The sequence below is a fragment of the Daucus carota genome, chromosome 8 (assembly GCF_001625215.2).
Source record: "Daucus carota subsp. sativus chromosome 8, DH1 v3.0, whole genome shotgun sequence".
In the NCBI taxonomy this organism is placed as follows: Eukaryota; Viridiplantae; Streptophyta; class Magnoliopsida; order Apiales; family Apiaceae; genus Daucus; species Daucus carota.
In genome coordinates, this window is record NC_030388.2 from 17,505,418 (window position 1) to 17,793,775 (window position 288,358).

General features: G+C 34.5%; 25 protein-coding genes, 4 long non-coding RNA genes, 3 other non-coding genes and 2 pseudogenes across 42 annotated transcripts in view; 13 read left to right on the plus strand and 21 right to left on the minus strand.

The window, feature by feature from the left end:
* LOC108198248 (WUSCHEL-related homeobox 9) overlaps positions 1 to 2,964 on the minus strand; it is a 6,615-nt gene extending 3,651 nt beyond the window's left edge. Inside the window, exons 1-3 of the mRNA XM_017366011.2 lie at positions 2,838 to 2,964; positions 1,915 to 2,727; positions 663 to 838 (exon numbers count right to left, since the gene is read on the minus strand). Of these exons, the coding sequence (XP_017221500.1) occupies positions 663 to 838; positions 1,915 to 2,727; positions 2,838 to 2,937 (1,089 nt within the window). The 5' untranslated portion in view covers positions 2,938 to 2,964. The remainder of the gene's footprint in view (positions 1 to 662; positions 839 to 1,914; positions 2,728 to 2,837) is intronic.
* An 8,359-nt stretch (positions 2,965 to 11,323) lies between these two features.
* On the minus strand, positions 11,324 to 13,105 carry LOC108198777 (rac-like GTP-binding protein RAC13). The gene is made up of 7 exons (XM_017366547.2): positions 12,850 to 13,105; positions 12,687 to 12,774; positions 12,489 to 12,598; positions 12,315 to 12,378; positions 12,007 to 12,071; positions 11,827 to 11,892; positions 11,324 to 11,703 (listed from the first exon to the last, which is right to left on the minus strand). Exons 1-7 carry the CDS (start codon positions 12,946 to 12,948, stop codon positions 11,605 to 11,607), a joined length of 591 nt encoding a protein of 196 aa, XP_017222036.1. The 5' UTR covers positions 12,949 to 13,105; the 3' UTR covers positions 11,324 to 11,604.
* Positions 13,106 to 16,790: 3,685 nt separating this feature from the next.
* LOC108198701 (uncharacterized) lies at positions 16,791 to 19,902 on the minus strand. Its single transcript, XR_001802158.2, has 3 exons — positions 19,672 to 19,902; positions 18,174 to 18,356; positions 16,791 to 17,238 (listed from the first exon to the last, which is right to left on the minus strand). It is a non-coding gene; the product is annotated as an uncharacterized LOC108198701 (long non-coding RNA).
* Positions 19,903 to 36,792: 16,890 nt separating this feature from the next.
* On the plus strand, positions 36,793 to 37,308 carry LOC108198751 (ethylene-responsive transcription factor ERF096). The gene has a single exon (XM_017366528.2). The coding sequence runs from the start codon at positions 36,793 to 36,795 to the stop codon at positions 37,306 to 37,308; it is 516 nt and encodes a 171-aa protein (XP_017222017.1).
* Positions 37,309 to 38,730: 1,422 nt separating this feature from the next.
* LOC108198908 (ethylene-responsive transcription factor ERF091) lies at positions 38,731 to 40,619 on the minus strand. The gene has a single exon (XM_017366680.2). It carries the CDS (start codon positions 39,954 to 39,956, stop codon positions 39,093 to 39,095), a length of 864 nt encoding a protein of 287 aa, XP_017222169.1. The 5' UTR covers positions 39,957 to 40,619; the 3' UTR covers positions 38,731 to 39,092.
* Positions 40,620 to 43,106: 2,487 nt separating this feature from the next.
* Positions 43,107 to 46,739, plus strand: LOC108197046 (sodium/calcium exchanger NCL1-like). Its single transcript, XM_017364524.2, has 7 exons — positions 43,107 to 43,582; positions 44,384 to 44,578; positions 44,655 to 44,836; positions 45,223 to 45,341; positions 45,520 to 45,769; positions 45,871 to 46,167; positions 46,388 to 46,739. Exons 1-7 carry the CDS (start codon positions 43,207 to 43,209, stop codon positions 46,634 to 46,636), a joined length of 1,668 nt encoding a protein of 555 aa, XP_017220013.1. The 5' UTR covers positions 43,107 to 43,206; the 3' UTR covers positions 46,637 to 46,739.
* A 6,343-nt stretch (positions 46,740 to 53,082) lies between these two features.
* LOC108198822 (sodium/calcium exchanger NCL1-like) lies at positions 53,083 to 56,643 on the plus strand. Its single transcript, XM_017366599.2, has 7 exons — positions 53,083 to 53,509; positions 54,390 to 54,575; positions 54,656 to 54,837; positions 55,081 to 55,199; positions 55,371 to 55,620; positions 55,707 to 56,003; positions 56,234 to 56,643. The coding sequence occupies exons 1-7, from the start codon at positions 53,134 to 53,136 to the stop codon at positions 56,480 to 56,482; spliced, it is 1,659 nt and encodes a 552-aa protein (XP_017222088.1). The 5' UTR covers positions 53,083 to 53,133; the 3' UTR covers positions 56,483 to 56,643.
* Positions 56,644 to 58,325: 1,682 nt separating this feature from the next.
* Positions 58,326 to 61,902, plus strand: LOC108197843 (sodium/calcium exchanger NCL2). The gene is made up of 9 exons (XM_017365562.2): positions 58,326 to 58,755; positions 59,016 to 59,240; positions 59,322 to 59,503; positions 59,666 to 59,811; positions 59,920 to 60,178; positions 60,303 to 60,472; positions 60,556 to 60,820; positions 61,057 to 61,362; positions 61,456 to 61,902. Exons 1-9 carry the CDS (start codon positions 58,356 to 58,358, stop codon positions 61,702 to 61,704), a joined length of 2,202 nt encoding a protein of 733 aa, XP_017221051.1. The 5' UTR covers positions 58,326 to 58,355; the 3' UTR covers positions 61,705 to 61,902.
* A 736-nt stretch (positions 61,903 to 62,638) lies between these two features.
* On the plus strand, positions 62,639 to 72,592 carry LOC108200054 (protein IQ-DOMAIN 9). Of its 2 annotated transcripts, XM_017368112.2 has the most exons (6): positions 62,670 to 62,878; positions 64,274 to 64,377; positions 64,654 to 64,809; positions 70,504 to 70,731; positions 71,787 to 71,900; positions 71,979 to 72,592. In XM_017368112.2, the coding sequence occupies exons 2-6, from the start codon at positions 64,303 to 64,305 to the stop codon at positions 72,303 to 72,305; spliced, it is 900 nt and encodes a 299-aa protein (XP_017223601.1). In that variant the 5' UTR covers positions 62,670 to 62,878; positions 64,274 to 64,302; the 3' UTR covers positions 72,306 to 72,592. The 2 variants fall into 2 exon arrangements, with proteins under 2 accessions (XP_063938712.1, XP_017223601.1); XM_064082642.1 differs by lacking the exon at positions 64,654 to 64,809 and having other exon boundaries at positions 62,639 to 62,878.
* A 796-nt stretch (positions 72,593 to 73,388) lies between these two features.
* LOC108197075 (spermidine sinapoyl-CoA acyltransferase) lies at positions 73,389 to 75,769 on the minus strand. Its single transcript, XM_017364563.2, has 2 exons — positions 74,799 to 75,769; positions 73,389 to 74,232 (listed from the first exon to the last, which is right to left on the minus strand). Exons 1-2 carry the CDS (start codon positions 75,599 to 75,601, stop codon positions 73,692 to 73,694), a joined length of 1,344 nt encoding a protein of 447 aa, XP_017220052.1. The 5' UTR covers positions 75,602 to 75,769; the 3' UTR covers positions 73,389 to 73,691.
* A 4,892-nt stretch (positions 75,770 to 80,661) lies between these two features.
* LOC108197799 (GDSL esterase/lipase At5g45910) lies at positions 80,662 to 82,791 on the plus strand. Its single transcript, XM_017365505.2, has 5 exons — positions 80,662 to 80,937; positions 81,031 to 81,252; positions 81,466 to 81,614; positions 81,707 to 81,980; positions 82,444 to 82,791. The coding sequence occupies exons 1-5, from the start codon at positions 80,703 to 80,705 to the stop codon at positions 82,650 to 82,652; spliced, it is 1,089 nt and encodes a 362-aa protein (XP_017220994.1). The 5' UTR covers positions 80,662 to 80,702; the 3' UTR covers positions 82,653 to 82,791.
* Positions 82,792 to 84,328: 1,537 nt separating this feature from the next.
* LOC108198964 (uncharacterized) lies at positions 84,329 to 92,908 on the minus strand. Of its 5 annotated transcripts, XR_010286151.1 has the most exons (11): positions 92,794 to 92,908; positions 92,418 to 92,690; positions 92,156 to 92,215; positions 90,535 to 92,058; positions 90,249 to 90,299; positions 89,819 to 89,936; positions 89,574 to 89,730; positions 87,637 to 87,915; positions 85,575 to 85,791; positions 84,818 to 84,877; positions 84,329 to 84,648 (listed from the first exon to the last, which is right to left on the minus strand). XR_010286151.1 is itself a non-coding variant. In XM_064082502.1 (9 exons), exons 4-9 carry the CDS (start codon positions 90,807 to 90,809, stop codon positions 88,678 to 88,680), a joined length of 543 nt encoding a protein of 180 aa, XP_063938572.1. In that variant the 5' UTR covers positions 90,810 to 92,058; positions 92,156 to 92,215; positions 92,418 to 92,690; positions 92,794 to 92,908; the 3' UTR covers positions 88,539 to 88,677. The 5 variants fall into 5 exon arrangements, 3 of the variants coding, with proteins under 3 accessions (XP_063938572.1, XP_063938570.1, XP_063938571.1); XR_010286150.1 differs by lacking the exon at positions 84,818 to 84,877; XM_064082502.1 differs by lacking the exons at positions 84,329 to 84,648; positions 84,818 to 84,877; positions 85,575 to 85,791; positions 87,637 to 87,915 and adding an exon at positions 88,539 to 88,744 and having other exon boundaries at positions 90,535 to 90,669; positions 90,795 to 92,058.
* A 5,507-nt stretch (positions 92,909 to 98,415) lies between these two features.
* Positions 98,416 to 101,104, plus strand: LOC108198967 (GDSL esterase/lipase At5g45910). The gene is made up of 5 exons (XM_064082681.1): positions 98,416 to 98,664; positions 98,799 to 99,020; positions 99,699 to 99,847; positions 99,923 to 100,196; positions 100,556 to 101,104. Exons 1-5 carry the CDS (start codon positions 98,421 to 98,423, stop codon positions 100,765 to 100,767), a joined length of 1,101 nt encoding a protein of 366 aa, XP_063938751.1. The 5' UTR covers positions 98,416 to 98,420; the 3' UTR covers positions 100,768 to 101,104.
* An 18-nt stretch (positions 101,105 to 101,122) lies between these two features.
* Positions 101,123 to 102,991, minus strand: LOC108199144 (adenylate-forming reductase 06235-like; annotated as a pseudogene).
* A 3,624-nt stretch (positions 102,992 to 106,615) lies between these two features.
* On the plus strand, positions 106,616 to 127,613 carry LOC108198251 (GDSL esterase/lipase At5g45910). The gene is made up of 5 exons (XM_064083744.1): positions 106,616 to 106,851; positions 126,403 to 126,458; positions 126,707 to 126,901; positions 126,942 to 127,166; positions 127,402 to 127,613. Exons 1-5 carry the CDS (start codon positions 106,616 to 106,618, stop codon positions 127,611 to 127,613), a joined length of 924 nt encoding a protein of 307 aa, XP_063939814.1.
* Positions 114,398 to 114,504, minus strand: LOC135148585 (small nucleolar RNA R71). The gene has a single exon (XR_010286664.1). It is a non-coding gene; the product is annotated as a small nucleolar RNA R71 (small nucleolar RNA).
* A 5,575-nt stretch (positions 127,614 to 133,188) lies between the features above and the next one.
* Positions 133,189 to 139,911, plus strand: LOC108199009 (phosphoenolpyruvate/phosphate translocator 2, chloroplastic). Its single transcript, XM_017366776.2, is given in 10 exon segments — positions 133,189 to 133,234; positions 136,508 to 136,841; positions 137,128 to 137,199; positions 137,967 to 138,021; positions 138,111 to 138,263; positions 138,365 to 138,450; positions 138,604 to 138,688; positions 138,891 to 139,010; positions 139,111 to 139,179; positions 139,509 to 139,911. Coding segments are annotated over 10 exon segments (1,269 nt in total). The 3' UTR covers positions 139,758 to 139,911.
* Positions 139,912 to 143,971: 4,060 nt separating this feature from the next.
* On the plus strand, positions 143,972 to 145,441 carry LOC108198252 (transcription factor MYB98). Its single transcript, XM_017366015.2, has 3 exons — positions 143,972 to 144,558; positions 144,659 to 144,785; positions 144,872 to 145,441. The coding sequence occupies exons 1-3, from the start codon at positions 143,972 to 143,974 to the stop codon at positions 145,439 to 145,441; spliced, it is 1,284 nt and encodes a 427-aa protein (XP_017221504.1).
* Positions 145,442 to 146,174: 733 nt separating this feature from the next.
* On the minus strand, positions 146,175 to 159,120 carry LOC108197706 (uncharacterized). Of its 3 annotated transcripts, XM_017365395.2 has the most exons (8): positions 159,032 to 159,120; positions 150,564 to 150,650; positions 147,645 to 147,701; positions 147,404 to 147,496; positions 147,035 to 147,107; positions 146,861 to 146,936; positions 146,617 to 146,707; positions 146,182 to 146,498 (listed from the first exon to the last, which is right to left on the minus strand). In XM_017365395.2, exons 1-8 carry the CDS (start codon positions 159,071 to 159,073, stop codon positions 146,379 to 146,381), a joined length of 639 nt encoding a protein of 212 aa, XP_017220884.1. In that variant the 5' UTR covers positions 159,074 to 159,120; the 3' UTR covers positions 146,182 to 146,378. The 3 variants fall into 3 exon arrangements, with proteins under 3 accessions (XP_063939162.1, XP_063939163.1, XP_017220884.1); XM_064083092.1 differs by lacking the exon at positions 147,645 to 147,701 and having other exon boundaries at positions 146,175 to 146,498; XM_064083093.1 differs by lacking the exon at positions 150,564 to 150,650 and having other exon boundaries at positions 146,177 to 146,498; positions 159,032 to 159,108.
* Positions 149,388 to 149,492, minus strand: LOC135148607 (small nucleolar RNA snoR103). Its single transcript, XR_010286684.1, has one exon. It is a non-coding gene; the product is annotated as a small nucleolar RNA snoR103 (small nucleolar RNA).
* Positions 149,944 to 150,047, minus strand: LOC135148608 (small nucleolar RNA snoR103). The gene has a single exon (XR_010286685.1). It is a non-coding gene; the product is annotated as a small nucleolar RNA snoR103 (small nucleolar RNA).
* On the minus strand, positions 151,465 to 157,453 carry LOC135148338 (uncharacterized). The gene is made up of 2 exons (XR_010286402.1): positions 152,627 to 157,453; positions 151,465 to 152,541 (listed from the first exon to the last, which is right to left on the minus strand). It is a non-coding gene; the product is annotated as an uncharacterized LOC135148338 (long non-coding RNA).
* On the plus strand, positions 157,508 to 174,751 carry LOC108197708 (uncharacterized). 2 transcript variants are annotated; one of them, XM_064083090.1, is made up of 14 exons: positions 157,508 to 157,998; positions 158,076 to 158,216; positions 158,296 to 158,414; positions 170,474 to 170,974; positions 171,071 to 171,283; positions 171,368 to 171,460; positions 171,549 to 171,662; positions 171,919 to 172,800; positions 173,128 to 173,402; positions 173,500 to 173,673; positions 173,786 to 173,893; positions 173,975 to 174,044; positions 174,125 to 174,223; positions 174,333 to 174,751. In XM_064083090.1, the coding sequence occupies exons 2-14, from the start codon at positions 158,099 to 158,101 to the stop codon at positions 174,426 to 174,428; spliced, it is 2,862 nt and encodes a 953-aa protein (XP_063939160.1). In that variant the 5' UTR covers positions 157,508 to 157,998; positions 158,076 to 158,098; the 3' UTR covers positions 174,429 to 174,751. The 2 variants fall into 2 exon arrangements, with proteins under 2 accessions (XP_063939160.1, XP_063939161.1); XM_064083091.1 differs by having other exon boundaries at positions 157,509 to 158,216.
* Positions 163,230 to 166,641, minus strand: LOC108204064 (uncharacterized). The gene is made up of 3 exons (XM_064082957.1): positions 164,186 to 166,641; positions 163,994 to 164,099; positions 163,230 to 163,905 (listed from the first exon to the last, which is right to left on the minus strand). The coding sequence occupies exons 1-3, from the start codon at positions 166,639 to 166,641 to the stop codon at positions 163,273 to 163,275; spliced, it is 3,195 nt and encodes a 1,064-aa protein (XP_063939027.1). The 3' UTR covers positions 163,230 to 163,272.
* Positions 174,752 to 196,551: 21,800 nt separating the features above from the next.
* Positions 196,552 to 199,012, minus strand: LOC108198253 (uncharacterized). Its single transcript, XR_010286468.1, has 3 exons — positions 198,082 to 199,012; positions 197,653 to 197,980; positions 196,552 to 197,528 (listed from the first exon to the last, which is right to left on the minus strand). It is a non-coding gene; the product is annotated as an uncharacterized LOC108198253 (long non-coding RNA).
* A 385-nt stretch (positions 199,013 to 199,397) lies between these two features.
* On the minus strand, positions 199,398 to 201,552 carry LOC108198735 (phospholipase A1-IIgamma-like). Its single transcript, XM_017366513.2, is given in 3 exon segments — positions 199,398 to 200,152; positions 200,683 to 201,096; positions 201,099 to 201,552. Coding segments are annotated over 3 exon segments (1,284 nt in total). The 5' UTR covers positions 201,363 to 201,552; the 3' UTR covers positions 199,398 to 199,546.
* A 7,441-nt stretch (positions 201,553 to 208,993) lies between these two features.
* Positions 208,994 to 213,142, plus strand: LOC108197516 (protein INCREASED PETAL GROWTH ANISOTROPY 1-like; annotated as a pseudogene).
* Positions 213,143 to 214,398: 1,256 nt separating this feature from the next.
* On the minus strand, positions 214,399 to 215,314 carry LOC135148284 (uncharacterized). The gene is made up of 2 exons (XR_010286274.1): positions 214,708 to 215,314; positions 214,399 to 214,543 (listed from the first exon to the last, which is right to left on the minus strand). It is a non-coding gene; the product is annotated as an uncharacterized LOC135148284 (long non-coding RNA).
* Positions 215,315 to 215,336: 22 nt separating this feature from the next.
* Positions 215,337 to 218,399, plus strand: LOC108199652 (uncharacterized). Its single transcript, XM_017367573.2, has 4 exons — positions 215,337 to 216,091; positions 216,205 to 216,281; positions 217,176 to 217,287; positions 217,989 to 218,399. The coding sequence occupies exons 1-4, from the start codon at positions 215,841 to 215,843 to the stop codon at positions 218,116 to 218,118; spliced, it is 570 nt and encodes a 189-aa protein (XP_017223062.1). The 5' UTR covers positions 215,337 to 215,840; the 3' UTR covers positions 218,119 to 218,399.
* Positions 218,400 to 218,804: 405 nt separating this feature from the next.
* LOC108199651 (protein trichome birefringence-like 38) lies at positions 218,805 to 227,177 on the minus strand. Its single transcript, XM_017367572.2, has 5 exons — positions 226,796 to 227,177; positions 226,243 to 226,414; positions 219,691 to 219,866; positions 219,455 to 219,613; positions 218,805 to 219,320 (listed from the first exon to the last, which is right to left on the minus strand). The coding sequence occupies exons 1-5, from the start codon at positions 227,092 to 227,094 to the stop codon at positions 219,035 to 219,037; spliced, it is 1,092 nt and encodes a 363-aa protein (XP_017223061.1). The 5' UTR covers positions 227,095 to 227,177; the 3' UTR covers positions 218,805 to 219,034.
* Positions 227,178 to 235,358: 8,181 nt separating this feature from the next.
* On the minus strand, positions 235,359 to 240,881 carry LOC108199410 (UBP1-associated protein 2C). 2 transcript variants are annotated; one of them, XM_017367213.2, is made up of 2 exons: positions 239,568 to 240,881; positions 235,359 to 236,313 (listed from the first exon to the last, which is right to left on the minus strand). In XM_017367213.2, the coding sequence occupies exon 1, from the start codon at positions 240,784 to 240,786 to the stop codon at positions 239,569 to 239,571; it is 1,218 nt and encodes a 405-aa protein (XP_017222702.1). In that variant the 5' UTR covers positions 240,787 to 240,881; the 3' UTR covers positions 235,359 to 236,313; position 239,568. The 2 variants fall into 2 exon arrangements, with proteins under 2 accessions (XP_017222702.1, XP_017222699.1); XM_017367210.2 differs by lacking the exon at positions 235,359 to 236,313 and adding an exon at positions 238,665 to 238,957.
* Positions 240,882 to 249,698: 8,817 nt separating this feature from the next.
* Positions 249,699 to 256,079, minus strand: LOC108196995 (ubiquitin-like modifier-activating enzyme atg7). 2 transcript variants are annotated; one of them, XM_017364456.2, is made up of 15 exons: positions 255,878 to 256,079; positions 254,804 to 254,940; positions 254,498 to 254,715; positions 254,108 to 254,299; positions 253,926 to 253,980; positions 253,496 to 253,590; positions 253,137 to 253,326; positions 252,942 to 253,044; positions 252,704 to 252,848; positions 252,472 to 252,630; positions 252,191 to 252,379; positions 251,525 to 251,716; positions 251,333 to 251,448; positions 251,015 to 251,174; positions 249,699 to 250,006 (listed from the first exon to the last, which is right to left on the minus strand). In XM_017364456.2, exons 2-15 carry the CDS (start codon positions 254,937 to 254,939, stop codon positions 249,836 to 249,838), a joined length of 2,121 nt encoding a protein of 706 aa, XP_017219945.1. In that variant the 5' UTR covers position 254,940; positions 255,878 to 256,079; the 3' UTR covers positions 249,699 to 249,835. The 2 variants fall into 2 exon arrangements, with proteins under 2 accessions (XP_017219945.1, XP_017219944.1); XM_017364455.2 differs by having other exon boundaries at positions 253,137 to 253,329; positions 255,878 to 256,029.
* Positions 256,080 to 258,496: 2,417 nt separating this feature from the next.
* On the minus strand, positions 258,497 to 262,652 carry LOC108197028 (transcription factor bHLH30). Its single transcript, XM_017364502.2, has 2 exons — positions 261,803 to 262,652; positions 258,497 to 259,268 (listed from the first exon to the last, which is right to left on the minus strand). Exons 1-2 carry the CDS (start codon positions 262,103 to 262,105, stop codon positions 258,798 to 258,800), a joined length of 774 nt encoding a protein of 257 aa, XP_017219991.1. The 5' UTR covers positions 262,106 to 262,652; the 3' UTR covers positions 258,497 to 258,797.
* A 19,361-nt stretch (positions 262,653 to 282,013) lies between these two features.
* On the minus strand, positions 282,014 to 284,109 carry LOC108199130 (polygalacturonase). The gene is made up of 4 exons (XM_017366872.2): positions 283,592 to 284,109; positions 282,849 to 283,138; positions 282,521 to 282,749; positions 282,014 to 282,419 (listed from the first exon to the last, which is right to left on the minus strand). The coding sequence occupies exons 1-4, from the start codon at positions 284,021 to 284,023 to the stop codon at positions 282,204 to 282,206; spliced, it is 1,167 nt and encodes a 388-aa protein (XP_017222361.1). The 5' UTR covers positions 284,024 to 284,109; the 3' UTR covers positions 282,014 to 282,203.
* Between the last annotated feature and the right edge of the window lie 4,249 nt (positions 284,110 to 288,358).

Here is a 288,358-nt window from a genome sequence, read left to right on the forward strand (position 1 = left end):
TCGGTGTAAAAAGTACCCACATACGTCAATTTAATTTACATTTTCTTTAAACTTATACTCAATTTATTATTTTGATTCTCCCATGCAGTAGTAGTTTAAGCGCCGGGGAAGCTGATAACAATTCTTTTTGCATACATAGAAAATCTTATTATGTATTTATCCGAATAATAATTTCAGAATAATATATGAAACATATACTCCATTAGACATGTAAGTCCATTCACAAAATCTTTATCAGTTAATGTCCCGCATAGGTATAACATTGCCATAAATAGATACTGGGAACTCGTAAACAAAACGAGACAATCAATCCCATGAACAGCTATCCAACGTCCATCAGTACTCCATCTTTCCCTAAATCTGCAAACCAAGAAAAAAATCAAACTTGTGCATTAAAGCTTCTGCATGAAGATCAGCATATGCAGTCCACTCTCTTGTCTCACTACATGTACACTCAACCACACACATGTCTATGTTTTTCATCATTTTGGAATATCAAAAATCAACCCTCACCTCGTTTTTAGGTGCGGAACAAGAAAAGAACTAAAGCATCCTAAATGCCGGCTGAATCTCAAAAATTAGTAATTTTTTTTAAAACTCATTTAATTAAAAAAAACTAATAAAATATTTATTAAATCCTGATTCCGCCCCTGCATGCGTACCAGATAATAAGATGCACCGTGCTGTAGCGGCTGCAGGGTAACACCCCACGTATCGGTCACAACTGGCTGCCCAGAAGAGTGTATGAGCACCGCATCATCACCAAACGCTTCTTTCACATTCAACGGTCCCGATGGAACTTCAAATCTCACATCATTTATCACCACCGTCGATTTCCCTACATTTTACCCAAAAACAGATAACACAGATGATCAGAATCTTACTAATTACACGTGCAATACGTCAATATAACACAAGAAATCATTGAAATGATGACAATTGACAGCTTCAGGTTGTCTATTTTGTCACTCGACTCAAGGTGCTATCGTTTTCATATCTAAGATATGTATTATCACAAAAGATTAAGTGCAGATAAGCTAGGTAACGTAAATATCAAAAAGCAGTGTTACTAGTACTTGTAATGTATATATGCCATGCACACGTCCAAGCTTTGATGCAGAGAGTAGAACTGAAATTGCGGAGAAAGAGACAAATGCAAACATGGGCTTGTCGTGTGGATTTGTAGCGTATCAAATATTGTTAGACAGCCATCAATCAGGGTCTGTAATAGCTTCGAGGTACGCAGTGTTACTGTAGATATACATCAGAGACAAAACATATATTCCCTACCCTCATGTAAACACTGTACTGTGTGTGATAACTGATAAGATTGCCAACAAGGTGTAGGTGTGGTGGTAGAGCTCTTGTATTCCCTTGCGGGAGGTCGTGTGGCCATGACACATGCTATCAATGCATGATTTTTTAGTCAGGTAAGAGATTTTGATCGATGAAGATTTTTGTTCATGCAGGTAGCAACCATTGTTAAGGGAACCAGAACCCATAAAAATTTACCACATAGATAAAAAATGGTTATTAGTGTATACTGCACGTACATGGGCACACACTAGGAAATCCGAACTTTTTATGGTTAAGCTTTACGAAATTACAGGATTCATGCGGTGTTCCTATTTCTTTTGGTAAGAGAGAGGAAAAAATTGAATAAATTAGAATCTATAATGTGTTCCAGTGATATTTTGAGAATGAAAGGATAAGAAATCTGTAGATTTGAAAATAAATTTCTTGCATTTGTATTCAATAAATTTCTTTCGGCTTTGAAAATAACACAACAAGAAATGGTAAAATGCGTTAACCGAATGAAAGATATAATTTCTCGTACATCTCTTGTAAATAGGTGAAATTTTATTTAAAATTAAACAAGCCTTCCGAGAAAGTTAAGACAGGCAGCGTACGTACCTTGGACATTATCAGCAACGGAGGGAAGAGTGTTAGAAGGAAGATATATTGAGTTAGAAGCCATTGTTGTTGGAGCAGAAGAGCCGTAACTTGTTAGCAGTTGTTGCGGCAATGCATTATTTTTCTCATCTCGAACCACCTTCTTATAATTCGTAGCTCCATCATTCATCAATAAATCAGATAGTAAAAGATTGGAATGATTCTTCACTGTCTGATCATCAACAACAAGATTTTGTTGATGAATCACACTTGTAGATATTTCCGCAGAGCGAAACCCCTGTGTAAAAGTACTGGCATGATTTCCACCGCTGAGGACTGGAAAAAAGAAGGGCTCGGGCTCGGGCTCGGTTAAAAATTCCCCAGAAGTAGGAACAAAGCTATTCTGGTTAACAGAAGCTGTTGGAGAATTCAAGGAGGTATCAGTCACTATGTTTACTGAAAATGGAGCCAATTTGTTGGTACACACCGTTGTCTGATTCTGTTTTTCTTTCTGCGAGGGCTTATGTGATGATTTATTCGATGAGGATGACGGTGGAGGAACCATAGTTAGCGCGGTAGTGATAGGAGCATGGGAGTGTGATTTAGTATTGTTTCTCGGTTGTTTGTTTTTGCTTCTTGATTTCCTGTTTTGGAACCAGTAAAAAACATTCGCATCACCAACTTGACCAAACTCTTGTAACTGAACCCTAATCCTCCTTATTTCATCTCTCGGCGGATTCACCATTCCGGAGTTGAAGATCGCTTCGAGTATCCGAATTTGCTCCGGCTTCGGATTCCATCTCGGTTTCGGGTCCTTATTTCTTTCTTCACATCCTATAATATACACATAACATTCATGATGTAACAAAAATTACTGTAACATTTATGTAATCTCGAACACAAAATAAAGAAATATTGACGAGTTGATAAAAAAATGTACGGACCGGAATCAATTGAGGTTCTGTTATGCTCCTGTTGTTGCCATTGATGGTGTTGAGGTTTGGACTTGAAGAGACTAGGCCAGTGTCTATTTGATGAGGCCATGAAACCAAATGCTATACTTTATGTAACTCCTCTTTTTTCAGTAGTTATACAGGCAATCTCTTGCCTTTTGTTCACTTCTTATATAGACTACTTTTAGAAAAAAGTTGACCTTATCGTGTTGGACCGCTTCACCTTTTCGAATGAGTATCTCGTATGACCCACTCGAAACATGAAAAAATAAATAAATAATATTTCGAAACAAAATAGAGAGTGAGGGACATGAATTTTCATCAAAAATTAAAAGTGTACACACCTTTGCTGCTGAATTGGGTATCTTCTCTGAAGTGCGTTCATATAGAGCTAGCTAGATACCCGAAAAGGTTTTATTGAAATCTTAGTTTTGGTTTGCTGAATTGAGACCGCTGCATAGACCCAACGTCTTCTTAATGAAATGTTGAAAGAGTGAGAGTTTGAAAGTCTTGAAGATGGTCAATTTTACTTGAAAATTAAGTTGTCCAGGAGTTATTGTTGGCAGAGTGCATCGGTTTTGATTTTGCCAAAGAATGGTGCGTTTTGTGTTGACCCGAGGGCTTATACTCCCCCGTTCCGATTATTTGTTCTGAACTTTTTTTAGCTTAGAATAGTTCGACAAAAATTAAAATATTTGAATATATATAATTTCAAAAAATATATATATTTAGATATACATATTTAATAAAGATATTTGAATCAAATTCGTAAATCATGTATATTATTAGGTATAATATACATCATATAAATAATATATATTTTTTTATATATATATATATATATATATATATATATATATATTTTGACAGAAAATACACTTGCCCGTATCGATATACGCCAATACTCCGAGGAGTTTCTTTAAAAAAGCTTATCATCTAACCGAAAAACATGAAAATGTCTCCGGAAGCTTAGACGACCTTAATGTCCGAAAAGAAAACGTCCCAACTAGAAAGACCACGCCACCTGAAACAAATACGATCCATTAATAATAAGAGAATTAATAATAATAAATTTAATAATCAAAATCAGTATAGATTATCAAAAGATGGTACAAGTAGAAGAAATGATAAAAATAAAAATATTTTGCCAAAAAGAAGATAATATAAGAAAGAAAACAGAAAAAATATATCTAACCAAAGGGAGACCCTTTAGCTAGATATATAACAAGATAAATAATTACTAAAAATAATTATTAAAATAGAACTATAATTTTCAAAAAAATCTAAAATTTTAAATAACAAATTAAAATAAAAGTAATTAACAAGCCAACAAAATGGCACCAAATTGCCGATTATTAGGCCAAGAATATACGCCATCAATTATGGCCACCCATATACGGTACAAACAAAACCATTAATCAAGACTGCAAGTAAAAATACACCGGTTAACAAATTGCATTAAACTCTAATCAATGAGAATTAAAACATTTAGAGCATATATTTAAAAGCAATTACTCGAAAAAATAAAATTCAAAATTAGCAACAATCAAGTAAGTCAACTTAACATTTAAAATTTAATTATGCAATTATTAATATTAAAGCCAATTCAATACAATAAAACAGGGCAAGAAACTTACCAATTTTACGGAGCAAATCATGCAAGAAAATTATTCAATAAAAATCTTTTTAAAAAACACACTAATTGAAAGTACCATCTCATCATCACCAAATTGGACCACCATAATCTCGTCATTGTCACTAACAACTACAACAACGATGAACAAATTCTAACCTTAGAAAACACCATTGCAAGTAAAACTTGTAACTCAAAAAAATTGATAAGAAGACAACATATTAAGCACATAATATACAGAATACGTGACAAAATTACAACATAAGACAACACCTACAACAATTGATAACCGCGCACAAATACAAGTTTAAAGGGAAAATCTGAGTTTTTACATCGACATTTTTAAAACATAAAATATTATATATACTAAGAAAACAAATAGTCATATAAACATGTAAATTAAGAATTGGGGGAGTACACCTTTGTTTTTGAATGTCGAAATCATGACATGTAGATCCGTAAATGAGCTCTGACACGACGATTAGAAGACCCGTGTACGATGGTTGTCGGGATAGGGTCATAGAGAACTGATGAATCAAAAGTGACCACATCAAAGAAACAAAGAACAGACCGTCGACACCAAAATATCTTCAAAACCAGATATGATCTTGAACAGGTGAAGTATTGTTGAGAAAAAGAAAATAAAAGAGAAATGGGCGCAGAAAGCATTGAAACTCACGATGCCATTTTGATCAGAGCATTAATATAATACTCTACAAATGATCTGATTTTAGTAATAACAAATAATTACTCGAGTTTTCATAATTTTTATTTATCTCTTTTGAGTATGAATATACAAAAATAAATAATTTGGTACTCATTCGATCCGAGCCGAATTGTATATGAATATTGAAATTTGAACTCGCCGAGTCGATTAATTTGAACAAACTTATATAATTTAAATTCGAATCTCAATCAAATACAAACGAGTAAGTATAAATTCAACCGAATCCGACTACTATTATTCGACTAGTTTTCACCCTTACGTGGCGCGTGGGGTGCTGGAAGAATTAGTGATATTTCAGCTGAATTTTAGTTTAGAGAATGAGGGGGTTTGTAGTAGAATTAAAAACTAAAAACCAATTTAGTCTAGTGATATTCTTAGTACAATTTAGTGATATTCTCTTTAGGATTAGTGATTTGTGTTGCAGGAATTAGTAAAAACTTGTAGAAACTACCCAGAATCTCAAGATCTATTCCAGAAACTGCTCAGAATCTCCAGATCTGTTCTAGTTGCCGATTCAGGTGTTGGTTACAGTGGTGGAGATAGTGAAGGTTGAAGGTGGAGATGGAGGTGGTGGACATGAAAGGATCCTTTAGCTCTGTTCGGCAGTTTTTGGCAAGGATCTGGAATTGATGAAATTGGCATTAAGTTGGGCAGACGGTACTGGAGGTGAGGACGACTGAGGTGGAGGTGAGGACGAAGGTGTTGGTGGAGATGGAGGTGGAGGTGGAATGGAAGGGGCGGTGGAAGTGGGATGGATTTGGTGGTGATATAAATATGGAGGCCGACATGGAGGTGGTAGTTATGGAGGATCGGGCGGCACAGAGGTGGAGAGATCAGCAGAGACTTGACGGCGGTGGCAGGGTGAAGCTGACGGAAGACGGGTGGAGGCTTTTGCTGTTATTGTGTATGCACAGGGTCAATTTTGTCTTTTCATGCTTGTTTGCTCTTGATATTAAAAATTTACTCTTGATATAACATTTCCCTTATTAAATTCTTGAATGTTACCGCAACTAAGGGGTTGGTGGGTTGAAGAAGAAGAAGGAGAAAATGGGGTTGTTTGAGAATTTAATGATATTCTCTTAGAAATTTAGTGAAAATTTCTAGTTTGTAGAATAAGGAGGTTTTCATTGGAGCAAGACTCTATATATATAATATGATTGTTCGAATTTTTGTTCATTTATATTTGAAACTGATATTTTAAAATTAATTTTAATATCCTCTTTCTGAGAAACCAAACTTTAATATTTGTATGAATTTTTTGATACTGTAATCAACTATGATCATCAATTTAGATTAAATTTAGTGATTATAATTACAAGCCATAAAAAATGAAGGATTAACTCGCTACAAATTATGCTCATATTCTCTTCTTCTTCTTTTTTTTTTTTTTTGTTGAAGAGAATACTCATATTCTCTTGTTGTGTTTTCATTTAGATATCTGGATATATTGAGATTGGTAATATGATTATGTAGAACACCGTAAAACAATACATATCTTCTCTAGTAATAAGTTTAATTAGTTTTGTTCATGATAAAATTAAAATTTAACACAAAATTTACAAAAACTTAGGATTAAATATATCATGAATTCTTTTTATCATCGTTTTAAAGCCAACACTCCTTTAGTTTCTAAATAAATGACATTTTGACACAAAATTTTAAATGCATTCAACGAATTGTTATTTATTGGTAACAGACTAACAGGGAAGCAAATTGTTTTAAAAATAAATGATGTTTGGTCACCCATTTTTAAGGGCATTCAACTCAGAGTTAGAATTATTGTGTAAATTAAAGTATAAATTAAATATTTATATATGGAAAAGTAAAATTTTGAAAATTATTATTGTAGATATATGCTCAATACTTTTAGAATTACGTGTCAAAAATTAAATATTATTTATTTAAAACCAGTTGGAGTAATATTTTAATACTCCCTACGACCCACAATACAGGTTTCTTTTAAAAGAATTTTTTCCCCATAATACTTGTCTACTTTTAATTTCCAATGCAAATATATTGACATTAATCCAAAATTATCTTTCTTGAAAGTTGTATAACAATTAATGAGGGTTGAATAAGAGTCTACATTCATATACATGTACAGTTAAACCTCGATTAAGTAATATCCGATAAAGTAATAACCTCGCTTAAGTAATAAATTTTGTCGGTCCCAACTTGGACAATGTTGTAAAATAATATTTTCGCTAAAAGCATAAGATAATAAAAATTTAGAAATTTATTAAAGGCCCAGGTAATATGTAAAGTAATAATTCATGAATTATATATATACATAACGTATGTGAATTACAAAATTCAGTTTTTCTTTTAAAATATGAATCTGTAGTAGCTTGATTCTTCTTTCCACCAATGCCAAAATTAACCTCGTCCTTGACTTTATGTAAAGCACAAATAACTCCCGGTATATTTTGCTCATGTTGTAACAAGTAAATGTTTAAAGTGTTAGACCGCTTGAAGTGCTTCTTTGATGACACGCTTGGGATGACATTGCTATCGCATGCATGAATTTAGTTTTCACATATGATTAAATATTATAAAAGTAATTTTAAATCAAATACATTGCATGTGACTGATTCTTGTTTTTAAAAGTAAGGAATTATAATTTGTAAACATATAGAAATTTGGTAAAATAATAAAATATTACTTTATCGATAAAGTAATAAAATATTATTATATCGATAAAATAATAAATTCGGTAAAGTAATATTTTTTCCCGGTCCGAGGGGTATTACTTTAAAGAGGTTTAATTATCTAATCAATATTTCTTAAATTTACGTAAATTTTAGAAGAATTTTAGAAGAAACTTGTATTGTGGGATGGAGAGAGTATCGATCTTGATAGAATAAAAAATATTTTAAAATAAACATATAAGAATTTGTATTAAAATTCCAACCGGTGCATTGTTCCTTGGTCTTGCATATATGGATACGTGTGTCTTCCGTCGAATGCGCCAACAGCAATAACTAATGCAAACGTGCACTCTAGTAAATGCATGCTATGTTTAAGTTCACATACAACCCTATTAAGTTGAAGAAAACTTGCATTTGCTGTTGTAAGATGCCACGATGCTGCTCCACATCCAACCCTATTACGTTCACAAAAAGTTGCATTTAAATCTGTTGAAACATCGGTTAACAAAGCGCAGATAAAATTAAGCTTCTAGCACAGAAAATGAGGCCGCACAGACCTGCAAAAATTGAAGTCCCATGTTAGTAGTCAGCAGAAAACAGTTTGAAGATCTTTGTGCATGCCTTCTACTTCACCTTCTTAACCTATCAATTTGGAGTAGTTTCTTCTATTTCTACTGCAACTACTTACATGCCAGCAAAACCATAACTAATTATAGGGTTTTAATAAAACGGGTTGTCTAACTTGGGCACAGGTTAAGGTGTATTTAATACACAGTTGACAGCTCATATGATGCAATAATGCTGACTACTTTTCATTTTTTTCTGATTTTTTTAATTTTTCTCTTCTTCCTCGCATTTTAACAATATCATGTTTATTTTTCTAATTTTTATTATTTTAACCACCACATTTAATTTTATATATTATTATAAAAAATAATGATGAATAAAAAGATTTATTTTAATATGATAATATATACTCGATCCTTGCATTTTTTACAACTAGAAAAATAACATGTATGTGCATAAACAATATATCAATTATGATTTCATCCCACAAATAATATCTAAGCCCCCTGCATACACACTAATTTCCTAGCTAAAATTAAAATTAAAAATAAATGAGTTAGAATTATATCATTTATATTTTTAATATTATTAAATAATAAAAATCATAAATTTATTATTAAATATCAAATTGACTGATTTTAGTTAGAAGACTAATTTTAATTAAAAAATTAGTTTGCATGCAGGGGGGCTTGTTATTATCTGTGGGATGAAATCATAATTTATATATTTTTATGCACATACATGTTATTTTTCTAGTTTATAAAAAAAATGCAAGGATCGAGTATAGATTATCATATTAAAATAAATCTTTTTATTCATCATTATTTTTTATAATAATATATAAAATTAAATGTGGTGGTTAAAAAAATAAAAAGTAAAAAAGTAAATATGGAAGTATTAAAATGTGAGGAAAAAGAGAAAAATTAAAAAAATAGGAAAAAGTGAAAAGTAATCAATCATATGAGCTGTCAACCACTACAAGATATGTATTAAATACACCTTATCCTGTATCCTGAGAACACTGGTTAGACAACCCGTTAATAAAAATCTCTAAGAAGAAACTCTAGTAATTAGTCTGCCAGGTCATTCATCGACATGTCTCATCAATTTTCAGATCGTTTTCTAATATTGTTTGCATGCAAGTTTCGCTAATAATTAAGTCTTTTGATTTTTGAATATCTACTACAATACTCCATCTAAAGACTCTGCAGTTAATTATTAGCGAAACTTGCCTGTAATAATTTTGAATCAAAACTCATGCAATTAATTTTGAATATTGTAATGGGGTAATTTTGAGTCGCACACCTTACACTACAATATCCACTACAATAATTTTGACGGAAGTTTGCAGAGTCCATCTAAAGGTCACCTATTCATAGTATTGAAACCATAGAATCGAAGGATGAGAATTTCTAAACTTTATATGATAAATTTTATTTAAAATATTACATCTTGCATTGGCTCTTAGAATCTTAGACACTAAGGTCATCCGTACTGGGCATGTATTCTTGGTATTTGAAGATATGATAGTCAACACTCAACATCTCTCTCTTCGCATATGAACTGTGGAATGCGTGCCGCATATGACCTTGGGCAAGATTATATTCTTTGCAAGGGTTTGTCTGGTGTGTGCTCATGTGCATACATTATACACTAAAATTGATGGTTTTGATGGATTTTGATTGGTAGACTTGATGTAAATGCAGAGGGTCCATCTTTATTTATGATCAGATGACCAATAAAAATGCACCAAACTCATAAGAATTAGTGCTTATTGTTTGCCCAAGGGCACACAATAGAAAAACCGTCTTTGCAAATTCTGTTTTCATTTCACAGTAAAAGTAATTATACTCATACACATTTTTTTTTTTTTTGAGTTGGTCAAATGTCTGGATTGGATTCGAATTATGATAGAAATTATTTTTGACTGTGTTCAAACTAAATTCAAACCGAAACTTTTAAACATCATAATGAAATGTTAAATCTAGGTGAAAGAAATTATAAATCTCATTTTTAAAACGGTGACACTAAAATTTCATGTGACAAATATTAGCAAAAAAATGGTTTGTTGAAGAAAATTTCGTTTACGTTCCCAAACAGACTCTTTCGACTAGTGCGATACTGCGATTCGAAAAAATGTGGGTATTTCATAGTATGGAGCCGAGATAAATTCTGATATAATCGTACGTTGGATATAATAGTTCAACACTTCAACTCGAGTTTTATCTAATCATCTTACAACTCTTCGTTTTAGTATCGGTTCATCAGTACTTTGGTGCCGCCACGTACTTGGCCCGGGTCTCGCTCTGCTCAAGAGTTTTTTTTAGGAAAAAAAGTAAGTGAAAGCAAATTCATCCTATTTTTGGAGTGAAAATTTTAAAATAAAATTATATTATAATTACATCAATTTTCACTTGTTTTCCTCCTTTAAAAAATCTCGAGAGCATATATGACTTTACTTCCTATTCACTTGCTTTCCACACTGTTTATCCCAGTGACCAGCCGGCTCTTGAGTCACGAGTCTGTTTAAGTATCATAGCCTTATCATCTTCTTACTTCTTTTGGCTTCTGCGATTCGTCCATGGATAAATTTAGTTCAATATGTTAAAGACTCGGTGCATCATTGCCATCAAGAAACTGTGCTTCTCTTTGTAAACCTCTGATTTTTGCTTTTTTTTTTTGGTTTGTGTAATGAAGCAGAATCATTTTTATTAAAATTTTGAGAGAAATACAAATTGTGTTGAGAGAGTTAGCTTGTTTTATTATAACTTCTACTTTTTTAGCTAGGGCCCTTTTTTTTAAAACTTTCACTCTACTTATTACTATCCAATAATATAAATTTAATAAGTTACGTTTTCAGAGAACACTTTCACAACTAGAAAATCATTACATACTCATTACTTATAAAATTAAAGCGAGGGCAAAATTGATTGAAATGCAAATATACAAGTAGTTACATAACATTTCTGCATGTCTGTTCAACATCATATATAATTGTGAAGGCTGTTGAGAAGATAGTGAAAAAAATAATACATGAACAATCTTTATTTTATAAGTTGTCATATCACTACGAGGAAATAGGGCTTATCCGACCAACAGTTTTAAGGCCTAAACCGACGAATCTAGCAGTCGGAAAAGCTCTGTTTCCTTGTAGTACATGGCATGGAGACGTTCGGTTATACATTATAGAAATGTGCATCGCTTGTGCTTTTGTGGCTTCTTCTTCTGTTTGGGTGGCATCAAGGCTACCCTTATTGCTGTATCAAACACTGATTTCACATTCTGAAGTTGCCCAACAAACAGAAATGTAAACATTAAAGGGTCAGTACATATTTAGTACTTGTAAGTTTTAATTATAATTAATTTTTCATAACAATACTAAATGATGATAATGTAATTAAGTACCCTTTGTGTTTTGGAACTGCACTCAATGTAAGCAACCCCATTGATCATCTTCCGAAGCTCTTCTCCCTGTGTTAATAATGCTTATTAATATTTATATTAGTTTGCGGAATAGTTTATGGTATATACATCTAAACATTGAAATATAATATTTTCTATAATTTAGATAGTCCATAATGGCACCTGTGCTGTTGATATTATGGTCACACCAGGATGATCATCTGCGAATTGTCTGTCTTCTCTCAAATCTGCAATTTTTTGTTCATGGTTGAGTGTCTTATGCAAATTATGGCTATAAACAATTAAAATGTGGTCCATATTCCCATTGAATTCAATTTTATCCATTCTTCTTCTCAAGTAATCTTTCTCTGGAAAATAAAAACTCTTTACACTGTATAAAGTGAAAATATTTCTGTCAAAACAAGTGAAATATATCTATAACTATAAGTGATGGATAAATTTGTGTATACTATGATAAAGACTTATCTTACCAAGTTTGGTGCCAACAAGCACAATTGGAACATTTGGTGCATAATGTCTCAGCTCAGGTATCCACTACAAAAGAATAAACATGAAATTCAGTTGAATTTGATGTTACACTCTCTATTTGAATTATTGTAGGAAAATAAAACAGTTAAGTTTCGAAAAGAGAATACACATTCGACCTTCTTGTAGATGTTCTCATAGCTGGCCTTGCTAATTAGAGAGAAAGCCAGGAGAAATATATCAGCTCCTCTGTAGCTCAGAGGCCTCAGCCTGTTGTAATCTTCTTGTCCTGGAATTTTGCATACAACCACATGCATAGCATTCAATTTATTTTACTTTCAAAAAAAAAAAAAGAAGCTTTTTTTGTGTATACTTGCCTGCAGTATCCCAGAGGCCCAGGTTTACTGTACTACCGTTTACCACCACATTAGCGCTGAAGTTGTCGAACACAGTCGGAACATAATCCTAGGAGAGAAAGTAAAGTTTCAGGATAAACTAAAATTTGGATTTCGAAAATCGAATAGGTAATTAGTAACATACAGTTGGAAATGTATTGCTGGTGTATGATATGAGCATGCAAGTCTTTCCTACCGCTCCATCTCCTACTGTCACACATTTGATAAATCTTGCAGTAGTCATTTTCTCTCCGATCCTCAATCTTATGATTTTTGAACAACGATAATGATATTGGTTTTATATCAAAACATCAGAATGCGAAGCATAGAATTTGAATCTTAAAGAGACAAAGAAGTTGGTAATTCCTAACCACCTAGAAATTGTCTGAAATGATGAGTACTGCAGAAGGACTTTAGTTTTCTTGAAGTGCAAGGACAAGAGGTATAAGAGGTTGTGATTTAGTAGGTGTAGTGCTAGGTGTTTGTTGGTTGAGTGTTGGGGAAGGAACGGAAAAACATATTGATGGAGAATTAATGGACACACCATTGTCATCAAAACTAGCTTATATGGGAAGTATACTTTTAATCTTGATCAATAGGTTTATGATCTCGTCATGCTAATGTATATTAGTACTGCTTATCATTGGTGACACACATCTGCTAGAATTTGTATGTTTGTTTAAGACTGTAAATATATTTAAATATGTGTTGAAGTGTTGAAAAGAACATCGGATGATATGTGTGTAGAAAAATCAGGATATTATTAGCATGGTGGCGAGGGCTACACAGATACTCAAATATCTGAATAATCAGGTGATTTCGTCGATATTAATATGAAAACGATTGGAAGTCTGCTAATGACATGTTGGTTGATGAAATACATACCGGCACATCTAGGCCCGAACTTGTAGCCCAGGTATACAGTTGAGTACCGATCCAGAAAATCTAGAGCGTGTTTGACGTGCCTTTCTCAAATTTAATTATTTTCCACTTTAAACTTAAAAATATTATGTATGTTGCTTTCAAAAAAAAATTATTATATATGTAACAAGTCATAAGCTGATTTAGAATTAAATATAAGTAAGAAACTCAGAAGTTGGCAGGTGTACTTTTTCGAACAACTTAAATTTTAGTAACTTTTTAAATAAAAATTAATTTCATCACGCAAAAAGTAACTTATTAAATTTATTTTTATTATTACATGTTTATTATCATCTATGATATAAAATTATCTAAACAGAAAATTAAAGTTACGCAATATCATAATAATCCCTCCGTCCCAAAATACATTTCCTTTTAATTTTTGAGTATTCAAACTGATTATATTCAGACTCAAATTGATATATTATTATATAATTGAAAAAAAATAAAAATTATAACAGTGGAAAGTATTTAGTCTTTTAAAATGTAACTTTATATTTTCTAAAATAATAAATAAATATTTTTTAGTGTATAGTCGAAAATTGGTCAATTTATCTTCGTGAAAACTTAGAAGGACATATAATTTGGGATGTAGGGAGTAAGTCAGTGGCTCACTGCAAGTCATAAATTAACCTCACCCAAACAAGTTCCTAATCATTTAAATACCATTTATCTCATAACATCGTTAATTTTTTGTTTAAAACAAACTATACACGATATCAATATCTAATTATATATGTATATTAAATGACAATTAAGGATAAAGTGAGCGAAAAAATAGGCGTGAAATAACAAATATATTCCTATTTTACTCTCCTATTTATTATGTAATAACAAGAAAGCCGTTATATAATTCATTATCGTATGTGTTATGAGAATTTGATACAATACCTCAAAAAATATCCACCGTAATATATGACATTTTCGTGTTTTCCGTGTAGACTGGGCTACGCTCATGGGCTGCAGATGCCCAAAAAAAATGATGTTGTAATGGTGTTTTATGGGTTGTGTTTGTAAAGCAGTCAAGAAAAGAAGCCGGGATAAGCATTAGTCCGCCTCGTCGGTGCTCGAAAAATAATCACAAAAGTTACACATGCTTTCTAGAGTGTAAAAATTGTGATCCGAACTTTTACAAACTGCTTACATATTCTATTTATAGGGATCAAATCCATTGTAATTTTCTTGATAAGAACTATGATGTGATAAGTAGAGATGTCAATTTGTACCGAACCGATGGATTCCCGATCCATACCGACCCGATTGGATTTTACCGAACCCGAATATTTCGGGTTTGGGTTCAATTTTTAAACCCGAACTATTTTCAGGTCGAGTTCGGGTTCATGGCATACCGTTTCGAACCCGACCCGAAAACCCGAAACCCGTTTCAAACTGAACTCAACCTCGACCCCGAAATCCGTCTATATATATATATATATATATATATATATATATATATATATATATATTATTAATATTAATATATTAGTAATATACTTACATGTACATACGTGATACGTAGTCTTACTAATTTTTAATAGTAATAGTAAGTCATTGACCTAAAACCTAATTAGCGCTTCGTTAGTCCCGCTTCTCACTTTTCAGACATCAGTATCACTATACAAAATTATATGAAACAGGAAGGACAAGTTACAACTTTCTTCGAAGATTTCCCAGATACATGTTTCAAAGGTTTTAGAGGCATGGTGTTTTTGGCGGAAAACAAAATGAGGATGAGGATGATCACTGTACAGATAGCTTGCAAAATAATTGTATTATTAGATTGCTGGAAATGTTGCTGCCTTGCTGGTGTTGCTTTGGTGGTTTGTTTTTCAGATTAGCCACCTAAATGAACAAATGGACCATACGATTTTGTAATGTTTAAATTATAATTTGCTTTCAAATTTTCAGAATTCGCAATTTTTTTATTTTTAAACTACTGAACTTTTGAATTTTCATCTTTGCTAAACAAGTATGTATTTCAGGTTAACAAGAACCCAAATAAAACCCGACCGGTTCGGGTTTGGCTTTTCATAGTTCGGATTTTTTCAGGTTCGGATTTATAATATAAAATCGGGTTCAGGTTTTGTTTTTATAAAATCCGTTTCGACCGACCCGTTTGCCATCCCTAGTTATAAGGCCCTTATTCCACCTGATTTGATGTATATCCTGTTGTAGATTAGCTTTTCAAGGAGTCCTACTCCAAGTATTTCACTTGAAACTTTATAATCCTATGAAAATCCGAATATATACACATATTTTGTATATATGTAGTAATTATGTCCATATCCATTGTATTTATCTTAATTGAGTTGATAAATACAGCAGAAATACTTCCAATCCATCTTTATATCGTTTGCTTAAAATATTGAAGCGAGATTTTGCCGGCCTGCCGGGCTGGCGATGGTAACCCCATAGCTGAAGCTCTGACAGTCGTAAGCGGGGGTTCTCACAATGGAAACTCTAACTGAGGTTAACTCCTATAATGCATCCATATGAAATCTTAACACAGAAGCCTTCCCAAGGTCTTCATTGCAAGCCCACAACCCTTCATATGCAGCCATAAGGGTTCACCCCTCGAGGATTGAAACCCTTAATCCTTTACCAATGCTCCAACCAAGCCCAAATAACTTATTGGAATATAAAATATGTCTAGAAGGATTTTATGGCACAACACACTACGCCATATTTGGCTTATTGCAAGCCCAACAAAATGTTGCGTAAAGGCCTAAAAGTATTACAATAGAGTCTATTGCAACATTTGACCAAAAATTAGGGCTTGCGTTTGCGGCCGTTGCAATAGGTCATCAAAGACAACACTTTGTCTTGTATTGCAACACTTCTAAAAGTCTTACAATAGCCTTCTATTGCAACATCTTTATCCCTTTCAGTGACATTTTCTAGTCGTTACAATAGCCTATTGTAACATTTCTATGCAACACTTATTTGGCTTTTTGCAATTTTTATAGGCGTCATTGCAACATTTTTATGCAATACTTGTTTGGTTTTTTTAATGAGCATTTTTTGCAACATTTTATGCTCATGGTAATATATGTATATTGATGAATTTGCAATATTTATGTGCAACATTTTATAGTCTATTGTAACATATATTTTTTTAGTGCTTTTAGCGGAATTTTATTTGTATATTGCAATTCCATCTATTGCTACAAAATCAACCAATCAAATTAAAATACTAAAGCACAACTCAAAATATCCCACCAAGATCTCTTTTAAAATCGAAACTAATATACAATACAAACATCACAAAGTCAAAATATACAACCAACATCTAGTTAGTTCATAGACGACTAACACTATGAGTCAAATATCCAACCAAACATATAGTCTATAGTCAAAATTGAACTAACACCGGCAATTCTTCAATAACAACCTCTCTACAAGTTTTCTTGAGCTGCCCATCACATTTGTCAATTTCTCACGAACCTTTTTATCAATTATCTCCTGCATTTCATCTACAAGTTCCTCCCTTATCGGCTTCTTCAATTCAGCAACATCAGCATCACCTAGTGGAACTATGAACAACCTGCAACGGCTTGTTCATTGTTCTCCTTGATTTTCCTAGATCTACCAAGAAGCCAGTTTGGTCCATGGGCTGCACTTATAAAGTGGTTAACCAGAAAAATGTTGACAGATATAAAGTAGTGCTAATACACATATGTTATCACACATAGAAAAAAAAAAGAATAACTTTTTTTTCCTTTTCAGTATTCTTTTCCTTTTACAAACATTTAATTTCAAAACTACCGGTAAACAAACATAAACTTAATATCTACATAACATAATTTAAGAAGAATCAACCATAACAAAGCTCAAATTTTGAACACATACGAGTCAAATCACAAATCCCATATAATTTATGCTACAAGAAACCCGAAAAATCAGCCTTCAATGACTGGATAGTTACATTTGAATTGAGTGCTGATCACAAAAGGATTCATTTTGATAACTTTTTTCTAACTTCTCTTATAAATAAACTAGGTGTAATCCAATACAAAAAAATACCAGATAACGCAACAAATTTCGGCAGTTTCAATTCTTTTCAACACATAAGATTTCATCTTAGAGAAATTATTTGCCATAAACATCTCTTCTCTCGATTAAACTTTGCCATTTATATATTTGCGCGATATTGCATCCTACATGACCCCCAAATTTTATTGATTATATGGAATTTGATAAGATATTTTACATAAAAAGAATGTAACATAGGCAATTTAAAGGCATAAGTTAAATTTTTTTTGACTATTTAAAATAATTGTGCAATTCTGTTGTGCCGTAAGTTGAAACAAGTAATGTTTTTGTAATGTTATTGTGAGTAGTAAAATTTTTATCAGCATCTTTATAATTACTTAAGCTATCTAATGGTATAGTCACTAACCTTCCATGTCCATAACCATCTAGTGGAGAAGCAAAATCAATCACAGGATTAACTACACTAGCCGTAATTGCAGAATTTATATATGCACATAATAATAAGAATACAGACAAATTCTATTGAGGAATTTTCTAGTCTGATTCTAAAAGTACCTATTATCTCATCGAAAGCTTCAAAAATATCGTTGCTCGGTTGATGGATAGTGCAAACAACTGTCATCCTTGTGTCTGCAGTAATCCTAACTGTTCTCATCATGATTGCACCAGCTCTGGCATCCAATCCTGAAGTTGGCTAATCCATGATGAATATTATCGAGGGATTGGCTACTAGTTCAACTGCAAATATACCAGGCCTTCCTTTAAGTTGTCTAGTTCAACAAGCTCGTTGACAAACATATTCAGAAACTATCATGTTTAAGTATATTTTTTATGCAGTTTGAGTAATGTGCAGGCTGGATGTCAGAATTAATTCTTATTTGGGTAATGAGATAGTGAACTAGTAAATTTTGTAGGGGATAATAAGAAAGAAGTAGAGTTTGTCACCTGTTCAGGACAAATATGAACTGAAAATTCATTGATTAATGTCGATAACTATAGAGCTTCCTGTATGTCCCAAGGTCAAAAAGTGTTCCCAAAAGCGTGTCAAGATAGACATTTCCCCCCTCTGGGAAATGTTTAGAATGCATTATAGTAGAGGATACTATGAAGAAGAAGATAGATATTTAGAGAAGACATGCAAGGGGTGAGGAGATTTTAGATGAGAGGGACCGGCCATTTCTGAGGCAGGGGATACACTATACAGCCCATTTAAATGAATTTATAAGGGAGATTTTATCTAATCCATAAAGTGGAAACAACTGTGCATATATTATATAATTGAACTTGTAAATTCTATTGTTTTTCTTGGTTTGACACAAGGCAGAAGGTTTTGTATGACTTTATATATTACTTGTTTAGTTTAAAGAACCACTAGAAACAGTAAACGCAATGGGTCTCTGTGATGTAATTCAAGATTAAACTTGTCATATAGAATTTCTTCACAAATTTGTATTTCATTTTCAAGAAATCTATCTAGCTAGTTTTTAACAATTGCATGCTATACAACAGAACTAGCCTTAGCAAATAATAACACAAATTATATTTGAATTGCTTATGATAACCTAAACTTCGATATATATAATACACACTAACAGTTAGCATAATTAATCACAGAAACACATATGGTCCGTGTACCTAATTAACATAGTAGAGGTTAATATTAATTTTAAAACCCTTGTTTGAAAGTGGGAGTATATATTTTTGGGTAAATCAAGAACATTAGGAAAAGGTAGTGTATACAGTTGGCAAATGTGAGTGAGGTCCATAACACAAATAAAGAAGTAAGCTAGAAAAAAAACACAGGAAGGGAAATGGTTGCCTTTTTAGGTAATTGATGCCCAAGTCTCGGGGATATATGGGATCTCAGTCTAAGCCACTCGAAGAAGTGAACAAGGTCCATTTTTCACCGAAACCACCACTCAAAATAGTTTTTGTGACAGAGCAAATACACATATAAGCTTAATTAAGAGAGATAAACCTTAACTGAGCAAATATAGATATAATCGAAAGCATATATACACTTTATTAACTTTAAATTGAACAAAAAAAATACCTTAATTGAGCAAACAGTCAGCTTAATTGAGAGAGATGCACCCATAAACTTCAAGCAATATGAGTCTTTAACCTTCAATCTACACAAACTAAGAAAGGTGCATCACAGAGATGAACCCTAACTGAGAGATGTTTGAGAGAGATAAATGAAAGGAGAGAGATGGGAGAGACGAGAGAGAGAGAGAGACTTGAGAGAGAGATGAGCGAGTTGATTAGAATGAGTGAAATGAAAGAATTGAGGGAATTTTGGTGTTAAAAAAAATTTGGAACCAAAAAGTCCCGCCCAATGAAAAATCAAACACCTGTTTAAATATAATTCGGTCAAGTTGACCAAAGTGTAAACTTTTTTGCAATACTTTTCTAAAAATATTGCAATTGTCCGTTTTTCTGAAATTTCCTTAAAAAAAATTATAATCGGTGCAACATTTTCTTGTCTGTTGCAACACATTATTACTTGTTACAGTAGATTAGAAGATTTCCGGTCTATAGTAACGCTTTATGCAACATAAATCATTTGAGGCTTGCAATAGGCCAAATATGGCGTAGTGACAACTATCCCCAATTCTTTGGAGTATTGAATACAAGAGGAATTTATCCATCCATAACCCTTTTTACTCATGCGTAAGCCTTTTAACCGTGGAATCCATTTTAACCAAAAAATTCTAAAATTGTGTGGGTATACCCTGTGTAAGATACAAGAATATTCATGGACAAAATATGTATCCAACTTTAATTAACTCAAATACCTCCATATGATAATCACATGAAAATCTGAATGAAAACCCCAACCTTAATTAAAGTCATTGATATTGGGTCTACTCTAGCCGTGAACTCAATCCTCTATTCCAATACCTAGGCATAGGCTTTAAAACTCGTTTGAGGGTGAATTTTGAGAGAAGCAGATGCTCCTTTTTAAGGAGCTTAACTAGATTATTTCTGAAAAACGCGATGAAGAGGAATCAGCTGTAAGTAAAGATTAGCAACCCCTAACTGTCTAGATTAGCTTAGATGACCAAGGGGGAAGACGAGACCCATAATGAGGGGTTGAGCTGGTGATCCCACAAAAACTCACGTCTTATTATGAACGCTTTGACTCCATCATGATCGTATGATCGTACCAGACTATAATCCTACTTTGAGCTTAGATGACCACAACGGCAACAACTACGTGCGCAATTAACCTTCGTTGGACAATACTTATCCCTACTTGTATGAACCTTCGATGAAACAAACAAGTAAAGCAACAATAAACAATAAACAAGACACCAAGAATTATACGTGGAAAACCCCCTCAATGAAAGGAGTAAAAACCACGGGACCGTAGTCCACCCAAACAATTCACTATGATAAATTATATGGGTAATACACCAAGTTCTTCTCTAGATAAAACTAGAGGAATACAATCACCTTCACACTCTTGGAATAACTCGTCAAGAAGTATGGAACCAAATAAGCAACAAAAGAACAAAGACCCGCGGCTAGGTTCAGCCTCTCCACGGCTCTTTAGCTACTGCCCAGCCCCTCAAATACACCTCCGAATCTGATCTCCACCGTTCAGAATTTAGATATCGGTGTTAGGAAGATGCTGTCCGAAATTCAAGACGATCCGACCGTTGGAACTCCGGGAAACGCAAAAACAAGGCAGCCAGCGCAACCAGAAAATTTCCTGCGAATTTTCACACAATATCTCTCTTTTGCCTATTTTCTCTCTTGCTTATTTTCACAAATATCCTCCTATATTTATATATAGGGTTCCCTTTATTTTTATCTCCTTGTGGGCCAAAACAAGGGTAATCCTATTGGGCTTTTAATCTCATAGGTAGAAACTAAAACCCAACAAATCTCCCCCTTTCTAACTATGAGAAAGAGTTCGCCATTCCGGCGATCGAACAACATACCTTTAGCTTCCCTTTAGCTAAAGACTTTGTCAACATATCAGAACCATTATCATCGGTGTGTACCTTTTCCACTTCAAACAACCCTTCTTCAAGAGCGTCTCTAATCCAATGATACCTCATATCAATATGTTTCGTCCTTGCATGAAATGTTGGATGCTTAGCTATATCGATAGCTGCTTGATTATCACAAAGAACAACATAGCGTTGTTGCGGGAAGCCAAGCTCCTGCATCAACCGCTTTAACCACAACAACTCTTTACAAGCTTCGGTTGTTGCTACATACTCTGCCTCCCCCGTAGAAAGTGAAACACCCTTTTGCAACCTAGATTGCCATGAGACTGCTCCCCCTGCAAAAGTCATCAAATATCCAGAAGTGGATTTCAATGTATCCTTATCACCTGCCAAGTCAGAATCTGTATATCCAATAAGCACTGGTTTATCATTCCCAAATGTAAGACCCAATTTGGAAGTACCTCGAAGATATCGCATAATCCACTTAACTGCTTCCCAATGCTTCTTACCCGGATTTGTAAGATAACGACTGACAACCCCAACTGCAAAGGCTATATCAGGTCTCGTAGATACCATAGCATACATCAAACTTCCTACTGCTGAGGCATATGGAACTCCATCCATCTCTGCAATTTCTTCCTTCGTAGAAGGAGAATCCTTTTCAGTTAACTTAAAGTTGGTAGTAAGAGGAGAACTAACAACTTTAGCTTTATCCATGTTGAACCTGCAAAGCACCTTCTCAATATATTGCTCTTGTGATATATGCAACTTCTTGGCCACTCTATCTCGATGAATACGAATGCCAAGAATCTGTTTCGTTGGCCCCAAGTCCTTCATGGCAAAGGACTTACTCAACTGTTGCTTCAGTCTGGAAATTCTTTCAATATTTTTGCCAACAATAAGCATGTCATCCACATAAAGCAATAATATGATAAAATCATCATCTGAAAATCTCTGAACAAAAACACAATGGTCAGAAATAGTCTTACGGTAGCCTTGCTTCTTCATAAATGACTCGAACTTTTTATACCATCGCCTTGGTGCTTGCTTCAAACCATATAGACTTTTTAGAAGTCTACAAACATACCCCTCTTTACCTTTGACCTCAAAACCTTCAGGCTGCTCCATATAGATTTCTTTGTCCAAGTCACCATGTAGAAAAGCTGTCTTGACATCCATTTGTTCAACCTCCAAATCAAGACTAGCTGCTAAACCAAGCACCGTACGAATCGATGTCATCTTAACAACGGGAGAAAAAATCTCATCAAAATCAATACCCTTTTTCTGACTGAATCCCTTGATGACCAACCTAGCTTTATACCGTGGTTGTGAAGTATGCTCATCTTGCTTCACTCTATAAACCCGCCTGTTTTTCAAAGCTCGTTTCCCCTTAGGTAGCTTCACCAACTCAAAAGTATTATTCTCATACAAGGATTTCATCTCATCTTGCATGGCATAAACCCACTCCTTCTTGTGTTCATCTTCCATAGCTTCTGCATAAGATTCAGGTTCACCACTATCAGTCAATAGAACATACTCATTAGCAGAATACCTGTTGGAAGGATGACGATCTCTGTTAGACCGCCTGAGTGGAATGAATGGTGGAACATTTTGTATCGGTGACTCCTCATGGGCATCATCATCCATGTCATTATTTTCGGGAATATCAGTATTAGTGTCATGTTGGTCATTATCATGAGCATCGTCTCCAACCTGCGAGTCCACATGTCTTGGAGGAACTGGATCCAAATCAACCAGATCATTGTTATGTTGAGGAACTGACTCTGCCTTCCCAACATCTTTCAAACTCTGATCTTCAATAAAGATAACATCTCGGCTTCTCACAATCTTCTTTGAAACTGGATCATAGAGCCTATAACCGAACTCATCTTGGCTATAACCAAGGAATATGCACTCTTTAGTCTTCACATCTAGTTTAGACCTTTCATCTTTGGGAATATGCCCAAAAGCCTTGCATCCAAAGACACGCAAATGATCATAAGAAACATCTTTACCACTCCAAACTCTATCTGGAATATCAAACTGTAAAGGAACACAAGGTGAGAGATTTAATACATTTACCGCAGTATTCAGTGCCTCACCCCAGAAAGACATCGGCAACTCAGCATGTGAAAGTAAACATCTGACCCGCTCCACTAGTGTTCTGTTCATCCTCTCTGCCAAACCATTAAGCTGAGGTGTCTTTGGTGGAGTCTTTTGATGCCGAATACCCTGCTGTCTGCAATACACATCAAAGGGACCTGTATACTCCCCTCCATTATCTGTCCGGATACACTTCAGTTTCTTCCCTGTCTGTCTCTCAACTAAAGCCTGAAAATGCTTAAACACATCTAATACTTGATCTTTAGTCTTCAAGGTATAAACCCACAACTTCCTTGAATGATCATCAATGAATGTAACAAAGTATAATGAACCACCATTGGTTCGGGTTTTCATGGGACCACAAACATCGGAATGCACCAAGTCAAGTATATGCTCTCTACGAGAGGGAGGACGACTCTTAAAAGAAACTCTGTTTTTCTTGCCAGCAACACAGTGAGAACACCTTTTCAAATGTATATCAGTCAGACCAGATAATACCTTTTTCTTCGACAGCATATTCATTCCTTTTTCAGTCATGTGAGCAAGTCTCTTATGCCATAAATCAATCATATCAACATTCTCCACAGCGTTAACAATGTCAGTAGAGACTTTAGGTTGTGTCATATATAATTTCGGACACCTCTTTCCTCTTGCAACAATTAAAGAACCCCGAGTGAGCTTCCATTGACCATTACCAAAGCTGCTAACATACCCTTCATCATCAAGAAGGCCTGTCGAAATTAAATTCATTCGCATATCTGGAACGTGCTTCACATCATGAAGAAATAACTCCATGCCCGTGTCAAACTTCAGACATACCTCACCGACGCCAACAACTTTTGATATGCCACTATTACCCATTTTAACATCTCCAAAATCACCAGAAGTATAAGATGTAAAGAAGTCCCTTCGTGACGTTACATGACACGAAGCACCACTATCAATAGCCCAACTCATATCATCTTGTGCAAGGTTAACAATATCTCCATCACAACATATCAGGTGTTCATCAGTAGTAGCAATCACCACAGAATTATCATTACTACTGTCAGTTTTCGTCTTATCGTTGTCTGAGCTCTTTTTATTTTCTCGCTTCAACTTTCTGCAGAACTTTTTCGTATGTCCCTTCTTACCACAATGATAGCACTCATCATTAGAATACTTACCTCTAGAACTACTCTGTTGATTACCTCTATTGGCTGGACCTCTGCTTTGAGCTCTCCCCTTCCTTTCGGTGACTAGGACTTCTGACTGTGAAGAGGAACCCTGTGACTTTCTTCTCATCTCTTCATTCAGAATACTGCTCTTAGCTAGTTCCATACTGATAATACCATCCGGAGCTGAGTTCGACAAAGACATCCTGAATGTCTCCCAAGAATCTGGTAAAGTACCCAAAAGACACAATCCCTGTATCTCATCTTCAAACTTGATACCCATTCCAGCAAGCTGATTCATAATTCCTTGGAATGCATTCAAGTGATCAGAAATTGTAGTGCCATCTTGATATCGTAGAGACATCAACTGTTTAATCAAATACAACTTATTATTTCCCGTCTTTCGAGCATAGAGTTGCTCGAGCTTGTTCCACAAAGTACGCGCATGTGTCTCTCCACTAATATGGTTCAAAACATTATCATCCACCCATTGCCGTATATACCCACAAACCTGTCGATGCAAAATAGTCCATTCTTGCTCGGTTTTATTTGCAGGCTTCTCCGTAGTAAACACAGGAAGATAATATTCCTTCACATAAAGAAGATCATCCATCTTCCCTTTCCAAACATGATAATTAGAACCATTCAAATTAACCATTCTACTCGTATTCGTTTCCATCGTTCAAACAAGTTCAAAAACAATAACCTCGCTCTGATACCAATCTGATGGGAAAATGTGACCACAACGGCAACAACTACGTGCGCAATTAACCTTCGTTGGACAATACTTATCCCTACTTGTATGAACCTTCGATGAAACAAACAAGTAAAGCAACAATAAACAATAAACAAGACACCAAGAATTATACGTGGAAAACCCCCTCAATGAAAGGAGTAAAAACCACGGGACCGTAGTCCACCCAAACAATTCACTATGATAAATTATATGGGTAATACACCAAGTTCTTCTCTAGATAAAACTAGAGGAATACAATCACCTTCACACTCTTGGAATAACTCGTCAAGAAGTATGGAACCAAATGAGCAACAAAAGAACAAAGACCCACGGCTCGGTTCAGCCTCTCCACGGCTCTTTAGCTACTGCCCAGCCCCTCAAATACACCTCCGAATCCGATCTCCACCGTTCAGAATTTAGATATCGGTGTTAGGAAGATGCTGTCCGAAATTCAAGACGATCCGACCGTTGGAACTCCGGGAAACGCAAAAACAAGGCAGCCAGCGCAACCAGAAAATTTCCAGCGAATTTTCAAACAATATCTCTCTTTTGCCTATTTTCTCTCTTGCTTATTTTCACAAATATCCTCCTATATTTATATATAGGGTTCCCTTTATTTTTATCTCCTTGTGGGCCAAAACAAGGGTAATCCTATTGGGCTTTTAATCTCATAAGTAGAAACTAAAACCCAACAAATTTCTGGTTCAGTTGCTCTTTCAAAATATGTGGGATCTCAGATTCTATGTGCTCGGCGTTTCTTAAGAGTCCACTAGTACGGAAAAACTAGAGTTTGAAATCGTTGTGTGAAGCATGAGTTCAAAAAGCTTTGTTTTTTCTTTTTTATTAGGATATTTTTTTTAAGGATATGCACATATAGCATTCGTGAACTGTGTTCTAAAAATTGATGATTAATCAAATTAATCATCGATTAATTCATGTTCCGTTGCCCGCCGAATTGATTAAATTTATAATTAATCATCAATCAATCCGATTAATTCACGATCAATTCAATTAATCTCTGATTAATTCTTGTTCCGTGACTTCACCGATTAAGTCCGATTCCCATTTTTACAACCGTGAATACTAATAATGTACACAAAGCTACCTAATAGTTGGAATACGCGCGGTTTTGAAGAGACACCAAATGCCCGTTTGTTTACAATTAAGTACCGGGGCTTAAAAATAGTTTCCACTTTTTCTAAGCCGTTTATGTAAAAAAGGGAGAATTATTTATAAAAAATTTGAGAATATCAGTTTTTATTTCACATGTTTTGCTTCTTTTCCAAATTATTTAATAATTTATAAGTATTAACTTACTTCTTACTTCTACTCTATTTTTTTAGTTTAAATAAGAAATCATTTTTTTAAGTTGACCCAAACGGTACCTACACTATTTTAACCAAAAAAAAATCAACAACCAAAGTTTTATTAGTTGAGTTATGTTGATAATTCGAAACAAATTGAACGCCAGATTTTTACCGTCTCCACGATAGCAGACAGTTTTGACCATTTTATGACATTTGTGACCATTTTTACATTTTATAAATATCCCGCTTTCTTGCAGAAAATTTAATTACATGAGCTCTAGACAGTGGCTTAAAAAAATTAAAATAAGAAACTGAAATATAAGAAATAATTACAATTTCTCAAATAAAATAAAGTAAATAATAATTACAAGTGTAAATATTGGAACTAAGTCAATATTTTCAGAAAAAAAGGTCAATCTTTTCAAAAAAAAACCACTCGATCTACTTCGAAACCAGAATTTGTTCAAATCTTAGAGAAGTTCCTAAGTTCGTAAACATTTTTCTCATGTTTATTTTACCATATTAATAATTTTTATTACATTTATTCATATTACATTTATTCAAAATACAATTTTTACTACATAGATGAAAATAATACAGAAAATTATGGTTGTACTTTTAATAATTTAACTTTTCAATATTATAAACTTAATATACTATTCTTAATTAACAGTCAGAATTCAACCACTTTGTGGATTACGAAAAGTAATATATACAATTTTTTTTAAAATATTTTCTAAAATTTAGACGGCAGTAAGTATCTTTATCAAGCCCTAATACTAATATCAAATTATTCAATCGATCGGTGCGAATGTGCGGTCACTGGTTAATTACATCAAATTATTAAAGCAAATTTTAAATATCAGAGAAAAAGTGAAAATGTAAGTTGTGAGATTTTGACTTCCAGCTAATTAGTTAGCTTCTGGCTTTGATAGACCGAGCTATATATTATTAATTTATTGAAAAAGCAAAATCTTCTGCACATTTGCTATCATCGTAAAAAACGTTCGTGAACTGAATAATTAAATCGGTAAACCGGTCTAATATATCAAATATACAATTCCTCCTAGAACAAAATCATTGGCAGTTTATAATTAAGTATACTTTTTACTTGCGGAAAAAACAAATCTCACTTAGATTTGATTGTTCTTTGACTTTTGTTATTTTAATCTCCTTTCGATGTTTTTCTAGCACGTTTAAATCAACATGCATGCGTCCACAATATTGGAAAAGATGGTGATGATTAGTAACAACACTACGGGCTACAGCTAGGCATGAGCATGGTGCGGTTCGGTTCGATTTTGACTAAAAACCGAACTGTAACCATATTAATTCGGTTTCTAAAATCAAAAACCAAAACCAAATTATATATAATTGGTGCGGTTCGGTTTTCTAAATACGGTTTCGGTTTTAAATGGTGCGGTTTTGATTTCAAAACCAAATATATAAATTGTTTTTTGTTATATTTATTTATTTATTTTTAATAAGACCAGCACTAACATTGCAATTAACATTAATAAACATTGACCTAAGAATAGGCATAGGAAGTGACTACCATTACATTTAGTAGACCAGAGCTTAAGAAGCCGCATTGACAATAAAAAAGTTCTCAGTCATTATACATTATACATTATACATTAGTAACACATATGATGCATCATGAGAATTAGCACTCCCCTCTGTGATGAAATGAAATCTAATTCCTACTGTAAAAATCACAGAACAACACATCTTATGTAACTTTGGACAATTTACAGAATTAAATGGTTAGTGGCAGATATGCATGTAAACAACAAAAGTCCAAGAAATAGATTAGCACCTGAATAGTTATAAAATAAAATGCATAGAATATTATTACAAAAAACAAAATCAATATATATATATATATATATATATATATATATTTAAATAATTAAATATATATATATATATATATAATTTTATTCGGTTCGGTTCGGTTTGTATTCGATTTTAAAAAATTTAAAACCAAACCGCAACCATATTATTGGTTCGGTTTTTATTCAGTTTGGTTATTAGTTGGTTCGGTTTTTTATGGTGCGGTTTCGTTCGGTTTTTTATGCTTTAGGTTCCGGTTCTGATTTTTGGTTCGGTTTTGCTCATCCCTAGCTACAGCTATTCAGCAAGCTTTATAAAGATGGACCAATCTCAGGCTTCAAAATTTTGTATTATACCTCTTCCGTTTTGAAATAGAAGTCGTTTGACTTTTTTACACGTATTTTTAAGTTTTTTGACCGCATATTTAAAATTATTGTTTTTGATATTTTTTTATGAATAATAATATCAATTATATATTTTTATTCAAAAAAAAAATTCGAAAATAATCTTTTTTAACATGCGGTCAAAAGATTTAAAAATATGTGCAAAAAAATCAAACAACTTATATTTCAAAATAAAAAGAGTAGCTACAAATTTTTGGTTTCTGTTTTTTGTACATGGAGCTGGTGAGTCGATCAAATTACTTGGCTCTTATTTTATATCATATGATTCGGGTCTTTCAGAACTGTTTGATTTTCATATTTTTTTCATTAAATCTGATGACGAGGGTCTCATTTACTCCTCTAGCCTAGGTTCAGAGTTCAAAACTTATCCCCACATAAAATAATTTACGAAATTCAGAAATATATAAATGTTTACTGAGATGAATAATATAAAAGTCATGATTTGTTGTTCAGGCACTAAAAAAACAGGACCAAATCGATCGTAAAAAACGATCGGTTAAGAAGGAAAATGGTCGGTTTTACCATTAAACCCAACCGGAAACGGTGGTCGGTTGTAACCTGGTCAGTTATGAAGAATTGGTCGGGTTTAAGGACTAAAATTGACCGTTCATTCGGTCGGTTTTGTAGATTGAAAAAAGTCGCTTCTCTGGATCCTACACTGTCATCTGGAGTCACGCGGCCGCCATTAGGGCTGTTTAACGAACCGAGCTGTTCGCGAACAAGCTCGAGCTCGGCTCGTTAAGAGCTCGTTCGGCTCGGCTCGTTAAGTTAACGAGCTCGAGGTCGAACACAAAAAATTGTTCGTTAAGTAAACGAGCTCGAGCCGAGCTTTTAGTATGTTCGGCTCGAGCTCGGCTCGAGCTCGACTCGAGCTCGCTCGGCTCGAGCTCGGCTCGAGCTCGACTCGAGCTCGCTCGGCTCGAGCTCGGCTCGTTAAAACTCGAAAAAATATAATATTTTCGGGGTTTTTTTTATAATTTATATATGTTATTGAACTCAGAATTCAACATATAATTAATATATATATATATATATATATATATATATATATATATTTTAGTGATGTAACCAAAATTTCGGAAAATAATAATTTTATATGGTTTGCTATTTTAACAGTCAAGTAGAAGGTTAACTAGTACCGCTAACTAGTGTTTAATCCTAATTTAGTGTTTCAATATGTTAAAAAATATTTCTTACCGATTCAACCGTATGGATGTTAACATATATACATTTTAGTGATATAAACAAAGTTTAAAAAAAATTAAAATTATTTGGTTAGCTATTTTAAGAGTCAACTAGCGGTTTGTCCTTATTTTTTTTCTGGCTCGGCTCGACTCGATTCGACTCGGCTCGGCTTGTATTTGTTCGCGAACAAGCTCGTGTTCGGCTCGTTAGTTAACGAGCCGAGCTTGAACACAATTTTTGTTCGATAAAAAAGCTCGGCCCGGCTCAGCTCGTCAGAAAAAAAATTAAAGCTCGGCTCGGTTCGGTCAAAACTCGGCTCGGCTCGGTTCGTGAACAGCCCTAGCCGCCATTGCCACGTGTAACATTATAACCGACCAAGCGAGCCTTTCGGGGATTTGAAGTTTTTGAAAAATTTAAAGATGTTTATGAATGTTTTTTTATGAATATTATTCTAGATGTTTATTGGTTTATTTATTAATTTTATAAATATTATGAACGTTCTTGCTTAATGAAATATATATATATCTTGCTTGCAAATTCGATTCATGTTTTATCATCATGCTTACAAAACATAAACAAAATCGACTAAATATCGAATTCAAAGAACAAGAACAAAATCGATTAAAATATTAAATTCAAAGACCAAGAACAAAATCGACTAAATATCGAATTCAAAGAACATAAACAAAATCGACAAAATATCAAATTCAAAATCACATACATACACAAACATACATATACATACATAAACACATGTTATACAATCTGTGCAAAAATCAAACAGTGTCTGTGTGTGCAAAACGTAGGAGACAGAATTCAAACGAAGGATATATGTAAGAGAATCCGAGTCCAGTGCGCAACTGTCTCCTTAAAGCGTATTTCGCCCTCACCGTATGCGATGAACGATCGCCTCCCAGGATAAAACGGATTGTCGATGCGAGAAGCACCTTCGACGAACTAGAACAAGGACTGAAACTATCACCGACGGCTAGGGTTTTTGGATGCGAGAGGCCGTGTGTATTTCGTATGAATAAACCCTAATCTATAATGGAGAGACTGGTGAAGGGGAAAGAGATTTAGCAAAAATATACGTTTTAAACCGACCGACGGCGGTCAGTTTTGTTTTCAGAGATAAAACGTCGTCGCTCTGAGTTATAATTTATTTAAAAATTAATTAAATTTGAAACTATATAACCGACCGGCGTCGATCGGTTATGATCTTTATTACAAAACGGTGTCGTAACCCCTTCTCTGACGAGTTTATGTAATCCATTTTTCAAATAAATAAAAATATTTATATGTATATAATAAGTTTAAAACCGACTGCCGTCAGTCGGTTTGTTTTCCGAGATAAAACGCCGTCGTTCTTACTCATAATTTATTTAAAAATTAATTAAAATTTTAAAATGACGTAACCGACCGAATATCCAGTCGATTAAGAAGCGTACATGTCAGCCTCAAAACCCAATTACGACGGTTTTAAGTCGACACTTTTTTTAGGCGGTCGGTTTTGTTCTGTTTTTTTTTGTGAGAGGAAGCAAAAAACCTGAATGAACCAGTAAAATGAGAATTTTGTTTGTTTGATTTTAGTTCGGAAAAAGTAAAATTAACTATGAATCAAACTCAGTTTTACTAGCCAGCTATTTCATATTCTGCGAGTTTGATAACTGAGATAATCAATTTTTAACTATTCGTATATCAATATTTAATCATTTGATAACAAAAAATAAGATATTATTTAATATAAAATTTATTAAATTAAAAACTTATTTAGAAATTTAGATACGATCTTTTTAATTTTTAATTTTTTATTATTGGTCAATAAATTTGAATAAATATATATTTAAATGTTTAAATTTAGGCCGGCACCTGCGGACCCATATTTAAAATAATATTTAGACCATCAAAGGAGTTTAGATGGGGATTTATCCAAATTCAAATTATGGGAATTTAAATGTTTCCGGAAATCTATAAACCCATATAAGCTAACCAATCAATCTTTTAATATGCCATTATTATAAGTTAAAGTGATGCATAAACCCAAATACTAACCCATCATACTAACTTAATTTTTAATGTTTTGATTTAATAGATAATAAAAAATATATTATCACATGTTATAAATTAAGGAGGTCCGTGGGTCAAATACTAACCGACTCATCAAACTCGATTGACTAACCGATCAATTGACCAACTTTTGATGATGTGTCGGCTTTAATAGTATAATAATATATATAATATAATATAGGTTTATAATATTAATATAAAGTTAGACCATTAGAGATTTTAAAAATAATATTAATGTGTTTTGGTTGAAAAATATCACCGGTTATTTATTAATAATTAATAATTATATATAATAATATTATATTTATATATATATATATATATATGTCACCCATGTCAATTGTGGAAGATCTTTTTTTTTTTAATTAGAAAATCTAAAAAGGATAATGTGTTTTAATTAAAAAGGTAATTACTATGTTACTCGATGTTATTTTAGAAGATTGAGTTTTTTTTAGTTGAAAAATATAAAAAATAATATATTTTAGTTAAAAAAATAATTGGTTGTATAGATAGGCCCATATTTCGACCCAAGTACGATCAAACTTTCAATGTTTCGGCTTTAATAATATAGTGCAGATAGGTTGGTTTATATTTACCAAATACACAAGAGTATTTTATAATCGGTTTTATACAGTTGTGGCTAAATTAGAACTGCAACACATTATGTAAAATACGATATTATAATTCTAAGTTGTTATAAATAAAATGTATTATTTTAATATGATAATTGATGATTTGACATTTGCTACATATGTATTGGTTAATTTGACAAATATAATCATCCACAGTAGTTTGACTAAAATTACACATAAGGCTAGAGTATGGTTGGGATATATAATATTTTGCTTTAATATATTCTCTCTGTCACTCTCAATTCTTAATATTGGGGGACGGGGGCTTGACGCGTTCTCCCTCAATTACCATGAGGTCATCAAACAGAATGATATATATACTCAACTTAGTGGTTTAAATGATATGATTTTTTAATGAATGGTACAGGTGAGATTTTTAGACAAAATAAGTGACCTCTTCAACATAAAAACCCTACACGAAAGGGACTGAGGGACTATGGAAGAAGAGGAAGTGAGGAACTGTGCAAAAATAGGCGTACTAATTATCACCTAACAGTACACTCAACATGGCTTTCATAAGATTACTTGTCATAATCTGAAGAATAGTTCCTTTGTGAATTGTGATGGCATTTTCCATTAATGAAGACCAGACCGTTAATTATGGATAATACATAACTCTGTGATCGCTGATTGTTGATTGTTGATCAGTGATTGTTGTTTGTTGATCAGTGATTGTTGTTTGTTTTAATGTATTTTCGTTATACAAATGATGATGAGCACACAGTATATCATCTATTGTCCAATGCTTACCATATTGTACGTCCGAATCATTGGATCTGGGACATACTCGTATGTTCATAAAATCACACAGTAGCTGATCCTTAAACATGTTTAATTATGTACTGCATTAACTGTCTAATATCTGTCTAATCCTATTTCGTTCCATGATCTAACCACTAATCCTTTCGTGTGTACTCGTTTAGCTTCTCTAAGTAACCAGTTTACTCTACCTGAGGATAATAATTAATTTATATACTTAGATCATCTCCCACCATGGCAAAATAAAAATTATAGCCAACTTATGCAAAAAAGCACACTCCAACCACAGCCCGCTTTTGTCTATATTGACAACCACCTATTAACGGCTATATTTGTCGATGTAGAAAATTTACACATCATTTATTATCATATTGAAGTGATAGGTTTTATTTTAACAATCTAAAATATTAATAACATACCATTTTTAAATTATAGCCAACCAATATAGCCGGTAACAATGAACCACAATGTCTTACACGTTCAACAAATTTTACATAAACATAATCTCTTATATCTCTTTCACATGTTTATAATTTTTTTTATTATTTGCACATATTTTAGGATGTATATAAATATATTTTCATATTTCGTTTTTGAAATTTTCATTTTTGCACGAATAAAATATTAAATTTTTCATGAAAAAAATATTTGAAATAATTTTTAAAACTATATCTAATGGAAGTCTGAATACGTGTCAAATCTAGTCCCAAAAATAAACATCCGAGGAGGATATACAGGGAATACTGCTCATTTGAAATAAACAGAAACGTTATTTTAAAGATGAAAATTTATATATAATTTAAAATTAAATTACAATGTTATTTGTCCAAATTTGACTTAAAATTAGGTCATTACATTCCGAGTAGTAAAATGTGGTTAATCCATGAATATTTACTCAACTACTCAATAATATTCACTTTTGGGTAAATTTTATGTACAAATAACGTGAAATTCATCTTCCTCCTTTTCTAAAATTAATATAACTATTCATGTGATTTTGGCAGTTCCATTATTGATATTACCCATAACCAAGGAAGGAATGATATTTATGGATAAGAAACAGGCCACGTCTGCAATAGTTCGTATAATATTTTTCAAACCTAAAATAATTTCAATATTTCATACCTGTCAGAACAACAAAGTTTTACTTTTTAATTTTTTCTTTTTATTAAATAATTTTCTCTAGATTGGAGGCAAAAAAAAAATAAAAAAAAATTCTCTAGATTTAAAATAAACAGTCAAATATTGACGATCATCTAAATACGATGAATCCTTATTTTAATTAAAAAAAATATGTTATAATACTCTTCTCTGAAATTAAAAAATTATTTTCAAACAGATGGAGCCAAATGTATTTGTTATAACTTATATAATATTATAATAATTTCTAGAATATTCATTTACCCATGTATGAGCAAATTGGGATAATTAGTTGTTATAATTATAAACTAGCCTACACGTCCGTGCAAGACAAGGCCGTGTCATTTATAAATTATTTTCTATATTCTATATTTTGATTAATAGGTTAAATTTTGGTATTATTATAAAATATCAATTTATTAAATTTTTAGATATATTTTTTTACAATAAACTATTAATATCCATAATAATTGATTAAACATATTACACTACAATTTTTGAGTGTGTTATTCAATCAAAACACAATAAAACATGTGTTTATACGATAAAAAATATAGACGCGTTTTGGGTAAATCATATAACCAAATTCAAATGGTAGGATAATTAAAATCAATTTAATTAAAAGGAGATAAATTGAACACTGAACACTAGCGGACATACTATATAAAATATACTTATACGAGAGAGTCATACAGTGAAGATAAAGATAATATTTGTTTTCTTTCCCTCTCTTTTTCCTACTCCATGTCTTTCTGCTAATAAATCTCTACATATTTTTATATGGTGTTTTACTAATTATCATTGACTAATCAATTATCAGTTTATGATACATTATCAGTCGGTCGAACAAATACCAGATTCGAATTTTGATGTAAAAAATAAACACAAAATTATATGACACAGAAAACCCACTTCTCAACATGTAGCAATCAAAATCATATGAATAATACAATCAAACAAATTATCATAATCAATCAGTTTAACATATTCAACCATCCGCTCTCAAGTAATACCCAAATCTACATCTTGAACACACGTATGTAGTAGACATAATATGACCATTTTGACTTTTGACCGGTCAAATTAACTATATTTGTATTGAAATTTACATATACCATACAAGTGAAAATAAAAAAAATAAAAATTTAATGTTTTCAGAATTTTTCACAATATCTTACACAAATAAAGTTTTATTCATTTAGTGGGAGCTACTGCAACAGTTTCATCAGTAACTTCAAGTCACTGATGCCCCTTTATTTAATAAAAATATTGATAATGAATAAATATGAATAAAAATTATACAATGATCGGAAATGTCAAGAAAGATTTGTACAATTTAATGATTTAAGGGAAAGAATTCTCTACAACTTACATTGTAAAAATGAGTTTCGCAATATTTAAATGATTAATAAGACTAATAATAAACAAAAAAGGATGAAATGAATTAACATTTTACGAAATACTAATTAGAAGAATACAATTACCTAATAATTTTGCATAATGATTTGGTAATATAACAAAAAAATTATTACCGCTCGATCACGGGCCCTTGTAATCAACTTTGCATTGGACTTTGATGCTCTGTTTTTAGTTTATTGTGTAAGCTAATTATTTGATGCATTTGCTAATGTAGATATTATATTTTTTTTTTATGTTCTCTTATAGTAAGAATAGACATTATTGTTATTTTTTTGCTGAATAGAGACATTTTTGTGGCCAATATTATCATCTTATTCCACTAAATGACCCATAAACTTGAGCTAGTGATAAATTGCACTACCCCACCCCACAATCATGAATCACCTTCACATTTTTCTCGACCATATTTTGTGATCTCTATTTTCCAACTACAACACCTCAGTGAGGATCATTATATAAACTCCTGGCCAATGGTCCAGACTACAAGTAGTCTCTTCAAACCAAAACGACTAAGACAAGCTATGGTGCTGCAACAACTTCTCGATGAAGCTCAATCCACTAGCCAAGCCCTTAGCCACCACAATCCTGGATCCGCCACTGACCCGACACGTATTATAAGCAAGAAGAGGCACTATAGAGGCGTGAGACGTCGTCCATGGGGAAAATTCGCAGCTGAGATTCGTGACTCAGCACGACATGGGGCACGTACATGGCTAGGGACGTATGAAACTGCCGAAGAGGCTGCATTTGCTTATGATAAGGCTGCTTTTAAGATGAGAGGGGCTAAGGCTATTCTCAACTTCCCAGGTCAGGCAGGGTCACACTCGAATGTCGAAAAGTCTGAGCAAAATTTATGTTTTAAGCTACTTGACAATAATCAGGGTTCGAGCTCGAGTTCGCTTTCGAGTGAACGAGTTGCTGGAATTAAAGGTGAAGAGACGCGTGATATGGAATTAAATGATTATCGTCACCTCCTCAAGCTGTAGAGATAAGTTATGCATATTTTCATGCAGCTGAAATGGTATCCAGGAAACTTGTAATTTCTTTATATTGTTAAATGCAGACTGTATTTTCTCTATGTTAATTGTTCTTTCTAAGCGTTATGTTAGATATATTAAATTACGTTTCTATTTCACGTTTCGGGGTCATGTATATGATTCGGGTACCTAATTTGTGGCCGTTACTGAATCCGTACAAATTTATTCTTTGATTCGTCCGGGATATCTGGATTGGTGTCCTTTGCTTTATCTTGATTCAAGTGGAAATTGAAGAGTAATTTTGATGGGTCACGTAGAATGAATCCGTTGGACCGAAAGTTTACAGATGAGATCCAATAATTAAACAACCAACTTGTTTTTTTAGTCCACTTTACTCAGCCCAATTATTTTATGCTGATATTATGTTGTTGGTATCATAATTAAAAAATATATTCAAATGTGTTGAGGAACTATATCAAAAAATGACAGCTTATTGAATCATAAAATTCTTGCACACCTTTAGTGAGGCCGCAGCAACAGGAGGTAGTCAAATATAGGAGTGGTTTCCGAGGTACAATTAGCCGAATACATGAGTTCATTCAGAAAGAATATTATCTCCTGATCTGATTTCTATACATTTTCGTTTTTTGAATGAGACATCTAATTTTATACATTTTAAAATTTTCTCAAATTAGTAATCTTTTATAATATACAAATTTCAATCATCCACTACTTTCTCCATTCTTCATAGGCTAAAATACATTTTTACCACTGAGATATGACTTGGTGGACACACCAACCACCAGCCTTTAAAAAAATACGGTTCAGCCATGAATGTTCAGCAAGAACCGTATTTTTTGAAAGGTTGATGGTTGATGTGTCCACCAAGGCATATCTCAGTGGTAAAAATGTATTTTAGCCTTCTTCATAATATCCCACAAGCCATAAGCTCGTAAGATTTGTGCTTACGCGCGCCTGCCATATGAGAAACAAAATAATGTTATAGTATAGAGAATGTTTGTTACTAAATAGATCGACTTTGTGCTTTTGATATCACTTGTTGAAAATGAGTTACTCCTTCCATCCCAAATTAGATGAACTCGTTGACTTCGGGCACGCACTTTAAAGTCCATTAACCACATAGCTACATTACTTTTTTTTTGAAATTTTATTTTTACAAATAAAAATTTAGATACGAAATTTTCATTTACAAAAGAAAAATTTTAAAAATAAATTTCGGAACTATACGGTCAATGCACCTTAAGTTACGTGCCCAAAATCAACTAGCTCATCTAATCTGGGATGGAGGTAGTATATGATTACCAAAGAAGATTTTATTGAACTGATTTCTTCTTATGAAATGCATTACATGATATTTCTTTTATAATACAAATGTATGATCCGCAAGAGAGATCTAGAAAATTCTGCAGATAGTACATCTTAGAGTCTCCAGAAACTAATAGTTTGATACACTGTCTTTTACAATTTAGATTAAATGTATGCAATATATAACATAAAATTATGGAAACATCTAGAGTTTCTGAGATGAGTCACATTTTCAACGGTTTCTTTTGCGCAAAAAAAAAAAAAAGAGAGAGATGAAATTCATTGTGACCAGACCAAACTATATTGAGAAATTTTCATGTTCCCAATATTTAAGCCACTATATATGTAAATTCTGCTAAATTTTAATTTGCGCTCTATATTTGTGGGTCTTTATATATGATAACACATCTAAAATCTGAATATTGTATGAATGAGATATATGTTACATGCATTTTCTAACTGTCTGATCATAAGGTAGATAGTAAACTTTCCAAATAATCACTTCCAAGATCCTGAAACTCAAGTATATCAAACTGATCATCTCCACAAACTTCATTCAAACCTGCCATTTTCATTATTGCATGTTCCTCCTCCGTCGCCAAATAAACCTCATTAGGTAATTCCGGAAGCATATGATTGCAGCCAAAAGAAGTACAATCAAAATCAAGTAATTGTTCACTCTTGAATAAACTAGTTATAACATGACTTTCTGATGGAATTGCAATGTTACTAGAACCTTGAGTCTTTTTCTCAAGAGGGAAGTTAAGGTGTGCTTTAGGACCCCTAATTCTTATCGCGGCCTTGTCATAAGCTAAAGCTGCTTCTTCAGCCGTTCCAAATGTCCCAAGCCAGACCCTAGCTCCTTTCCTTGTGGAATCTCGTATTTCTGCTGCATATTTACCCCAAGGCCGCCTTCTCACACCCCTATAATGTCTCGTATTTATCTTCTCAACTTTGATTTCAACGTTTTTTCTTAACCTCTCATTTCTCTCCAAGCTTTCAAAATCATGATTCAATGTTGAGAGGCTGTTTTCAACATGCAAAGAAGGAGCTGTGCATTCACTAAGAATAGTCTCCCAGCTGGTTTCGGATCCCATAGACATCCCTCGGCCTAGACTTGGTAGCCTTTCTAACATATCCGTCGTAAATGGCCCTGTTTGTTGTACTGTATTATGATCTAGGGTTGGCATCTCATTCCAGAACTGAAACACATCAAACTCCTTGTGAAGCTCATTGCTGTAATATTCATGATCTCTTCCAAAAAAATTCGCCCACACATTCTCAAGAATCGCTTCGGGAGATGATGACGTGGCATCTTTTCTCACAGTCATGTTAATGCAATCAGAAAACAGTTTATCAGATGTTGTATGAACTAGGGAATTGAGATAAGTGGCTGCACTAGATTTACAATAAATAGTTAATTTGGTGAATGAATGGTGCAATAACTTGTATTGCAAACAATGCCATAGCTAAATTGAAGGAGCGTATTATGATGACAAATTAAATAAAAAAACGTTGAAAGCTTTATTATAATAATGGATTGATGGAATATTGTGATTGGACTAATCATTAGAGTATACTCTATAATACTATAAGTCTATAACAAGATCCATTGTATAATGAAAATAATTAGATTATATAGTAGAATAACAAAGATCCAGTGTATTATGATACGTATTTGTACACAATAGGATACTAGAAGGGGAAAGAAATACGCGGGTTTCAAATGGTGCCTTGCACTTCATATGTACGTACCAAATGAAGCCCCTTCTTTCTGGACACAGTTGTGATTTTTGAGTTTATAAGAAATAATCTTTAAATAAATGTTTTCTATACAGATGGTTTTTCAATTTCTAGCTGGCAGTTCTATTCACCTAACTTTTTTGTGCTGTGCAATTAATTAATTAATAATAATTATTCAGCAAAACTTCATTCAAATCATTCCCGGAGATACCGAAATTGCAAAGGGCCAGCTAGCTAATAAAATCTCCAGATTTATTTGGTGAACAAGTGGTATAAAGATTTTATACACGCGGTTGATTCTTACAAACACGACATTCTCTCCCGAAAATGAGCAATTATAAAGTTTGACAAAGTAACAACTGGATCAACTTGAACTATGCCAGTTCCTTCTGCAACAAGTTAAATATTGGACTTTTCAGCATAATCAAATTAATGAGAAGGAAGAAAAAGTGGGCTTGGACGTTAATGAAAGCAAGCTCGAACATAGTAAAATAGTAAGAGGACTAAATTATAAGCACAATCTAAATACTAAAGGTGGTTGTTTTAAACTGTATAATGTAGAAAATATTATAGCCAAAGTTGACAATTCTTGATATTTTTATATGGAAAATTCAACTGATATATACAATTCGAGGATACACATTCGTGCAGAAAATGAGTGTAGACCAAGCATGAGAAAGAGTTTGTGATATGTTTGAGATTGGAAATGACTGGACAAGTTGTTATTTGGGCCCCCAGTGGAAGATGCACATGCATATATTATTCTTTTTGACGTGATACCGATCAATTTTGCCACATCTTTGGTATGGGATCTGCGAGGTGGTGTTTGACGCCAGTTATTTCATGAAAATAAGATTTATGAGGTTTATTATTAATTAATTATATAATTAAATTTGATATTATTATGTATATATTTTACTGATTTCTGTCATCCAATCGCATTGATTTTTAATTTGAAACGAGTTTTGATTTATTAGGTAAAAATGGATTTAAGTCCTTATTAAATTAAGCCCGGACAAACGGCGGCTGCCAGAGAATCATGACAACAAGTGTTGTTTACAAAGAACAAGCTGTTGAGAAGATAAGGCAAACATTTTCACGAGTGATGGGGAGAATTATAAATAGTTGTATTCGATAAGTTCTGATATATTTTTTTAAGCCTGTCAAGCTCTCATGGATCGATGAATGGGTATCCTTAACATGACTATTTTATCTAGAAATTAAAATGACTTGGCTAAGTTCTTTCTCATGATTTACTTGATTGTTCCGCTGCCAAAATATCTTAATTTACTTGACAACATTTTTATCCATGACGCTCCTTCATGAAGCACATTTTATTTCTACATGAATTGTGAATGATTATTGTAATCAAGCATTTTTTATTTATTTTTTCCATTAAATTGTAATCGACCATTTAAAACTCAACAATAATATCGTTCAATCTATCATGTTGTCAAGTGGCAATGCAAACTCAACGGCTAGGCTACAGGTGCTAGACGAATAATTGATATATTATAATAAATTACAAATAACCGTTTGTTTCGTACCAACAGACATTAAACAAAAACATCTGTCAGTTTCCGAATTAAAAAAAAAATGTCTTTCTATCTCTTTGAGTAATCGATTATATTTTCCCTTACGGCTTCGAGTTTCAACACGGAGTATTTTCCACATCAAATTTGATTTAAGGGGTTGGAAGTGATTGATACAAGTCCAGGTTTTTGGCTAAAATTAATTTCTATTGATTAGAACAAATCAATAGTTGCATATATTTGTAAAAATTGATTTCTAAACATTGTTTCTTTTCAGAAACTAATTAGAAGCCGCCTCGATCAAGTGGCAATTTGATAAAGCCTCAGCTAATATGTGCTGCGTGTTATAATTATCCAGTCCAATCAAACGTGTTCATTACCAGTTTGATTTCAACGACTAATCTTCTTTAATTATGAGTCGTGTGAACATTTGTGAATGGGGGACGTTGACGAATACGTACAGCAATTAAAACCGTTGGAATTTAACAAGATTCGATTTGTTTTTGGAAAACAAGATTCGATTTGTTGTCACAAACTCGTATTTTACTTGTTTATATGTCTGAACTAAATTTGATAATTTTGCGAGTGAGAAATTTGGCTTGTTGCAGATTTTTTTTCATTTATAATTGGGAAAATAGATTTTTTTGCCACTCAACTTATAGTGTTTTTAGAAACTTACCACCCAACTAATTTTTTTATTCTTTTAGTCACTTATGTTAGGTTTGGTTTTATTTTTAGCCACCAACTTAGGTTTGGATTTGATTACCAGAATTATGATAATTTTTTTGTCACTAAACTTATTGCGTTTTTAGAAACTAACCACTGAACTATAATTTTTTTATTTTACTCACTAGTGTTAATTTTGAACCTTATTGCTCTAAAAAGATCTTTTTATTCTCTACCACTTTCGTTCTTTAAGTTTTTCCGAAAAATATCGTTTAGATGGTCAAAAAATTTAAATAAAAGTCTGATTTTAATTAAATATAATTAAATTTACCAAAATGCCCCTACAAAAGTTAACGGTAACGGCAGAAATTAACGGAAAGGGTGCAAAGTGTCTACGGGTTAAAAGTCTAGGGCTGCAAAGTGTATTTTCCAAAACTATTAGGTGCAATGTGCAATAAGCCGAAACCAAAGGGATGCCAATTGCAATTAACTCTTGTTTTTATTTGACACGAACTTTCTCACAGCAAAACGATAGAACAGGCTCAAAAGAGACATAACGGTCATATACGTAAGATTTTGTATTATTATATATAGAACATTAGAAAAGTCCTCTTAGCAAACACATTTTCACAATAAAAAAATGATAAAGTTGACACTGGCCATTCTCCTGGTGTTAGCCGTGTCCAATTATGGCAGTGGTCGCCTCATTACAGATTTTATGATATCTGATGGCATATACAATGCCACTGCTACTGGTGGTTCGGACAGTTCGGATTCGGTTTCGGGGCTCGGTGCTTCGACAGTGACATGCGAGCCGCCTTATGGATTCTTGCCCTGCACCACAGAGTTGCCGGGGCTGATATTATTGGTTGTGGTCTATCAATACTTGTTGTCACTTGGTCAGAAGTATGTATCAGAAGGTTCTGATTTGTTTTTCCAGACGTTTGGACCTGGTGCTTTTGGAGCTAGTTTGTTTCATTTCATTGGCACTATTCCTCAGATTGCTTTGATTCTTGGTATGTTCTTTTGTTCCTAGCTCTTTTTTTAGTGCAACATCTCATTTTCTCAAGTACATGTATGCACTTTGGCTCCAATGAAGTCTTTCAACTACCAGTAGATAGTTTGTTTCCAGTTTGGTAATCTATAGACCGTAATAAGTAACTTATACTATTACGATTCGTAACAAAATGTACCAACATAAGTCCACGGACTACCAATACATAGTTTGCATCGGCTTTGGTGATCTGTGATACTAATTTGTAGAGTTTGCAGGTTAAACTGATTTGGAATTTTAAAATGTTGTTTAGAAACCTATGTGACATCTCATGTTTTTCTGGAGACACCTTTGTGAGGTGTTTGTGATATGGAAAGGGAGGGAGTATAATTGAGTAATAACTTTACCTACCACTTTATATTAGTGAAAAGTCCTCTAATTTAAGCATCATATGCTTTGATTGTTACTTTAGCAAAATAAAGAACAGACACATTTTACATGACATGGCACACACAGATAGCGTTAATTTGCTTGAGGTTCCTGAAGTCTGTATGTTATTACATTTGAAAAACTAACTTGCACAAATATTTACTCATGTCTTGTTCTGTTTTGTGCATGCTTCAATCATTTTTCATAATTCACAAACATGTAATCAATAGGACACAGATAGGAGAAATAGGGTACATGATGAAAAACTTGGGGAAAAACATAATAGTAGTCATACATCTATGCAACCTCTGAAGTCTGAGGACAATTTGATATTCTAACATAAATTGCACCCTTTGTTATTAATCAAAACAGAGTGACTAATTTATATGCACAGTGTCCAGACTTTCCGGAGATGAGCAAAATGCTAAAGCACAAGCAGGAATAGGAATGAGTATTCTTGCTGGTGGAGCTGTCACTAATCTTACACTTACATGGGGTATTGCTGTTGCTTTAGCCAGCTACAATTTTTCAGATGCACCAGCAACCATAGATACCACCGTCCAACTTAAAAAGCCCTCACGTCTAATGGGTAATTTTTTTTTTAATATAAGATTGTATCTGGTATCTTTGATATGATAACTTGCTGATACTTTTTTCCATTGCAGGTTCAGGTGTTATTACAGATGTTGATACAAGCTACACAGCAAGAATAGTGCTGATCTCTGTCATTCCTCTTTTGATTCTTCAGCTAACAAATGTCGTTCGTTCCTCATCCGGATCACATTTGATTGTCCTCGTTTCTCTTATTATCACCGTCTTACTACTCATTTCATACAATTTATATCAGGTATTTCACTTATTGTTACCTAGTAGCATATCCTTGTCTTTCTGTAACAAGAGATTCGGGATATATATCTGTTATAAGAAACTAGAAATTCTGAACTATGGAGCTGCCAATTTCGAACAATGTATTGCAAAATAATATTCAAGTTTTCAGCTTGAGGAGGTCTACTGTTTTGGGACATACTGGAGACTTCCTTACCTTTACCTATTTAATTTCTTTTGAAAAATTAATACATGTTATGTTAGATGAATAATTTGTGAAGAATCAAGAAAGTAACAGCAAACCGTTTTTCTGAGACCTGTGAGATAATTAACATTCCAGATTCATTTATGCAATCTCTATATCTTATATGTCGCAGGCAGCCCTGAAATGTTTATTACTATGTGCAGATATTTCAACCATGGATTCAGAAAAGAAGATTCGAGTACTTGACCCAAAAGTTTGTGAAAGACAAGCTACAAGTTCTTCTTACCTCCAATGGAAAGCCTAATGCACGACTTATAAGACAGTTAGTCTATATCATTCCTGTTCAGATATTTAACGCAATTTAAACCAATTAAATGCCTATTTTCCTAAAAGTATGCTTAGATAAAAGCCATAATTGTTATTTATTTATGCTAATGACAAGAATTTACTGGTAACTAAAGTTATACACCATTTCATCGATTTTTTTTGAAATTCAACAGGATCTTTCATGGAATTGACAAGAACAAGGATGGATTCATATCGCCTACTGAGTTGAGGGTTTTGATTATTGGAATAAAATTAGAGGATGATGGTTTCATAAGAGGCGACTACGCTGACAAAGTTAAAGAAGCATTTGATATTACTGGTGATTCTAATATAAATGAAGAGGAGTTTGTTGCAGGGCTTTCCAAGTACCTTATAAATGCTCAGCAACCTGCCAATCGTAAAGTTCAGAAAGTTCCAAACACTGTAAGTCCTAATCTCAACTTAAATTCAGACAAAAAATGGTTATTAACTACACTAAGTCATGTAATTTATCACGAGTTCTAATACATGGTATGTATGTGCAGAGTACTGATGAAGGGCAGAGCCTTTTGGTACAGGGGACTAGTGTTCCGAGAAATGAGGAGCCATGGAAGAATTACATTAAAGCTGCCTACTTCATTTTTCTCGGAACAGCTATATCAGTCTTACTTGCATTGCCACTCATACAATCCGCAGTTGCAGTCGCTACTGCTGCAAATATCCCTTCCTTCTTCATCCCGTATGTCGTGATACCCTTGACTTTAGCCACCAGATCTGCTGGGAGAACAATCTCTTCGGCCAAAATGAAGACGCCTGAATCCATTTCCTTAACATTGTCCCAGGTTTGTCTAGATTAAAACTCGAAGTCTGGTTCACTTATTTGATCTTTAGTAACACAAAACAAGTGACATATTCGGACATCTTTACATAAGTACTCTTCAACCGAGTTAATATCACATGTCATTGTGTCACATTGTTTTATAGAAACCAAACTAAATGCTGCTATCTAAATTTTGATTTTCCAAAGTTCATTATATGTAATTTAAATTTGTTTGTTTACAGATATACGGATCAGTGTTCGTAGGCAATGTGATGGGCTTAACGACATTCTTAGCAGTGGTTTATATTCGGGATATAGCAGTGGATGCTTCAGCAGAATTTCTGGTTGCTATTGTTATCTGCACTGGTATGGGTGTGTTTACTGGGTTCAGAACAACATTCCCACTTTGGACAAGTTACTTGGCGATCCTAATGTATCCAATCTCTCTAGTTACTCTGTACCTACTTACTAGTGTATTGGGATGGTCTTAGCAGTTTTCAGATGCAAGAACTTGGAGGGAAACATAGTATTGTGTAATATACTTTCATTGATCTAATGTAAATTCACGAATTTAAACCGGATTTGTATTACTTATGCTCTAAGCTTTATATCCTGGACTACAGTACTGAAATTCTGTGAAGCAAAACATAGATGCACTGTTTATTTTGGGTTTAGTTTAGTTTAAAATATAATATATTTTAGGGTTTTTTTCATAAATACCCAAGTCTAAAAGAAATTTTGCAAAAATATTCTCAGTTTTTAAAAGAAATTGCAAAAATACTATCTCTCAAAAAATGTTTGCAAAATCACGGAGGTTGCATTTGCAACATCTGCAACTAATAACAACCACATATGCAACTTTGAAAAAATCTGCTAAAAATTATAGTTATTTGCATAATAAGTTGCAAATGGTGAAAATGAATAGCCCTGCGAGTCCAATACCAATATGACAAAAGCAGCATTGAAATCAATTAAAATCAACCCTGAAATCAACTAAAAACAACCAATTAAAAACAACTTCAAAAGGCTTTAACCTTTCAGAAGCTTTTGTCTCCTCTGCCTTTTGCTTCTCCGTCAATAACGCATTGGTCTCAATCGCTCGGAGCTCCGCTATCAGCTCCGACTTCTCCCTGATCGCCGTCGAATTAGAAGGATTTGTGTTTGAATTGATGATAAAGAGATGATTTGATGGAGAGAGGGTTAATGCAGGAGATGACTTTACTATCGCCTCCCTGCTTGCGGAAATGAAAGTATCACAAGTTGAAGTGGAGGTTGGGTCGATCGATTTTCAAGTCGAGCATGTGAGGTCATAAGAGGGTGTTGCTTCTCATCACCAAGTCTAGTAAAGTATAATTGCAAACGTCTGAATGTTTTTTAAACAAAACAGTATATTTGCAATGATTTAAAGAGGATATATTTTATATAATTTTAAATTTTTTAATCTTATTTTACTTATTATATAACATAATAACATATTATTTATAGTATATATGATAGTTATATATTTTTCATATAGTATATTTTGGTTATATATAATATCAAACTAGAAATATCTATTTATGCCGTATTAATAAGAGTAAATGACAAAGTGGTGGCTGAGGTTTGACTAATTTTACAAAATGGTGGCTGGACTTCAAAAACTACAGAATGGTGGCACAACTTTACCTCGCGTTTTAAAATGATGGCGGTCGTCTGTCTCCGTTAGATTTGCACTGTTAACTCCCAAAAAAATTAAAAAAAAAGGGTAAAAAGGGATTTTAGGGTATATAACAGTCATTAGCAAGGGCAGTATATATATACACTACACAGAGGCATAATCAGTTAGAAAAAGCCCATTTCTACCTAGCAATCTAAGAGGAACAAGGGTGAGGGTATGGATTACTGTCATTGTGGCATGATAGCAGCAGAAAGGGTGGCCTAGACAAATACAAATGCTGGTCGTCGTTTCAGAAATTGCTCCAATAGTGGATGTGGCTTTTTCAAATGGGTGGATGCCCCCCTCTGCAATCGAGCCAAAGTCGTTATACCAGGTCTACTGAGAAGGTTAAGATCCATGGAAGCCGAAAATGAGAAGAAGTTAATTGAGGTAAAAATGATGGAAAGTAGAAAATGGAGGCTTCGTATGTTGCTTGTGTTTGTGTTTGTCTTTGTTGTTTATGTAGTAACTAGGTCAGTGGAGACAGTGGAGGAATGTTGTATGTGTGGTAGGTTAGATCTGTATTAAAGTATGGTGGATGGAGGTTTTGAGTTTGTAATGAATTGTGGTTGAAAGGTTGGTTTTGCAGTGTAATGAATGAAATGGTTGAGCATTGTATTGAATGTTTGTTGTCTAGAATTTGCCTTTACCTTTATTATAAATTGCACACTAGTAATTGCCCTGGAAGTAAATGATAGAGATGAAATGGAAGTAAATTGAAATGCACAGAAGGAATAGAAATGCACAGAAGGAAAGTGACATTTAAATTTTGCTTAAATAGCAAAGCATCTGGCATACATAGATGTTCAATATTTTTACATGGATTAAGCCAACAAAAAGCATTAGTTTGGCCTTACAAAATATATCCAAAAGCAAACTTCAACTTGGCAAATGACTTAGGCCAACAAAAGAGGCATTAGTTTAGCCTTACAAAAGTTTGATCAAAAAGCATGAAACAAGTTCAGATAAACATGAAACTAATTAGCTAGTCAACATATTTTTTGTTGATCCTTTTCTCCCTGGTGCTCCTTGCTCTTAGAATTTCTGCCTTTGTAGTCACAGTTTTTTGCTTTTTTTTTGCCATGACTTTGGAGCCACACCAGCTGAGCTAGGTCCTTGATTTGGTGGTGGATGCTGAGAACCAGGAGCTCCCTCACTCTGAGTAGGTTGAGTGGCTGGCTGAGATCCACCAGGAGCAAATTAAGTTGGAGTTGCTTGGGCCTCACCCTCACCTCGCTTACCTTGAGCATCCTCAGTGGAACCTCCCCCCCTCATTCTGCAGAATAAAGACTAATTTTAAGTGCCTTATATTTTAAGAATTATAGTGAATTTTAAGTGCATTATTGTGAAGAATTACTACCTTGCTACCACATGTTCTCTTGTTATGCCCCCACTTGTTGCAATGGCTACACTTTAGGCTTGTCTTTTGCCTTCTCAGCTTGTGTGAACTGGGATCTTGTGGCTTGATATCATTTTTATTGTTTCTTCTCAGTTTAGGCCTACCAGTTGAGGGCTTCACATTAGGAGGCAATGGCTGTGTGTATCCAGTCTTGATCCATTCTTCTTTGCCATTGATTGGCTCCACTATGTGACTGTAAACCTACATAAATGGTGCAAATAATTTACACAATTGAAAGAGATTCAAGTGAATTTATGTGACTATAGACAAGGCACATCCTCATTGTTTGTTTGAGTTCCTAAAGGCAGTCCCTCAACTGAAAAGAGCTCTACAAGAACTACCAATACTTCTACATACTGGACTTTATCAGAAATCAACCCAATCATGAGCAACACATCAGCATCAGTTTCTAACCTACTAACACATTCCATACCCTCATTTGGGGCTTTAAAATACATATCAGCACCTGCAGACTTACGACCTATAGCTTCAGACAACATTGCTGCTACCTCAAACATCGACATCAAATCCACATTACAGAAATCAAAGTAAACGAGTTTATACCCAACAAACTTGCTGTGCTCATTCTCAAAATGACCACCATGATACATTTTTATAGTAAAAAAAGATGGATAGTCTGCAACGCAATAAAGAAGTAAAGAGGGTTTTAAATTAGGACAAACAAGCAAAGCAATGGGGGACATAAAGACATATTCGGGACCACAACATTAGTATTATACTATACTAAGCACACATACACATATACATCACAGATCACAGAGATTTAGGTTAAAAAAGGGTTACCTTTGTTGTCAGGGCACTCGTGCGAACCATATTTGTGCATTTCCTTACGGGGGCGCATGAACCAGTCCATGATCTTCGATTTCGTTACAAGATTAATTATGATTGAAAGAGGGGTTAGGGTTTTTTTAGTTAAATCGCGTGTTTTCGCGGGCTTTTCTAAAGACTACCCCTACACTCGCTAATGACCGTTGTTATACCCTAAAACCCCTTTCTACCCTTCTTATTTTAATTTATTTTTAATTTTTTTGAGAGTTAATGGTGCAAATCTAACGGAGACAGACGGCCGCCACCATTTTAAAACGCGGAGGTAAAGTCGAGCCACCATTCTGTAATTTTTGAAATCCAACCAACGTTTTGTAAAATTCGTCAAACCTCAGCCACCACTTTGTCATTTACTCTAATTCTAATGATATGATTTAATATTAACAAGATAATTATCTTGGTTTATAATTGTTGTCTCAGTACACATCTCAACCTAGCTCATATATTTTTATCAACACCTTCGAGCTGAACTAGTATATTTGTATCTCTAGGATAGAGAACAGAAGCATTGAAGATCGGAAACATCACGTGTAACTGCATATAGAATATTGTCGTGTTGATGCCCCCAGAGCACTAGGCTACGGAATCTTATTGAATATCCATATTATTAGTCAAAGCACCCAATAATTTGATCGATGGCTTAATTAAATAACTTGTTCAAACAATACATAACAATCATTTATAACAACTCATTTTACTAAATTCATATAAAATTAAAGAAACGTGAGTTAAGTTGGATTATATGTATAATTCTTGGATTTAAATTTTTAATAGTACATTTTAACAAACATTTCTTTTCTGGGCCAGCCTTATTGCCTGACCATTCGACCCGTAGGTCTTTTGTTAGCCGCCCTCAACTCTCAAGTGGCAGTTGTTAAACCTCGGCAAGCCGCTGTGTCTGCGACCTAGATACTCCCTCGTCCCTCCTACCGTTAACGTTTGCATTATAATTCTCTCATAAAATAAAATATATTGATTTTTTGAATAATTACTTATTAAAATTTTTATAGAAAAAAAAAAATTTGAAACGAAATTTTGAAACTATGTTTTATATACGTTGTCGAGCTAAAAAGGTTAAAAAAAAATGAGAGGGAGAAAGTATTATTCAACTCAACATGCTCCTGTCCTTTAATTGATTTTAGAATTAAATATGTGTGCAACTTTAATGACTAAGCGGATATATATATTACATATAATGATTATTAATATATATACACTACTATATATTAAATTTGATTGATATTATTAGTGATATGAATTTTATTATATAAAATTATAAATATGAATTAAATTATTATAATATTAGATAATATCACACTTCTAATTTAGAACTATTGTTTTTAGTTTTTCGTTATTTACACATGACTACGCTAAAAACTACATTTTGATAAGTTATTTTCTCTGTGAGAATACAAGTTTGCTTAGTTTAATGGGTTCGAGATAAGTTTATACATGAAAGGGTATGGAATTACTCTTCTGTGTACAGAAAAAGTTGTACATCTAGCACGTTTTGCATTTAGATTTTAAAATTATATAATGTGCGTCGTGTAGGCTGTAGCATCGTTGACGGCATCTCGGTAAAAATGAAAACCAATAATTCTTTTGTTACGAAACCAAGCTTAACGAACAAATATTGTTATACAAATAGATTATACTGTTTGCTGCCCCTGTTGATTTAATTAAATTTAATATGCAGACGAAATTCGTTACTTTTTTATATATCATGAGAACATGCATGCATGGTTCGAGGGAGACTTAGGTATCGTGGCTTACAGAGATTATGAGGTTTATGGTATTATATTTTAAAAAATATTATCAAAAAATAAATTTAATTTATTTTAATATGTAACTTTCTATTTATTAAAATAATAAATAAATATTTTTTAATAGTTGGTCAAAAATTAGTCAATTTGACTCATCGAAAAGCAAAAGTGACATGTAAATTGAGACGGCAGGAGTATTTTAACGGAATTTAACGGAGGAGGGTGCGTATCGTTCTTGAAGTGTAAAGATAGGGGTGTGATTTGAGTTTCCAAAAGTATGGGTACAATATCGTTTTTGAATGAAAGTTAGGAGATCCGAATTACAATTACCTCTAAATTGTTATTCGGAGAATGTTTGTATGAGTTTAAAGCCCAAATTTTAAGTCATTTTTGACTTTAAGAAAAAGTTTATATGTGTAATAGTTGAGAAGTTAGCTTAAAAGTCAGGAGTAACTAGAAAATAACTTGCATTGGAGATGAAATCTTTTCCAATGTCTTAACTCACTAAGTGTCCCATCGGGGATGCTCTAAGTGCTTCTTGTTTTTTATGCAAACGGTTAAAAAAAAGTAGATATCGGCTTCTTATCAAAAGAAACGAGAAGTGGCTATAGCCAAACAGCCACATAAGTCATAAGCTCAGCAAAGTGCTCTTGATCTTATTGGGACCTATAATATTTATAATTATGAGGATTAAAATATTCATGTTGCATATAAATATAGTTATTTATAGGAATTTTGTGTATTGCCAAATTAGAGAGAGTTTTGTCATTTGTGAGAAAAGAAGGCTTTCATAATCAAGTTGAGGTGTTTGTATGCAATAATGTTGAGGGAAAGAACGACTCCAATCTTCTAATAGCGGATTGTGGTTTTAACACATTTGTTGAGGAAACTGTTTTCATATTAATTGTTTGTGTTGTTTGGTGCCTGTTATTTCATTTGATTAACGTGAAGCTATTATTGTGAAGGCAATCCTAACAATCTTATGATCAGTTAATTACCACCTTATATATACATAATTTTAATTTTTAACACAAAGATAACTCAGTGAAATATTATTAATATATTATAGTTCACTTGATCTATATTCTAACCTTAGAATCTCAGGCACCTAACAAGATTCAATCGTCATCTAGTACATGTAGATGAAGTAAGAAGATATACCGTCAGATTGAAAGACACTGGTATATTCTATATTAAAAAAACTCTATACAATGGCCTCTATAAAGCTGATGCATTTTCTTCATATCTCCGCAATCTCTGCAGAAAGGCAAACAAGAAATAAACATGAAACTCACATTAGCCATCCTCCTGGTGTTGGCGTTGACCCAATTCGGAAGTGGTCGTCTCATTGCAGATATAATGATGTATGATGGCATGTACAATGCTACTGCTGCTGCTACTACTACTTCTGCTTCGGCTCAAGTTCCGCAGTTTGGTGCCTCAATGGTGACATGCGAGCCAGCTTACGGATTCTTGCCCTGCACCACGGAGTTGCCAGGGCTGATATTCTTGATTGTGGTGTATCAGTACTTGTTGTCCCTGGGCCAGAAGTATGTATCAGATGGTTCTGATTTGTTTTTCAAGACTTATGGACCTGGGAGTTTCGGAGACAGTTTGTTTCATCTCATTGGCACCATCCCTCAAGTCGCTTTGATTATTGGTATGTTTTTTGCTTCCCGTCTTTTATTTGCTCATCCCTTTGTCCCAAAATAATAGTTGCTTTGACGTTTTGCAACTCTAACAAAATGAATGAGAACTTCGTTATATTCATGTGTAATTAATGCATTTTTAGTGATAGCAACAACAATAAGACATCACATTAAATAGTTTTTAATATGTGTGAAATTTACAAAGAAGACAATTAAAATGGGAAGGAGGGAGTATAATTTAGCATGTACTGTGATGGTTTCCGGTGTCACGGTGTGGCAGCCGGGAGTGAACCGGCAAGGGAAGTTGCATCCAAGAATAGTGTACAATAAGTACCTTTACCAATTCAAAGCATATGCATCGATTCAAAAATTGACTAATAATGAGTATTAGTTATCACCTACCACGTTAGGCAGGTTTTATTAAGACAATGTCTTGCGTAGTAGTAGTATTATATTATCAAGCAATCAAGCATCCACCCTTTGATATCTACTTAGTTTTAATATTAGATTTAATACCTTAACATAACCATGCTTCATTCTGCTAAGCTACCAGTTTACCAGATACTTAAGCCAATGAAATGTTGTTTAAGTTGTACGTGATTCGCTGTCAGTAACTTCTTCGATCTGAAAACCTTGTTAGACTCATGTGAAGTCCACTTAAACTGTTTGTTGATCACACAATTTTAATTGGATACATTAGAAAAAAGCTGAATTATAACTCACAGAAGTTTAAATATCAACTAACATAAAATTATTAAATTTATATCATCTTATTGAACATAAAATTTTAATTATGATTTTGTTTGGAATTGTTTTTAATAAATCTAGCTATTTTTTTTATATCAGTCATGATTGAGTACTTAATTTAACAGCGATGTGGTTATATCCCAGTGTCCAGGCTTTCAGGAAATGCCCAAGCACAAGCAGGAATAGGGATAAGTATTCTTGCTGGTGGAGCTGTCACTAATCTTACACTTACATGGGGTATTGCTGCTGTTTTAGCCAGCTACAAATTTTCAGATGCACCAGCAACTATAGATGGCTCCGTGCCACTTAAGAAGCCACCAGGTCTAACAGGTACGATATCTTAATTTGAATAGAGCTTTTTATTTAACATGCTCGAGATGTTATAACATGTTAATTTATATTTTCTACAGGTTCTGGTGTTCTTACTGATGTTGACACTAGCATCACAGCAAGAATTATGTTGATATCCGTAGTTCCACTGTTGATTCTTCAACTAACAAATGTTGTTGGTTCATCTTCTGGATCGCATTTGATTGTTCTCATTACTCTTATTGTTACCCTCCTACTACTATTTTCTTACAGTTTATATCAGGTATTTCACTGATCATTACCTACAATTGTAGCATATTTCTTTTCTCTTTTTGGTAACAGATTGACGGTTTGAGCTGCATTAGTGTTAATGTTGTAATTGATGGTTGCAAGAAAACCAAAGATATTAAAATTCTATTCATCTCTTTTAAGCAGACACTTTTTTTGAACAATTAGCATTACAACTTCAATTATGCAAATCTCTTGATATCACAGCCTTACCTAATATATAAATTGCTCTTTGCAGATATTTCAACCATGGATTCAGGAAAGAAGATTTAAGTATCTGACCCAAAAATTTGTGAAAGACAAGCTACAAGTTCTTCTTACAAATAAGGGAGAACCTAATATAGAGCTTATAAAACAGTTAGTCTATTTCATTCTTGTTCCGACACTTTCACAATAGAAAGTTATATTTTCGAGTTTTTTTAAAATGTTCTTAAACAGAATCCATAACCTATATTTTGTGCCTATAACTACCATTTACATGAAGTTAAATTTGTTTTATATTTTATCTGATTCTCTGAGATTCTACAGGATCTTTCAGGGAATTGACCATAACAATGATCATGTCATATCACCTGCTGAGTTGAGGACTTTGATCATAGGAATAAAATTGGAGGATGATGGTTTCGTAAGAGGAGACTATGCGGACAAAGTTAGAGAAGCATTTGATATTAATAATGATACTAATATTAATGAAGATGAGTTTGTCAATGGACTTTCTCAATTTCTTTTAGATGCTCAGAAGCCTGGCAATCAAAATGATCTGAAAGTTCCAAACGCTGTAAGTCCCAATCTTCACAAAATAGATAACATGTCGATTCAACTGCTTTAAGTTCTTCTTACATTATACATGATATGCTTGTGCAGAGTACTGAAGAAAACCAGAGCCTCTTGGTACAGGGAACTAGCACCACTAGTGTCGAGGATCCATGGAAGAACTACCTTAACGCTGCATACTTAATTCTGTTAGGAATAACTATATCAGTCTTACTTGCAAAGCCACTCATACAATCTGTAGTTGGAGTTGCTACTGCTGCAAAAATCCCTTCCTTCTTCATCCCTTACGTCGTAATACCATTGACTTTAGCCTCCAGGTCTGCAGGGAGGACCATCGCTTCTGCTAAACTGAAGACACCTGAATCCATTTCCCTACTACTGTCCCAGGTTTGTTTATGTTTATAAACATGTAGTCTGTTTACTATCTTTTCATTTATAGTACAAAGCCGCGATTATAGAAATGTTCTATAAATGTTTATAAATCACATTTTAACATAGTTATGAATAAATTACGGTACTACATACTAATATCTCAATTAAGGTTTTTGGAATATCACTTGCAACAAAGGGAGTATAATGCATGTTTGTTAATTACTTATATGGTATCTTATTTACAGATATACGGATCAGTGTTCATGAGCAATCTGATAAGCTTAACGACATTCTTAACCGTTGTTTATATTCGAGATATACCAGTTGCTGCTACAGCAGAATTTCTGGTTGCTATAGTTATCTGTACAGTTATGGGTGTGTTTGCTAGTTTCAGAACTGCATTCCCACTGTGGACAAGCTACTTGGTAATCCTTATGTATCCAACCTCTCTGGTTACTCTATATGTACTTACTAGTGTATTGGGATGGTCTTAGGAAATTTGAGAATGATAAATTTATTGTAAGATGTTTTCATTTGATAAAATTACATGTATTTTGTCTTGTTTTGTAAGACTTCATTTGTCATTTATGCTGTAAGTTGATTTGCGGTGCTACCAATAAAAGAAAAAAGGGCTTGATTGCGTATTTTATTTTATTATGTTGATTATAAATACTTAATTAGAGGAAGGCAATAGATCTGATGAAGGTGGGGCATTGGTTCCAGAAATACGTGGTTTTAGAGTTCAATTTATATCAGTTCAAATGTCATTCATCTCTTTAGACTCCGTTTGACATTGTTGTTGCAGACAACAACATCAGCTTTTTATTGAAAAACAAGTGTAAAACTTTGGTAATTTAAAAACAGTTTTTCTTAATCAAGACTTTTAGCTCAAGAGTTGTTGCTCGTATCTCAAGTTGTTTTTTTAGCAAATTACTAAATAGTTATCTGATTTCTACGACATCACTTTTTTACAAGCATTTTATCTAACAGCACCAGTTTTTAACAACACTTCCAAACAGACTCTTTGTCATCGCCAAATTAGCGGTCTTAACCGAGTTTGAACGATTCCAATTTTTATAACTGAGTTTTAGTACTGGTTACACTGCTGTCACAGACCACAGTAGTTGATAAAATTGGATGCCCGTGTAAACAAGAAAATAATAAGAATCATCAGAAAAATCCATTATGATAGTTGAAACTGATGCTTGTGCGAATAATACCGTTATAACATGCGGTTCTCGATTAATTTATACTTATTCTGATGTTTACACAATTCAACTTTAAGAACCACTTCCAATAAAGATTTGCCGTTGATGAAGATTGGGTACAATCTTTCACATCTTCAGGTTCCTCACTCACCAGAAAAGGAAACTGAATGAAGGATAAGAGCACTTCAGCACTCAGCAGTGAACTCAGATATATTAGGCCCATTTTGTTTTGTAAGAGAATAATATAATTAATTTCATTTTCTGACTTAAAAACTTTAGGCTCGATCTGTTATTTCTTTCGCGCCTTCTACACATAATTCACGCTTTATTCCATTCATTTCAACCACGAAATGCTTGGGGAATATAGTCCTTTATTTGATATTCTTGTGTTTGTGTTTACGAACAAAACAGTGGGGATTAATTCCAGACAAGAGTATGCCAGCTAGTTTGTTCTTAATTAAATTCCTGGTGGCAATGATCTATATAATGCATTATGAAAATGACGCGGCCTCTTATTTGAACTCCGACGAGAAGTTTTAAGGTGTCCAAGTGTCGGACTAGATAATAATATTCATGTGCCCAGCAAAAAAAGAAGAAGAAAAACTAGTTTAACATACAAGCATGAAGCATTCAGTGTTCAAAACAGCAAAACGGATTCGCATAAGTGAAGTATATAGGCTCTGGACTGCTTTTTTTTTTTTTATAGGAGCAAATAGTCTAAGTCACACGATACATCAACAAATCAAGTCAGGCAATGCACGCTTTTTCTGAAACAGATTTGCCCTCCTCTACAGCTGTGTAGTGCTACGATTATGCGTTGATAGATCACTTTTACTACATATACGTCTTTTGAAACCGAAAAATATTACATTATATCTTTAGGATATTAGGATATCGCTGACTCGACACGTATCAATCACATGATATCGTTGACCGAACATTTATTATCCACTCACACGTCAAATTAATTCAAATAAGTGTATATCTATCTCGAACATTTCCAAATTAATAATACGCATCCTATATTTTTGAGGGTGCATAAAACAATTGCGATATATTTTGAGCAACGATTGGATAGCCTTGGTGATACTAAAAAATTCCTACATATTTTCCATCATATAAATGCTATATAAGAGATGATGATCTAAGAGTTTGTTCAATGGCTAGTCTACCATACTTGTTCTGTTTCATCATTGTGCTTGTAGGAGTCGACAGTCGAGCTTTAGAGCAGAAATTTTCTAAGCCCTTGATATCAGATGGACATGATCATGCAACTCAGTCATCGACTTCAGTTCTTACACTCCATAACATTTCATTGCCGCCTTCCTCATCAGTACAATCATCGGATGCTTGTCAGCACGTGTACGGATTCTTCCCATGTGCAGACAACATTGGAGGCTACATCTTTCAAATGATAGTCTACCAATACATGCTAATGTTAGGAGAAAAACTTCTAACCCAAGGAAGTAACAACATATTTAACATTCTTGGCACTGGTATATTTGGAGCAAGTCTTTTTCGGGTTCTTATGGTTTTGCCTGGACTTGTTATGTTCATTGGTACTTATTTTAAATTTGGAATTCATCTTTTATTATTTCTCCACATACGTAAATGTACCAGTAAATTTGGACTACTTCAAGTAAATTTGTTAGCTTGAAGGGGTCATGGTTGGAAGAAACTACTATAGATGCCAACTTTGTATTCTGTCATTTTAAAGGTCTATCTACGTAATTTTAGATTGTAATGACTCAATTTGTTTGTGACTATGTGTTAGACTTATAAGAGCCAAGATTTGATTTTTGCTTTATTTACTTTGTAGTATCTGGGGTTTTTGCTGATTCTGGGAACGCGCAGCAACAGGTCTCTCTTGGAGTTGCAGTTTACACGGGAACTACAGTCTTGTATGTTACTTTGTTGTGGGGAATGTGTGTAATTTTTGGAAGAACAGAATCTCAGGAAAAATGTTGTTCAAGTGAACTTCAAGGCGCGGGAGCTTCAACCTCAAAGCCCTTTCCAAAAAGAGGAAGACTCTCCTTTTTGACAGGTTTTCATCTTCTTTAATTCTCATGAATCAATTTATTGTTGAATCTAAGAGCTTCTAAAGCCTTTTAGTTAATGATCACAGATTCAGCTGTTACAATGGACAAGAAAACTAGGTACACAGCTGGGATTATGCTTCTGTCGTTAGTGCCATTTGTCATACTGCAGTTGGCCAATATCTTCAATACTTTCTTTGGGAGCCGAGTTGTTATTCTGATTGCCTTCATTGTCTCTGCGGTATCACTGCTCTCTTACTTCGTCTACCAGGTGAATTGTGGATTATATTGCATTCTTAAAGATAGTGTTTTTCTAAGAAATGAGACATGGCCTATGTGTAACATTTTTTTGACCATAGGATTACATATAAAAAGTTTCTATGAGAAGACAATACCTACACGGTTTAATGTGTTCAAATGTTGTTTTTGCCAGGTTTTGGATCCATGGATTCAGGAGAGAAGTTTAGAGTACTTCAAGTACCAAAATCTTCTAACAGAGTTTCTGAACCATGCAGAAAAGTGTGGAAAAGCAAAGCTCATCAATGAGAACGGAGAACCAAATATTACACTCATAAAACGGTACAAATTAACATGCTTTCAGCCTTTTCTATTTATATGCAAAATTAAATAGAGGGCGAGCCATAGCTGTTAAGCCTGTTATATTTGAATATCATGAATGGGATGCAGATTATTTGCTGAAACTGATAAAGACAGAAGCCAGCACTTAACAACTGATGAATTGGAAGCTCTAATAAGACAGATGGAATCCGGCAATCTGGAGGTTGACAATGCATATGCAGTAAATGTAATATTAGAGGTTTTTGATCGTAATAGAGATGGGAAAATTAGTGAGCATGAGTTTGTTGAAGGATGCATGAAATGGATAGATGAGTCAAAAGAGTTGGCCCAGAAGGATGATTCCAAATGGGGAAAATCATTAAACAAGGCAAGCCACTTAAATTCCTGAGAAAACTCGAGTCTTTAATACATGTGAATTTGAGCCCTTTCATAGAAGATCATAATCATAATCTAAGCAATAATTGATACAATGCAATTTAATCTGCAAACAGAGAAAAAAGACCTTACAGGTTGTTCAGCCATTGATAAACAAGAAAAAGGAAGAGCTAGCACAAATTGAGCATCTCATGGCAAGGATTTTGAAGAAAATCCAAAGTGAAGCTATTGATGCAGGATGCCTTCTCAATGATGATGGGAAGCCTGATCTCGAGCGAATAAACAGGTATCTAAAACTTCCTCTTTGGTAAAAAAAAAGGCCTGCACTTGCAGGTAATAACTCGCTTTACTCATTTCATTTTTTGCCAGTCTCTTTGACAAGTATGACTCGGACAAAAACAAAGTTATATCACAGCCGGAGTTAAAGAATCTCATTCAGACCGTAAAATTTGGAAATAAATGGATCACAAATCATGACATGGTGGTAGATACGGTAATGGAAGATTTTGATGATGATGGTGACCAGCTGATTACTTCTGAAGAATTTGTCAGAGGCGTCACCAGATGGCTTAACAAAGCTACTCATGAAACTAAGTGCACTGATGCAAAGCGTTCTGTGGAGGAATACGACAAAGTAAGTTTAGTAATACTCATTAGTTATTTCCACTAATTAACTTGAATAGAACAATTTAATACAACATTACATTCCCATAAGTTCTAGAAAATCCATGCGATGCTAGTTGATTAGCATCTTTGTAATATATTCAGCTGATAAATTTACTAATTAATGATTGAATCCCTCATTTTAATGTTTTGTCATGTTCATGTGCCCTATTCCATGGTTTGAATTTTTGGTAACTGAAACTGCAGATGTTATGGAGGGATGTAGATTCAATGATTCATGAGAAACAAGTTGGCCAAGAGACTTATAAGTTAATGCTAACATGGGGTTTTAACAAAGCCCTTGTTCAGCTGATATTAGGCTTCATTATGCTGACATATCTTGCAAGTCCACTGAGTTTAGCTACTCGACAGTTCTCAAATGCAGTAGGCATACCTTCGTTCTTCATCTCCTTCGTGATCATCCCTCTAGCCATGCAAGCCAGAAAGGCGATTGCAGCAATATTTCCTGCAGCTCAGAAGAACAAAAGAACAGCTTCTTTAACGTTTTCAGAGGTCAGTACATTAGTATCCTTTTGCTTCTTTTTAAACTTATTTAAATTCCGTTAATTTTAATAAACTCATAAGACCTTAAATATGGCTATGCAGCTTTATGGTAATGTGGTGATGAACAACATAATGGGGATGACAACATTGTTAGCAATCGTATACGTAAAAGACCTGAGATGGGATTATTCATCTGAAGTACTAATAATGCTGGTGGTTTGTGCTGTTATTGGATTACTGGCATTTCTGAGCTCAACTTATCCTCTCTGGACTTGCTTATTAGCATTTTCTCTCTATCCATTCTCTCTGGTCTTGTTTTATGTTCTTCAGTCGTTTTGGGGTTGGAAATAACGACAACAAGAGGTCGAGGATTCAAGTCTCAATAAAACGTCGTGCTGTTGTTTTCGAATGCATGCCATTCCTTAAAATACAAGCAACCTTCCCGTACATTCTCACATTATTAGTATTTGTCTATGCATCTAATGATTTGTTATGTAAGAGAATGATAATCACAGTATTAAAGTTAAACAGCCTACCATTATGAAATAATGCAGATTCTCTCATTCTAGTCTTAAACTTTTTAATCATCTAATAATATAATAAAATGCAATTATTAATAAAGTGTGGTTAAGGTGAGGAAAGCTATCCTTATCACATTCTTGTCATTGTTTGTTCTTCAATCGCTGTAATACATCCTATTTCAATACTTTAATTAAAAAATCACTTTCTATGAGTTGGATGATATATTCAAGCTTTAATTAAGGGCCGAAGAGAAGTCAAATTTAGGCCATGTTTGGCTATGTTTATTGGCTTAGCTTTACTTGCAACTGATTTTTCTTAAAAGTCGTACATTAATGTTATATGATAATATTATTTATTAATTTTATATGAATGAAAAGATAAGAAAGATAAAAGTTCATGGTCGTACTATAAAATTGTTTGAAGTTACATTACCAACTGAAAAATGTGTGAATTAATGTGATAATTTAAACAACAAAATATATTGGGAGGAACATCTGTTCTCGAAAGTATAAAATTTCATAATTTCAAAATAATACATTCACTAATCAAATTGGTGTCATCAAAATTTACTTGTTCATTCAATTTTAACTAACCATTCTCATACAAATTGACAGCAATTATAATTTTTAGAAATTTTATTTTTCTTTCCTATTTATAGATAGGAAAAAGATTCCTTATGTGGCAAAAGACCATAGCCAAACATGGCCTTGAATGGCTGTCTGAAATCTGAATAAATATTATCTGTAGATTATTTGAGGAAAATAAAAGTGCAGGTGGGAGTAGATGGGCCATGGCAGTATCAAAATATCAATCCTGACCCTGCTCTGCTCACCCACCTTTTGTTCTTTCTTTTGAGTATTTCTTCTATTCTACTCTTTTGCTTCCCCTGCCACCACCATCTTTTTTCCTCTGTTTTTCATTTCTTCTTCAAAATCTCAACTTGCCCATCTCATGATTTGAAGCTCTCTACAACACCCAACTCAAGATTTCTCATCTCATATAGGTATGTCATGTTAGCTAAATGTATATGCTTTTGCCCTGTTTCTTGCTCTTCTACTTGGTTTAGTTCATGTTCTGATAAAAATAAAAAATTGAGTATTGTATATTATGCAAATGTATTTGTGTTTTGTTGGTCTAGAGAAAGTTTTGGTGATGATGATATCGATATTTGAGACTACTTAACATGAAATTTGCCATGTTATTTGGCTACTCTTTTGTTAATTTACAGACTGGATAGTGTATTAACTTCTGCGTGGTAAGTAATAAAATCATATGTTGATTCAATTCATCGAAAGTGTTTTAGGTTGAGCCGAGGAGAGCTTTGTGTTTGTTATTTTGTGCATTAGTATATTCCATTAGTATATTCCTCATTAAAATCATACATTTTAGCTCAAGACCGACAAGCTGGGATACCATGTTAAGTTACCAACTCTACCAAAACCCGAAGGTGTATGTACATCAGTAGAAATAGTTCTTCTGGATGGCAATTTGTGAATCAAATATTAAAGACCTCATTTTAATTAGATTATACAACCATCTTCCTTCATTTCAGAAGGCAAGAAATATCCAATTTCACTTGGCAAAAAAGAAAAAGGATAGAACGTATTTGACTTTTGAAAGTTACTAGTGCCTTATGTCAGAAGAGCTCTTGCAGTTCTTAATAAATATAGAATCTCTGTCACTAAATAAGTGTGAACAATTTCTTTTTAAGTTTTAGTTTTCGTAAATAACATGCTAAAACAGAGGTATTATTCGCATGTTGAAAGCTTAGAGTTACAAACATACTGAAAGAAACCAAGATTGGGGAAATGAATTTGGTGCCCAAAATTCTTCGGTCGGCTGAAACTTGCATATGCTACTTTGTATGTCCTCTGCAAGCACTTAACTTATAGGACCTTCTATATTCACTCATTCTGAAGTTTTTTCCAGGCCACTGCATTACTCTTTGTATTGTGATCACCCTTCTCTTGCATTGTTTAGTTCTCTATGCTGACTTATACATCTGTTTGTACTTGGAAAAACAAAGACCATTTTGACACAAAAATTTAGTACTTATCAAATGGAAATTGAGAATTTGTAGATTGATAGTAGCTTGTATATAGTTTAGAAACATTTTCTTGTTTAATTATTTTATTTTGCCCATCTAAAGGCAAATGGACTCCAGGGCCGGGGAATCAGGACTTCTAGAGTAAAAGGCAGTAGCAAGTTATCAATTAGTCTACCTAAACAATCCTGTAAAACTATTTATGTTTCTCTTGTTATCTAAGAAGCATCATGCCTGGGTTATGCTTGTTTTTAGATTTATTTTATCTGATCATGGTCAGACCTTCTGCCATCTTACTGTAAGATACAATATCTGTTACTGCCATATAAATCTTATGCTCTAATTTTTTATCAGGAGCTTCAGTAGAGATTTGAATTTGATAAATGGGATCTGGAGATTGGCTAAAGAAAATTGTCGGACTAAAGAAATTGAAGAACGGAAAACCAAAATATCTTAAGGTATTAATATTTTACATTTTTCCTCTGCTGAATGTTATGCTATAGAATGCTAGATCTTAAAAAATCATCTACTAATATAAGGCATTGGTTTGAAGCCACATTTAACAGTACTTCCTCTTCTCATTTTATTGTTTTTAGAAAGCACCATTTTTGTTGAAAATGTTGATCGTAGAAATATGAAAATCTAGATATTAGTGGAGAAATTATTCACATCTCGGATTTACCACTTAAAGTGTGTGCATTTTCTCTTGGATACTTTCCACGGCTCAACCACAGGGATCTTCAGTGCCTCAATATACCAACAGGTCAAACAAAAATGACCAATTTCAGTTTAAGTCCACTAATTCTCATCATGTCCCTGACGGGGATGCTGGGATTTCAGTTGAGGATCTTGCAGCTACACGAATTCAAAGTGCATTTCGAGCATACAGTGTAAGTTGCAGTGAGGTTATGCTTGGCAATGACTTTTGTTGTATAATTTGGTGGTGACTTGGATTTTTCTGAAGTCGTGTGAACACTTTCAGATTGAAGTTATTTGTGGTTCACCAAATAATTCAATCGGATAAAATCAGAAATTCTGCAAGAAGAGAGAATGTGTTTTGTTGTGTATTTCAAATGAACCATATCTCTTGAAATGATCAATGCAACATCTATATATAGATGTCAACGGATGTGTCTTTTGACAATAGACACACCTTCAACCAAATAGATTTGTCTAATGGCAATAAACACATCTTATCCCAATAGATGTGTCTAATGTCAATGGATAAATCTAATGCCAATAGACACTTCTCTTCCAATAGATGTGTCTAATGCCAATGAACATGCCTCATAAGCACTAATAATCATAATAAACTCGAACTAAGCATACACTCCGTACTCTCCTGACTTGTTCGATGTAATATTATGATTACATTGATCAACTAGTTAATTCAATTTACACTAAAATAACCAACAATCCTCCCCCATTTTAGTGTAATCCATAATCAACTAAACAAAATCACAACAAATAACAAAGTTATGCATAAATGAAATATCATGACGATTGAATTTCACATTAGTATATTACACATTTCAAATATTCGAATATCAAGGTATCGCGATGGATTGAACCTCTACTATTCACAATGAATACATGAAGATAATATACACATAACTTTACATTCTCAAATTTTCTTACTTGACACTATATTTGACTAGCCTTGTGTCCCAATCCTTCTTAAGCATATCAAAGCCAAGTCCAAGCTTCTTGAAGCGGCTAAACTTCATGCTCAAATAGGTAGTTCTTTTATTCTCGCACCTGCATATGCGATTTTTCAAAAGAACTATTAAGAAGATAGACTTCAACCTCCTTATCTTGCAGGTCTGAACACATAACTTGGGATGCTGCTTTAATGTGTTCCAGTCTCTAGATGTTAAGTTTCCACATTGAATTCAACATCTGATTTAATCTTAGGTGAGAATTGGGTTTCTCAACATGAGAGACTTTTAAACGGACTTTAATCCCATCCCCACAGCCGACTTGTGCACAAGATCTCTACTCAATCCTTTGGTAAGATGATCGGCTAAATTATGTTGAGTTCTTATAAACTCCACTGATATAACACCGTGAGTGATAAGCTCACGAATCATACTATGTCTAACACCTATGTGTCTAGATGTGCCTTTAAACACTTCTCTATAAGCATTAGACAAGGCAGATTGGCTATCACACCTTATTGATATGGGTGATATAGGTTTTGGCCACAATGGAATTTCATATATCAGATTTCTTAGCCATTCAGCTTCTTTACCAGCAGCTGATAATGCCACAAATTCAGATTCCATTGTTGAGTCTGTAATGCAACTCTGTTTCTTTGATGACCAAGAGATAGCACCTCCCCCAAGGAGGAATACCCATCCACTTGTGGAAGAATGATCTTCCTCATTGGAAATCCAACTTGCATCTGAATGACCTTCAATAACCGAAGGAAATCCAGTATACGCCAAACCATAATCCATGGTTCCTTTCAAGTACTTAAATACTCGGCTTAAGGCTTGCCAATGATGTGAACTTGGTTTGCTAGTGTACCTACTAAGCTTTCCAACAGCATAGGCAATATCTGGCCTAGTGCTTATCATGGCATACATAAGACTACCAATAGCCCTTGAGTACTCAAGTTGAGACACTGAAACACCTTTATTTGGTAGGAGTTTAATACTAGGATCAAGAGGAGTGCTAACTGGAGAACAATCCTTAAAATTAAATCTTTTCAAAATCTTCTCAATATAATGAGATTGAGAGATTGAAATACCATTATTCTCACGCTTGATCCTTATACCAAGAATCACTTCAGCCTCCCCCATGTCTTTCATATCAAAATTAGATGACAAGAACTTCTTGGTTTTATCCACTTGATTTTGGTCTGTACCAAAAATCAACATGTCATCCACATATAAACAAATTATAACTCCTTTACCAGAAGAATCAAATTTGCTATATACACACTTGTCTGCTTGGTTAATAACATAACCATTAGACAAGACCACTTTATCAAATTTATCGTGCCAATCCTTAGGTGCTTGCTTTAGACCATAAATTGATTTCTTCAATTTACACACCTTGTTCTCACAACCAGGCACAACAAACCCTTCAGGTTGTTTCATATAAATCTCTTCATCTAATTCACCATTCAAGAATGCAGTTTTTACATCCATTTGATGAATGACAAGGTTGTGTATAGCAGCAAGTGCTATTAACAACCTAATAGTTGAAGTCCTAGCAACAGGAGCATAAGTATCAAAATAATCAATCCCTTCCTTTTGTCTAAAGCCTTGGATTACCAATCTGGCTTTAAACTTATCTATCGAACCGTCCACCTTTATTTTCCTTTTGAAGATCCATCTATTCCCCAATGCTTTACAGCCAGGGGGCAAATCACTCAATTCCCATGTATTATTATTCATGATAGAATCCATTTCATCCTGGATAGCTTCCTTCCAAAATGCAACATCTTTCGATGTCATAGCTTCGGTAAAAGTTTTTGGATCCTCCTCAATAATAAAACAATATTGGTATTGATCTTTAATTTCATCTCTAGAACCCTCAACTAGATAAAGATGAAAATCATCTCCAAAAGACTTTGCTTTTCTAGCTCTAGTGCTTCTCCTTGGTTCAGACGGTTGATGAACATCTTCAGTAGAAACCGAGTTCCTACTAAAAGAATATTGAAGCATGTCCCTCGATCTAGGTATAGATGTAAATCTGTTTTCATCAAAGATAGCATCTCTTGACTCGATAATCGAGTTCACAGGCACATAGCCATTAGATTCTAACACATAGAATCTATATGCGATGGAATGCTCCGCATAACCAACAAAGATACAATCTATACCTCGTTCACCCAAGTTTCTTCTTTTGGGTTCAGTGAGTCTTACAACTGCTCTACATCCCCAAACTCTCAGAAAACTCAATTTTGGTGACTCTTTATACCAGAGTTCATAAGGGGTAATTTTATTCCTCTTACTAGGAATTCGATTCAATAAATAACAGGCTGTCAACATAGCCTCACCCCAAAAACCCTCACTCAAACCCGAGTAGGACAACAAGGAATTAACCATTTCTTTCAAAGTCCTATTTTTTCTTTCTGCCACACCATTTTGTTGTGGTGTATAAGGAGCCGTGGTTTGATGTATTATACCAGTAGATTGAAAATATACCGGATCATAATACTCACCTCCTCTATCGGTACGTAGATTTTTAATCAAGGTACCATGATGATGTAGCTCTACTTCTTCTTTATATATTTTAAAGGAGTCAAGAGCTTCATCTTTCGCATGCAACAAATATACATAACAATATCTAGAAGCATCATCAATAAAAGTAACCACATATTTTTTATTTCCTAATGATGGTGTAGAATGAAAATCACACAAATCACTGTGTACCAATTCTAATACATCAGACACCCTATTAGCAACTTTAAAGGGCTTTCTAGTTATCTTTGTTAACATGCATGTTTTACATTTTTCATTGTTTAAATCAATAGCAGGTATGAGGCTCATTTTAGACATTTCCTTTATTCTTTTATAATGTACATGTCCTAGTCTAGCATGCCATAATTCTGATTTATTCAAATTTAGGCTAGTACTAGTAGAAGCCATGCAAGAAGATTCATCATTAAATGGAGTATTTACATTCAACATAAACATGCCATTACATAAGTAACCAAAGCCAACAAAAGTGCCATGTTTTGACAAGATATACTTGTCACTTTCATAAACTTGCTTATATCCACAATTATTTAATACAACACCAGACAAGAGATTCTTTCGAATCCCAGGAACATACAACACATTATTCAAATATATACATTTTCCAGAAGTAAACACTAGCTTAACATTTCCTAGCCCTTTGATCGGTTCAGTTGCAACATTTCCCATCTTTAAGATAGATCCATCTTCAATTGGTTGAAATTCCGTGTACCAACGAAGATCTTTACATACATGACTTGTTGCTCCAGAATCAATCCACCAAGCAACATTATCATCCTGCACATAAAATGCATCAGATATCAATGATACATAATTCTGACCAGAATTACAATTTTTGATCAAAATCTGACCTTGTTGCTTTTCTGGATCCTTGGATCCACTTGGACCAGCATTAAGCCTTTCTTGCTTACTTTTACCAACCCGACAATCCTTCTTGAAATGTCCAGGTTTGCCACACTTCCAACATGCAATCTTAGGCCTCTTGTTGGAAAAGTTGTTGTTGTTTCCTTTGAATTTCCGTTTATCACCCTTGCTGGTTTTAGGATTCTTATAAGATCCACCATCTTCAACCATATTCACAGAAGAATTATCGACTTGGTTCTTGCCCTTAGGATTATTCTCATTTTCTTGAGTCCTCAAAGCCTCTTCAATTCGGAAGTGACTTCCAAGTTCAACCAATGTCATATCTTCTTTATTATGTTTCAAGGTGTGTTTAAAATCCTTCCATGATGGTGGCAGTTTGTCAATAACACCATAAACAGAGATAGATTCATCCATCTTCAAATTGTGTTGAACAAACTGTCCCAGAATCCTTAACAATTCATTGTATTGTTCCATCACCGGTCTAGAATCGACCATTTTATAGTTCATAAAATTACTGACAAGAAACTTCTTACTAGAAGCATCTTCTGCCATGTACTTGGATTCAAGAGAATCCCACAATTCTTTCGCTGACTCAACATTTTGATATACATCGAAAAGGGAATCAGACATACCGTTTAGGATGTGACCGCGACAGATGTAGTCATCGTTTTCCCATTTGCAGCGTTGCCTTGTTTGTTCAATAGTTTCATTCTCAATCTCTTCGGGCATGGGAGTACTTAGAACATACACAACCTTTAGCGTGGTCAACAAAAAATGCATCTTCTTTTGCCATCTTCGAAAATCTTGACCCTCAAACTTGTCCAATTTTGAAAACTTACTTGTCATGTCTTTTGCAGATTCTCCGTTCGTCATCTTCAGAAAAGAATAACTTCAATCTTTGTTGTTGAAATTTGGTGGTGACTTGGATTTTTCTGAAGTCGTGTGAACACTTTCAGATTGAAGTTATTTGTGGTTCACCAAATAATTCAATCGGATAAAATCAGAAATTCTGCAAGAAGAGAGAATGTGTTTTGTTGTGTATTTCAAATGAACCATATCTCTTGAAATGATCAATGCAACATCTATATATAGATGTCAACGGATGTGTCTTTTGACAATAGACACACCTTCAACCAAATAGATTTGTCTAATGGCAATAAACACATCTTATCCCAATAGATGTGTCTAATGTCAATGGATAAATCTAATGCCAATAGACACTTCTCTTCCAATAGATGTGTCTAATGCCAATGAACATGCCTCATAAGCACTAATAATCATAATAAACTCGAACTAAGCATACACTCCGTACTCTCCTGACTTGTTCGATGTAATATTATGATTACATTGATCAACTAGTTAATTCAATTTACACTAAAATAACCAACAACTTTTCTTATATGACATGCTACATTATGTTTTTTCATGATTTGACTTTAACTGATACATCCATTAATTCCCCATATGTGTAAAAATGAATTAAGTACTCATTAATTCCCCATATCTCAGGCAAGAAAAACTCGACGCCAGTTAAAAGGGACTGTCAAAATACGGGCAGTGACTCTAGGTTCTTCTTCCAGAAAGCAAGCTTCGGTAACACTGAAATACCTTCACACATGGAGCAGATTACAAACTGAAATCAGAACTCGCAGAAACAGTATGGCAGTAGAAGCCCGAATCAGACAAAGGAAGCTAGAGAATCAATTAAAACTTGAAACAAAGCTTCATGACCTTGAGGTATAAGCTCTCATGCATGCAGATAGAATCAGTCACTATACTAGTCACATATTGTGTTTAAGAGCATCTCCAATGCGAGTGCTAATTTTTTGAGGATGTTCTTCGCATATGTAGTTTAATAATTCACTTCTTATTTAGCAAAAAAAAAAAAAAATCATTTCAGAACATTATCACATTATTACTTGCCTCTGCAGAATAATGGAACTACAAATATCTGTACCTCTGTCTCAAGTACAGATACATCTGGGTTTGCGTGAGGCCTCCTGATATAGTGATAAATAATATTTAGTCTGGATTAAGTATACTTTGTAAGGCCAGGCTAGCCTCAAAAGAACGAACCCTACCTTTGCCCTCTACATTAAGAAGTCATATGTTATACAAACTGCCAGTTCTATTTTCCTATTTAGATTGAGCAAGTTTTAGAAGTTTTCACTAAGTAATTTTCTTGGTGCACCTAACCCAATAAAGGAAGTTGATCCAGCAATATAGAATGTTTTATACGGCTGGGTGAACTTGTAAAGACTAGTCATTCCAGACTGGAGATAACCCACTAAATCGAATGCAGCTTGCAACTGTGTTTTTAACTTAGAGCTTACTGTGGAAATTCAACCAGCATTACAATTCTTCAAACTTCATTCAATTTTTGGAATCATCGTGTAACGAAAAAATTCCAAAATGCTTCTCTGTAAGGTAGCACAAAGTTACATTATACATACTTCCTCGAATCAGGAAAAATATACTTCTAGGAAGCAAAAATATTTATTTTGGCTTATGTTCTATATGTTTGTCAAGTTGTTTATATATACCTACGATTGCGAAAGGCATCCCAATTTAGTCAGAACTATAGGATTTTTTGTAGCAACATGTTGCAGTGTTATATACTGTCGCTTCATTCAAATCTTAGATGTTCTATCCTATTTAGTTCCATCAATTTTAATACCTTATTGCACCTGCACTACCTGTGTTATGTCCTACTTGTGATACTGAATGACTTTCTAGTTATTGCAAAAGTATGTATTACCTCTTTTTCATAGACATAGAACGGTTACTTACAGGTGGAATGGAGCAATGGTCCTCAAACAATGGAGGAAGTTCTTGCAAGGATTCATCTCCGTGAAGAAGCAGCAGTGAAGCGTGAGAGAGCTATGGCATATGCATTTTCTCATCAGGTATGTGTGTGATAGCATCACAATTTCATAAACTTGTTTGTTTGGAGGTACCTCAGTTAAAAAATATCTTTTTTCTAGTGGAGAGCCACCTCAAACCCCGCTCTAGGTAGTTATGAACTTGGCAAAGCTATCTGGGGCTGGAGTTGGATGGAACGTTGGGTGGCTGCTCGGCCATGGGAAAGCCGAGCCCTCGTGCAATCAAGTCCAAAGAAACCAAGTCCAAAGAAAGCATTGAATAAGCAAGCAAGCAAGACTGCAAAAATTTTGAAATCCCCAACAATGAAACCAATCAATTCAGTCAAGTCCATTTCACCAAACGGGACAGTAACTACAAAGCCCCGAAAGCTGTCTTATGGGGCAGCTGACCAACAGGCGAACACTGCAAAAGTATCAACAACATCTTAGTAGAAAGGAAGAAAGATGATTCTATATGGACTAAAGAGCATAAATAGAAGGAACAGATGATCCTATTCCAAAGAGCAAGAATTAATTCTTTTCCGTCGTGTGAGGATGATGCAGTGTGCAGGTTCATTTTCAAGCATTTGTATATTTTGGAGAAAATTTAATAATTATTGTTTTGCAATGTATATAGCCAAAGCATATCTTTTGGGAATGGTGTGTCGAGTGTATATATTTTTCTTTGAATTTTCTGGATCCTATTTAAAATTTCCCATATTCTTCTTGTTGACCAAGTGTAGTGCTCACAATGTCTGATTTACTCTTTCTGTTTACTCTTTTGTTATTCATCCTGCCAAGTGCCACAATTATAATTTTAAACAGATTAATATCTTTAATATAGATGTTCGCCTTAATATGTTAAATTTTTTCTTCTTTTATAGGGTTGGGAACTTCTGATCTCCTTGGACTCCAGGTACTAATGAATAGTCTATCCTCATTCTATTTTTGCCTATAAACTAGTGGAGCCTAAAGATGTTATTTGCACACAAACTGAACCCTAAACTTTTTGTTTGTTTGAAACAAACCCCTGAACTAGATGTTATATAAAAGTCGGCTCTTTTACAGCCAATCTGATTGAAAAAGACCCGGAATTTTATTGGCAAATTGATCATGCAAAAGTCTGATTGTCATATTACATTCGCAATTGTCTCCATTACATTCCACATAGTAAAACCAGATCATATCTGAAAAAACTCACTTCATGATGGTAGAATTCTGTTAACATTTGCAGAGGTGAAGAAGTAGATAGTAGTTCGAGATCTGTGCTAACAAAAATCGTAAGTTGGATAATTGACTTCATGGTCCATAAAAGGCTTTAGCCAATATCTTGCTTTCGTTAATCCTAGAACATGTCAGCTTATAAAATTGCATTTTTTTTTAACTGCTTTATGTTTTGCATACAGAGTTCTATCTTTCTGTGACTGTAGGGAGTTAACAATATAGTACGATTATATTTTCTTTGGAATCATCATAGTTTAATCAGAAGCACTGATACATTGATTCTGTATTTTCATAATCTTTCATGAAAACTGAGGAAGGGAAGTATAGCTGCTTTAGCTGGTATTACGATACTTATAATAATTTTAACAAATAGCTGGTAATGTTCCGAGGCTGACCTCAGGGAATATTTTTCTAATACACTTAAGTTATCTTATTATTGCAATTCAACTATTCCTCAATTACAATAGATGCTTGGAGGCAGAGGTCATGAAATCCAAAAATTTAAGGGATTCAACTCTCCTCTTTATGGTCCGGTTCAATGAGACTATGAGACCCTCACTTGATCTTACAAATGCGCATACAAACATAACACAGCTCAGTAGTTTGAAGCAATCACAGTGAGGACAACCCAAACTCCATCCTGCAGAACTTCTCCATCTCCGCCTTAAATTCAGGCATTGCTTTCTCTTGTAAATGAACTAGAACTTTGAACCCATCCACCTTCTCTTCCTTCGCTGAAGAGTAAGGCAAGAAATAACACGGCTCAGTGCTACCAAGAAGGTGCCTTGTGAGTGGCAAAACTGTAACTGGACCTCCCCAACCAAAATCAACAGTCGAATGGCCCAAGTGTCTCCAATCTGTAAATCCGCTCACCCCTTTTCCTGCCGTGATTCCTTCATGATAGTGTAGTTCTTGGAAGTCAATGTACGAACGAACATACTCGTCTGTTGCATTGTACTTGCTCTTCTTGATCAGCTCAGCTGTTTCCCAGATGGGTTGCTCTACTAGGTCCTTGGCAAGGGTTTGAGCAAACATGGGGACACAGCCGTTTCCCCAGTAGCCTGCTGGCAGTGCAGGCTTCACTAGCCTTCTAATATTGATCGAGTATGCAAACTTCACCATCTCATCCCCCGCAACTCCAGAGGCTTTGACTCTGTTTCACAAACGAAGTAACTTTATTTATAAAGTTGATCAAAAATCGCAGAATAGTGTTTCTTCCAAAATAATACATTAAAACAACAAACAAAACACTGCATCCACCGTGAATCTGTCAGTGACAGGCACATGGTACATTCATCTGTAACATATTTTTTTTAAAACCCTGTTTTCCCCATCTTTCATTGATAAAATAGCCCTAAAAACTCTGTTTTTCCCATCTTTCATTGATAACATGGTACATTGCTAAGTTACTGTATTGTTCTAAAATTGTAAAAGGCTTATGCTAAGCACCCTGAAAGAGTTGCGAGATCATCTACAGAATAATTTGGCAGACCGAGGTGGATCAATGTATATATAATTCCGGTCATTTTACCTTATAATTTAACTTCTGATACAATGTATGATCATAAATTCTATCGATTTTCTTAACGCAATATATGACTTAGCATAAGCAGTATGCAGCATGTGTTAAACAAGAAACTACAAATAACATTCAGACAAAGAATTCCAGATCCAAAAACAAAGAAATGACAGAACCGAACCGGTATTAGCAAACCATACCTTGCACGCCATATATAAGCTCCCAATGCTTCAAAAGTAGTAAACTTCGACCCGGACCGTTCAGCCAACAACCCCTTAAACCGGTTCAACCACTCCTCTTTCATATCAAAGCACCATTTCCCAACCGGTCCATCCGACTGAGCATAAGCCGAAAACCCCTTATCCAACCTCAAAAACTCCCCAACCGGGAATCCGAGCCGAGCCGGTTCTCTCGGTCCAAGCAATGTAGACCGCTCCCAAACCGGCTCAACACTTATACTCTCACCACCCCGAGCCACCTCAGCCATAGCATTAAAAATCAACGAGCCACCCATGCCATCATTCATGGCATGGTGCAGAGCCGCTCCTACCACAAACCCGCCGCACCCGAAAACCGTAATTTGCAGCGCAAACGGGTTTTTTAGGACATCTTGTGGATCCCACTCCGGTACAAGCTTTTCGAGATTTTTGTCATCCGGGTTGTCGAGATAGTTTAACGAACTTAACGAACTTTCAACCGTTGCATGTATAACCGGAACGCCTCGGCCGGGAATGCAACAGAGCTCGAGCCGATTATCGGTATCGCGACGGCGTAAAGTTCCGGTTAGTGGGTAGTAGTGGGATAGGGTTGTGGAGAGTGCGGTGGTTATGATGTGGAGAGGGTCGGAGGTTTTGTTGGTTTTGTTGGTGTAGGCGCGGAAGTAGCGGAAAGTGATGTCGAGGTTTCGGTCGGTGTCGAGGTGGGAGAGGGGGAGGACGTGGTGGTGGTGGAAAGGAGGGGAGGAAGGGTGGACGGTGGTGGTTTCTTGGATGATGACTTGCATGGTTGCGGTGGTGAAACGGTGGTTGGGTGTGGACTTGTGTTGTGGTGGGTAGGTGCGAGTATTGTAATAGTAGTTGGTAGGGTTTGTGATGGGTTTTTATAAGAATTGGAATTGAGAAAAACGAGGCTGCTTGGGACCAATCTATGCATGATTGTGGTCAACTGTGGTGGCCATGACCACTGAGGTTTGGTTTGGTGTTAGAGGGATGTTCACGAACAAAATCGTTCGCGAACAAACTCGAGCTTGGCTCGATAAAAACTCGGTTTATTAAGAACTTGAACTCGAACACATAAATGTGTTCGTTAAGAAAACGAGCTTTTAGTGTGTTCGGCTCAAACTCGTTTGGCTCGTTAAAACTCGAAAAAATGTAATATTTTTAGGATAATTTCATAATATATACATATTATTTAACGCCGATTTAACATATAATATATCAAATCAATCAGGAGAATATTAACTATAATATGGTACTATCAAAACACACTAAAAATTTTATTTGACTTGCTATTTTAAGAGTCAAGTAGCGGTTTGACCTTATTTTTTTCTGACTCGTCTCGTATTTGTTCGTGAACAAGCTCGTGTTCGGCTCGTTTGTTAACGAGCTCGAGCTCGAACACAATATTTTGTTCGATAAGAAAGCTCGATTCAGCTCGGTTCGATTAAAAAAAATTTAAATCTCAGCTCGGCTCGACTCACGAACAGATCTAGTTAGAAAGATGCTTGCTCGAGTTTCGCTCAGTCGAAAAAATATGTAAATTTTATCTAATTTTTTTTTCATTTCACACTCTACTGATCAGTAATAATCAGTTACAGAATAGGAACAAACATGTTTGAAGATGCTAGCCAGGACAGTAACCTTGTTGTTACCACTGTGTACTTGACTAATTAAGACACATATTTCACTTTTTTTATGTAATCTGTCCCATGAATTAACAGTACGCTAGAGCCGGGCAAACAGGCGGTTTGGCTCGGCCCGAACCGGCTCAAACCGGCATTTAGCCCGTATTTTCACGTGCCGGTTCGAACCGGAACGAACCGGCCCGAACCGAGGTATAACGACGAGCCGGTTACGGTTCACATATCTTCGATTCGCAAACCGTCACAAACCGGCCCGCCAAAACCGATAAAACCCGCTCGACCCGTCTGGAACCGTGACCCGCGAAAGCCCGCGGTTAACCGCGACCCGCGCGAACCGCGAACCGCGGTAGCCCGCCAACCTGCGTCAACCGCGGTTCCGTGAACCGTGTAAACCCGTAGAATCCAAAGTTTTCTATTTTTTCGGCTACTGTTGTTTTACTTCTCTCAGTATATATAAAAGGTGCATGATATATTTATTCTGGGAAATAAATATTAATTTATTTCGTTAACTATAAAAATTATTTACTTAGTTTTATTTCATTTTAGTTTTTAAATTTAGGTAATTTTCTTTAAAAATATAATTTAGTTAATTTTATTTCGGTTAGATTTTTAAATTTAGGTAATTTTCTTTTCAAAAAATTATTTAGTTAATTTCATTTCAGTTAAGTTTTTAAATTTAGGTAATTATTTATTAGTTTACAATTTATTGATAATTAATTACATAATAATACTTAAAAAAATAATTTTCAAAACTAATATTATATAAACTTTATTATCGAATTATTAAATTTAAAGAATTATTAAAATTTACCTGTTATTATAAATCAAAATAGAATTAAAATTAAAAAAAAAACAAAATGCAACACACGTGACAGTAAGTGATTGTATACAGACACAATTGATGAGTGATGAACCGTCGGATCATGAACCGCAAACCGCGAATCCGTCTTAACCGGCCCGAACCGTCGAACCGTCTAACCCGTGTAAACCGTATAACACGGTTACGAATTTCGTTTTCTCCGTCCGACCCGGCACGGACCGGACCGCCAATCTTGGCGTGCCGGTTACGGTTTTACCGGCGACGGTCCGGAAACCGCCTAAACCGGCCCGAACCGTCCCGGCCCGCCCGAATGGCCGCCTCTGTCAGTACCCCGAAGTAGTGCACACTGAATCCTTTATATGAGCATATGATTTTTATTTGGAAATTGTAATTTGTACTGTAGTATTTAGTAATAGTAAGTACTATTAATCCGTCCCCTCCATTTCTTTACACTTTCCTTTTTGGGTGTCCCATCCTATTCTTTAAATTTCAAAACTTACCCAAAATAGTGAATGGGTCCCACCACTTCTTCACTTTTCTTTACTTTTCACACTACTTTTACTCCACTATCTTGGGTCCCACCACTTCACCCATTTTTTCTTCTCTTTTCCACTACTTTATACATATTTTTTAATCTCCGTTTTTAATCTCCGTGCCCAACCCAACGATAAGAATTGGGAGGGACGGAGGGAGTAATAATAAAGGCTGGGCCAATCAGGAAATTAGTCGTCAACCCACTTGGGGGACCTTCAATCGAGGTGACGAGGTGCCCATTACGCTTTGGCCAAATCAAAAGCCTGGTGCAACCGGAATCACACGTGGTCGAGCCCAATTCGGTTTGGACGATTTTGAAGGTCCAAATCTAACCAAATTGTATCGAGTTATGAATTATGATATTACATGTGGTAGTTTTAGAAATGTAGCTCGGTTGAAGTGTAGGTACACATACTCTTTTATATATTGCTAACTGTATATGTCTGGTTAAGGCCAACTCCAACTATAGATCCAAATTCGAATCACCAAAAGATTCAAATTTAGGGCGAGATCCAAATTCTATTCCAACCATGTGATCCAAATATAGATTCAAATTCACTCATCCTTGTAATATTAATTTTAAATATTTTAAAAAAGATTAACTAATTTCATCATTAATTATAATAATACAATTAACGACTAGACAAAGATAAAATATTACAAAATAATTCGAAAAAGTTTAAATGGTACATAAAAATAAATTAAAAGCATTAAAATATTAGATTAAAATAATAATTCTCAGAATTAGTATATTTTCCCACAAATGCTCAATAAGTGTATTTCGAGGTTCAAGATTGGCAATATTTATCTTTGATTTTTCTGTAGCGATTGATAAATTGTTGAAATTTTATGTATTTTGAAATATTAATTTATAATTAGTCGTTGTTTTAATTATATTCTAATCTTTTTTTTAATAAATTATATTGAAATCTTAATTAATCTATTTTAATAACATTAACAAAATCATCAAATAATAAAAGTAATAATTTTTTAATGTTAAAAAGATTTGGATCAGTGAATAGTAGTGATCAAAATTTGGACCAGTACTGATCCAAATTTGGATCATTTTTTAGTCCAAGGTTGGAGTGGTTTGGGGCAGAACTGACCCAAATTTGAATTTCTAGATCACGGTTGGAGATGCCCTAAGAATTAGAAGTTGGTCTAAAAATATGTGAAATAAACACCACATCTCTCACAATAATAATCTAAAAGACATGTTTAGGTTTGTTTAAAAAATTTCTATAAATCAAAAATTAAATACATTTATAAACTTATTAATTATTATAAATAAATCAAGACGAAATAATAATTTAAGAAGTTCATTGGTATATATTTTATTGAGGAAATTAAAAAGAAAATAAAATAAAACCACCTATGTTATTTTATAAAAAAGTATAGCTTACACATTTTTGTCAAATAGACAAATTACAACACAAGAATTCATAATTTCTTTCCTGACTACCAGATAATTATGTTCGACCGAACTAATCTTGAAGTTTAAACTCAGTAGGTACATCATATACACCGAAAACGAAGAACGCATTCAGCCGAAGTTGAACATGATTATGTGGTTTTTTTATCCAAATTACCTAAACATCTGTACATAGTTCACACTTCACACCAGACTTGAACTTGACAATATTTCAACTAAACTCCAGGTGGCTCGGTCTGTCACAGGCATGGGTTGGTTTAGTCTTTTTGGGCAAGGATTAGTAGATCAATTATGTTGGTTAAGTAATTTCATTAATAGAGTTCATGAAATTGATAATACTCCTGCAGGCTACAGCTTCATGTGGTTAATCAACTAGTGCATTTTAGTTAAAAACTTATCATACTACATTTCAAGAACTCATCATAATATCTTCTTTTTTTTGTTACAAATGAGGAATTGTTCAAAGAGTTAATTACACTTTGTAACCCCTAGGTTTGCTCCAAACGCAGTTTAGTACCTGAACTATAAAACGTGGCAATATGCACCCTAAACTTGACATTCTTGTGCAAGTTGTAACCCCTAGTCACTATTCCGTCCAAATCTCCGTTAACTTTAACTGTAACAGTGTGTATATTAGTTTCTAACAGCTACTTTACCCACTTGTGACCCCTCAAAGCTTATGTATTATATTTTGAAATTATTTCTGAACACACACAACGATGTAAAAAAGATTAAAATAAATTTTAAAATATGTACTTATTTTAAAATTTTAAAATAAGTTACATTGTTTATTTAAAAATAAATAAATTTTCAGATTCTAAATCTATATACATATTTTTAAAATTATTTTAATTTTTTTTACATCATTGTGTGTGTTCAGAAATAATTTCAAAATATAATACATAATTTTTGAGGCCTCACAGGGAGTATAATAACTGTTAGAAACTGATATACACACAGTTACCTCTCAAACAATTAAAGTTAACAGTAGATTTGGACGGAATAGTGACTAGGGGTTACAACTTGCACGAGAATGTTAAGTTTAGGGTGTATATTGCCACGTTTTAAAGTTCAGGTACTAAACTGCGTTTGGAGCAAACATAGGGGTTCAAAGTTTAATTAACTCTTGTTCAAATAATTCTCAGAATGAGCCAAAGTCGAATACGAGTGTACCCGGACAACAGAGATAAACCAACCACTCGGGCTGGATACCAACCACTCGGCCTATCCAATGGTAAACAAAAAAATTGTACCAACATGTATAAAGAAGAGATACTTATAAGTTTCATGTCTAATTAGTTGAGGCAGATGCATCGCCTCTAGTAGTAGTAAATGCAGCTAAAGTAGTTCTGCATTTAGAACTCAACTGCCGCTAAGATTTTAGTTCTAGGAGTAACATCTATAAATGCTTACTAGCTAGTTTCACTTAGTACTAATTTCTAACCACACTCACAAGTATGAAACAGTTTTATTTCCTCTGTATGTTATGCATAGCTTCATTCGGTGCAGTTATCAGTACTAAAAAATATGACTCCATTTTTAGTTTTGGTGACTCCCTTGCTGACACCGGAAATTTCATACGTACGGGTGCCCTTGCATTCCCCGTCATTGCTGATCTTCCTTATGGGGAAACATTTTTTCGACGAGCAACTGGTCGATGTTCGAATGGACGCCTAATAGTTGATTTTATAGGTACACATATGGAGTACATTTTACTTATTTGTGTCTTTTTTAAGAATGGATTTGCCTGTTCTCATGCTCTGTTTTTGTTTGTCTTGACATCAGCTGAGGCATATGGATTACCCTATCTACCACCATATCTCGCAATTGAGGAGGGCCTCACGCATAAAAATGGGGTGAATTTTGCTGTTGCTGGTGCTACTGCACTTGACGCGAAGTTTTATGCTGACAAAAAGCTAGGGCACGTTCTATGGACGAACAATTCCTTAAGTGTTCAACTTGGCTGGTTCAAGAAGCTAAAACCAACCATATGCCATACCAAACAAGGTAACATAACAATCCCAAATGATACATGCCACATTTTTCATTGTTCGGGAACATGGATTTCATTTTAAGTGCTGGATCGTGATTCCATGGATTTCATATATACTACTAGTAATTAGCTAATCATTTGCATTGCAAAGTCATACATCATGCAATCCCTAGCTCCGGGTTTTTAAGAAGACAGCACATAATTATGTTTTGTTCGGCTAATTACAGAATGTGACAACTATTTCAAGAAGTCACTGTTTCTGGTTGGAGAGATTGGTGGAAATGACTACAATTACCCTGCTTTCGGTGGTGGAAGCCCTGAAGAGCTTAAAGCATTAGTGCCCCTAGTACTCGAAAAGATTATCTCAACAGCTGGTGTAAGTCTTCTCAACATTACCATCTGAATAATAAATTTATAGCTTTCAAAAAATGATTTCTGCAGACGATAAATTTTGTAATAATCAAGTAGATGCTGATCGCGGAAGGTGCAGTGGAGCTTCTTGTTCCGGGGAATTTGCCCATCGGTTGCAGCTCAGTGTACTTGACAATATTCCAAACTCCAGACAAGTCTGCGTATGATCAATACGGGTGCCTGAAAGCACATAACAGTTTTGCACAGTATCACAACAATCAACTCAAGCTTGCTCTGGGAAGATTGAGAAAGAAATATCCACATACTAAGATCATGTACGCAGATTACTACAATGCAGCTAAGCAATATGTTCACACTCCACGCCATCATGGTTGGTAACAATTTGATATTTCCAGTTGAGTACATTTTTTAAAACATGGGACTAGCCTGGTATGAAATAGAAAGAAACAAAAATGAACTTTAAGAAGGCCAAAAAGCATATAAATATTTCAACTGCGCAGTATGAACCCGCCACTCGAAATTAAATTCATGATTTCATCTCTACATATGTTGAGTAATTTTCCAGCAGAATCGCAATGTGGTTGTTGAAAGTCATTATGAGCTTTCGTTTGAGCTCTCTATTAATGTTTGAAACGATGCAGCATTGATGATCCACCGAACTAAAAGATGCGAAATTGTACAAGAGCCTGCTGTCTCCTATTTTAAGTCGGAGTTTAAAGCTGTTTATAATTTTAAATCGAAAAATATACGTCTTAAAGTCCGGGCATATAAGCCCAGACAAAGACGCTCTAAATATTAGAATCACTGATATGTGTGTGTGGTTAAAAATGCAGGATTTACGAATGGAGTTTTAGTTGCATGTTGTGGAGGAGGAGGACCCTTTAACTTCAACAATACAGCGAGGTGTGGGCACACCGGCTCCGAAGCATGCACTAATCCATCTACTTATGCTAACTGGGATGGGATTCACTTGACCGAGGCAGCTTATGGTTATATAGCTAAGGGTTTGATTAATGGCCCATTCACTATACCACCTATCTAGCAAAGACTTTAAAACTAGTGCAAGCTTTACGAGCGTAGCAACTATTGATTGTCACGAGCTGAGGTTCATTTTCAACCCAAATATTCTGTACGCTAATTCGGATATTATAATAAAATGAGTTTATAGTTAAAACTGAAAATGGGAGAGGATGTATATGGTCATTTTTCAATTAGTGTATTATTGTCCTTTATCGTTAGTGGTACGCCATACAGTAAAATTCTGTATACGCCATTGTGAAAAAGGGTAATTATACATGACTGTCATTACACAACCAGAGAACTAATTAGGCTTTAGAGAAGAGAAAAATGAGACCGAGAGGACTACCATTAAAGGTTCATTTGTTGAAATTTTCTGTTTGGCGGGGATTTTAGGCTATGTTCCTGAATTTATAAGTTAGAAACGGCTTTGTATATCAACTCTTGATTTTATAAGTTGATTTTTAGGTGAATGATTCACAATCATTCATTTATAAGCACAAAAAAGACACAAACTTCTGTTTGTAGATTTATTTTAATCTGATACTTAACGTTGAATGACAAGTCTTAAACTCACAAGACCTTTTGTAGATTTATTTTAATCTGATACTTAATGTTGAATGACAAGTCTTAAACTCACAAGACCTTTTAACCCGAATCACGACTTCTATTATATGTAATATTGTTATCATAAAAAAAACGGGGGCTCTTATACCGCCACCGTTGGATAGGGAACCACCAGATCTGAGCCGTTGGATGAGAAGAACTCCCTGCCATGAAACATTGCGGGGACTTAAAATCCTCGCAATGTTTTGCGAGGATTTTAAGTCCTCGCAATGTTTCATTGTGGGGTCTTGGTGAACAACTCCATTATCCACCTACCGTAAATACCTTTCTACAAGTTCCTTCTCTATTTTAATTAAAGTTTTTTACTTTGTAATTGAGATGAATTTATTTATTATATTGTTTATATTAATATATATATATATATATATATATATTCTTTTAAATTTTAAATAATATAAACTACTTATTTATGATATTATCTATATTAAAATAAATAGTTTCATTTAAACTTTTAATAATACTAGGAAATTATGCCCGCGCTTCGCGAGCTCCCATTATAATTATTTAAAAATAAATAAAATTAAGCATTGTGAATATGTTTTAAAAATATGTAAATTAATAATATTAATACCAGCAATTGCATAAGAGAGGATGATCATGAATACTTCCCTTGCTATGAAGAATTCACATATATCTGTAGTGATCCGAAAAAATAAATATATTTATTTATTCAAACTATTAATCCAAATTTTTTCTTAAAAAATAAATAGATGGCTGTAAGACCAGTAAATAAAGCTGTGAGATATATTTTTTACGATCATCGTTATATCTAAATAAAAATATTTTTTGCTTATAAGGAACAAACTATTAGAATTATGTTTTTCCTCAATATTTCAATTTAATCTAATACGCTGACAAATTGTATTTTTTGGATTTGGTACACATTGACTAAATGTATATCTCTCACTAAAACATTATTAATTTGAAAGCTAACTCTTCTTTACGCACATCAGTAGTATTGAACTCAAATTTGAAAATGTAACTATGTAAGGATGTATCTGATAAATTAGAGGATCTCGGATGAACTCCAGATTTTGATCCATTGTTGTCATGAATAAAAATGACATTAGAGTCATGAACACATATTAATAACACATGCATAAAAATCAAATTACAATAGCCAGTTACAGAATCAGAAGTAATTAAATCATTCTATTCATTTCGAGCGAATCATATTTCAGGATAGTAACAGCTTCTTTGTAGTACAACTATATAAATTTTGAAAAGAAATCGTTAAAGGATGCACCGCATCTCCTCTCCTTTGTCTTCGTACCCTGATCCTGATCCTGCCACCATCACCTAATACTGGACATATCACTTATACTGATAAAGTGGAAGGGTTATTTTCTTCATATCGTTTGATCCATACAACGGGGCATTTATTTTCATGACACCTGGGTGTAGATATAAAATGTTAACACCTTTTGCAGAATATAATCACAACAATAATTTTTGCAAAACAACAAACAACAATTTGAGATTTAGTTTTGAGTTTCACTACATCGACATATATAAGACTTGATCGATATATAAAAGTGATTTAGTTCAAAGGTCTTAACTCACCATTCCCATGTTCTGGCCTAGAATGAAAAGTTTGCTTAGACTCCATGATTGTTTGTGTGTCTGCATTTAAAGTATTATGGAACATAAAAAAGTTTACATATGCTCACAGGAAGCACAAAATCGTTATAATCAGACTAACTTACAATATACACCAAAAACATATTGGAATAAAATTCCTCTTTAGCACATCACAAAATTGCAAAGATTATGCAGAGATAATAAAATTTTTGAATGAAATCATCAGATGCTTGGGATAGTTTGTACAATAACTTCATCCGACACAACATCATCAATTACAGTGGCCTAAAACAGAAGAAATGAGAATAAATAGCAGAGCTTAGCAGAGCATCGGGTAAAAGCAAAAATAGTAAAAAAAAACATGGGTATAAGGCGATTATTTTTTTGGATAGGTCATGCCTTTTTCAATACAAAATCCTTACTCCTTCACTAACAATTATTAAGAATATATTAAGTTTGTGGGAATGGAAAACAACAGTTTATAAAAATCCACCCATTTACGGCCTCCACTGTGTTCCAAGAGTAGTGTAAGAGTAGTCTAATGTGTTCCAAGAGTAGTTTGATTCGATGAAAGACTAAGACAGACAGAAAAGCAAGCAATGCATGTTGTAAAGTTCTTAGTGTGTACTAAAAGAAAGAAGAATAATACAACTAAATTAAAATTGTATTAGCAATACATTAAGACTGCGGCCGGTGAAAATTAGATGCAAATTCAAGCACAATTAATACAGACACATACCTCTCCCACGTGCTGAGCATCACCAAGCATGCAAACCTTCATATTAGGTTTGGGAATGTGTGGCAATTTAACCGAACCACTGAAACGCTTGTCTTTCTAGGGATCATGTCCGATCTGAAGTTCAATAGTTTCGGTGAACTTGTGTCCCTTTTCTTTTGCATCAATAGTAATCTGCCTGATGGCTTCTCTAACAGCATCACTTTGTAGCTTACAATATCTAATGGGCAATAAAAGAACTCATGCATGCAATTAAGATTACTGGAAATACAATTCTAAATAAAACATTAAGTAAATCTCAGCTTATACATAAAAGTGAAAGATGTCCTACTATATTAAACAGAAAGTAAAAAAAACATACAACTTCAAGCACAAAAGAAATATGATATAAGCAAAATTGCCTTTCTCTTGATTGTCAAAAAGATACAATGTAACCGGAACAAATCATGACAACTTCTACAATTTGAGTACATATACTGCAATGGCATGGCACTGGGATTTTATTGTGACTGCTATGTGTTAAAAGGATATGAAAACTACCCTAACAAGTCAGCGATTAAACCTGTCACGCTGTATAGTTTCTACGGTGTTACTGATGTGGTATAAATTAGCCACAGCTTCTAACCCGTGTCACCAATTTCTGGATATAAAATGTTGTACTTTGTTCTGATTTAGTCATTTAGGTCTAGTAGACACCCTTAACTATTCTTAGGAGATATCTTTATTTGTGCCAGTACATTGATAATATATGTTAATTGGCGATGCGGCAAATTTCTATAGTGTATGATGTCTATTGGTTTTCTGTTGTGCAGTCCAAGCCTATTTGCAATCACAAAATATTACTATGTTTTTGTATCATATTTTTTTACATTATAAAATCCGAACAGTGGGAGCTAGGTGTTTCTTGAAGTGGCCACCCTTTGTGTATCGCAAAGGGCAGCTAGGTGTTTTCTGAAGTGGTCACCCTTTGTGTATCGCAAAGGACAATGCTGATATATGCAAGTGGGTTGGCATTGCGGTACTTATAGTTCAGGTATGCGATGGTTCGTTGTCCATATTTCCTGTTATACTACCTTTGTTTTGTACTGTTAGTTCCCATCGACACATTCAGTTTTGTAACTTGAATATTTGAAGCGATATAATTAAGTATTGGGCAATAACATTCATACTTGGCTGCATATTTTTAATTCTTTTAACCATGCATCTCCATTTTTTCAGTCTCTATTGCACTTTGGAAACTATTCTGAATGCAAAAATCAACCAAACTGGCATTTTAAGTGTTAAGTTTATTGCGTAAAAACTATAAAAATATCCAAATAAGTAGCATAGCAAGTGTTGGAGAATTGAAGCTATCCAATGTATATAGGTTAGCTGTTAGATTAATATCTTTTGCTGCAAAAATGCAGCTTGTAATATACACATGCAAGTTCATTATTATTAATTAAAAAATATAGATGTTTAGTACTTCATCTTTTGTAGTAAATATAATTGAATAGAAGAACATAATTATATACTTGTCATAACTAATAATTCAGCAAATTGGACAACACCAGTATTGATATGTGACGATAGTTAGTGCTGTAGAGAAACTTATGAACCATCAATAGTCAGAGTGATGTGTGGTACGCGAAATAGTCAATCAGGAAAGGGTTGCTCCTACTTTGGTATCCGAGTCCTCTTGTAAACATCTCTTATACCTAATAAAATGGTCCTTTCCTGGTCTAGTGGTGTATGCAACTTTCTTCTTTTCAAATTACCTACTTGACATGTGATATTTTTGTTGTATGACTTTTTCAATTAGACTGTCTATATACGAAACAGGTTGCCTTTATTAAGGTAGTGATGATCAAATAATAGTTTGCAGGTGTTCAATAACTAAGATTGAATTTTCAATTAACATACCTATCAAATAAAAAGAATATGTAAACCACTCGAGCAATTAAACATTTTGCAGTCTAGCAAATCAGCTTTAATAATTAGAAGACAGGGGAAATACATTTTAAGATTATCATGGCCAAAACCATGACAACAAAACACAATGTACATAACTGGTTAAAATGCATACCTGCAAGAGCGAAATTCTGAATGTCAGCTTCAGAAAGTTCCAGATCATCGATACCAGTTGTTCTCCTTTGTTTCATGAGAATATCTTCCGACATACATCTCCAGTGCCGAATCCAAGTGGCAAGAACAGTATGAGCATTCTGTATAAAATGCATTTTGTCCCGGCTGATATATTGATCAGGATATGAACTTATAATAACCTTTGAGCTTCTGAAACTGTCAATTTGGGAACAGCCAGCATTTCCACAGCAACCTTCTATAGTACTTGTCGCATCGAACCCTATCAAAAAACATATAAAATTACATCCCCTAATCTTAAATGGCCATTAAATTTATGATTGAAAAAGGTACAAAGATCCTCCCGCTTCCAACCGTGCAAGACTTGACATTTATTTATGCACAAAACTATATAGAAGTTCCATTTGAATTAAAAATTATAAGCAAACAAATATAACAGATTCAAGGTAGCTTACTTTGCACATGTCAATAATTCATAGGCTACACGATTGTAAAGGGTGTGCTTAGTTTTGAGGAAGATTTAAACGATGCTCAGATAACTTAGATATTATGACCTGTCAATTCATGTAAACTAATATAAAAACAGTGCTAACAGTATATGAAAATCTTCTTGCAATACTATAAATATATAACCTGCCATAATAGTTGCATTAGAGAAGTAGCGAGCAGATCTGGCAATTTAAATGTCCCGTCTTATAAGGGAATTATTTCCATCAGATACGAAACTAATTACTTGCACCTGGAAACCATCACTCCACTGGTTAATCAATATTGAAAATTTAAGTGGCCTGTCTTATAAGGGAATTATGCCCGCGCTTCGCGTGCGGGTAGATTATTAAAATTTTCATTAAAATGAGGTCGGAAAATAAATTAGTGATGCCCTTTCTTTGCGCCCTTTGCCTCTGCAGTCCTTGCACATTGAGCTGCCACCAAAATAATTAGTGATGCCTCATCATGGAGGTATCTGAATAATGCCTCATTAGTGGCTACTGCGGAGGCTGCAACAGCTACTCACATTACTGATTTACATATTTTCAAAATCACTTCCTATACTGTCTCCTGAGTGCAGGTGTACCACATCAGCCTTCCAACTGCACAGTAATCATACCTAGCTTAGCGTTTTCTTTAATCTAAACAACAATGTCTTATGCTGAGTTTCTCAACTCCTCACTGCCAGCCAAATTTCGACCTGTTCTACTGACTTCTGTGGAATACTTGTAAAATTGTTACCTGGCTTGTGCTGTTTACATCAAAGACTAAAATGATGATTTAAATTAGTCATTGTTATATACTTTGATCTCACTGTTTCAGATATAGAGCTTTTATTCACTACGGTCATACTATATTAGATTATATCACATAATATTTATTAACTATCATATACAGGATTTAAAATTATTTGAAAAGACCATATCATGTACTTTATAATCATTTATAATTTCATTGTCAAAAATAATGAATTCTCTTAATATTGAAATAACTATTGATAAGAAAGTATTCTAATTGTCCAAAAATTCTAACACCCAGCAGACCTGTTTCAAAAATCAAGTCATCGAATAAATGTGTCAACAATTATTTAGGTGCAGAGAGATCAAATTGGCACACATTCCGCAGATTTTATCATCCTTAGCAGTTTTCATCCTCATTTTGAATTCAAATCATATTCTTATATTCCAAAACTTCTAAGTGCATAAAATGCAACTTGACACACTTAATGGTGCAAAAGAACAATAAAGCACTTTGATGCATATGGTACTTTATAAACACTTAGCAGATATAGAAATACTCCTATCATGAAATATATTTATTAAGCTACTGCCTTTTACTCAGTAAAAAACTTTATGGATCCTCAAATATCTAGCACTACACTCCAAGTGCAGCAGCAAAAACCGAAAAAGAACTACTATACGAAGATAATACCTTTGGTGGCATCCAATCCACACCATAAAGCAAAGACGCTTCATCATACAGGATCTAACAGCAGCAACAAAAAGTGTGCTCCTGAAGAAACGGGTATTTCCATCATATAGTTCACCGTATTGAGTCAATGACTTAACATCTGCAATTGGCACTGGACCTGATGGTTGGCACATAAACAGATTCAGGACAATAATAAAATATTGCCAGAAATGGACTTCAAGATTAGTTAGCCAATGAAACATTACCAAGTTCATTATCAAATGCAAGGCAGTATGCTTTCAGCTCACGATCAGTCTCCCTGTTCATACGTTGACCTCTCAAGAAGGCTGACTCTGTAACGGTTGCTGATGTGTTCTCCTTTGGCTGACAATCAACAGAGATCTATGTAAGCAGATACCTTCCTTAAGAGGCTATAGCCATTTTATCCGACATCATCATAACATATCCAGGCTCGACTGTTAATTGTTAAGTTAATTATGCAAATTATGTATCAAGCTATACAGGTTTTTTAATCAATCTAATCCTCTGTTGGACTCTGAATATCATATCAGTGCCAGGAGCATACTCATAACTCAAATAATCCTAATATGACTAATTTATAAAGTTATGAGGTTAAGTTATATAATTGTCCATAAATGATAATAAGAAAGAACACAATAAATCGGGGGAAACTACCTTTATAGCCGCAGTTAACATCCCCAGCTGCGGGTAGGCAAGCCCCAAAGCCTGAAATATGAAAAGAAAGGGTTAAACACATATAGATGTATAAATATACATTAAATCCTATATCAGAGAAGGCGGGAAGGATGCTTGAAATGGTTAATGCATCAAGCTCGTGTATATCTTCCTCCAGGCTGTCGTATAAAGCATATATGGAATTGCCTGCCCTTTCATGTACAAATAATTTGATATCAATACAACTAAGTAGACGTAACGAATATGTTATTAAGGACTTTCTTACCCTCAAACAATCAGAAAGGATGGAAGGAGTGATAAGCTTGAACTTGGGAACTTCAGAGAGAAGCTTATCATAGGTTGGCTTATCAAACAACACCATGTTGTTGACCTTCTCTTTTTGCTTTCCTTCGTTCCACTTCTGCAGTATATAAGGAAAATTCGACATGTTTGAACTAAATAAAAACATAGAAGTACCCAATATCCTTCCGATGCTTCTAATCCCAGCAGAAGCAACACCAAACCAAATCTGTGGAAATCACTAACCCCACACTGCAGCATAAATCCATGACACTGATCCACAACTGCACTAAAAAATACCACCAGCTATCCACACATGACATCCAGACCCCACAGCACATGCAATTAACCACCCTAGAAAGAACTCCACTGATACTACATCAAGCTGAATAGGAAGAAACAAAACTCCAATGCATGCACCGGACTCTATGAAGAATATAGAAAAAATCAACACCTGGCTTGAAAACAAAAGCATTGTGATTGATTTATTGATTTCCCTGGAAGGTGTAATTAGTTATCTCCAGCTTTAACCAAGGTGTTGAACATAGAAAAAATCAACACCTGGAAGGGATTCTGACTTGTCTATCGATAGAAAACACGCATTAGAAATTTGAACAGACACTACTTTCATGTACTCATAAAAGTTCAAGTTTATAGATAATCATAAGGTTCAACATATACCTTACTGCACATCTCCAGAATTTCTCTAATAGGGCGCAAAAATTCTACAACATATGATTTATGCAACAACTTTGAATACAAATACCAGCATAATAATGGTTACTATATGCAACAAACAAAAGTACACTTCTATAATACCTGATTTCATAATCATTCATAAATCACAAATACAAATAGAGAGAATCAATAAATGAAAAAGAGAAGAAATAAGTAGAGAAAGGAGTGTGTTTGTAACAAACCTGTGCAACACCTGTATCATTGAAAAAGCACTAAAAATATATACAATAGAGAATAGCTAACAAATGGAGAATCACGGATAGTATGTTTACAAAAACAAATTAATAACGTCAATCCAGATATCGTTGATGATGACAAATGATTTGAAATGATAAAAACTAATTGGTTATGATTAATTTGAAATTGATAACTCCTAGCTAATATTGCGGAAGTTATCAGCAGACAAGCCTTTCAAATTAGTATAGTTATCAGAAATGGGTAATTTCTGGGTTTACCCGGTTAAGTAATGAATCTATTCTTTTTGTGTTTAATTAGGAAGACCCTAAGAATAGGAGTAAGCGTATCCAATGAATTTAAACGGAGATATACAAAATTACACAATTGTAGAATTGCAGAAGATTAAAACTATTTGGCTATTATTGCCCCGAACTAAGATAATAAACTTATATAATGTAGATGGTTATAGGTGAATTCATAGCTCTTACTATTTGGCTGTTATTGCCCCGAACTAAAATTGTTGAATGCTTAGATACATAGCTCTTACAACACTGTTCAAAACAGTTCTTCGAGCATTCTTGTCTTCCTTCTTTACCTGAAATGTCAAATGGAAAGTAATCAGATATGTAGTAGCATAGATATATTAAAATGTAGTGGAAAGATGGATTAAAGTCGTCAATGGTATCACTTACCACTTCAAATGAGTCAAATAAAATCCTGGATTCAAAAAGAATCCAATCCACGTGCAAGTCCTGTGATTACAATCGACTTATATTCAAGCAAACAAAGTGATGAAGTTCAACAGGGACAATTAACATAAAATTCTCTCATAACTTTTATCAAACATTAAAAATGCAGAATCAAAACCACAACTTTTATCAAACATCTAAAGTCACGAACAACAAATTTGAAAATTATTTGAGTTTTTAAATAGAGGGAAAGGATAATACAAACATATGTATATTAGGATCCAGATTTTCATTCGATCCAAACATAGGCCTTGATTGTTTACTGCTTGCAAACGCGTCCTCAACGGTGTATGTAGCTGAACCCATCCCAGTGTCAAGGCTAGCAGACCTATGCTGCGGTATCGGATATACACAAGATTGATCTGAAGGCGACTGCAACACAGTAGAAAACAATTAGCCCAGGAGAAAAGAGTAAAACACAGGAAGCATACATCGATTGATTCATTTGCTGGCATTGTGATGATATTTCGATTCATTCCTGCAATTGATGTTGTACAGATTATGATCACTACATGTGTTCTCGAAAAACATATACACAGAACACAGATTCAAAACACAAAACGGGGATAAAAAAACACGACCTGAAGATGTATACATCGATGGCAGAAGATTCCGAGATGATCCATAAAGCTTGAAGATGGTTTTGCAAGATCTGGAATTCAAAATTTTGAAATAGGACGTGGGAAATAAGGTAACAGAAAAACACGATCAATTATCCGAAAGATAAAAACTGAAACGGGTAAATGGGTTAACGGAGCAGGCAAATTAGTGGGTATTTTGTGGAGTTTTTTTGAGCCTTCGCTAGCATGTATTAAGAGTATATAATCGCAATACTTTGTAACTGAAATGATTTATTATTATATTATTTATATTAAAAATTTATTTATTATTTATATTATATTATATTATTTTATTTTTAACTTTTTTCCTACGCATAAAAGGATTTGTAACGGAAGTATAATCGAAATTAACATGATCACTATGGAAACTAGAATTATTATCAAATAAATATTCCATAAGGTAAAGAGGAGTACCTTTTTTGATCTTCAAAACGTTCAAAATGAAAGATTGAAATGGGTGTAAGAGATGGAGTATTTTTGTTGTAACTGGTAGCTGGAAAAATGAATTACCGTCCCCGCAATATATAAAACATTGCGGTATCACCACTCCCCGCAATGAAACATTACAGGGACCAATTCTCCCCGCAATGAAACATTGCGGAGATAAATGACACGATCAATTTTAATATTAAAATATTATATTATATTATTAATTTAATATATTTTTCTTTTTTTGATATTATTATTAATATACAATAAAATTGATTTATTATCAAATTTTATTTCAAAGGTTATATATCTTTGAAACGAATAGTTGATAAGGAAATTTTCTTTGTCAAATTGCCATTATTATCTCCCTTGTAACTCAAAGGTACACTGTTCGTAGGGCTGAGCAGAACCGAACCAGAACCGAAGAACCGAACCGAACAGCAGTAATTCGGTCCGGTTCGGTTCCAACCTTTTGAAAATTTCGGTTTTTTCGGTTTTTCGGTCCGGACCGAATTAAATTTCGGTTCGGTCCGGTTCTTTTGAAAAAAATTCGGTTCTGGACCGAATAGACCGAACTATTTATATTAATAATATAATATATTAAATATAATACTTGTGTTAATAATATGTAAGTATAGAGCAGCCACTGAGTCACAGACTTGAGTACATGACTACATACCCAGTACCCTAATCGCCGTCCCGCCTCATACCAAAACCCCAGAATCAAAGATCCATACAATCAAGTAGAGATTCAAGCATCTGTGATCAATTTGCGAATCAAGCAATCAAGTCTGAAATAGGTGCAACCTGTAAGTTGAACTTGCTTTTGATAATCAGTTGCCGACTTGCGTTACCAGTAAGCAGTAGCCACTGATAGTTAGATTACATTGTTATTAGTTATTACAAAGACTTGGCCAGCAATATATCTGTCACAGTTCGTCAGCTTTTTCATATTTTTGAAAAAAAATTCGGTTCTGTGAGAAAGAACCGAACCGAACCGAGTTATTTCGGTTCGGTTCCGGTTCGGTCCATATGTTAATTTCGGTCCGGTTCGGTCCGTAAAAAATTAGAAATTCGGTTTTCGGTTCTTTCGGTTCGGTCCGGAACCGGACCGAACCGACCGAATGCTCAGCTCTAACTGTTCGAATCCTGATAAGTGAGTTTTGGAATAAAACATACTCCCCGCAATGATTCATTGCAAGGTATCTTTTAGAAAATAACATATTCCCACAATGATTTATTGCGGGGTATTGCTTAAAGAATAACCTCCCCGCAATGAGTTATTGCGGGTGTGTATTGAAAAATGAACTAGCCACCTCACCCATCCATCGTTTAAATGAAGAATTAACTCCCCACAAGGAATCATTGCGGGTACATAATCCCCACAATATTTCATTGCGGGGATGAAAATTATGTACATTCTCCCCGCTATACTTCATTACGGGGAAGATAATGTTACTCTTATTATTCAAAATATTGGAAAAACTTCAATAAGTGTTAAGAATTTATTCGACTTTAGCTAAAGATATTAATTATATGTGTTCTTATTAATATTCAACCAATTTAAGTAATGTTTATTAATAATTTCAATATTTATCTTTGATTTGCATATGTTCGGGTATATTTGAAAACACTACTTGTAAGTTGTACATAAGAGAATTAGAAAAAGTCAATAATCTGTAAAATAAAAAAAAAGAATTCGACTTTAGCTAAAAAAAATATTAATTATACGTGTTCATACTAATATTAATCAGTTTCAGTACGTTTATTCATAATTTTGATATTTGCCTTTAATTTTCGTATGTTCTGAGTATATTTGAAAACACTGCTTGTACGTATAAGTATTGTCTTGACGTGATTTATATATTAAACACCAAATTATCATTAAACATTTTTACAATAAAAATTATTTTTCAAATAATCTTTCAAAATTGAAGAGAAATTTTAAAAAACATAAATTTTATCTTCTTGTTATAAAGAATAAACTAAAAATTAGATAATGAATTGTTAATAACTAATTTTAAAATATATTTTTAACAATTCAAAATTAGTATCAAAATATAGATTGAATAAATATTAAAAATTAATTAACCTTAAAAGAACATGTGAACAACATAGTTCAAACATGTGCTCGATATATTTAAGAAACAAGTATAAATATTCAAATAAGTAAAATTATCTGCATAACGAAACGACATACAAAATCCAATAGGATAAAAATATAAAGAAATTAGATAGAAGTTTATTTCTATATTATACTAAGAAAAATCAAAAATTTATTACTATTTCTAACCTTAACAATATTTTTAATTTAATAATGATAAATGATAATAAATTAATATATAAACTCTACAAGGCATATGATATGTGAAGTAGGGCTGCACATGGGCTGGGTTGGGCCGGTTTCGGCCATTCAAGCGACCCAACCCATTTAGTACGGGTTATAAAAATTTAACCCATTAATCATAAAAAGAATTATAAACCCAACCCTACTAATTGTATGACGGGTTGGGTTGGTTGGGGTAGGGTTGATCGGGTTGAAAAATTTGCAAGATAAGCATAATCCAAAATATGTTTTGCACCATTTTGTTGTATACAATTAGCAATAACATAGGACATTGCACCGATACAAAATATCAGGTGCTTTTAGAGTGCAGATATTCTCTTCATATTAAGGTGGACAACTGAATCTTAATACACTACTAACTATTAAAAATCATGTTTCCGCCATGATATATAATCGTAAAAACTAGCAATGTGAGTCGTTTGATTTGAACTATAAAGCTTTATTTCTAATTGTTTCTGCACACTGCACTACACTCACTGCACATTCTATCATCAAATAAGTAAATATAGTTCTGTGAGCAACCAAAAATATTCTACTCCCTCCGTCTCTTATTACTTTTCCTGTTTCTCTCTAGCATGTTTGCCAATACACACTTTTGATTCTTAATATCATTAATTTTGTATTAGTATTAAATATAAAAACTTCATTGTATTAAGGTGCTCGTGAATACGAATCCAATTAACCCACGGTTTGGAATGGGTCGGGTTAGTCGGCCTAGTTCAAGGTTGGGTTGGGTTGGTTTGAGCGGGTTGGACAACCCATGAGCAGCCCTAATGTGAAGGAGTGGCAAAACGGTCCAGGGAATAAAAAGAGACTCCCCGCAATGAAACATTGCGGGTACTTATATACCCCCAATGTTTCATTGCGGGGACTAGCATACCCGCAATATTTCATTGTGGGTTTGCAATGTTTCATTGCGGGGAGTTTTTTTTGAGCCATAGGATCATAGTAATGGGTGGATATGATTTGGTGGTTGGAAACCGGTCCCTATCCACCGGTGGCTGTGGACCGGTTTCCTAAAAAAACAAATGCGATTAACATGTTAATTTTTATATCTATAAATCAAGATGTGCTTTTAGTGTGGAGTTTATCAATGCATAACAACTTTCATCTTTAAAATGAAATCATCTTAATTTCTTATTTGAGAATATATTACATTTTTCTTATTCATGTCCTACACACTCTTAAGGATTTTGTTCTAGTTTATTGGTTGAAAAATATACCCATTTTTTTACGAGAAATGCATAACTTTTATATTTATATACAATTCAATTTACAGCAGGAAATCAAATGTATAAATTTCAATAAACAAGTTCGAAGATGAAGAACAACGGGATCATGATCAATAATTTTGTTAATACATCTCTTTTGTTAGATTGTATTTTTGCATTCTCTCCCGTTTTATACAACACTTCTTTTATCGACTATTTTTGTATACCGAGGATAATATAAATCTCATACCATACTTGTGCAGACATCAGTGGTAATTGAAAAAAGTGGGGAAAGAATAGGAGATGGACTGCACGAGTGTACATAATGAAATGTGAAATGTGAACCATTCGAATAAAATGTGTAGCCAGTGTTGTCGAGGAAAATGTTGAGTCATTCACATATGAGAAATATTAATCAAATAAGATATCTCTTCGGTGGTTACCAAATCTGACCCGGTAGTTTTAATCTTCCTCAAAGAGTAGCGTTGGTGACACCTCTTGAGATAATCTGCTCGGTACTCTGGCGCACTTCAAAAGGCGTGTGAATTTTGTTTCGAAGCACAGATTTATTTATTTTGTTAGATTAAAAAATAAAAAAGAAGAGGAGCGTTGTAACGCTTATACGAAGGTACTGCTAACTATATATACTAGTATTTATTTGTTCATTAATTAGATTCATATAAAGACGCAATATGGTTATAGAAAATGAAGAAATGCGAAATGAGCTAGTTATTAGGTGGGCGTATAACCTATAGCAACAAAAAATATGTGGTTACGGTCTTACAGAAGTACACTCTGCTGCAAAAATATCAACATAGGAGTAAATAGTAGGTATATTCATCACCCTTTTGCCGACTATCTCTACAAAACTTCTCTCTTTTTGCATATAAAGTTGTAAATGTCACCTGTATGAATTAACAAACACCCCACAGTTAGTTGTTAAATATAATTGTTTGATAATAGTTATTGAATTAATTTTTTTGTATTTCAAGAGACATATAACAGTCCTGCAGTTGAAAAAGCTCGTTCGAACAATTTTTTTTAAAATTAATTTATTAAATCCAAATTGTAATATAGTATCCTCCAAACTGTTACACTGTCCGTTGTCAAATACTCCCTCCGTCCCCTTTTACATGTCCATTTTGCTTTTCGAAGAGTCAAATTGACCAATTTTTGACTACACATTACAAATTATCTACTCTTTATGTCTAAAATCTGAAAGTTGCATATTAAAATAGACTAAATATACTTTCTAATGATATATTTTTTATTATTTTTTTCAATTATCTAATACATGTAAAGTTCAGTCAAAGTATAGTCAATTTGACTAGTCAAAAGTCAAAATGAATATGTAAAAGGGGACGGAGGGAATAAGATTTATAATATTTGTGTTAATTAAACATCTGATTAGACCCAAAATCCCTAATTCTTTGTCGAATTTCAAAACGTGAACTTTAACAAAACAATCAGAAGTAAATGACAATTTGAGCGTATATTACTCGGATTAAAGAAAGACAACAATTTGGCCCCTGCTCGAAAATTATCTATAAATAGTAACTAGTAGTCAAGCTCAAACTCAAACTCGAACTACATTAACAAGCATGACCTTGTTTTATTTCCTCTTGTGTATGCTTTGTGCAGCTTCATGCACTAAAACTCCTCCTCCTCCTCCTAGAAAATATAACTCCATCACCAGTTTTGGGGACTCCCTAGCGGACACCGGAAATTTCTTACTTTCCGGGGCCCTTCCATTCTCAGTAGTAGGAAATCTGCCTTACGGCGAGACATTTTTCCAACGACCAACAGGTCGATGCTCCAACGGCCGTCTCATAGTTGATTTCTTTGGTAAACACACACATTCCACATTCCTTAGTTGTAATATGTCAATATTTTCGAAATTTATCTAGGCATATAATGCGTGTCATTTGAGAAAGCAGTGCATTCTAATGTTATGCATTCTAACATTATAATCAATATAGCTGAGGCGTATGGATTGCCCTATCTACCGCCGTATCTAGCAATTGTGGATGGGGTCAAGTATGAAAATGGAGTGAACTTCGCAGTTGCTGGCGCTACTGCACTTGATGCCGAGTTTTACGCAGACAAGAAACTGGGACACTTTTTATGGACCAACAGTTCGTTAAGTGTTCAGCTTGGCTGGTTCAAGAAGCTCAAATCAACCTTATGCACAACCAGACAAGGTAACTATAGAACATCATACAGTACATGAGACTGCAGAAATAGTGACTATTTTCGAATGTCAAAATCTTTGACAATAAAAAAAGATCGAATTTATTTCTATTTTGGACCAACTAAATATGACTGGTTATAATATGTTCGACCAAATTTAGTCGATATAATTATTTCGACTGATTAAATACGACCACACTTATTTTTAACCTTATCTGTTTGAAAATAATTCGGGTCAAAAATTTCAGTCGAAAATAACCAACATTCTTGTAGTTGTAGCAACCTTAGAGCATCTCCAATGGGGGTGCCAAGAGAGGTGCCAAAATGCCATGTGGCATGACATGGCATAACAATCTTTTTGGCTACCCATTGGAGTGATAGGGGTGCCAAGCAAAGTTGCCAATTTTTGGCACCCTTTGGCACCCTCCCAAAATGGGAAAAATTCATTTATTGTCATAAAAGCCTATAATATCCTATCTAGTTTTAGATAAACAAAATTATAGTATTTTTGACAACTTTAGTTGCCAACCATTGGAGTGAATATTGATAAGAGGGGTGCCAAAAGTAACTTAAAAGAAAGAGAAAATAAAATATTGATATTTTTGATGAATAAGCATGTTTAGCAACTTTGGTTGGCACCTCACATTGGAGATGCTCTTATGCATGCATGTTTTTTTGTTTTGACGTAGAATGTGACAACTATTTCAAAAAGTCACTGTTTCTGGTGGGAGAGATTGGTGGAAACGACTACAATTATCCGTTATTTGGTGGTGCAAGCCCGAAAGAGCTCGAAGCTTTAGTGCCTCTAGTTCTTGAAAAGATCATTTCAACAGCAAGTGTAAGACTTTTAATCATCAAATTAAATTACCTCCTGAATCTTGGCGTGTGATTTAATTACTGAATTCCCCATTAGACGCTGATAGAGGAAGGTGCGGTTGAGCTCCTTGTTCCAGGGAATTTGCCCATCGGTTGCTTGCCAGCGTACTTGACCCTCTTCCTTACACCGGAGAAAGCAGCCTACGATAGAAATGGGTGCTTGAGAGCGCACAACGCTTTTGCAAAGTTTCACAACAAGCAACTCCAGTTTGCTTTGGGTAGCTTGAGAGCAAAATATCCGCATGCTAAGATCATGTACGCCGATTACTACAATGCAGCTAAGAAATATGTTCACAATCCGCTACATCATGGTGAGTAATGAGTAATCACACATATATATTCCCATCCAACAAATAATAAAATGATAAACATAATAAAGACAAATGGAAAAATGAACTTATTAATTTACATCTATGATGCATTTCGGGTTCTGATTTACTAGTGCTTTGATAACCATCTCTTATTAGGTATAATACATGATATTCAAGTAAGAGATTCTAATTGTGACACCTTATAAAGGTTTCGAATGAGCTGGTTACATGACATCGTTTCCAAATTATACATTTGTTTGGTAAACATCAATAATTGTATGTCCGTGTATCGTCATTATATATATCTTAGTTTCGAAAATAGTACTAAGAACATATATCATACATATGAAAAAATGCAGGATTCACAAATGGTGTATTAGCTGCATGTTGTGGAGGAGGAGGATCCTTCAACTTCAACAGTAGCGCAAGTTGTGGGCGCACCGGGTCCAAAACATGCACTAATCCTTCTACATATGCTAATTGGGATGGGATTCACTTAACAGAGGCAGCTTATGGGCTTATAGCCAAGGCTTTAATTCGTGGTCCTTTCACGTCACCGCGTATTCAGTAAAAAATTAATATTAACTACCCTCTCCGTTCTTAAATATCTGTCTTTTGACTTTTTAGCATGTACGTTAAAATATTTTGAGTTAAAAATATTATTATATCTAGTATTTCCTTTTTCTCCTCTCAGGGTGATATATCTGGTGTATTAACTATTGCACGGGCTTTACTTTTAGTTTCTGTCATGTAAACGTGAACGGGTGTAACCATATCATACATGGTACATATCTGAAGATGAGTTCGTGACCTAAATAACTGCTACACCAAGTGTTTCCACCTCTTTCATTTTTATGTACGAGCGTGCGTACAATATGTGGTACCGAATACAACTGATGTTTTTAGCTGAGCTAAAATGCCACAAATTTTATTGAATTGATAAAGATATAACACACAGTGCCCCTTCTTTTAGATAGTACATTATAGAAATTTTATCTGCAAAAACATTCAATAAAAGCTGAAAATATATCACTATCTTTCATTTTCTTATATGTACAGAATGGACCACATTAATTTTACCATAACTATTATACATATATAGCGAGCAAATCATAAAATTCATGAGTCCCAAATGGGACCAAAAGCAGGAATCCCTGAGGCCTCGCAAGCCCCTACAACATCTCTACTTCCTTCAGGATTGCTCGTAACAATCACAACTTCGGCTCCCCATTTCTTAGCAGCATCAACACTCATCTCAGACACATTAGGCCGTCCAAGAACTGCCGTGTCATGAACAATTACCTTCTCTTTCGGAAACCCGCTCACCATATCTTGGATTTCTTTGCCAAAGTTCTGCTCAATTCCTTTCGCCACCCAAAGCACACAAACATCAGCCGAGCAAGGCTGCAAGAGGAACGAAAGGAAAACACAAATACCCGAACCCGTGGCCACAACTAAAACTCTATTGTACATGTTGACTAGATAAGGCAGCCCTGCAAAGTGAACCTGTCGAACCCATAAGTGTGTTGGAGGTTTCGATACGAGGGTTTTCGTGAAGTCACCAACTGCACCAGCAAGCATCATATGCTCTTGCTTATTATCCGAAATGATGCCAAACGCATGCCATTCGGATAACGGGGAAGGACTAATTCTTCCCAGTATACCGGCCTTGACTCCTCCCTCAAACTTTATCAATGATGCATGACCAGACGGTGCAGAAACCCTAACCGGAACGCGCCTAACTGTTATCCAGGGGAGGATTGTAAGAATTGTAATTGCAATATTTAGCCAGAACTCTTGTTGTTTGATCAATTTTAAATGATGATCTTTGTATGATTTTGTTTCTGGATCGTACGTGATTGTGAGAATGATGAAGGCCCAAAGAAGTGCCAAACTCGCCCACCCTGCGAATCTATGAGTCCTCTCAAATACATTATGGTGGAGATGCCGAACGAGGGGAAATGCTGCCAAACAAGAAATGCACAGGAGTCCAAGAATTGCCGAAGCAACCCCTATTATCTCCGGTGAAGTGTTGTCTCGATCTTTAAGAGTTAATACCAAAGCATATACAAGCCATGCAATTGAGGACACTCCACAACCACTATGTATCCCTCCAAGAGATTGTAAAAGAGATGTTATAGCTAGTTTCAAGCGAAGAGGCACCCAAGACCAGCCAAAGAAATTGACAGCCATCCAAAAGATGATCCGTAAACACGCCTCACTTCGACATAGTGTCAAAGCCAGAATGTTCCCTATGGCGAATATGGCCGCATGGTTTCTTGCATATGAAAACTTCCCGGTTGCAGCAAGAACCAGACCCGTTATATTGATCGCCAAGCAAACAACAAAAAGTCTCTTATAAACCGTAAACAATCCTTGATCGAGCAATATAACCGATAATCGAGATTGTTTAGGTTTAACAACTTTTGGTGGCGGTTGTTCAGGTTGAACAAAAGGTGGTGGCAGAGGAAGTACATGACCATGGCCTTCGTCGATTAGTATATTAATTTCATAGCCATCATCGTCGTCGTCCTCATCATCGAGATCACAGAAATGGCTACTAGCATGGCTAGCAGAGCGCAGACTAATGCTGTATGTAGGCACAATTTTGGAATTGCTTCCCCACGGAAGCCAAGATCTTGAACTAGGAGGTTTGGTTTGTTGAAGAATAGGTGAGTGTTTTAGTGCAAATGGATCGGGATGAGGCTTGATTTCGAATGCTACACCACGGCAACTTGAAAATTTAACTAGATTTTCTTGATTCGCCATGTGAATATATATGGTCTTTTGGAAGAATAGAGATGTGTGCTTTTCTTGGTTGTGGTTGATTAGCCTTGTTTATATAGTGTGGTTATGCTTTAAGTGAAACTATGATTTGGTCATAAAGCTTTTAAGCATCAGTTGACTTTGACAAATATTAATAATCTACTATATCCACATTCTTTTAATATCGGTTGACGGCATATATGATATATATCCATACCAAATTTGAAAATCTTAAATTCATGTATAGTGAGTGAGTAGGTATGTCATGGTGACCTAGGTTGCAGAATCTCGGCGTGCGGATAAAAACTGTAATGAATTAGTCACGACTAAAATTATCAAGTAGCAAAATTTATTTAACTAATTAATGGCATGTTTATAAAGCATTTTTTGTAATCATTTCAAAAACCTCGAGAAGGTCCGGAAGCTTATACAAAATTTGAACAGAAATTGCTAGTATTTGAAAATTATATATACCAACATTAATTATTTATATATATCGACACACACATATATATATAAATTAAAAATCGTATTATTTGGAGAACCACGTTATATATAGAGTTCAGTAGACAAACCTTAAATACACACATAAATAATATCATGTATCAATCTCACTATCCATAAAATATATAATAAGTAAATTAAAAAATGAATTTTCATCATTTTATTCCTCTTTAATTTTTTTTGAAAATTATCATAATATACAAACTGATTTGCATATTCATACTAAATGGTTTTATATTAGAAGCAAATTTAAAATTCAAACTTTTTACTTAGGTTGTATGTGTTAAATTGTATGTGCATATTATATATAATTAGTATTCTATATTTTAGAATCCAAATTTATGCATAAATATGACTAATTTTAAAATTATTGATAAGATTTTAAGATAGAACCAAATAATTCTCGAGACTCGATATAAAGTGGTTTTCTATGAAACAATAACCTATGTATATTATTATGTTTGCACATACCGGCGGGAATTACAAGGTTCGGCGGGAATTATTGGGTTGGTCTAACTTAAAAAAGGTACTTATTATTTATAAATTAAAAATTAATTATAAATGAACAGTTATTTTATTTTATGTGTTTGGATAATTTTTTGATGTTTATAATTTATTATGTCTAAAATTTATTAATATGATAATAAATTATTATAGATTATTTTTTAAAGTGGTTCTCTTCATACTTGTAAAACCAAATTCTAAAATTAAGTCACTGAGAAAAGATCGGATTTTCAATTTCTCACATTCTAACTTATAAATTAGAAATTAATTTATAATATTTATTAGACAAATTGTACAAATAAACTGTTTCGGGCCGAGTCCAACACCCCTGCATAATTTCAACCTGACATTTTCATCAAATTGTGTTATTATTTGAGGGTCGTTAGAAACTATAAAATTTCTAAGAAAATTAGTAATTTACATTTAATGCATAACTAGCCGAATAGTAGCCTTGCTCGTATATATACCCTGCTTGACCGAGGAGTCTTGACCTTAATGTTTAAAGAATAAGTATGTGCTCTCCTAATTGCGGTCGTATGGCCCAGGGTTCTTGCTGGGAAAGGAAAATTTACATATTGGCAACTTTGACATTTTCATCAATTTTTCGAAGTTAATTGACGGTGAGTGAATAAACGAATATCAAGAAAGTTGGTGGTTTACATTTATTGCACAGCTAACCGAGCCGAAACTGAGCTTCGGAGCAAGATTAGTTACATATGATGCTTTAAATTATAATTATCAGTAACATATAATGAACTTACTACTTGAGCCGATGGAAATATTCACTCGTAAGTTTGGAACTTGCGACGGATTTTAGACTTAATTTTCATTGTAAATACCCTGTTCTGTTGTAATGCTAGTCATTTTTTAAATATTTAAAGTTCATTTTTCATTACTCATAAACAAGTAATGACTAACTTATTCTTCATTTAATTTTTAAAAGCTAAATATTCAATTTCTACATTTTGCACACTCTTGCGAACGGTTTTTAGATTATCTTTTTATTAGAAGATTTTGATTTAATCTAATTTAAGTTTACGTGCACTAACTCTAAAGTCAATGACTCAATGTCATATATACAGTCTACAGACCATTTATGAGATACAATAATACAGTACATTTGTAAGTTGACATGGTCCTTGTACTAATTTGGTGATAATTGCTACTTGCTAGGAACTTATCTAAAATGCATGTTTGACTTTTAATCAACTTTATATAAGATGAATTGTTAGAGAGCAAAATATCAACAAATATCATAGAATTTGTTGATTGACATAATAAATTATTGAATTACTATTTTATAATTAATTAACTATATTTAATAAACAAAATATATTTTACAAAATCCTTATATGCATAGCATATACATTCTCTAGCAAAAAAAATAGTAGGTATATAGTTTATGTAACAAAATATCTCTGTGCAATTAATAAAATTAATGATATCTTTTGCATATCTTTAATTAATAATCTGGTGCCGGGTAAAGCTTGGCACCTGATCGGCTTCGCTATCACATATGAGACTTGGTAATAACTGTAAACATCTCAAAAATGACAAGTATGATTCTGTCAAAATATTTGAGACTATACATTAATCTTTGTTTACGAAGTATATCGTCTCTTTCTGTGAATTTGACTCTCACAAGTAAACGCACGTCATTACGTGAATTTTTACTCTCAGAAGTAAACCCACTGCATGTTTACAACTGTCACTAGATACATATGTTAATTAATCTTAAAGATTCTTTTTCTCGTGGGACACAGAAATTGAATATAATAATGAGAAAAAATAAAAATGAAAAAATTGTTGGGATTTTAATATTTGATTGGTATTTTGAGAAATATTGATAAAAATAGCGAGCAAGATTAGTTTTTATATAATAAATATTAATCATACTTAAAAAGTTTTTAAATATAAAAAATTAAAAAATACTTCAAAAATAAAAGTATATATAAGAGAAATATCTGACGGAATATTGAGAAGTCAGATCTTTTACTTGGTCTTTCCCACGCAATTTTTGTTAAGTTTAATCAGTTGTCTTTTAGTCTGGAGTGAGCATGCTATGCGGTTAATTTAGGTCTTTCTTAGCAGCGTCCAATAGCTCATCAGCATGTTTTTTTTTTTACTAATAGCTACGGAACTCTGATATTAAAACAAAAATCTTAGGTCATTCCGTTTGAACGTTCGACTGTACGTGCATATTTTTACCTATTCGTGTTTAATTTTCTATTGCCGAAGATTATTATTACATGACAAAATTTTCATTCTCAATAACATTGACGAAGATTTTCATCCTGAACATCTCGTTACCAATGAGTGGGTTACGGGTTCTGGTTTTAACCGGCCAATTCGAAATCTCAATGCCATAGTGTCATTTCGATTGTTTTAATTGTTACCAAAAAAGTAAACTTATGCGCAACAATAGTACAATTAGAACTCAGGTGAAAAGAATAAGAGGCCGTTTGGGTGAGTTTAAAATAAGTGCTTCAGGCTTAAAGGAAAGAAATGAAATGGGAGTTAAAAGTAAATTAATACTTATAAGTGATTAAAGTGTTTCGAAAATAAGTAGAAGTGATGAAACAAAAGATAGCATTCCTAACATTCCTTAGTTATAATATGTCAATATTTTCGAAATTTATCTAGGGATGCGATGTGTGTCATTTGAGAAAGCAGTGCATTCTAATGTTATGCATTCTAACATTATAATCAATATAGCTGAGGCGTATGGATTGCCCTATCTACCGCCGTATCTAGCAATTGTGGATGGGGTCAAGTATGAAAATGGAGTGAACTTCGCAGTTGCTGGCGCTACTGCACTTGATGCCGAGTTTTACGCATACAAGAAACTGGGACACTTTCTATGGACCAACAATTCGTTAAGGCTGTGTTCACTTGGATGGAATGAAATGAGGGGAGAATGGAATGAAAAATTATATAGAAATTTTATGGAGAAAGAAGAAAGTATGAGCTAATAGTGACTAAATATGAATGAGTTCAATTTTATTGTGATAAAGATTGTAAAGAAATATGATGTAGAGATGGAATGAGCATTCTTTCCAAAACATATGGGATAAAATTCTAGTTTGGTGCCTAAAGTTCAGCAACCATCCTGTATGGGTCAGTTTCGACCGATATCCTGTTGTAATGTTATTTACAAAGGTATATCTAAATTGCTTGCGAGCCGTATTAAAAGGGTGTTGCCATCTTTGATTTCTCCTGTGCAATCTGCTTTTGTTCCTCATAGATCCATTGGGGATAACATTTTGTTGCACAAGCCTTGTGCAAAGGCTACCACCTAAACTCTGGTCCTGCCAGATGTGCCATCAAGTTAGATATTAGCAAAGCTTTCGATAGCCTCAACTGGTCTTTCTTGTTCCGGGTGCTTTCGCGCATGAAGTTTCCTCCTATTTTCATAGAATGGATCAAGGCATGTGTAACCACTTGCATGTACTCAGTTAAAGTCAATGGTGTTCTGGAAGGTTTTTTTAGTGGAAAGGTTGGGGTTCGTCAAGGAGATCCGATCTCTCCTTATTTGTTTGTGATAGCTATGGAAGTCTTAACTTCTTACCTGTGGAAAGCTGCTCAGCTTGTCGAGTTCCAATACCATTGGAGAGCCAAAGAAATTCAACTCCATCATCTGACTTTTGCTGATGATGTTATTGTTGAAATAGAAGTCATGTTTACACTGTTACTATACCACAAGCAGCTGCTGTACACTAGCTTAGCTTAGTCACCTACATATAGCTTGTAATAGTCATAGTTGGTTAGGAGTTGTACACGTTCTATTTACTATCTTGTCTGTACTAGTTCCTATAAATTCCTCGTCCTATTCCCATGTAACTACAACATAGCAATATACAAATTCTGTACTACTTTGCACTACTGCCTCCGCTCTCAACTTATTCATTCTTTCTGTTATACACATATATATACACACACATCAGTATATATATACACATAACACATAAGTTTCTACATGGTATCAGAGCTTTAAGCTCCTTACCTCCGCGTTTTATTCTGCTGTAATCATCGTTCCCGGTGACAAACTCTCTCGGCCATTAAACCAAACAGTTGGCGCAACCCAGTTTCTGACGAGTCAACACAGCAAAATCTTTAACCCGTTTCAACTCATCAAACCCAGAACAACACCCACACAGCGAGTTCTTCCCACAAGTTCAACTAATCACAAGGCATTCAATCCGGCGAACAACCATTAACTCCGGCGAACCACCATAAAACCCGACGAATTACCACACTCGTCTCCACCATAATTTCCGACGAATCACCACACTTGTCTCTTTGGAAAGAAGAAAGAATCAACATCTCTAAACATCAAAGAGTACACGGCCGCTAGTCTGTTGGGTAACCTCGAAAACACACAGTAATATATGTTTTACATATATTTGGTATTTTCTCCCACGTACATCTATCTGTTAATGTTCACAATTTTGGCCAACTTGCATTTAAGTACCCTCAAGTTTCCATATTTTATATTTTTCACATTCATCTTATGAAACGTACACACCAGTCCCTGATTATCTATTTTTTGCTAGAGAGTACTTCAACCTTTTAAAAAGTTGCATTTTTTAACCCTTGTATTTTTACACAAGTGCTTGTAAAAATGGAAAAAGAAAATAGTTCTCCGATTCAGACAATTTTGAATGGCTCGAACTATATAACTTGGTCTCAAGCTATGCGCAGTTACTTGAAAGGAAAAAGACTTTGGCGATATGTCAACGGAGATTTTACAATTCCTATCAGGGAGAAAGATGAAACAGATTCCAAATTGAAGGATCGCATTGAAGAATGGGATGTCAAAAATCACCAAGCAATCACATTTTTTAGAAACTCTTCAGTTTCTAAAATTAATTTACAGTTTGGAAATTATGACACTGCAAAAGAAATTTGGGATTTACTAGCATCAAGATACACTACATCCGATCTTTCTCACCAGTATCAGATCACGGGTTCACTAAGCAAGCAAAAGCAAGAGCCTGGTCAACCAGTTGCAGATTTTCTCTCGCAGATACAATCACTTTGGGATCAATTAACATTATCTGAACCAAAGTGGTTACATACAGAAGATGCTACACTTTATCACACATATCGTGACCAGCACCGACTCATCCAGTTTCTTATGGCTCTCACTCAAGATTTCGAACCAGTTAGAGCTGCTCTTCTTCATCGAGTTCCACTAACCTCTTTAGAAAGTTCTGTTGTTGAACTTATTTCTGAGGAAACTCGACTTGGCCTTGGAAAACTCAAATCTGTGATGGATAATGTTCTTGCTGTACCTCCGGCACCTACTTCTGACAAACCATTTTGCAGAATCTGTCGTCAAAGTGGACATGTCACAAAAGATTGCATGACACTTCGTAATCACACATGTCAACATTGTCATCAAAAGGGTCATTACTCGATACAGTTTTGTAAGAAAAAGCCATCATTCCATTCAAACAAGTTTACTCAGTCTTCCGCTGCCGCAACTTCTGAATCTCCAACCACATCTACTAGTGAGCTAGAATCCTTGCTCAAACAGGTTTTACTTAAAGCCAACTCTCCCTCCACTGCATTCTCTGTCACTTCAGGTAATTCTTGGTATTTTGATTCTGCATGTTGTAATCATATGACAAATGATTCATCCATATTTACCATGAAAACACAGAGTTCATACCTTCCAAATATTCAAACTGCTGATGGTTCTACCATGAAAGTGACACATATTGGAACTGTATCTACAGAAGATCTTAATCTTCCTGACACATACTTCGTTCCTAATCTTTCACTTAATCTTGTTTCCATCGGTCAACTATGTGATCTTGGTCTTGATATTATCTTTACCTCTTCTGGTTGTCATGTACAGGATCCTCAGACAGGACAGATCTTTGGGACAGGACGTAGATGCGGAAGGTTGTTTGAGCTCACTTCCCTTCATCTTCCTACACCAAAAGCATCATCCAATCATCCAGTTGGTTCCTTTTCCACTACAACCAACATCTGGCATTCCCGGTTAGGTCATCCATCACAATCTCGTTTACATAGTCTTATTTCTAGTGGTCATCTAGGTAGTGTTAATGCAGACACAATTGACTGTGTTTCATGTAGACTGGCAAAACATCATGTACTTCCTTTTCCTATTCATTATGAAAAATCATCAGCTACTTTTGATCTAATACATTCTGATATTTGGGGTCCTTCTCCAACTCCAACTATGGGAGGGTCAAGATACTATGTGATATTCGTTGATGATTTTTCTCGTTACACTTGGATATATATTTTGAAAAATCGATCAGAATTAGGAGAAACTTATAAAAATTTTGCCACTATGATTAACACTCAGTTCAAAAAGAAAATCAAGCTTTTCCGTGCCGATAATGCCAAAGAATATAAAGAATCAGATCTTAACAAATTTTTGGCATCATATGGCACTCTTGTCCAAAGTTCTTGTCCTTACACATCACAACAAAATGGTCGTGCTGAACGTAAACATAGGCACATTCTTGATACAGTTCGAGCTCTTCTCATTTCCTCTTCTTGTCCAGAATTATTTTGGGGGGAAGCTGCATTAACTGCTGTTTACACAATCAATATGATTCCTTCTCCTGTTACAAATAACTTATCTCCTTATGAAAAATTATATAAAGAACCTCCGTCATATGATTCTCTTAAGGTTTTTGGTTCTGCATGTTTTGTTCTTCTTCCCCCACATGAAAGAACTAAACTAGAGCCACGTGCACGTCTTTGTTGTTTTATTGGTTATGGTAGTGGTCAAAAAGGATATCATTGTTGGGATCCTATCTCACAACGACTACGAGTTTCTCGTAATGTGACATTTTGGGAACACAAAATGTTCTCATCTATGTCAGATTTTAAAATTGACACTTCTACCAGTATTTCCCACTTTACCGATCCTTTTGTTGATCTACACCCTCCTGATGAAAATATAGAAAATCCATCATCTTCTTCTAACATATTTTCAGCAGATTCTCCACTTGAGCTCACTCAACCATCTTCAACTACTAATGTTCCTCCAACAGAAGTTCAGTCTGAGGATTTTAATGTTGAGCCTGCCACTCTGTCAGATGAGTTTGTTCATCGCTCTACTCGAGTAAGAAAACCTTCTGTCCGACTTACTGATTATCATGTTTATTCTGCTATACAAACTTTACATGAGCCTCAAACATATAGAAAGGCAAGTGTGAATCCTCTTTGGCAGAAAGCAATGGCAGAAGAACTTCAGGCATTAGACAGAACTCACACTTGGGATCTTGTTACTTTGCCCCCTGGCAAAGCTGCAGTCAGTTGTCGATGGATCTACAAAATTAAGACAAAATCTGATGGATCTATAGACAGATATAAAGCTCGTCTAGTTGCAAGAGGTTTCACTCAAGAATATGGGATTGACTACGAAGAAACATTTGCCCCAGTTGCTCGTCTCACATCTGTTCGAAGTTTACTTGCTGTTGGAGCTTCAAAACATTGGGACATGTGGCAAATGGATGTCAAAAATGCTTTTCTAAATGGAGACCTACATGAGGAAGTTTACCTTAAACCTCCTCCTGGTTATTCTCATTCTCAAAATCAAGTGTTCAAGCTTAACAAGGCTCTTTATGGTCTTAAACAAGCCCCTCGAGCATGGTTTGAAAAGTTCCGTACAGTCATTGGTCAACTTGGATTTTCTTCTAGTCCATATGATTATGCTCTTTTCATTCGACGATCTGATCGAGGCATTGTTCTACTTTTGCTCTATGTTGATGATATGATCATCACTGGCGATGATACAACAGGTATTTCTGAGCTAAAAGAATTTCTCAGTCAGCAATTTGAAATGAAAGATCTTGGTACATTAAGCTACTTCTTAGGACTTGAGGTCTCTTCCGTCCCTACGGGTTACACTCTTTCTCAAGTTAAGTATGCATCTGATCTTTTATTGAAGTCTGGGATCAGTGACACTAAGATTGCCTCTACACCTTTGGAATACGAGGTTAAACTCAATCCCGAAGATGGTGAATTACTTACCGATCCTACTTTATATCGTCAATTGGTTGGAAGCTTAATTTATCTCACTGTCACTCGTCCGGATATTGCTCATGCTGTTCATATTGTCAGTCAATATATGTCAGCTCCTCGCACTCCTCACTATACAGCTGTTCTGCACATACTTCGTTATGTCAAAGGCACGATATTTCATGGACTTCATTATTCATACAACTCTTCACTTGAGTTACATGCATATTCAGATGCTGATTGGGGTGGTGATTGATAAGTGGTATTTATACGCACTTATAGGCCTTCATTTCCACTTAAATTGGTTGGTTGTACTTAAGTGTTTAGTGTCTTTTGATGTGTTTTTATTGTTTTTCTGTGCAGGTCACGAGTTGAGGTGATGAAGTGATTTTCTATCATTTTAGGTTGGTTTTGGTGCATTATTTGCAAGAATAGAGAATTATGGAGTCATCACAACTTGGGATTTTGTGGGTACATCTTCTACAAACCCTCACGAGAGCACACTCGTCCACTAGAGCTATCTAGGGGTTTAAAGGGCTTGTTGCATATGCTAAATGCAACCGTGATCACCTACGGAAGTGGTACTAGAAGCGAGGAAGGACATGCACGCGAGAACGAGCTGAACACGAAGAAACAGGGCTGCCATCACAGTCAGTAGCGCGCCCGCGCTAACCTATAGCGCGCCCGCGCTATCCTCGGGTCAACTAGCGCGCCCGCGCTAGTCTAGCGCGGTGGCGCCCAGCAGAACTCCCCGGGCTGATTTTTACAGCTTTTCTGATGGATTTTCGCAGCGGTCGAGGCCCGGTTGACTTGGTCAATGCACTTTATTATTTTTCATGTGTAAAACCCTAGCCTCGTAGTAGTAGAAGTAGTTAGAATATCGGAACAATATCATAGTTTAGTTTAATTATCGAAGCACATTATCAGTTTGTATTAGATCGTTCTTTGCGAGGAAGTGACAGTTTCGAGCAAGATCGTGAACATCAAATCTGTAACGTGTGATCCTTATTATTATTAATTCAAGCATTTTTATTCCATTCAATTCTTGTCTTTTCTTTATAATGTTTTCACTAGAACCCATGATGTTGATTAGTTCGATTATGAACTAACCGCCTTCATGGGATTCTAATGGATTTATCGATGTAGTCTAGTAACGAATATTAATTACTTGATTTTGTGACGTACGTTGAGTTCTTTGCATGAGCCGTGCTTATTCTTCTTAGGAGCGTAGCTAACTTCTAAGTTGTTTGTTAATTCTTTCTGAAGCGAGAGTGGATGATTGAATTTAGAACTATGCCATGTAAACATAGGATTATGTGAATGAAACATAATTTGTGGTAGACTTGAACTATTTTTATCACCCTGTGTAATCACGATAGATGACTTGCTATTAAACCTCTCTGCTTACACTACCGCTATAGAGATATAGGGTCTGAGCTTTGTTGGTGTCCATGAGATTTCTGTCTTAATTGCGGATTTTGATTGGTATGATATGTGTGCAACGAGAGTTGGCATGTATTACTTTCGTGTTGTCTGATTAGGATCAACAGTCGCATGTTAATCAGTAATTTCAATTCTAGATGAATTCGATAATGAAGTTAGAATCCCATGTGTTTTCCTATTCTGAATTTGATTAATAAATTTAGTTATTAGTATAAAAGAAACCATCCTTGTTAATTGTCTTGGCAGTGAAAATTGCTCATACATTGTTGCATAGGTGCGTATTCTTAATTCACCAGTCTCTGTGGGATCGAACTTAATATATTACTTATGATCACGTGCGCTTGCGTGTAGATTTCACCGAACAAGTTTTTGGCGCCGCTGCCGGGGACTCGGTGTTAATTAATTAGTTTACGTACTTGTCATCAGTGTGCATTAAAATTCACTGACTAGGATTCTTTTCTCTTCTCACTTTTCTTCTTTTCTTTATTTCAGGTACTTGGGTCGCGTTTATGCAAACACGTTCTCAGACCCGTAAGAAAGCAATTGATTCATCTTCTACTTCTTCTTCTGATTCTGAAACAATGACAGAACCTGAAGCACAACCAGACAGTAAGGCATTGAAGGATTTCTCTATGCCAAAGATCGATGATATCCAATCAAGCATTGTCAGGCCTGCAATCGCAGCCAAAGCCTTTGAAATCAAACCAGGAACTATTCAAATGGTTCAGAACTCGGTACAGTATGGGGGTTCTCCTACTGAAGACCCCAATATGCATATACGGAATTTTATAGAGATCTGTGACACTTTCAAATTCAATGACGTCTCTGATGAAGCTGTGAAGTTAAGACTTTTCCCATTTTCACTGAAAGATAAGGCCAAGGGATGGTTACATTCTTTACCATCTGGTTCGATTACTACATGGGAAGATCTAGCTCAGAAATTTCTCACTAAATTCTTCCCCATGGCGAAGACTGCTGCGCTACGAAATGCTCTATCTCAATTCTCTCAACAATCAGGAGAAACATTCTGTGAAGCCTGGGAGAGGTATAAAGAGATGCTAAGAAAGTGTCCCCACCATGGTATGCCGGATTGGATGCAAATAAACAGTTTCTACAATGGTCTTGGACCTCAATCCAGACCTATGCTTGATGCTGCTTCTGGAGGTGCGCTATGGGCTAAGAGTTATGAAGAAGCTTATGATCTTATTGAAATGATGGCGGCTAATGAATATCAGAACCCTACTCAAAGACTTACTCAAGGGAAAGTAGCCGGAATTCTTGATCTTGACACGTCTACAGCTATAGCAGCTCAACTTAAAGCTCTCACGATGAAAGTCGACTCTCTGGCTCACCAAGGAATTCAACAGCCAATCATTATTTGCGAATTATGTGCTGGTACTCATGCTACTGATCAGTGTGCCATTTCTAGTGAATCAGCACAATTTGTGAGCAACTTTCAGAGAGGTCAACAGCCTGCTCCAGCTACTTATCACCCTAACAACCGAAATCATCCTAATTTCAGCTGGAGTAATAACCAGGGGTATAACCAACCTCAACAAGGATTTCAACAGGGACCTAAACAGTACAGTCAGGCTGGAAATTCACAACAGTATGCACCTAAACAGCCATATCACACCCCCCCGGGATTTCAGAATCATGGGCAATCAGCTAACGAAAGGTCTGACATGGAAGAGCTAAGGCTCATGTACAAGAGTCAAGCAGTAACTTTAAAAGCCTTGGAGACACAAGTCGGTCAGTTAGCTAACGCTTTACTAAGCAGACCACAGGGGAATCTCCCTAGTGATACAGAAGTACCAGGTAAGAGGGACCCTAAAGAGCAAGTCCAATCCATTACGCTGAGATCGGGAAAAACTACAACAGGGCCTACCTCAACATTAGTACAAGATCAGGGTGATGAACCGCAAGAAATTCCAGCAGAAGTTCCTTCAAATACAATTGGCACCAACCCGACTGTTGAAAAGGATAAGGCTATTCCTGCAGCTGCTCCGATGTCAAAACCAGTATATCCACCACCTCCATTTCCTAGGAGGTTAAAAAAACAGCAGCTGGATAAGCAATTTGGTAAATTCCTAGAAGTATTCAAAAAGCTTCACATCAACATTCCATTTGCTGAAGCACTCGAGCAAATGCCTAGTTATGCCAAGTTCATGAAGGGTATTCTTTCAAAAAAGCTAAAGCTCGAAGAGTTAGAGACCGTGGCTTTAACGGAGGAATGTAGTGCTGTACTTCAACAGAAATTACCACCTAAGCTTAAGGATCCGGGAAGCTTTACTATTCCTTGCACTATCGGGAAGTTCTCTTTTGATAAGTGTCTGTGCGACTTAGGGGCTAGCATCAATCTGATGCCTCTATCTATCTTCACACAACTCGGCCTGCCAGAGCTCAAGCCAACAAATATGTCTTTACAGTTGGCTGATCGTTCGATCACACATCCGAGGGGTATAATTGAAGATGTGCTAGTCAAGGTTGATCAATTAATATTTCCAGCAGACTTCGTGATTCTTGATTTTGAAGAAGACAAAAGGATTCCTATCATCTTGGGTAGACCCTTCTTAGCCACCGGGCAAACATTGATCGATGTCCAAAAAGGGGAACTTACAATGAGAATACAAGATCAGACGGTCACGTTCAACGTATTCAATGCAATGAAATTACCAACCGATGAGGAATCTTGTTTTAGTATGGATGTACTTGATACTACAGCAGAAGCTAATAGCAAGCGGGTTTTACAGGATGATGCGTTGGAAGCGATCCTTACAAATGATGAGGAATGGGGCAGTGAAGAAGAATTGGAAGAAATCCATCACCTTAACTCATCACCTTGGAGAAGGAATTTTGAACCACCTGTCGAATCTCTTGGCTTGGAGGAACAAAAAGAAGATCACAAACCACTACAACCATCAGTAATCGAAGCACCTAAACTTGAACTTAAACCACTACCGGATCACTTAAGGTATGCTTTTCTTGGTGAAGGTTCTACTCTTCCTGTTATTATTGCATCTAACTTGTCAGGTGAGGAAGAGGAAAAACTTTTGAGGGTGCTAAGGGAATTCAAAACAGCGATTGGTTGGACCATAGCTGATATCAAGGGCATCAGTCCCTCCTTTTGTCAACACAAAATTCTCATTGAAGAGGGAAGCAAACCTTCAGTGGAACAACAAAGAAGGCTAAATCCTATCATGAAGGAGGTTGTAAAGAAAGAGATTCTTAAATGGCTTGATGCAGGTATCATATATCCAATTTCAGATAGCTCATGGGTGAGTCCAGTACAATGCGTGCCTAAGAAAGGAGGAATGACAGTAGTAACCAACGAAAAAGGGGAACTCATCTCAACTAGAACTGTCACGGGTTGGAGGATTTGCATGGACTACAGGAAGCTGAATAAAGCTACAAGAAAAGATCACTTCCCTCTGCCTTTTATTGATCAGATGCTCGACAGGTTGGCTGGCCATGAGTTCTATTGTCTGTTAGATGGGTATTCTGGCTATAATCAAATTGCTATTTCCCCGGAAGATCAAGAAAAGACAACCTTTACATGCCCTTATGGTACTTTCGCATTCCGAAGAGTACCTTTTGGTTTATGTGGTGCACCAGCCACTTTTCAAAGGTGCATGATGGCAATATTCTCAGAGATGATCGGCATCAATGTGGAGGTATTCATGGATGATTTTTCTGTATTTGGAACATCTTATGACGAATGCCTCACGAATCTTAGAATGGTTCTTAAGCGCTGTGTGGAAACTAATCTGATTCTCAATTGGGAAAAATGTCATTTCATGGTGCAAGAAGGAATCATATTGGGGCATAAGGTATCTGCCAAGGGACTAGAAGTCGATAAAGCTAAGGTGGAAACAATTAAAAATCTTCCTCCACCACTTTCAGTCAAGGGCGTCCGAAGCTTCCTTGGTCATGCAGGTTTCTATCGGAGGTTCATCAAGGATTTCTCGAAAATTTCTAAACCTCTTTGCAATCTGTTAGAGAAAGACATTCCATTCAAATTTGATGAGGAGTGCTTGGAAGCATTTGAAATCTTGAAAAAGAAGTTGACATCAGCACCTATCATCACTGCACCTGATTGGAGTAAACCATTCGAATTAATGTGTGATGCCAGTGATTATGCTGTAGGAGCTGTACTGGGCCAGCGAACAAGCAATGTGTTTCATGTTATCTACTATGCCAGCAAAACATTAAATGATGCACAATTGAACTACACTACTACTGAAAAAGAACTTCTAGCTATTGTCTTTAGCTTTGAGAAGTTCAGGTCTTACCTTCTTGGAACAAAGGTAGTGGTATATACTGATCATGCAGCCATTCGATATCTCATCACAAAGAAAGATTCTAAACCAAGACTAATTCGCTGGGTTTTATTGCTCCAAGAATTTGATGTGGAAATTAAAGATCGAAAGGGCACAGAAAATCAGGTAGCGGATCATTTATCCAGACTAGAAGATCACAGCAAACAAACTACCGACAACACTCTAATCAATGAATTCTTCCCAGACGAACAGTTGTTTGGAGTTGAAGCAGAAGAGCCATGGTTTGCTGACATTGTGAATTATCTAGTGAGTAAGGTCATTCCTCCAGAATTCTCTTATGCTCAACGCAAGAAATTCCTTCACGATGTGAAATGGTATATTTGGGATGAACCCTTTCTGTTTAAACAAGGAGTCGATCAGATTCTCAGACGGTGTATTCCTAATAATGAAGTTGAGGGAGTTTTGCGCGAGTGCCATTCCACTGGTTATGGGGGCCATTATAGCGGAGAGAAGACAGCAAAGAGGGTACTTCAAGCAGGTTTTTACTGGCCAACTCTGTTTAAAGATGCTCATCAATTTGTGTTGGGTTGCGATCGATGTCAACGTACAGGTAATATTTCTAGGAGGAATGAAATGCCTCTTAAAATGCTTTTGGAAGTTGAAATATTTGATGTTTGGGGTATTGACTTTATGGGACCGTTCGTTTCGTCTTGCAACAACCAGTATATTCTATTGGCAGTTGATTACGTGTCTAAATGGGTGGAGGTGAAAGCCTTACCTACAAATGATGCTAAGGTGGTTTTGCAATTTCTACAAAAACAAATCTTTACCCGTTTCGGAGTCCCTAGAGTCATTATCAGTGATGAAGGCTCTCATTTCTGCAATCGGAAATTCACAACCTTGATGACGAGGTATAATATCAATCACCGGGTTGCTACTGCTTATCATCCTCAAACAAATGGTCAAGCTGAAGTGTCTAACAGAGAGATCAAACGCATATTAGAGAAGGTGGTTAACCCTTCTAGGAAGGACTGGTCCTTACGATTAGATGAGGCTGCTTGGGCTTATCGAACAGCTTATAAAACACCGTTGGGTACTTCTCCATTTCAGTTAGTGTTTGGCAAGGCTTGTCACCTACCAGTTGAGTTGGAACATAAAGCTTATTGGTCCCTAAAGAAGTTGAACTTCGACTTACAATTAGCTGGAGAGAAACGAATGATGCAACTCAATGAGCTAGAGGAGTTTCGCCTCCGTGCTTATGAAAATAACAAACTCTACAAAGAAAAGGTGAAAAGATTGCATGATCAGCGGCTGATACAAAAATCGTTTGTGGTTGGTCAATTGGTGCTATTGTATAACTCTCGGTTGAAGCTGTTTCCAGGGAAACTCAAGTCACGCTGGTCAGGGCCATTTACAGTCAAGACGGTATTTTCCCACGGTGCAGTAGAAATCTATGCAAGATCACCGGAGGAATCATTTAAGGTTAATGGTCAAAGGTTGAAGCCTTACTTTGGCGGAAATGTGAATCGTGAGGTACAAACCACGATTCTTCAATCGGAATCGGATTAATTCTGGACTTCACGTCGAGTTAACGACGTTAAACAAGCGCTTCGTGGGAGGCAACCCACGCATTGGAACCACATTGTACCATTGTAAACCTCAAAAACACAAAAATCGAAAAAATTCAGCCTCCGGTGTCAGACACTAGCGCGCCCGCGCTAGTGTCAGCGCGCCCGCGCTAAGTTGCACAGCGCGCCCGCGCTATACTTAGCGCGGCCGCGCTACTGACTGCCGGGACTGGCGAATTTTCTCCCAAAAATTATTTTTTTTTTTTTTCGTTTTAAAAAGCCCACAATCCTAATTTTGCATGCCTAGCCCGAAATACATCCCATAAAACCCTAACTCAACTCTACAATCCTTATATAAACACAAAACCCATATCCAAATCCCATTATAATTCTCTAAACCCTAATTATATATACACATCCATACACACAACCTTCATCCAATCTCTCAAACCCACTACACACAAATCTCTTGCAACTCTAAATCTCTACCAATGGCACCCAAAAGAGCCCGAAGATCACAAGGAACAAGCACCCAAGCCCCCGCATCTAGCGATTCTTCCTCGATGGGTGAGGTTGAGTTCACCTCGGATGGTGCGCGAACCGAGTTTCAACGGCTTATGAATAAGTCGTTAGTCAAGGAGAGGGGATTCTTACCCACGGCGGAGGATGGTGAGCTTTTGAACATGGTTCAAGAGCGGGGTTGGGAATCTTTTTGCGAGGCTCCGGAGGCGGTTCCCTTGGCTATTATTCGAGAGTTCTATGCTAATGCCAAGGAGAATCGCGATGGATTCACGGTGGTGCGGGGAATCCGTGTTGATTATAGTGCGGAGGCGATCCGCCGAGTTATTGGGGGGCGTGCCAGGCGCCGTAATGAAGAAGATTGGGTGGTTGAGAGGATTGGGCGTGCCAAACGCCGTTTTGATGACGATCCAATTGATTTTGAGAAGTTGGTGTATGACATGTGTGTACCGGACACGCATTGGAAGATGACTGCACCTCCTTTGCCGGCACATGTTTCTTTTCCTGCAGCTGCGTTGAACCGGTATGCGAAGGCGTGGAACGCCTTCATCTGTGCTAACATCATGCCATCTTCACATGGGCATGAGGTGACAGTGGAGAGAGCTATTCTGCTCTTTGGGATTGTCTCGGGCAAGTATATTGATCTGGGACATGTTATTCATCAGGGGATTCTGAGGTTCTTGAAGGGAGGAACCACTGGTGCCATTCCATATGGCACAATTGTTACGAAGCTCTGTCGATCGAGCGGTGTTCGTTGGCCATCCAACGAGCAATTACAGTTGCCAGGGACACCTATTGATCATTCGGCGATCAGTCGGATGACAGAGTGGGATGGAGGAGTTCCCCACCCTCGAGGCCTCGGGTACTTATATGATGAGATGCCAGGGGGACGTCCAGAGTTTGTGAGGAGGGAGCAGCCTAGAGCTTCTGGAGCTGGTACTTCACAGACGGAGAGGAGCTCCGAACCGATGGGAGATGCTCATTATCGCCGCCTAGCGAGACGGATGGATACCATGCATGACATCCACCAGAGGTTTGCTTTTGATTTGACACAGGCTCTAGGTAGTGCTTTTCAGGCACAGGGGGTCACAGTTCAGTGGCCGGTATTCGGAGCAGGGATGCAGTATCCTCCACCTGATTCACCTCCAGCAGAGGAGGGGGAGGACTCGGACTCCGAGTAGGTATGTGGGTGCTCTAGCCTTTTTATCACTTTCAATGGGGACATTGAAAATTTTAAGTTTGGGGGTTGGTAATCTAAGGAAGAGCATATTATTAGATAGTTTTTTTTATTATTTGCATGTGTTAGTTAGTTCATGTAGTTCACGTTTTTTTTATTTTACTTTGATTATTTCTCACGTTTTCTTTCTATTTTTCCCATATTTTCTTTATGTTTACATGTTTAGTGGTAGTTGTCATAGTTAGTATCACGAGCATTTGCATGAATTATGAAGTTAAGCCAAGTTAATTGCCTATGATGAGTTATGTGCGGAGTTCTTGATTAGTAGTTTCGATTGCAATGCTAGGTTAGTACTTGGAAATTGCTTGTGTTGGAAGTTGTAATTCACATATGTTCTTGAGATAGGATTTAGACGAAATTCCATGAATTCTAGGATTGAATTGAACACCCTTCAGCTTAAGTCTGTAAATCTTAAGTTTGGGGGAACTGAGGAGTAGATATGCCATTCAAAAAAAAAAAAAAAATAGTAGTAAATAAAATTCACTAGAAAAATAAGTGGTAGAATTAACTAGGTTGAGCTCATTAGTACTCGAGTAATTAAGTCTGAGGGGACTTTGTGCCTAACAACCTAAAGCCCTTCGTGGTTTGGGATTGTTGACCCAACGCTCGCTACATGGGTACTAGTGCATAAATCTTTAGGGATCTCAACCATTGCACAGTTAAATAAACCACTAGAATAAAGTGAATAATTGGTGTGTGAAGTCTTGTGGTGTTCGTAACGCATTTACACTGCGAAGCGCTCTGACCTTAGACCAAGCAATTAATCACCAATAAAAAGAAAAAAATATATATATAGTGAATAAAATAGAAGGGTGTGGACATTCTTTGGGACCTTGGCTTTAGTTGGACGTGAGTGACGGGGTGTAGTTTTAAACTTTTACGATTCTTGATTGGGATTCTGTGGGAGTAGTAGTTTTTGTCTTGTCTCAATAGAAGAGCATGCTTGCACACACGGGCACTCCACACTTGTAAATAGAAGAGTAATTGACTTGGTAGCGAGAGAGATGAAATTCGAGAACATTAGCACATTCTGAGGTATTATAATTGGCAAGGCAATTACTTCATAGTTTACTCATTCATCACGTAGTTGCATTCATGCATTGCATTGTATTATTGTATAGTGTCGTTGACGCTTGAGGACAAGCATCAGTTTAAGTTTGGGGGTGTGATAAGTGGTATTTATACGCACTTATAGGCCTTCATTTCCACTTAAATTGGTTGGTTGTACTTAAGTGTTTAGTGTCTTTTGATGTGTTTTTATTGTTTTTCTGTGCAGGTCACGAGTTGAGGTGATGAAGTGATTTTCTATCATTTTAGGTTGGTTTTGGTGCATTATTTGCAAGAATAGAGAATTATGGAGTCATCACAACTTGGGATTTTGTGGGTACATCTTCTACAAACCCTCACGAGAGCACACTCGTCCACTAGAGCTATCTAGGGGTTTAAAGGGCTTGTTGCATATGCTAAATGCAACCGTGATCACCTACGGAAGTGGTACTAGAAGCGAGGAAGGACATGCACGCGAGAACGAGCTGAACACGAAGAAACAGGGCTGCCATCACAGTCAGTAGCGCGCCCGCGCTAACCTATAGCGCGCCCGCGCTATCCTCGGGTCAACTAGCGCGCCCGCGCTAGTCTAGCGCGGTGGCGCCCAGCAGAACTCCCCGGGCCGATTTTTACAGCTTTTCTGATGGATTTTCGCAGCGGTCGAGGCCCGGTTGACTTGGTCAATGCACTTTATTATTTTTCATGTGTAAAACCCTAGCCTCGTAGTAGTAGAAGTAGTTAGAATATCGGAACAATATCATAGTTTAGTTTAATTATCGAAGCACATTATCAGTTTGTATTAGATCGTTCTTTGCGAGGAAGTGACAGTTTCGAGCAAGATCGTGAACATCAAATCTGTAACGTGTGATCCTTATTATTATTAATTCAAGCATTTTTATTCCATTCAATTCTTGTCTTTTCTTTATAATGTTTTCACTAGAACCCATGATGTTGATTAGTTCGATTATGAACTAACCGCCTTCATGGGATTCTAATGGATTTATCGATGTAGTCTAGTAACGAATATTAATTACTTGATTTTGTGACGTACGTTGAGTTCTTTGCATGAGCCGTGCTTATTCTTCTTAGGAGCGTAGCTAACTTCTAAGTTGTTTGTTAATTCTTTCTGAAGCGAGAGTGGATGATTGAATTTAGAACTATGCCATGTAAACATAGGATTATGTGAATGAAACATAATTTGTGGTAGACTTGAACTATTTTTATCACCCTGTGTAATCACGATAGATGACTTGCTATTAAACCTCTTTGCTTACACTACCGCTATAGAGATATAGGGTCTGAGCTTTGTTGGTGTCCATGAGATTTCTGTCTTAATTGCGGATTTTGATTGGTATGATATGTGTGCAACGAGAGTTGGCATGTATTACTTTCGTGTTGTCTGATTAGGATCAACAGTCGCATGTTAATCAGTAATTTCAATTCTAGATGAATTCGATAATGAAGTTAGAATCCCATGTGTTTTCCTATTCTGAATTTGATTAATAAATTTAGTTATTAGTATAAAAGAAACCATCCTTGTTAATTGTCTTGGCAGTGAAAATTGCTCATACATTGTTGCATAGGTGCGTATTCTTAATTCACCAGTCTCTGTGGGATCGAACTTAATATATTACTTATGATCACGTGCGCTTGCGTGTAGATTTCACCGAACAGTGATCCATCTACCAGATGTTCTACTACAGGATTTTGTTTCTTCCTTGGTGATTCACTTATCTCTTGGCGTAGTAAGAAACAGTCACTTGCTTCTAAATCAACTGCTGAGTCAGAATATCGAGCTCTTGCAGACACCACACAAGAGCTAATTTGGCTACGATGGTTACTTGAAGATATGAGTGTCATTCATCCTCCAGCTACTCCAATTTATTGTGACAGTAAGAGTGCTATTGACATTGCCCACAATGATGTATTTCACGAACGCACTAAACATATAGAGATTGATTGTCATTTCACTCGTCAACAAGTTGCAAAAGGCACAGTTCGTTTACATGGTATTTCTAGTGCTGATAATACTGCAGATCTCTTTACAAAACTTCATCCTCCCGGAAGTTTTCGTGATTTTGTTTCCAAACTAAAGTTGGTTCTTCAACCATCTTCAGTTTGAGGGGGGGTGTTGAAATAGAAGTCATGTTTACACTGTTACTATACCACAAGCAGCTGCTGTACACTAGCTTAGCTTAGTCACCTACATATAGCTTGTAATAGTCATAGTTGGTTAGGAGTTGTACACGTTCTATTTACTTTCTTGTCTGTACTAGTTCCTATAAATTCCTCGTCCTATTCCCATGTAACTACAACATAGCAATATACAAATTCTGTACTACTTTGCACTACTGCCTCCGCTCTCAACTTATTCATTCTTTCTGTTATACACATATATATACACACACATCAGTATATATATAAACATAACACATAAGTTTCTACAGTTATGCTTTTCAGTAAGGGAAATTTTTCTTCTGTGTCTGCCTTAATGTCTGGGGTTAGCAATTTCTCTTCTGTCTCGGGTTTACTTCCTAACAAATCGAAGTCGTGCTGTTTCTTCGGAAATGTTCCTGAAAATGTATGCTCAGAGATTGTTAATACTCTGGGATTTCAGAGAGGTTCTTTGCCTATAAACTACTTGGGACTTCCGTTAGTTACTTCTAAGCTTTCAAAAAGCAATTGTCTCCCTCTGGTTAATCGCTTCAGCAAGAAAATTGAGAATTGGACCACTAAGTCTCTTAATTTTGGAGGAAGACTGCAACTAGTTAATACTGTGCTCGGAGGCATGTTAAGCTACTGGTACTTCTTTCTCTTTCTGCCGCAGTCCACTCTTCAGCAATTAAATTCCATTATGTTTAAGTTCTTGTGGGGAGGGTATCATAAACCTACTGGTCGGTGCCATTATAAGGTTAATTGGATTGACTGTTGCACACCCAAGGAGGAGGGTGGTCTGGGGATTAAGAATTTGTTTGTGAGCAACTCTTCTGCTATCTTCTACCAGCTTTGGAGGATTATTTAGCCTAACTCAAATTCTATTTGGGTTATGTGGTTCCGTAAATGTTTATTGAAGAACAAAGCTTTTTGGTCCTCTCGATTACCTTACAAATGCTCTTGGCTGCTAGGAAAATATTCAATTGTAGAGATCAAGCTATTTCTCATATTAGATATATTATTGGTGCTGAATCCGGATTTCTTTTTTGGCAGGACCCTTGGTTTCGAGGGAGATCTTTAACTAGTGCTTTCCACCCTGATATTATTTCTATCACTGAATCAAATCCTATGGCTCTTGCCAGAGATTTTATGTCTGATTGTGAATGGAATATTCCTCACTCGGACCATGTTGGCTTGTTTGATCTTAAACAACAAGTCTCCCAGATTCGTATTCAAAGACAGGAAAAAATTACTTGGGATGATTTGTATGCTAATTCTGTATCCCGTGCTGCCATTTATCAATCTATTCGAACCTCCAATCAGGTTTGCCCTTGGTCCAATATTGTTTGGGACTCCTTTATAATGCCCAAGTGTGCGTTCTTCTTCTGGCTGGCCATCAAGAATCGCTTGTTAACTAAGGATAAAATGAGGTTGTTTGAGATGCAGGTTGATCCTCGATGTGTTCTGTGTAATGGGGGCTTGGAATCTTCTCACCATTTATTCTCTAACTGTCCTTTCTTTGCGGCCTTGCGTGCTGAGAGTCCAGTTCAGTTCAATGCTGATTGGGATTTATGCAGAACTGGTGCTTTTTTTATTGGTAACACTAGCAGAATTAAGAAAAGGATTGGTGGATTGTTTATTGCAGTTGCTATCTACCACACCTGGAAGGAGAGAAATTTCAGAATTCATAATGTTGGTAAACATAATTCCCCATCAAGAGTCCTGCTGCGTGTTAAGGAAATGGTCCGGGAAAGACTATTCTCCTGTAACAGCTTCAAGAGAATGGCTGCCAATCATCCTGGCATCATCCCATTGCTTTATTAGATGTTATTTCTAGATAGTCTGTTGTAGTGCTGTAGTGTTGTTGTCTAGTTGCTGAGTTAATCTTCTTTCTGTTGTCTCCTTGAGTTTCTTATGCTTGCTCCTAGTTAGGGAATTTCCTGTGTTATCGTATTTCTTTCTCCAGGGGCTTGCCCTCTGGATCTTGTATTAGTGTTTCCGTTTTTTCAATAAATTTTATTTAGCAAAAAAAAAAAAAATTCTAGTTAAAATAGTAGGAATGGAATGATTGAAGGAATGAAAATTGTATATATTTTCTTTGATCAACACCATTTTTGAGTGTAAAATTTATTCCATTCTCCCTTCATTCCATTCACTCCAAGTGAACACAACCTAAGTGTTCAGCTTGGCTGGTTCAAGAAGCTCAAATCAACCTTATGCACAACAAAACAAGGTAACTATAGAACATCGTAGCAACCATGTTGAAATATAACATAAAATCCATTTGAGGTCTTTCTCTAAAACATTAAGGTTTTAGCAGATGTAATGGTTCAACATGGTATCAGAACCAGGTTTGCCGATCCATTTGGGTCTTCCTCTAACACTTTAAAATTTTAGATGGACTATTTTTCAAAAACTTTATGCATGCATGTTTTTTAAAAATTGTAAATGACTCTGCTTTGCTATTCTGTTCTGACGTAGAATGTGACAACTATTTCAAGAAGTCACTGTTTCTGGTGGGAGAGATTGGTGGAAACGACTACAATTACCCGTTATTTGGTGGTGCAAGCCCGAAAGAGCTCGAAGATTTAGTGCCTCTAGTTCTTGAAAAGATCATTTCAACAGCTAGTGTAAGACTTTTAATCATTCAAATTAAATTACCTCCCGAATCTTCGCGTATAATTTAATTACTTTCTTCCCCATTAGACGCTGATAGAGGAAGGTTGCTTGCCAGCGTACTTGACCCTCTTCCTTACACTGGAGAAAGCAGCCTACGATAGAAATGGGTGCTTGAGAGCGCACAACGCTTTTGCAAAGTTTCACAACAAGCAACTCCAGTTTGCTTTGGGTAGCTTGAGAGCTAAATATCCGCATGCTAACATCATGTATGCGGATTACTACAATGCAGCTAAGAAATATGTTCACAATCCGCTACATCATGGTGAGTAATCACATATATTCCCATCCAACAAAATGAGTCCTCCAGTTCTAAGATATTCTCATTGTGACAAACATTTCAAATGAGCTGGTTACATGACATGGTATCCAAATCATACATTTGATTAGTGTCTGCCGGTAAACATCACTAATTGTATGTCCGTGTATCGTCATAATATATCTTACTTTCGAAAACAGAAATAAAAACATATATCATACATATGAAAATTAAAATGCAGGATTCACAAATGGGGTATTGGTTGCATGTTGTGGAGGAGGAGGATCTTTCAACTTCAACAGTAGCGCAAGTTGTGGGCGCACTGGGTCCAAAACATGCACTAATCCTTCTACATATGCTAATTGGGATGGAATTCACTTAACTGAGGCAGCTTATGGGTTTATAGCCAAGGCTTTAATTCATGGTTCTTTCACATCACCGCCTATACACTAACAATTTATTATCGTCGCAAGTAGTATTTCTTCTTTTTTTTTTCTCAGGGTAATATATCTGGTGTATTAACTATTGCACGGGCTTTACTTTTATTTTTTGTCATGTAAACGTGGACCGGTGTAACCATAATCATATATGGTACATATCTGAAGATCTGTTCGTGAATCGTGATCTTAATAATTGCTACACCAAGTTTTTGCTCTTCTTTCATTTATATGTACGAGCGTGCGTACAATGTGTGGTACCGAATAAAACTGATGTTTTTAGCTGAGGTAAAATACCACAAATTTTATTGAACTGATAAAGATATAACACAGAGATATTTTTCATATGCAAAAACAAGCAAGAAAAGCTGAAAATATATCACTATCTTCATTTTCTTATATGTACAGAATGCACCACATTTTCTTATATGTATAGATATTGGTTAAGGTCTTGCTGCATCCGGCAGCAAGACCTTGACCAATATCTATTCAACAAAGATGAACCAAAATATTAACAGAAGAGTAATAACTTACACTGAAACATTATCAAAAACACCATCTTCACTTTAAACCTAAAAAAAAAGCCAAAATAACATAATCTTGAGTGAAAACCTAAAAAACAAAAAATGAAAAGAACATATAAACAGTGGAAAGATGTTAAATTTGGGAGAAATGGAATGATTAAAGTGTAAAAATACTTAACCGTTGTGTGTGTTGTACATGAATAAGGCAGAGTAATGTAAGAGAATCTAAGAAGGTAGAACTCTTGTATTACAATCTGGTGTTTCTTTACATGCTCAAGAGCCAGCTTTATAGAGTAGATAATACATAGAAAGTCTAAGGTACATAAATAAAGCGTGTGCTATTTACTAGTACTGATAATCTGCTAAGCTCCCAACTATATTGCCACAATAGTCCAACTATAGTTGTTAGTGTCTGGCAGAGATGTGAACATAGCATAGATGTTAACATATTTCAACACCCCCCCTTAAACTGAAGATGGTTGTAAAATCAGCTTGAGTTTGGAAACAAAATTGTGAAAACTTCCTGGAGGATGATTTTTCGTGAATAAATCTGCAGTATTATCAGCACTGGAGACACCACATAGATGAACTGTGCCTTTTGCAACATGTTGACGAGTGAAATGACAATCAATTTCTATATGCTTAGTGCGCTCGTGAAATACATCATTGTGAGCAATGTCAATAGCACTTTTACTGTCGCAGTAAATAGAAGTGGTCGGAGAATGAGTTACACTCATATCTTCAAGTAACCATCATAGCCAAATTAGTTCCTGTGTGGTGTCAGCAAAAGCTCGATATTCTGACTCGACACTTGATCGAGAAGAAAGAGATTGTTTCTTACTGCGCCAGGAGATAAGAGAATCACCAAGAAAGAAACAAAATCCTGTAGTAGAGCATCTTGTAGTAGGATCACCGCCCCAATCAGCATCTGAGTAGGCATGCAACTCAAGAGAAGAGTCAAATGAGTAGTGTAATCCATGAAATATACTGCCTTTGACATAACGAAGTATGTGAAGAACAGCTGAAAAGTGAGGAGTGCGAGGAGCTGCCATGAACTGACTTACAATGTGCACGGCATGAGCAATATCTGGGCGAGTTATAGTGAGATAAATTAAACTCCCAACCAATTGGCGATATAATGTGGGATTGGAAAGCAATTCACCATCTTCTGCGTTAAGTTTAACCTCATATTCCAAAGGAGTAGAGGCAATCTTGGTGTCACTGATTCCATATTTTAATAAAAGATCGGAAGCATACTTTACTTGTGAAAGAGTGTAGCCAGTAGGGATAGAAGAAACCTCAAGACCCAAAAAGTAGCTTAGTGAACCAAGATCCTTCATTTCAAATTGTTGGCTGAGAAATTGTTTAAGTTCAGAAATGCCTTTGACGTCATCTCCAGTAATGATCATGTCATCGACATATAGAAGAAGTAAAACAATTCCTCGTTCAGACCTTCGTATGAAAAGAGCATGATCATATGGGCTTGAAGAAAATCCCAATTGTTGAACTATTTTGCTGAATTTTTCAAACCAGGCTCGAGGTGCTTGTTTAAGACCATAAAGAGCCTTGTTAAGTTTGAACACTTGATTTGAAGAGTGCAAGAAACCTGGAGGAGGTTTGAGATAAACTTCCTCATGAAGGTCTCCATTGAGAAAGGCATTCTTGACATCCATTTGCCACATATCCCAGTGTTTTGATGCTCCAACAACTAGTAGACTTCGAACAGATGTGAGACGAGCAACTGGTGCGAAAGTTTCCTCATAATCAATGCCATACTCTTGAGTAAAGCCTCTAGCAACTAGACGAGCTTTATATCTTTCAATAGAACCATCAGATTTTGTTTTAATTTTGTAGATCCACCGACAACCCACTGCTGTTTTACCAGGAGGTAAAGTAACAAGATCCCACGTATGAGTCCGGTCTAATGCCTGAAGTTCTTCTGCCATTGCTTTCTGCCAAATAGGGTTAACACTTGCCTCTCTATATGTTTGAGGCTCATGTAATGCTTGAATAGCAGAATAAACATGATAATCAGTGAGTCGAATTGGAGGCTTTCTTACCCGAGTAGAGCACTGAACAGACTCATCTGGTAGAGTGATAGGCTCAGTATTAGAATCCTCAGATTGTACTTCTGTTGAAGGAACATTAGTAGTTGGAGATGGCTGAATGAGCTCAGGTGGAGAATCTGCTGAAAATATGTTAGTAGAAGATGATGGACATTCTATATTTTCATCAGCGGGGTGTAGATCAACAAAAGGATCTGTAAAGTGGGAAATACTAGTCGATGTGTCAATTTTAAATCCTGACATAGATGAAAACATTTTGTGTTCCCAAAATGTCACATTACGAAAGACACGGAGACGTTGAGAGATAGGATCCCAACAGCGATATCCCTTTTGACCACTACCATAACCAATAAAACAACACAGACGGGCACGTGGCTCTAATTTTGTTCTTTCATGGGGAGGAAGAAGAACAAAGCAGGCAGAACCAAAAACCTTAAGAGAATCATATGACGGAGGTTCCTCATATAATATTTCATAAGGTGACAAATTATCTATAACGGGAGAAGGAATCATGTTTATTGTGTAAACAGCAGTCAATGCAGCTTCCCCCCAAAATAATTCTGGACAAGAAGAGGAAATGAGAAGAGCTCGAACTGTATCAAGAATGTGCCTATGTTTACGTTCAGCACGACCATTTTGTTGTGATGTGTAAGAACAAGAGCTTTGTGCAATAGTACCATAAGATGCCAAAAATTTGGTAAGTTCTGATTCTGTATATTCTTTGGCATTATCGGCACGAAAAAGCTTGATTTTCTTTTTGAATTGAGTTTCAATCATAGTGGCAAAATTTTTATACGTTTCTCCTAATTCTGATCGATTTTTCAAAATATATATCCAAGTATAACGAGAAAAATCATCAACAAATATCACATAATATCTGGACCCTCCCATAGTTGGAGTGGGCGAAGGACCCCAAATATCAGAATGTATAAGATCAAAAGTAGCTGATGATTTTTCATAATGAATAGGAAATGGAAGTACATGTTGTTTTGCCAGTTTACATGAAACGCAATCAACTGTGTCCGCATTAACACTACCTAAATGACCACTGGAAACTAGATTACGTAAACGAGAATGTGAAGGATGACCTAACCGGGAATGCCATATGCTAGTTGTAGCGGAAACAGAATCAACAAGATGAGTGAATGATGATTTTGGTGTAGGAAGATGAAGGGAAGTGAGCTCAAACAACCGTCCGCATCTACGTCCTGTCCCAAAAGTTTGTCCTGTCTGAGGATCCTGTACATGACAACCAGAAGAGGTAAAGATAATATTAAGACCAAGATCACATAACTGACCGATGGAAATGAGATTAAGTGAGAGATTGGGAACAAAATATGTATTGGAAAGATGAAGATCTTCTGTGCATACAGTTCCAACATGTGTCACTTTCATTGTAGAGCCATCGGCAGTTTGAATATTTGGAAGACATGGATTCTGTATTTTTGTGATAAATATGGATGAATCATTTGTCATGTGATTGCAACATGCAGAATCAAAATACCCAGATGTACTTGAAGTGACAGAAAATGCAGTGGAGGGAGAGCTGGCTTTAGATAAAACCTGTTTGAGCAAGGATTCTAACTCGCTAGTAGATGTGGTTGAAGCACTTTCCAACGTAGATTCAGATGTTGCAGCAGCGGAAGACCTAGTAAATTTGTTTGAAGGAAAATATGACTTTTTCATGCAAAATTGTATAGAGTAATGACCCTTTTGATGGCAATGTTGGCATGTATGATTCCGAAGTGCTACACAATCCTTGGTGACATGTCCATTTTGACGACAGAACCTGCAAATTGTTTTGTCTAAAGTTTGTACCGAAGGTACTGCTAGGACAGTTTCAGTTACTTTATTGAGTTTGCCAATACCAAGTCAAGTTTCTTCAGAAATGAGTTCAGCGACGGAACTTTCCAAAGAGGGTAGTGGAACCCTATGAAGAAGAGCAGCTCTAACTGGTTCGAAATCCTGAGTGAGAGCCATCAAAAACTGAATGAGTCGTTGCTGGTCACGATATGCATGATAAAGTGTAGCATCTTCCGTATGTAACCACTTTGGTTCTGATAACGTAAGTTGATCCCAAAGTGATTGTATCTGAAAAAGAAAATCTGCAACTGGTTGACCGAGCTCTTGTTTTTGCTTACTTAGTGAACACAACGTAAGTTGATCCCAAAGATCAGATGTAGTGTATCTTCTGATAACGTAAGTTGATCCCAAAGATCAGATGTAGTGTATCTTGATACCAGTAAGTCCCAAATTTCTTTTGCGGTGTCATAATTTCCAAACTGTAAATTAATTTTAGAAACTGAAGAGTTTCTAAAAAATGTATAGCTTGGTGATTTTTGACATCCCATTCTTCAATGCGATCCTTGAATTTAGAGTCGGCTTCATCTTTTTCTTTTGTTGGAATAGTAAAATCCCCGTTCACATACCGCCAGAGTCTTTTTCCTTTGAGAAAACTGCGCATAGCTTGAGACCAAGTTATATAATTCGAGCCATTCAAAATCGTTTGAATTGGTGAGCTATTTTCTTTCTCCATGTCAAGATAAGATAAGTGTAGGGACTAAAATGTGAAGTATGAGATATGAAAGTTTAAAAAACAAGAGATGATAAACGTGAGGTACTGAGAGGTAATTAGCTAATATATGTTAACAATTAAAAACAGAACAATAAGGTACCCACTTTACTTCCCAGGGATGAGGATAGCACGAGTCAAGAATACCCAGAGACAAACGATCACCTTGCTACTTCCCACACTTTCAAGAAGCGGCTATTTTACTGGGAGATACAGGCACCGAGTCAACTTGAAATTGCAGAGTACCACAATTGGTTGAAAAACACGGAGACGGACGGAACTCGATGTGTGGACTCAAAAACGGTAACTGAGCTGGTCGAGTTATGGACGAGTCACCGATTTGACTCGGACTGAGTTGATGGTGCCTCACTGATCGGTTGTCCCGTGATTTTATTAATCACAGAGTTGGCTGACAATCTGTTTGGCAAAATGTCGCAAGGAGCAAAAAGTTTTAGCCAGACAAAGCAAGAAGGCCGTAAACTGTATATGCTGTCGGAAGAGTTGACAGACAGAGAGTGGGTGCGTTGTTGAGATGACTCACAAAGTGTGAAGTTTGGTGTTAATGGTGCAGCGGAAAAAGTTTTGAGGCAACAAGGTGGGTCTTGGACAAAAAGATAAAATTTCAGACGCAGGCTTTGACAACAATTTGTGGGCTTATCTTGAGGTATGCATTTGTTAAGGATTAACAAAGCTCTGATACCATGTAAAAATACTTAACTGTTGTGTGTGTTGTACATGAATAAGGCAGAGTAATGTAAGAGAATCTAAGAAGGTAGAACTCTTGTATTACAATTTGGTGTTTCTTTACATGCTCAAGAGCCAGCTTTATAGAGTAGATAATACATAGAAAGTCTAAGGTACATAAATAAAGCGTGTGCTATTTACTAGTACTGATAATCTGCTAAGCTCCCAACTATATTGCCACAATAGTCCAACTATAGCTGTTAGTGTCTGGCAGAGATGTGAACATAGCATAGATGTTAACTATTTCAACAAAAAGCAAATCGATAACAAAAATTATGAGAAGAGTCACCTCCATAAAGCAAGTCCGTAACCTTTCATCTTGTTCACCGGACCTAGATGTAAGTTGTGGGAGAATAATTGACATAGTAGAAACAGAGAAAAACTAAGAAGAACATTTAAAAATCCGAAGAAGAACATTAAATCATTACCCGAAACAGCATCAAGTCAAATAAAGATATATCAAGATTGGAAACAGGAGGATTATACAAAATAGATAAGCAAATACAGGAACAGCCGCCAGTTGAAAGCGGGAGAGAATAAAGTGAATTTCAAAATGAATATGAAAGAAAGAGAAAGGTGAATGCGTATAGAAGAAGAAGAGTCCATGAGTAGATTAATGATACGGGGCCGTTTGGATGAGCTTAAAACAAGTGCTTATTGCTTAAAATAAATAAGTGGAGTAGAAGTTAGAAGCAAGATAAGATTTATAAGTGATTAAAGTGTTTGGAAAATAAGTAGAAGTCCTGAAACAAAAGCTAGCATTCCTAGTTTTTTATAAGTGTTTCTTGATTTTTTACACAAACGCAAGTGCTTCTAACTTATAAGTCGAGAAGTCCGGCTTAAAATGGTTGCCAAACACCCACATAGTAAGAGGAAAGAGAGCATAATCTCAATTTTTAACACGTACGCACCCGCACGTGGTTAGAAGTTGCTGCAGCATTATTCAATGGCATTTGCGTAAATCAAGAGCCCCTGAAGGGCAGGAGTAGTAAATAGTACTCATATTTGCGGCCTAATGGAGATGTTGGATGCAATCTTTTCCACATAAAAAAAACATTGCAAGTTCCAATACATAAGTAGTTCTTCCAGACTTTCAGATAAAATCAGGATATATATATATTCTTGCACGTAGATGTAGGGCTGAGCATTCGGTCGGGACCGAACCGAAAGGACCGAAGACCGAAGTTTCAAAATTTTTTGGACCGGACCGGACCGGACCGAAGTTTACATATGGACCGAACCGGAACCGAACCGAAATAATTCGGTCGGTCCGGTCCGCCAAAACCGAATTTTTAAAAAAAGATGAGAAAGCAACAAGCCCACATCATAAGAGTAAGTAATAAGCAAGACCAAGATCTGGGGGAGCTAAAAACCAAGCAAAAGATCTAAAGAAAGTGATGATAGATAGTGTGTAACATAGTTCTAAACAAGGAAATCTGTACAATGTGTATATATGTGACTCACATATACCAGACTGTGTCATCCTGTGAATACCAGACTTATACCGGCTACTGCTAACTTCATGAATCAAGCCAGATTAGGAGTGAGGGTTAGCTGCGTGTGATGACTGATGCGTGTGCTGTGTGTATACAACGGCGCTGGAATATGAGTTGGGACATATCAGATTAGGTATACAGATAGTATAATATTTTATTTAATATATAAAATAAAATTATTAATTATATATATAAAAGTTCGGTCCATTCGGTCCAACCGAACTTTTTCAACGGGGACCGGACCGGACCGTATTTTATTTCGGTCCGGACCAAAATACCCGAACGGACCGAAATTTCAGAAAATTAGGACCGAACCGGACCGAAATTATTCGGTTCGGTTCGATTTTTCGGTTTCGGTTCGGTTTTGCTCAGCCCTACGTAGATGTGTGATGGAACTCACTCAGCTCCCTCATGTCTTTAAAAAGTTCCCCATCCTTAAACATAGTCCTAGACGAGGATAAACCTTTTTATTCTAATATAATCCCTAATTTCCATCAAACAATAAAATCGGAATACAAGGGGAATGAACAAAGCTAGATTTAGTTTTCAATCAGAAAAAGTACACAAGTTTATGCGTGGCTAACAATTGATATTTTTATTTTCAAAAAAAAAAAAAACAATTGATATTTTTAGTTTGGTATGATAAGTGCTAGGCGGCAATATAGTTTCAGCGGGTGAGCATGCAATGTCGGCTACGTACTTAGAGCATCTCCAATAATCTCCTAACTCACTCTTAAATATAATATAAATTATTGGCTCTTAATGATTTAAAGTGGGTTCAACTCCAACAATACTCCTATGTTCACTCCTTATTTTGTTTTTATATTATTAAAAGCAAGTCATGTGCATAAAAATACAAAAAAAAGTGGATGGAGAGAGAATGTGTGTTTACAAGTATATTATAAAATATTAGTTAAGAGTGACTAGTAGCTCTTAAAAGTGAGGAGAGGGAGGAGAAATCTAGTAAATTTAAGAGCAACTAAGAGCCTATTGGAGCAAGCAAAAATCTCATCCTCCTCAAATTTTAATTTAAGAGCCACTATGAGGAGGCTATTGGAGATGCTCTTAATTCTTGATTTGGAGACCGTCAATTTCATTAGGTAGTATCCTATTTCAATATTTTTCAAATTAGGTTTTAAATTAAGATCTTAAAAGATCCCATCTCACTTATAATCCAAAAATAATTTCCTTCATTTGATCGTGTGATTGCGTCGCAAAAATATGAATGCATAGGTGTATTCCAACTAGGCAACTGCCAATACTCTCCCGTGAGGCTCTCAAGAAAAGATTCATGCATATTTCTCACTGAATCTCTCTCCCCGTCCCTCTCGCTGAATCTCTCTCTCCCTCTCCGTCCTCTCTCTGAATCTCTCTCTCCCCGTCCCTCTCTCTGAATCTCTCTCTCCCTCTCCGTCCTCACTCTGAATCTCCCTCCCCGTCCCTCTCTCTGAATCTCTCTCTCTCCCTCCCTCTCGTCCTCTCTCTGTATCTCTCTCTCTAAAATGCAGAGCTTTGCATTTTCTCTGACGCACACAATCCCCCTACGCTCTCCCATCCTTGTTCGTCTCTCCACAGATACAATCCTCTTACCAAGTCACTCACTCATACTCTGTCTCTCTCCGCTTCACCTTCTCCTCGCTTTCACTCCCTCCAATCCTCACCTCCCAAGCTGCTTGCTGTAGAGCGCCGATCCAACAGTGTTCAAGTTAAGGCCGCCGCTGATTCCATCACCGAGAGCAGCGACGATGAAGCCTTGGTGTCAAAATTCAAGGACACTCTGGTACTTGCTTTAGTCTTTGGCCTTTGGATCCTTTTCAACATTTAACAAACAGGTACTAATAACACCCTCACTTGTATATTTTCATGTCATCGTTTTGACAAAGACTCGAACCCTGCCATCATATCATAAGGTCAAATTTTAAGTATCAATACTAGTAGAAATAAACACAAGATCAAATTTTAAGTATCAAATTACTAGTAGAAAGACGATTCATGTTTTTGTTTTCCAAGTTAAAAAAAACAATTGTACCTAGTATATCCCGCTTAGAGCAACATATGTAAAATGTAGGCAGAACATGTTTTCCAGGTTATGATGTACAAAATGTGAGATTTTACGAAATTGATTTGTACAGCTACTCAAAGTTTTCCCATATCCAGCGACTGTAACTGCAGCTCAATTTGCTGCGGGCACAGTCTTTGTTATTCTCATAGGGCTGTAAATGAATTGATACGCTCGACAACCGCTCAGTGTTCGGTTCGAAAAAAGTTTGGTTCGAGCTCGGTTCAATTCATAAACGAGTCGATCTTGTACACAATTTTAAGGTTCGTTTTATAAACGAGCTGAACTTGAGCACAGTAGAATTCGACTCGATAGTTCACGAACAAGTTCGAATTTTGAGTTCGTAAACATGGTTCGTGAACTCGGCTCGTGAATTTGCTGGATTTTCAGCAAATATTTATCAAACAATTATATTCTATTTTAATTTATTTATGTCGAACTTTGGTTTTTTTGTTTATTTTGGATAAAGGATGGGGGAGTTTTATTAATGGATGATTTGTTATGAATTTATGATTCCTTAGAGCATAAACTAAAATATTGTTAGAATTTTAAATTATTTTTTTAATTAAATTAAATAACAAACAAGTTCGTAAATAAATTTATGAGCATAAGCTAGCTCATTAGCAAAGTTTATTAAACAAGCTCGTGAACAAAATTAATGAGCGGTTGGTGAGCAAAAAAATTTGTGAGACATGTTCGTGAACTTAAGTTAATGAGCGGTTCGTGAGACATGTTCGTGAGCGGTTCGCGAGCCGTTCGTGAACAAAGTTATTCCTTAACGAGTCGATTCTCAAATAATATTTTTGGCTCGATCCAAGCTCGAACTCGAGTTCGAGTTCGCTAACTTTTTATCAAACGATACACGAGCACTCTAGAGTTCGACTCGGCTCGGCTCATTTACACCCCTATATTCTCATGTGGACATCCAATCTTTACAAGTGTCCTAAAATTACAGGCGCACAGGTATTCTCAAACTTCACTCTGCAATGTGCTTTGTTTCGTGTTTTGATTCGACTTCTTGTGCTGACTCTTCCCATGACATTTATTTGTAGCTTATTGCAATTCTTCCACTGGCTGTGGTGCACGCATTAGGCAACCTTTCCACCAATATGAGCCTAGGGAAAGTGTCTGTCTCGTTTACTCATACCATCAAAGCCATGGAGCCTTTTTTCTCGGTTGTCTTATCAGCCATGTTTCTTGGGGAGGTGAAGATTTATGATTATTTTTTTTAATTTCGTGTTATTATGTAGTGGTAAATAACTTGAATACACCCCCCTTAGCTTCCTTGTCATTTTTATGTTTACAGGTGCCGAATATATGGATAATTTCTTCGCTTATACCAATTGTAGGGGGAGTAGGACTGGCATCAATGACTGAGGTCTCTTTCAACTGGTAAGGGGTGGAAACATACATTGGTTTGTTTTTTATCGTGATTCTGTCCTCCAGAGCCCACCATAAATATTCAGCTTAATTCTACAATTTTCTATATTGGACGCAAAGTCATCTGACATTAGATGATACCACGTTCAATCTGTGTGCTATCAGGGCAGGATTCTGGAGTGCAATGGCTTCTAATTTGACTAATCAGTCTCGAAATGTCCTTAGCAAGAAGTTAATGGTTAAGAAAGAGGTATACAGAAAAGATTATTCATAATTTGGTGTTAAAAAACTGGCGTAGATTGGAGTTCTTATTTCTGTTACTGTCTTAAAAAAATTAGTGCATGAACCTATACTCTATAGTAATGCAATCTTCGTATGTATAAGTTTGTCACAGAACTGTCACTAGTTGCACTTTATTTTTGTGGATTACCAGATCAATTTTATTCTTACAGGAATCAATGGACAATATTACTTTGTTTTCGGTGATAACAATCATGTCCTTTTTTCTGTCCGCCCCAGTTTCCATTTTGATGGAATGAGTTAAATTCACCCCTTCATTCCTGCAGTCTGCTGTAAGTACTTTACAAATTGAACTGCTTCTAAACAGAACAGAATTAGTCTGCACAGGAATGTCTTTATTATTGTTATTAATGTTCAGGTTTCTTATGTCAGGGATTAAATGTCAACCAAGTTTATACTTGGTCGTTTATTGCTGCAGTCTGCTACCATGCATACCAACAGGTAAGCCTCTTACACACGATCTGCTTTGTTAGCGTATCAACTTACACTACAAGGGTTTTTTATGTGTGTTGTCTGAGGCTGTTTTTACTGTAGTGTTACACACCTAATCTAGTCAATGGTAACATTAGTATGATCATTATGAGCACGATATCTGGAAGGCGGAAGCTAGGGTCCATTGAATGTTTTTATAATCCAACACAGATGTTGCATTTCCACTTTGTTCTGTACTTCTGGTTGTTTGATTGTAATTTTTGACGATTTTACATACATTTACTTTTGGATAATGAGAAGTTATCTTGTGACATTGCTCGCGTGCATCTTTTATGCAGGTTTCATATATGATATTGCAGAGAGTATCTCCAGTCACCCACTCTGTAGGAAACTGTGTGAAACGTGTTGTGATGATTGTCACCTCTGTTCTTTTCTTCCGTACACCTGTTTCACCTATCAACTCCCATCTTATTACATTTTTTATGTGGGAAAGACATTTTAATTGGAAATCGCAAGCAGCTGTTTGGATCTCAGATTCGACGGCTTCTCTAGAACATTTTTGTTGTGAAAATTTAGATTTTACATGACATTGTCCTTCCTGAAAATTATACGGAGTAAAAAAGTTAAACATTTTAATTCAAGTCTAGTGTTGCAGGATAATGCAGATTTGAATGTCAGTTGGTCATCACGTCTTCATGATAGTGTGGTGGAATGTAGTGTTATTACAGTGGAGTTGTTGCAGTATGCAAGCGTTACACTTTAACTTAGCAAGTGTAGTCTGTTTTATTACAAGTGATGCCGGAAGAAATGGTATTTATCTCCATTCTAATCCTGCAGTTTGCCAGTTAAAGTTGTTCTTGTAAGACTTGACATGGTACCCTACCGGCATGTGAAGATGCTATTTGAGTGAAGTTGATAGTGTCAAATTCGGGGGAGATTTATTCCCTGGTTATATTAATCACATTCACAAGAATTGTGTGTTTACATAGATGACTTTTAGCAGGCACCGGTCATGACAAACTCTTATTATAGTGCACACACAATTTTTTGTCTCTAGACGCAAAAATTTGGGTTATATTTTTGATTTGATAATGTTTTTTTTACTATTTCTAAATTGTCTATATTTTGAAAACATAAAATAAAATTTAATATTGAAAACATCTCCGTTTATAATCACAAGTGACTTATCTTACTGATAATATTTAAACAGTTTCAAAGACAAAAATCAGTAGTAACGTAATCTAAGAAAAAAACTTAGTTATTATCCTTTTAGATATAATTCATAATTAATTATAAAATATAGAAAAATAAAACTACTAATTACATATACAAATATTAAAAAATATCTATAAAGAGATGTATAATTTAAAAAGACAAGTTAGAAGTGAAATAAAATTTTATACAAATAAGCGTCAATCTTTCTTAACTAATATCTTATACCTCCAAATTATCGTGAAAAATAATATATAGAACATATTTTTTATATATCCAGTGACACATAAAAATTAAAAATAATTATTATTTTGAAATATTATATTATCACTAAATTACGTGTTAGTTAATACACCCGACAAGTAATATAAGAATCTAAGTTATAATTATTTATAACAATCTCATCTTGACCCGGAATGGGTGTAAGAAGAGGCAAGTAAAGTAGTCTGAAAAAACATAAAGATGAGCCTGATCCAAAAATCTAAATTTGGATCATCAATTTATTCAAATTCTGATCAAAATTTCCGATTAACTCCAGCAGCGTGATCTAAATTATTTTTTGTATATTATATTAGATATAATCTTAATTTTAATGTTTAATCATTATTAATTGCTTATATTATAATTAATTAATTAATTAAATTATTTTTCTAACATATGTGAAATATTTAAATTATAGAAGCAAATAATATTTCGAATTAATAAACAATATACACTGATGCATACTAATTTTGAGAATTAGTATATTCTTCTCACAAATGCTCAATTAATATACATCTCTAAGTGCAATATGAGCCTTCTTATTTTTTTTCTTCTCAGCCGGTTTAGAAATTCTTGGAATTGAACGCCTTCACCGATCAAAATCGTCTCTAACTTCTGGATCCAACACTTCAAATCGTTCTCCAATGGGTAATGCATGTAGTCATTATATATTGAAGTACATTTATTTTGCTAATTATTAATTATAATTATTATTCATTAAATATTAATAAACAAATTAATTTTAAGTCTGATAAATGAAAGATATAGAAATAACAAAATCATTATTTTATAATAAAGTACGTGATCCAAATTTGGATCAGTGAACAGTGGTGATCCAAATTTGGATCAGTACTATTCACTGATCCACTGATCCAAATTCGGATCACTTTTTGGATAAGAGAATTTAGGATAATCTGCTCCGAAATTTGAATTTTTAAAGCACGGTTGGATTTGCCATAATAGATTTTCATAATTCCGGGAAGAGTAGATAGCCATATACAGTAGATTTTAGGTCCTGGATGTCCGGATCCAGGAGTGGTCACAAAACACATCTGTATTTGAGAGGTGTCAAGTTCAATGTGACTGAGAAAAGTTATCTGATGGAAGATCGTGAAACCGATATAAATTTGAGGTGTATTCGATTGAGATTTTAATAGATTATTTTTAGTTTATGGATTTTAATAGATTGTATGTGATTTTGATTTTGTGCGGATTCTTGATAAAATGTCGAAGAGTTGATAGGATTTAAGTACAATGCTTCAAAATCCCATTGATTTTGGTGGGATTTCAAAATACTTAAAATACGCCACAAAATCCATCATTTCATGAAATCCAAAAAAATCATCAACATTTGAATACCATCAGATTTTAATGGATTTTAAACAATTCCAATTGAATACCTTCGGATTTTAAATCATAATTTTAAATCTCAATTGAAAATAGATTTCAAACAATCTCAATCGAATACCCTCGGATTTCATGAATACAAAAACATGTTTTAAAATCCCAATCCAATACACTCCTCTCAGAATATAAGACTTCAAGAGAATTTTTAGAATACAATTTGATTTCATTTTGTGGAAAAAAATCTTTATTTTTTAGAGGTTGTTCCATTGAAAATGGAATGAAATTCAGAAAGGAAAATGAAGATGATTTGTACTATCTATTTGGTTTTGATCCGGAAACGAAATAAAAGATTACATGATTATTTATTTGATTTTTGGGATATTAAAATAATATCAAAAAATCAAATATATTTATATTTATAATTATAATTTATTTATATTTTCATATTTTAATACAACTTATTATTTAAAAATGTCATTAAATTTAAAATATCTTGACTTATAAATTATATCAAAATTATTTTTAATATATAAAAATTAAATTAAAATTTATTTTTTATTTTCAAAAGTATTTTACATATTACATTTAAATCAAAGAAATTCTGAAATAAATTTTAAATAAAAATGACAAAAAAATCCTGTTAGGAATGGGGAATGGATAATAATAGATGTTCGTTAAACCTAAAACTGAAAAAGCTGAAGGGAATAATACTTGTTACAAAATAAACATCAGCAAAGGAGCGAGACTTATTATTACGATAGCAATATGCAAAAAAATTTGAATCGTGTTGAAGAAAATTGCGAACTATATTTTCACAAATATTTTGAAAAGGCAATTATTTAGAAAAATAAGTATAATAATTTTTTTAAAGTTTTCCTAACTTTGTCGTCAAAATAAAATCTTGACTTTTAATACTTATTTTATCTGCATTTTTTTTTCTTTTTTTGAACAAGTCTCTGTTCTGTTTGATCAAAAAAAAAAAAAAAAGTCTCTGTTCTGTTGATGGGGTTTCTTTCCCTTGCCACCTTGTTTATCAACAAGTAGTTTGTTCTTATTTAAATTTAGCAATTTCCTCTGTTAAATATGACATAATGACTGTGTTTAATTAACTTTATTTAATGACAAGTAAATCGATTTGAGGGTGATTTCAGTTACAGCTCAAATCTCATTAATGATATGTAAATTTCACATGAATCAGGTGGTTTTTACTTCTTTATCTATATTTCTGTTTTATATTTCACAAAATTATTCAACTACTGTATTAGCCATTCAGAAACAATTTCATATATAGTCCAGAAGAAAAATTAATTAATTTTTTCATTTAACACAAAACATTAAAAAAACATATATAGCTCAGAAGAAGAAGTAGTTAATTTTTTCATTTGAAAAAAAGCATGAAAAAAATAATGAGCATTTGAATTTACATTTCACAGAAAAAAATAATTTGGAAGAAATAAAATAGATCTTTCGACAAAAATGATTTAAACATGATTCTTGCCAAGATTTTCTTATCGCATGTTTTAAGTCGATTAATAGATTAATTAGGTAGTGTTTAACTACTTTGTTAATTTATCTGGTTAACCAAACTGAAACAGTAAGAAGTAAGAACTAAGAACCTAGGTTTTTTCTTTGGCAAGTGAGGGTGAGGGCAATGCATGGTCTCATCCATGCAATCCTAGTCCTAGGATGATCACGCGAGTAGGATAGGAGATTCAAATCTTGGGAACACCAAACAAATTATCTGAGCATATTTTTAAATTTTATAGTAACATTTTTATAATTTTATAAGATTTAAAATGATGAAAGAATTTTAGACAGACATGCCACTTACTAGATTGGTCCTGTATCCGAGTCATGTTAAATTTACTGAACAATAAATACACTCTTTACTCTCCTGTTTAGTAACATCAAGAAGAGAGAAGCTATATATCTACACCATTATATTACCTTCATTCTCAATCTCTTTCTTTCCACGTTGTCAATGGAGTTTGATCCATGTTACAGAGAAGATCATGTACATCAGCCAGTTCTTCTCCCCAACAACTACATAAAACCCGAAATCGATCACAATTTCTCGCTAGATATCTGCTCACCCAAAGGCTTCTTCCAAGATAATTGTCAAGTTCTTGATCAGTTATCATTCAGTGGATCATCATTTTATTATTCCCCCAACAAAATTTGTGCCCCTAATGGTTTTTGTGAGCCTTATGATCCTTTCCTTTTGGCTTCTGCAAAGAATTTCGATTTTTACGATCAGCCTAAACCATTTGAAGAGAATGGCAGCAGCTCATTTTTGCAAAATAGTTCTTATTTACATGTTGATGGTTTGTTCAACACTTATAAGACAACTCCAGAGCTTTTGAATGCCTCCAATTACCCGAATTCTGCGAAAATGCCAGGGGTGGTGCCAGATGAAGGTTCATGTGTAACAACTGATAATAAAATACTGGGAACCAAGAAGCATTTTGGGAAGAAATATAATGATTCTACTTTGACTTCTACAAAGCCAAGCAAACTTAAGAAAAAGCTCAAGTCATCCAAGGGTCAATGGACAGCTGAAGAAGATAGGTAGATATGTTGAATCAAATTATCAGCTCATCTATTTTCTTTTTTGCAGACTTATAGTATTTCTTATTCCCTTTCTCATAACCAATTTGCATGCATGCAGGCTGTTAACTCACATGGTGAAAAAGTATGGAGTGAGGAAGTGGTCTCATATAGCGACGATGCTGAAAGGAAGGATCGGAAAGCAGTGCAGAGAGAGATGGCACAATCATCTAAGGCCTGACATTAAGGTTATTTAACTCATCTAAGATGAACTAACAGTTGATCATATGTATTTGCTATGAGAACATGAAAATTGTTGTGTTTTGACATGCAGAAAGATTTGTGGAGTGAAGATGAGGATAGAATTCTAGTTGAGGCCCATGCAAAAGTTGGAAACAAATGGGCTGATATAGCCAAAAGATTGCCAGGAAGGACTGAGAACTCCATTAAAAACCACTGGAATGCTACCAAGAGAAGGCAATATTCTAGACGTAAATGTCGCACAAAATGGCCAAGACCTAGCTCTATTTTGCAGAACTACATTAAGAGTTTGAACTTGGACATTGCCAAACCAACCAATTACCGCAAAAAATCCACTACTGCAACCACCCCAAACCTAAACATCCCTGCAATGAAAACACAACATCTCCAGGAGACGAAAGAGTTCTGCCCCAGCTATAGTGATGGATTGAAGGAGCTATGTGAGTTTGATTTCGTGGAAAATCCATTTGAAGGGGATAGTATCGATGCTCTTCTTGAAGATCTGCCAACCATCGAAGCTCCACTAGTTCTTGAGGATAATTACTTTGATATGGATGCGAATTCACATGATCAAGTGCCTTCATTGATGCAAGTGAAGAAAGATCTTGATTTAATGGAGATGATTTCAGAAATCAATATCTAAGCATATCAGTTCTGCATACTTCCTTTATCTTAGATTGTTAGTGAATTAAGAGCAACTAAAGAGAAGAAATAAATATTCTGCGGTTGGGTTGGATTTGAGCAATTCAACTGTGCTGATTCTAATACTTAATAACATGAGTCGAATTGAGAACTTGATAATTTCAGAGGGAAAAATAAATTTGTCTGAGTCATTTTCAGATGGCATTCTCAGACAATTATAGCCAGGAAGAAACTTGCAGTTTCATCTTTCAAATACTGTAGCATTTCATAAATTAAATTTCATCTATCGTGTATAACAAACAGAGAATAATAAACCAGTGGAGCATCAGGCGATTTATATTCATTTCCTCAAAACACTATATTCTTCCAAAAATTTGTACAGTACATCTTGCACTGATAATGAGCCCTATTTGACAGAGCTGCTCATCGATAACCAAAGAACATGAACTAGCATAATGAGGATGAAATTAGCAGGACAGGATGTAACAAATGGAGCCTGCAGAGAAAATACCTAAATTCTTCACCGTCTTTTCTCACCGCCTACCAATTGTAACAAGCAAAACTTTCCAGCACTAAGGACTTTAAGATATCTTTGGCTGCAATGTGAACGTCTTTGTCTTTGTCTATTTGCACTGAATGAATTTTTTATCATAAAAAAGCTCCTTCTACCCTTTAATTTACATATAAATATATACGATTTTATCGATCAGTAATAATAAAATTAGTCATTTTAATGTAGTAATTAATATACACAAAAATTTTAATTTTTTTATATATTTCAAATTTCATTAATCAAATTTGAATTTGAGTTGGACAGAGAGAGATGGTACGTTTTTACAAGATTGTTGTTCTCAGACTTAACCAAGATGCTTTGCACATACTTTACATATAATATTTTTCAACAAAAGATAATGCTAATACATGTATGGTGCTAGTTCCTACTGCGTTCTCTGGAGCAGTTTGTCTACCATAAGTTTTTGCTGTACACCAGTCAAAGTCTCAGAATTCATGATTGCGTTAGAGACGAGGATAACAGTTGATGGAGATGCAGCATTCACCTGATGCAGGAAAGAATTTTTAGACATTATTTAAGGAGTGAAATAAAACTCAACACAGTTGCTGAACAAAACATTATCCAATTTTAGAAATTGAAAGAGAATCATCAGACTAAAGTACCCAAGCACGGCCATTTAAGCCAACTGCAATCTCAAATGAGAGCTTCTTGCCAAGTGCTTCAAGAACTGGACAAGTTGGAGAGCTTAGCAACCTAGATAAATGAATCCCGTGTTTAATCAAACTATTGGGATAGAAAGTAAACTTCAAAGAAATAATCAGAGTAATAATCTGTTTGGAACAAAGTCACAAAAGTATGGAAATAAGATGCTCACTAAGAATGAAACTGTGGAATCAAACAACTCACATTCTTGAAAGGCCTGTTGATGATTCAAACATGTAGCCATCCTTAAGTGGCCCAAATTCTGCTGCCTTCCCACTGGCTGAAAAATAAAAAGTGAAGGGCTCTCAACTTTAGGAACTACATAATACCAAATTACATAACATAACGAGCTGACAATATGCTAAAATTGGAACTAACCGTCCATGCATGAGAGTTCCGGGTTCATGCCAATATTAGCCTTGACTACACGAACATATATGAGTGTACCTACCTGCAATACACATCCTACGCCAAATCAGACCCTGCAGCTTCAGAAAATGATGAGCAGAGAGTGGCAGAACTATGCACTTGTACATTCACACCTCAAAATAATTCACTATCTTAATTGTAACAAGTTTAGTGCAGAGTAGCATGCTTAAAGAACAATTTTATTTAAATGTCACTCGAAGTACAAGTTCAATCGGATAAGTTTTTAAGATCTTTCTCAGATTTTCAAGACTTCAAAATAATGATTTAGTAATCTAGAAAATACATAGCAAATGACTTAATTTGAATGCAGGATTGCACCTCAAACTTGGGAATATTTCTCCGAGTTCCACCCTCAAATGCAAGAACAGGTAAAAATGCCAATGCAGGTCCTTTTATGTCAATAAGAAAGTTCTGCATGTCAAAAAAGAGGGAAGAGGTGGTACTTAGCAAATTTGTAATACACACAGATACTTCTCCAACATAAATCCAGGAAAGTATCAATTCCGAAAACAGTATCGCATTGTTTGACAAGTACAAGCAAATAGATAAAATGGTTTACATCTGCTTTAGAATCCACAACTATGCCAAGAACAGCATCTCCTGCAGAAGGCACATACTGTAACAAGGTTAACACATTTGATATATCACATTTCTTACTCATACATTCATTCAAGTAAGTGATCATATTTATATGATACTTATTAAACTGCAAGAACAATAAAACGGCCAAACATATACCAGTAAATAGAACTACACACACACACACATAGGGTAGGGTTCACCGAGTAACTTTTATATTTGAGTAACTGAGTAACTAATGCTCAGCCCTCGGATATTATACATTATTAACGGTTGTTGTGTATCCTATTCTTTCTAAGCAACACTGCACGTTCATTAACTGCCATATACCCCACGTGAGCCCAAGTTCTGTATTGGGTTACACTCCAAATTATATTGTTATACATCTCTTTATATGATATAAGGCTTGATTATTTATTTAGTCTTTTTTATATTAGATAAATTTATTTCATAATTATTTTATTTCATAAACTTTTTTCATGTATTGTATATGTTATTTTATGTTCTGTACATATTATTGTACGTTAAGTTCTGTAATATATTTTGGTGTTCTGTATAAAATTATTTAACTTTTTTTATATTAGATAAAAAACTTCATAATTATTTTAATTCTTAGTTATTAATTTAATTTTCTTCGTATTATTTTATGTTCAGTATACAATTTTTTTATATGCCTACAAATTATTTTATGTTTTGTATAATTGTATTTTTTGTTGTATGCAATGTTCTGTAATACATTTAAGTGTTTATTTTTTTTGGTATGTGACTATGTTCTGTATAATATTTTCTATTTTTATTTCTAATAATTTAAGCACAAAGTAGTATAAAACTGTTTTTAATACATGAACACACACGATGTATCATGTTCACAGGGTGTACCAAATCCTCCGCATAGGGTGGATATCCAACGTGTCTTCATCAGCACCCTTCTTTTTATCTTAAATCTAACAGTTCACTAATAGTTACCCGGTTACTAGTTTAAGGGGTCACTCATATATACACAGTAAGTGAAGAATAGTGTATGAAAGCGTAACTTGATCCAAAAACATTAACAAAAATCTGGTTATGAAGACAAGTTTCCGACATAAGTTCAAGAATAATATACAAAGTATAAAGAGCACAAAAATATATAACATTAACGTTGTGTTTAGTTGAGGTGAATGAAATAGGAAGGAGTACAATGATATTTGAACTATATAATGAGTAAAAATTTCGTTGCTTTCTCATTCCATTACGTACAATTTAAACTATAGCTCAAGCCACCACATATTAGAAGGAATGGTCCATTCTCCCCTAAAACTATTTCTTGTCAAATAATATCATAGAAACTTTGCACTCTTTCATTTTAGATTCAAATCTTCCCTCCTAACTCTATTTTTTTCACTATATTTTCACTCATTCCATTCTATTCCAATTTACCCAACCAAGCGCAACATAAGTTCTTACACCAAGTGCCTTACATGATCATACTCTGTGAGGTATGAGAGATTTTATCTCAAGACATATCATGCATAGGACAATATGATGAATAGTGGATTAACAGTTTATATGACCTTGACAGTTTCACAAAATTGATATCATCATACGTGGGTAGGGAGGAAGGTCCCAATAAATGTTCAAAACCAGTAAGTCGATTAACTACCGAGTCGAATAGGGAAAATTATTTTGCATACATACTGAATGTTTGTTTCACAAATCACAAATAGTGATATGTCAAATTTCAAAATGTATGTAGGTCCTTTGTGGGTACTCTTTGCTTATCAAATACCCACCTAAAAGCCCACATTTCAATATTTGTCCATATTTACAGCAAGTACACATAGTTCAAGAGCACTGCCAAGAATTAGGACAAGGCATCGAACTTCCCACCAAAGAAATAAATTTTCTAATAAAACAAACACAATCATTCTATAATATTAATTAAATATCCAAAAATTACATTGTCAGTGTATAACCTCTAAAGTGAAGTCTTGATAATTATATTTATCAAAAGTAGACATGCAATAAAAATAATTTAGTATTTTGCTTATTTTGGAATTGCACTCGCACAAAGTAGAAGCCTTCACTAGCTAAGGTACAAACGGAAACATTACGTTAGACGTATAATGGAATGCCATTGCACTATACGCTCGTTGTCTAGGATCAAATAATTTTAGCAAAAGTGTTTATCAATATGAGAAACATTAAGAAGAAGAGGTATAATTAACATATAAATAAGAAAATTATAAAATTTTCTTCTATACACATACATGGAGACATTTTTGGAGAAGTTAATATCAACATGTATGCAGGTCCATTATAGGCATTCTTTGCTTATCAAATACCCACCTAAAGCCCACATTTTACTGTTTACCCGTATTTACAGCAAGAACACATAGTTCAAGAGCACTGCCAAGAATCAGGACAAAGCATAGAAGTCCCCACCAAAACCATAAAATGCAATGTAGTAATCAAGCTACTCTACCAAGTATTCAATGCCAAGATTACATTGTTAGTAGTTGATCATAATTTATAAAGCTAAATCTTGATTGTTACCTATATATAAAGAGCAGACATGTAACATTATAGCTTATTTCTTAATTCAACAATCATAAAAGAAACAATCTTTCTCAAAACTGAGAAGCTTTTACTAGCTAACATGCAATTGCCAATCTTACATATGATAGAATGCCAATGTACACAATACGCATTCTTTCTCGTATAAATAATTGACAAAACTGTTTATTTAATATGAGAAAGCAAATAAGAAATATTATATAAGCAAGGACTTCATATGATGTTACACTAAAGACCGTAAATTTCTTAACAAAAACAGTTACTAATTTCTTGTACACCATACTAGTACTACATACACTATTTAGCCTAACAAAGCGAGTAAGAGCATTAAGAAAGTACTAACCCGTTTCAGGGAGCTCTCAACCCAATACTTGTTCGGCTTCGAGAACCTCAACATACCCGCCTTCATGGCAGTTATCGAATCACAATCCTAAACCACACAACTCAGAAATCGAACCATACAATTGTACATACTTTTTCTAATCACAGAAACCAAACAAATTCAAAAAAAAACTAACTAATCACAAACCCAACGAGAATTTTCAGCTTAGGGAACTAACACAAGCCTCAGCCACACACTTCGACATTTTAGACAATTGCATACACCGTAATAAGTAAGCATAGGAAGCACATTATTTACGCCAGCCGACACAGAAACAAGCAACAAAACAATTCGATATTTTATTCAATTGAAATTAAGCTTTCACATTGCATACAAACCAGTGTTGTGAAAAGCGCGCCTAGGCGCAAAGCGAAGCAAAGCGCACCCTTAGCGCCTCATATATGTCGAGGCGAAGCAACTTCAATCAAGCGCGCGCTTTTAGCCTTGAAGCACAAAGCGCGCTTAAGCACGAAGCGGTAGAAAAGCGCGCTTTAGCGAAGCTAAGCGCATAATAAGATATTTAATGTTATTGGGCCACTTTTAAGGCCCAAAAGTACTAACCCATAACAAAAAAAAGAATTTTGGGTCACTTTTAAGGCCCAAAAGTACAAACCCATAACAAAAAAGAGAATTTTAGGCCCAAATAAAAAGGTTTATATCAGGCTCTCAGCTTTCAACGACTTTAAAAGGGGAAAACCCTAGCCGTTCTCTCCTCTCATCTTCTGAAGAGCGCCATTCAGCAGTCAGCACAAACCCTAATAATAAAGTAAGTATCTTCTCACTTACTTTCTCTGTCTACATGTTTATATATACATACATATATATATATATATATGTATGTATATATTATCTTCCTTGTCTGCTGCTCCTTGTCCCCATATATAATATATAACCCATACATATTCACATGCACATACTTAAAGTTTATTATATAAACTTAAAGTTTACTTATACTTTATCTTTCAGATTGTTAATTAAAGATGACTAGCAAAGCTTCTGATCCCGCTCATAAATATGCCACTCGAAACCCCACATGTTTGTACAAGTTCACGTGCAATTTCTGTGGGAAAGAAACAACAGGAGGAGTTTTTAGAGCAAAAGAACATTTAATTGGAGGTCGAAGAAATGCAAAGAGCTGTCCAAAAGTTCCATCAGAGGTGAAAAAAGAGATTGAAGAGTACATGGCTGGCAAAAAGCATGCTAAAGAGGATAAAATACCATTTGAAAATCAGGGATCAGATTCAGAAGAAGATTTAGAGGAGATTGAAATTCTGCAGAAGAGCCTAAAAAAGACATCTGGTACCTCAACTTCAAACCAGAAAATGAAGGGGCCACTTGATTTATTGTTGAGACCTCATCCTGAAAAAATGGTTCAAAAGCGCAAGGGGCAGACAAGGTTGGATGAGAACGACGCAGTTAAGAAAGAATTAAGGGCCAGGGCTTGTACAGCTTTTGCAAGATGGATGTATGACGCTGGTATTCCATTCAATGCAGTGAACTACAATAGTTTTGATACGGCAATAGAGGCTATCGGACAATATGGTTCAGGAATGAAGCCACCAACTTACCACGAGGTCAGAGTGCCATTACTGAAGAGAGAAGTGGATACAACAAGAAAGATTATGGCTGAACACAAGAAGGAATGGGAAGCTAATGGTTGCTCGATCATGTCTGATGGTTGGACAGACAAAAACCAGAGGACATTGATTAACATTCTAGTTAACTGTCCTAAAGGAAGCTTCTTCATCGAGTCTATTGATGCATCATCGTATTCAAAAACAGGACAAAAGGTTTATGAGCTGCTTTCTCAGTATGTTGAAATGGTTGGGCCGTCAAATGTTGTGCAAATTGTGACAGATAGTGCTTCTAACAATAAGTTTGCTGGACGACTGCTGGAAGCAAAGTATGAACATCTGTTTTGGACGCCGTGCGCTGCACACTGCATGGATTTGATATTAGAAGACATTTGCAAAATTGGAAGAATCAAGAAAACATTAGAGAAAGCAATTGCAATGAATTCTTACATTTATAACCATTCTGCAATCGTTAACATGCTAAGGACATTCACCAAACAGAGAGAGTTATTGAGGCCTGCCAAGACTCGTTTTGCAACTGCCTTTATCACTTTGAAAAGAATTCACAAGCAAAAAAAGAATTTGAAAAGTATGTTTGTCTCTGAAGTGTGGAACCAAAGCAAATATTCAAAAGAGGCAGCAGGCAAACGGGTAGTTGGGAATATTTTAATGCCATCATTTTGGAATAATGTGGTTTATTCACTCAAAATTGCGACGCCTTTGGTCAAAGTACTCAGGTTAGTGGATGGGGAGAGGAAGCCAGCTATGGGCTATATCTATGAAGCAATGGACAGAGCAAAAGAAGCAATCCAGAAGTCCTTTAATTTTAATGAGAAGAAATACGTTGAGGTTTTCAAGATAATCGACAAAAGGTATATTTAGTTGCAACTTACTTTTATGTAATCTCTTATTTGCTCTGACTAATTTAGTAGTATCAATGATCATAGGTGGGACGTGCAGCTTCATCAGCCATTGCACGCAGCTGCTTATTATTTGAATCCAGAGTTCTATTATGGAAATCCTAACATTGAGAAAGACCGGGAGGTGATAAAAGGATTTGATGGGGAATAATAACAAAAGGGATATCTTTTATTTACTAGTAGCTAATTTAGTTATATGTAAAATTAGTTTCAACTTAAAACAGGTTTAGTGTGTATCCTACTTATGATGGTAGTGACTATGTATGTTGACTGTGTGTACAATCTAGTTGTTAGTAGTTGCAGCTAGATATTATTGCTAGGTGGGTGGGAGACGGGAGTTGAACCAGTGTTACATAGAACGAGATTCGATGCGAAACGGGGTACGAAAACGGATACGTGGAAGGTGACATAAGGTGAACCCGGTACGAAGGGACGTATTGGGACGTAGAAACGTTCGGGTACGAAGGAACGTATAGGTACGAGGGAACGCACGGGTACGGTGGGACGTAAGGATACGTTACAACTTACATATTTTCAAGAATATATAAATTGTAGAATATATATTTTATATCAAAATTTGATAATCAAATATATAAATTTCATTACTTAAAAAAACTAAAGTTCATAGTAACTCACTCACTGATAAACATTCAACTTAGAATTCTAGCTTGATAGAGTTCAGTACTTAAAACTTTAAAGATTCAAAGGTAAAACATACATAATGCATAGAATATCAGATTACTTCAATAGGCTAAAATCTAATCCTCATATCTCTGCCTTTTAGATGAAGGCACACCATCTTCTTGATCAAGTTCATCTTCTTTCCATCTTAAATCCTCGAGTCTTGCAACTGAATCATCAAAATACGAAGACTCAGCATCAACATCCCACTTTCGATATGGCCCATCTTTGTAACTTGATGTGAAACGAGAAAGAAGTCTAATATTGCTATGAATAAAAACCAACTTGTCAGCCCTCACTGAATTTAGTCGATTCCTTTTGACGTTGTGAATGTAAGAATACGTGCTCCATACCCGTTCAGCAGAAGAGCTACTTATAGGCTGGGACAATATTTAAATAGCAATTTCCGAAAGCTGAGGTGCTTCTGCCCCGTATGTAGACCACCATGATACAGGAGACATTGTCACAGCATCTACTTTCGCTGCTAGTGTGCCAAACATGCCCTCCTTCCCTTGAAACTTTGCTAGTTGTTGACGCAAGATCCTTCGTTCTTCCCCGTCTTCTCCTATTTTATCAAAAGCCTTGAGAACTCCCTGGACAACTTCTAAATCACAATTTGGCGCACGCCTGGGCTCTCCACCGGGAGCAGGAGATTGCAAGTAATTTACATCATAAAAATAAGGATTCAAAGCAAATCCTAGACAATGCATGGGGACATTCATCTTTTCTCATCTAGATAACAAAATATCATTCATCCTCCCATGATCAGATTGGTGTATATTATTTTTCATTATGTCACTTATCTCCCCAATCATGCAGTCCATTTTTTCATAGATCTCCCCCATTTTTTGTCCTTCACCATCACCGAATTTAATCATCTGATAAATTGGCTTAGTAATAGCCAAAATATTATCAACTTCTTCCCAGGAATTCTTCATCTTTTATAGTTGACGTAATTTCTTTTCCTAATTCCCTTGCATTTTCATCTCCACAATTTACCCAATCTTTCCAAGACCTAACAACAACAGTAGTAGCTAATGCTTCCCTACATTGTGCTAGCCTCTTCAACAACAAGTGATGAGATCCAAATCGAGTTTTAGCAACTTTCAATAATTCAAGTGCAGTCTAAAAATAGCATGAGCATGGGTATGATTTATAAAATACTTGACAATATTTTTTCCCTTTATGTAGGTATTTCTCATCCATGGAAAAGCAACAGCAAAGTCTTTGAATATTAAATTCAAGGTATGTACGACACATGGAGACCAAAATATGTGTTTGTGTACCTTTTCTATCTCCCTCCCTGTCAACTTACAACTTGATGCATTGTCTGTCACCACCTGAAGGACATTTGTAGGACCTATATCGTCAATAGATTTGAGCAGAAAATTAGCTATCTCTTTCCCTGGTTTTTCCACACCAAAAAAAATCTTCAGCATATAAGAACATGGAACCACGACTATTAGATGCGATAACAATTATAAGTGGTCTCTTTTTAATGTTTGTCCACCCATCAGAGACTATGGATGTCCCCTGAGTCACCCAAGTATCAGTTACTGGAGCACACTCTCTCTCAACTTCTCTCTTACAATCATCAGGTAATGATGTTCTCGCTCTATCGGCCGAAGGGTGTTTGTAATCTTTAGGAGCATTCTTTAGTGATGTAGTCATTGCGGCCATTTCTGAACTTCTTAGAACATTGAATGGAATTCCATTAGCACATAAAAATCTTACAATTGCAATGTCGACTTCATGTCTCTCCAAAACACCAAAAGCTTTTTCTATGGGATTACTAGTGGCTGGAATCTTATTGTTAACAGTAGACCGAGTTAATGATGGGGAGATACCTGTTTTTTCAGCTTGTTCAACTCTGTTCCTTACTTGTTGAAGCAGGAGTCGATTTGCTAACAACGCCGTGCAACGACCTATTTCCGATTTGACACCCACGGGAGTACCAAAAAAATGGTGATGTATTCTTGTGTATGAGCTGCTGTAAGATTTGTTACAGTGTTTGCACTTCCATCTCTTTGTTCCTCCGGCATTTTTCCCTTTTTGTGTTGGTAACATCGTCACTTCTTGTAACAAAGGCTTTTTGTTGTTTTGTGAATGATCCTCCTGGCTTGCATTTTCTTTTGTTTGAATTTCCTCTTCAACATCAATGTAATTTTGAGATGATGCTTGATTCTGGGTTTGTTGATTCTGGGTTTGTTGTGCTTCTGTTGTTTGCTCTCTTTGCTGGGTTGATTTTTTGCCAAAGGCCATTTTCAAAACTAGCTTACTGATTGGAAGTGGGTGGAATGAGATATAAATAATGGAGGTTACCAGGTCACTTGAATATATGACGGTCAGTATTTTTGTGTGCCCTTTAAAATTCTCATATGTTTTTTAAAAAATTAAATTTTCTTCTGTTGTAACAAAAGTTTTTATTTTTATACATCAAAATTTTATCATTTATTTCAATATATAAACTAAAATAATTAGTGGATATAAAATATTTATTTTTGACCAATAAAATTTAGATATAAAATAAAAAAATTAAAATTAATTTTAATTTTTAAAATATTGTATATAAAGACCAATTAGTTTTTACAATATTATATATAAGGACTGCTTAATTAGTATTTCAATCACCCAGAATGTCCAAAAATATTATTATTGATTTGAAATGGAAGAGTGCATATAATTCGATATGATTTAAATAACCTCTAAGCACCATATTTAGTTTAACTTTGGTTCGTTACTATTAATATGAAATGGTGGAGGGTATATATTCTTTATAATTAATCTTCCATTTTTTGGTTAATTCTAGATGAATGAAGGACCGATTGATTTTCTAATTACTGATTTTAAGAACATTGTACATTAAAAAATTTTAATTAATTTTTAAAATATTGTATATAAAGACCAATTAGTTTTTACAATATTATATATAAGGACTGCTTAATTAGTATTTCAATCACCCAGAATGTCCAAAAATATTATTATTGATTTGAAATGGAAGAGTGCATATAATTCGATATGATTTAAATAACCTCTAAGTACTATATTTGATTTAACTTTGGTTCATTAATATTAATATGAAATGCTGGAGTGTATATAATCCTTATAATTAATCTTTGATTTTTCGGTTAATTCTAGATTAACGAAGGACCGATTAGTTTTCCAATTATTGATTTTAAGAACATTGCACATAAAAAATCTAATTTATTTTTAAAATATTGTTTATAAAGACCGATTTGTTTTTACAATGTTTTATATAATAACTGATTAGTATTTCGATCACCTAGAATGCCCAAAAATATGATTATTTAGTTAAAATGGAAGAGTGCATATAATTCGATATGATTTAAATGATCTTTAAGTATCATATTTGGTTTAACTTTATTTCATTACTATTAATATAAAATGCTCGAGTGTATATAAAATATAGTGTAATGAATATACTATTTTTAAATTATTGTAATTAATTAAACAAAATCCTCAGACGCGCGAATCGTCTAATAAAATTATTACTCAATCCCGGCACTTTTTCAACTTTTGAAACCAATAGAATATTTTTCATTATATTTAATTGTAATATAAATTAAAAAAATGATAAAATACTCAGATTGATGATATTCCTTGCTTAATAGAAAATATGAAAATGTACTTGTGCGTGTAGCTTAGGCCCACCCAGCATTGAATTAGTTGAATAATAAGTACAGTTTCGTTGAGATCTGTGATGTATATCAAGTCTTCCTTTACTCTTTTTACGAATCGAGACGTCGTCTTCTCCGTTTCCCCATCTCCCCATCTCCTCTTCTCCATCTTCTTTCTTCTGTTTTCCCTTTTTCAATAAACTTTTAAGCCTTCGATTTACCTCTTCTTCTTGCTTCTTTATTTTTTCTTCTTAAAAGACTAAGTCGCCGGAATTTCTGTGAATCGCCGGAACTGACGAACTGAACGCGAATCACAGCGACTTGGTACGGAATCGAACCGTGTTCCGGGACGGACGATTTGGTTCGCGATTCTCTGGAACGTTCCGCGTTCCTTGTATCCATGAGTTGAACTACTAATTTTACCTGGTTGTGTTGGTCTGTGAACAGCCTATTTATATGCATGTATTAGCTCCTTATGGAGGCAGACTTTGATTATATATATAACTTCTTCTCTAAATATTGATAATGTATCAATTTGGGGATAGCTTGGGGTAGAGATTGTCCTGCAGTTCAATCTCCTGAGGTTTATAATCACTGTTCTTGTTGTGTTTATCATTATCTTGTTATTGTTATCTTATTCTTATAATTGTGCTGCGTCAGGATTCCACAAATGTCTTGAAAAAATGGTCCCGGATATTTCACTACAAGACAAGATCACGGAACAATTGGCATTATATAAGAATGCTCAAGAACTTTTCGGCTTGTCCATTGCCAAAAGACAACGAACCACCAGATCTCCTGGTATAACTTTTTCTTAACAAGATTATTGATATGATTGCATAAGTAATTACTGATTACTTGTAAATATGCATAATTTCAGCGGATTGGTGGGCTTGTTATGGTGCTAGCAGTCCTGATTTGCAATCTTTTGCAATCAGAATTCTCAGCCTAACTTGTAGTGCATCAGGCTGTGAGAGAAATTGGAGTGTATTTTCACACGTAAGTAGATAATTACTAAGTTATTACATATTTTAAATGTTTCTTAGGCTCTTAGCTTAACAGATGTTTATGTGCTTACCAGTTTTCATTTATATACCATTTTGCAGCTTCATAGTAAAAAGAGGAACAGATTACAAACACAAAGCAACTAACAAGTTCACAAAAATCCTTAACTAATCAAAAACTCAACTAGATTATCCAACTTAAGGAACTAACCACAAGCCTCAGCCACGCGCTTCAATATTTTAACCAATTGCATATACCGTATAAAGTAAGCACATTATGTATACAAGCTCCTAATTCACAAAGCAACATAATGTTTTGAAATTTTGTTTCGATCAAATCAAGCTTTTCACATTACATACAAACACAAAGCAAATAACAAATTCACAAAAATCCTTAACCAAACACAAACTCCACTACATTTTACAGCTTCAGGAACTAACACAAGCCTCAGCCACACGGCTCGACATTTTAAACAATTGCATACACCGTATAAAGTAAACACATTATTTACGCAAGCTGCTAACAGAAACTCACAACAAAACGTTTCGATATTTTGTTTCGATAGAAATTTAGCGTTCACAATACACACAAACACAAAGCAAATAACAAACCTGACGCAGACCACCACCGAGCTTAATTGTTTGATTAGACATTGAAGTGAGATCGAGTACAACATCTCCTGGTACCTAATTTTAACTAATTTTATTTTGAAAATAAAATTATGATAGAATCATATGAAACATAAACTTTTTATTTAACAGTTAAATAAATTCTAAGTTCGTCAAATGGTTAATTAAAAATTAAGTCGAATATACATATTTTAATTAGAATGTTAAAATATGTTTTTTACATGTTATAATTTAAAAAGACTTATAAATCCAGATATAAACCAACCAATCAACCTTTTAATATTTCGTTGTTAATAATTAATAATATCGTATTGAACATATTATAAGTTAAAGTGAAGAGTAAACTCAAGTACCGACCCATCATACTAAACTAATTTTTAATGTTTTGGTCTAACAGATAATAAAAAATATATTATAATATATTATAAATTAAGGAGGTCTGTGAGTTAAATACCAACTGGCTCATCAAACTCGGCCGACCCATCGACCGACCGACCAACTGAATTTTTCATGTTCCGGCCTTAATAATATGATAATATATAGTGTTGAATAGATTGATAAATTACTTTTAAAGTGATATCATTAGAGAATTTGAGAATAACGTTAATGTCTTTTGGTTGAAAAATATCACCGGTTATTTATTAATAATTATATTTAATAATATTATATTTTATATATATGTCGCCCGTGTTAATTGTAGAAGATCGGTTTTTTTAGTTAGAATATCTAAAAAAATAATATGTTTTAATTAAAAAGTTAATTACTATGTTGTTGCTGTTATTTTAGAAGATTGAGATTTTTTAGTTTGAAAATATAAAAAAAATAATATATTTTAGTTAAAAGGAATAATTGGTTGTATAGATAGTCCCATATTTCGGCCCAAGTACCGACCAACCAACCAAACTTTAATATTTCGGTCTTAATAGTAATACTCACAAACAAAGAAACATATGCAAGCATATATAGATACTGATATACATATAAGTGTGTTAGAAAAGGAGAATAGATTACCGGAGATTATGACAGAAGTTGTCCCAAACTGCCTCCAATGTGTTTTGTCCCTCTGCCTCGTGAGGGGTATGAATTTCGGTAAGCTGGCCTGAAGAAAACTGAAGGCGGGAGTATATATTTTCTAAAGGTTTTGACTTTAGCTTTAGCTATAGTAAATTAGGTCTTATATGTTTTGACTCGATTTTAATTTATGTTTTGAAGCCCACTAATCGTAAAATCCATATAAAAGTCCGTGTACCGACTAACCGACCGACCGACCAAACTTTTAATGTTTCCGCTTTAATAGTATAGTATAGATGTGGGAGCCGCTCGAAGAAGGCCTTCTTCCGTATGAACTAACTCTATTCTTTTCCTCCTTTATACCCTTTCTTTGTTTTTATGCCGGATGAACATTCCAATTTCCTGCAAACATATTTCGCTTAAATCTATATATATTTGAAGTGCACACACACAAGTTAATTTGCGCTTGATCGACATTGTATCTTCTCCCTTTGCCGTCATGGTTTGATTTCCGGGCGTTCTCGCTTTCTCTCTCTCTTTTTCGATCCGAAAAGACAAAATTTGGGTTCTTTATGTAAAGCATAATGTAACGTAAATATAATTACGATAACTCAACACATCAAAAGACAGGAAACAATACGTAAGTATAATACAGGAATCTACAGGTTGGAGATTCGATATGAACAGTCAAAGACAATCAAGATATCTGAGACGAGCATCCGTCCACTGAAAGAAGTTCATTAATATGTTCAAGCCTCAGTGAAGAATAAAGTTCAATGTGTCTGCTATCAAGATTGCCTGAAGATCAAGTATCAAAAACCAGAAGATTCCAGTATATTTAATTTGATTATTTATAATCAAATTTATCGAAGCAACATCTAACCCGGAATGACTGATCAAGTATTTTATCAAGCAAAGGATTCAAGGAATCATTTCAGTTCGAGTCGTTCGTGAACCAGACCAGTGCACAGGACGTCAGGACATACGAAAGAATTCAGTGGATTTAATCAACGAATTAATTGATCAAGTCAATCGAGCTGCTCCAGGATATATTGCCAAAGATCTCATTAATACATATATATGTGCATATATTATTAATTGTGAATTACTTGAATTTAAATAAATTCAAGTATTCAATTAAACACAATTAATTATATAGATCTATATATATGTACAAATGTGAAAGTCATGGTAAATCAACCAAGTCAAAATACTCTTGAAGAGCATTTGAGGCGCAAGGCTTGACTTAGGTCAAACCCCTTTTCACTTAGAATTATTTCTAAGTCCCCAAGTGGTTGTCTCTGTGGTACATACACTCTTGGAGCGCAAACTTTGACCAGGTCAAAGTTTGCGCCTCCATGTGTTTATCTCTTAGATTTCTGTCTAAGTCATTTCCCCTCTGAGATACACTGAAGACCCTAGCGCAGCTTTTGACCATCAAGGAAGCGCAACTATTGACTATGGCGCAAACTTTGACTCAAGGTCAAAGTTGGCGCCACATCTCTCAGATGTACTCTCAAGCGCAAGTTCTGAAAATTATCTAAGGCATCACAGTGGAGATTTCTCTCATATGGCGCAACCTTTGACCACCAGGCGCAAACTTTGACTCTGTTCCATATGAAGCGCAACTTTGATACATTTGGAGTTGGTTTTATTTTTATAAAACGAATCCGTCCAGGACGAACTCAAGTCGTCCAGGACGAACTCGTTAACCATGGTTAGTTGTTGGAAAGCCTATAAATAGAGCTTTGTGTTTTCATTTGAAAACAACTACACACTTTGTAAGTGCACACACTATACACATTCTCGAGAGTTAAATTAGAAGATCGTATTTATCGAGAGTTTGTAATAGAGTGATCGTAGTCTCTGCAGCCGACACTTGTGTTGGAATTTGTAGCACCCGAGGATTATTTCTAATACAAGAATATTCCCCGACTTGCTGGAGTTATTTATTTACGATTGATTTAACATGGACTGAAACAAAGATTATCCGCAATTAAATTAAATCGAAGAATTTGGTCAGACGTATTCAACCCCCCCCTTCTACGTCTGATTGGACCTAACAATTGGTATCAGAGCTTAGCTGATCGATATACAGATCTGAGATCCGTAACCAATCTGAAAAGCTAGCTGTCCGTACAATCGTAATTTTATCTGATAACAATGTCGACACACAAGTTAGGAATCAAAGTACCTCCATTTGACAAGGATGACTACAACAACTGGAAGATGAAGATGTTGCTGTACATCAGAGTTGCAAATCCCATGTTCATTGGGATTCTGGAAAATGGTCCATTTGTGCCTATGAAGATTATTCCTGAATCTGTTGAAAATGGTGTTCGTATTCCACAGAAGTCTGTTCCCAAAGAGAAAAGTGAATACACTGACACTGATAAGGAATATGTTGCACAAGATCATAATCTGCAACTCATAATTGTTGAATCAATGACCAAGACACACTACAACAAAACTGGAATCACACAACACTGATCAGACAACGGACGCTGAAAAAAGCGTTGGCCAAAACAAAGACACGACACTTTATTTTCGCTCTGGAAAAACTATTGTCTAACACCACGACCTACAATGGTTAAAAAAATGTTGTCTAGTAAATTCAATCAGACAACACTTTGTTTACTGTGGTATTGTGTAATTATGCATGTCAGACAACTGTTTTTGAAGCCGATGTGTGAAGAAACTTCACACAATGTTTCAGGAAACCGTTGTAGTAAATAGACAAGTGTTTTATTTGTTGTGTTGTTTGCGAGCAGTTCAAACAAGGGTTTTATATAGTGTTGTGTGACTGGAAAGCTAACATACAAGTGTTTTTGTTACCATTGTAACAAGGCCTTATAGACAAGCCTTTAATATATAAAATGTTGTCTGCCTGATTGACTTTTAAGCAACATACAACAGTTTGTATTGTAAAAGTGTTGTTAATAGACTATAAAGACAAGACTTGTTTTGTTTAGTGTTATGTGAATGTGTATCATACAAGCCTTTTTCTCCAAAAACGCTTGTCTGATTGGCCACCATGGGAAAAAAAATAGCAGAAAACAGAGCAAACCAGCCTCAAAACAGAGGCACACCAACAAATCTAACAGATCTGACTCAGAACAGAGCCAACCAACAGAGATAAAAACAAAGAAACTAACTTACATCATGAAAGTTAGTTTAGTTCATCACCAAACTAAGAATCAAATAAAATTACATCATAAAAGTTGAATTAGTTCATCTACGTCTCGCATATAACTAGTTGTTGCCTCGTCTAAATCAACATCCGGCAAATTTGGTATAAAGAACTCATTCTCAAGTTCTACTTCCACGGATCCCTCATTTTCTTCATCATTGTCCTCATGATAGTTTTTCTCGGGTAATTTCAACACCACGGACCATAATTTATCAAGAGGATCATCTATGTAACATACTTGTTTAACGTGTTTTGCTAACACAAATGGATCATTAAAAAACCCCAACCTATTCAAATTAACCAAAGTATAACCCAAGTCATCTACCTTAGTCCCTCTATTCATATCAATCCAATTACAACGAAAAATAGGGATCCTAAAGTTGTTATAGTCTAACTCCCATATACCTATTATCACTCCATAAAATGTAGGCGAGGCATGCTCAACAATTTGATCCTTCCCCTGCACAACCATGGTATCGGCTTGAACACACACGCCACTGCACTGAACATTACGTGTATCATCACGATCTTTGGTGCTAAAGGTAATCCCATCCATTTTGTAACCATTGAATGTAGGGACATCCTTATTGGGCCCATCTGCGATCCATCTGATTTCTTGTGATATCTCCATTTCGTCGAGAAAATTTGAAGCAATCTGCCCAGAACATCATAAAAGTTATAAATGACTTATGTGACAGTTTTAAAAATGCACAGAAATGCTATAAATAAAGTGCACATAATACCTTTTCTTTGAACCATTCTGGGAATGTCTCATTTTGCTTATTCTTTAGCCACATTTCATTATTTTCATTTTCCGGATATTTGGTCATCAAAAAACACATGTGTTCACTGCATACAATTAGAAAAGACTATGTAAATAATAGAATAATGATATATAATTTGACAATTAAGCAGAAAATTAAGAAATGACTTACTTAAAATATGGCCTAACCGAAGCCGTATTTTGTAAAACACATAAATGGGCTAAATGCAAATCATTGTCGCTCGGAGTTATAACTGATGCACCAGATAATGGCCTACAAACAGCATCATTCCTATGCCTGCCATTTTTTGGTATCCCAACAGTAGCCTCCTCATGGTTCACCAAACACTCAACAGCTTCTTCTGCAATATAGGCCTCAGCTATGCAACCTTCTGCGCGAGCCCGATTTCTTATATACCCTTTAAATGTCTTCATATATCTCTCAAATGGATACATCCACCTCAAAAAAATTGGTCCACAAAGCTCTACTTCTCGTACAAGATGGACCGAGAGATGAAACATCACATCAAACAAGGAAGGGGGGAAGTACTTTTCAAGGTGGCACAAAGTTTCCACCAGCTGGGATTGCATTTTCTCCAACTTATCAACCTCAATAACTTTACTGCAAATTGCCTTAAAAAAGAGACAAAACCTGATGACAGTGTTTCTGACCTGTTTTTGCAGTGACGATCGTATCGCAATTGGGAGCAAGTGATGCAAGATCATATGGCAGTCGTGAGATTTCATTCCAGTAAGTCGAAGAGTTTCCATTGAAACTAAACTTCTAATATTTGAACAAAAGCCATCAGGCAACTTCATGCCAAGAAATGATGAGCAAACTACTTTTTTTTCCGAATGAGTTAAATTCCAAGATGCCAATGGTAACTTCTCCTTTCTCCCGGGATTTTTTGGCCTTAGCTCCGTTCTTATTCCCATTTCAGCCATGTCTAGCCGGACAGATTCCTTATCTTTTGTCTTCTTGGGTATATTAAGCATAGTACCAAGTAAAGCTTCGCAAATGTTTTTCTCGATGTGCATCACATCGAGAACGTGTCTAACCGGCAGAAACTTCCAATACTCAAGTTCAAAAAATATAGAAACCTTCTTAAAAATAGGTCGAACATCACCTTTCTTGAATCGAGGTTGGCGTTGTGTCTTACCAAAGACATGACCCTTTAAGTGTTTTGTTCTCTGAAGCACCTCCTCCCCGGTTAATGGAATAGGGGCAGTTCCCTTTTCCACAGTGTTATCAAAATCTTCTTTCTTCCTGCGATATGGATGTGCACGGGGCAACCACCTCCGATGCCTCATGACCACGCACTTACGGTAATTAGCCAGCCTTGTTGCTTTTGTTCCATCAACGCAAACAGGACACGCATTATACCCTTTTACAATGTTCCCTGAAAGGTTACCATAGGCTGGATTGTCACTAATTGTCCATAATAAAATGCCTCGCAGCAAAAAGTACTCCTTCTTGTATGCGTCATAAACTTGTTTTCCGGTCCATAACTTTTGTAAATCTTCAATAAGTGGTTGAAGGAACACATCGATATCATTGCCGGGTTCTTTTGGTCCGGATATCAATAAACATAGCATGATGTACCTCCTTTTCATACAAAGCCATGGTGGGAGATTATATATTGACATCAAAACTGGCCAACAAGAGTAATCAACATTTGTGCTATAAAAAGGATTGAATCCATCCGAGGATAAAGCTAACCGGACATTTCTAGAATCTGAAGAAAACTCGGGCCACTTTTCATCGACATCCTTCCATGTTTTTGAATCTGCCGGATGTCTTAATTTACCATCTTTTATTCTCCCCGTGTCATGCCAAATCATATTTTTAGCTATTTGAGGAGAATTGAATAAAGTCCTCAAACGTGGTATTAACGGAAAATACCATAGAACCTTTGCCGGAACCCCTTCCAATTCTTCTCCTTTTTTGTTCAACTTCCATCTAGATGCTTGACAGATACGACAACTTGTCTCATCTTCATCTCTTTCTCCTCGGTATAATAAACAATCATTTGGACACACGTGAATTTTTTCATACTCCATTCCAAGAGCACACAAGCTTTTCTTAGCCTCGCTGAATGAAGAAGGAAAATGGTTGCCTTTCGGAAGCATAGATCCAACCAGTAGAAGAAGTTCAGAGAAGCAAGCATCCGATACTTGGTATTTTGCTTTCAAGTTATACAACTTCACTAAAGCCTTCATCTTTGTAAATCCTTCACATCCCGGATAAAGTGGTTCATGTTCAGATTTAACATGGTTAAAGAAATCTGAGGAATCAAGAGAAACATCATCATCACTATCATTATTCTCTGCATTGATAGGGATTTGGTCCACAGAATCAGAACTGGCCGTCTCTTCAGCGGGAGATACACTTTCCGTATTTAATTCACCATGCCAAATCCAACGAGTGTAGGTCTGATCAATTCCATTTTCAAAAAGATGGCACTTCACTGTTTTAGCTTTCCAAGATTTACTATGTGCGCATTTTAAACACGGGCAGCTGATTTTGTTTTCATCAAATCCGTTCTCAAATGCAAACAACAATAGTTCATCTACTCCTCTTTGAAATTCCTTTGTTCTTCTATCAGCCTTCAACCAAGACTTGTCCATCTATTGAACATTAAAAATATAATCAGTTTACTACAACTATATTATGATCATTTTTAAGTAAAAAGCAAAAGCTGCAGATTAGAGATTTTAACAGAGGAAATAGCAAATTAGAGATGTTAACAGAGGGAATAGCAAATTTGCTTGATAAATTAGCTACATAGTTGCTTGTAAATAATGTATTAGCTACAGATTCCAAAAGTGAGCACGAACCCTAGTTTTAATTTCTCAAAATCCCATACATTCTCCAAAATCCCCAAATATTACGTATGAACCCTAATTTCAAAAAAATTAAATCGAACTCATCACAAATTACATAAAAATGCTAGGAATGAGATTGAGTGCGCGTAATACCTTGAAGTCAGACCTTTCACAGAATGAGATTGAGGCTTGATTGTGTTCTTGGTTAGAGAATGAGACCTTTCACAGAATGAGATCTTGAGAAGATTGTGTTCTTCGTCGGAGATGAAGATGGAGATTGAGATGTGGAGATTGAGATGTGAAGATGAGATGTGGAGATTGATATGTGAAGATGAGATGTGAAGATTTTTGTCGGGTAGAGAGGATTTTTGTCGCCCAGATTTGGTAATCGGTTTCAATTCAGACAAAGATTTGGTAATGACAAAGATATTGTATTAAATGATTTCATAAAAGCAAGTTCGAATTGTGTAAAGTAGGTGGCAAAAAAGTTTCTAATTAGACAAGCTTTTACTAACAGAAAACTGTGGTTCATCGGCTTATAAAACAATGGTTTTTAACAGAGTCGTTGTGGAATTTGTATTCTTACGATGGTTTCAGTTTTATAAACCATTGTGTGAATAACACAACGGTTTCGCGGTAAGAAACCGTTATCTGAAAGCCGTTGCAACAATACTTTCCCGCTTAAACCGTTGTTTGAATGTTAATGGATTTTTCACGAATAATTTCATTCTTTACCGTACCGATTAACAATATATGTCCCGTCAAAAACGCAAATGACCCACTACAGTAACAATTACATATTTATATATGATATATTTCTCTTACTTTATAGTTTCGGTATGAAATCTTGTCGAGATGTGTGTTTTACAGTGGTAATTATGACTACGTCATTGATACTTAATAGGATATACCCGATTCTAGTGGTTCTGTTATACATATTATCAAATATTTATCAAGTCTGACCTTCGGTGTTTATATAGGAATGACGATTAGAAAAAGAATTACAAACAACAACAATATCGGTATCGGAATTCAATACATCATAGTCATATGTCGTGTAACAAACTGTAATGTTGTAAATTAACAAGAGTAATGTGTATCGAATGTTACAAGATACTTAAAATATCATGCTAATTTGTTAATAAGCGAATAAAATGTATGATAATAGTAATCTTTTGCTATAATGTACTCGTTTATTTACAATGTTGCGTAATTTGATTTGTTTACGGGTGGCCTATTTAGGAACAAAAGCACTTAATTATTAGACAAGTGTTTGGGCATAAAAAACCGTTGTTAATAAATGAATGACACAATGGTTTTTTGCTCTCTCGTTGTAGAATTGGTCTTCTTACGATGGTTTCAGTTATACAAACCATTGTGTGAATAACACAACGGTTTGGCGGTCTGCAACCGTTATCTGAAAGCCGTTACAACAATACTTTCCCGCTTAAACCGTTGTTTGAATGTTAATGGATTTTTCACGAATAATTTCATTCTTTACCGTACCGATTAACAATATATGTCCCGTCAAAAACGCAAATGACCCACTACAGTAACAATTACATATTTATATATGATATATTTCTCTTACTTTATAGTTTCGGTATGAAATCTTGTCGAGATGTGTGTTTTACAGTGGTAATTATGACTACATCATTGATACTTAATAGGATATACCCGATTCTAGTGGTTCTGTTATACATATTATCGTAAATTAATCAAGTCCGACCTTCGGTGTTTATATAGGAATGACGATTAGAAAAAGAATTACAAACAACAACAATATCGGTATCAGAATTCAATACATCATAGTAATATATCGTGTAACAAACTATAATGCTGTAAATTAACAAGAGTAATGTGTATCGAATGTTACAAGATACTTAAAATATCATGCTAATTTGTTAATAAGCGAATAGAATGTATGATAATACTAGTCTTTTGCTATAATGTACTCGTTTATAGCAATATATGTTACGTACTTTGATTTGTTTACGGGTGGCCTATTTTAGGAACAAAAGCACTTAATAATGAGACAAGTGTTTGCGTCTAATAAACTATTGTTGATAATTTTATGACACAATGGTTTTTGTCTGTGTCATTGTAGAATTTGTCTTCTTACGATGGTTTATTTTATATAAACCATTGTGTGAATAACACAACGGTTTCGCGCTCATAAGCGGTTATCTGAAAGCCGTTACAACAATACGTTCCCGAGTAAACGGTTGTATGAATGTTAATGGATTTTTCATCCAAATTACACCAAGTACTTTAAATATTTTCAATTTTTTTATATTTTCCTAATTATTTTTATTTTTATTTATATAATATAAGTTGTTTTATATCTGTATATTTTCAGATTCTAGCATCTAATGATTTTTTCACTATTTTTCTTAATTAAAAATAAAATAAAATAATGTAAATAAAATAAAATAATATAAAACCCCCACTTCCCACTCATTTCACAGTCTCTCTCATTTTCACTTCCCACTCATTTCTCCCCCCTTTTTCAAACCCTCGTTTCAAACCCCCATTTTCTTTCAAACGCCCATTTCTCACTCACTCTAGGTACTCTCTCCTCTCCTCTGTCGCACACACTCTCCTCTCTCTCTCTCTCTCTCTCTATGTCGCGCGCACACACACACACACACACTCTCTCTCTCTCTTTCTCTCTCTCTCTCTCTCTCTCTCTCTCTCTCTCTCTTCGTAGCTCATTTTGATTTTTGTTTAACATCTATGAATGTGTTTTAGATTTTTGTTTTCGTCTTCTCCATAGCCCTTTTGTTTACAACTGGTGTATGGGTTATGCTTGTGATTATGTGGGATATGAGTTTTAGGGTTGCATGTCATTTGTTTATGTTTAATTGGTTTTACAGTATGCTCAAACTGTTGGTAATTGGGGTTTTTAGGTCTTATTTGTTTGTGGGTGCGCTTTGCTTGTTTTTATGAGTCTCTAATGTATGTGGGTTATGAGTTTTTAAGGGTTTGGCTTAATTTTTTAGTAATTAGGGTATTTAGAGTGTTTATATGTGTTATGTGAAACCATTTTTAAGTCTTATTTGTTTGTAGGTGTGCTTTCCTTGTTTTAATGAGTCTCTAATGTTTGTGGGTTATGAGTTTTTAAGGGTCTTGCTTAAATTTTTGGTAACTGGAGTATTTAGAGTGTTTATGTGTGTTATGTGAAATGATTTTAGGTCTGATTTGTTTGTGGGTGTGTTTTCCTTGTTTTAAAGAGTCTCTAATGTTTGTGGGTTATGAGTTTTTAAGGGTCTTGCTTAAATTTTTGGTAACTGGAGTATTTAGAGTGTTTATGTGTGTTATGTGAAATGATTTTAGGTCTGATTTGTTTGTGGGTGTGCTATCCTTGTTTTAACGAGTCTCTAATGTTTGTGAGTTATGAGTTTTGAAGGGTCTTGCTTAATTTTTTGGTAACTGGGGTATTTAGAGTGTTTATGCGTGTTATGTGAAACAATTTAAGGTAGTTCTTTGCTTAATTTGTTTTTGGGAGTGCTTTGCTTTTGTTAATTTGCAACAGAGGTTGTGTGTTATGTGTGTTGGTTATTTGTTTAAGTTAATGTATAGTTTATTTTGTTAACTTAGGTCTTATTAATATATTTTTGGTTATATCTTGTAGAAATTAATCATGGCACCTTCAAAGAAAGCAACAAAGACAAAATCAGCTCCTAATACCACTGCCGCCAACCTTTTAAAGGCATTAAAAAGAAACAATTCAGTGGAGACGGGAGGGGTAAACAAAAAGGCGAAGAAGAAGCTGGTGCTGCAGCCTTCACCTCAAGATTCCTCCCCACAGTCTATAAAGAAAAAGGCAATTTCTACCAACCTACAACAGGAACTGAATAAGAAGAGGAAACGGGTGGAAGAACCGGTGGCTAGTAAAGAAGGAATTAAGCTTTTAAAACGGGGCGCAGTTACGATGCATAGGATTATTAGGAGAAAGATGCTGGGAGTCAAAAAAACCGTGAGTTTCAACGCAAAGGGCGAGCCATACGGTACTGTTGCCACAGAGATGCAGTCTTACATTGGGGTTCTTGCGAGAACTAAGGCCCCTATTTGGTACGAAAATTGGAAACGAGTTCCAAAAGAAAGAAAAAACAAAATCTGGGATTGTGTTCAGGTAAAACCGATTCCATGACACTTTTTGTTTCAAATATCACTAATTTCTATTCACGTTGAACACTAACTAACTTATTGAACATGCTTATGATTGTAGATGGCATTTGATGTGCCATTAACAGCAAGGAGGATGGTGTTAAAATCTGCTTGCCAGAAGTGGAGGGAGTTCAAGAGCCGTTTAACAACGGCTTATATTCTTCCTTTTCGTGAACAACCTGAGTTGCTTGCACGTCCACCGGCAGACTATACATTTATTGAGAAGGCACATTGGGACATTTTTGTTGCTGATCGTTTATCTAAAGATTTTCTAGTGAGTTCCAAAATCTTTTTTGATTACAAATCGATGCATACTTTGTGGTGTGTGCTAATATATATGTTTGATATTCTTTTGTAGGAAATACACAATAAGCAGAAATCAAGAAGGAGTTTGAATGTATATGGTCACTACATGTCTCGGAAAGGTTATGCCAACCTGGAACAAGAAATTGTAAGTATCAATAGCGTCATTTTTTTCCCACTTGACATTGTTTAATTATGTTCTGAAATTAATTTGTTAAACCTCCTCATACATGCAGTCTGGTGGTGATCCAGAAATTGAGATAGACCGGTCAAGCACATGGCTTCGTGCACGGTGCGATAAAGCTGGAAATTATAAGACAGATAAAATTAAGACCATTGCTGAAGATATTGTAAGGGCTGTTAATCATAAATTTGTTATAACTGTATTATTTTTGTGTTATGTATATTTATGATAATTATGTTAAATTGTGTTTAGTTTAAAGTGTTATTCTTGTGTTCAAATATGGCTTATAAATGGTGATTTGAATCTTTATTATGCAACTTCACTCCCATATTATGGTAAAACTTGTTTGGTTTTGTTTTGATTTTTTTTTTGGTTATGGTCATCAAATTCCATGGATTTCAAAGTGTGTTTGTTTAATATAGGTGAAGATGAAGCAGAAAGTTCATGAAGGGGATGTGATAGAGTTAGGCACAGATGATGTGTTGACCAAAGTTCTTGGGAATCCTGAGCACCGCGGACGGGTCCGTGGTCAAGGGAGTTATGTCAAACAATCTGTCTACTTCAATCTTCCCAGACAAAAGAGAAAAAGCCGAACAATTGAAGAGAAGATACAGGAAGGTATTCAAAAGTTTATGAGTGAAGAGACTGATAGGATTATTCGAGATAGAGATGCATTTTGGGCTGCAGAAATGGCCAAGCTCAAAGAAGCTTTAGTTGGAAAGAAATTGTGTTTTGATGGGAGTCCAAATATTGGATCACAACAAGGAAGTTGTTCTAAAGGCGTACTTGATAATGTGGAGTTGGATTTAGCAGCGAGAAAGAAATTGGATCTCAATGAAGATCTTGGTTCTGCTGAAGGGAAAGATTCGGAAAAAGATGAGTTTGGTTTTAAAGATGATGTTGAAGGGAAGAAAAATATTGAAGAAACAGATGGTTTTCAAGGGAAGAGAAATGGTGAACAGAAGGGAGCTGAGGTAGTAGTTGTGGATGACCCTATGGACACTGCATTGAAAAATGAGTGTCCTTCTCTATGGGAATTGTCTATTGAAACGCCCAACAATGTTGTTGCACATGCAACAGTTGACATGGATTGTACTATTCTTCATGGAAAGCCAATTGGAAAAGATAATGCACGAGTCTCCATTACTCATGTAATTCAAGGAGCTGCTCAGATCCCGTTTCCAATTGAAGATGAGATCACCACTGTTGAACAAGCTGTTGGGACATTTATTGCGTGGCCGAGAAACCACTTACGGGAAGTGAAGGCAACAAGTGATGATCTGGTGAAATCTAGAACTGTGAAGGTACTTGTACACACCCCATCTTTTCTTTGTCATTTATCTTGTTAAGTATTACACTAAAAATATAGGTGAAATAATATAAGATAATTGTTGTATATGCCTGTCATATGTACCAAGGTACTTAGTTTTCATTTTATTTATTTTGATTTACATGGCTATCCATTATTAAGAAAATCTGTAATATAATAAGATAGATTATTAACATGTTATTTGGACTAATTATGTGGATACTTAGATTTGTTATTAATATTAAGTTATATAATTCTCAAATCACTTAGCTGGTCTATTTTAGTTTTGTCTTCTAATTTTGTTTTTAATTTTTATTTACAGGGAGGCAAGAAAAATGGCGCAAGGAAAATGAAGAAGATGAATGACTTGGTCTCGGAACCAGAGTATGCGGTTACCATGGGCCCTGACTTTCCTGCTGATTTGAAGAAATTATGGCTTTGGGCAAGCGATTCTTTGAAAGATGGTCGCTCACACACTTTTCAGTTATCCGAAGAAGCTTTTGGATCGAAGGATAGGAAGCGTTTGTTTCAATCAGATATGAAAGCTTTGTGCTTTGGAGGTGAAATTTCAGGAGGGGTCATTTGCATGTTTATCAAGTAAGTGCCAAATTTGAAAATTTTCCTATACTTTTATATTAGTTCCTCGATGCAATTTATACTTTTTGGTGATGGTTGTTTACTTCTTTTTATGCAGTGTTCTCCAAGATAATTTGAGAAAACACAAAATGACAGACATGATCACTTTTGTTAATCCGGCCAAGATTGGCGCCATTGGTTGTGGTACTCCGGCAGAGAGGTCACGTGCCCTGTCTCTTCGATTCAAAAATGCCAAGCCAGGCCAAGTTTTTCTTTTGCCATATCACCACACGTAAGTACATGTCTTTTTTCTTTTTTAACGTGATTATTAATCAATACCACTTCGGTCAATTACTTAAAAATAATAAATAAAAGTTGAAGGATGACTTGGTTTTTTCTGGTAGGAACCACTGGGCACTTACTGTGGTTAATCCAGATGCACAAATGGTTTACCATATGGACCCGTTAAAGAGACGAATCGCAAATGAAGAATGGACCGAAGTGGTTAACAAGTGAGTACAAAAACTCTATGTTAATTTATGAATCAACTAAGGAAAAATGTATTTATGCTCTTTCATTTTATTTTGTTGTAGTGGCATCAAAATTTACAAGGAGGACCTGAAGAGGTTTGTTAAGAAGAAAATAAATTGGGAGAATTTAGCGGTATAAATATTCTCAAACTTGAAGTCTTATTAATTTCTGGGTCTTTTATAAGCATTTTATGTGATAATTTTTTTTTGTAGGGAGTTCCTGCCCAGACTGGGACCACTGATTGTGGTCTTTTTCTAATGCATTATATGAAGGAAATCTGTCTCGACAAGGAACTGAAGTTTGCAACAAAGGTATAAAAAGTACAATTTCCAGTTCTGTGTTAGTATGCTTGTGTTTTGTGCATAACTTTTGTCATCATTTTTCATTGCTCGCCTGCACTAATAATTTCTATTATTTCAGTGGGCGCGGAGGACCAACATTGTTTGTGATACCGATGACCTCAATGAAATGAAGTGTACGTGGGCGAAGTATTTCATGAGGCAGCATGCTAGTTAAGCCGCTTACATGACTGGTTTATTTTAGGATGCACATATATATATATTTTGGGAGTTGTCGTTGACTTAGATTGTTGTTCTTGTTGCATGCAATCAGACTTGTCTCTCTTTTTTGGATATGTGCATCCAAAAATATATTAACATTGGCCAGTCAGGAGTTGTTTATTTTCATGTAAAAATTTTTTGTTGGATGGAATTGTTGGTTCTTGGGTGAATATTGGTTGGTGAATATTATTACTTGGTGGATATATAGGTTGGTAGTTGTTGGTTGGTACTTTGTTTGTACTGGTTGGTTTGTTGGTAATGAAAACTTCTGTTTTTCAATTTTTGGCATTATTAATTATATTGTCTAGGCTAGCATATTTGAATCATGGAAAACCATTGTGTGTTGTACTTTTACCTAATGGAACATGTAAAGGGCCATTGTTACAAGTCACATAATACAATGGTCACTCTGATAAAACCATTGTCTATGACATTTTCAGCTAATGAGACATGTCAATAACCATTGTTATAAACAACATTATACAATAGCCACTGTGATAAAAAGTATTGTCTCACAAAAACTTAAAAAATTACTCTTTTTTATTAAACCATTGTCCAAACAAATGACTTACAAGAGTAATGAAACAAAAACAATTGTTCATATTTTTAAGAGACAACAAAGTAGATGAAGAAAACAGTTGTCCCAAACCAGACAAACGACACAATATTAAGAACAAAAGCGTTGTCTAAGACCTATACATATAAGTAAATAGTACTCACAAACCATTGTCTAAAGCACAATCACTCGAGAATCTCAAAATAAAAACTGTTGTAGAAAATGTTTCACACAATTGTTCCAACATAGAAAGTATTGTTATATGGAGGCTTACACAAGTGGTCATTCCTCCTAGACCATTGTACAAGATAGCAAAACACGAGCCCTAATAACAGAACAATACTTGTCTAAAGCAATATCACTCGAGAATCTCAAAACAAAAACTGTTGTAGAAAAGGATTCACACAATAGTTCTAGTATAAAAAGTATTGTGATATGGACCCTTACACAAGTGGCCACTTCTGTCGGACCATTGTACAAGAAAGCAACACACGAGCTGTAGTAACAGAACTAAACTTGTCTGATACTCTTATCAACAACTGGGTAAACCCGTGAACTGTTGTGGATACTCTTAATAACTACACGAATTGAAAACAAGTCTGTTGTTGTTAATGGTTTACAACAACACCTTGTAAAATGATTCCGTTGTCGTTCAATGGTTTAACACAACACGCAGTTAAACATAAACTGATGTGTTTCTTCATCTCACACAACGGTCGGTACCGTTGTCTGAGGCGCGTATCAGACGGCATCGCAATAGACCACGGTTTTTCTTGGTATCAGACAACGGGCAAAAACGCTTGTCTGATTCAGTTTTCCTTGTAGTGACAATGACACATCTGATACTAAGTCTGAAAACTTCAAAGCAGATGTGGGACACTATTGAGGCATTGATGGAGGGATCTGAAGAAGTCAGGGAAAACAGATACGATATGCTAATTGCCAGATATGAAGCATTTCAGGCAATACCTGGAGAGAACATTTCTCAAATCTACGAGAGGTTCATGTTGTTACTGAATGAACTCACCCTGCATGGAAAGACTTATCCACAGAAAGAGATAAACAGAAAGTTCTCATTTGTGATGCCACCCCATCTAGTTGTTAAGACAGAGACCATCCGGGAAAGAAGCGACTTCAGGACTATGACTTTGGAAAAGCTGTTTGGAAAACTGAAGACGTTTGAGATGGAACTTGAACAGAGAAAGATTATATATGGTGGTGGATCAACAGAATCCAAGAGTATGGCCTTACAGAAGACCACTGCACTTATTGCTGATCAACCATACTTTGGTTATCAACAATTAGTTGAATATGGTATCAATGATCACACTGTTGCTCAGAGTGATTGTTCATCCATCAAAGCTGACTATCCTTCTACCATTACTGAGATTGTAGAAGCTGAAGTTGATGAAGTTTCTGATGAACCGGAGGATGAGTTTTACACTCAAGAAGAGCTGGAGCAGCTGGAAGATAAGTCAATGGCTTATATGGCTGCAAGGTTCAAGCATATCAAGTTCAGGAAGAACCCCCGGTACAAGAAAACTTTAGGGAACAAGTTTCAGGGTAAAGGAGGATACTCAGGCTCAGGGTCAAAGAGTACTGGCAGTTTCAAACCAAACATGTATGACAAGAGCAAGGTCAGATGCTACAACTGCAATGACTTAGGGCACTTTGCAACAGAGTGCAGGAAACCCAAAGCAGCTCCTGTCAGAAACAACTCATATGATAAGAAGAATTCTTATGAGGATCTGAAGAAAGAGAATGAGAAGCTAAAAGCTAAGTTGGAAGCAATGGTGGCCAAGCACAAAGGAAGGGCTTACATTGCTGAGGGAAAAAGCTGGGATGACACAGATTCTGATGATGAACCTGTCCAGAGCAATTATGCATTTGCATTAATGGCTGACACTGTCGAGGAATCTCCATCTCAGGTATCTCCTGAAATTTCTGTTGATGACATGACTACTGCTGATTATAAAAAGACTATAAATGAACTAGGTCAAGAGATGTATAACTTGCACACTAGTTTATTAGCTTCAGAATCAGATAACTGTAGTCTTTCTCTAAAGATAGCTAAACTTGAAGAAAGAGTAGATGAATTAGCTTTAGAGAAACTCATGAACACTAACCTTAAAGATAGAATTGAATATCTAGAGAATAAGGAGAAGTGTAGTGCAGAAATTGAGGAGTCCCTTAGGTCTCAGATTGCTGATCTAGAAACTAAGCTTAGGGCCTATCAGAATTCTGCTTTTCTACAGAAAGAGATCTTGGATAGTCAAAGGGTTGATAAGAAGGTTGCTATTGGCCTTGACTATAGTTCTTTGGAAAGAGCTAAAAGAGAGAAGAGAAAAGAGAATGAAGGCATATTTGTTTCAGCAGGAACTGAGAATGCTCCTGAAGGAACAAATATACCTAAAATTCTGAAGAACACCAAGACCCCTATCTTTAGAATGGCACAAACAGAACCTCTGATAGAAGAAGACCTTGTCATCAAGGAAGAGTTGAAAAATGAGGAAGTTGTTAAGCCTCAAGTAAAACAGGAATCACAAGATGTACCTTCTAATTCCCATGTCAGAGATGACTCAGATAAAACTGGATTAGGAAGTACTAGTTGCAACAAAAAGAAGAACAACAGGAATGGCAAGTTAGATTCTAAGAACACCATTTCTAGGAATTCTAATGCTAGAAAGGTTTGTAATAATTGCAATTCTACTAATCATCTTACTCATGCATGTAAAGTGATTAAAGTAGATAATTATGTTTCTAGCATGCCTAATACTGTTAACATGAATGCTGTTCATTTGCCATGTGGTAGAGTAGGTTGCATGCTATGTGCTATGAATATGATGTCTGCATGCTTTACCATGTTGAATGCATCCTTTTCTGCACCATCTACCATGAATATGAATATGTCTGCACCTTCTGTTACCCCTGTGGCAAAGACTGCTAGTCCTTCTAAGAAGAAGGAAACTTCCAACTCCAAGTCTAAAAGCACTTCTGCTAAGACTAAAAAGGAGAAGAGTCCAGTCACCCCTGAACAAGCACATGTTAAACCAGTTTCTGTTGATAATCCTGTTTCTACTAAAATACCTGGACCCAAGAACGTCTGGGTACCAAAGAAAGTTTAATCCATTTGTGAATGCAGGGCACAGGAAGGAAAAGTAAAGTTGTGTGGGTTCTTGATAGTGGTTGTTCAAGACACATGACTGGAGAAAAGTCCCTGCTCACAGATGTGGTGATGAGAACCGGCCCAATAGTAATCTTTGGAGATGACAGCAAAGGTTTTACAACGGGATATGGTAAGCTGAAAGTTGGAAATGTCATCATTGAAGATATCTCTCTGGTGGAAGGACTTAAGCACAACTTACTGAGTATCAGTCAGTTCTGTGACAAAGGATACGACGTAATCTTTCAGAAGGAAGTTTGCTTAATCCAGAACCGGAAGAACAAGGATCTTACACTCCGTGGTGTAAGAAAATCAAGTTTGTTTATAGCCGACATAGACTCAGCAAGTAAGGGGGAGGTCAAGTGTTTCTACACCAAGGCCTCTGCTGATGATAGTTGGTTATGGCATCGGAAGCTCTCACACTTGAACTTTAAGACTATGAACTCTTTAGTCAAAAGGGAACTTGTGAGAGGATTGCCACAGAAAGAATTCTGTCAAGAAGGACTCTGTGATGCATGTGAAAAAGGGAAGTCAAAGAAAGCATCACACAGGAGCAAAGGCATGACTGATATTGGTTCACCCCTTCAACTGATTCATATGGATCTGTTTGGACCAGTCAACATTCCTTCTATATCAAGGAAAAGATATGCTCTTGTGATCGTCGATGACTACTCAAAATACACATGGGTATTATTCTTACATTCAAAGGATGAAGCAGCACTCGTCATCATTGATCATATCAAGAAGATTGAAAAGGAAGCAGATCTGCCAGTAAGGGCAATCAGATCAGATAATGGAACAGAATTTCGTAATGCTGTTCTTAATGACTTCTGTACTGATAAGGGCATCTCTCGTCAGTATTCAGCTCCAAGGACTCCACAACAAAATGGTGTCGTAGAAAGGAAGAACAGAACCTTGATTGAAGCAGCAAGGACTATGATTAGTCAATCAAGACTTCCAATTTATTTCTGGGCTGAAGCTGTAAGCACTGCTTGCTACACTCAAAATCGTACCCTGATTAACAAAGATTTGGATAAGACTCCTTATGAAGTAATGGCCAACAGAAAACCATCACTGAGTTACTTTCATGTGTTTGGTGCAAAATGCTTTGTGTTAAAGGAAGAGCATCTGGGAAAGTTTGATGCCAAAGCTGAAGAAGGCATCTTTCTGGGTTATTCTTTGGAGTCTAAGGCCTACAGGGTTTATCTGATCAATGACGACAAACTGATTGAAAGCATCAATGTAAGATTTGATGATACCAAACTCCCAAGTCTCCAAAAAGAAAATGAATCTGATTCTCTGGAGTTTGAGAATTTAGAAGACATCTATTTAGGAGAAGATCAACCTGAAGCTGATATAAGAGATCCTAATGCAAATGAAGAGAATGCTGATCCTGAACCATCTGGAGGAAGTATTGGCAACAATACAAATGATCATCATGGTCACAGTGGTCAAAGTGGAGGATCATCAAATAGAATCTACATCAGCTCAGGGGGAGTAAGTCAAAGTGGATCCACTAGTCATCACACTCAACACAACTATGATTTTGGTGAATCATCAAGATTGAATCTGCCAAGACAAAGGGTATGGAGTAGAGACCATCCTGTTGAACAAATCATTGGTGATCCAGACACAGGAGTGCAGACTAGAAGAGCAACTCAGAATGAATGCAACTTTGTTGGATTCTTGTCTCAGATAGAACCAAAGAAAGTTGAAGAGGCTCTAAGTGATCCAGATTGGGTATCTGCAATGCAGGAAGAACTCAATCAATTCGAAAGGCAGAAAGTTTGGAAGCTGGTGCCAAAACCTAAAGGAAAATCTATAGTTGGCACTAGATGGGTTTTTAGAAACAAACTGGATGAAGATGGTATTGTTACGAGGAATAAGGCAAGACTGGTTGCAAAGGGTTATTCACAAGAAGAAGGAATTGATTATGATGAAACCTATGCTCCAGTTGCTAGGCTTGAAGCAATCAGGATGTTCTTAGCATTTGCTGCACACTCCAACTTCAAAGTATACCAGATGGATGTGAAAAGTGCATTTCTGAATGGTGATCTGGAAGAAGAAGTCTATGTTGAACAACCTCCTGGGTTTGAAGACAAAGAATTTGAAGACTTCGTATACTTTCTCTTCAAAGCACTCTATGGCCTGAAGCAAGCCCCTCGAACCTGGTATGACACTCTTTCCAAGTTCTTACTTGAAAATGGTTTCACCAGAGGTATCATCGATAAAACTCTTTTCCATAAAAAGCATAAGGATGATATAATTCTTGTACAAGTATATGTCGATGACATTATATTTGGTTCTACTAATGATCTTTTGTGCGAGAGATTTGCCAAGTTAATGCAGAGCAAGTATGAGATGAGCATGATGGGAGAATTGTCCTTCTTCCTAGGACTTCAAGTTATTCAGAAGCCTGACGGTATTTTTATCTGCCAATCTAAATACATCAAGGATCTTCTGAAGAAATATGGAATGGAAGAAGCATCTCCTGCCAAAACCCCTATGCCAACTGCTGTCAAACTTGATCAGGACAAATCTGGTAAGTCAGTTGACATCACGAAGTATCGAGGTATGATTGGCTCTCTCTTATACTTAACTGCTAGTAGACCAGATATCATGTTCGCAACTTGTTTATGTGCTAGATTCCAGGCTGATCCTAAAGAGTCACATCTTATAGCTGTTAAGCGTATTTTTAGGTATCTTAAGGGAACCCCTAATCTAGGGATTTGGTACCCTAAAGATACAGGTTTTAATCTGATTGGCTATACAGATTCTGACTTTGCAGGATGTAAGATTGATAGGAAAAGTACTTCAGGAAGCTGTCAGTTTCTTGGACGAAGGTTGGTGTCATGGTATAGCAAGAAGCAACACTCCGTGTCTACGTCTACAGCGGAAGCTGAATACATAGCTGCTGGAAGTTGCTGTGCTCAAATCTTGTGGATGAGGAATCAACTACAAGATTATGGACTCATGTTGAATAAAATTCCGATTCTGTGTGATAACACGAGTGCCATTGCCATTGCCAACAATCCTGTTCAACACTCCAGGACAAAGCATATTGATATCAGGTATCATTTCCTTCGCGAGCATGTCATGAATGGAACAGTAGAGTTACATTTTGTACCTACTGATCAACAAATTGCAGACATCTTCACTAAACCACTAGACGAATCCACTTTCTCTAGACTGGTTGGTGAACTTGGGATGTTAAATATGTCTAATTGATTAGACAAGAAATAACTGCAATTTGTTCGTAAGTTCACAAGTTTTAAAATGTACATATTTTCAGGACTTGTGAATTTACAAAGTGCATCCAGTATTTTACATATTAATCTGATAATTAGTTTTAATTATTTGCCATGAGTTATATATGAATTGCATGATTATGTGATTATTTGTTAAGTGGTAGATATTTAGAATTAATTTTCTTGAATTATTTAAGTGCTTATATTCAATTAATGAATATTAGTATTTATTTAATTCATATTTTAATTATATTTGATTAATGGATTTGAAGCAATTCAAATTATTTTAAGTTGTTCATTAATTAAATTTTAATTAAAATACCTGCAGCATAATTAATCTGGATATTGGTTGACTAATTTTAATTTAGTTTAACTTTATTTAGATTAATTGTGGTTTATTCAAGTTATTTGTTAAATTATTTTGTCTCGAACAAAATAATTCAATAAACAATTTGAACTGTATGTTTGTACTGAACCCAAGCGCAAGGTTTGACCAAGTCAAAACTTGCGCCCAGGATCAGTTCTTGGCTTGGATATTGTGACTTAGTTTTTTTTTAAGTCCCATGTATACATCCATACTCTCGTTCAACCAAGCGCAACATTTGACCAGAAAGTCAAACGTTGCGCCTCTGGTTCTTATGTATGCATATATATACTCTCGACTTAGATTATTTTCTAAGTCACTGAAACTTGCGCCTCTATACTGTTATGTATAGAGGGCATTTCAGTAAATGTCTTTGTTGCGCTACCGTGTAGATACTAAGTGTAGTATAGGGGTTATATTTGTCATTTCACATGTTGCGCTCCTTCGCCCCTCTGTATACTTATATACAAACACTTAGCATCTTTTTTATCTATCAGTTCATCGATATACACACTTACATACACTGTCGAAACCCTCTCCCACTTTCAAAACTTCAGCCGAGTTCGTGATTTTAAATCGACCACCGCATTCACATATATTGTCCATTTTGATTTCTGAGACCAGAATCGTGTTCCCCTTGTCGAAAGCTTTCAGTTCATATAAGCCTTTTTACGATCCATAACCGTTTTTCGTAAGGGTTTTTCGAACCTCTTAGACTTCTTGGCTAGTTTTGATCGTGTTTTTAGTGTCGAAAATTTGCATAACCGATACCATAATTCTTAGAATTTCAAGAAGTACAACATACTGTAATTTCATTGAAATATGAAATTCTTGAATTTAGGGTTTTACGGAGCGTTATTAATTAATTATTTTCGTAACATAAAGTGAATATTTGTTCGTGTTTATTCGTGAAAAAAAATTTATAATCATTTTTAATTTTAATTAAAAATGGCTGCAAATTTTGAGATTCCGAAAACAAATTTCACAATTGTTGAGAATAATAATTTAATTACGCAAGCGAATTATCGACGCTGGGTTCGATATATGTCAGAATTTTCTTTTGCTAGATTTGCAATGACAGAATCAGTTAATCTTAACAAATCTCTTCTACGAGAGTTTTTGTCTTCTCTTTCTGTTGTAAATGCAGGACAAGTACTTGGACTTACTTGCACAATTCAGGGACGTACACTTTCTATCACTGAGAATACCCTGAACACTGCACTCCAGCTACCTACAGAAAATTTTGAAGCTGTTCCTGACAGAGCTGAACGAGTTAATTTTTTCTATGCTATCCACTGTCAGAGGGAGCCAAATGGTGATCTTCCAGCGAAGATGTATGTCAAGCACCTGCCTAGGGAATGGAATTTCTTCTTTAATTCCATCTCCCATGTGTTTGCCCCTAAAACTGGAGGATTCCATGGGATTACCAACTTCAATCAGGAGATTGGGATTGCCATTGCTCAAAACTCAAGAATCAATCTGGGACATCTGATTATGGGAGCTTTTCAGGACTCCCTGAGGAAGAACATACATGTACTTCTATATCCTCGTTTCTTCCAGATTGTGCTGAATCAGATGTTGACACCTGCTGAACGTGCTGTCTATCCAAATATAGACAATGTCATCTGTTCCTTCATGACTACAAGAGTGATATCAATGCTGGAGAATCATCAAGGATACACCAACAATGAACCAGTGGTGATCACTGAGGCCATGCAAGCGTTTCTGAATCAAAATGTGCCTCCACCACCAATTCAACCTGTTGCTGCCCCTGTTGTTGCTGAAGAAGTCCCTGAAAAACATGATGAACCAATTCCTGAGCCACTCATCCAAGAAAATGTTCCTGAGGCTCAAAATATTCCTGTAGAGGAAGAAGTGATTGTGGAAGATGCTGCAGATGTCTCCTCTGAAACTAATGATCAATCTGATGGAGAGGATTCACTACAGGACAACTCTACTGATTCTGAGGATGAAGCAAATAGTCCTGTACAATCCACTGTAGCTGCACCAACTGATGATGTGATGGTGGACATTGATGAACTCTTCACCAACACATACAATCCCCTGCATCCATCAGGTATACCTTCTGACTCTGACAATTTGTCATTTAGTGCACCTGATGATTGGGTCCAGAATTTACTGGATCTTAATCCACTCACTCCACTTCCTCCACGTGCCAGTGAATTTGAAATCCCCCAAATTCATAACCAAGGCACCACTTCCCAAACACATGAAGCAGAAACATCTCAACCCCTCAGCCAACCACTTCATATTTCTGAAAGAGAGGGAGAAAGTGCCTTTAGTGCACCACATAAGGAGATTGTTTCTGAAACTGCAGCTCTGTCTCCTAGTCAAGAAAGGAGAATAGAACCTGAGACAACTGCAGATATGTCTATTTCTTCACCACCTCAGCCAAATACTATTCCAATGCACAGTGAGGTTGCACACACAGTTGAAGAATTGACGGTTGCGAACACTTTGTCGTCCATGTCAGGGATAGACACTGTTGTTTCTGATCCTTTTCAGGGTCAAGTGCCTTCACAGGCTTCTGGGGGAAACTTGGATGAAATGCCACTTTCTACATCCTTGTCTACCCCCCTGGGAGGAACATTCCCAGATCCTACAAAGGACTCTTCACCTCTCGAAGGTGAACGGCAATCTGTTTCTGAGCCCTTCGTATCAGGAAGTGTGCCAGTTATAAAGGACTTGTCACAAAGTCTTTCGCCGTCAAAGGCAGTTGTGGGAAACCAGGGTGCTTCGCCAATTCAAGGATCACATCCTTCGAGCCCTGTGTCTACCCACCCTGAGATTCCAACTCAGGATCCATCAAAGGACTCACCACTTTCAAGTGGTCGGCAACTTGTTTCTTATGACTCAGATTCATCTGACGAGGAAACCGAGGACGAAGGCTTACGAACCTTCATTGCACCTTCTGTGACCTCTCTAGAAGAGGCTAAGAAGATTTCTTCTGCAGGTACATCTAAGGATGCTGGAATGTCTTTGAGTGAGAGGGAAACACCAACAGAACTTGCTATACAGAAACCCTCTGACCCACTGAGTGTTCTAGCTTTGAGTGAAACGAGAGAAACACCTACAGAACGCACAAGTGAGAACCCAACAGCCCAACCTACACCACTTCCAACTGTATCTGTGACAGAATTTGAAGCTCTGAAATTCAAAGTTCAACATTTAGAAGCTGAGAATCTTGTTCTACGGGAGGAGTTGGTAGAGATCAAATCAACAATGGAACAAAGGTTGGCTGCCCTGGAGGCTAAGTTACTGGCTTCTCAACCTTCCAGAGAGGATTACTCAACTGAGGGGGAGAGAGCAGCAGAAAAAGCAAAGGGAAAGAGGGTGATAACAGGGGTGTCTGAAGAACTGATTGATTCTGCTCTTAGGCATCAATTCAGTTACAGTCATGATGAATACATCCCTGAGTTTGTGGATGACAGGGTGATTAGGATGGTTGGTGCTGAGAATGAAGATCTTGAAGAAGGAGAAATCCCAGACGCTGAAGTCTTTGCTGATGAACTTGCATATCACAATGACATCTTTCCTGCTGAAGAGTTTGAAATTGCAAATCCACAAGACATTGCTAATGTTGCTAGGGATTATGCTGAGCAAAAGAGAGCAAGGGAGAAGTTAGAAAACCAAAGACGGATTCGAAGGGAAAGGAGACTTGCCAACTTACATAAAGATGGAGCTGAATGGGATGCTGCTAGATCTGTGTTTGATTTTCCAGAGGTCACTCAAGACAATGATGATGACGAAGTAAAAGATATCTTTGACTCCTTCAGGAACAACTACAAGGATTTACATGATTATCACGAGGTGTTAAATGATATCATTTCTACTGTGTCTGTTGCTGTTCTTCCCAGGAGAGGATGGATGGTGAACATATCATTTGAGCTACAGAGAGAAGGCCATGGACTCAAGCATGTGTCAAGTCAGTTTCTCAGAGATCTTTCTTTAACTGAGCTGTTTGTGGTAAGAAACAAGATTATCTCAACCGGCAGAAAGCATAATGAAATATTCAGAGATATGGTGGAAGGTTGGATATCTGATATTGGAGTTGAAATTCATGACAAGCCTTCAGTTATCAAGTATTTCAAGGATGGTATGATTCAGAGTATTGGACTCACTGATGAAGCATTATCAACATACAATCCTCGTATACTGAAATATCTGGAAGCTCAAGTCAGGGAGAAGTGCTCAAGGACTAGCAAGGGAAGACTAACTGCTGAATTGTTATATGCTTATCGTCTGAACTTTGCTGCTCTGAGAGACTTAGACTTATCAGCCATCAATCGTCAACCACCATATCCACTGCCTCCACTCAACCCTGAAATTCCTGAAAATCCAAATGCACCTGTTGTCACTTACAATCCTACATCTGTACTATTCAAGAAAAAGAAAGACTCTGAAGTCACTGCTATACCACTCACAGAGATTGGAAAACTCAATTCCAAAAGAATCACTCGTGCAGTTGCAGCTGTTAAGTGGTCAGTGGTAAAAGAAGACAAGAGTGTGCTCAAAGATTTGATTGATCTTCTGGAGATAAGAAAAGCTGTAGAGACTGTCCACAACACTTCTAGAGTTCGTGCTCATCCATCAAGGATCATTATGAAAATTGAAGGAATGGAGATGAATGTCACTTTTAAGAAGTTGAAGAAGATGGTTCACCTGCAGACTTTAGAGAAGATGAAGAAAAATCTAGAGCAACCTCCACCTGAGAATACACTGGAGCAAGTGGCACTGAGTACCATTACAGCAAGGATTGAAGAGATTGAAAACAAGCTTACTCAGAAGAGAGTAGAGAAAGCTGCAAAGAGGAAAGCTGAGCAGAAGCTGATTAATGCAAGAGCCAAGAAACCAAGGAAAGATTAGTTCAGGCTAGAGGAACAATGGCTGCTTGTATTTACTTTTGATTTCTGGAAAATGTAAGATATAATCCAGACTGTACTTAGTATTATTTCCTGTTTAAAATAGTATGCTTTTTCATTGTGTCAGTTGAGTTATCCTCTTAAAGGATTTGCTTGTCGAACTCTAACAATCAAATAGGGGGAGATTGTAAAGCATAATGTAACGTAAATATAATTACGATAACTCAACACATCAAAAGACAGGAAACAATACGTAAGTATAATACAGGAATCTACAGGTTGGAGATTCGATATGAACAGTCAAAGACAATCAAGATATCTGAGACGAGCATCCGTCCACTGAAAGAAGTTCATTAATATGTTCAAGCCTCAGTGAAGAATAAAGTTCAATGTGTCTGCTATCAAGATTGCCTGAAGATCAAGTATCAAAAACCAGAAGATTCCAGTATATTTAATTTGATTATTTATAATCAAATTTATCGAAGCAACATCTAACCCGGAATGACTGATCAAGTATTTTATCAAGCAAAGGATTCAAGGAATCATTTCAGTTCGAGTCGTTCGTGAACCAGACCAGTGCACAGGACGTCAGGACATACGAAAGAATTCAGTGGATTTAATCAACGAATTAATTGATCAAGTCAATCGAGCTGCTCCAGGATATATTGCCAAAGATCTCATTAATACATATATATGTGCATATATTATTAATTGTGAATTACTTGAATTTAAATAAATTCAAGTATTCAATTAAACACAATTAATTATATAGATCTATATATATGTACAAATGTGAAAGTCATGGTAAATCAACCAAGTCAAAATACTCTTGAAGAGCATTTGAGGCGCAAGGCTTGACTTAGGTCAAACCCCTTTTCACTTAGAATTATTTCTAAGTCCCCAAGTGGTTGTCTCTGTGGTACATACACTCTTGGAGCGCAAACTTTGACCAGGTCAAAGTTTGCGCCTCCATGTGTTTATCTCTTAGATTTCTGTCTAAGTCATTTCCCCTCTGAGATACACTGAAGACCCTAGCGCAGCTTTTGACCATCAAGGAAGCGCAGCTATTGACTATGGCGCAAACTTTGACTCAAGGTCAAAGTTGGCGCCACATCTCTCAGATGTACTCTCAAGCACAAGTTCTGAAAATTATCTAAGGCATCACAGTGGAGATTTCTCTCATATGGCGCAACCTTTGACCACCAGGCGCAAACTTTGACTCTGTTCCATATGAAGCGCAACTTTGATACATTTGGAGTTAGTTTTATTTTTATAAAACGAATCCGTCCAGGACGAACTCAAGTCGTCCAGGACGAACTCGTTAACCATGGTTAGTTGTTGGAAAGCCTATAAATAGAGCTTTGTGTTTTCATTTGAAAACAACTACACACTTTGTAAGTGCACACACTATACACATTCTCGAGAGTTAAATTAGAAGATCGTATTTATCGAGAGTTTGTAATAGAGTGATTGTAGTCTCTGCAGCCGACACTTGTGTTGGAATTTGTAGCACCCGAGGATTATTTCTAATACAAGAATATTCCCCGACTTGCTGGAGTTATTTATTTACGATTGATTTAACATGGACTGAAACAAAGATTATCCGCAATTAAATTAAATCGAAGAATTTGGTCAGACGTATTCAACCCCCCCCCCTTCTACGTCTGATTGGACCTAACACTTTACATCCAATATGATGTCTATCACTTTAGTTAATCATCTTATTAAAGGGATAAAATCATCGCTTTCTAACACTTCACGCCCGGCGAGTGAAAAATCGAACTAGTTAGGTCTCGGTTATCATCGTGTTGACGCGGAGATGCAAGGTGATCATTCACATAGGTCCATCTGATGAGACTATATCTTTGCAACGTACTAATAGGTGTTATCTTTCCAAAACATAAAATTACATGATTATGATTATGTGATTATTTTGATTTACAATATATATCATTGTTCTGTGGTTTATATTTCATTTTCCTCACGATTAGGTATAAGTGTGTGCTTGAATCTATTATGTTATGAGTTGTTTCGTATCATATTTCGTCATTTTATATATTGTTTAATTATAGATTTTATTTGTTTTGTATCCTCTTCTTCGGTACTTGGTTTCGTTAGTGTCCATGATGAATGTTTGCAGTTATTGGATGTTGGCGATGGAGGTAGTATAGCGGTGTATTAATTAGTGCGTGTAGATCATTTTGATTGACTAATGTTATTGCATGATATTTGTTTTAGGTTTGTAATTTTGGATATTGTTTGTTGTTAATAGTAGTAATTGTAGACCTTAATATTAGTTATCTTTGAATGACAATTTGACATTCTTTATATATTCTTATCTTTGAAATTTGAATTTTCTCTCCATGTTTAATTTGAATTTTTGTGTTTCAATTAGAAGATAATTTGATAAGATAATTGTTGTGTTTTAATTTGATAATTACTGATTATTGTACCTGAGTTTCATAATTCATGGGGGCCATAAATGATGGCTTTATTGTGCCTTAATGAGGTATTATTGCGCCATTAAGGGTTGATTTGTTAATTGGTGTATACCAAATTTATATAGTGTTAATAATGATAATTAGCTAAAATTGTGATACTTTTGCTTGTCAAGATTCTTTTATTTTTGAGTAGATATATTTTAGATTTTTTTCAATTTTCAATTAGATTTTCCTACTTATATTTTAATATGTTATATATTAATAGTCAGTTATTTTGTTCGGATTAAAATTTTATTATGTATCTAACCAAAGAGATCTCACTATCTCTTTGGTGTAGATTTTTTTAATGATTTGTTTTATATTAGTTTTTATATTACTTTCCTTATTCTTTAAAAAATTATATTATATTCATATCTTTTAATGAGTTTGTTTGACTCTTTTCGTCTTTCATTTTATATAGTTTTATTATTCTATTGTTTGTGTGAACTTTTATGGTTTTATTTGTGTTGTATTTTTTAGGATACGCGAGGTGGAAGAAAGAATGATAGCGGGACCTTTTATGGGTATTTTCTTATCCAACATTAAAGCTTTATTTTCTAAGCGTCCCCGGTCATCTTTGCATGTCCGAGGGTTAGATAGTGTTTATATTATTATAAAATGGAGATAGTGGAAGAAAGTAGTTGGTGTAATGATGTTTTATATTATAAAAATTCACTACTTTTGGAATGTATATAATTGGTGGGACATCCCAAAAAGAAAACTGTATACAATTCATTGGGACGGAGGGAGTAGCAAAATTTATTCAGAACTAATTGATAGCATGTTTATAAAGCATTCTTTGTAATCATTACAAAAACCCCGAGAAGGTCCGGAAGCTTATACAAAATGTGAACAGAAATTGCTAGTATTTGAAAGTTATATATACTAACATTAATCTTTTGTAATATACACACATCCATAATATATTATGTAGAGAACCACATTATATATAGAGTTCAGTAGAGAACCCCTACACATATACATAAATATCATGTATCAATCTCATTATCCATAAAATATATAATAAGTAAATAAGAATATGAAGTTTCATCATTTATTTTCTTAAAAAATTTGAAAATTAATCATAATATATAAATTGGTTTGATTCTACACCGTAGAACCATGCATATTCGTACAAAATGGATTTATAGTTGAACAAGATTTAAAAATCAAACTTTTACTTAGGATATATGATTAGTATTCTATGTTGGAATCAAAATTTATCTATTAGCATGACTCATTTTAAAACTATTAATAAGATTTTAGAGTAGAACAAATGATTCTTCACGAGAATCAATATAAGATGGTTTTTATGAAACAATAATGAATGTATATTGTGTTTGCAATTTGACAAAGTGCAAATACCGGTGGGAATATGATTATCCACGAATTACGAGGTTGGTCGAACTTAAAAAAAGTACTTATTATTTATAAATTAGAACCTTACAAGGTATTTCCAATACCAAGAAGGAATCCTCCCGGAAATTTTCTCTTCTGACAAGTGAGAGCACGGCAACCTCATAATCAGGCTTATGATAATAATTAAAAATTTTCATCTCTGGGAAAACCTTGGCGATTGGTGCAAGATCGATCCGGTACTTGACAAACCAGCTTGAGTAATCACTCTTCATATCATACATGCTGAGCGAAGTGGCATACCAACAAAAATCAGTGTAATGCAGATGGCCTTCAGATTCTCCAACAAATACAAACTCTTCATTGAAGCCCACGTCACACCAACAGGAGGTATTGGGAATGTTCCCAACCTTTCTTCATCCACATTCAAGTACAAACAATCAGAGCCAAATGTGGGCAAATCCGTAACCAGTGCATACATCCATTCCAATAAACACCCTCTTCCCAAAAGGAGAATAATCCGAAACGCCTATGCAAACACTCAACGGAGGCCTTCCAAGTCCCAGTTTTGGAGGAGTAAATATGAAATTCACCATATTGATTTCGTGTATAGACAAAAGCAATCACTTTGTAGTAAGATGACTTGGAAGGATCATAAGTTAAGCCAACATAAAAAACCCCCAAGCCCATAGAGGCGAGGCTGATTAGGAAGGGTATCTAGCTGATCAGTGGAGGGGTTATACACATAACAGTTAAGATCTTCGAAACTCATAGCATCTTCGAAACTTTGAAAATCTCCTCCCGGTCTAAGGCAGGAAGTAGTGCACAATGCAAGGCCATTGCAGGATTGCTGGAGATGAATGTGCTGAGGATCGTACCGTTGACCAGGCGCAAAAGTGGAGTTTCAGAATGGGGAAGCGGTGTTAGGATTGTCTAGAGGAATAGAAAATACTTCATTAAGCATCCTATGTGGACATATTCGGTGCAAGGTGCGTTGAATGAGAAGAGAAGAGGCACGGAGAGGAGGGAGGAAATGACGGAGGAGGTTACTGAAGTGGGGATTGGTGATGAGAGAGAGCCATTTCTTTAAAACAGATTTCAGGAGCAGGAGTTGTGTGAAAGGGACGCGTAATAGTATCAATGTTAACAGATGCTCGTCATTCAAAGCAATTTCTGTGGAGCTAGAAGCGCGCTTCTTCATATCTACAAGTCAATATTCTAAGCTTCTTCTTGTTCATTCCTATAAATATATAGCATGAGCCAGGACGGAGGAATCATAATTGGATAAGGAACTTGCGAAATACTATTAGAATCAAATTAGGATTACCTAGCTAAGTATTTTCAGCAACTAGCAAGTAGACTTATACTCACAACACATTTTAATTTGTTGCAACTATCAAGAATTGACAAGAATATTAAATACACAACTAACATTTTCTTAAGATGCGTAATTTTTTCAAAAAGACTTATAAATTGAGACGGAGGAAGTATATAATAAAATTCAAAACATCATCATACGTTTTTTTAAATCCAGGAATTCATTTATAATAATGTCAATATTGAAAAAAAAGTGACCCAAATCTTATATATGATAACTTTAATGGTTGGTAGGGTACAAAAATTAAAACTATATAATATTTAACAAAAAATATATAAGCTAAATATGTATTCATATGATGGGGACCTTAGAGGTTGTCATGAGTACCCTTGTAAATCTATTAAGTTATGTCCCTCTGTATGATTATATTGTATAAATCATATCAAAATTATTTGAAATGATACCAAATGATGATTTGAATTATGTTTTATATCCATTGAAAGATGATATTGTTGATGGATTTTAAAATGAGGAATTAATTGATTCAATTTTTGTGTTGACTATTGTTAATTAAGGTTGTGTTGGATTATTTCAACTATTATTATTATTGTATTGTATGAAGGTTTTTGTAAAGCATAATGTAACATATATATATATATATATATATATATATATATATATATATGGGTTGCACTCCACACAGAACACTTTAAAAGAAGAACAACACAGAAGACTATCATAACACTTCATTTTTCATAAAAAATGATTTGTTATGGTTATAGTTACATGATTAAGTAGTAATTAAACTTGATATATGAATTCTAACATCCAAACTCATCCAAGTTGTTAATATGAAATATTATAGAATCCAGACTAGAATCAAGAATAGAATCCAGAATAGAATCATATAGATATATCTTTTGCACGATTATTTTACATAGAATTATGTTATTATTAATTTATATTTATTGTTAAACATGGTAGATACTGTTTTTATTCATAATAAAACGTTAATCACCTTAAAATTTAAATTTAATTCAAGTTTTTGATGAGATTCTACATTTGATTCTAAAGTGTTCTGTGTTGTTTTTTTTAAGATCAGTGTTCTGTTTTGAGCAATGGCATATATATATATATATATATATATAGGGTGACAATCTAGGGAGTGCACCTTATATGGAGTTATATAATACACTCGATCTGAACCGTTGATATTAAAAAAAAAACTAACGGCTGGGATTAAGCATATTAAATACCTTTTAAAACAGTTGGATCTAAATTTAATTTTGGCAACTATACACACACAGGAGCTATACACACACAGGAGCTATACACACGGAAACTTCACACTGAGACATCGAGAGCTTTACACACAGCAACTACGCACAACTTCAGAGATTCGAACGACGAAGCTTAGAAACAAGCTCGAAACAACGAATCGAGCTTCCTTATCTAGCAAATCGAAGGTTCAGAAGCCAATCGAAGCTTATCGATTCAATTTTGTTTTGATAAATTAGGGTTTCAAATTAATCGAAGCTAATCGAAGCTGTTTTGGTTTGTTTCAGGTGATTTAGAGCAGTATTAACAGCTTAGAAGATGCTCCGCCGAATAGGTCAGTAAAATTCCGGCGAATTCTTCATAATTTTATATTCTACAATGGAATGTTGTGAATTAGAATAATATACAATATCAATAGAATGTTTATTATTGTTCTACAATAGGTGATTTAGCAATGTTCGAAACACATATGTTCCACAATAGAAGTAATTTTGATTGTTCTATATTAGAATAATATCATTCTTCATAAAACAGAGCATGTTTATTAAGTTTATAGAGTATTATTCATTATTTTGCATCTGTAGTAGAACATATTACAATTTCATGAAGTTTGTGCTACATTAGAATAAAATCATTGTTTATACTACATAGCGTTTTATCTTCCACAGTAGAATATATTACAAGTTTGTCAAATTTGTTGTATATTAGAATAAATTCATTGTTTATAGTATAGATTATATTGCTTCTTTGGTAGAATATGTTACTAGTTTATGAAGTTTGTTCTACATTATAATATAGTTTATGAAGTTTGTCAAATATGTTGTATATTAGAATAAATTCGTTGTTTATAGTATAGATTATTTTGCTTCTTTGGTAGAATACTAGTTTATGACAAGGTTTATATATTACTTTTATTCGCAAATATATACTAGTATAGATACAGATTTGAGCTCAACACAAATGGACTATTGTCCGCAAATTGGAAGTACATTTTTGTTTATGGCTGTCTTTAGAATGTGCCAAAATATAACAACTGGTGATATGTAAAAATCCTTAGCTGGTGATCTCCCTACGACATTTAAAGGACTGAAAGCACTTTTAGTTGATGAGAGACCAGTTAGAGCAATTTTAAACTCATAGTTATCTATGTGTTTTCTTGAATTTATACGAGCTACGCTTAGTAAGGGATTTAACCGCGCTGTGGGGAGGGTTTTAGCTGGAGGCGGCTGGAGCATTGGCTCTTTGTAATGCAGAACTATCCCAGATGGCTGGTAAGTTTCAGGAAGTAGTGAACGTTACTAACATATTCATTGCAGGTACCGCGTCTGTTTAATTGGCATAAGTTTAGGATAGGAATGCCTGCTCCAGCTTTCCGCTGTCTTTTAGTTGCCAAAACTCATGAATCTGATTCAAATGTCCTTTTTTGCCTAATAGTTCTGAGGGTTCTGTGATTTGCATATTGTTTATTATGTTTCTGTGCGAGCTATTTGAAATAACATCCTGCAATGAAGCAATATGAATATGGATTTCATTGTTCCTTGTTGACGTATTGTATTGTTTGGGTATCCGGATGTCACATTTTGTTAAAACAGCATTTTCAAGATTGTTATTAATATCTCAGAGGTGGTGTTTGTATGCTCGTAAATATGCATATACCCCATTTGGTCAGGAGTAGATCTGCACAAATTGGTTGTGAAAAACTTCGGAGGTGTTGCCAACTCCTTGGAAGGTCAGAATCTTTTCTATCTTCTGTTTGTACAGGGGGATGAACATAAGTATCTTACCAGTTATAGTTCACAATATATATATAAGTTAGTTGGATTTGATCAAGAATTCGGATTAACGTATATTGTAAGATTTCAAATGTGTATCTTACCAGTGGTCATGAGAGCAGATTTTTGCAGCAAGAGACCAAGAGAGAAAAAGGATTTGATATATGTAGCTACAGCGGCGGCATGTGGACAAGACATAGAAGTTCCTGATCTAATGTTGTACAATATTCTTCTGTTGTCGCCGTTTATTCCGGAAAGAGGGGCAGCTGGAGACCATGCTGCTAGAATCCCAACTCCAGGTGCAGTTATATCTGGTCATGCTGTCAGGAATTGAATTTGGTTGTCTTTGATTTTGATTTCCTAAAGATTCGTGTTGGTTGATAGAGTTGAGAACTTGGTTCATGGTAAGGCCTTAAGTTACGTGATTAAAGCTTGGGTTTGTTTGTTGGCGGGGACTTTGATATGGTTTGTAAAGACACTGCTTGTTAAGGTTCTAGTTTTATTTTTTCATGTTAGAACTTTCTTAGATCAAATTCAGGATGCATTGTTTGATCAATATGTGATTGAGACTCTCTCAGGGTCACCATTAGTTGAGCATCATCTACAGCCAGTAGAAGATGATGCATTGTAAGTCTTTTTTGTTTGTACAAGATCATTGGTATATTGTGTATGGTACCTTTTATAAATAGCAAATCTTTGTAATATTGCAATTACTCCTAAAACATGAACTGTTATAGAACAATTAAACATCAGTATTTCATTCCTATGTCAGGATTTTTCATATATGTCATCACCAGTGAGTGGTGTCTATCGTCAGTCGTTGATATTATATCATTAGTATTTTCTGGAAATGTATTTGGTGTATGAGGAATATCATCAATACCTCGAATTAAAAACCAATTCAACAAATTTACAAAAGCAAATACTATTATGTCTCTACACCAGAATCAATTCTTTAATTTAATGTAATGGTTCTATACTAATTTGGTTCTACACTAGAATCAATTAAAAAAAAAGTAATCCCTTAAATTAACTGTTAAGTCATAAAGGAGCGACACAAAAGTATTTTGTCACCGATATCCCGTATTTTTTTTAAAACACAAAAGACAACCCAAAAATCAATGAAACATCGTCCCATATTTTTCTGAAACCCAAAAGGCAATCCCGAAAATTAATAAAATATCATCTCGTATTTTCTAACCTCAAAAGATAACCCTGAAATTGAACTGTTAAGCTAGAAAAAAAATGACATAAAAGTTATCTCTTAGTCGTCAAAACATTATAGAAAACATTAAATTGATTCTGCTATGGATTCAAACTTATTAAAACAACTCGACAAATGCTTGTTCGTTATTTTTCTTTTATAATACAGTCAAAATAATATAATTAAAATTAAAATATTACACAATTTAAATATTAATCAAAAGTAATGTCTTGATTCTACCTTAGAAGCTTAAATATTTACCACCCTGACATACTATTTTCAATTAGACTTATTAAATAGATTCTATTATAGAACCAAACCTAATACAGAAAAAAATATTAGAATTTTAATAAATTCACTATCTTGATTCTGCATCAGAATCAAATTTCAAGAAATAATTCAAACTGCATCATTTACAACAACAAAAAAAGATTCCATAGTAGAACAAAAGCTACAATACAACTAAAAACTAATTATTTTTTTGGATAAATGAGGATGGCACCTCGTATGAATTTTATAACAAGAAAAGAAAAAATACAAAGAGAGGACTCCTCTTAGAAAACCTCCGAGAACAAACTCAAAGAGGAACAACTACCGCTAAAGCAGGAGAAGAAAAAATAAAATAAAAATACAAAAATGCCAGCTAATGAACAGAACATATGCCAGCCAAATAAGCTCAACTAAAAAATGCAACTCTTGCTTACACTGCCAGAAACAAAACCAGGCCGCATGCCAAAAAGAATTCCTCTTCAAAAAACAACTATCAAACCATCAGGCCACCACTAGAACACAAACAAAAACCACACCTCCAGCCAAACTGCATAACTCCGAAAACCCCCCAACCATCTAAACACTCCCAGTAGAGCACCACAGACCCACAAAACTAACACAGCCACACCCATGACACCGACAGCAGGCATAAAACGGGACAGATAACAGCTGCAGCGCACAGAATAAACAACTAAGCAACTGCGTAGACCCCAAACCTTCATACCAGCAGACCAACTAAAATCGCTGAGATGATTAACAATAAGAAATACTCCACAAATCTAATGACCAAAAATATCAGTAGGCCAACAACATTAAACACCAGGAGAGGACGCCAATTACTCAGAGACAAAAACCTCGCCAACGCCATATCAATCCACTCAACAATGAACCACCAGAAACTTGAAAAATTGCAGCATAAATTTTTTCCCCAGGCCCGTAGAATGCAGCTGTGAAGATTACAAATAAGCAGATCAGCGGAATAACCCCATACCAACTGCTGAGTATGCCTGATGACATCTGACCTCCAAACGCTTAAAACAGCATTTCTAAAATCATTAACAGCACCACAATGCCAGCCAAATAAAACAAAAATCCAACCAGTACTGCAATTCGTGGGCTCCGCAAGAATAATTACTACAACACAGAAACCTAAAGAAACCTGTCCTGTAATGAAATACACAAGTAAAGTGTCAACTTGCACATAATTAATCAGCAAATACACCATGCTGTAAATGAAAAATCATGGCCGCTAGAACAATTTTATTAATCAAACAGTGAAGCAATTTACCCCGCCAATTTTCTGCAGCACGACGAATAAAAATCTCCCAATCACCAGCATACCATAAACAATATCCCTTGGATTGAAAAGCCTTTAAAACCTCAGAACAGAAGGCACATTCAAAAAACAAATGATGAGCTGAGTCCCTAGCATCTTCACAAAAACTAAAAAACACATTTTGATGAACCTGCCAGCTGTAAAGACGATCTTGAGTGAGAACCTAAACCTCCTCTGACCATTAACATGGTCTTGATAGCTAAAAATAAAAACATTGCTATGTTCTTTTTGATAACTAATAGCTTGCTCTTGTCTAGGAAATGTTACCCATACTTCATTCCTGACAAATATCATATGCAACAATAAAGCTTAATAATAGTTCATTGATAATTGTAAAAACAAAACTAACTAAAAGCACATAATAACATTAATCCAATGTACCTTACTGCATTTTGTTCACTAATATCATCACGAATCTCGTGTAATAATCGCAGCACTCTATCTGGCAATGATTAGGACCATGAAATGGACTATATTTATTAGAAGTTTAACACATTCAACTATACATCAACAATTTTATTCCACACTAGAATGAATATTAAAAACATTGCAGATAACAACACCAACACCTAATCTGATTCTATAGTAGAAGCGTTAATTAAACAGTAAACTATAAAATCAACAAATCAATTCTACATTAGAATCCAAATCCAAATTAATTATAAGATACAAGAACATACAAATCTCATGTGTAATACTATTCTACGATAGAACATAAACAACTTATCAAGATTATAATCAATCCAGTATACAAGTTCAACAATACAATCCGAAATCACATTCAAAATAACTAAACAACATATATGACTGTAAAATTGTAACTTTACACAATCTCCAACAATATGCAGCTTGAAAAAATGAAAATCAATTAGAATAAACAATACACCTGATGAACTTGGAACATCACCGACTGATTTCATGCTTTCAGATCCATTGTAAGAATAATCCATAGTTCGTTTGCAAGAAACAGAGTAGAGAGAGAAATTCCGAGAGAGAAAGAAAGTGCGAGAGAGAAAGAAATAGCGTTGAGAGAGAAGGAGAGAGAGAAGAGAGAGAAGTGCAAGAGAGAGATTTGAGAGAGAGAGAGCAGAGAGAGAAGTGCGAGAGAGAGCTTTGAGAGAGAGAGAGAGCAGAGAGAGAGCGTTGAGCGAGAGACACAGACAGTAGAGAGAGAAAGTCGTTGGGTCAAACGGTCGACTGGAAAAAATTTCAGTTTTTATACAAATATTAACAGCCGTTGGATAAGATACAAATGAAGGGTAGAGATTGAATTAAAGGTTTACTACGTAACTCTATATAAGATGTCCCTCTCTAGAATTTTTGCCTATATATATATATATATATATATATATATATATATATATATAATGTGATAGTGATTTCTAAACACATTAAAAACTTTAGTTTCAGTGTTAGTTATTTATGAACCAGACCAGTTACGAAGTTGATCGATGTATTTATTCAAACAGAAAATTGATCAAGTCGAACGAGCAAATTATTCCTGTATCAAGATAGAGCCATCAGGAGTCAACCTCTTTCAAACTGAGTCAAATTCCAAAACGACGCCAAAAAATTGTTGCTTCTTTGGATGCCATTAAAGGGGTGAACAAGGTGCATATGGATGGTCCAAAGCATATGAACAGCAAGAGTTGTGATAAAGAATCAAGTTCAAATTAATTAAGTATGATGATTACGAATTCTTAAAAAAAAGAAGTATGGTAATTATAATTACAAAACCCACAAAGAATGATACGGTTAAAAAGTTTAAGGAAACAAGTAGTGAAATAAAGTGAAAAAAAAGGGTTATTGACCTCCTTAAATCAATGTTCATGGCACTCTAAATCTCTTAAAATTCTTCAAATTCATGATCCATCAGTTTCCATGATCCATCATCTTGTTGAACCATCCCCTTGTTCTTCTCGATCCACCACGACACTGGAATCCCATACTCATCTTTCAGAGAATCCTCACTCTTATTAACTAGGCTGATATCTCGATCAACCTCCAACTTGAATCCTCCTTTGGTGCCTTGTGTTCCAGCAACTCCATGCAGATAACCCTCCATGTTATGCCAACTTGACAAGTTTCCTGGGCTCTTCAGGTACTGAGATTTAGTGGTATCGATGGCTAGCTCTTGGCCGACATCCGAGTAACCTATTATAGGATAATTTGGAACAACATCTAGATTATTTGTGACACGTAGTGCTCGAAGATCACTCAAATTTGAAAAAAGATCTTTAAATTTGGAATCTCCAACACGAGGACTGGCGAATACAATAGCTGTCACCGGGCATGGTTTATTCGGCTGATCTTTAGGCTTGTTGAATCCATTGACAACGATATCAGCTGCATTCAGAGTTGCGACGGCGGCTCCTAGACTGTGACCTGTAGTAGTTATGCTAATCTCTTCATTCTTGTATTCTTCCATTAGCCTCTGAACCTCTCCGATAACCTTTTAAGAAAACATAATCGTTTAAGCACTTTGGTTTTTACTGGTGTTGGCCCTCATTTACGCTATATTCATCTTTAATGTCCTAAATCTGGGTATTCGAAAAAATGTTCCCAAATATCATTTATTAACACTACATCATGTAGCGTTTTGAATATTCATAAAAAACGCTACATGATCTAGCGTTATGTCAGGGTTAAAAGAAGAGAATGCTATTTTATGTAGCATTCTGTCAGGGTTTTAACATAACGTCGTATCGTGTAGCGTTTTGCTGGGGTTAAAAAAACAAAACACTACACGATATAGCGTTTTCTTCTCAAATTGAAAACTCAAGATTATGCGGCGTTAATTATAACAGGTATTTGAGGCATATTTTCTAACTTCGGAATTCTCGACATTACTTCAAGATTTTATAAGATTTGGGACCATTTTTCGGTTTTTACATCTCATATGGTGAGTCTTTACATCATGCAGACTCAAAAAATTTGTGTGTAAATAATCATCAAATGAAATGACATACTCGAAAAACTGACCTGATCTCTGGCACTACTCTTATTGAACTGTGATCTAGGATCATCCGAAGTATAAATAGAGTGCCATCCTTTGTGAACCTTAGCATCAACATCATTACCAAATAATTTGGGCGTCGAAACCAATACAAACTCAAAATCATTCACCCATTCTAGCGTTCTAATCGTTCCTCTCCAGGCAATAACAATGTCTCTTCTCCCAAGCGCCTCCTTGCCTTCATCCGTGGCCACCGCAACATAACCAATCCAATTCGACTCCTTGCTCCATGCCTCTCGGGAAACTGGCTTAATTATGAACGACTCAGGCACTTCAGTGGACGAGGTCGCGTACAGATACTTCGTGACCCGATATTTAAAGGGATTGTTCACATCAAGCCCTACTTCACGGAACAGATTCTTCATGGAATATCGGCTGCCTCTCCTTCGTATTTAGACGCCTTCTCGGAGTTAAAATTGTCGTAGGCCGCCTGAGTCATTTCTCCGTAGTGAATAATGTATCTGCGGAGATCGATGTCTAATGGATCCAACAGGTGGTTCCAGTTGTTTTCACCGCTCAAAATCTTCCACCTTTTCGCTATATTGCTGGGCTTCTTCGTTTTCGATTTTCCATATTTTGTTCTCTCCTTGTTTCTCAAACAGTTTATTATAAGTGACTTCATTCCTGCTATATCAATGGATAACATGCAATCAAGTTACATATATTTTGGTTCTCTAGCTCTATATATATGTGTAAACGGTGATATATAATAATTGAAAAGTAGGGTTTGCATGTTGTCATGGCTTGCGGTTAACTTCTTCTTTGTAGCTACTTTCTGCACACTTTACTAGAAATAAACGTTGGCGATGCAAAAGGTTTTGTGATAATATTATTAGTAGTCGTAGAAATGATGATGACTTTAGGAAAATATAATTGACTTATATACACCAAGGAGCGAGAAGGGTGTTAGGTTAGTTTGATTAATTTGTCTTGAAGCAACTTTATATTACGTGGAGGGTTTCTTAAATAATGATGTGCAAGTTAGTTCGCGGATTATTGTGACATGATCGAGGAGTTCGTGCACGTAATTTTGTGTTAAAGAATTTGTACTGTACTCGTACATGTAGGCGGAACCTCCTTCAATTTGATAATCGTTTTTAAGAAGGATAAATATCAAATTGGTCACTCGTTTCGTTCAAATGTATCAATTGAGTCACTGATTTCCAAATTGACTCAAATAAGACACTCATTAGAAAAATTTGTATCAAAACTATCACTCTATCATTAGTCAAAAAATTGAAAGTATTATATATTGAGTTTCGCACATTTTTTATGAATGGTATTACATCCAAACGAAAGATTCCGAGTTCTACTATTTTCGATAATATTTTTAGATTTTTAAAAATTTATCAATTATTTATTTTTAATTTTTTGATTGTTTTATTTGATTTAAATAAAAATAAATATGATATACATTTTTAAAAATCTAAACATATTAGCGAAAATAGTAGACTTCGGAATCTTTCATTTGGATGTAATATCATTCATAAAAAAATGTGTGAAACTCAATATATAATACTTTCAAATTTTCGACTAACGATAAAGTGATATTTTTGATACAAATTTTTCTAATGAGTGTCTCATTTGAGTCTCAGTGACTCAATTGATACATTTGGATAAAACGAGTGATCTATTTAATATTTATCCCTCTTAAAAAGTATGAAGTATTTGCGTCGGATAAAAGTTACTATTATTTTGTTTAGTGTACGATTGCACTATCAATCATATTAATAATTTTTAAATACGTTAAATAATGGTATTAATCAGATTTAAGAAGATAGACTCAGAATAATCGTGTAAGTATTATTTAAAAATCTGATTTTCTAGTATGTGCAAGTGTTGCATTTCTATTGATTCTAGTTTTAATTTTAATAAAAAAAATTACCCGTGCATAAAAATTCATACCAATCAAAATTGTTCACCTAAGTTCAAAATTGTTGTTAATGTGTGCTCATGGGCACACACTACAAACACCCTTTAAAAGTTAATCAAGTAATCAAGAATTCAGAGAAATGATTAATCTGAATATTAATAAAATATATTTGAGTTTTCTGATATTATTCAAATTATCTAATTTATTATATTAATTTGGAAAAGTATATATTTCGATTTAAAAGTCAAGTTAATATATGGATGATCTATCATTTAAATCAGTGATTTTTATAATTATGAATTAAATTATTTTTCTTTGTGATATATATATAATATATATACCTGGTCTCTTGCAGTATTAATTTAAATATTAGAGATCCCCTTCTCCAAGTAATTAGACTAATAATTTTAGAAGTAAAGTTGAGCATGAGATGATGATTATATCCATTTCTGACTAAAATCAGGATTTTTGCTAATAATCTAGAATATAATTTAAATACTCAAGTTGATATAATTGTTGTGTATATCATCTTAAAAGGGCAAAATCCATGGCGTATTAATGTGCATATATTATTTCCAAAAGTTTAAGCTGAAAAGTCTTAATCTTAATGTTGACAGGAGTTTAGTAACCTTAATTCATCACAAATAAACCCCGTTAAATTTGAGTGACGTTGAAGTTGAAAAGTGGTTGTCAAATGGGACATCCTTGTAGAGCTGTGCAAGCATCTTAGTACATTATTCTTTCATTTTCTAACTTCAAAGCAAAGAATGTCTCGATGCCTCTGCCTCTGGATTCTACTCTGCGTGCAATATCTTTACTTCAAATAGTTTCGAGGTCATAATACCGAAATTAGAAGAATACTTTTTACTTATATTTCCTCCAGTAATATTCTGTGGATATATAGAAGAACATTTTTTTACTTATATTCAGAAGGTCAAGTGAGTTGGGAAACTGATTTACAAGATTTCTGTTGCTATATTTAATTTGTGTTGCAGTACGAGGTTAAATATTATATGATTTACATGAGATTAAACTCAGAGACTTTTTTATTTTAACTTTTTTTTTTGTGGTAAACTCAAAAAATTCAAAATATTCAGAATGTGCAGTCCATGCATATACTAGCTAGCTTTTCGTGCAACGCTTCATGTTTGTAGTCTGACTACACTATTAAACAAAATTCGAAATTATATTAGGCTGAGATAAAATAATTAACAAGTCTGATAGATACTAAAATCTAAATCTCCAGAATGAGAAGACTAACAAATTCTAAAATACAACAAATATATCCTGTTTGTGAAAAATGAAAACAAGAGTTAGCCTGTGTCCTAGTTAAGAATATAATTTTAGAGATAAGAAAATGATTAAACATGAGAAAATTCTGTCACACCGATACATGATTAATAATTAAGCAATTGGACAATTTGAGATGAAAATAATAATAGCACAAATAATCTTCGAAAAGTATATAACTGAAAGGTAAGAAATAAGTATTTCATAATCACAATTTATATGTATATGCATGTATAAATTAGAATATGAGGAGGAAATATGTGTTGAGTGGGTGTAAACCCAAATCTCACATCAAAAAGATAAAGAAGATTTATTTTGAATATAAGCAGTCAAAAAACTCCATTAGTGTGAGGCTTTTTGAGAGAAATCCAAAAACAAATCCGTGCGGGTTTGGTACACGGCCCACAGCAGACAATATCATATCAATCATATCAATGCGGAATTAAGAGGTGTTGCACGGCCAACAAATGGCATCAGAGCCGATGGTTAAAAAATTGATCCTAGTTCCGGGCTGCAGTTGTGTGAAGTGCGGGAGGCTCTCCAGAACTACAATTGGAGGTCTTGGACGATTTGTGTCGAAAGTCTTTCTAACTCAAATGGTCGGACGGCGTGTCCCGCAAGATGAGGAACCGATTAGTAGCGACGGTGTTCTTGGTTGAGGGGAGATTTTTGATTGGGTGTCAACCCAAGTCTAACAATATCGTAAAGATAAAGAATATAAGCAGGCAAATAACTCCATTAGTATGAGGCATTTTGGGAGAAATCCGAAAACAAATCCTTGCGGGTTTGGTCACGGACCAGAGCGAAAAATATCATACTAATGCGGAGTTAACGAGTGTTGCGCAGCCCAAAAATATGATGTGACAACTCTCAAATCTCTTTATTTATTTTCCTATTTCTGTAATATTTTATATTATATTGATATTTTGTTTGTGGTAAAAATTGTTGAATTAAAGTATGATTATTTTTATTTTAGCAATTTATTTTGTTATAGATTTCATATCTTTTATTTTTCATTTCACAAGACTTTTTACTTTTCATTCCACTGTATATATATAGACTTAAATTCTATGCAGACCACAATTGTTTGCAGTATTGGAGTCCTCCATCTTGACCTTCCATTCATTTTAAATCTAACAGATGCTATAATTTCGTTTTATAAGTAAAGAACACTATCAGCAGTATACATATGTTTCGGTATACTATCTTTGTATACAAAGTTTATAGCAATTACTTGAGTAGCGTGAATTCAGGAGGGCAGTTTCTCCCGCAACATTCAATATATCACTGTGTTTATCTACAAAATATCTCCCGGTTCTTCTACTTGTTGTGGCGGTTCTCGTTACTTTCGATTTATCGAGAAATCGAAGATGCTATACAGGATTTTGTCAGGCCTGTCAATATGATTCGTAAGCTACGACTTATCGCTCAACTATTATTTTCTAAGGTTACATTTTCCGACGTTGTTCTGCACTATCTTTTAGGCTTAAATATCTTGCTGTAGTTTTGCGATTTATGCCGACATTATTTAGCACTAGTTTTGCCATGTCATACTTATCCCAAAAATATCTGAATTTGATTTGGAGGAGAAAGTTTATGAGGATGATTGACTTGAATATGTCACTTAAATGCCTATTACTACTGGATTTTGATCGTGTAAAACTGCAGTAGATAGGAAACAATATATGATAGTTATGCAGTAGTTTTAAAATCAAATGAAGATGCCACTTGTCTTTCAAATCTGCTGTTCATTATCTTTTTGATCTAATGATGTAGGATATGATCTCCAAATACTCCTAAGTATTCAGTCTCCAAAGAGACTAATCTATTGAACAATGTGTGATAAGCAAAGACATGTCGATAGTCTTCTTATTTTTGATTTTTCACATGTATTTTTAAATTAGAGAATTTATCAAAAATATCAATTTTTCTAAATCTTTTTATGATTTTATTATCTTTTGAAAATATTTGCAAAAATACTAACTTTTTTGAAAATATTTGTAAAAATACGATCCACAATGAAACTAAAGTTAATATGTTTGATGTCCAAACATATTAGCTATGTGATGTTCTACATTATGATTTTAAAGAATATGCTATAAAATTACATTTTAGAAGATATCTTGTAATTTTTTAAAATTTTAGGATCCACTGTATTTTACTCAAAAATAGGTAATGGCTGAACCATTTCTCATTTGATTTTTAATGATTAAATATTCACTTTCCAATTTTTGAACAATCTTTTTCACAATTTTTATATTATTTTGAATTTAATATTGTAATAATAATAAAGAACACAAATATGGATTATTTTTAGAGTTGTCATTATGTAGACTTCTTATTTTTTTAGAAATTAAACTATTTATTACATATATACAACAAACCTTACTAATACACTGCTCGAAATGTTGCAAGTCCAAATTACTTTAAATTATGAGCAAGGCAAGTTAATCTAGATGATGTTGGATTTTTTTTTTACAAATAAATGATTTTATTAACACAAAAACCTTAACAAATATCAGGGACAAATCTCAAAACTGTCAACTACAATCTGATTGTGAAATAAAGAATGAACTAAATAAATAACCGTTGTGCTTTCAGATTGTTTGACATATAAAATATTCAAATTCTTTAATTTAAAAAATATTACAATGACAACTTGAGCAATCCAACCATCAGTTCTGAAACTAATAGCACATAAATTGACATTCTCATAAACACCATCTATAATACGACGTTCAGAACTATAAGTAATATCAATCGATATTAAAGCAACAAACATCCCCAGAAATGAACAAATTTTGTTGTTAAAGGTAAATTTTACGGTATCCGCCATTGTCTTAAAATCGACGTGAGTCTTATAGATCACCCAAAATAGCATATAAATCCTTCTCGTAGAAACTACCGACACCCTTCCGAAGACAAAGAAAAGTTTCAAAACGTAACATACCAAAAATATAGACACAACTAAAAATTTTGATAACAAAAATATTCAACAAGTTCTCAACCAAAAAAGAGTGGACCTTGATTTTATTGAAAAACTGAAATATAAAAAAAAAGATAGGATATCGAAAATGACTTATTAGATGAGAAGAGAATAAAAATTTAGAAAATTAAAGAGTGGCGACTGAAATTCTACTAGAAGAGTAGACTCTGAAACGAAAGGGACAAATATCGGATCTTCTTTCAACTTTAAGAACGATAGTCTTGCGATCATCACCGACCTTCAACAAATAAGAAATGTAGGTGAAGGTCCATTTTTTCAGTCCGCAAATGTTTTTGCAATTGTCCGGGACTCCAGGTCCGAAGCGAGATTATTTGTAATGGGCCAGGGCGTGAGGCCCAGTTTTTCACGTAGGTATGATAATTGTAATAGTGAGTTCAAAAAACAACTAAAATAGTACTCCCTCCGTCCCCTCCAATTCTTATCGTTTGGAATGGAGTGCTCGGCACGCATTTTAAGGCTCATATAAAATAGAGTTCTATCACTTATTTTTATAATTTTCTTTTTCTAAATAAAAATATAAACATTAGATTTTTATTCAGAAAAAAAAATTTTAAAAATAAGTTATGGAACTAAACTTTATATGAGCCTTAAAATACGTGCTAGACACTCCATTCTTGATGATAAGAATTGGAGGAGACGGAGGGGGAGTAACAAAAGAAATCTTTATGTTGGACAACATCCATTGTTAGAAGCGAATCAGTGATAGAGATCCTCGGGAAAAAAGTATGTCGACCTTTTCTTATTTTAATAGCCGTGCTGATTACTTTAATCGAATTTCAATCGGTAGAAAATCATAAATCATTATTTTCCTTGTTTTGTTTTTAACAATACTCTTTCTAAATAATGATTTCTATCTTTCGAAATTGTATTGTTTATTTGATAAAAAAAAATTCTTGTTGAGTCTTTTCCCCAATTAATTTGGATTTGTTATTTACAACTTATCAAATATTAAAATATTAATATAATAATAAAAAATTGTAACTTATCTTTTAAAGTGATCCCCTACATATTTGTTATATCAAATTTCGAAAATAAAGATAAGTAACTAAAAAACGTTAGGATTTTCAACTTCTGACTTATAAGTTGTAACAAAGTATAGTTCCATAACGTTTTTTTAATATTTTTTTTTGAATGAAAATTTAAACGTCAGATTTTTATTCGGGGAAAACAAATATAAAAAAAATATTATGAAACTATATTTTATAAAACCTCAAAAGATGTCAAAAAATAACCTAAATAACCTGCCTGCCGACAGAGGGAGTAATTTGTAATTTATCAATTATGAATTTAAAATATTCAAAACCACCAACCGGTAAAACCATAAAGCCAAAAGGGATCACTTGGAGGTACTACTAAACTGCTACTCACCGGACGAGTAGCATGAACTGCAATAGTATTAGTAACTGTTGCAGAACATGAAACCAATACAAAGGTTAATCTGCTAAAGAGCCGACCACTTGCATACTTTCTAAAAATAAATTTGTTTCATCTTTACTCCTATTATTTTCCCACCAAATTCCCATATTTGAACAAATTAAACTTTAATCATTCAAGTTGTGTATCATTAAACTTTGCTTACAATGTAAGGATCCTGTAATGGTAGCAAAATGCATTATGTAACAAAACTGAGACAATTCCTATTATTCTGTGTTACTGTCTATGCTGCACTTTTTAGCTCATCTCACCTGCACGGCAACTACATTTACTCTGGTAGATATATCTACTGACTCGATGCTCTGCTCATATTAAAGGAAAATTGGAATCCCTGCCTTTACATCTACAACCGCACTTAAAACTTTCAACACTAATTATCATGTCATTATGTACAAATTTTCCGTATACAATTTTGTGCACGTAGCACTACTTCATAAGTATTAAATATTTATGTTACACATTTCCAAAACTAAACAAATTATCCGTTACAGTTACACAAATAGTAAATCAAATCGTAAAGATCATTCTTGGACAGTGTTTTAGAAATCCACACTTAATTCTTAAAAAGTATTTTAACAATAATACTACGATTTGATTAAAAAAATTGCACTTTATAAAAAGATCTCGGATAAATTCTGAATCGGTAGTTAACCGATTAGTTCCTATTCCCGAGTTTCTCCGTCATAGATAGTAAAATTATGTGACCAGTCTACTTCATCTCACACATGTATTAGTATATTACATAAACATAGACTAGTGAGTGTTGTGATAAGTGGCAGAAATGGTTGCTGGTAAAGTAAAAGCAGCCATGGGCATGCAAAGCGCTCACCGAGCTGCTAAACAAGAGTCATCGCCGTCGTCTTCGCCGTCACCAAGCTCAGGCAAGGCACCCCAAAAGGGCACTTCATTCTCACGTTCACTCAGTAATTACTTCCCGCGGGCATCTGCACAAGTACTGCCGAAGCCACCTGACGTGACAGAGCTCCTCCACATTATCGAAGAATTACGCGAAAGGGAATCGAGACTCAAAACAGAGCTTCTCGAATATAAGTTGTTAAAAGAATCAGTCGCAATTCTACCATTTCTAGAAGAAGAAATTGCTAGAAGAGACGCTGATATTGGAGAGTACATTAAAAATATTGAGAGTTTGGAATCAGAAAATGGGAGGCTGCGACGAGAAATGGAAATGCTGCAATCTAAATATTTCGAGGAGGAGACAGAAAACGAACGATATAAGAAAAATATTGAGCAAGAGTTGACGAAAGCAAAAATGGAGAAAACAATAACATCACGAAGATTACGAGTTCAAGAAGCAGTAGATGTAGATGAGCATTGTAAAGCCAATGTAGTGAAAAATTCGAGGCCAAATGTGTCACTATTGGAGCATTACAATGCAAATAGAATTGAGATTGAGGCTCAAAAAATGAAAGAAAAAGCCACACAGAACTCTGAAGAGATTTCAGGACTAATATCCGCTACAACAAGGTCTCCAGTCCCTAGAGTCCCGAAGCCACCGCCTAGGCCTTCAATTTTAGTTTCGGTTTTACCATTTTCTGATTTTTCGGGTAGTACATTGTCGATGGAAATGTCAGTAGTTCCGGTGCCTCCTCCACCACCACCAAGGCCGGTTTTTAAGGTGCCTAGCAAGTCTGCGCCACCTCCCCCGCCACCATTGCCTTTGAAGGGGTCAAAGACTGGTGTGCAGAAGGTGAGGAGAGTGCCAGAAGTAGTGGAGTTTTATCATTCATTAATGCGGAGAGACTCGCGAAGAGAATCCGGAAATGGTGCAGCCACGATGGCCAATGCGAGGGATATGATCGGAGAAATTGAGAACCGGTCCACTCATTTGCTTGCAGTAAGTTTGTATTTAGTGTTGTTCGTTTATTGTTCTTGAATTGTCACTGAAATTGACTAGACTTGCCCTTGTTGTGCCTTTATTGTTACGTGGCCCTATACATAAGGTGTCCTGATAGATAAGACAATATTAAGATTCCACATTCTGAATGGTTACAGCAAAAAAGTTGTGTGAATTTAGCTGAAGAAAAATATCTTCTGATTTCAATTTGTCATTTTTACTGATATACTGATTCCAGAACCAGATTTCTGTGAACTGTTGAAATTTTTATGGTAGACCTTTGTAAATTTTTTAACTGTATTTATCCGAGAGATTCATGTGATCGACAGAATCTTTGCTTTTCAGGTTAGTGGTCATGGTATGTTTGTCGCTATAAAATGTCCAAGAGATGGGGTATTGTTGTTTTTGTTTGGTTTTGTTTTTTGTGTTTTTGTTACAAATTAAAATTGGTGTAGAAAATAAAAACACTATGAATGTGTTTGGATCGTGAGTGGAAATGGGAATCGGGAATGAGAATGCGGGTTATGGGAATGGGTATCTCACTGGGAGTGTAAGGAATGATTTACCTTCCAAGTGGCATTGAGGTTCCCATTCCATATTACAAAATTGTTAATCCAAACACCAACAAATGGGTTTGATGTTCAGTCCCTTTAACGGGCTCATGAATCATGCACCAAATGCCTCTTATATGTTTTTGTAATTCTTTAATTGTTTGTGTGTTTTATTATAGATTAAAACAGATGTGGAAACACAAGGGGATTTCATTAGGTTCTTGATCAGAGAAGTTGAAAATGCTGCATTGGCAGACATTCAAGATGTTGTGCTTTTTGTGAAATGGCTTGATGATGAGCTTTCTTACCTGGTGAAGTTTTTTAGCTCAACCTAATATTCATCAACCAAATTTAATGGAGAGAGCTGATATAGTTTTCGTTTGCAGGTTGATGAAAGAGCAGTGCTTAAGCATTTCCAGTGGCCAGAACAGAAATCTGATGCGCTTAGAGAAGCCGCATTTGGTTTTTCTGATCTCAAGAAGCTGGAATCTGAGGTGTCTTCTTTTCAAGACGATCCTCAGCAACTTTTTGCCCCAGCCCTCAAAAAGATGCAAGCCTTGTTTGAAAAGTACGGCGAACTGTTCTAACTGTTTCTTGATATTTCACTTGGTGTGCATTTATTGTGTATAGTATTACTACTAGTTTAGCTGATTAATTGTGGCGGCAGCAGATTAGAACATGGAATCCATAACCTCTCGAGAACGAGAGAATCAGCAGCAGCTCGGTATAAAGGATTTCGGATCCCAGTGGATTGGATGCTGGATACTGGTTATGTAACCCAGGTACGTAACAACATATACTTTATAGCATTGTCAATCTAAACAAATTGCTATGATGAACGATATTTCTAAACATTGTATCTTCTTCTGGTTTGCTTATACTCTAGTGATGTTCCATCGCTTCAAATCTTATGGCTGTTTGATGCCTATTTAAAACGAAATTAAAGTTATAATCCTAACAAGAGGAAAGTTCATAATTCAGCAAAATCACCTGTCTAAACAGATAAAGTATAGGGGCATAAGTAGACCAATAATATTGCACGAGGCATGGAGCCAAGCAATTACAATTACTTGAATCCACCCCCCAGGCCACCATATACAGTGATGGTTTATGAGGTGGTCCTATGAGGCAAGTCATGATTGGACTGAGTTTACTATGTAGTTGATCTACAACTTGATTACTAGATGCCCAAAAATATTATTGCACACTTATATTGTTATAAGTTGCACACTGCAGATTGAAGTCTAAAAGTCTGTCAACAAGTTTAAATCCATGTTCATTACTTTTATTATTGGATTTAGTGATTAAATTCAGGTCAAGTTCTTCGTGTTGGCCTCTTATACATTGCAAGGGTGTAGTGAAGGGTCTAGACAAAACTTATCACTTTCTTTATTTTGACACAAGTTTAAGTAGATAGAACAGAGCAGAACAATATATAACAGCATTTCCCATATCCAGAACTCCTGATGATAGTATCTGGATGTCGTCAAATGTGTGGAGGCAGTATATGTCTTTACATCAGTGTATAAGAATCAGAATCACCTGAAAGCAAAATTGGCAGAGTTCTAAGTTCCCTGAAATTCTGTTTAAAAATGTTGCAAATCTCAGACTGCTGAGCCGCGCCTTTTTTAAAAAGATCCCGAACAGTCCTTTCAGAAAATAATAAATAGAAAAAGGTTATGAAGCAAAACTCGATAAATAATTCATGGTTTAAAAAATATCAAGAAAGTTCAGTCAAGTTTTATATTGTAAAACCGTGACAGAATAGAATGGTGGTTGTCATTAATGTAAGGGATTCTACATATAAGCTAGTTGTTCACAAGCATTCTATGCAACATGGACTTATTAGTATTTTTGGTTGCAGATTAAGCTAGCATCTGTGAAGTTAGCCATGAAGTACATGAGGAGAGTGTCTGCCGAGCTTGAGAATGTTGATGGTGGCCCTGAAGAAGAGGAGTTAATTGTTCAAGGCGTAAAATTTGCCTTCAGAGTACACCAGGTTAATGTTTTCTCCGAACATATCATCAAGTTCTTGCATTTACTGGCTTATTTTCGACTTGGCTAGAGGCCTGTGATTGGTTGATCTTCTTTTCTGTTATTTGATGCAGTTTGCGGGCGGGTTTGATGCTGAAACAATGAAGGCGTTCCAGGAGCTGAGAAACAAAGCAAGATCATGCCGAGAGCCAAAATCAGCAAAAAATTATCTGTAGGTGTAGATTTTTACTGCAGCTTGCCAAAGAATCTGCAGCAAACTCAGCTTCAGTTGTCACTGACAGTTTGTTGTAAAGACAACTTTAGATAATAATTATTACAAAAGGGTAGCTGCCATTAGGTCTGTTACTTGTGAAAATATTTATATCCAGGACAGTTCAACCTTTTTTATGAATTATGAATAAGAAGAAATGTTGATCTACTAGCTTGCTACATTAACAGAAAAAAAAATAAATTGTGATCCAAGTCAATTAGCTGAAATCATAAAAGGGGGCTGTAACTTGTAAGAACCTTTTTTTGTTTGTTTTTCTTCTCTATTTAACAAGCTTAACTGGGCTACTATCTCTTAAAATCCGAGCTGAATACCCTCGGATTTCCATGAATGGAAAAAAATCCTGTAAAATCTTAATTGAGAACACTCTCTTTAATCTGCAAGATGCTAGTATAGATAGTGACTCTCTTTGCATAGAGCAAGCCCTCAACACAAACAAGCCAAATCATATGGAGTGTGTAAAGTGTAAACACCATTGAAAATTGCAGATTAGAACTTAGAAGCAGGAATGATTTTTGTGTTAGACATGTAAGAAAGCAAGCAAACCAAGCTGCTCATTTGATGGCTAGAGCTCTCTGTATGCTCAATAGCTTCAATGAATTTCTATCCCCTCCATTATGTTCCTCGGAGACACAACTGCATGAACTTCAGTTGATTTCACAAAACAAAAAAAGAGGCTTTTTATACACAATAAAATACATTATAATTTAATAAATTAAGTGGTGAGCAAAATTCGAACACCAGATGACTATCACATCCTCCTCATTTGGTTTTGTTTTGAATCATATCCGAGTTATATAACAAAATTTTATTTATTTATTTTTTGTAAGGGAGTTATATAACAAAATATTTAGTTCCGTCAAATAACCGTATTAGCATGGACGGAGGTAGCATGGGGCCAGTTGTAGTACTTGCCCCGACCGATCTTCATAATATTTATATATCTCTTGGGTCCAGGTCCTTAGCAATACATATGCCGGATGAATCCAGCAACCAGGATTAAAACAAAGTTTTAATATGTTCAGCGCATTTTTAGTCGGTGCTGGACGGGACTAAAAAAACGCTCGACATATTAAAATATTTTTTTAATCCTGACCGCTGGATATTTATCCTGCGGCCAGGAACCTGTATGATTTTTAACATGTCCCCGCCACAAGTGGGACCTGGACCCATATCTCTTATATCTTTAATAAAAAACTTGTTTTACCCTCGTGGTAGAGTTAGAACTTTCTAGTGAAGACACAAGTTTGAAATCTAAAATTGTGACAACAAAATTATTTTGTCAGCATAATTTTTTTTATCCCCAGGCCAAAATCCTAACTCTGTTCCTGCGAATTGTTATACAAACTATTTAAGAAAATCGTTTGTTGTATAGTTTTTTTTTTTTTTTTTGAAAATGAGAATAAATCTCAACGAGAATCGGCAATTCACCGTGATAATTCTTTCATTCAAGAAAGCTTATTATCTAACCGTCGGACATGCAAGATGACCGGGGAAATTTAGACAATAAAACTTTAATGTCCGAAAAGAAAAACCGGTCTTCTTCCAAGAATCCTGAAAATAAAACAAGAAAAACAAGAAAAATATAAGTCGATATATTTAACAGATTATATTAAAATATTCCCACAATCATGATAACTCATGATTGAGACAATTAAGCTCTTAATTAAGGCATAATAATAAAATATTATTGTCCTTAATTAAGACACAATTAACACCTTCAAATAAGGCAAACGCCCTCAATAAAGAGGCATAATTTACGCCCTCAAAGGCACAATTAACGCCCTCAATTAGGAGGCACAAGTAACGCCCTCAATTAAGGCACAATTAGTGCTTTCCATTCTGAAACCGAATCTCATCCCGAAACCGTCGTCGCCGTCACCGCAACCATCGGCCTCCACCGCTATGCTGTCGGTCAGGTTGCCTCGTAGTATGCGAAATGAACAACGAAGCGTCTCATTTGTAACACGAAAAATCGCCAAAAACACCAAAAACCAAACAAAACACAAGGATTAAACAAACAAACAAATACTCACAAACAAACAAGATTAAAGTCAACACATCTTCACAATTCCACTCAAAATAAATCAGAAAATGAAAGTAGCAAACCGTAGTTTATTTAACTGAACTAACATGTGTATATTCATATGGTGGTGAGAAAGTTATTATATTACTATCATTCAAACACGACAAATCACATGAATATCACCGCAACGAACCCCAGTAATAAATTAAATGCAGACAGTAAAACATCAATCAAAAAATAATAATCTCGATGATAATAAACTCAATGAGGATCAAACACTATAAAATACAATGCAGAATCAAAAACACGTGTTGAGTTGAATGAAGCAAAGAGAAGAAAACCTGATTGGAGCCGAAACGACAGTGAATGCGAAAAGACTCTAGGGTAGAATGAGACTCTAGGACAGTGCTGATTTAATCCTGTCCGGTTGCTGTCCCGATTTCGGAATGCGAGAAATCATCCATTTTCAGGTTTTCTAGCGCCGATGAGTCTCCGGTAAAGACATCGAAAAAATCGAGAAAGAAATCGGGGTTTGTGTCCCGCGGAGGAGGTAACGATGGGAATGAGAAACGCGGGGTTTGGGCACACTCCACCTTTGAATCAACTGTATTTACAAAAAAACATGCGGTGGCCTTGACTCCACACCTTGGATAAGACTATTCCCCACCAGAGAACACTGTTTTGTTGTATAGTTAGACTGTCTGACTATACAACAAACGATTTAGCTGGCATTTAAATTCAAACATCAGTTCCAACGATATACCCAAATTAGTTCCACTCAAAGCCCAATTCAGACATCTCCCAGAGTGAAGATCGAGTGAAAAGATGTTGAGTTCAAACACTTTCCTTAAACCCAACACCACTCTTCACACTCAATTATATTATCCAACATCCTCATCATCTCCCCAACATATCTCACCAAATCCACCTCGAAAACATCGTCAAGTTCGGCTAATTTCAGCTAAAACACCACCACCCATGGCCCATCAGGCCCCACCATTGCCTGTCCCTTCCATTCCTAATCCTAGTATCAAGCTCTTGTTTGTTGAGATGGGTGTCGGCTATGATCAACACGGGTCTCTTTCACTTTTCATTTATTAAAGAATTTATAATTTTATATATCTGTAAGAGATGTTGATATATGACTTGGGTTTAACTTCTTATATGTTGAAAAAACAAAAATGTACAGGCAAGATGTTACAAAAGCAGCAATGAGGGCTTGCAGAGATGCAATTACTTCCAATTCTGTTCCTGCCTTCCGCGCAGGTGATTGCTGTTTTTTTATATGATTTGCAGATTGCAGAGTGATTGTTATTATGAATGTGTATGTAATTAGCTTTGATTAGATATTGGTTGTATTTTATGTACAGCAAGTGGCTTTGACTGGATTAATTTTGAAGTAAAAGTTCAGTTCTTGAAAGCTATTAATCGGAATTTTATTCACTTGTGCTTGTTAAGTGACAAGTGACCAGGATCATATTGGATTCTAACATTCCCGCTCACTTGAAATACCAGGATCATATTGTATTCTAGTAGTGTTGGTTTGGGTTATTGTAAGTGTATCAAGAGGATTGCCCAATTTTCTTGAGGCTTCTTGGTTTACGGTATTTGAACTGACATGATTTTCGGACACTTTCCTTGTTCAACTGCAAGTCATCCACACCGACCTTATAAAGTGAGTTAACAGAAGAGATTGAAATTTACATTTCAAGGAAGGGATTATAAGTTGGAACATTTGGATGATACCTTTGTGTTTCTATACTTATATTATCACCTTAAATCATGGAATCCACACAGAAATTTCTTGGTGAAATTATAAAAATTGTATAAAAACCTAGGATTTTGTTTTTCTATGACTATCTATCCTTTCATCTAGTGCTGAAGTCAGATCTCATGGCTGCCAGGAATGAAGTCTGTAACCTGTTTCTGATTGAATATCTGTGATATTTGATAACTACATTTTATATTGCAAGTAGATCTCTACTTTTAGAATTTTTCCCTTAGACATTTTGACATTGTTGACAAACTAAACTTTTTTTTTCCTTAATTATTATGGTCTTTTGTTTAATATTATTAGATAGAATAGCATTTGAGCATTGGCATTTCCCTTTTAAATTGGAACGTCTTATAGACTTATATTGAAATGTTTTGTTGGTTCAGGGTCTATACCTGGCGTTTCGTTTGAAGAGATGAAGCTACAGATCAGGCTTGGAGTCCCTCAACCTCTACAAAATTCGCTAGACATTGAAAAAGTGAAATCCGTTTTTCCTTAGTAAGTATCTCCCCTTAGTATTTGTTCTGTCGGCTGATTGCCTTCCGCCTAAATGATTTCAATCTTCCTTGAGATACAAAATTTGATATTGTTATACCCTTGATGGATAAGACCAAGTATGTGCTGAAGAAATATATTAACAGGCAACCTATATTGTAAAATATATATACTTTAAAATGTACTATAGTACTTCAATTTCCCACAAAGTAGTGCAGTCTTAGACAAAGATAAACAATGTTAGTTGTGTATTTCTGTTAGTTAACAGAACTGAACATGCATAAAATTTTGTCTCCTTGATTTCCAAAGTGGTTGCACAAGGAATTTATTCGGTAGAAGTTCGAGTTTAAACCTTACAGGATCTGCGGGCTTGTTGTGATGAAAAGAGAAAAAAAAAAGTGGCGTGGTGACCGAGCCTTGAACAATTAAAAACAGTCATGTTGCACATCACTCCCCTCCATGTCAAAAGAGACGATCTAAATTCACCCTCGCATTGTTTTTATTTACAAAGTGTATAACGATTGCTGAAACTTGAACATAATTACTTCTATATGTATTATGTTTTTTGCACAATGTCTTGAGTTTCCACACATTAATTTGAGATTTATATATTTTGTAAGTCCAGCAGTTGATTATTCATTCTCATTACTTAAATAATTTCTTTTCCTGTCATTTTTGTTGGGGAAACTATAAAACTTTGACAGCGGAGACATTGTGCTTTTTGAAGTTGTGGATGGTGGACTAATATGCTCCAGTGGAGTCCATGTAGAAGAAATGGGAGATAAAACTGATGAGTGCTACATAGTAAATGCAGCTGTTTATGTTGGCTACTGAGTTCCTGATTGATGTTTATCAATTCCTATATAGTAGTGCAGATGACTGAGTTCCTGATTAAATGTTTTAATTGTTAATGTCTTTATAGATCATTCTTAAAATTTTCCCATATTTAATCTGTTCTACATAGTTCGATTGACTCTTAATAGTCGGTCCACTGTATGGGTTACAATATGAGTAACCAAGTTCATAGTTTTTATTTTTAATAGCCATTTTGTAAAATATGGATGATGAGTAGAACAGTTACTGATAATAAATCAAATGGCTTATATTTTTCAACAGAGGATATCCGGTCAGTCACTATTGGCATGTTTATAATATACCAAATTACCAAGTTCATACATTTTCGGAGTGCATGTTGGTAATTTTGGATAACATGGATGATGAGTAGATCAGTTGATTGTTGATGACCTTTTTTACATTCTCTTCAGCATTCATTGGCATGTTTATAAATTTTGAGCTCTCTTAAACATGGTTGCTTGCATATTTGATCAAATCGGTGCCAAGATTGAGTCGTAGGAGTACATTTAGAGTTGGCAATGCTACTTTTTAGGAAGATAGGAGACAGGGGCCTCATATAGAGTAGAAAAGGAATATGAGATAATATCCAGGAGAATGTTGACTGCAGGACTATAAAGTAAACTTAGTTACATCAAATTTTCAAGTTAAACTTGTGTAAACAGACATACAAAACATACATAGTTCTTATTTCATTCACAGTAATTGAACTTGCTTGGTCAGTTACTTTACAGTTGATTCTTCTTCCCTAATCTGCCCAAGTAGACATACACAATTACCTTTCTTTAAGACCCATATTACACAATTGATGGTCGTAGAATGATTACAAGTAAATATACTATAATGAAAAGGAAGCTGAATAATCTATACGTTTGTCCCATATATCTGTATGTTCACATCAAGAAGCTGCATAAAGAATTTGATTCCATGTATCAGGCAAGCCAGGAAGGCACCAGTGGCTGCAATCCATTCCAGAATGATCATTACTATAAGCTGACGGGTGGCCGTCTTTCCTTAGCTGGGAGAGTGTCGTGATGTCAAGCAGGTAAACTTGTTTCGTCATTGAACTCAGTACTTTCTTCAAAATAAGAGACGCTGCAGGTTCTCCTGCTGGATACTTCGACCCTGTTAGCGGCCCTAGCTCCCCATAACAAGTTTTGGATTTTGAATTCCATTCCCTGCCCCTGTTTTTACATGATTTCATGATGTTACTCATCCTACGATTATTGAGAACTGCCTTATAAGTTCATATTCTACCAGTGTAGATATAAGCAAATTATTTTGTATGTTGTGATGCAGTAGTGTCAGAATTACTAACTGATAATGCGTAGGAGAAATCCCTTGAAAGAAAACTTTAGTCTTGGAAGTGTCGATGTTTGAATCAACCCATCTAGCCCATGTATTCAGTCCTTTGTAAAATGCTGTCAAACGGTCCATGTCTTTTCTCACGGTAGTTCCATCTTGCACATAATCCCATCTGAAATGCAGAAAATTAATACTTACTATACGTGAAAAACTTACAATGAGATAAAAATGTGTCTGAGAGTGTATTACGGTTGAGATTTCCCTGTGTGAGTCCACCAGTGCCATGTGTTGAATATTAGCATGTCTGTTCCCCTCCATGCATTTCCTCCATTAATTGAATTCAGTTTCAGTACTCTCCCAATCTTTTCTCGCACTATGTCCACTAAGTAAACTGTATGGTATAGCACTATCGATAGTCCATATTCCTGCGTGTTGTTTAGTATTTCTGTTCAGTTAAAGATATAAAAAAAGGTTCTGCATTCATCTCATTCGTATTGTTGAGATGCAAAATGTTATTTCAGATGCAAAAAAGGTTACTGTGCAATGAAATTCTTGCACATTATTGAGTCCAACAGAGTACTACACAAAGAAACTGCCATGAATGTGAATACAAGTTGCAGCCACCTAACTAATGGACCCCTTCATATTGTTGATCAGAGAGTGAGCCTTAAATTTTCATTTGGCATATTGTTATAAATGCAATAGCTGGACAATAACATTCCCAGACACATGAATGTTGATTGTTGAGATGAAACATCTTCGACAGAACCGGTGAGGATTGTCTCTTAACATGCATTGAGGTCAATCCGGCAGTGCACATGACTCACGCATCCTAGTTATTAGGAACTGCCATAGAAGGTCTGATGTACACTATATCACCTTATTTTTTATAGATAGATTGTTATTGATTATAATGAAAAAGACTTCCAGGTGAATTCCCAAGATTGTTCTCTTAGATAGAAGTTCAGTAGATGAAACCAAGGGAGAATACCACTGCAGCAAAGCTTTACTCTCATTCTTCAACAAGAACATGTGTCTCGGTGTGTGTCTGTGAACAGTGACGGAACCAGGATTGTGAGAAATCCGGGACTAAAATTAAAACAAAAAATTTTCGAGGTCCAGCACCAACTAGAGTCTATGATGCTTTTCCCTAATTTCACTGTCATGTGTGGGAGCAGGCTCTACTTGCATCGTGATGGTGGGAGGAAGATGAGGGAAGCCATTAATTATTGGAGTCTTGTAGACGTTACAGTCAAGTTCAAGAATGTCCACTGATAGACACTCATGCTTTACATCCGGATAGATGATCATAAGAATCTACTTATATATAAGTAGTAGCACAACAGGTTCGTGTTAAGCCTCCTGAGCAAATAAATTACCTAGCTCCGAACCTGAGCCTAACTCCGAACCTAACCTCTTCTCATATATATAATAAAAATGTAATTCATAAGAGTCGAACTCAGTACCTCTTCGAGAAGAATACATCACTCAAGCCACTTGAACCACACAAACAATTAGTTTGTTACTCAAAATCATTAACCACATACTTTAAAACTTTTGTATTTATATTCGTTTCAATATCCTATTTATTTGAGATAAGTTATTATTTCAGTTAAGTTTCATATATTGTTTGCATGATAGATTAATATCTATAAATTAATTATTTACGTAGATAAATTTAAAATTGAAAATGAATATGAATAATCGGGTTCGAGTCATGATTCAGATTTCTAAAAATAGATATAATTCATATTCCAATAAAAATGAACGAATTCAAAGGCGATTTTTAAAGAGATTATGATATTTTGGAGAACACGAATTAAGGTAGCTGAAAGAATATTCCTGATCTTTAGAATATTTTTTTTATTTTAAACTTATGAATTCAGAATTTGATGTGTAACTAAATTTTTTTTAAAAAAAAATTATAGATCTAAGAATAGTGACAATACATCAAATTTGGTGTCAAAAGATATATCTAAATGATGTAATTTTGGTGATATATGTATTTGACATACTATAACTTGTGATATGAAGGTGAATTTAAGGAAATTCTATATTGTTAATCAAAAGTCAACTATATAATAATAAAACGCGTTTACGCGAACTACAAAAAAGATTTGAGTTATAAATATTACTTGGTTAAATAAAATAACACAGAGAAATAAGTTATATATATTAAAGTCTTAAAACTATAATTTTTAATATACCATCATTCAATATATAACATACCAGTTAAATAAAATGATTCAAACTACAATTAAATTAATCATTTACAAATTAAACTAATAAAATATAATTAATTCTGAATCGGATAATCTGACGCGATACAGTGAAAACTAATATCTCATTAAACGGGACTAGAACAAGAATATTTTTTCATAATTCAAAATATCGAATATATGACTTGATCTTTATCAATTGAACATGATATGCTACATTAATCACTCTTAATAAATACGAGTATCAAAATATTTAAAAAAGTGAGTTTACACAAACCTAAAAAAGTAACTACACGACTAATTGAACTAAATATTTCATGGTTTTACGAGCTTCATGATGCCTAACTCACATCTACTCTATTTTTTCTATTTGAAATTCCAGAAAATCATTTGTTTGGGATCTGGTTTATAAGGATTACATGAAAAATCATTAAAAGTCTTAACCGACAAGCTAAAAAACTAATTATAGAAAATTAAAATTTTATAACGAGATAATGTTATATCATACTGTATCAAAGTAATAATCATCTAATATTTTTAAATTAACAATATAAATATAATACGTTGAAATACTATATAATTGATATGAAAAATAAAAGGATAAGACACATCAAAGGTGTCAGAAATTTTTGGGATGCAATTATACGGTTAGTAGTTCAATTGATGCTTTTATAATAAAATAAGGTATGTGTCTTTTTACATACAACTTATGTTTCAATTTCTACTTATGCAAATTGCAAAAGGGTTAATTATCAAGTTGGTCACTGAAATGGGCTTAATATATCAAGTTGGTCACTGAACTCAAAACGGTATCAAGATGGTCACTGAAGTGGCCATAAATATCAAACAAGTATCTGGAAATATAAGTTTAAGCAGTAAAAATATTATTTATAAAATTTTACACATTATTTTTGAATGTTACAAAAACCAAGTAAAAGGTTATGCCTTCTAATATTTATGATAATATATTTAGATTTTATCAAGTTTATTTATTATTTATTTTTAATTAATACAAAAAAAAAACTATATAATAAAATATAAATATAAATAAACTTGATAAAAATATAAATATATTATTTTAAATACTAGAAGTCATAACCTTTTAGTTGGTTGTGGTAACATTTAAAAATAATGTATAAAACTTTATAAATAATATTTTTACTACTTGAACTCATATTTCAAGGTACCTATTTGATATTTATAGTGACTTTAGTGACCATCTTGATACCGTTTTGAGTTCAGTGACCAACTTGATACATTAAGCCCACTTCAGTGACCAATTTGATAATTAACCCAATTGCAAAATATGTGCAACATATGGTAAAAAGAATGTGTTGATGATCTGGTCCATCATGTATCACTTTAACAATTATGCAAATGTACGCTCAAAAAAGAAGAAATAAATGTAAGGCAGCGCGGACCACACATCTTCATTTAATCATGATTTAGGATATCGTAATTCACATATCAAGAACAAGTTTTCATCAAAATTATGGTATATTAGTTGAAATAATATAGTAATTTCAACAATAAATTACAGATACTTTTAATGAGGTATAATAAATTTAAAATCTAAAAGTTTCAATATTAATTTCGAATATAATTTCGAACATAGATAATATAATAATGGTCTCTATATCCTAACGAATTTGAATATAGAAATATCAGTTCAAATGTAGTTTTTGATCTATAATGTTTTTTAAAATATACTCCCTTCGTCCCATTTCAAGTGACCTTATTTGACTTTCACGGAGATTAAAAAAAAAGTGGTAAAAAAAGAGTGAATTTAGTTGGAAAGTGGGTAAAGTGGTGGAACATATCAAAATTTGATAATAGATTTGAGATAGTGGAGGTAAGTAGTAAGTGTAATAGTGTTTATTTAATAAAAAAGAGTACTCCCTCCGTCCCTAAATACTTTTCCTGTTTGTACTTTTCACGTTGGCCAATACACATTTATAATCGTTAATATCTTTCATTTCGTAGTCGCATTATATATAAAAACCTCACTGTATTAAAGTACTCGTGAATAGGCCTGTAAATGGATCGGATATCCGATCCGATCCGACCCGATCCGTGGTTAAATAAATGGATATGGATCCTTATTAAAAAAATCCGATCTGCTAATAATCCGATCCGATAATAATCCGGTCCGATAAAGAATGGATATGGATATGATCAAATCCGATCTGTTAACGATCCGATCCGATTCATACTTAACTATATTATATATTTTATATTATATTGTATTATAATATAATATAATATAATATATTATTATTAATATATCACATACAAAATAAAAATTTCTAAAGATACAAGACAAAATCTTAAATCATATTTTCTTATAATCGATCAGCCGCTCCTAATTCTTGACATGGCTCTCACTCTTGTTATCCGATTAATCTAATAATCACTCCTTTTTTATGTAGAGTGAGTATAAACGCAGGAGCTAACTCTTTCACTTAAAACCTCCTCAATCACATGGTTCCGTATTTAAGACATATTTATCGATTTTAATCCTTATTAATAGAGGAGCAAATCATAATTTACTTCCTCCAAAAGTATTAAGCAACTTATTTATTATTTTTCTATTTACTTGATTAATTATGTGTTGAAGTTTTTTATTAAATACTGCTTTATTAGTTTTTTTTACCTATTACGCTAAAGTTTATGTATTAATATAGCTAGAAAATATCACCTTTTTTTGTATGAAAGTTAAAACATTGTTCACGGTGAAAAAATATATTTCATAATTTTTAGTGGATCGGGGCTCCGATCCGATTATCCATGATCCGAGTGGACCGGATATGGATTGACTTGTAAAATATCCGACTCTTGATCCGATCCGATCCGAATCCGATAAATTTAAATGGATCAGGATATGGATTTAGCTAGATCCGATCCAAATCCGATCCGTTTACAGGCCTACTCGTGAATACGAATCTAACAAGATCACTCATGACTATATTTAGTTTTATAGATTAGATGTAAATTAGTAATTTGTGTCATGTTATGAACAGTACCGACATCCCAAATAGGAAAAGAATAAAGAAACGGAAGGAGTAGAAAATAGAGAAGTAGTAGGTGTAATAGTGAAAAGTAGTGTTTAAAAATAGTAAGTATAATTAGTTCATTATTTTAGAGATGTCCCAAAAAACAATAAGTGTCATATAAAATGGGACGAAGGGAATAGTACTTATTATTACTATCAATGCTATTAGGTTGCAAATATTACATTTTTCATATTTACATATTTTGTCAAAAAAATAAAATGTAATAGTTACGCTCGAAACAATATAATGACACACGGATATTATTTAAAACAAAATACAAACCCAAGGCCCGAACGAGAACAATATTACACATGAATATTATTTAAAACACAGCAAAAACTAGAGGCCCGTGCCTCGCACGGGCTTTTATGCTAGTTTAGCATTAATAAATGAAGAGAAAAGTAGGTATTACTTATATTAAGTGGATAGGAAAGTGATTAATTCTTTTTAATGTTCTTTAAAAACAATTAAAATCTATTGAAGTACTATTCAATAGATGTGTCTTACTCAGATGCCAACTAATATATCATACAAATATAGTGCTTGAAGCTTTTGATGTCATTTTACAGACATGTGATAGTATATCAAGTCTTTGTCAAGTTCTATATCAATCATTAGCATTCTGAAGTGAGTGCTACTCTTCTTAAGTTGCATTTAAATTACAACTGCGAGACTTTTGACAGATTTAATTATCTTATATAATTATCAAATTAAATTCATATTAGTTGACATGATTGTAGAATTTAAGGTCTCCAATTCGGATGCTGTTTGATTGATTTTGGATTTTGAGACCGATTCTTGTTGTCATGGTTGGTGAACAGTCATTATTTTACATTTTTTATCAATAAAAAATTTCTCAGGAACGAAGAATAATAAAGAAAACATCATATAAATATAATAACACCATCATTCTCCAGACAGAGATTGCTGGAACAACAAACAATCCGCAGAAAATATGGAGGAAGAAAACACAAATCCTTCCCAACAGTAACAAACTCACTGTTTTATATCCATGGATGGGACTGGTTAGGTGGCCAACTATTTTCAGGACTATAATATTTTTTTAATATATTTAATGTTTTTTTCAGGATTATTTAACTTCTTTTTTAATACGTTTTGTGTTTTTTATCCATTGGACGCCGACGGGACTCATCCGGAGCTTTTTAAGGGCTGGACGAAATATTTTCCTCATTCAACAATTAAAAAGCGCTTAATATATTAAAAATTTGTTATAATCTTGTCACGTAAATAGTCCTAAGCCATCAATAACTGGGACCGGGACCCATCGATGTAACGGGTTTACGGTTTAGGCGTCCATGCTGTTTATAATTATCGACTTCTCGTAAAGAGAGCGAGAAAGATGCCAGTCACGTGTGTAAAATATAATGACAGTGTGAAACGTTTGATGCAGCAAAACTTACAGGACCAGCAAGCGGTAATAATGAAAACAAGACACAATGCTTAGCAAAAAAAAAACAAGACACAATAAAACAGTAGTAACTGAAAAGAAAAGCAAGCACTTCACTAACCTCAAAAGTAACTGATGACACCAATTCTCTCCTCACATAAGTGGTTCTAGACTTGGGCACCGACGCATGAAGCATACAACACAGTGATTGCCACTCGTTGAGACTCAGTGAGTCACCCACAAACATTATCTTCTTTCCTCTCCATCTCCTCAGAAAATCCAAACCATTAAACCTACAACAATACATATGATTTTCATGTCAAACCATTTATAAACAACTTGCATATTTAGAATCTTTACTTTATAACCAAAAAGCACAAACAGACACATATTTATCCACACATTAGATTTTTACCCCCAAGTGGAAATTTCTTTCAAAAAAAGTCAAAAACTCTAGTAAACACATCAAAAACACACTCACATCATTTAGCCCGCAAATTCTACAAACCGACATAATTTAGTTTGATTTTGAAAGGACACACGTCAGAATATGATATATAATCCTAATAAACCGTCCTAACACCTCGAGATTCTAGTTCTTAGAAGAACTGGTCACTTGACAAGACAGTTAACTGGTGAAAAACCAAATTACACAAATGACAAAACACACGTACCTGGGAAGATTACAAGAGTTGGGTTGCCAAGAATACTTAAGGTACTGTCTATCAGGGCGGCCATTTTTAATGCAATCGAATTCTTGGTCGATAAAAGGGCAGTTTGAAGATTGATAAAGAGGGTAAGAAGCATCAACAACCCATTTGCCCTGGAAGAAATTGCATTTACCACCCCCTAGTTTCTTACCTCTCAAACTAGTCTCATTAAACACAGTATCTTCTGTTTTAACAACCAGAGCTTGAAGAAGAATAAACAGGGTCAATAATTTGAAGAAAACTAAGGTGTAGTGAGACCCCATTTTGCTCTAAAAGCTGCATATAAAGACAGCCAGTGCTCAAGAGTTGTCTAAGGCACCACCCTGCACTTGTTATTTATACATAAGCCAACTAAGCGCCCCACATTATACTTATACTTTATGAATGTGCATGTATGCATAGGGGATTCACATGGTAAATGCAACATGGGAAATGATATTTTTATGTGAGTGAGGTTAGTACACATACATGGTCACTTTGAATGTAGTGGTTTTTGCCTTGGTGGGGGGGGGGGGGGGGGGGGGGGGGGGGGGTGTAGGGGGTTCATTTAGAAGAAAAATGGGAAAGGTCACATGGAAGTTTGGATCCTTCTGCATTGTTTTTACTGGCTGAAAAGTCACGGAGAGCAAATGTGTATATGTAACATGATTGTGCACATTCAACTTGTTCAAATCATTCACTCAAAAAGTTTACTTGGGGTATGTTCATTACCGAATCTCATGCAAGGATGAACTATCTATGTCAAATTTTGTTTCACCCTAATCACTTAAGTTCTGGACCAATATTTAGTTAATGAGTACGAATCTCACAAACATATGTTGTGGTGTTTACGAGCTTCAATATGATCACACAGTCATTTTAATTTCTTGCATCACTTATTAGGCACGTTATAATGGGTTATGATGTTGTTTGGCAACGTTTTTATAGGCCCTTTAACATTTTAAGTTTTTTATGTATTATTTGGAAAAAAAAGTAAAAATGCTTTTTTGGATTTTTTTTTTTTGTGAGTATTTTATTAATAGTGTTAAAATATGTATCAAGTCCTCATTTATGCAGGGACATAAAGGATATGATACGAGTTTTTCTCCAAATCAAATTCTATGAAAACATTTTTGAATCATTTTACCCCTTCTTTCCTTAACCGTTTTAAAGTAATTAAACATATATAAAAAATCTTTTATAATAAAACACATATATAAATTGAAATTTACTTAATTTTATCTTTACAATACTTAACAAAATATTAGTTGTACCCGTATTCTTCTGACAAACCTTACACTCTCCGAGTACAGTAGTATCTTTGGTTAACAACACTTCACGTGAGACGTAGAAAAGAAGACGACAAATAATAAGTTCAAAAGGGAAGAAAAGGTCGAAAGAAACAATGAAAAGGTGGTTTTTATTTTTTAAGAAGCCCGTGCCGGAAAATAATAAACTACAGATTCGGGGTATGATATGTATCTTTTGGAGAAAATCAAGCCAAATCTTTCTTCCAAGTATAAATGATTAGCGGTAAATTCTGAGAAGTGTTTTGTTTCATGATTAATGAGTCTGGTCAATAGAAATAGAAATCGGAATCTCAATTTCAAAAATCAAGATAAGTGTCTGCATTAGTTATTTAACTGTATGTAAATAGGAATCCCGATCTTCTGAGTCGGTTAAATCATATCATTCTTTTTTTCATTCCCATCAACTCTCATTCTCATACCCTCCATTCTCATTTTCGATTCGTATTCCTGTACTAGTTCAAACTGCCCCTGGATATCGTAGAGAAGTTCTCTGCTTGCCTCGATCCTTCTCTTGCACCGTACGTGTGCATGCGTGCGCGCGTGAAAAGAAATAAAAAGGGAAGAGAAGATGATGATGGAATTAGAAGTTGTACCACAAGACAATTCAAGTGAAAATGGAATCATATGATTACAAAGCAGGCTTCACTGGCTACCTAATATTTGCTGTGTGACAGATCAAAATGGGTGGAATTTAATAACTACACTTTGCAGACAAGCTATGTGATCGATTTATTTGTACAAAACCTTAGATCAGGAACGACATTGAAATTATTGGAAAAAGGAAATGCAGTGTCTTAGCTAGTTCGGTCTACGCCTACCTAAAAGTCCATATCTTCTTGTCCCTTTTCACTTGCAAACCGCGCGTCGAATAATTTCTAAATAATGTGAAAATTAGTTTGGCTTATTTTAATTTTTAAAAATAAATAATTTGTTATTAAAAAATTATTATTTTATCTGCAAAAGTAATATCAAATAAAAAATTTATATTAAAAATAATCATATAAATATAAAAATTACCAAAAATAAATTCTCTTATTCCACATGATTGGTCAAATTTGTGAATTATATGTTCGTATATAGTTGATATTATGGATATGTATTCTGCAGAGTGGCTTTAGAAAAATTCCAAATTTTTTTTCCAAAATTGCAAAAATTATTTTACGGAGGAAGACCTAACCAATCGCATAATTTTTATTTCCAAACCTTTTATTTTGATTTAATTTCCTCCATAAATCAGTACTCCTATGTGTTTGTGCATGTACTGTATGGTCAATTCAGCATATAATTGTATTGTTTTACGGTCCTACACTTTTTTGATGGTACCCATTGTCACTTTGTTTTAGGGCAATAATAGAGGTCTTAACAACTTGATGTCCGCTTTAATATGATAGTTCTTAATTATTTCTTGTTAATTAGGTCATATCATCATCTTCATAACTTTAAGTGATATGATCCTTCACCTTAACAAAGATTGTTGTATTTAGTTTAATTGAATAACTGTCTGACTTTTGTGAAAGCTTCTTAAAAACGAAAGTGATACTCTCGAGATTTTGATGATCACACTAACAGCAACTTGATAACATAAAACTGTACTCTGGTAGCTAGCTGAGAACGAGATTATAACTGTGCTAACAGCTAATGTCTTTTGAAGTTATCATTGTTCTGTCAGCAAGCTTACAGGAATATTGACAGACTATCAGCAAGCTCACAGCGTACTGACAGGATGCTTATCGGATAAAGAGCAAGTCCTATTTTCAAGGAGATTTGTTAGGGAACGTTTTGTGAGGACTCTAATACATATATATACAGTATATAAATATTAGAGCTCATCTTTTATCAAAGAGTTTTATTCAAAATCGTTTTCCTAAAATATAGGAGTTGATTTCAAACCTTGTTTATCCTTTTAGACTCCTACTTCTATTCAAACTGTTTTGTTTTATAAACAAACGTTTACTGAGTTGTTTCAAACGTCTTTATGCTTTTACTCAGTAAAAATACATTGTTCAAACGTTCATTATTCAAGCAAATTAAACGTGAGGTTGTTGGGCCAAGAACGTTGGATAATTTGTTGAATTATGACCGTTGGAATGCTTGTATAAATACTTGAGTGTGGTTTCCGTTTTTGAAGAACAAGAACACACTTCAAGCTTCTGAAATACAACACACTTACATTGCAAAATCTTTACTTGAGCTCTAGTGCTTATATTTGATTATATATCTATATTGAGTTCATAGTTTCGGTTGTATTACACTCATACATTGTATTGTTCAAAGTGTAAAGGTTTGTTGCTGTGTATCGAGCTTGTGAAACAAGGGAACAAGGGGACTAGTTAGCTAGAAGAGTATACTTGGAAAGTATAGGTCTTGGAGAGCTTTTGGTTCGTGGTTCAGGGGTTTCAGCAAGCTGATAACAGGAACAAGGGTTAAAGGGAGTTATATTATTGAATCATTGTAATTGTTAACATTATTGAGAATCATTGTAATTGTTAACATTATTGATTAATAATATAATCTCTTACCAGTTGGTAGGGGACCAGGACGTAGACCATTAGGGTTAGGGGTCGAACCTGGCTAAAATTCTCTGTGTTGCTAGCTTACTGATTATATCTGTTTTGCATTGCATCTGCATTGTTAGCTAGTTGACTGTTTACTCTGATAATTAACAGCAAGCTGTCTGTGACAGTATAACTATTCGGTAACATTAAAAATCGGTCATATTAGCCATAACACCTATTCACCCCCTCTAGGTGCGTAATTTCAGAAAGTGATACTAAGCCAATAGACATCAATACTTGACTTGTTGAATACTTCTTGCTCTACTTCGTATTATGCCTGCACCATCCTTTTTTGACAGGTAAGAGTTATTAATTGTTATTAATTTATAAGTGGGAATAAATTACAAAACTATCTGTTATACTCCAAGTCGTACAATATATAAAATGATTCATTGCATTTTATTTATTTTGTTAGATTTTTCTATCTTATAGTCGATTCTTTTTTGTAAAATATTAAATTATTCCATATTAATGTTAAAAGAAAACGATGATCATGATGCTAAATTAATTAAAAAAGACTTACTTGCAATTCGCATCCGTTTAAGTTAAACTAATTGCACTTTTTACCTAAAAGTTTGAGGACAAACATTTTGCAGCTCTTATCAATTAAACCCGTCACATTAAGCACTTTTTCCGTTATCTTTTGCTATTGGCGTTAAATAATGCAAAGACAAAATTGTCCCAAGATATTTCAATGGCTAAAATTAAAAAGATGCGAATTGCAGTAAAGTCTTAAAAAACGAACTAAAAATATTCTAAAAATTATATCCAGAGGTTTTGCCTCGCGGCAAAACAATTTGATTCAATTGATAAGCAATCTGGTTGAATTTCAGCAGATCTCGATACATTTTGACTTGGATTAGATTTAAATATAAAGTTGAGTTGAAATTTTTCTTTAATTCGTAAATATTCTCATGCAGTTTCGTCCACATGTTCAAAAAATATCACCCGATATTTGAAGTATTCACAGGGTATTTGTATAGCATTATTTGAAACCTAAATTTTTTTGCTGTTTGAAGACCCTATAATTTGAAAGATCTGGCTAAGCTGGATCCAACTAAACAACCGCAGAATTATAAATTCGGCCACAAACATCGTAAAGATATGAATCACGCACAAAGGTCATTCTCGGTCTGGTACTAATCACATGAATGTTACCAACAATGTGACAAATTTACAATTAAAGTTCTTACATCATATGCGTTACTCTCTGTCCCAACCTTTTTCTACTACTGTTTATCCACCACAAAATACTGAGTGCCCCGCAATCTCGTATAGGTAAGTTTTGTCTACAAGTCGTCCGTCACTTTTTTTATTAAAATGTCGAGATTTCGAATCAAGTCGTATCACAAAATTACGCCCGAAAGGAGCCACCGACGTCCGAAGACGAAAAGCACTAAATGTTGCTGGTCCATTTATCTACGAGAAAATCGCAAAAGTCATGCGCTGGTTCAACATGGTCGCTTAAAAGTTTTTACAATATTCATTTTTGCATCGAAAAATTATCGACCACGCAGCGGAGACAGGGATATCAAGTTGACCCGTTGTGTACTCAATTTATTGTTACTTCGAAGCTTTCTTTGCTCTCTCAATCATATGAACATATATACAAGCTACCATTGTAATTACAATTGGCCGTATTATGAATTTGCGTTTGTCATACGTCTTGTTCTGATAAGGTTCTCAGTTTAGATCACAATAATTTTATTATTTGACAAAGTATGAATTATAGAGTGGTTAAGATGGTGTCTTGTTCTTTGTTGTGGATGCCATATATAACAAAAATCATAAATTTTATTTATTATTATTATCTTCTCTAATATCTTTGATTTTAAGGTCGATATTTGTTTTAGAGGATTCAGTTATTTATTATTGACATATCTCGACTATTTCTTAAATTTGTTATTTATGATAATTTTATTTAGAGCACAAAATCTTAAAAAAATCTCAAAACATCTTTTTTCTTTTTCTGACGGTAGTTGGGGTCTTTCATCCATTTTCATGATAGAAAATCCCAAAATAGGCCGATTTCTTTGATTTCTTCTGTTTCTTCAATAATAACCTCTTTGGTAAGGATTTTTATATTTTTAGGATGTTTTATTTGTTTAATTAAATTTGTTTTTGGTGAGTTTTTTTTCAAATTTATTTGTGTTTTGTTTACCCTGAAAATTTGATGATGTTGTTTTTTTTGTACTTTTAAGTGATGATTCAATTTTCAGGACGTTACATCTGCTGAATTTTCACAATTTTGATTCGATTTTTATGAAACTATAATTACGGTTCATAACTCAAATTGATTGTGGTGAAGCGAGTACATGCACGTATATATAAATTTTAATAAATTATTTAAGCATGTTCATGAATACTGAATTAATCAGTGATATAACCTGTTTATGTTTATTGAGTCTGGTTGTTTTTAGATATTGTCTGACTCGAGTATCGAATTTTTTAAAAGTTCTAAGTAAGTTAAAATTCCTTTTGAACGAAAAATTCATATTTCTAAAAAATTGATAATTCACAAGTGCACACCTTCCCATGGATATTGAAAAGATAATACCCTTTCTTGTGCACGGTCATACAGTTGAACCTCGATTAAGTAATAATCGATAAAGTAATATTCTCATTAAAATAATATTTTTTTCTTGTCTCAACATAATGTAAATAATGTATTTTTACTCTCAATAAAATAATAAACTCGATAAACTAATTTTTTTCATTACTCCCAACGTTATAACTTTCTGCTATCTTTACACACAGTAGAGGTGTTTTAGTCGCAGTGAAATTAGCCGAGAGTTATTACAGACCCCATATGGGTAGTATTGTCCGTCCAACGCCAACCAGTACGGCTATATAGTTGCATTGCACAGTACTGATTGATATTTGCATTAGTTGACTTGCAGATTCTGAGAATCCTGCTCCATTCCTTCACAAAGAATAAAACATAAACAAAATGTGATCACATATATATCATCCTAATATGTGATAAATATATATTATCTTGTCCATCAATATTTATATATTCATTTTGATTTTCTTCCACACAAATCTCACATTCAGGTAATACTCCTTCCGTTAAGTCCGTAAACGGGTGGATATTGGATCGGATATAACTAAATTCATATCCTAATACATTTAATTTTATCATACTCAGATCGGATCAAGAGTCGGATATTTTACAAGTCAATCCATATCCGGTCCATTCGGATCGTGGATAATTGAATCGAAGATCTGATCCACTAAAAAAATATTATATATTTTTTTGCACCATGGACAATGTATTAACCTTTCATAAAGAAAAAAGGTGATATTTTCTACCTATATTAATTCATGGATTTTAACTTAACAAGTATAAAAAGAAATTAATAAAGCAGTAATGTAAAGTCTGTAACTTCATGTTATTAACAAAAATGCAATTCAAAAATTTTGTTTGTGATTTCTGTAAAACCTTCAACATAGAATGTATCAAGTGAATAGAAAACTAATACTCCCTCCGTCCCAGTCACCAAGAAAAAGTGTAAAAAATGAGTGAAGTTAGATGAAAAGTGAGTATAGTGGTGGGACCCATTTATATTTAATAATAGATTTGAGATAGTGGAGGAAAGTAGTGGGTGTAATAGTGTTTATATTATTATAGAATGGAGATAGTGGAGGAAAGTAGTGGGTGTAATAGTGTTTATATTATAGAATGGAGATAGTGGAAGAAAGTAGTTGGTGTAATGTTATTTTATATTATAAAAGTTACTACTTTTGGTATGTATACAATTGGTGGGACGTCCCAAAAAGGAAACTGTATACAATTCATTGGGACGGAGGGAGTAAGCGGAGGGAGTAAGCAGTAATAAGTAAGTTGTTTCGTATTTCTGAAGGAAAAAAATCCATCGGCCCCAAAGCCCACTATGGTCTGCTTCTCTATTTACAAGGATAAGGATTTAGGATATAGGAGCAGCTGTACGGTTATAAGAAAATATGATACATGGCTTTGTCTTGTATTTTTTGAAATTTTTATTTTGTATGTAATATATTATAATACAATATAATATATAATATAACTAAGCGTAAATCTGATCGAATAGTTAACAAATCGGGTTTGATCATATCCATATACATTCTTTATCAGACCGAATTATTATTGGATCTGATTTTTATAATAAGTGTCCATATTCATTTATTTAATCACGAATCTGATCGGATATTTGATGCATTTGCAGGGGTATTCTTTGTCCATGAGATTGTTAAAACTCACTTTTGCACCCATTTTGAGAATCCTATAAAATAGAGTTGTATGATGTGTTTGTAATTTATTTTTTTGAATAAGAAATTAAACATCAAACTTTTATTCAAGAGGAAATATTAGAAAAATAATGAAATTATATTATATATTAAAGAAATCTTAAAAAGTGAGCCAATAAATAATGTTAACGATCCCATAGAAAGATATTCAATGATCTCCTGTACTCATCTTCCCAAAAATGTTCGAAATTCTGTAACGACCCTCTAAGTAGATATCGAATTTTGATTTTACATCTCGAATATGTAGGAATATGATTAAACATTGTACAGAGAAATAAAAATACCACCAACTCTTTTCCCATACAAATTTGATAAAATCCGAGAACAAAGTTCAAAATGCCAATATACTGAAGTTAAAACATTAAGAAATGAAACTTCATAACAAAGAACCCATTAAAAATATTAAATAACCTTTTAATAAACCACGGTTCGCTGAGCAGTCCCGAGATCTAATATATAACCATTTTATTAGATGGTAATTGTACATGAGAATTACAAGGGGCAGAGATTGGAAGCTCAAAATTGAGCACCTTTAGACCTTTAAGAAAGGTGAAGACAACTTCTACAATGTTTCTGTACCTAATATTTCACTATCCACAGAGCATAGTTGTCATCAACTGGTCATTCTCCATGTACCATACCACAACAATACCTAAAGATCAAACCAAACTAACAATATAGTGTCAGGTCATGTACGCATCCCAATTCAGAAATCTCACACTTCAACGAGATCATGAGGAATACAATAGACCCGAAAAAATGAAAATTGGTCATCCGAGCAATGAGACTAAAAACTTAAGTCTTAACTTAGTCTTTGCACTATTGCATAACCGCTTAATATGATCAAAGTCCAATACAGCTAACTGTGAAGACCTTCAAATTTTAGAGTGATAATCAGAATCCTGCCTTCATTATTATCAGAAAGGGACCTAAAAACTTGCTGACAATATACAGCTCGACTTTGATGCAGGAACTTTCCCAACTCGCAAAGATCAAAAACCACTCTGCTACAAATTGAGGAAAACCTTAAACAGACTGGAGCAAGAAAAGAAGCTCACAACTGATTTTGCTATTCATCTGGACAGCAACATACAATCTGGGTATGTTTCGCGCAACCAAGTAGAGGACCAGGTAATCAGGTATAATGACAGCAACCTATCTGCACCTCCCACTATACAACAGCCCACATGTTGAAATATTATCCAGTTAAAGTCCGATATCAACTACCTTAACTTCACTGTCAGGTAGTCTGATCAAAGCAACCACATTGCTGCCTAAAAGGCCTTCTAAAAATCTTGACATATGAGAGAGGTATTCTCGCCAACTGCTGTCCAAGATATCTGATAACCTGGAGCTACTTCTCAGTTCATATTGGTCTAAGATTCTCATCAATAAAGCTTAATTTGATCATCTAAACAGAAAGTATTATTACTGTTTGACACATAGCTTTTGTAATCACCTGAGTAAACTAAACCAAAATTTACACCCAAAAAACATCAAGTATTTATGGAACAGCTCTGATTTTAGTTTTGTATCCATGAATTTTAAAAATGCAAGTACAAGCACCATTTAAGAGAATATTAAGTAGTCAAGTATTCACCTAGTAACACAAAACACAAAGAATAAGATTCATAAAAAGAATAAGGTGTTGCTAACACTAGTGTGTGGTATTTAGGCCTTGTACATGTTGACAGGTGGTATCAATATAATGGCATTCTACAGACCAAAACCAAGGCGGATTTCAAACTAAACCTACAATCAAGGTAAAGAAGCATATTCCTCAGAAAATTAAGAACATAAAGGTACAGAGGCATAAAGTAACCCAACAATTGCAAAAGAACAACATTTAAACCAATCTGCAAAAGAGCACATAAACAGAGACATTAACAGAATTCAGGAGATGATGGCAGAGACTTGCAAATGGACATTTTCACACCTCTAAGTACAGCAGCCAGATCATCCAAATTTTAGATTACGACCGCTTAATATGTTTCTCTTCCCACAGCCAATAATATCTCATATTTCATTGGCTGCTAAACTGACATAGCTCATGTAAACAATAAACATAACTTCACGACGATTAGTTGATTTTTGACAAATCATAACAATTTTTACTTACGAACACTACATTGTTATATAAGGAATACATATGATTACTAGCAATAATCAACCCCATTTTATTTTCTCAACAAATTGAGAAATAATTTTACATAATAACTCTATAATATTGCATTAAGTAAAATAATAAATATATGAACTTTACTTGTCCCAATTTATTTCTCTAAACACTTTAAGTTTCTGTTGCCAGTATTTGGTGCAGTTTATTCAAATAGAACACACATTTAAGAAATTAAAAACGTTCTATAATTTATTGTAATTAATTTATAAGGGTCCAAATATAGAACCTAAAAAAATTTTAAAATTGCTAACTACAGAATTTTTTTTAATACAATAACAAAAAGCATCGATATCCTCTGCTTACATTCCCACTTCACCGTAAAGAAATTAACAGTTAATGCCAGAAAAAATTGCCCAAAATGTAAGATATTAATTAATAATCATATACAATTCTACACATAGTTTCATGAAAAAACTGTTGGTCCATATGCTAGAAAGCAACAGTGTAAATATTTTCCAAAACAAAAAAAGCTTTTATATGTTTTTTGTCAGTCTTGTATTCCTTGATCAATACACAACGGGCATACTGAAGTAAATTATTTTAGAGCAAAGCTTAAAGCTTAAGGTTGTATTCACTTGGATGGAATGGAATGAGGAGAGAATGGAATGAAAAATTATAAAAAAGTTCTATGGAGAAAGAAGAATGTATGAGACAAGAGTGAGTAAATATGGTTGAGTCAAATATTTGTGATGAAGATTGTAGGAAAAATGATGAGCAAGTGAATGGAGCATTCCTTCACTAGTTAAAATAGTTTGAAATGGAATGATTGAAGGAATGAAAACTATAAACACATGTTCTAATCACCCTCAAATTATAGTAAAAATTTCATTTCATTCCATACAAGTGAACACAACCTAAGACTTTCTCACAAAACAACATTAGTCCTCATTTAAAAGACAGAAGCTCATGACTTATAAAGGACAGATGAACCAAATTAAAAGCTTATGTTTTTTCCTCGAAAGTACTGGCAATGTACCCTTACAAACCCATTAGCTCGGATTTAATAAAAAAAAAAATTATTACAAAATCCGTTAGTCTGACATAGAACAGCTGTATATATTGCGGTTTGCAAGTATAAAGAACACCTTTGAAATTAGTAAATATACCAAATAAATGAATATTGCAACAAAATAGAAGTTAGACTCTCTACAAGTATATGTAACGATGTTTCATCCCACAAATATATATAACAAAATATTTTTTAGTGTTAAAAAATAGGCTGCTTGCCTACAGATATTCTTGCTGTTACAAAATCCAGCATATTAATAGAATAATGCAAATATATGACTTTCAAAGATAGATGGCAAAGCAGAATTATCAATATCTAATAAAAGAGAACCTTGGAGTAATATATGAAAATTACTTGAAAAGCATGTAAGAAAAGAAATAACAGTCTAACACATAGCAAGTACAAATGTAAACCTGCCGCAAGATTATGTGATTCTGATAATGATAGAGCAGGAAATCAGCCACCACATGCAACAGATAAATATCTTTCGTCCACATAGACAGAGAAAATATAGTTACTAAAATTGTTATAACTTCTATTAAAAGATTAAACATAAACCACTTAAGCATTCATCCCAACAAAAAGTCTTCATCCTGAAAGATCAGGTACATTGATATGAAATTCAAGACAATGTCTAAGAAAAACTAAAAACTAACAACCAGCACAAATCCACAACTTATGAGCAGATAGAGTGAAGCAGCAACAAAGGCACAGTATTCCATTTATCAACGAAAGATTCATGTCGGCAATCACGTAATCACCACAAGCATTTAAAGCATTTGCGCCAAAGAAGCTCTCAAGCACCTGAACCAAACACACATATAACTCAATCCAACACCAGGTAAACATCATATATTTATATAAGGTAACTCACTCATAAGGTAGATAAGAATATAACTATGACTATATAGTAATTATATTAGAATGCCATATTAGTATCAAAAAAAATTTATTGCAACAAGAATTAAAGATAGTGTTCTATAGTTCCAATGTCATGTCAAGGCCAACTAAGTAAAGAGCACAAAATGCAGACATGAGAATAAATATTACACCAGTATAACAGTCAATTAAGCAACAACTTAACCAGGATAAATGCAGCCTGCCAAAACTGGACAGCAATTTTAATGCTGTACTCATTAAAGCACTTGCTAGAAAGGAGCAGGGAAACATCAGATAATATTTTGACCATTTGGAATAATTCTACAGAGCATATTCCAGTATAGATCACAGTCCACACTGCTATAAATGTGATATATGCAAGAGTATATACTATTAAGAAGTACCAAACTAATTGCACAAAAGCAAATTAACCGTTAACAGATGAAGAGCAAAAAATGCTACAACATATAGATCACGCAATGCGACGCTTAAAAAACTATGAACTACCAATTTGCACAAGAGAGAAGGATAATACCTCAGTAGTAATGAGGAGGCACTCCCTGGTACATCCCACCAGGTGGACCCCTTGGTCCCGACTGCTGAGGCAGTTGTGGTTGGCCATAACCAGTTGATGGCAATCCATAACTCCCACCATCCTGGTATCCCCCAATTGGTGGCACTCCACCAGAACTTGGTGGCATTCTATAACCAGACCCAGTTCCCATATTATTCGATCCACCGCCGTACTCCCCAGGCTGCAACAAACCAGTCCCAAACTGTTGCCCATTCCCACCATAACCACCGCCTACATGACTACTATAAACCCCCTGCCCTGGTCCTTGATTACCAAACCCCGGACCCGAATTCACCATCGGTCCCTGATGCCCACCTTGTTGAACCTGCATTCCACCACCAAACCCGCCATACTGACCCGGTCCACCAAACTGGCCAACCCCACCTTGATACCCATACCCCGGATTACCCCCACCCGGCTGCCCCACATTCTCCCCTGGCCTCGGCTTCTTCCCATCCGTCGCATACTTACAATTCACCTGAAACCCATCAATCACCTTCATCGGTTCAGCCAACGAATTCCTCGCCCCTTCTTCCGTCTTATACACAAAAAACGCAAACCCCTTGGCCTTCCCACTCTGCTTATCAAACCCTAAGGGTCCCTCCTCTATTTCTCCAAACCCCTCAAAAACACCCAACAATCTCTCACTACTAATCTCAAACGGAATATTCCCCACATAAATCTTCCTCATACTCACATCCACACCACCCACATTGCCTCCTCCCACACCACTCGCCGCAAGCTGAGTCACCGTAACCCTCCCATCAATCTTCTTATTCGGCTCCCTCAAAGCAAGCACCGCCCCATCAATATGCTTAAACGTAACAAACCCATATCCCTTACTCTTCCCACTATTCTTATCAGTGATCACAATCGCCTCCGCCACTTCTCCGAAACCCGAAAACACAGCTTGTAGCTTCTCAGTACTAGTCTCCCAACCAAGCCCTCTTATAAAAAGCTTCCGCTGAGCCGGGTCATTGTCCGCAATGGTCCGGACAGCCGAGAGCGTTAAAGGGTCGCGAGTAATCGACGATTGCACGATTTCCAGAAGCTGCTCTTTTGTAAAGGGCTCGAGAATCTTTTTAATGTCTTCTGGAGATAATTGGTGGGTGTTTTGCGGTGGGCTTTCGGTGAACACGCCGCCGTTTTCATCGGTCTTGCGCTTCTTGGAGAGATCCATGGTGATTTAGAGAGATTGGGAGAGATTGAGTGTGTAAACCTTTGAGAGAGATGGAGAGTAAACCCTAGGTGGGAGGAAGGTATCTGAAAGAGGGGAGGCCCAATGCTGGGATATATATATACGGCGTTTTCACAGTATTTGGGCTTGGTTTGGTGATTGATGAAGCCCACACACTCTAGGGGAAGCGAAATTGGTTTTCAAGGCACAAAAATTGTATGTACCAAGATGAAAACATCAATCATCAATATACTTATATAAAGGATATGCTAGGCCCGTGTATGTGGCGCCTCTCGCATCGCTCCGTTCTATTTTTCTAATTTTCTGGAATTTTTTGATGAAAAATATCAAAAATTATAACTACCTTTTTTAGTTTCGGGTATATTAGAAGCAAATTTCAGAATCTGATTTTGTTTCAGATTATTTATGTAATATAGTAGTTTGAAAGTTTTAATCTGCTTTTGTTTCATATTATTTAATTATGGGAAAGAAGTTTTAATCTGATTTTGTTTCATATTATTTAATTATGGGAAAGAGTAGCACACAAGTCTCCCTGCACCTATAAATACCCCTATAGATTGTAGGGTTTTGGATCATCTAAACACAACCTCCTCTACCACAACCCTACCTCTCTCGGGTGATAGTTCTCTTGCTTGATTTCTAACTCAGTGGTGTTGTTCTTCTGCGACGATAAGTGAAGGCTGCTTATATAGTATTAAAAAAATAAAGGTTGTTGCAAGCAAAGGTAGTTATAGATCGCTATGTGGGAGTCGACAAATTCAAACACGAGAAAAGAATATAGTCTTGACATGATATTAATGGATGATACCAATAAATTAACTATTAGTTATGTATGTTTGTTGGTTATTATTTTATAATATTTGTTTTGTTCATTGGACATATTTGTTATTGTTAATTTTTATATAATTTACTTTGTATACAGGAAAATATGGTGGAGAAGCGAGGGGCGTGTAGGTGGCACCTCTCACATCGCTCAGTTTTATTTTTCTAATTTTCTGAAATTTTTGGATGAAAAATATCAAAAATCAGAACTACCTTTTTTAGTTTCGGGTAGATTAGAAGCAAGTTTCAGAATGTGATTTTGTTTCAGATTATTAATGGAATACAGTAGCTTGAAAGTTTTAATCTGATTTTGTTTCAAATTATTTAATTATGGGAAAGAGTAGCACACAAGTCTCTCTGCACATATAATACCCTTACAGATCGTAAGGTTTTGGATCATCTAAACACAACCTCCTCTCTCTCAATACTACAACCTCACGGATTTAAGTTAGATGTTTTTTAGCACAATCAATCCAAAAAAATTGGTGGAAGGTGACAATGTAAGAACATGATTACTTAAAAAAAACACAAATAAAATTAAGATTCTCCGTGCTTTAAATTGTTAATTACGTGTATAAATTTATTTTCATTTTTTCATCATGAATTATAGTCCAATTTCGCGATTTTATATATTACTACTGGTATTACATCAAGATTTTTATAATATAAAATTTATTTTATCCTACAAATATTAATTTTGAAACGTTAATATATAATTATAGATAGCCACAAAATTATTTTATTCAACAAATATTAATATTGAATCATTAATATAATTTTTATAGGCCGCCGCAACGCGCGGCTTCTCAACTAGTTAAATTTAATAGTTGGAATTTTGATGGCAAATGAGGTGACGGTGGGATCGGAGGAAGAAAGTATATAATGATGATTTATAAATTGAGAATATATAAATTTTGTGATCCTAATAAAATTTAGTCGGCAAAAATCGAGAATGTTGAAGACCAATAAGATATCATATTGATGTTAACGAGTATAAATTTTGAGGAATTCTTATAATTATCAGAATGTTGATGGATTATAGATGGTCAGGAAAGATGAGAATGGTGACATTTTTTTTTTTTTTTGAAAAGGATGAGAATGGTGATATTAAAATTGAAATGATATTGTGTAAATTGATCATATTGAATGAATTGAATTTTTGATCGTTAACAACTTATATGATATGATGTGATTGTCGTTTTCGTTTATCTGTTTGTTTATATGTTGTTGACGATGAATGAATTTTGTAAATATTAGTGTCGTATTATTTATAAATTTATTTAAGTTATGCGCTACCCGCAAATAGATTAGACCGTTCATTTGAACTTATGAATACATAGCAACTTAGATACTCATATGATTACATTTAAATATTGATTTTTGTTTTCCCAATAAGAGATAAAAATTTCATGAATCCTTCTAAAATTATATTGAGTACTAAAACAAAAATTTATATACGAATACTAGATTAAAAGTATATATTAATCTGTAAAATTTATAAAACAAATTGAATTATCAGTCAAAGTAATTATAGAGAATAAGTTAATAATACATAAAAAGAGAAAATGACAAATTAAAAGATTAATTAAAGGTCTTATACATCATTAAAAAAATCATATATCTTTTGAAGATTGTGCTAATTGACAGAAGTACACAATAAATCTAATTCTTTAATTAAATTATGTTGTCTTCAATTTCTAATGTGTTATCAAATTAGCAAAACTTCTCCATTGTCGTAAAATCAATGACGCGGAGTTATTAAAACTCTTTGACACATTGTGCAAGATTATTATTAAAAAATAGATTTTTTTAGAATAAACTAATAAGAACATGATGAAATGTTAACAATAAATGCTTTGCTTGTGTATGATACAAATATTGATGGGTTTATGGTAGAATATATTATATATATCTTATATGATTTTATTCTCATATTTAATTATATTTCAGACTGATTTGGATATTTATTTAATATATTTTCAGATTTTATTGTAATGAATAAAGATTTCCAAGTTGAGAAGGATTTGATGATAAATTAGTTATTTTGGAACTAAATTCTACGAAAATTGGGGCTTATCGGGTTCCACCCTATTCTGCACTGTTTGGGCCATAATTTGAGTTCTGGATGTTGGATTTGGACGATCTTACAGCCCACACGAAGCTTATGAAATTTCCTTTAATTCAAAATTGGTCCAAGAAGCAAAGTCCAACCAGAAAGGCATGTAAACTAAACAGGAAATAAAGCAACGAATTTTGACACAAAATCCTACTTCGATTTTGGATTTTTATTTATATATTAGTTTTAAACATTAAAAGACTTTTGATAATTGATTAGTCCATATTTTTGCATATTTAAGTGCCTATTTTTTGTTTATTTTCGTAGTATTAATCGCTTATTTATTTTATTTCAGGAAATTGTAGATAAATAAAGAAAGAAGAGAAAATGCAAGAAAAAAGAAGAAAATCAAAGAGAGTTGGCAAGCAAGGGGGCACATGGATGGCTATGATTTACCCAACACACATCACACATGGATGGATTAGATTTAGCCACCTTACCCCTAAACCCTACACTTCTAGCTATAAATACCCCCACCCCCTTTACTTGTAATCATAATCTTTTTAACCTAGTTTTTTTTCCTAGTTGGTAGGTAGTATAGTGCTAGATCTTCTTTTGTTCTCTCATTTTCATACTACATTTGTAAACACTTTTATTTTTAATGCAAATCTACTTTTGGCTTTGCATTGTCTCTACTCTCTTTCTACAAGAGAAATGATTCTTAGTACCACCCTATATGCTTAAGGGCTTTTGGGAAAAGAAGATCTTATGATTATAATTAGTGTAGATCTTATAATTGTTTTAATTAATCGTTAAAGCTCTTTTAGGGGTCGTTTGGTTGGAGAGGGGGTATGGGGTTGGAATGAGGAATCAGGTTAAGCTGGTATGAGTTTGAGGTATCATATCTGATATCAGGTGTTTGGTTGAGTGGTGGAATGAATATGGTTGAATTATAATATTTATGAGTTATTAATTGTAATTAATTTAAAATATTATTAAATTAATATTTATATATATTTTTGAGTCATTAATTTCATTTTGTATTAATAATCTACATGAAATGATAAAAATAGTAATGAAAATAAAAGGAAAAGAGTTTGATTCTTGAAACCCATGTTTCATACCCACCTCTCCCCTTGGGTATGAAAATCTCATATCATGTGGGTTTGAGGAATAGGTTTGAGGGAAGAAAATTTTCAACCAAACACCAGGTATGGGTTTGGAATGAACAAAACCCATATCTGATACCAGGAAAGGGCGAACCAAACGACCCGTTAAATCCTAACACAAAAATAATTTGTGTGGGGGTAAACATTCAGCTTTTATACATTATTTAATGTTAATGTTGCATTCGACTTAAGATAATATATATAGTTTTTATGATAATTGCACTAATCGAGTTGCTCAGTTTTCAAAACACCAAAACCCAGTCCCCTGCTTCATCTTCTTAAAACCCCTTTCCCTTTTTACATTTTAAACATAACAAAACCATAACTCTGTTTCTTTTACACTGAGTCACCATGGCTGTTCTGATGGCTGAGTTTAGTTGCTGCGTTTAGATTTAAATTGGCCGAGTCTGGGTCTTGTATTTTGCTGATTTTCACCGTCGAGTCACTGAGTTGGATAGCTGGGTATCTCGTTTTGTTCGGTTTTCTGTTGGCTGCTAGTTTAGATGTCTGAGTTTCTTTGCTTTGTTGTCGTTAAATTGCTGCTGCGTTTTCTGGGTTTAAGCTAAGTTGCTTTTGAGTCTAGTGTTCATAGTCGAGTAGCAGTATGCGTTTCCCCTGTTTTCGAGTTTTGTTTACTGATTTGATTCTTGGTGTTAGTTCTGGGTTTAGTTCCGAGTCTATGTGCTCTGTTCTGTCTTCGCGCTGAGTCTGCCCGAGTTAGTCCTGGGTTTGCTGCGTTGTCTTGAGTTTGTAGTTGAGTTGCTTACCATTTTCGAGTCCTCAATCGAGTCTGAGGTCTGGGTCTGTGTTTGGTATCTGCTGTCTGAGTTGTTTGCTTTGTTTGGTTCTTCCCGAGTTCAGTGGCTGAGTTGTTAACTTAGTCGCATCGCCGTGCTGCTGAGTCGAAATTAGTGAGTCGAGTTCTGAGTTTTCTGCTGCATTTTGGCTGTTCTTTTCGAGCTAGCCCTGAGTCGTTGCCGAGTTGTATCACTGAGTAGTTGGTCTGGGTTTATTTATGAGTTGTTGATGGAGGTGCACGCGAGTTTGTTTTGTTTTCTTCTTTTATTTTCTGCCAGGGTAGATAGTTAGTGTGCATCTGTTAGTTGTGTCCATGTCATGGCAATTATGTTTTGTACAAGATTAATGTAGTCAAGTGATTTCGAGTTATAATTTGTTTGCTTTTACTTTGTTAAAGGATTTAGTTAATTAAATTGTGATTATTAGTTTTGGTCAATTAGGGTTAATTAGATTAATTGTTTGGAAATCATATAGTTTATAATTATTAAAACTTGTTTTTAAAACATACCATCCTTCCTTTTTAAAACTTTGTTCTAATCCGCCTAGGTTAATAATAAAGATTCGCGAATAATAATTTTAATCTCTGTGGATCGAATCATAAATATTAAAACGGTGATCGTGCGCTTGCGATTTAAAAGGTAATATTTCTAGCACATCAATAATTAGAGAGAGATATCATTGTACACTATTAGAGTAGAATTAGGGTTGGGTAGGGAGGCTTATCGAGGAACTATGACTTTTGTTGGTGTGACAATAATGAAGGTTACAAGTTTTTTTCTCTAGTTTTTTTGTTAGTTTAATTATGTCTCTTTATCATACTAGTTGTTTTGCTTATTTAATTGATATTGAGTATTGTGTTCTAGGGCTTAAGGGGAAGCCATGTTTGCACTATGATTTTGGCATTATTTTACATTAATTGGTTAATTCTGATTGATATGTTTTATTATTGATTTGTGTAATCGGCCGATATCATGAATTAATTCTGTGCGAATAGGGGTATGTTCGAGAGATATACTATTAGATGCACACATACAATTAGCAGAATTGAATTTGAATGCGAGAGCATCATTGGAATTTTCAGAGCGTTAATACTCAAGAGAGATTAACATTGCTTTAATTGCCTGATTAATTGAATTACTCAAAGTGATTATATGTGTAATTATGTTTCGAGAGTGTTGATGCTTGAGAGAGATTAATACTCTTGTTACTTGACTATTTTAATTGCTTTAGTTTAGAGCCAGTAATTGTGTAAGCATGGTGGACCTGATTGCCCTAGACTTTTTACATATTAATTTAGTGTTAATTTAATAATATTAATTAGTTAAAAATATTTTTTTTCAATTGTCGTTTAATTAGGAAACAATTGACTGTGACTGAATAAAATTAATAGCATTTGTCTCCTTGAGGATGCAACTGAATAAAATTAATAGCATATGTCTCCTTGAGGATGCAACCTGCATTTGCAATAGACACTATGCGTTTGCGGTTAGTTATAATTTAACACATCAGTTTAGCTTGCATTAAAAAAGCACGGATGTAATTTGCGTTAGTTTGATCTCAAACAATGCCATCGTCTTGCCCCCAACTTTTTGGTAACAATAGTACATTCTATGATAAAGTTCACAATAGCTTGAACTTTAATTACTACTAGAGTCTTATACTTGATATCAAATTCTCCTAATTGAAGGGCAAATTTGATGAGTACTTCAATATTATGAGTTTGAAAATATGATCCTAATTTTTAAGATGCTATTATCATAGCTAAAACAAATTTCTCCACTATTGAGTGATTCAATTCGATTTCATGCAATACATTACTGGCATAGTAAATAGATTTTTGGACCTTAGCTTCCTTTTTAACCAGAACTGCGCTTAAAGTATCAAATATGGAGATAAGACATCCCCTACTTCTGTTTTGGCCAACAACGAATGTTCGGACACAAATTTTTTAAATCTTCGAAGGTCTATTGGCTTTCTTCAGTCCATAATAAATCTTTGGCCTTTAGTAGGATTTTAAAGATGGGTAAGCATCATTCTCTTCTAATTTTAATATAAACCTTCCTGACGCCGTAAGCCTCCCGTTAAGTTTTTGAACTTTCTTAACGTTCTTTAGCGTATCCATTTTGTAATTGTAATCAAATGATGGGACTACAAGGACATTTTGTGGGCTCCAATAAAACCCAACTCTATATAATCAGATCAAAGATACAAGCAAACGTATAAGTTTCGGATCTCATAAATCTTAATTATTTTGTTCTATTTTGTATTACAAATACTATGATAAATTTATTAACTATTGGTAAAAAATTATAAAATTAAGGATTCGGATTACAAATTATAAGCTTGTAAAATTAATTAGAAGAAAAGAAGCGGGAAAATAGATTTTTTTACCACTCAACTTATAGTGTTTTTAGAAATTTACCACCCAACTAATTTTTTTTATCCTTTTAGTCACTAATGTTAGGTTTGGTTTTGTTTTTAGCCACCAACTTAGGTTTGGATTTGATTACTAGCATTATGATAATTTTTTGTAGCATCATTTATACATAGTGATAGTATCTAATCTTTGATGATGTGTCGTATGTTTATATCCTTATATATAGTAATAATAATATAAAATGAGCTGATGAAAAATTAAAATCTGGAAAAATAGTAATTAGATTCTAAAAATTCAATAAATCATGAATATGAAATCAATGATTTCAAACAATTCACCCTCTCTCATAAGATAAAGTGTAATTGAGTGATATGACGCATCATCTTTCGCTATTAAACTTTCAATGGACTAGCTCAGTCTAAGATCTCTCTTAAATTTATCTTCAAAAATTTTAATAATTTTATCTTATTATAATTTTCGAGATAAATAAATAGAGAGAAAAACTTAATTTTCGATGATTGTCCTCTATATATAATGCATCATTTTATATTATTATTACTCCCTCCGTCCCTCTCATTAGTTTACAAATTTTCTCTAGTGCTTAGCATGTATTTAAGATTCTTATAAAACATAGTTTCATAACTTATTTTTGTGTGTAAAAATTCAAACGCTGAATTTTCATTCGAAAGAAAAAAATAAGTTATATATGAAACTACATCTTTTAAAGGCCATATAATGCGTGTAAAATTCTTTTCATCCAAGGTAAGCGATCTTGAAGACATAAAAGTACTACATATAAAAATACTACATAAAAAGTACTACATATAAAAATACAAACATATATCAAATCATCAAAAATATTACCGACTACCACTATATTTTAATAATGATACACATAAAATGTAATGCTAATAATCAAATCTGAATCTAACTTCAGTGACAAAAAAAAAAAGAGCTAAATCTAACACTAGTGAGTAAAATAAAAAAATTATAGTTCAGTGGTTAGTTTCTAAAAACGCAATAAGTTTAGTGACAAAAAAATTATAATAATGCTGGTAATCAAATCCAAACCTAAGTTGGTGGCTAAAAATAAAACTAAACCTAACATTAGTGACTAAAAGAATAAAAAAATTAGTTGGGTGGTAAGTTTCTAAAAACAGTATAAGTTGAGTGGCAAAAAAATCTATTTTCCCAAAAGAAGCCATAAAAAAGTTGAAATTGGACAAATAATAGGGGTGTTTGTTTTAAAGAAGCCGGAGCTGCTTCTGGCTTGTGTTTTTCTTGACCCGTTTGTGTAAAGAAGTAGAAGCACTTTTAAGAAGCTGAGAATACTAGCTTCTCTCTCATAACTTCTGCTTCTTTTCCAAACACTTTATTAACTTATTTACTTCTCATTTTTACTCCACTTCTTTACTATAAGACAGAAATCACTTCTTTTAAGCTAACCCAAACGGCTCCAATATCATCAAATTCCTAAACGACAAAAAATAAATATACGTGTACCAACCACGAACCCGGGTCTGTACATGCTCACAAAACACAACAAATGTGGAAATTAATATACGTGTACCCAGGAACCCTGGTCTGTACATGCTCACAAAACACAACCAATCACGTTTGTCCTCTCCGTGTGTAAGAATAATTTTCATTATATTCCATAAAAGGCTGGATATTCGAAAGAAAAGCTAGTTAAATATTATAAAATTAATTAACTAAGACATTGATTTTCTGTTCAATTTGCATGCAAAACTAAGGTACAATTAGTAATGTAGCGACAAATGGCTATTTACAATTGTTAGACAATTATCTTTAGATTTCAACACATTCATCGTCATCATCTATATCATTATCCCAGTCCAAATCAAAAGAATTTGCAGCTTCCTTTAGCTCTGTCAGACCTGTGAGGTCCTCCAAATAAGTGGGGTGATTTATGGCTTCAAGGACAAAATCCATCTTCCTGTTGTGAAATTCATTTACCACCTGAACACGAAAATTATAATTAATAATTAATTACTATATTAAAACATGATTCACAATCTAGTAGTGATTATGTTACATTGAAGGGAATATAGCAGTTACTTGAACCGACAAGTTGGTGACATCAAATGAATGTCAAAATTTTCAAATACACAAGAACTGCAAACATTTTATGGGAAAACACAAAATTTCTAATGTTCAAACTCTGGTACAAAATATTGAACACACATCCCAAGTGTCCGTCCCTGAGTTTCTGAAAATTGAGTACATGGGGACTCTGTCCAATACGGGCATGGGTACGGGAACACATCATACCTAATTGATAAGTATAACACACACATATTGGTGGCAAAAATTAATCATAATATCGGACTTTGCAACTAAAGCTTATTCTTCCCCTCAGTTTTTCTTTTTCTTACTCTCTGTAATAATTATTTGTCCTCTTTTTGTTTGTGAATCTCAGGCTCATCTCATATCTAGTCTTTTTATTGGTCAAAGTGTTCACACTTAAGTCAAAGTGTATGACACAGGATAAGTGCCTAGGACCTGTACGTTCATCTGCATCAGTACCCCCTTGCGGTACGTGGCAGCATACGCATTTCCTTGTAACTATGGTCGAAACCGAAGAGTTATGAAAGATGGGATAAAAATGATCCATTTTACAATAGCAAAACGTCTTTTCAGAATTTTGTGCATTTCTGTCACTGTCTGTCTTAATTAAGTACCATACTTACTTGAGGATATTTCAAAAAAACCTCTGATCAACTGAAAACTTGAACTGAATACGTTTTACAAACAAGGGGATACTGATGCAGATGAACGAATTACTTAGTATCTTCATATATTATATATAATTGAAAGAGTAATCTATTGTTACTGATTGTTATTTTGATAAATATCTTGAATTGATCATAACTTATTTAATCAGAGGATATATGTGTTTCTACCAAGGAAAGGTGTGTTTTTCTGCTTAATCTTTATATATGCGATGGCGTAGTACGGAAAACTTACGATGCTACAGCAAGCAGTACAGCTACTTGACGAATGGCCGACAAGTGTCATCTGAGAAAATTGAGAGAGTGAACCTCGAATCTGATGGGGTAAAATTCCAAGAGGTTGCTCTGTTGATCCATTATCCATAGAATTGGCAAATTCAGCTTTGGCAAATATTCTGTAGAATTGCAGTTAAAGTAGTGTAACTATCAGAAATGCTGATATGGGCCAAAGTATCATTATTATTTACTTCAAGATTCATCTGTATGCTTTAACAATATCAATATCGAGGAGTCAGAAACTACCCACTCATATGTAACAAATTAAAAAGTTCACCTATGCGGATGATGTAATATTCCAACTAGAAGTTCAACTGCAAGGGCAGATGCTATAGGAGCAAGACCCGGACGTGTAACTGTGCATTGCTGATCTAAAGTTCGGTTAGAAGTTGACTGCAAGAGAATATAACCAGCATTAGAGTACAAATAAGGTATTTGTATATAAAATTCTTCATGAACAATTACATACATCAATTGGCGCGACGACATCACTGCAAAAGTAACAACCTAATCTCGGCCTTTTATCTCTGTCTGCGAGAGAAAAATTTCCCAATTCAGCAGATAAAGCACTCATGGATTCAGATCTGTAATCGACAAGGGGACCAGCACCATGACGCATAACTAGAAAACTATCAAAACCTAAAGCAGCTGTAATAGTAATCTGCACATCAAATATATATATCAAGATCTGTCAACACTCAACAATAACCGATCCAGCTTCAGGGATCTGATTCTAAATATAAGACTTCATTGAGTACTTTCTAAATTTAAATAGCTACATGTATCTTTCATTCTTTGATTATAATCACCACAACAAAATCATTGGTGATAAGTTTTTTACGTCCATCATTTCAACTCTTTAACAAAAGATGTAAAAATTGTAAGCTGTTAAACTTCTTTCTTGATATTTTGATATTTTGATTCAGATGGGTAATAAATTCGCTTTGATAAGATGGATTAATGTATGAAACATCAATATTCCTCCTTTGCAGACTAAATGAGTAAATGACTGAATTTCAAAAGCCAACTGATTTACTTAAAAATCAGAAAACAATGAAATTCATCTTCTGTATCAAACAATTAGTTACAGTGTAATGCCATATAAGAGCTGCAATGGATAGAAGAAAAAATCGACCTTGTTGGCATTGGAAGATAGAAGGGTTGGTAGCCAACGGCTTTCCCTTGTATCAGTCAAAAGGAAAACTGCATCATGAGAATCAATCAAATCCTGTAATCGCCTGCAATCCTCAAGTACATCATGCTCATCTTGGCTGGGAACTGGATGTCCAGGCATTGGTATGGCCATCACAATGCCATCAGCTTCCTGAGCCAACAAATACAAGATAAAAGATAAATTCTGGAATCTTCCAACAAAAAGGATTCAGGTATAAAGCTTATTGTGGGCAACTTTATTACCACAGCGGGAAATATCTGTTTAAGACTTTTAACTGCAGCCAGGGCCTTATATTCACCACCATTAAGGCAGTCCTCCAATGTGTATAAGGACTGCCGCAGTGGATTCGACATTGATACCTTGCCACTGTCAACTAGTGTAATTTTACGGACACCCCAAGCCTGCAAAACAACAATTCTTTTTAATCTGTAATATAACAATCATACCAAATTTTACGCTGAATCTGAAACTCACCATAAGCATGCGGGCCACCTGACATCCAAGGGTACCTGCACCGAGGAGAAGACACTTGGTAGCAGACAGCATATGCAGGTCCAATGATGGCAAAGCACGCCATCTCATTAGCTTCAAGTTCAACTCTGCAGCTGATACTGCTAACCTGTCATTAGTGGTCATTATTACTGTTTCTGGAGCTATATTAAAATATTTATTTTCAACACTGAGCTGATATGTAATAAGACTTGAAACATACTTGATTGGATCCATGGAATTAGCAAGAGTAATGCACCGAGTCTTCTTTCCTTTGTTCACCTCCCATCCAACAGCCTTAGGAATATGTTTATGAAGTTTCCATTCTGAACAAAAAATATAACTAAATAAGAGAGAAATTTGAATGAGATAGTGTAATAAGGAGAATAGAGGCGTTACCAAAATTCTTCTGCTCTACCTTGTGAAACTGATATTAAGGCCTCACCAACGAGGGACAACCCCAGATCAGCAAAACCACGATGTTCACGATAGCAGAAAAACCGAATTTTTTGAAGATTCCATCTTGAGCATATAAATGCAATGAAGTTGCGTAGAGGCCAGCCAGGATTATTTGGAAGATGACAAGGATCGTAAAAGCCAAAAAGGAGCTGCTACAAACAAATGAAGCTCAGAAAACAGGTAGTGATAATCATAACATGTCCGGGCCTAATTAAAAAAACACATGGCATATGTGTGTGTGTGTGTGTGTGTGTGTGTGTGTGTGTGTGTGTGTATTAGTATTTAGACATTTAGAAGCTAAAAAATATGTGCACATACCTTATAACCATCACTTCTGCAAACTTCCCAGTCTTTCAGATGTCTGATGGTGGCATGTGAATTTGAATCAATCGACACCAAAAAGAATGGCACATCTGCAGCAGAGTTCATGCTTTAGGTGCTTGCCAAATAAAGTATATACTCTAGTATCACCAAAAAAAAAAAAATCTTTCAACTGTGGCAGAGAAAGCTATGCATTTTGAATAAGAAAAACTGATTAATGAATTATAGAATAATTGTTTATAGTCATTTGTTATGCATAGACATTTTTATTCTTTGAAGTCATGTTATGAACTACCTGTAAAAATCTTTTTTAAGTGTGCAAAATGCAACCCTTAATATTTTAACAATCATGTGACCCTCTCTATAAAACCAATTATGTTAAATGAGCAAGGGAAGATCTTATTCTATAAAGATCTACTAGTTTTACCTGCAGTTGTGCTTGAATTCCGCCACTCATTACAAACTGCTGTCAGCGAATCAGCCTGTCGCACATAAATGATGGAGGACAATAAACGAAAAAAAAGTAAGCACAAGGTTTTAAGTGATTAAGATAAAATAACTACGTTAATATCTATATATAATTGGAAAATACTATTCATATTTAAGCACCTCCTCTAGGCTAAAGCATTGGGAAGCAGGCTTCAAACTAGTTATCATTGCAGGAGGATCAAGCACCAGAGCAGGGAAAGCAAAAGAGTAGTAAAACTTCCAACTTTTAAGGTCTGCGAATGATATAAGAAGGAACCTCGAAAGAACAGAACTTTCCTGCTCTGCTCTTCCGGAATGTATATCTTCCCAAATCTGACATCGCCAATACATAAAAAAAGATTATAATAGACAGCATTTTGAAGTGATAAACATATATAGAGTTTATTCAAATTATATAATAAGTAGTCATCAATCAAATCCATATATTCCATGTGACAAAGGCATTACCGATTTCAAGATATATGTAGTACATTTGCTTTTATAATGAACATAACTACATGCATGAAGTACCTTCTTAGCTTCAGCCTTCATCAAGCTTTGCTTATCAAGTGCTTGAAAGCTTTCCAACGTATTTGTGTTGTAAAGAATTCCTGGAACAGAGCATCTATTCCTGTTCCCGGACCTTAAAGATAGATGTGATGATTGAGCACTTGGTTCAGGCGGCAAAGATTCACCAAGAAGAGTTAAATGATTTGAAACTTGCGAATGTGAACAAGGTGCATAAAAACCTGGAAAGATGATATTATCTTATAAAAAGCACACAGATAATACGTTAAACATGTTAACCATTCACTCAAAAAGCAAAACTACCCCTACCTGTTATAAAAATCGGGGATTCATCAATTCCCAATTGATTGAGTTTCAAAGATGATAACCTGTGCCAAAAGCCTTCATCCACAGAACTTTGAAAAGGTGCAAACTGAAGAACTGATCCATTATCATGTCCAGCCATTCTAGTAAATCAGCATTAAAGTAGAGTAAGTTTACTATGTAGTATCCAATTGCGATGTTCCCACAAAAGGGTTAGACAACTCAAGTATCCTATTTGCAGATTCTAACATTATGTCAGTAACGAACACAACAGAAAATCTAAAACAATCAATCCTTCACAACAAAATAATAAAAAAATCGTTTAAATCTGACAAAAAAATCCAATGAATCAGTTAAAAAAGAGAACAAAGATAATGGTATTATATCTAATTGCCATATATACATGCATACATCGAGAACTTGGATTGTACATTAAACTGCAGAGCTTTTAAACTTAAAACGCCCAAGGATCAGCTGAAATGTACATATACACATGTATACACTAAATTATAATTCAACTGTAAAGGCAACTAGAACTAGCCATTATAAAACTAACATCAAACACTTGAACCGAAACTCATCACAACCAGTAATAAGAATCCGAAAACCCACCGAACATAGTTATATCAAGAATTTGGAAAAAAATAGGGAGCCTCTAAATTTAAAAAGCCCAATGATCAGCTGCAATGTGCATAAACACATGTATACACTAAATTATAATTCAACTGTTAGGGTAACTATAACTAGCCACTACAAAACTAATATCAAGCACTTGAATCGAAACTCATCACAATCAGTAATAAGAACCCGATAACCCACTAAACATATCAAGAATTTGTAATAAACTAGGGAGCTTCTAAACTTAAAAGTCTAAGGATCATTTGCAGCATACACATACAGACAAATAGATACTAGCTAACTACAAGCAGCGATTTTGAAACAAATATTCAATACTTTGAATCAAAATTTATGAAACCCACGAGAAGTCTTGAATCATACTCATAAGCCAAAAGAACAAAAACCCAAAAGATATATATGATGAAACAAGTCAATTACAGAGTCAAAACGATAGAAAATTACCTAAAGAATAGCAAGATCTTGGGTCAAAGATGGTGATGAAGTGTTTGATAAAATTTGAAGCTACTCAACTCATCCGTAAATGACTGGGTTTAATTTTAAAGCTTTGGGGTAAAAATTTAGGATGAATAAATAAGTAATTCAAAGGAAAGGGTCATGGTCCATGTCAATCCCCCGAGCTCTTAAGCTGCTTACAATTCTTGTACGGTTGTATCGCCAGACTTCTAACATATCTCAAATATATTATTAGTTAGGGTATTTTTAATATATTCGCACGTAATGATTAAAAAATTATGGGAAATTATGTATCCCAAAATTTGTTCCCAAAACCTTTTTCCAAATGACAGGTAGTCATACAATTATTTTTAATTGGGTGATTGATGTGCATACAGGATTCCATTATTATTAACATGATATTTGAGAAAAAAAAATTGGAATACTTTTTGAGGTATCTACCATTTATCAAAAATTATTAGACGTGTTGAAAATATTATAATCATGATTGTTAGAATATTTTCCTAACAACCAAAAAATTACTTATTATAACAGGACCAAGACGAGCCGATTATAACAAATTTTTTAATATATTTAATACATTTTTAGGGGCCGTTTGGTTGAGATTAAAAAATAAGTGATTTTTGTTTAAAGTGAAGTAATAGTTTGAAATTAGTAATACTCATAAATCATTAAAATGTTTGGGGGAAAAAATAGAAGTTATGAAACAAAAGTCTGCCACTAATAACTTTTATATGTGCTTTTCGACTAGTGCTTCCAGGGCCGGCGCACCATACAGGCCATTTAGGCGGTGGCCTAAGGCCCCCGATATTTGAAGGCCCCAAAAATTATATATATATTTTCATTGTAATTTCAAAATTGGAAAAAAATATATATGCTTATATTTAAAAACTCCAAAAAATATAATTTTAGTTACATAAGGCCTCTAGTTATATATATATAATTAAAATTATATTTTATTATAATAAAATAATTATTTTATTTATGAATGAGATTTACAAAAATAAATTTTTTATATTAATGTGACTAATTATAATTTCTTAAGTTCGGTTTTTCTATTGTAGTTGTACTTTCAATTATATAATTGTATTTATGAATTATCAATTTTTCAGTTTTCAATATTTGTAGTTTTAATGCTATTTTAAATTTATAAAACATAGAATTAAAATTACTTAATTTGCTTTATTATAATATATTTGTAAAATTCTAATTACTATTTATTAAAACTAATTAATAGTTAATTTTATAATTTCTGTACTTGTTTGAAAATTTAACTTCTATATTTTGCTAAAATGTCAATAAATATCAAAATTAAATTAAATTCACAAATTTCATTATAACTACATAACTATCTACAGTGAAATTATTTAAATAGTAAAATATTTATCTTCATATTTAATTAGATATATCAATTATTGACACAATATATTTTCTACCAATTTATAAACAATTGTTTTAATAAAAAAATTTAGGATGAAACAAAGAATTATGAAATATTAAAAAACTATAGTATAATATTGTTAAAAAGAAAAGCATATGTCAAATTTTATTTTATTTTTTGCGAAAAAAAGCCTCAAAAATTTGATTCGCCTAAGGCCACTAAGAGTCTTGAGCCGGCCCTGGGGCCGGCGCACCATACAGGCCATTTAGGCGGTGGCCTAAGGCCCCCGATATTTGAAGGCCCCAAAAATTATATATATATTTTCATTGTAATTTCAAAATTGGAAAAAAATATATATGCTTATATTTAAAAACTCCAAAAAATATAATTTTAGTTACATAAGGCCTCTAGTTATATATATAATTAAAATTATATTTTATTATAATAAAATAATTATTTTATTTATGAATGAGATTTACAAAAATAAAATTTTTATATTAATGTGACTAATTATAATTTCTTAAGTTCGGTTTTTCTATTGTAGTTGTACTTTCAATTATATAATTGTATTTATGAATTATCAATTTTTCAGTTTTCAATATTTGTAGTTTTAATGCTATTTTAAATTTATAAAACATAGAATTAAAATTACTTAATTTGCTTTATTATAATATATTTGTAAAATTCTAATTACTATTTATTAAAACTAATTAATAGTTAATTTTATAATTTCTGTACTTGTTTGAAAATTTAACTTCTATATTTTGCTAAAATGTCAATAAATATCAAAATTAAATTAAATTCACAAATTTCATTATAACTACATAACTATCTACGGTGAAATTATTTAAATAGTAAAATATTTATCTTCATATTTAATTAGATATATCAATTATTTACACAATATATTTTCTACCAATTTATAAACAATTGTTTTAATAAAAAAATTTAGGATGAAACAAAGAATTATGAAATATTAAAAAACTATAGTATAATATTGTTAAAAAGAAAAGCATATGTCAAATTTTATTTTATTTTTTGCGAAAAAAGGCCTCAAAAATTTGATTCGCCTAAGGCCACTAAGAGTCTTGAGCCGGCCCTGAGTGCTTCTGACTTATAACTTTAGAATCCGGGCTTAAAAATCCCCCAAACACCCACTTAATATATTGCTTCTCACGAAGGAAACATTGATTTAACCCGATTGGAATTGCATCAGAGTACAAATGTACTAAAAAACACACAGTACATATGAATTCTATGATAATTTCAAACACAAAATTCATTGAATATATTACATCATGTAGCAAATTATTTGAGAAGAAGAAACATCAAAACCTTTAACAAGCTAAATTTTAGATTATTTTATTAATACAATCAAAAGCAACTCAATTAAATTATTCCCTTAATGCCATGCATTCATTGTACATAGTTGAGTTCATCTTCATCTTAAATATGTGCACAAGGCTTTGCTATATAGCATGCAAATCATCAGATACTGCATTTTCCAGCACAGTCCAGACTGCATTCTCACGAAGATAAGCTTGAAGATTCATACAAAGAAATCTTGCGCCTTTTGTTTGGAGGTGTTGTTCTTGGAGTGTATTCCATGGATAGTGAAATCTTTTCTAGGATTGAACTTAAAGCCTGACGAACTGTGTTCATTAAAAACAGATGTTCCTTGGCATTACCATTGTCTTTGCTGCTTGTGAAGACAAAAACATACTTCATCCTCTTTTTGAAGGTTGATATCTCAGCCTTCACAATATTTAGATTAAGGGATTCAAGAGCTTGCTTCATGTCTGAGAGAACCTCGCGTTTGTAATCACAACATACAGATGCCAAATAGTAAGTTCCACACGCGGAGCTCCTTTTAAGTGGCTCAACTTTTACTTCATCAGCATCTGTCGCAATGAGGAGTCCTTTGCTGGCTTCAGCGGCAGAAACCTTTAGCTGTTTCACTTGGCTGATAACTTCTGCAAGTAAACTGGCTTTGTCCATCTATGCATAGTACTTGAAGATGTCAATAACAGACGTATATGGTTTTATAGGAAATTATGTACAAACGAGTGACTGACTCTTATCAGGTAGGGTTGATCATGGTCTGGTTTATACCGCAAAATCCGCATAAACCAATCCGATATTAATCTGATCCAAACCGAAACCGAAATGAGGTTTACGGTTTCGGTTCGACTAATTTAAAAAACCGTGGTTTGTGGGTTGGTTTCGGTTTTATATTAAACCAACCCGTTAAAAAACCGAACCGCGTATTCATATATATATATATATATTATATATAATATAAATATTTAATATTATATATATACAAAATATTAATTTTATATAAATATATTAATTTTTTTAGTTTATACTTGCTGGGTTTGTTTAGTTGCTTACCTTATCAATACCTAACTACAAGTCATATCAATTCATTAATCCACGACTTCGATTCAACTTTATGTATTTTATTAGACGAAATTTTGTATTTTAATTTAACTATGTGAAATTATATAAATGGAGACAAAAATGATCTTCTATTTTCTAGTATTATTCATGAATCCTCATCTTCGATTATAAGCCTTAGGCATAAACCGATCAATCCGCTTAACCGAACCATTAAAAACCGCACCGCTTGGTCCGGGTTAATTGGTTTGCGGGTCGCGGGTTGGTTTGAGATTTTGAAAAACCGCTAATATATGGTTTGGTTCCGGTTCTACCTCCAACCCGAACCAAACCGGACCGCGATCACCCCTATTATCAGGTGCAGAAATCTTGGTCCATATAGCCACTTCGCTTGTAAAAAAATCTTACTTGCACAACTAATACCATAAAAAGCAGTTACCTAAGGCATACTTATTGTTTCATAGATGCAGAACAATAGATTTAAGGAAAACTATAGATGTCGAAAATGAGTAGAAAAGACAACTTTTATATAGCACAAGATCAGGTGTTCATGTTAGTAGACATAATTCTCTGCTCTCCCCTCTCACTTTATAGAAAAATATACCCACACTTGACGAATTTATAATAATGTGAAGGCAACTCATCTCACAGAAGTTGCTTCCCGCTAATGTATTTCCAGATTTTTTACTTCACGACATCAATATCTGTTTAGCGATGATGTGTGAACCAGGAAGTTTTAAACTACATAATAAAAATGAGAATAGTATTAAGTCAACAGCAATATTGTTTAAACCAAGTTTGATGTCATTCTGCATTTATATTAAAGAAAGAAGAATTTTTGCATCTCTTAAATCTTTTCTGAAGCCGCAAAGTAAAATGCAGAAACACTCCAACACACATCTGTCGCAATGAGGCAACTTCAAGGGTCGCCTCTGTCTTCACTGTATGATACCAATCCATGCTAATCAAAATGAACTACTCAGGCGGCCTTTGTTTCAGATCAGTTAAATCACTCATCACAAGCAGGAAGACTGAGGCAACTTCTTTAAGAAATCAAACACGTGGATATTTGAAGAGTTTTCTTACAGAATGTTTGTTTATCACTAAGTCACTTGCATACCTAAACATAACTATATAATATTTATCACCTAACTTGAGCAATTATTAGCAATATATTAGTAGCAAATTAACAGATTAGCCCACATCAAGACATCCATACCAACCAGCTGGTAGTACAGGCCACTATCTATCACTTTCATATACGTGTCGAGCCACCGAAATTTGATCTTTGACAAAGATAACTGGTATATTTTGTAGTTGGCACACAACCAGACAATCCTTGAGTATAAAACTATTTGACAAGTTGCAAAATTCCACTTCTTTAATCCAATAGTCGGCTCTATTTCAATAGACAAAGAACTCTCTGATTTAAACAATTCTATATCAATGTTAGACTTGCTAATGATATAAGATACTTTGCAATGTTGATAAGAGTCATTGTCAGCTTTCATATTAGGGAACTGCGATGACTAATCATAAGCTTGTTCTTACTCAATGTAGTAGAAAAGGAAACCGATTCTAAATATAAAAAATGACAAATAGCCATATTCTCACAGAACCTAGCAATCTACTGGAGATTAAAGGAGCTCTGTGTCATTAGTAACTCTGTTTGACCTTCCCCTATATGATTTATGTCTGTCTCTTGCACTCCTTTAATTATATCATCAAATAGCTTCCCTAGCAGAACTAAAACTTCGCATCACATTGCTTGATTATATTCGGTTAGAATGTACACACACACATGAACTAATTTCTAGATATTTAATGTTATGCTGCTTCGGTTATGTTTGTTTCAAGATACTTTCTTGCATCAGATCAAGGTATGATATTCAGATCATGCAGATAACATAAGATCATACTTAACATTTTTCTAATTTTACATCAGTCCTAATACACAATTCTTAGATCAGAAAAAGTAAGATCTGTCTATCAATAAAAATATTAACATACTAAATTCAAGTTTTAGCAAGTCCTAAACATAAATTATGAACATTGTACTAAATACTAATCATGGAAATCATATACCAAAACCATTGCTAAAATTCAACAACTTAATGAGTTTGATAAAATACCTTTCCGGTGCAAGGTACAAGCCCGCGAAGCGTATCAAGATGCGCATTAATCCTCTCCCTCCTCCTCTTCTCAGCCTCACTATGGCTTTTCAAAGCAGCCACAGACTTCACCTCTATATCCCCATCTTTCTTTTCATCCAAAACCTCCATAGCCTTTAAAGTCTCCACCTTTTCACCATCGTCCAGCAAATTTTCACCATTTAACATTGACCCACTACCTAAATTCTGCCAAAAATTCTCCACATATTCCAATTCACTCAACCAAAAGTTTGAATTTTCCAAATTGCAAGAATCCCAAGTCATATCCACTTTTAAAAGTACCAAAAGCTCACACAAAATTTTCAAGAAAACAATGCATATAACAACATAAAATAGAGATAAAAACAGAAATCTGTCTGCAAAAAATTTAAGGGTCTAGACCAGGAGGACGAGTGGTTGGAGCAAACCAGAAAGAAAGCATGCAACTAGGGAAAGCAAAAGAACAAGAACTGAAGATGTTTTTGGCGTTCATGTCTTCCATTTAGTAAAGAGAAAAGAAAAAATTGTAAACTTTTTGGGAAGAAAACTAATGGGAAAAAATCCACATTTTGGTCTTGATGGTCTTGAATTGCACCATTTTCAATGAGATTTTACTGGATTGGAGGCTTAAATCTTTGTGACCAAGTTGAGAAGATCAAGGAATTTACAAAGAAAGATTTATCAGAACCCAAGAATCTGTAATAAAATGTGTGGTTTTGTTTGTGGCAGAAGTGACAAAAGCTAGAAGGCTTGTAAAGACTTTCAAGAACCAGAGGTTGGCAAAGCTCCAAATGCTACTTGCTACTATGACACATAGACATACATCCAATGCTACATATAATCATATATAAGTATAATACAAATACCAAACCTTTGCTATAAAATTGTACATGGTCACATTGTCTTTGTAGACTTTTATTTTAGTTTAATATTTTTCTTTTGCATTCCCTTGTAACCTGTAGTAGTGCATATACTCCCTCCGTCCCAGCCAATTCTTTACGTTTGGTTTGGGCACGGAGGTTAAGAAATATGTATAAAGTAGTGGAAAAGAGGAAGAAAAGTGGGTGAAGTGGCGGGACCCGTCAATTTTTAATGAATAAAAGAGAGATAGTGGAGTAAAAGTAGTGTGAAAAGGGAGTAAAAGTAGTGTGAAAAGGGAGGAAAAGTTGGGAAGTGGCGGGACCCATTGACTATTTTTGGTAAGTTTTGGAATGTAAAGAATTGGATGGGACATCCCAAAAAGGAAACTGTAAAGAACCTGGTGGGACGGAGGGAGTAAGACATTTGTTCTCTAGGTAATGCCTACCGACAATTTTGACAATTGTAACTTCTGTAAGTGATTAAGAGGTTAGATTAATACATGTCCAATATTATTTCGAATTTTCTATGGTGTGCCCAAGGGCACACAATAGTCACTAACTCCCATGAAAATTCTAGATTTTGATTGGTGGATGGATAATAAATGTAAATGGCCCTCCTGCATTCACATCAATTCCACCAATCAAAACAAACCATTTTCATGAAAGTTGGTGCTTATTGTGTGCCCTTGGGCACACATTAGAAAGACCGATATTATTTTAAATAATCATTGATGTTGAATCATGAGTTCTTAGTTGTGCCGCTTGCTAATTGTCAACATCCCTGTCCAATAGAATTTCAACTTAATACTAGTACTTTTTGACCTCAACATTTTATATTTGGAGTTCAATAAAATAAGTAACAGCATAACAGAGTGTTAGCTAGACAAAGGAATGTATTATTAGAGTGGATTTTTTTCATAATCCTTTTTTTCCTAAAAATTATAATATGTTTTAATGATTTTAGTTAAAAAATTTATAAGATTCCCTAATGTTCAATGTGTTTAAGATTCCTATTTATCTCAGGTCTATAAGATATCTACGGTGTCTTTAATAACATCATTATAAATTATATATATAGTGTGTTATACTCCCTACGCCCCAATTATTTGTTTACATATGATTTGTGAAGGAGGTTAAGAAACATGTATAAATCTGGAAAAGAGAAACTAAAGTGGGTGAAGTGACGTGACTCATTGATTTTTAATATATAAAAGGGAGACAGTGAAGTAAAAGTGTGAAAAACGAAGAAATATGGGGAAGTGGTGGGATCATTGATTATTTTTAGTAAATTTTGAAATATAAAAAATTGAATGAGACACCAGAAACTGTAAATAAATGGTTGGAAGAGATGGTGTATTTTAGATAAGGTCCATAGTCAAAATTATATAAATTATATACTATTGAGTATTGTAGGGGTGTACGTGGCCGGGTTGGACGGTTTAGGTTTTTTATCGACCCAACTCATTAAATTCGGTTTGGTAATTTTCGAACCCAACTCATTAAAATTAATTTATAACCCAACCTAATTGGCCATACTTTGGTTTGAGTTGTTTGAGTCGCTTTGGACAGGTTACTGGCCACTAAATCGCATATTTTGCGGTTTTAAAATTGTTACACAACATACAAATTATAGAACATTAAAACAAGTTCGGACTTTTAAAAGGCAAGCAGATGAATGACAAATATGCAGGCCGATTCAACCCAATTTAAGAACGATTTAAAATTTTCAGTTTGGTTCGACCGAAAATAAGGTCAGTTTGGGTCGGTTTAAATAGTTTGTACAACCAGTGTACACCCCTGATCACACGTGGTCTGACTAATCTTATTTTTTTGAAATAAGGATTTAATAGGAAGAAAGATATACTTTTTTCTCAAATAAACCCTTATTTTTAATGCTAGATAATAAATATAAAACACCTTCTTACCATTCATATCTAAAAAAGTTATAAAAATATGAATTTAAATAAAAAGAATAAGTCCTTAAATTTGAAAAGAAAAAACTCGCCCAAACACTTCCACTATATGAAACGATATATTCTAAGAAATAGAACTTATCAAATGATATTATTTTGAGTTGTATATTATTAAAATTTATTAGATTAGGAGTTATAATTTGTAAACAAGAAATTTATTTTTAAACTATTTAAAGGTATTTTTTTAATTTTTTTATAATTAACTTGCAAGCACTAAGTTTGGGTCTCTAATGATGCCTGTCACAAACAATACTAATGCTTTTTTTATTTACTTATGATAGTTTGGTCATACTCCCGTATAAATGATGGTGATGTTTTTATTTATTTTCGTTGTTAATTTTTAAAAATTAGTTTCAAAACTTACATAGGTTTGAAAGACACAATTTCACTTCCATACTGGTGAATATATGAGCAAATGAATGGACGAATATGTTTGAAAAACAACCTGATTTCTTTTATGTGTGAAGGCTTTTGTGAAAGAGTTAATGACACTTTGTAACCCCTAAGTTTGCTCCAAATCGCAGTTTAGTACCTAAACTTTAAAACGTGTCAATATGCATCCTAAACTTAACATTCTCGTGCAAGTTGTAACCCCTAGTCACTATTCCGTTCAAATCTACCGTTAACTTTAACTGTTTGAGTGGAAACTGTGTGTATATCCGTTTCTAACAGCTACTTTACCCACTGTGACCCCTCAAGAATTATGTATTATATTTTGAAATTATTTCTGAACATACACAACGATGTAAAAAAAATTTAAAATAATTTTAAAAATATAAAATTGCAGATTCTAAATCTAGATACATAATTTTTAAATTATTTTAATTTTTTTTTACATCGTTGTGTGTGTTCAGAAATAATTTCAAAATATAATACATAATTTTTGAGAGGTCACAATGGATAAAATAGCTGTTAGAAACTGATATACACACAGTTACCGCTCAAACAGTTAAAGTTAACAGTAGATTTGAACGGAATAGTGACTAAGGGTTACAACTTGCACGAGAATGTTAAGTTTAGGGTGCATATTGACAGGTTTTAAAGTTTAGGTACTAAACTGCGATTTGGAGCAAACTTAGGGGTTACAAAGTGTCATTAACTCTTTGTGAAATTGGCAGAAACCCCAAAAATATTGAAACAACCCAAGTTCAAGACTCCAAACGATCCAAGGCCCAAGCGCCCAACTACTATCCTGTGTCGTTTATATTCTATCCTATATTTATTGTACGACCCGAAATATTAAAGTTTGGCCCGTATTTGAATTTTATTTGTATAATCAATTATTCTTTTCAACTAAGATATATTACTCCCTCTGTTTTTTTTTATATGACACTTTTGACTTGTGCACGTATGTTTAGGTGGGTTGACCGGGTAGTAAAAATTATTAATTTTAACTGATTTTTTTTGTGAATTAAAATTTTGATTACATATTTTTATTCAGAAAAAGAAAATTTCAAAAATAATGTTTTTAACTACCCGGTCAAAACACTTAAAAGCGTGCGCCAAAAAGTCAAACGTCATATATTAAAAAACAGAGGAAGTATCTTTTTATATTTTCTAACAACAAAATTTCAATCTTTCAAAATAACATAAACAACATAGTAATTATCTTTTTAACCACACATTATCCTTTATAGATTTTGTAACCAAAAAATCAATCATTTTGAAATACATTGATCACATAATGAGAATTGTTATCTTTTATTTTTTTAATAAATTAAAATTATTCAAACCACTTTTTACTATATTTTAAATATACGATCAATATTCATATAATTATTTTCAGAATCTAAAACGTCAATTATTTATTGGTGGAATAATTTACAAGTTTGATATATTGACATTAGAAATTATGGTTGTATTCCCTTCTTCTCATTCAATTGTATATATGTTTCGTTTTTACTGATCGACACATATTTTAGAGCTCTTATAAAATATAGTTATATAATTTATTTTTTAATTTTTTATATAAAAATATAAATATTATATTTTTATATTATAAAAATAAAATATTAAAAATAAATTACAAAATTATATTTTATTGAAATATTAAATCTGTAGGGAGTACGATATTAGAATCAACACAGTTTGTACCTATGTTTTATTAATTTATTTTGTTTTCATGCCCGTACTTGGTTCCTCAGACTCACAGCCAAATGTCACAACTCACACACTATGAAATTTTAAAATTTAAGAGGAAAGTGGATTAGAGAGTGGTGTGAACATATTAGGTTAGTATACATTGTTCTAATAATTATGGATATAATAAAATTATATTTAAATCTATAAATAAATATTATTATTATGCTAAGGACATTTATAATTTTTATAAAATAGAATATATTCATTATAGAATAATTTAATAATATTACAAATTGAATCAATTCAATTCTGTAGAATTTCTAAGTAGGAAGAAATGATTTCAATGTGTAAAAACTAACCCATTCATCTTTGAGCCTGAGCTCCTGTTTGTACTTTGTATACAAACTGAAAAACAAAATTCTCACCGATTCAAGTGAAAACGGGTCTTGCATTGATTCAAAAGGTCACGAGTTCGAACCTCACTAGCTCCTGGACGTTCACCCGAGTTGAAGTGACAGTGAGATGATTTGAAGAAAGGGGATCGAGTTTCAATCCGTGCGTATCACAGGGAAGTTCCCACCCACCGGGTCTTGTCGCTCGATTAGTCCGATTTGCCTACCTGTGTTGCCTATGGAGCTAGTCGGCAGGTTCCTAGAGAAAAATCTTAGACAAGATGTCCTGTAATACGCATTTCGCATTTCGAAGAAAAACAAAATTCCGTTACAAACTTCCCGTCTTACTAACTAACATGAATAGGCAAAATTTACCAATCTGCCCTTAACATCTTTTCTATATTCGTATGGTCTTTTCTTTGTTGCTGGATATTCTCTAAAAAATGATATTCTACTCAATAATAGCCGATGTCTTATGTGAAGTCAAATGGATTTTTAATCTGTTTTTTAAACTTCACTTCAAAATTACTCTTTCTATTTCTCTATTCTGTGGTAAAACTTCTGTCATTAGCATTTTTGAAAATCATTTTCTGCATGAAAGAACACATCATACTGATTTGGATTGTCATTTGATCAGAGATCATGTCAAGACTAGTTTCTTCACTCTAAATATATTCCAACTGCCATTCAACCTACTGATCTTCTCACCGAACCTTTCAGCTACAAGAACTGCTTCTTTATTATCCAAATTAGGTGTGCTGAATATTTTTCACCCTCCTAATTTGAGGGGGATATTGAGGAGAATATCGAGCAACAAGTAAAGACGATAAAAATATGGAAAAGATGTTAATGGCAGATTAGTAGTGGCGGAACCAGGAATAAGAGTTAGGAGGGCTGAAATATTTCGTGATCCATATTTGCATAGCCTTCTCAATATATATCATCATACTATCATTTAGTCATGCATCTCCCATCTTATTATGCTGATAAGTCTTGATTGTTTTCACAGTAGAAAATTGATTTCCTACACTTTGAAATTCAGATTAATCTTTACCCACTCTCATATAGATAAAATTGTCTAACTGATTTGATAACAACTCCAGATCTAGTAAAAAGAAATCATTTGGATAAAATTGTGCAAGGCAGACCAATTTTGAGTTATTGAAACTTGAAAATTAATTCCTAGAATCCAAAGAGCCAATACAAAGTAGTAGTTCTATATTTCCTTATGTAAAACGGTTATCCATCTCTTATGTACAAAGTACTCAGCATGCATGATACAATTTGTAGGTATGCATATTTTAATAATAGATATAGATAAAGAGCGTATGTAGGGAATATTGTTGGAGAACTTCTGTAATTTTACTTCTTAGATAGTTAAGAGTTGATTGTTTATATTACTTTTAGGGAAAAATTAAGGAGTTTGTTGGAGTTGCTGTGAGTGCATCTATTTGAATGTATTTGTTAATTAGACTTTTTCAGACTAAATGCCTTCTCTCTTCTTTTTTTACAATAAGTCCCTCTCTATGACATTTATACTTCAGCGGGGGCTAAAAAAATTATATTGGCATCATTAATTCAGCGGGGATGAAAAAAAAATATAAACTGTTTTTTCGAAGTTATGAGGGGCTCTAGTATACTCTAGCCTCCTCTGGTTCCGCCACCGCAGATTAGTCGATTCATACTATTAAGTTAGCCGGGAAATTTGGAACAAAATTTTGTTTTTCAGTTTGTATATAAATAGGAACTGAGGCTTAGAGATGAATGAGTTAGTTTTTACACATTGGAATCATTTCTTCCTGCTTAGAAATTCTACAAAATTTTATAAAATTTCAACTTCATGCGGTGCAGACTTGATTGTTGAATCTAATCTGCTACTACTGCATGTGAACTCAACGACACTTTAGAGGAAGTTATTTCAAGATATTCGTTTTCTTGTTCGGCTGTTTAAGAAGGGGCAAGATCCCATTCATTTTGTCATTTAAATATTAATTTTCTTTTCAGCTGTACAATACGTACATTCATGTTTGTCGTGTATAGCAAAGGGAGCACAAAATCTAGATAGGGATTCCACGAATCATTAATATATCGGTTTTTCTATGATGTGCCCATGGGCACATGCTAAGCGCAGAAAATTTTGTGCTTAGATCATTTTGATCGGCTCCTCTCTCTTGATAATGGTGGACCCCCGGCAAATACACCAATCACACCAATCAAAATCTCCCAAATACAAAAGTTTCCGCGCTTAGCATGTGCCCATGGGCATACACTAGACAAACTGATATTTCTCTTGTATTCTGGGACCGACCAATTATAATGCGCCCGTTTGTTTTGAATGCTTTTATATTTTCTTTACCGTAGGAGTAAATAGGTAGAAGCATTTTAAAAAAGTTAAGAATGACAGCTTCTGTCTTAGATTTTCTACTTTTTTTCCAAATTTTTTATTAATTTTTTTACTTCTCACTTCAAATCCACTTCATTACTTTAAGTAAAAAATCACTTTTTTTAAATTTGTCCAAACAACCCCAATAATTATAAGAAAAAAGCGTGAGAATCCAATATATTTCCAACTTATTCTCATAAAAGAGGTGGCACATAATTATATATATTATCTCATATACAGGGGTGAAGGTCCCATCTAAATTTTTTTTTAAAGAAAGGGTGAATAAATTAACCACGGGTCGAAAATTTGCCTAATATGACCAACTGATCACGCATGTAAAGAATGCGAGTAGTTGACACTTGACTATACACGGATCTGCAGTTTTACGCATTTTGTCAATGTGAGAACACCACATTCGCACATTCAACATGCGCACATCTTTTCTACACATAATCTATCCCAATATTCGCATATGATGAATGCGAATTCAATTTATACGCATGCGGCAAATGCGAGTACTACTCTTTTGACTTCTGCAGATACTCGTTTATGTCTACTTGGAGAGGGTCGGTGGGATTAATTGAAGTCTTCTCAAAATCACTCCGCTATTGAATTAGTTAGAATGAATAGACCCGATTTACCGTCTGAAGCGCATAGAGCTTTTACTAGTCTTCATCGTAACGTGGTAACCGCAGAGATATGGATTACTCTTAAGAGTCGAGGGGCTCCTTCAAAATGTTCTTGAAGTAGTGATTACAAGACCCAGCAGGCTCTCGGTTTCGTTCCGGCTGGACAAACGCGTCTGTTAACAGTAGCATAGGATGGAAATGGTTTGTGTGTATATAAGTCTAGACTTTGGTGTTCGCATATGTATAATATTTCAGGCATTTGAATTCAAAAAATGTATTATTTAAGGCAATTTCTCAAATCTTTTATCCACACATATACATTAAAAATTTTATTTTTAATTTATAACTAACTTCCCCGTAGATATTTTTTTTAATTAATCAAATCATCTGTGAAACACCACAGCTGTACAAAATCAATACTCCCTCTGTCCCTTTGATATGTATACGTTTGGATTGGACACGGAGACTAAGAAAAGTGTATAAAATAATATAAAGTGAAGGGAAAGAGAAGGAAAAGTGAGTAAAGTGGTGGGACTCATCAATATATAATTGATAGATTTGTAAAAGTGGATGAAAGTCGTGGGTGGTTGGGATTTTTATATTATAAAAGGTTACCACTTTAGAAAGATTTTGAAATGTATAGAATTGAGTGGGACATCCAGAAAAGAAAAGGAAAGTGTATAGAAATCAGAGGGACGGAGGGAGTAACATGTATAAAAGGAAAGAATACAATAAAGAGAAAGTAAAGCCCTATTTGGAAGTTAGAGATTTGGAGTAAAATTTGATGTTTGTGGTGTTTTAGAGGTTTAACCATATCAGTCCGTTAATATTAGTGTTTGATAGTTAGCGGATTGAAATAGAGGTTTAGGTCCAAAAAGCTAATATTCAAAAATCTACTTTGAGGAGTTTTTGGATTAGCGGTTTGGGTATGTGTCACAAAAAGCTCATCAAACAGCTATTTACCGAACAGTTTTACAAGAAACCGTTAATTTAATACACTAGTCAAAACATTTATTTCAATTAGCTAGTCAAAACATCTAATTCAATCCGCTAACCGCTAACCGCTAATTCCTAAACAGGGCCAAAGTGACAGCTTTAGTGCTAGTTTAATGGTACTGGGCCCGATAGAAAAAACGAGGGCATCCTCACATCAATGTAATAAATTGCATCGGATCAAAGAAGAATCGAGGGCATCAATATATTAAATTTGTTAGCCCAAGACAAAGGACGGTCGTCTTTCTTAACGGTGGGAGCATCGAATCTGTTTAGAGATTTATATGTCCATTTGAGCATGTGCTGGATTTTTTTGGTTCTATTATTGTAACTTTGCGAGCACAATAATTCAAGTTCTAAATTCTAGCCATATATTCCAGGAGTGCATATATATCAACTTTCCTTTATTTAAATAAACAGATATTTATAACGAAAGTATGCATGAAAAAAAGGAAATGAAAAGCCAGTGATGCCACATTGCAAATAGTTTTAAATTAACATCTGCAAGAGGATAATTCAATTAGCTTTGTTGATTCTGCAGCTTTTTTTAAACTTTCTTTTTAGGCAATGAATTATATTTTCAGATATTTTTGACATGCAAAACTTTGGAACATCGGTTTTTAATCGTTTGAAGTTACTAGAAACGTGTAAATAAGTGTCGCAATTTGACAGTAAAAGAATGAATTCTTTTGACTTGAGTTATCGCTTAAAATTTTAAATTGAACTGTAACTGATAAATTTTATGACCAGTAAATTATTAAGTTATTTGAATAATATAATTTATAAGTTATTTTGGTGTTCTGAATTCTGATGATATTTGTTAAAATGCTTATTAATTTAAAAAGTTTAAGAAGCTGAAATCGTAAAAAAATTATTTTCTTTTTCGGAACTTTTTAAGATTATTTCTATTAAGTGTTTGTTAAGAAAAGTCTACTAAAATTCACCGATCAGATTATTATGCGAGCTGTTTATGTATCAACCGACACAATTCATAAACGAAGAAATCATGATTGAATACCAAAAATGTTACAATCAGGTGAAGAAAGTAAAATAGCCACTTAGTTACAAATGTTGACAGGGCTGAGCAAAACCAAAAATCAAAAGACTAAAACGAGATGGTAAAACTTAAAAATGAGATGTAGATGTAGCAGAAGAAGCTTTGGTTCGAGCATTTGGAGAGAAGACAGAGGCCACTGATTGAGCCAATCCTATCACTATCCCTGCCTTCACCTGTCCCCTTCTTGGTATCGAACGACGCCTCATGTTGTCGTTGGAGAAGCTGCGGCTGCTGTTAAGTGGAAGCATTCTTACAATAGATGCCATGATGTTAAGATAAAAGCTTGATGTAAATGAATATACGAGACTTTTTGTAAGTGAGAAGAGACTAGAGAGTGAGATGCAGAGGTTGTAGGAGATTTAGGATACGATGAAGTACAAACAAGAGTGTGTATTTATATTGAAACTAGAAGAGTCTTCACCTGCAATAATAGAATGCTATGGAAAATTTAAATAATTGTTTGTGTGACTTGTGAGGCTGCTGAGTGAGTGTGAAGGGGGCTGAATGATGTTACTTTATGTAAATGCAAGACCCCTAGCTCTACTTTTTCTTGAATGCATTTGGCCACGTGATTGTCTAGAAGGACTTTTTGTTCCAAGGACTTGTGAAATAATTGCAGTGACGACTTTGATTCAAGGGAAATAGTAGATCCAATGAATCAAGTCTCACGGTTCAACCGCACTCCTACTCTTGTCATTATTGTTTGGATCGTTGGATATGTGACATATGTCATTTACAAATTATCACCCTTGTGTTTCGATGAAAGAAATCGGTTAGGGGTGTTCGGTTCATTTTATTGAAATTAATATATCTACTTGTTTAAGGACTTTTGTAACTACTTATTCCAGTTTTTATTTTTTTGACAACGCGGGCTTATATGCCTTACAAATTAGTATCTATTCTAATAAATCTCAGAGTGAGCCAGAGTCGAACCCGGATGTCCCGGGACACCAGAAGATAAGCCCATCACTTGGGCTATCCAATCGTGCTCCTTTTTAGTTGCGCCTTTTCTAGAAAAAGTTAGTCTCTAAATAATTAAATTCTTTTTCTTCAAAATACATTTTCAAACATCTTAATAAAAAATACCCTTTTATTACTAATTATAATATCTGATGCATATGAATAACTAGTTCAATTTAACGAATTTATAGGGATTGCGAAGAAAATGAATCATCAAACTAATAATTTTTCAAAAGGAAGGATTCTGGTAAGAAAACTTCTGTAACTGAAACTAAATTTCATACAACGAAAAGTAAATAGTATCTATATTAAATCATTAATATATTTATAATTTATCCGATTAAAATTAGTTTATGATTTTTCAATTATTTCATTAAGAATATTATGTATTTTCTCAAAAAAAAAGAATATTGTGTAATTAATACTCCCTCCGTCCCATATTATTTTTCCTGTTTGCTTTTATCACGTTTGCCTACACACACTTTTGATTATTAATATCTTTAATTTCATATTAATATCAAATATAAAAACTTCATTGCATTAAAATACTCGTGAATACGAATCCAACGAAATCAATCACCACTATATTTAGTCTTATAGATTAGAGATAAATTAGTAATTTGTCTCATATTGTGAACAATACCGACATATCAAACGACAAAAGTAAAAATGAACGGAGAGAGTAGTTAATAAGGTTAAGTTTCAGAATAAAACTTACAATAATTAGAAAAAAAATAATTTTTGTTTAAGTCGGACAAATTATATATATATTTCTTCCAAGATAATAAAACATACTTACCTTGATCTTTTCTTTTTGTCATAAAACGGTTGTATTATACCAAGAAAGAAAGTTACAAATCCGGATGAACAGAGTTTCCTCCGTTCAAGAAGGTATATTATCTAACCGAAAGTATGTAAATACTCCGGAAGCTTAGATAACATAGCCTTTCAAGTCAGAAGAGAAAACCCACAAAAAGGGCCTCGTTAAAACCCCTCAAGAGCAAAACCCTGTGGGAAAAAAACTCAAGGGGGAAAAAGAGTGCCCTACAAAAATTACATTGATTACAAAACAGACTAAAAATGATGTCTTCTATATTCCTTTTAATCTATGTTTGTAGCTCAACTGTCTTGTACACCAAGATTCGCGTCTTCTCGGAAGCAGCCTTAATAAATAAATTCTTAAAATCTTTTTCAAACATCCTGAAAATAAGACAAAACAGAATGAAACGAATGTGAGCGAATTTAAAAAAATTAAAATAAAGACATAAACGAGCCAACATTATGGCACTTAAATGCCTCTATGGGCCAATAATGCCCCAATAATGGTCGCCATAAATGGTACTAAAAACTTTAATTAAGAATAATTAATATCCTTAATTAAGGCACAATTATCGCCAAATTAGCTCTTCTTCTCCACCCCTTCTGGACCTATCCATCACCACCATGGATATGACCTTGTTAGGCAAGAAGTTCCTACATTCATAAAAATTAGCAATACCAGAACAACACAAATATATATATAAATATGGATGAATATCAAAATATAAGGAATAACGACGACAAATAAAGATTAAATCAAACAAAAGAAGTAATTCAATAAGCAAATCGTCGATTGGCTTCGTCGACATCGATAGGCTCGACGATAAGAAAGGACCTAGAATCTCCGACAAAACTCACTTCCCGAAGACAGATAAACAGTGCTATTTTTAGATTGCCAGAGAGAGAGAGCGGAAAGATACGAGAGCCGGAAACCGGAGGCGACGGCAACGGCCGGCGAACTTGACAGTGAAGTCATGGATGGACTGGGCATTACTGGACTGACTAGCCATGAAGTGATCCGATCTAACACTCACAAAAATATGACTACTTGAAGAACTGGGCTTACAAAGAATCCAAGAACCAAGAACCCCAGATGAAAAAGGCCTAGATTAGAGATGTTCAAAAAATCTGAAATCTGAAATCCGATCCGATCCGGGAAAAAATCTGAAAAACCCGATCCGAAAAAAACCCGGTCTGATCTGGCCCGGTCTGAAGATTTTAAGTAGACCCACTATTTTTCAACAAAATCCGGCCCGGCCCGATGTCTGAAAAATCTGGATTAAATCTGGATTTAAAAAAATCCGGATAAAACCCGGATTTTAAAAAATCCGGGTAAAACCCGGATAAAACCTGAATATTAGAACTGTTATTTTACAGATAAATATGATACGTGTGTAGCCTCCTATCCAGAGTTCCAAACCCAACCCATTTTACAGCCCAAATACAAATAAATACCAGCCCACATCCATGAACATGAGTCCAGCTTTAAAGTCCAAACTTAACCTATATTCTTAGTCTATGCACTATACAGTACGAGTTACAAAATAGAGGTGCGCAAATCTCATCGCTAAAAACTCGAGGTCGAGGTCGAGATCAACGCAAGGCGGTTAGGAAACTGAATCCCTAAATTAAAGCTCACGATCGAAAATCAAAGCCCTCAATTGACCCGAAATCGAAGCCACGATCTCCCGAGTCGCGAATCGGATCCCTAATTTTCGGATTACAAGGTATCCCCAATATTTGTATACCCTGATTTTTTGTATTCGTATATTTTAGTTATCTATATATCTTGATCTGTATATTTTAGAGCCGTTGTATTATTTTGTTTTCTTGTGTGTTCGTAGCCGTTGCTAACTGGTACTTTATTGGGTATTGAAATAGAGCCGTTTGCTCTTTATCCTATAAATATACAACTGGTATAAATTGTTTAATCCATTGTGTTCCATAAGTTTACAGCTATATACATATTGCTCTCCGTGTTTACAAATTATTCTCTACTGTTTTTGTTATATATGGCATCCTCAAGTCAACAAACACCTTATGTTACAGGGCCTCGTGTGACTTCTTCGATCCCAACAGCTTCTTCTTCTTCTTTTACTGTGATTCCACACAATCACAGAGCTGATGTTTGGGCTCATTTTGATTTAGTGCAGCTGCCGGATCTAGTAGAGAAGGCGAGACATAGACTTTGTGGAAAGTTGTTCACCACTAAAGAAAATTCAACACTTGATAAGCATCACAAGAGGTGCGAGGCTAAACAAAATCCTGAATTTTCTCAAGCAAGGATTGATGAAACAGGGCGTACATGGACTTATGATCAGAATTTGCAAAGGGAGTTGCAGATGAAGTGTGTCATAGCTCGAGGTTTGACATTCAACCACTTTGATAATGAAGATACAACAAAATATATACATCAAGGGTTGCAACCATGTTATCAAAAGGTCAGTAGATCAACTACTCGTCGGGATGCAATCAAAGGGTATTTAAAAGCAAAAAAAGCTATGATCAAATATTTCAGCCGATATGAAGGTAAAGTAAGCTTAACTTCTGATGTTTGGACTGCTGGTCAGCATTTAAATGTGTCTTATATATGCATAACATGCCATTGGATTGATCATGAAACATGGGAAATGTCAAAACGCATTATTTGTTTTGAATTATTTGAACTCCCTCATACTGGTTTAGCTATTTATCAATTAATCATGTCATGTCTTAGAGAATTTAAAATCAAGGATAAGATTATGAGTCTTTCTTTTGATAATGCTAGTAATAATACATCTGCAATTAACATGTTGAAACGAGATTTAGATCCATTTTTAAATGGTGAATTTTTTCATAGTAGATGTGTATGTCATGTTTTGAATAGGGTTGTTCAAGATGGACTTGAAATGGTTAAACCTGTTACTTCTAAAATTAGAGACCTGTTAAATTTTGTTTATGGCTCGGGGAAAAGGAGACAAGATTTTAGCAAATTTGTACGTGGTCAAGGCCTTAAATTTCTGAAACCTAATGTTGATATGCCTATTAGATGGAATTCAACCTATAAAATGCTAAAACGTGCGTATAAACAAAGAGTTGTTTTAATGGAATTCCATAATGCTAATAATGGACAAGTTGTTATATGTAGTATTGATTGGCTTAGAATTGAAGAGTTGTTGAGCATTCTGAAATGTTTTTACAAGTCGACAAAAAAGCTATCCGGTGTTTATTATCCCACCACTCCATTAGTTTTAGAAGAATTTTATTTGATTTCAGAAACATTGAAAAATTGGCATGCTAATGATACTTGGCAACCTGTTATATATCATATGCGTTCTAAGTTTTTAAAATATTATGAAGAAATGCCACAAATGTTTTGTTGTGCAGCGGCTTTAAATCCCAGAACCGGTGTAGATGGAGTTGAAAGTCTTTTAGAGTGTATTAATAATAATTTGGGGATTAGTATTGATTATACAAATGCAAGTATTCGAAAGTTTAATGAAACACTAAATGCATTTTATGATCATTATGATACATTATACGGAGCAAAGCCACGTGATATTCCTGTTGAAACCGGTAGTAGTAGAGAAATTGCACTTCAATTAGCTATTTCACGCAAAAAATCTAAAACTATAAGTTCAAGTAGTGAATTGGCAAAATATAAAATGACTGATTTCGTAGGTGAGCAATTAGATATTCTGGAATTTTGGAAAAGTCGTTCATGCCATTATCCTATCATGGCTGCAATGGCCCGTGATATTCTAACAGTCCAAGCTAGTACAGTAGCTTCGGAATCTGCATTTTCTTTTAGTGGCAGGGTGTTAAATGAAAGAAGGAGTCGACTGAATCCACAATCCTTGGAAGTGTGTATATGTTATAAAGATCACCTCGATGCAGAAAAAAGAAGACAAGATGTTGTCTCCAGTGAAGAATCTTCAGGAGAAGAGGAAATTTTCACTGAAAATGAAGGGGATTCATCCTAAACAGAGCATTGCCTTTCCTGTCAAGGTAAGAATCTGTGTAAGCATCTGTGTTTGATGTTATTTACTTGTATATTCTGCTCGGCAGTTAGCACAGGTAGCAAATCTGGTTGGTCAGTGATTTGTGATAGATATAACATGATTTGAAAATCTGGCTAGTCAATAACATGATTTGTAAAAAGAGGATGAATCCTGTTGTTGGCCTAGTATTAATCAAGAACATGAGCACATTATTATTGGCTTGCACACTTTACTACAAATCATCACTCGATAGCCCTTGGACTTGTAATTTAAAAATTTAATATGCTTAACTTTCTACTAGTACTGTACATCTGGGTGTTTTCTTATTTCAATAGTCATACTTATTTGTGTTTGTTTTCATGTGTATTTGATCTTCCTTGCTTGCTCTTTCTTCTACAATTTATTTCTCATCAGCTAGGCTTACTATCTTTATTATGTTACAGGTAGGAACCAGGCTCTATATGACAGTGATTCTCATTAGATTCTGGACTTCTGGTGAATCAAGGGACTGAAGCCAGACTGAACTTTGAAGCTTTCCGATTATGATTAGTTTTTAATTTATAAAATGCTTCTTATATTTTGAATTGTAATTTGCAAGTTTTAATTTAAATTGTAATGGATTATTTTTTTCAAGATATTCTAAGTTCTATTTTTTTAGTTCCAGTAGATTGATGAGTAAAAAGATTAAAAAAAAATTATATTTGACCAAATTGACCAGGCCCAAATAAAATCTGGTCCGACCCGGCCTGGCCTGCAGGTCCTAAACAGACCTTATAATTTCCTGACAGGTCCGGCCCGGCCCGGCCCGACTGACAGAAAAGTTTGGCCCGGATATTTAGTAAAAAACCCGGACATTTTTGAATCCGGATAAAACTTGGTCTGCCAGGCCATTTGTGCACCTCTAGCCTAGATACATACATGGTCTAATATTTACCTTGATCTTAATTTCCTTAGTATTGAGGTGGTGACTAATTTTGTTCTGTAAAAATAAATTGAAGAAAACTAGTAATATTTATTCCGAGCACATTCAAATGTTCGACAAGTCAAAGGATAAGGAGTATTTAAATGATGGAAGAAAGTGTTTATCATAGGCCCATATATTATGGATCAACATGATATCACAGACTTTCTTTCGCAAAACTAATTATGATATAATGGGCAGAGGACCTGAGTAGGGATGGCAGAAAAGACCGATCCGAATGGATACCCGACCGTTTCGACCCGAATGGATTCAACCGAACCCGATATTTTGGATTTGGATTTGGATTTGATTTTTAGACCCGAACGAGTTTGGATTTGGATTTGGATATTAGGTATTCCGTATCGAAACCCGACCCGAAATCTAAATCCGATCCGAACCCGATCCAAACCCGAAACCCGAAAAAAAATCCAAATAATATATATTATAAATTATATATATTATATATAATTTTTTGGTCCATGATATATATCAATACTTATAATTTAAAGTTATTATTTAATAATATATATTATAATATATATTAGTAAATACAGGAGTATATGCTTAGTAATTAGGAACTTGACGTGCACATACAGAGTACAGACGGTCAAACTCTCACCTCCCTTCATTTTTATCTCAGCAGTCACCCCTTTTCCCCAATCTCTCACAAACTCGTATACGTAGAAATCAAATCACAATCAACGGCTATGTCTTCCCAATTGCAACAAGCAATACTCCAGATCACGAAACCTCATACCACAGCCGTCGAGTCACAAGCTCCGGTGACCACGCCGGCGTACCGGCCTCGCCGTGCGTCGCCCCTGGTCGGAGCTCGTGGACTGCTCGGCGTTCTCGAAGCCGGACTCGATCTCCGACGCTACCACTCGGATCCGCAGCTCTGAAATTGTCCACTGCGTCTTCCCATTTTCGCTGTTCTCGCTCTGTATTCGGGGTTGGATAAAACCCGAACCCGATCCGAAATCCGTTGGATCGGGTTCGGGTTTTGTTTTTCAAATCCAAACGGGTTCGGATCGGGTTCGGGTTTGGTGAAAATTTTCGGGTTCGGGTTTGGATATCACAGATATCCGAACCGACCCGACCCGTTGCCATCCCTAGACCTGAGCCACTTGACACTTATCCTCGGCCATGAAACTGTAAAATAGATTCGTATATTTTGATCCATATTATTATTGAAAGCAATATTAAATTTTTTTAATAGAGCACAGATTCGATAAAGTATGAACGGATCGAGCTAGCAAGTAATTATGAATCCAATTATATCCAGATTTAAATTTTTATACAAGTAGGGAAATTATGAATAGAAGGGCCTCTTTGATACAAATAATCTCAGGGCAGAGTAAACCAAAACAAAAACTAGCTGTAAGAAATCCAATAAAAGCTAACTGATCAGCTCAAAAGATTGATTTGGCACGAGCTCTAGGAGAGAAGACAGAAGCTACCGACTGAGCCAATCCTAGTACAATTCCTGCTTTCACTTGTCCCCTCTTGGGTATAGAACGACGCCTCACAGCGTCGTTTGATAAGTTACCGCTGCTGCTGCTCATCGAAAACATTCTTACAACGTTAACGTTGGCCATTGATAGTTAATAAACCTTGTCTACTTGTCAAAAAAGATGTAGACTGTGTGAACTGAAGTAGAGAGTTGAGAGTTGAGAGAGATGCACAGATGATTTTAAGTAGAAATAAAGAGTGTGTATTTATATGCAAAGACTGCCGCCGATGCCCCACTCATCACTTGCCAACAATAACGGCTTACCGTTAAGAAATGATTTGAACTTCCTCATGCTTTTAATATTTTTTTATTGTCTTTGTTAACACATATTTCTGATCATTAATATATTTAATTTTGTATTAAAATTAAATAGAGAAACTTGTATTTATAAATATGAATCTAACAAAATCACTACTGATTATAATTTTTTAAATTAAACATAATTTGATAATTTGTCTCGTGTTATAAACAGTAACTCCGACAAATCAAAAGTGAAAAGTTTCCCGAGACGGAGGTTTAGATAAAAGAGGCTGCTAAGTTGTAGTGATGTGACATATCGAATACAAGGGGATCGGAACATCATGTGACTATGTACATCGCACTAGCAATCTTTTTCATGGATGCATTTACCCACGTGTTGACTTCAATTTCATGTTTTCATTAGTTGAGCGTGCGCACTCAGCTTATCGCTTCATTATCGGAGATACCCACTTGGAGCGTTGCGGGGGCGTATATGCCCAGTTATCTCACGAATTTATCATTTCGATCATGCGGTCTAAGGGTAAAAAGGGCCCCTCATCCCCTCATGTAAACTTCATTTTTTTAGTTATTTATATTTAACTTTTACAAAACATATTTTAATAGTTTCTATTTTGAATATGTATAAAAAGTTATACAGAATTCATTTACATTCTTTCCACCATTCTATTCCTATAACCCTTAATTAGAAACTCAAATCTTTTATTTTGTCCTTATCATATCTATTTTCTACACAAATTTTATCATATAAAATTTGCGCCCACTTATTTTTTTCAAAATCCTCTCTCCTACATCCTATTATATTTTTTATTTATACTCATTTCATTCCATTCACCTCAGCCAAACACAACATAGTGATTAAATTATTTTAGCTTCTGAAATGGTGATCATAGGTGAAGATGGTTTGAGCACTTGTCATATGCTTTGAAGGGAGTTAGGTGTGCGTCAGGGAGTTATAAAAACATCAGCAGGATAAAAAAGAAATTATACATAACTAAAATTTGAACATCTTGTATATTACTACTTATACAATCATTTTTCGCCTGTTAAGATAAAAGTATCAGTAGTATATGTTATTGATGAATTTTTCTACTATATATTCCTCACATTAAAATTTTATAAGTCCATTGCCGAGTTAAAAAAATTCTGTTTGCTACATAAAAGAGACAACTGTTTAAGTCTTATTTCTGAAAGTCACTCTGTTTGATCAGCTCGGTTGTAAAAGAAAAGTATTCGTCGAACTATGCAACTAGAAATCTGTTATGTGAATTGTTTTGCCGCAAAAAGTATATGCCTTCACATATGATGCCACAAATTATAAACTAACATGAAATGAAAAATCTGTTTCTTTTATTGCATATGATGTATTAATTCTTCAAATTAATTCCATCAATTCTTATACATGTATAGATCTACGCATAATTAACACACCACTTCTACAAATTTAAGCTCGCAAGACCAGGCTAAAGTGCCACCATGAAAAATATGGATGAATATATATAGTTGTGTGATGATCTTCCTTGTTACAAGCATCTCTGGTTATCAGAGGAAGCAAGCAACTTTCCTCCAACATTAGTACAAACTGCTTCAACAGGTTTGCTCTTGTAAGTGAGCTCTACATCCTCCAGCTTCACCCCACACGGAGACGCCTTGCTGCATTCTAGTTTAACTCCTACTTCTGTTGCTGATGTCCCATGAATATCTTGGTACGTCACACCGCTGATCTTTATGTCCGAGACCTTTAATGTAATACCATCAACAGAAAACCAGGAATGAATTTAGAAATATCAGTTTATGTTAACACGTTGAAATAGGTTTTGGTAAGACCAGTAAACAATACCTGATGAGGGCAATTCTTTTCGCCAGGGCAGTAATTTTGGTCGATGATAACAGGATTTTGGACGTCAACCATTTGTATGTGCTGAAACAAAACGTCCTTGACGAAGCCCTTGGTTGGCCTAGCCCATGTTTTTATTCTCACACCATTTTCAGTCCCGGTGAATGTAACCGACTTAACTGTCACATTTTGAACCCCGGGCTCTTGTAATTCCCATCCTAAACTTCCAATACTGATTCAAACATGAAAAACAATCGATGATTAGAATTAAAAAATAAGCAGAGCTGACCAAGCAACATATACTAAATTGTTATTGTTAGTAATTTTATACCTGATTCCGTGACCTGGGCCGCAAGCTATGTTTTCGATCCACACATTAGAGTTGCCAGGTCCCATAGAGATGCAATCATCCCCAGTGCTAATATGGGAGTTGAGGACCGTGACTCCGGACGAGGATTGCAGATGAATTCCATCTGTGTTGGGGCTTTTGCCTGATGCAGAAACTCTTATACCATCCAACTTCACGTCGTGACAACCGTCAATCACTACGTGGAACATCTGACTGTTTAACGACGCTAGCCCACTGATTATGATCTTGTTGGAATTGTAAAAGGCCAGGCTCTGTCACAACAAAACAAAAACCAGAGATGAATGAACTAAGTTCAGTTACAGACTTACTATGAATGAACTAAGTTCAGTTACAGACTTACTATACTTCTTTGCACCACGCCCGTATATACCGATAAATATGGAAATATAATAATTATACTAAATTTCTTGAATAACTTCTTTTTTAATGCTTGCTTGTTTTGTGAAGCTAGCTAGGTTCATGAAAACTGTAACTTGTAACGCACGCAACAGCTTTGGTTATATGGAATTTTAAACAAAGGTCCGTTATCTGTGCCGAATGTGTGAACTCGGAAAGAAATATTAGTGCAACGTATTTTTTACTAATATGACTTATAGCCTTACAATTTGAGTATTTGTTCTTAGATATTTTTGAGGTGACCACTGGGCTACCCAATCGTGCCCATTAGTGCAACGTTTTAAGAATTGAAAAAGAAGTTTATGTACCGTTATTCCTTCGGGACACTTCTTTCCAGAAGTTTTGCACGCCCAAAGAGACGTTCCTTGTCCATCCAAAGTTCCCCCATAAATCGAAACGCCAGTAACTCTCTCGAACTTAATCCAGTTCCCGGAGCTTCCCAGCACATTGTAATCCGACGGAGCTACTAACGTGCCATCTACACGTATAGTTATTGCACCATTTCTGCAATGTTCACCATAAAAATAGACATTTTTAAGCAAGAACCTGCCCGGTGGTACGTAGATGGTAGCAGGCCTAGTGGTTGCACAAGCAGCTCCCCATGCTCTAAGCAAGGCCTTGGATGAATCAGACTGGCCTCCGGATTTGGCTCCGAAACGAAGAATATTGTACGTGATCGTTGCGGATGAGGTGGATGAGTTAAGAAGGAAGAACATAAGTATGAGATAAAGGGAAGACATGATGTTGATTACTAGGATGATGTATAGGTTTGATACTTTGATGTAAGAAGTTGAAGAGTTGGAAGATTGTGTAGAGTTTGGAACGGTTCGGGGAGTATTTATAGGCTTTCTTGACAGATTGTTGCAACAGTTGATTCCAAACTTTCGTCGTTGTGATGGCATGCCAACCAAAAGTCTCATCTACTGTTTAGCTTTTTCCCCGTCTAGCTAGTCCGAAGATAGATACTAAGTTTAAACTGAACAAAAAATTATATATTGAAACAAAATCAAGAATCGAACATAATTGGTTGACATGCCGATTTATGATTAATCGGAAATCGGAGCAGATTGAAAATCGGATGTATTTTAATATTAGAATATTCTTTAACACTTTGTAATTATAATTAGATTAGTTATTTATAACAAAGTATATATATTCATTATATCATATTTTCTATAAGTAAATATATTTAAAGTGATATAGTATTTTAACTTTAATAAATTATTACATATATTTCGATTAAAAAAATTTATACAAATTCATCGGATTTCAAAAATGAATCATGAGACAACATCATATGAGATTAATGGAAAATTAACATGCTAAATCAAAAAATTTCAATTCATGTATCTATCAAGTCCGATATCTTTATTCAATTCCCTTCACAAGATTTAGAAGGAGGTTCATAGTTAACGTCGACAAATAATGTAAAAAATAATTTAATTTTTGTAACACTTTATATTTATAATAATAAAAATTCAGCACAAGTAAATTTGATAATAACTATTTTCGACATAATCCTAATATTTAGGGCAAAGGTGAGTTTGATAAGTAATCTGTATTTTCTAATCTAGCTGCTTTGGGGGCACGAGGAAAATAAAATTCGGGAGTCAAGCCAACAGGGGCGGAATTGAAGGAAAGATAAGAAGAAAAACCGTAGAAAATCTACGAATACGTGAATAACGACAGCTTGAAACAGGAAAAATAAGATACATATTTTAATCGATGGTAAAACTCATTCATAAACTAAACTCACGAACCATGCAAGCATCTGCTCAAGTTTATAATAGCCCGTGTTCCGTGTTCCATCACTTCCTTATACTGGTTTATAATCTAGGAGTAATTATTAAAAAATTAAGTAAATATTACATAAATTTTCTGGTATTACTTTATATTCCAAAATTTAAAATTTTATAATATAAATAATTTCTTAGCCAAATAATAAGTTATTAATGGCTTTCACCCTCCGAATGTAAAGAATTATTCATATTTTAATTATAGTTTATATTAAATTGAAATTTTATTATAATTGATACTATGACTATAAATGATTTCTATTTTTTCAGAAACTAATGCAAACAGAGAAGGAATTGAACAAAAACTTACGAAAAAATGCGCTAGTTTTTAATTAGAAAAACATTTAATCGGAAAAAAGTTTAAATGACGGTGACAAATTTTATCAAAAACTTCTAATATATATATTCGTTAATTAAATCCAAAAGGTATAATTCATGTATAAATACTATATAATTTCGAATGTTTAAATTTCCTTTCAAATTTTAAGTCCTAATAATTTATATATATATATATATATATATATATGTTATAATATTACATCATATCATGAAAATTTCTTATTTAAATTTTGTATACATAAAAATGTATAAATATAAAAATAACACCATTTAGAATTACCCACAGACTCGTTCTAATAGCTCGCTAATTTAGCTCAGGGAGGGTGGTTCCAAAAAAATGAATGTCAAGATCGTCCGAATGCAATGGAGTCATATCACCTTCATTTTATACTGTCTCCCGGAAAGCCGGGCGGTAATCATTCATTTTACGAGAATGTATTTCACATGATTTTTCATATATTATGCACACATGCGTTCAAACATCGTTTATAGATTTAACCGAAATTAAAGCAGATCAACCAACCAAACACTAGGCAGCGTTTATGTTTTTCTTCGACCTAAGTTGAAGTTAAGGGATTCCTGTAAGGTGAAGTTTGAGTTAAATATAAATTGTCATTCTAGAAATACAAACATTTTAGTCAAATGGACAATGGAGGGTATTTACTCTATACTATTCATTTCTTTCTTTACGCTTTCTTTTTGAATGTTTTTTGCAATTTTTATATCTTAAAACTTATATAAAGTAAAAATATTAATCACATTGAATATTTTCGTCCGCTATATTCATTTTATAATTTAAATATTAATAAATTTCAGCATTGTTTTATTCTACTGTTTTATAAAATTTTCTCAATTTTCGTGTCCAATCTATTTTATTTATTTATAAATAAAGGGACGGGAGCATGACGTAGAGTATCTCCCATGTCAGAAAATCATCAACAAAAGAGTTATGTCATGAATAAAATATATAGTATATAAAAAATGAGCACTCTAATTCACCTTTCCTCTAGTCAAAATATTTATACAATTTAAAATGATAATAATATATCATCTTTGAAGTATAATCAATTAATATTGTCAATCATACCGGAACATATATAATGCCCGACAAATTCAATAAATTTTGTATTATTAATATTTTTTATAATTTAGTCCATCAATTTTAATGAGTAATATTAAAGGCGCTCTTACTTGATTTGATTACAATTTCATTAGATATTTTTCAAATTAAGTTATCTTTAAAATATTGTAGAGCTATGAAAGTTATCACTGTAACTCATCGACACAATGAATATTATTCCCTCCGTCTCATTAGTTTGGTCTTCTATTGAATAAAATAATAGTTATAAAATATTATATCATTTTAAAAATAAACTAACATGGTTAATATTTAATTTTATATATCTTTAAATATGGACAATAATTTTAAAAATAATAGCGAATATTTTGATTGAAATAAGTACGCAAGAGCATCTTCAACCCATAAAATTCGCGAAATCTTGATTAAAAGCGTGCTTGGAATGCTAAAATTAAATTATTTTAGATAACATGCATAAATTGCACAACTCCAATGATACTACCCAACTCTTTGATAAAAAGTTTACGTTTCATGCTAAAAATAATTTTATTTTTAAAATATTATATACAAGTCGATGTTAGATATATTTGTCGAACATCTATATAGATGTTTAGTGAAATACCGCATCATCTATTCTCATATTTAAATATTTTATTCTACTAATAACAATTTAAAATAATCATAATATATATATATATATATATATATATATATATATATATATATTAAAAAATATAGACAATCATTATTGTCACTCACATGAGAATAAAGCCTGTTACAGATTTAACAAATTATACATGATCAATGCTTTACATTATTTTAGCGAATCAATTTAACAAATACAGTAAAAAATTGCTCTAACCAAATTTGTATTGCTAATTAATGTAAAGATGTTTTATTCTTATGAAACCGGAAACTCTCTTTTCTTAATTGACTCTCGCTTCTGAACGTGGCCGTCCCTTCTAGAGTTCTAGCTACGTCAACTTTCCATTTAGTTTGGTTCCACCAGTTTGAAGCATTTGACTTTCATTACAAACAAATCATGGTTATATACGCTAGACTGTTATTTTCAAAGTAAAAAAGCTTTATCTGGTTAAATTAGTTATATACTGTTAAGTAAATTCATAATCACATTGCATAAATTGAACTTGGCCGAAATAACAAGCAACAGAATTCATAAAACTGGAAATGTTCATCCCATTTCTATGCCTCTCCTCCGGAAAATCCTATTTATACACACCCAACTCTTACCTAAATATATACCAACATTAATTTCTTGCTTAACAAGAACATTTTTATCCAAACTCCTATCCAGTTTAACACCGAAATTAAATATATATATATTAACTGATTTCGAATTAGTAACCTCAAGATAACGACCACCTATCACATTATAATGGCTAGCATAGAATTATTTAAACTTATTGCTGGAAATTAATGTGTCTTTGGGCAATAGAGCTTCTGGTTTCTTTTGATAAAAACCGACTTCTGCTTTTCTTGACTCGTTTGTGTAAAAAGCATTTATAAAAAACTAAGAATGCTAACTTTTGTTCCAGGAGTTCTACTTCTTTCCGAAACAGTTTAATCACTTATAAATCTTAATTTATTTCTTAATTTTAATCTACTTCTTTACTTTAAGTGAGAAGCACTTTTTTAAGTTTACCCAAACGACCTTGATAATTAAGTAAATTATGATAAACTTTGAGCCGCCTTTTATCTGCATTAAAATTTTTCGTATGCGTAAACAAAATACAAGGTGCTAGAAATATATTATAACCATATATGGTGTATTTTTCTTCGAACATTGCTTGTGTACCAAGAATGGCTTGAAACAAGGAAGCCCTTAAACAAGAAACGTGTAT

Bases quoted from the DNA above. Each gene is read 5' to 3' on its own strand.
- LOC108197843 (XM_017365562.2), top strand. From the start codon at position 58,356: ATGGCTAGTCTACCATACTTGTTCTGTTTCATCATTGTGCTTGTAGGA. The intron at 58,756-59,015 runs GTACTTATTTTA...TTTACTTTGTAG, and splicing joins TGGACTTGTTATGTTCATTG to TATCTGGGGTTTTTGCTGAT. The intron at 59,504-59,665 runs GTGAATTGTGGA...TGTTTTTGCCAG, and splicing joins TCTCTTACTTCGTCTACCAG to GTTTTGGATCCATGGATTCA.
- LOC108197028 (XM_017364502.2), bottom strand. From the start codon at position 262,105: ATGACTTGGGATTCTTGCAATTTGGAAAATTCAAACTTTTGGTTGAGT. The intron at 259,269-261,802 runs GTATTTTATCAA...TACTATGCATAG, and splicing joins TTGTACCTTGCACCGGAAAG to ATGGACAAAGCCAGTTTACT.
- LOC108198751 (XM_017366528.2), top strand. From the start codon at position 36,793: ATGGTCCAGACTACAAGTAGTCTCTTCAAACCAAAACGACTAAGACAA.
- LOC108197706 (XM_017365395.2), bottom strand. From the start codon at position 159,073: ATGTCTAATCAAACAATTAAGCTCGGTGGTGGTCTGCGTCAG. The intron at 150,651-159,031 runs GTTTGTTATTTG...TGTGTGGTTTAG, and splicing joins TCGGTGGTGGTCTGCGTCAG to GATTGTGATTCGATAACTGC. The intron at 146,708-146,860 runs GTGAGTTGTTTG...TCATTTATCTAG, and splicing joins TCAACAGGCCTTTCAAGAAT to GTTGCTAAGCTCTCCAACTT.
- LOC108198822 (XM_017366599.2), top strand. From the start codon at position 53,134: ATGAAACTCACATTAGCCATCCTCCTGGTGTTGGCGTTGACCCAATTC. The intron at 54,576-54,655 runs GTACGATATCTT...TATTTTCTACAG, and splicing joins GAAGCCACCAGGTCTAACAG to GTTCTGGTGTTCTTACTGAT. The intron at 55,200-55,370 runs GTTAGTCTATTT...GAGATTCTACAG, and splicing joins AATATAGAGCTTATAAAACA to GATCTTTCAGGGAATTGACC.
- LOC108198251 (XM_064083744.1), top strand. From the start codon at position 106,616: ATGCGATGTGTGTCATTTGAGAAAGCAGTGCATTCTAATGTTATGCAT. The intron at 126,459-126,706 runs GTAACTATAGAA...GTTCTGACGTAG, and splicing joins CTTATGCACAACAAAACAAG to AATGTGACAACTATTTCAAG. The intron at 127,167-127,401 runs GTGAGTAATCAC...ATTAAAATGCAG, and splicing joins TCACAATCCGCTACATCATG to GATTCACAAATGGGGTATTG.
- LOC108199410 (XM_017367213.2), bottom strand. From the start codon at position 240,786: ATGGATCTCTCCAAGAAGCGCAAGACCGATGAAAACGGCGGCGTGTTC.
- LOC108198964 (XM_064082500.1), bottom strand. From the start codon at position 90,717: ATGTTTTTATTTAGTTCAAACATGTCGAATTTTCCTTATATACTGCAG. The intron at 89,937-90,248 runs GTAGTTTCCCCC...GTTGATTGTCAG, and splicing joins TGTTAACTGCGGCTATAAAG to CCAAAGGAGAACACATCAGC. The intron at 89,731-89,818 runs GTAATGTTTCAT...GCCAACCATCAG, and splicing joins TGCATTTGATAATGAACTTG to GTCCAGTGCCAATTGCAGAT.
- LOC108198967 (XM_064082681.1), top strand. From the start codon at position 98,421: ATGACCTTGTTTTATTTCCTCTTGTGTATGCTTTGTGCAGCTTCATGC. The intron at 99,848-99,922 runs GTAAGACTTTTA...ATTCCCCATTAG, and splicing joins AGATCATTTCAACAGCAAGT to ACGCTGATAGAGGAAGGTGC. The intron at 100,197-100,555 runs GTGAGTAATGAG...GAAAAAATGCAG, and splicing joins TCACAATCCGCTACATCATG to GATTCACAAATGGTGTATTA.
- LOC108196995 (XM_017364455.2), bottom strand. From the start codon at position 254,939: ATGGCTGGACATGATAATGGATCAGTTCTTCAGTTTGCACCTTTTCAA. The intron at 252,849-252,941 runs GTATGTTTCAAG...CACTAATGACAG, and splicing joins AATTCCATGGATCCAATCAA to GTTAGCAGTATCAGCTGCAG. The intron at 252,380-252,471 runs GTAATAAAGTTG...TTGTTGGCTCAG, and splicing joins AACAGATATTTCCCGCTGTG to GAAGCTGATGGCATTGTGAT.
- LOC108197708 (XM_064083090.1), top strand. From the start codon at position 158,099: ATGGTCCCGGATATTTCACTACAAGACAAGATCACGGAACAATTGGCA. The intron at 170,975-171,070 runs GTAAAACCGATT...TTATGATTGTAG, and splicing joins AAATCTGGGATTGTGTTCAG to ATGGCATTTGATGTGCCATT. The intron at 173,403-173,499 runs GTAAGTGCCAAA...CTTTTTATGCAG, and splicing joins GTCATTTGCATGTTTATCAA to TGTTCTCCAAGATAATTTGA.
- LOC108199652 (XM_017367573.2), top strand. From the start codon at position 215,841: ATGTTGAGTTCAAACACTTTCCTTAAACCCAACACCACTCTTCACACT. The intron at 216,092-216,204 runs GTCTCTTTCACT...AAAAATGTACAG, and splicing joins GTCGGCTATGATCAACACGG to GCAAGATGTTACAAAAGCAG. The intron at 217,288-217,988 runs GTAAGTATCTCC...AAACTTTGACAG, and splicing joins GTGAAATCCGTTTTTCCTTA to CGGAGACATTGTGCTTTTTG.
- LOC108198252 (XM_017366015.2), top strand. From the start codon at position 143,972: ATGGAGTTTGATCCATGTTACAGAGAAGATCATGTACATCAGCCAGTT. The intron at 144,559-144,658 runs GTAGATATGTTG...GCATGCATGCAG, and splicing joins TGGACAGCTGAAGAAGATAG to GCTGTTAACTCACATGGTGA. The intron at 144,786-144,871 runs GTTATTTAACTC...TTTGACATGCAG, and splicing joins ATCTAAGGCCTGACATTAAG to AAAGATTTGTGGAGTGAAGA.
- LOC108197799 (XM_017365505.2), top strand. From the start codon at position 80,703: ATGAAACAGTTTTATTTCCTCTGTATGTTATGCATAGCTTCATTCGGT. The intron at 80,938-81,030 runs GTACACATATGG...TCTTGACATCAG, and splicing joins CCTAATAGTTGATTTTATAG to CTGAGGCATATGGATTACCC. The intron at 81,615-81,706 runs GTAAGTCTTCTC...ATAATCAAGTAG, and splicing joins AGATTATCTCAACAGCTGGT to ATGCTGATCGCGGAAGGTGC.
- LOC108197046 (XM_017364524.2), top strand. From the start codon at position 43,207: ATGATAAAGTTGACACTGGCCATTCTCCTGGTGTTAGCCGTGTCCAAT. The intron at 44,579-44,654 runs GTAATTTTTTTT...TTTCCATTGCAG, and splicing joins AAAGCCCTCACGTCTAATGG to GTTCAGGTGTTATTACAGAT. The intron at 45,770-45,870 runs GTAAGTCCTAAT...ATGTATGTGCAG, and splicing joins TTCAGAAAGTTCCAAACACT to AGTACTGATGAAGGGCAGAG.
- LOC108198777 (XM_017366547.2), bottom strand. From the start codon at position 12,948: ATGACTACTGCAAGATTTATCAAATGTGTGACAGTAGGAGATGGAGCG. The intron at 12,599-12,686 runs GCAAGTATACAC...GCAAAATTCCAG, and splicing joins GGGCCTCTGGGATACTGCAG to GACAAGAAGATTACAACAGG. The intron at 11,704-11,826 runs GTACTTAATTAC...GGGCAACTTCAG, and splicing joins GCAGTTCCAAAACACAAAGG to AATGTGAAATCAGTGTTTGA.
- LOC108200054 (XM_017368112.2), top strand. From the start codon at position 64,303: ATGGGATCTGGAGATTGGCTAAAGAAAATTGTCGGACTAAAGAAATTG. The intron at 64,810-70,503 runs GTAAGTTGCAGT...CCCATATCTCAG, and splicing joins GTGCATTTCGAGCATACAGT to GCAAGAAAAACTCGACGCCA. The intron at 71,901-71,978 runs GTATGTGTGTGA...TCTTTTTTCTAG, and splicing joins CATATGCATTTTCTCATCAG to TGGAGAGCCACCTCAAACCC.
- LOC108199651 (XM_017367572.2), bottom strand. From the start codon at position 227,094: ATGGGGTCTCACTACACCTTAGTTTTCTTCAAATTATTGACCCTGTTT. The intron at 226,415-226,795 runs GTACGTGTGTTT...GTATTGTTGTAG, and splicing joins AACTCTTGTAATCTTCCCAG to GTTTAATGGTTTGGATTTTC. The intron at 219,321-219,454 runs GTTAGTAATTCT...ATGTAAAAACAG, and splicing joins ATTTCTCCTACGCATTATCA to GGGCAGGGAATGGAATTCAA.
- LOC108204064 (XM_064082957.1), bottom strand. From the start codon at position 166,641: ATGGACAAGTCTTGGTTGAAGGCTGATAGAAGAACAAAGGAATTTCAA. The intron at 164,100-164,185 runs GTAAGTCATTTC...AATTGTATGCAG, and splicing joins TCGGTTAGGCCATATTTTAA to TGAACACATGTGTTTTTTGA. The intron at 163,906-163,993 runs GTATTATGTGCA...TGTTCTGGGCAG, and splicing joins CAGAATGGTTCAAAGAAAAG to ATTGCTTCAAATTTTCTCGA.
- LOC108198908 (XM_017366680.2), bottom strand. From the start codon at position 39,956: ATGACTGTGAGAAAAGATGCCACGTCATCATCTCCCGAAGCGATTCTT.
- LOC108197075 (XM_017364563.2), bottom strand. From the start codon at position 75,601: ATGCAAGTCATCATCCAAGAAACCACCACCGTCCACCCTTCCTCCCCT. The intron at 74,233-74,798 runs GTATGGTTTGCT...TTTGTGAAACAG, and splicing joins GCTTATATATGGCGTGCAAG to AGTCAAAGCCTCTGGAGTTG.
- LOC108199130 (XM_017366872.2), bottom strand. From the start codon at position 284,023: ATGTCTTCCCTTTATCTCATACTTATGTTCTTCCTTCTTAACTCATCC. The intron at 282,750-282,848 runs GTATAAAATTAC...TGTTTGAATCAG, and splicing joins GGCCCAGGTCACGGAATCAG to TATTGGAAGTTTAGGATGGG. The intron at 282,420-282,520 runs GTATTGTTTACT...ATTACATTAAAG, and splicing joins AAAAGAATTGCCCTCATCAG to GTCTCGGACATAAAGATCAG.